Raw genomic sequence first — 288,358 nt, 5'->3', positions numbered from 1 at the left:
TGCTTGATACTGGACCAAAGGCCAGGGTTTCTCATTGCTTTTTTGCCGTCCTAAGGAATAGAGATTTGGGGGGTGACCAGGAGCAGTGGCCCCGGGGCACCTTTGAGGAGTCTCCTAGGAGAGCCCAGTCTTAGCTTATATGCTGTGTCCTAATCACCCTCCTGGAAAGTTGGGGGGGGGGAACCAGAGGTGTGTCTCTGACTCTTACGGCCTAGGAAATCCAGGCTGCTTTGATCACAGGTATCTGGCCTAGAGAAGGGAATTTACTGACCCTCTCAAAGGGGAAATATTTTCTGGACAGCAAAGTGGTATTGTGATGAAAACACCCAGGGTTCTTTTAAAACTAATGGTGTCATTCCCTAAAGGTAACAAATGTTATAGCTTGTACTGAGGATAAAACAAATAACAAGACCAGCTAACATTGTCTGAATACCATCTCAAACCGTCTACAGAACAGACATATTTAATCTATATACTATAAACACATAACTGTCTATACATGGACATGTGTATGAGAGGCATTCAGAAAGTCTCTTAGCCTCTCTGTGCTTCAGTTACAGTCCCTATAAAATGCAGATGATAAATAATACCCACCTCATAGGGTTCTTATGAGAATGATATGCATTCAAAAGTGTGAAGCACTTAGCCTGGCATATGGCATTTTTTCTTTTTAGTAATAAATCATTTCTATATCTATCTGTATAATTTATCTGTGTCCATATATATTGCATACATTCAAATAATATATATTCCATATCTATATGATATGTAACACAATTATATATACAGGTGTATGTATAATCTATACAGTTTATACATCCAAAATCTCTTTGTATACACACATGGATACCAAAAGCTTTATAATATGTAATATGTTTCTTTGTATGCATTAGCATAGCTACAATATACCCATTAGTGGACCATAAATATATATGCTAGTTCTTGTAAAGCACATAGATACTGGCAGAGGAAGCAATCAGCAAATGGAACTTATCAACATCATAGTTATTACGATCTCATTTAATCCTCAAGAACTGGCAAGGTAGGTACTATTATTACCCACGCTACCCACCAGGGAGCAGAAGCTTAAGCAAACCTGGTGATGCCCAAGGGATTCGGCTCTACATGGTGCAGCCACGCCTTGGGCATCGGCTGTCTGGCTCCAAAGTTCTTGCTGCTCCACGCTGAACAATACTTTACAGACACTTGGCACTTAATCCTTGCGGCATCCCAGGTAAGTAACTTGGCCATGACTTCCTACACTTGTTCAAAAGGTGGAAATCAGGATGGTCCCAGAGTCTGCCTCTGAGAGTGCAGACCACCCTCCCATGATTATCCCCAGGGTCCCCAGCCCGTGCCTGTGACTTTGACATCCCAGCTCTCTGACTGAGGCAGGCAGATGGTGCGTTGCCTGCATGAGGCAAAAAGCCAGGGAGAGCAAGAGAATTCCCCAGCCTCTAAGAAAGAAGAAACAACAGGACCGCGGGTAGAAAACAGAAGAGCAGAGACCCAAGAAGTAGGGTCACGGCGGTGCTGCGGGCAGGTGACGGTTGGAAAGCACGCAGACTCCAGTAACCCTTAAAGGAGAATTTTAAAAAAAAAAGCAGATAGCAATTTCAGATCAGCGCACGAAACCCTCATGCTCACATCTGGAAAGGCAAACTCTCTGCAGCCACACCAGGAAGTTGTCCGGAACTGAAAAACAGGTCAGAGGCACTGCATACAGCTTGACTTTTATCTCCCCCAAACACTCCTAGGCTGCCGAGCAGCAGTGAAATTCATTACTGTAAGTAGGATTTCAGCACCGGAGGACACTGCCGCTCAGCGGGACAGGGCTGTCAGCTAACTGGCCTGCTGCCGCTTTTCCCTTTTTTATTTTCCTAAACTGCACGACTAGATGATGCATTGTTCTTTGGACTATTTCCTTTTTTTCCCAAGCCCTGTTCTTCCCCTCTCCCCCTAAAGACCGAGAGACATCGAGAGACAGAGCACAAGCTTTTGCTTTGTGAGAAAAGGAGGTAAGAAGGAAAAATGAAAAACCCACAAAACTTTCAATGTCAGTTGCAATCTTCTGAGATTGAAATTCAAAATTGTTTGTGCTCTACCTCGTAGAAGAAAAAATCCTCCTTTCTTTTTATCCTTTTTTCCATCATTTAGAAAAAGAATGACTCATGAAAGCTGATATAAACAAATAATAGTGATTTCCATTTGCTCTGAGAGACTTAGACATGCAGTAGCCCGAATGGAAACACGGACAGCAAAATTCAGTGGGTAGAGGTCTTTTGCCTCTTTTTAAAAATTTCTCTCCATCGACATTTCAACTCTGTTATCATCTATCTTCTTCCCAACTGTGCAAACTTAGGCAACTTAATCAGCCCCTCTGGGGCTCAATTTTCATGTGGGTGAAACGAAAGGGTTTTGGCGAGCATTAAATGCGGTGTGTAGCACCGAGAGGTTTGGTTCTGGAAAAGTCACTCACCTCCCACTTGGCAACAAAAATCGAACCCCATGTTAAAAAGTGAGACATTGGATTTTTTAATGGCAGGAGGGAGTTCCAAGCTAGGTTGAATTTGGAGAACCAGGGAGAATGCTCACCTATTGAAACTGTTCTTGGAAACCATCATAGTGCCCTGGAGTCTGCATGCATGCCACCCAGAAAACAGCCCGGAAGACTCTGCTTTGGGTTTGCAGATCCACAAATGCACATCCCCCCCAATGCCAGGCAACACAGCATTAAAGCCTCTCTACCCCAAGTGTGAATCTCAGCGCCTACACTTGGTTGTGGGCCAACGCACTTAACCAAATGAAGCCCCCCTTCCTTGTTAGTAAAATAGAGAAAAATAGAATTACCTTGAAGGGCAGTTGTGAGAAAAGGGTAAGAAAATGCACATAAACTGCTCTGAACATAGAAGATGTGCACTAAATATTCACCCCTCCTTTTCTCCTTCATTAGCCTCAATATATTACCATCTAGAAAGTTCTGTTCCTTCCTGGTTTAGAGGATTTAAAGTAAAGCAAAATGGGGACTTCTCTGGCGGTCCAGTGGTTAAGACTTTGCCTTCCAGTGCAGGGGGTGCAGGTTCAATCCCTGGTCGGGGAGTTAAGATCCCACATGCCTTGCGACCAAAAACCCAAATCATAAAACAGAAGCAATATTGTAACAAATTCAATAAAGACTTTAAAAATGGTCCACATCAAAAAGAATATGTTTTAATAAAATAAAATAAAACCAAAAAAACCCCACAAAGTCTTATAGGTACCAAAACCCACCCTCCACAGAGCTTTGGAATTTCAGTGGCTAGTGTTGAGTCAGGGTGACTGGCACGCAGCCTAGACTTTGAGAGCTCCTGCCTTAGATCTCATCAACTCTAGAGGTTCTCATACCCAGCTGCACAGTAGAATCAGGTGGGATGCTTTTGCCAAAAGTCCATGCCTAAACTTCATTCCCAGGGGTTCTGATTTAATTATCTAGGTGGGCCGGGTTGCCAGACTCTGCGAACGGTTACTGACCCATCCTCATTTTATATACGAGGACCCTGGGGCTAAAAAAGAGGAAGCGACCCACCCCAGCAGTTAGCTGAAAAATCCAGGATTCCAACCCAGGTCTAAAGGATTCCAATGTCTGTACTCTTTTAACTGCCCTATCAACCCAAAGTGATGCTAAAAGGTACTTTCTAATCTCCAAGAGAACTCAAAAGTTGGGAAAGTTAAAGTATCAATACTAAAATGTAGAGCATGATTTTCCTTGGGAGGTCAGTCTTTTATCCCAAACTCAGACTACCTGGGGGAAAGACTTTCCGTATAATGTGAGATTAGCATAGATCCTTTCAGCTGCAGGGGCAGAAACCCAACTAGGATTGGCTCAACAACAGCAAGAAATATTAAGCCCTGACTTTCAGGCATGCCTGACTCCACCAGTATACGATGCTGTCAGAGCTCTATCTTTCTCCATCCCTCCGCTCTGTTTCACATTGTGTTTAGCCCTCATATATTTTTTCATACTTCCAATTGCTCCCTCTGTTTGGTGGGGTAGTTGCCATCTGGCAGCCTTGAACCTATATTGCGTCATCTTAGAAAAACCAGCTAAAGTTATGGCTTCTTGCTCACACAGTGAAACCATGTAGTGAAGACATAGCAAAAGCCAGGGAAGGATTCTGATTGGTCCCCCTTGGACCAATCACTGTGCCTGGGAGGGTTGGGGTGCTCTGATTGGCCAAGTTTGGATTAGCATCCTCATAGAGGTTTCCATTCTTATCGTATAAGACAAGGAACAACCCATCAGGGCATAGGAGTGTGGCACTGCCAAAAAAGGAAAATGTCCCTATGTAGATAAAAACTACAAGTGCATGCATGCTATAATCCATGACCTTGAATTCCAGCCTTGGGGCTTAATGGCATTATTAAAATGAAAACTTCATCCCAGACATGAACTGAGTAATACTAGCATACTTCATTTCTTCTCCAAACTTTTCTCTTCACGTCGTGTGCTAGTAAAATTGGGGAAGAAACACTGCCTGTAAGACTCCAAAGCATCACTGAAATTTAATTTACTCAACATAACCATGACCGTAGCCATTAAGAATAAGTATTCTCTCCATCTGGGAAAGTGCTAAGCTAATTTTTGAAACCTTGAAAAAATGAAGACCACAGACATTGCCCATCCCGAAATCGCTCTTTTTTAGTTTGACTGCTTGCTGAGCTAATGGCCCACTGACTGGGTTTTAGGCTTTTGAAAGCCAAGTTCTAACATCATACTATCATCTCAGAGATAGCAGCCTGTCTCTAATCAATTTTTTATTTGTTAACTCATTGCTTCTCCTGGATATAAAAGTAACACTCCTCTTTTTAATATTAAAAATAACACTTTAAATCAGGGCCTAATCCAATGCCAAACTGTTTAAATTCACTACCTCCAAGACCGCTTCGGTTCTGGAGAAATCATGCTCTGAAATAAAGGAGGATGGTACTATGGGGAAAGAGTGACATGCCATATGTATGTTCTTTTTTTTAAAGCCTTTTGCGAGCATAGCAGTAAATGATTCATGTGAAACTGTGTACCGTACATCATGTGAGTTCCAGGAACACATCCACCGAACAGCTGTGCTCCTTACCTCGGGAGGGGCTGCTCTCAAAGGCTCTCTCTCTCCATCACTCTCCTCTCTGTCCTGTAAGCCTGGTGTGTTGACTCTTGGGGATTTGGAAACCATCAATAAGAGACAGTGCCACGCAAAGACGCTGGGAGTAGGGGTGGTGTCCAGATGCCACTCAAGGGAAGCCTTGCACCCAGGGGCTGCTCAAAAGGCCAGGAGTGCATCCAGCCAAACTTCTGGGTGTTGTTTACTTGTCTTCCACACACAGAGTGGGAAAAACAAAATATAATAAATAAAATACAGTTGGATGCAAGAAGACCCACCAGGATATGGGATTGACTGGAAGAATAGGAAGCAGATCGGTGATGACCTAGGGCCAGGGTGGGGATGGGGGTAGAACAGGGAAGGACTATAGAAGGCCACCAGGAAACCCTTGGGGGTTCACTATTTTGATCTGGGTGATGGTTTCGGTGGTATATACATATGTCCGAACTCATTAAATTGTATACTTCGTGTGTAGTATGTAATTAAATTTGTTTTTCTCCTGTTAATCTGCCTTATTTCATTTGTATTGTTAGACCAGCCACAGGACCTAGAAGGGTAGAAAGAAAATGTTTCCTTCCCAACACAGGAAAGGCAACACTTAGAGTCACTGTGTTTATTTGTTCACAGAAGTGGTGATCCCACACTGGCAAACCATGACCCTCCACTGTCCCATCCTAGCCAGAATGACCACTGATAGGTGAAAAGGAAGACTCTTCAAATAATTATTTATTGGGTTACAGGAAAGCCCAAACAAACTTTTTGGCCAACCCATGCTCTGCAAATGCCCTACTATGAACTTTTCACCTGTTTTCTACAAGTATGGATTTCGTAACACCTGAGGGATGATAACTGGATTTGTAACCTTATCAGGGTCCCTGGCACTTGCTCGGAGTCTGACTGATCTGGTGTCAAAGCCTGGGTCTCCCATTATATCTCTGGGTGACCCTAGGGATGTCACCTGAAATTCAGGAACCAAAGTTTCCTCATATGATAAAAATAGGATAAATGAAACCACACCCCCCCACCGGCTATGAAGAGAAGTAAATGATACAATAAGTAAAATCCATAGCGCTATGCTTCTCACGCATCCGGGGTACAAGAAAGCTTATCGTTATTGCCATTGTGATTATTCTTGTTCCAGGTACTTTCTACAGCCTGATAAATTTGGTGGGTTTGGGGCAAAGGGCTCCTGCAGGAAGAAGATGGTCTTAACATTCCTGCCTTCAGAGGGGGAAAGGGCAGGTCCAGGACTTGTGAGTGATCTAACTCAACAGATATGTACATTTTTCTGACTCCCTGGCATGGCTCTCCACTGGGACAATGTTTCTCTACTGACAGATTTCCAAATGTAACGGGGAAAAAGAAAAAAAAATGTATATATTGTTGCTGAAAAAAAAGAAAGACTTCATTGAAAGCCTGGGGGCATTTCAGAACCAATGTAATCAAATCCATGTCTCTGCTTGAGAATGAGAGTATTTGAGATGTAGTGTGGGTTGGGTAGGTGGGAGTGTGGACAGAGGAAAACACCGTAAACTTGAAGAGCTATGCATGTCTCTTGTACCACTTTCATGTCTCACCTTGAGGCACTCTCCTTAAATCCCAGGGCCATACATTTTCCTGAACCTCTCTCCTTGACCGATGCCCCAGATGACACTGACTGCTTAATGCCCAGCTGACCAATGAGGATAAAAATCATTTACATAAACTCACCACATCTGATCTGCCACTTGCCTCTATGAAACTCAGTTTCCTTATCTGAATAATGGGCAGAGCAATGAAACATATCTCATAAGGTTGTTCAGAGAAAGAAATGAGACCCTGCCTAGGGAAAGGTAGGTTGTGCTTGACACAAAACGGTATCCTTTAGCCATTATTATTATCAGGGGAGAGAAAAAAGTCTCAGGAGAACTCACATGATAAAAGAATCCACTTCTCAGAAAGAGAACGCTCCTATACTGTTGGTGGGAATGTACATTGGTGCAGCCCCTATAAAGAACAGTATGGAGGTCCCTCAAAAAACTAAAACTAGAGTTGCCATATGATTCAGCAATCCCACTCATGGGCACATATCCAGACAAAACTATAATTCCAAAAGATACATGCACCCCTATGTTCACAGCAGCACTATTTACAATAGCCAAGACATGGAAACAACCTAAGTGTCCACTGACAGAAGAATGGATAAAGATGTGGCACGTATATACAATGGAATCCTACTCAGCCATAAAAAAGAATGAAATAATGCCATTTGCAGCTACATGGATGGACATGGAGATGATCATACTAAGCAAAGTAAGTCAGAAAGAGAAAAACAAATACAATATGATGTCACTCATATACGGAATCTAAATATGACACAAATGAACCTACGTTTGAAATAAAAACAGATTCACAGACATAGAGAACAGACGGGTGGTTGCCAAGGGGAAGGGGGTGGAGGAGGATTGGATGGGGAGTTTGGGGTTAGTGGCTGTAAACTGGTATACATATAATAGATGAACAACAAGGTCCTGTTGTATAGCACAGGGAACTATATTCAGTATCCTGTAATAAACCATCATGGAAAAGAATTTTTTTTAAAGTGGGGAAAAAAAGAATCTACTTCTCAGAACCCATTTTGATGAGACTTTGATAGAGACCTGAGTCAAAATTAAGAATAAGAAGCACACATTTTCCAAATTACTTCGAATCGCCCAAAGATATCTTCTATTTTACTGATGGATAAATATGACCAAAAATGTGTGCGTGTGTGTGTGTGTGTGTTGAGTGAGATTGAGAGATTTCTCACACAAAGTAGATACGATTGAACTGAAACTCAATCTAAATAATTTCCCAAACTCCTACAGTCCAATCAGTTGCCGTATTCTACAAACCAAACTCAAACTGGATATTGTGTTCGGCTTCTAATGTCTTGAGCATTTTCTCAAATCTAAATTAGCTATTAAGAATAAAATAAAGAAATATGCAAGTAAATTAATTAAATAAGCAAAGCTCTTGGCGACTAAGATTTCTTCCAAAGGAACATTATAAGTTATTCCAGGTGACACTCTCCAGTCTTTGTCTTATAAATATTCATTCATTCAATAATTTTTAATGAAGCACCTACGATTAAAAGTCCAATATAGTACTCATGCCTCTTAATAACCTGGCCCCATTTAACCCCTTCTTCCCCTCTCATGAGTTCCAGGATTTAGTTGTACCAAATAACTTGATCCACCAAATACTCCAAGGCTTACTTTCACCCATATGCCCAATTTCTTTTGCTTACAGGGTAAGTTCTTACACACTGTTAAATTCTCAACTTTGAACTATTAAAAAGAAAATAGCTTAAGTGACTCAAATAGAGCAAAAGACTTGACTCGGCTAATATGCTTCAGGGACCATCTGAACTTGGTAACTCAAGGCAAGGTTGGAATTCTATAGGGTGAGGACAAGGGAGGGGTACATGACTTCAGGAACAGATTGGACATGTAACAGTTTTCACCTTTAACTTCTGTAAAGGTATGGTTGGAAAAGTTAGAGATTTTTCTATTTTATCATGCCTCTTGTGCAGGAGTGTTAGTGATCCCATTCTGATAACTATCCAACAGCGCATTAAAGAGATTGCAAGCCTTGAAATCTGTCAGTCAAGTTCAGGAAGAGGAGAGGTGGAAAAAATAGGGAGGAGAAAAGATTCAAGGGTCAAAGTCAAGGGGAATGCTCTATTGTGCCTATTTTGTTTTACAGTTCTCCTCTTGGTTAAGTTTAACACCTTTCATTGTTGACTAAATGGGTTAGGAGAGAAAACAAGGTTACAGGGATGTATAGGACTCAGGAACAGACCAGAGTTGGTTGAAGGGGCTGTTTGTTCTTTGATCTTTAACTCCTCAATCATAGCTTGCATCATCTGTCTGGACAGGGCAATACTGTTGATCTTAATTAATCATGATGGAATATACTTGATGAGGGCTATTTCTAGCAGGAGGAAAAGAAAAAAAAAGATCCCTAGCCCTTGGGGGAAAAAATGCACATCCAGGACTGTAGCCCTCTTGGGACTAACCGGGAAAAAATATTCCTTCCTCAGCCACCTAAAGCTGATCCACGAGTCCAAGAAGCCAAGACCGTGTTGTTCATTTGGCAAATGTTCTGGTTGGCTTCACAGATGGTGATTCAACAAAAAGATACCAGAAAGTTTTCTGGGAATGTACGCAAAGCAATCATCACTGATGACGTTGCATGGGTCTCCTGTAGATACCAGGAGGCTGTCCAATGTCGGCTGATGATGGGAAACTGCCTTCTGGAGTCCCTGCATTTCTCAAGCAACTATGTCAACATTTGTACTGGCAATCTTGGTAGCTTGTGTGACTTGATAAATGATAACAAATATCTCACCAAAAAAATCTGCAACTAATATTGAAGTTACAGTGAAAATTCAATGCTTCCTTCCAAAGATTAGGCAAAAAAAAAAAGGATGTCTGCTTTCATTGCTTCTATTCAATATCGCATTAGCGGTCCTAACAAGTGTAATAAAATAAAATAGAATAAAAGTTATAAAGTTTGAAAGGAAGAAATAAAACTCTACTCACAGATGACAGGATTTTACATGTAAAAAACCTAAAGGATTCTACAAAAAAAATAGATAAATTCTAGAATAAACAAGTAAATTTAGCAAGTTGTGAAAGATAAAACTAATATACAAAAATCAATTGTATCTCTGAAAACTAGCAAAGAACAATTGGGAAAAATATCATTTACAAAATATAAAATATAAAAAATGCAAAATATAAAATACTTATAAACTTAACAAAAGACATGCACTAAAAACTGTAAGATATTGCTAAGAAGGATTATAGAAGACTTAAAATATGGAAACTATGCAATGCTCAGGTATTAAAAGACTCAATAGTACTAAGATGTCAATTGTTTCTGCATTTATTTACAGATTCAGCATAATATTTTTCAATATCCATAAAAACATTTTGTAGAAACTGACATGATGATTCTAAATGTATATTGAAATGCAAAAGACTAAGAAGAGCTTGAACAATTTTGAATAAGAACAATTTAGAGGAAAAAAAAGTTGAAGGATATACGCTAATTGGATTCAAGATCTACCATAAATTGACAGTAAGAGGATAGACATACAGACCAGTAGAATAGAATAGAAAGTCTAAAAATACATATGTGAACAAATGGTTTTTGACACAGGTGACAAAGCAATTCAATAAGAGTGTTTTCAACAACCCCTGATATTAAACAAAACAAAAATCTTCACCACTCCCCCACTCTTATTGGTTGAGCTAGATCACAGACTTATCCCAAAAGCTAAAACAATATTCTAGAAGAAAACATAAGAGAATATCTTCATGACCTTGCAGTTAGCAATGATTTCTTAGAACACAGAAATACTAACTATAAAAGAAAAAAAACAGAACCTGATCAAAATTTTAAATGTCTGTTTATCAAAGGGTGCTAAACATATCATAAATAGGCAAAACGTTGACTGGGATAAAATATTCATATAAATATATGTGACAGGGCTTCCCTGGTGGCGCAGTGGTTGAGAGTCCGCCTGCTAATGCAGGGGACACGGGTTCGAGCCCTGGTCTGGGAAGATCCCACATGCCGTGGAGCGGCTGGGCCCGTGAGCCACAACTACTGAGCCTGCGCGTCTGGAGCCTGTGCTCCGCAACAAGAGAGGCCGCGACAGTGAGAGGCCTGCGCACCGCGATGAAGAGTGGCCCCTGCTTGCCACAACTAGAGAAAGCCCTCGCGCAGAAACGAAGACCCAACACAGACAAAAATAAATTAATTTTAAAAAATTAAAAAATATATATATATATGTGACAAAGAACTTACATGCTGAATACATTAAAAAGAAAAAGCTCATACAACCCAATTTTTAAAAATGGGCAATAGATTTAATCATATACGTCACAAAAGAAGGTATACCAAAGTTCAATCAACTCAAGAGAGAGTGTTGAACATCATTAGTTACGAGAGAAATGCAAATTAAAAGAAATATGAGCGCTTCTGGAAGGATGAGCATATTTCTATCTTTATAGGCATATGGGTTATACAGGTACGGGAATTTGTCAAATGTGGTCGATCTGTGATCACACACTGTGCATTTCATTGTGTATAAATTATACTTCAAAAAAAAACACCTTGGTATATTTTTAAGAGGCATTTCAATGTTCTACAGGTCATCAACCCTCAGAAGAATCAAAATGGAATTTCTGAGCATTGGTTCACATTCTCATCTCTTATCCTAGCTGAAGGTCTGAACAATGTGTTTGGTGCTTAGAATAATGAAATACAGTCCCCAACTTACAATGGTTAGACCCAGCATTTTTCGACGTTATGATGGTGCAAAAGCAATGTGCATTCAGTAGAAATCATATTTCAAATTTTGAATTTTGATCTTTTCCCCAGCTAGCAACATGGAGTCTGATTTTCTCGTGTGATGCTGGGTGTGGCAGTGAGCCCCAGCTTCCAGTCAGCCACGAGATCTCAAGGGTAAACAACCACTACCCTTACAACCATGCTGCACCCATACAACCATTCTGGTTTCCACTTTCAGGACAGCATTCAGTAAGTTCCATGAGATAGTCAACACTTTATTACAAAGTAGGCTTTGTGTTAGATGATTTTGCCCAACTGTAGGCTAATGTAAGTGTTCTGAGCATGGTTATGGTAGGCTAGGCTAAGCTATGGTGTTCAGTAGGTTAGGTGTATTAAATGTATTTTTTTAATTCTCTATATTAAGCACTTTTATGCATACTTTCTCTTCTTTAAAATAATTTCTATAGATTTATTTATTTTTTTTTATTTTTGGCTGCACTGGGTCTCCGTTGCCGCACGCGGGCTTTCTCTAGTTGCGGCGAGCAGGGGCTACTCTTTGTGGCGGTACACAGGCTTCTCATTGTGGTGGCTTCTCTTGTTGCGGACCACGGGCTCTAGCCGCGTGGGCTTCAGTAGTTGTGGTGTGCGGGCTCAGTAGTTGTGACGCACGGGCTTAGTTGCTCCGTGGCATGTGGGATCCCAGGGAAGTCCCTTAAATGCATTTTTGACTTTTGAGATTTTCAACCTTCAGGATGTAACCACAACATAAGTCAAGGAAGACTAAAGTCAGAAGGTCAGAATGTCATTTCTGTGATGGGACTGTAGTGAAAGAGATTCCCTTTTGAAGCTGGCAGAGTCATCCTTTATTAGTCTGGGAAGAGGGCTAGAAGTTGTGCCCATCAGTGGGTACTCTTGCTGGAATATAAGTGAACTCTTCCCCAAATTTACAAAGAGGTTGAAGGCAATTCACATAACTTGTCTGTCGTAAATATTCCTTCTGCCTTCAGATGACCTACAAAAAACCTCTACTGAAAGTTGATGAGTCTGTTCTGGCTCTACCTCTTTGCCAAGAAATCATATAGAAGAGAAATCAACCCATAAAAGTTAAAAAAAAAATAGACTGGGGGGGGGCGGGTACAGATTGTAGAAGATTTAGAACTCTATTCATACCCAGGATGACTTATTTGGCTCTGAGCACGCTCCATAAAAAATACAGTGTTATTTTCATACATTAGTTATAAGACAAACTTTCCCAAAATGATGCAGCTCATTAGCTAAGGATATTTCTCAGTAGATTTGTTATATTAAAAAGGCGCTGTGTCTACTATGCTAATCAACTATGTTGTACTAAAACTCCACGTAGATTAATTAAATGCATTACTTGCCAAAAGGAATGTGATGTACATACAGCGCGCGCGCGCACACACACACACACACACACACACACACACACACACGAGCCTTATAATAATGGAAGGGTGTAAATTACTAAAAGTCCTCTCTCCCTGAGCCAAATGCTTTTTTAGTTCCTGCCTACATGATTTTAAACAGAACTGAATGAAACAATCCCTTCACAGCTGAGCTGAACACTTCTGCAAATAACAGCACGATGATATGCTTGTGTCTCTGGGTCTAAAAGCACTTTAGGTGTCTGGCACTAGGGTGAACATTTGCTTCAGATTTTAGTTTTAACCTGGGATTGTAGAAATGAGTCTGTCACCTGCCCTCACCATCTCTCCAAGAAAAATAAATGTCCTAAATGAACTCTTTGTGCCCACCAAACCCCCAGCCCATCCAGGGCAAATACTCGCGACTTGAGTTTAAGAACCTGTAAGAGAAAGAACTAAGGTCACTAATCATTCCCTACTCCTCCCTTCCCCTAAAAATAAGTTGATCAGGCAGCTGGATTGTTAAGAATCATCCTTTGCAGTAAAACTCCACCCCTCACTCAAGGCACACAGAGGGAAGAAGACCCCAGAGACGGGGCTGGACAGGGCAGAGACACTAGTTCCCGCATTTCTTTGTCACATCCTTGTTGAATGACTTTGGACAAGCTAGTTAATCTCCCTGTGCCTAGTTTTCTCCTTTGTAACTGAGACTGTTGTGAGGGTTACATGAGTAAATTTCTGGGAAGTGCTCAGAGCCGCCTACCACAGAGGGCTAAAACATTCTTAGCTTCTGCAATCCCGAATGCCTTAGCCTCCCGCTCTGTTCCGTAACCTACATGGTCTCTAGAAGACCTCCCAGCTCTAGCATCCCAGGACCATTTGGTCATTCACTGCATTCACTCCCCCAGGCCACCATCCCCACCCCAAATCTCACACCTGGAAGCTTACGGAAGTCCCCTTCTCTGAGTCAAATGTCACTCCACCTACTTCCAGGATACAGCTGGTATCATTTCCTGATTGCAGGAAGTGATGTTGTTGTGTTTAAGAACGTAAGATTTGGGGGTTTCCCTGGTGGTGCAGTGGTTAAGTATCCGCCTGCCAATGCAGCGGACACGGGTTCGAGCCCTGGTCCAGGAAGATCCCACATGCCACAGAGCAACTAAGCCTGTGCGCCACAACTACTGAGCCTGCGCTCTAGAGCCTGAGAGCCACAACTACTGAAGCCCGTGCGCCTAGAGCCCGTGCTCTGCAACAAGAGAAGCCACCGCAATGAGAAGCCTGAGAAGCCTGAGTACTGCAACCAAGAGTAGCCCCTGCTCACCGCAAGTAGAGAAAGCCCGCGAGCAGCAACGAAGACCCAACGCAGCCAAAATAAATAAATAAATTTATATATTAAAAAAAAAGAACATAAGATTTGGAATGAGACAGAACTGCTTTCGTTAATCAGCTTTGTAATTTTTCAAGAGACTTTGGGAAGGCATCTCAGAGCCTCAGTTTCCTCTTTGGTTAAATGGAGATAATAAGAGTTCTGGCATCAGAGTGCTATTGGAAGGATTACATTTTCTACATGTGAATGTAGAAAATATTTGGCACCGTGCATTTTAAGCAGTCCCTAAATAATTTTAAAATACATAATAATAGCAGTGGTAGCACTGCCAAAAGAAATAAGTATTCATGCACTCCAGACAGAAATAAAAACATAGAAATTTAAGGAAATATAAATACCGATGCTTGAAGGGATGACAGGTAGTATAATAAAGTATTGAACCCAATTCTGTCATTCTATAGCTTTGTGACCTTGGGCAAGTTTCCTGTGAGCCTCAATTTCCCTATTTGCAAAATTTATACAATGTCACCTACCGTAAGCATTGGGCGCTTATCATGTAGGATGCATGAGCTATATGGAATCTGATGTAGTTAGTCTCAAGGACATACTTCGGTCCACTGCTGTCGGTCCCGTGCCATGTATGGCTTAGGGTTTCCATGTGGGAATAACTTCCTGGCATACAGTCATTACTGAAGGATCCACTGACATTGGTGAACAGCAAGAGCAGGAAACACTGACATGTAAAATCAAAGAGTAAACTTTCTGGAACGTGGACAGGAGCGCATAGGAGAAAAGGGGTTATGAACAAATCAGTCAGTCTTGCTGGCTGTTCTTGCCCCGTTACAAGGGTGTGTTCATGGCCCTTTCTGCTGCTCATGGTAAGTCATTCTTGAAAGTAAAATAAGCACTAATGAGTTTACATGCATAGCATATGCAAATACTATGAGTGGTGTTCCAAGAAATAGCAAATTTTGGAAGCAAAATAAATCGTTAAATAGTCCATTTCAACGTGTAATTCTTCGTAGGGCTGTGAATCTTGCTAGGAGCTATAATCACTGCATTATTCAAATACTATCCAATAATGTGCACTTGTGTATTCCAGGGTTTGAATATTCACTGTAGGCTACAGAGGTTTGTAAGACAAAACATACTTGGATAGATATATAGAGATAGATAGAAAGAAAAATAGATATGGATAGATGATAGATAGATATAGATAGATAGATAGATAGATAGATGATAGATAGATAGGATGATTCATCTCTAAGAAGGGAAGGGGCGGGCTTCCCTGGTGGCGCATTTGTTAAGAATCTGCCTGCCAGTGCAGGGGACACAGGTTCGAGCCCTGGTCTGGGAAGATCCCCACATGCTGCAGAACGACTAAGCCTGTGCACCACAACTACTGAGCCTGCGCTCTAGAGCCCGTGAGCCACAACTACTGAAGCCTGCGCACCTAGAGCCCGTGCTCCACAACAAGAGAAGCCACCGCAGTGAAAAGCCTGCACACCGCAATGAAGAGTAGCCCCCGCTTGCCACAACTAGAGAAGGCCCACGCGCAGTAACGAAGACCCAATGCACCCAAGAATAAAAATAAAATAAAATATTTTTTTTTAAAAAAGGGAAGGGGCACATATATGAAACAACATGAGCCCTGACACCCAACTTTGGGTGTTAAAACCACCCCAAGACGTGTTTGGTCTCTTCTTTAACAATTCGACCAATGACAATGCAAAAGGAAAGGCATTTTTCCATGTCTGGACCATTTTGTCACAAAAGAAAGATCAGGATATTGGATTGGGCACTGAATGTCTTGCGCTTTAAAGTTTCAACTTAAGAATGATAATTTTAAAATACTAAACATCTGAGGAATTATCTCTCCATTTTAAAAGTGATTTTTTTTTTAAACTGGCTTCACTCACTTTATTTTTCTCATAGAAAACTATGTTGTGGCTACCGCTGGAGCCTGGGTCCTCTGCATGGAAACTCTGATGTGGGCCTTTACAAGATGGTCAGTGAATTCCTGATACGGAGACTTGGTGAACACCGTCTCTTTCCAGAGATCAGGAGTGAGATAACTGTAGGTCTTGGAAATGGCATCGAAAGTGGTCTTGGCGAAGTTGCCCAGCATGGCGGTGCAGCCCCTGGCAGAGGTGTAGCGGTCATCAATTCCAGCCATCATCAGTAGCTTCTTGGGCACAGGGGCTGAGATGATGCCAGTGCCCCTGGGGGCAGGCATGAGGCGCACCAGCACAGAGCCACAGCGGCCAGTCACCTTGCAAGGGACGGTACGGGACTTGCCAAGCTTGTTCAACCAGGAGCCTTGCCGCACGGGGACAATGGAGAGCTTGGCCTGAATGACGGCCCCACGGATGGCAGTGGCTACCTCCTTAGACCACTTGACATCCAAACCAACATGTCCGTGGTAATCCCCAACAGCGACAAATGCCTTGAACCCGGTCCGCTGGCCAGCACGGGCCTGTTTTTGCACAGGCGTGATCTTCAAAACCTCGTCCTTGAGGGATGCCCCCAAGAAAACGTCAATGATCTCAGGTTCTTTGATGTGCAGAGACAAGAGACAGATCTCCTCCAGGGACTTGATCTTCATGTCCTTGACCAGGCGGCCCAGCTTAGTGATGGGGAGCCACTCCTTGCCCTTGGCCTCGCCTCCGCGAGCTCCGTGGCTTTCAGCCCTGGCCCCGGACGCCGCTGACAAAGCCTCCATGGAAGCCAACGCTGCCTCCCATTCCAGGGCCCCCGGGGCCTCCGGGCCCATCGGCAGCACTGACATCATCCGCCATTAGGTGTCTTTACGGAGAAGAAGAGCTAAAAGTGATTCTTATTTGAAATTTATTTTTGCTGATGATTTCTATGATGAAATGTCTGTATCAGGAACTCTTACATATTATCGAAATATCTAATCTTGTCACAATATATCAGTTCCTAAAAATGCATGATAATGCATTTTTGTTACAGAAAACCTCTAAGCCATCTCCTATAACCCTATCGGTGAAAAAAAATTATCCACTTTTTATGATGATGGTCATCTGTTATTGTTTTTAAAAAAGACATAATAGCATTATGAAAAGTATAGAACGACTTATGGGAAATTGCTGAGGATTTCTAGGAATTTCATCTTCTTTTTCCCCAAGTCCCTAAGATGAAGCTATTGAGATTAAGTCATATGTTCACCTAATAAGTGTTCATTTTGCACAAGCTGGGTTGTCTATGGTGAGAACCAGCTTTCCGTCTGATGGTAGAGACAGGCATTAAATAAATGTAAAAATAAGAATTAGAAATTGTGCTGGACATGTGTAGTAGAAACTGTGATGGGGATGACAGCTCGTCTCATAAATGTTCCCCAGCGACTGCGTTTGTGCTGCCTCCTCCCCTTCTCCGCGGGGAGGGCTCTGTCATAGGGTCAAATGGAGCAGCAGGCCCCCACCTCCTCACCCAAGTGCAGACACCTGATGCAAACTGGCCAATCAGAATGCTCCATATGCTGGACCCCAGTGATTGGTCCAGAGGTGGTCATGTGACTGAAATGTGGGCCTCATTTTCCTTTCCTGGGGTTTTGGGAGCTGGAGCTTAGAAAGAGGGTACTTCCCTTTTCTTCTGAAAACTAGGCAGCTGAGAGCCCAGAGCTATAGCAGCCATCGTTCCAGCCCAAGGATAAAGCTATTATTATTTGAGAGGTCAAGTGCTCATACACAGAAAGGTGAAGGATGAAAAAAGAAGAGAGAAGATTGATCCCATTCTATTCTGTTTCCTATCATGGTTCCCATTATTACATGAACCACTCAGCCTTTCTTTTAACTGAATGCAGACAAAATCAGGCTTCTGCCAACCCAGATATTTTTTACCAATAAAGAATCAGGGAAGTATCACATGCCATGAAAGAGAACCAGAGGGCCCAGGTGCACTCTTTGGGACTTCTACATCCAGTGGGGGAGAAGGCAAGCAGACCGTGATGTGGTGATGTGCTCCTACTGACGGAAGCGCAGGTCACTGAGATTAAACGAAGGGGCGTCCCTGTCGGGTATAAGCTCCCACTCTGTGCTTCATTTCTGGGCCCTCACTGAGAACTGGCCTCGTGCCAGTGCTAGGAAGACACACCCACAATTCCATTCAGCTCTTGCCTCTGTAGAGGCTTGGGGGCCTTCAGTGAAGAGTTTCTGAGCCTCGAAGTTTGAAGAAATGCACCCGTATATGGCGGTCGGAGCCATCCCGGGGCATAAAGGGGGAGGCCCTGGAGGTAGGAACTGAGCCCCAGAGGCCTGCATTTGACCAATTAGAAGACATTCCACTTTGCTCCCCTTTGTCATTCACTCACTCGGGATGACTTGGTTTCAAGGTGGCCCTTTAAAGAGCTGGGCAAGCTTTCGGGCCGGCTTCTTTGTGAACAGTTCGGCTGCCCAAACCAAACGTGAAACAAAGCCGATCTCGGTGCTCCGGCTTAATGGGAAACCTGAGCCATCTGTGGGTGTTCCTTCTAGTTGATTTGCTTCTCTGGCAAGTATTAAACAGCCCCTTCAAGATCCAGAGAAATTATGGAAATGGGTATTAACATTAAAATCAGAGTACAATTAGAACATTTCACTGCATAATTGTTTGGCAGGACCTGCGAGGAAACGGAGGATTTCCAGCTCTGTGATTTACTGCTCACAGGTCTGACTTTTCAGAATCTCCAGGGCCAGAAACACAGTCTGGGAGTGGGGCCCCTGACATGACAGTACAATTGGACCGTGGTTAGAGACTTATACCGTCGTTGTCTGATTCCTGGCGAACCTTCTTTTGAGCGGTCGCATCGGCTTTACGGAAGCCAACCAGAGCTCGATCCAGATGAAGGGAACATGCAGAGATGTTGGAGAAACCTTTGTGCCACGCTCCCGTGTCTTTGTCAGAAAAAGTATTCTGCGTCCGCTAGTAATTAGCACTACGACAGGCGTCAGAGAAAATGGCTAATTGCTGACATGGCCCACAGTGCTTTGTAAGTAAACACCATATTGGAATAGACATGCAAGTAATTGCACAACACTCCAATTAAACATGTTCAAAATGAAAATGGGGATGGGGTTAAGGTATCAGAGCTGCACTGCCAAAATCCTATTTTTTTTTTCTCTAAGAAATAATGACTCACCTCTTGAATGTCACCAGGCTGTTTCCAAGCATCGCTTGGCTCCAGGCCTGAGGCTGCACTGTTTCTGGGAAGTTTTGAGTTGCTGGACCAAAAGCCTCTTATATATATTCCAGACCCAACGTCTTCCTTGGCTCTGGTAGCATATATTATGGACGAGGCTTACATTCCTTCTTACCAGGTCACAGCCCCACACCCCAGCTTCTGCAGGTTTTTGCTGCTCGCCACTCAGAGCTGTACCCTTCCCTGCAAAATGAACTTCACTGGTAGGAGCCACCGCCTTGAGGATGCTTAGAGGACTGTGCACACTTTCCCACCGGAGTGATGCTCACGCAATGTCTAAGTGATGCATGTGTCTGTCAGCCCAGTCCCCTTTCCTGGTGGTGGGAAAACTTGCTGGTACAACCAACAGTCCAGAGATCCTTGTGGGATCAGTTGTGGCTAGGCTTCTCCAGAAACCCCATCTCTGTCTAGCCTTCTGCCTTCCCCTATTCTCCTTCCCTCATCCTTTTGTAAGTTTCTCTGCGTTCCTTCACTCAATAAGTCACTTGCCCAGGGAGAGAAGGGAAGCCAGTGTAAGACGACTATCATTTATCTTAACATTGAGGTTTGAACTAAGTATGGTAGACTTTCATTTTGTTTGGTTTTTTTCATCAGGGTGGACATCACAGAAATGCAACAGAAAGTGATTCTAGAAGTTTCAGAGGCAAAGAAAAACAATAAAGTGGGCTGAGGATTGGAACTCCATATTTGGGGACACAGCAGTCAGCTCAACTAAGCAAGTATTTATTCAGTGCTTTAAGCAAGTCAAGACAGGCACATAAGAATCAGGCATCCCACGGGCTTCCCTGGTGGCGCAGTGGTTGTGAGTCCGCCTGCCGATGGAGGGGACACGGGTTCGTGCCCCGGTCCGGGAAGATCCCACATGCTGCGGAGCGGCTGGGCCCGTGAGCCATGGCCGCTGAGCCTGCGCGTCCGGAGCCTGTGCTCCGCAATGGGAGAGGCCACAGCAGTAAGAGGCCCGCGTACCGCAAAAAAAAAAAAAAAAAAAAGAATCAGGCATCCCAAATGTAGTTTCTGCCCCTGAAGGAGTGAATTATGTCCTGAGGTAGATGGACACACAAAGAAATAAGATGACACCAACATTTATTGAGCACGTACTACATGCCAAATATTACACCTTTGTAAGACACTATTGAATTGAATTCTTATGAGAAGGCTCTGGAGTGATTTATATTGTCACCACTTTGCGAATGAAAAATAAATAAATAAATGAGGTTTACAGAGGTTAAGCCACTCTGCCAATGTCACTCAGCTAGCAACTGTTGGAAATGTGGCCATCAGGAGCCCTGGCAGGTTTATTAACAAGGGAATGATGAGATTAGATGAGGCACAGAGAGGTTACAGAAGAGAAAAGATGGTCTCACAGCTCTAAGTCCCATGAACAGGACAGCAGACCCAGAAGAGGACAGAAGCATTTCACTGTGCAATATCCAAACTGGCTCACATCACTGATGAGCCAAAGACACTGGCAAAGCTTGTCTGCTTCGCTTTCAACGTTAGAGTCTCGTTGCTTCTACTGGGAAAACTAATAACATAACAAATGAAACTATTGTTCAGTTTCATTAAAAATAAATCTGATAAGATGGGCAGAATTGAATTAACCAATCTCAACTGAGTTCTCATTATTGGAGCAAATGGAATATTCTCTCTAATAGAATAAGTCCTGGTTCATTTTGGCTGGTCTGAGCCGCTCCTTGCTATTGCTTTGGTTTCCAGCCTTTGGCTCTAGGCATCCTCACGCTCATGTTAGTATTATCAGGTCAGCGTAATTGATCAGCATACTAGATCTGGCAAGGGTTCTGGATGGATCAGCATAACAGATGCAAGGGCTTCGGTTACCCTTGGCAGAGGAAAACTGTACTCCCTTCCAAGGAAGTCAGATTTAGGACCCTAAAGCTCACAAAAGAGAAAAGGCCCTTATTCCACACAGGGTGAGGTTGGGCTTGAATCCTGTGATGAACTGCCCTTGGAGTCAGAGATGGGGAAAACAGACATTCACTGTGCCCGCTTCTCTTGGCTGGCTCTAATTGAAGTAAGTGCCAGCAATGCTTCTATTCCTCTGCGCTGGCGGAAGTTCAAAGGCTCAAGACTGAATAGCAAAGAGGCGCGTGCAGGTATTTTTGTGGATTCACACAGATACACACAAAGGCACATGCACATTCGCATCATTTTCCCAACAAAAGGGATTTGACACAGCTTATAAATAAACACAGAAACACAAGATGGAAAAACGGAAGAAATCGAGATCAAATATAGAACAGAATGGAGAAATAATATCGACTGATTAATAAAATATAGCTCAGACTGGGTGGCTGAATCACTTTTTGGAGGGGAACTGTCAGTTTTGCTCTAAACCCACTAGTGAACATGGAAATACACACACACACACACACAGACACACACACGCTTATATATAATCAGTTCGTGATTTGTGTCAATCACTGGATGAAACCAAACAGGTGTTAGGAGAAACACAGTTTCTTCCGGTCCTAATGACTGAAAGCATTTTTTAAAATTGTGCAAGTGCTTATCAGGAGGAAACTGAATTAAAGTGTGAATGAATGAATGAATAAGCAACTGATGTGTCATAGATGGCCACGCCATGAAAAGTCATCCTTGTAATGACATTTCATGGAGTATAATCTGTAAAAATACTGAATCACTATACTGTACACCTGAAACTAATATAATATTGTGACTCAACTATACTTCAATAAAAAAGTCATCCGGTGCGACCTCTCCAGCCCCCGACAATTCCAGTGCTTGGAAGCCTCCTCTTAGGGAGCCAGTGATACAGCCCACACTGCTTTCTGAGACAGACTCTGCTCTGAAGTTCTGTCTGTTGAGGTGCATTTCTGTCATTACAGCAACACAGTTTGGGGTGGGTCTGTGTGTAAAGGAAGAAATACAGGCTTTGTCCTCAGATCTGAGTTCAAATTGTGCATTTGCTACTTTCCAGCTGAGTGACCATGGGGATGTGACATCACCTCTCTGAGTCTCTGTTTCCGCATCTATGACACAAAGGTTCCTAGCAGCCATTGGACCACAAGGATTAGATACAAATGTGTGAGTTTAGTGTCTGGTTGCATGTAGGTGAGCCATGTGGGTTTATTCTTTCAGTTCACTCACAACATGTTGATTAAACATACGTGAGCCGCATCTAGGGACTAAGAATGCCTGTCTATTTGTATAAACGAGGCAGGTCAAGCTTCTAACCTACCAGAGTTGATGAGACCCTGTATGGGCCGGTTTCATTCACGTTGTCCACATACAGAAACTTCACACACATTTACTAACAAGCTTGCCTCTGCAATGAGAGCGGTTGGGTGGCATCTTTTTATTCTCATTGTCTGGTCTGAGTCTGACAAACCTTCTGTTTCTGTTTAGTCGGGAAGCTAAACACAAGACAGTGGATTGCACACTGGCTGGGTTGGCTGGGAGTCTAGCCCTATGAAGATCTGACCTCAAATTAGCTCTTCATCACTTTGCTGTGGTTTAGATAAACCCCAGTGGGATTGCTCTGCTCAGTTGCACTACTGGCAATTTCAGTAAAATAAATGTTTTAGTTTTTATAATTTAGTCCCAGACAGCCAAGAAGGTAGTTTTCCCTTGAAGTTTCTCCTAATAATTACAAAAGGAAAGAAATGAGACAAAACAATCTGGGTCAATAGGATCAAAAGGTACCTCTCCACTAGTTTTTTTTTTAAACATGAAAAAAGCCTCTGTTTGGTTATTGAAGGATTTAACTTAAGTCCTCCATGGGTGATACCTAAATAAAGAAATAAATTTTGGCTACATTGTGATGTAGTGTAGACAAGTTATGGAGGCAACTGAAGAGACTTCAGTTTTCAGTCTATTTCCCTGTTAGGACTCCTCTGTGTTTCAGACTTTGGAATTGATATGTTTGCAGCCAGGTGAAGACCCATACATGGAACTAGGAATAAGTATAATCATGATGCTGGGGATAATGATAAAGATAACAACTCTGAAGATGATAAAAGCTGCTACTTATCAAGCATGTTAGATTTGAGGAAGCGCACACTGAGAAGCTTTACAGTGTTCAGACCCCCTCACCAACCCTGGGATTGGCACCATGATGAGAAAACTGATTCACAAAGACGTCAAGTAAGTGGTTCAAGAGAGGGCTGCTAGTAAGGCTAAAAGTGAAGAATAACTAACCCTCTACACCAACTTCCATTGTCAGACTTGCCATTGGCTCATTTCAGGACCTTGGGCAGGTCAACTCTCCTCTTGGGACGTTGGTTCCCCATAGTTAAAAAGAAGAGTTTGGGCTACCAGATGGTTAATTCCCTTTCACCTGTGACAAATAATGATTTAGAGTTTCTTTCAGCTTCTGTGATGCAATTAAAGTGGGCTGTCACCAAGCTTAAATGTTTTCAGTCATCCAGATTCAGAGTAACCATTAGATGTTAGGAAACAATCCATTATTTTAAAAATTTGGATTCCCTCACCATATGGAAAAGCATATGGGGCGCGGTGCTATTTTCCAGTATGGGAAGTTTTCCTTCTGAGGCAAGAAAGAAGCCCAGGACTTCCCTGGTGGCACAGTGGTTAAGAATCCGCCTGCTGATGCAGGGGACATGGGTTCGAGCCCTAGTCTGGGAAGATTCCACATGCCGCAGAGCAACTGGGCCCATGCACCACAACTACTGAGCCTGCGCTCTAGAGCCTATGCTCTGCAACAAGAGAAGCCACCGCAATGAGAAGCCTGCGAACTGCAGCGAGGAGTTGCCCCCGCTCGCCACAACTAGAGAAAAAGCCCGCGCACAGCAATGAAGACCCAATGCAGCGAAATAAATAAATTTATAAAAAAGAAAGAAAGAAAGAAAGAAAGAAGCCCAGATCTTTGCAAGACTTGATGAATATAATGAGATCAGGGAGAAACCAGAACCCAAGCTTAAGCTACACTTGGAATATTTCCTTTACTAATGCACATCCACACTGGTTTTGGGGTGAATTTCCAGGCTTTATTTGTGAGCTTGAAGTAAATTGTGTATTTACTTCCATTGTAAATTTACTTCACCAGCTTCCAGAAACAAATCGCTGACTCTTGCTCTTGTTCTTTCTTCAATGCACCTCTGTTGCTTTCTCCCTTGTATTTCTCTGGTTTTGAGCATATGACTTTCAAAGTTGCTGGAAGTAATCACTGCATTCCTCTCACACAGAGAAATCAAAAGCAAATATAAACTGCTCTCTCAGCTTCCTTCTAAATCTAAGCAGACCCAACTGCTGTTAGATAGTGCTTTGTATGCTAAGATGCAATATCTCTTTGAATGGAATAAACAAGGAAAACCTCCAAGTGCTTTGCTGACACTAAAGCCTTACTGAGCTGGCCAAATTCATAAACTAATATTGCGAAGCAGCTCTCTGCTACGTGCTATTTTCGGCAATTTGTACTCTCTGTCACTATTTCCTTTTTCATGCCATCTGTAAAGCATACTCTGGCTTTTTTCTCAACAAAAAATGTGTCTTTCTGGAAGGTTGATCAGACAAAAATAGAAAGTACTTGCTGGGTTGGTTAATGACTATAGAGGATGTACTACCTTAGCATCCTGGAGGGGGCTGTTTTGGGGTTATACAGGACAGACATGGGAGACTGATATAAAAAGTAAGAAAAAAAGAAAAAAAGGAAGCTATCACATGCCAGCTAGAATATACTAAATATTTCTCATCATCATTAGAAATGATCATATTTAAATTCCCACTGCCTGATTACTTAGGATCAAGGGAAGAAGTATCAGTGTCATTAAACAAAAATCTCTCTAGTTATTGAAGGATAAACTTAAGCCATACATGCGTGATGCCTGGATGCAAGGGCATGGATTGAGAGACCTGGGCCCATCCACTTACTAGCTCTGTAAACATGGGCAAATCAATTCCACCATCGTTTGGTCTTAGTGTCATCAAATCAGGAAGGCCCTTCCCAACCCTGAAATGCTTTGGTTTGTCAAAGGAACATTGATTTGTTCATTTGTTCAGCAGCTGTATATTGAGCTTCTACTATGGGCTGGGCACTGAAAAAGACAGAGAAGATTCCCAGGATCATGAAGCTGATGTTCAAGCAGAGGAGAGAGTCAATTAACGGCTCAGCCATTAATAACGGAACAAGATGGCTTCAGGTAGGAGTGAGTACCACGAAAGGTCATAACTGTGTGATCTGATAGAAATCTGACAGAAATTAATTGGCGTGGGAAAGGGTGGGGGTTAGTCATACATTAAATTTGCAATACCTATCTACCAAGAGAGGTGTTTTTAACAGGGCTGGTAGTGCCTCCTAATGCGATTTTGGAATTTTGTGACTTAGTTATTTTATAGTGTAGCTGTTCTAGACAATTGACATTTTAAATACATACAAATTATTTTATTATGAATTATATCTTTATTCTCTCTTATATTACATGTTGAGAATTTATTGTATCCAAAATTGTGCAGGTGTATATATTACTTAAGAATTGCACTTCAGGGGCTTCCCTGGTGGCGCAGTGGTTGGGAGTCCGCCTGCTGATGCAGGGGACGCGGGTTCGTGCCCCGGTCCGGGAAGATCCCACATGCCGCGGAGCGGCTGGGCCCGTGAGCCGTGGCCGCTGAGCCTGCGCGTCCGGAGCCTATGCTCCGCGACGGGAGAGGCCACAACAGTGAGAGGCCCACGTACCGCAAAAAAAAAAAAAAAAAGAATTGCACTTCAGCATCATAAAACGGAAGTTAGACATTAATATATATTTTTTAGAAATTTATTTATTTATTTTTGGTTGCATTGGGTCTTCGTTGCTGTGCGCAGGCTCTCTCCAGTTGCGGCGAGGGGAGGCTACTCTTCGTTGCGGTGCGCGGGCTTCTCATTGTGGTAGCTTCTCTTGTTGTAGAGCACAGACTCTAGGCGTGCGGGCTTCAGTAGTTGTGGCACACAGCCTCAGTAGTTGCGGCGCACGGGCTTAGTTGCTCCGGGGCATGTGGGATCTTCCTGGACCAAGGCTCGAACCCATGTCCCCTGCATTGGCAGGCGGATTTAACCACTGTGCCACCAGGGAAGTCCCCAGACATTATTTTTAATAAGCGGGGGCATTGAGTTTGATAGGATTAGAAACCACTGATCTAGAACTCCCATAACCAGAACCCTAATATAGCTAGCATTGCTGTGCCGTGATTTATTTTTAGGCAAAAGTGATCAATCATTAGGAAATAAGTTCCTACAGGGAATAATGGGCGCAGAGTTGTTTTAAGTAGCAATTTTCAGATTTTTAAAATCAATTAATTCGTTGGGTCACATCCAAACTTTATTTAGTTGTTAGCCTAAGTTATACACTAAGTTAATCTTATGGAGAATAAAAAGGAGAACATTTGGAACTAGCTCTGAAAGTCAGAACATATTAATTGGAAGAGAAATAAAAACAAGTTCCAGGTAGGAACAGCCCTCTCACCAGTTCTTACATCATCTGCTTTGTGGATATGGACTAACTGCCTGTCTAAAAATAACCTCATATATGCTAAGGAAGAATACCCCCTGTATCTGTGGGACTACTTCTGTTCTTACTCTTATGGGGTCAGGGAACCACCATGAATAACCACTCTTTCCTGCCCAGTTGGCCCGCGCATGGGCCTGAATCAACTAGGCCTGATCAGAATCATTCTCCAAGAGTTTTCAAAGGGGACTGAAAAATGAATTAAGCATTTTTCCAAGAGTCGTGGTGGAGGGAGGTTCCCAAGGCTCAGGAACAACCGACAGCCATGTCTTCCCCCATAGAGAGGAAGCCTGTTTGAAGGGAAAGACTGAACGTGATAAAACAGAGAGGTGCTTTCACTCTTTCATTAATTCACTCAATCGATGATACTTTTCACGCTACTGTATACTAGACATTGTGGTGACCCTGGAGAAAATAATGCCTGCAGTAGGCTAAATAATGCCTCCCTTTCCCCCTCCACCCCCTAAAAAAAGATATCCACACCTGAATCCCCGGAACCCTGTGACTGTTACTGTATATGGCAAAAAAAGACTTTGCAGATGTGATTATATTAAAAGTCTTGTGATGAGGACATTATCCTGGATTACCCAAACGGACCCAATGTCATCAGAGACGTTCTTAGAAGAAAGAGACAGGAGATTCAGAGTCAGAGAGAGAGATCTGAAGATGCTGACTTCAAAGCTGCCGGATTTGAAGACGGTGGAAGGACCACAGCCAAGAAATGTGGGCGGCCTCGAGAAGCTGGAAAAGGCAAGGAAACGGACTCACCCTCAGGACTTCCAGAAGGATATCAGCCCTGCCAGCACCTTCATTGTAGCCCTGTGGCCACGATGGGCTCATTTCAGGCTTGAGCTCCAGAATTGTAAGAATACATCTGTATTGTTCTAAACCACTATGTCGTCGTTTGATATACTAGCAACAGGAAACTGATACAGCGTCCCTACCCTGGCATCTCTTATGTTCTTGTAGTGGGGACAATCTAGAAAAGTGTCAATAAAAAGTAAAACAAGATAATAGAAATCCAGAGAGTGGCAAACTGAAATAAGAGATGGAGAAAGTAAAAACCCCTGGTTCCTGCTGACCCCCAGGCCCAGCTATTTCCCTGTAGCTATTCAATCATATCCCAGTACCTTCCATAAATCATATTTTCTTCTAATGTTTTTTCCAGTTGAGTTTCTACCTCTATCAAACAAAAGAGCCCTGCTTCATATAATCTGCACTGATGGTCCTATACGGGCTCTGATGTCTATTGTGTCAACCTGGAAGCAGTTTCTCAAGAAAGTCTTAATGATGTTTAGCAGAACTGCATTTTCTTACAGGAAAATGTGCTTCTCCAACGTAGAAACATTTTCAGCAACATCGAAGATTTTCCGTGAATTTCCTATTAGACAGGCAGTTCCACTAAGGAAGCCTTAGCTGGGTGAGCTTCTTAATCAAAACTTTAATTTATTCATTCCTTCTGGTTCATTTTTGGTGTTCATTGAACACCTACCGCATACCAAGTCCTCAGAAGACAACACTGAACAACTTAAAATCTCTGCCAGGACTTAATAGGAGAGATTTTATTTAAAGAAACAATTACAATACAGTGTGATAATAACACTAACCATCAATGCTTATGATCATGTTCTATACGCCAGCCGATGTTCTAAGCTATGAAAATGGCTTACGTGTTGTAATGGTCACAAATACACTATTTAGCAAGATGCACTATTATAGCTATTTTACAAATAAGGAAACTGAGGCAGATTTAGGAAACATGCCCAGATGGCAAGTGATGGTGTCAGGCTTTGCATCCAGTCTCCAGAACCTGGATGAATTCCTGCAGTCGGTTGTCTTTGGGGGAAAAGAATAGGGAACCACAGATGTATAAGATAAAGAGCAGCTTGGGAAGCAAAATTACTGGAAAAAGAGACAACTGGTTTGAGTGTCTCTGGATGATTAAGAATTTATCGGGTGGGACTTCCCTGGTGGCGCAGTGGTTAAGAATCCACCTGCCAATGCAGGGGACATGAGTTTGAGCCCCGGTCTGGGAAGATCCCACATGCCGCAGAGCAACTAAGCCCGTGCGCCACAACTACTGAGCCCACGTGCCACAACTACTGAAGCCTGTGCGTCTAGAGCCTGTGCTCCACAACAAGAGAAGCCACCGCAATGAGAAGCCCGTGCACCACAATGAAGAGCAGCCCCCACTCGTCGCGACTAGAGAAAACCCGTGCGCAGCAACGAAGACCCAACGCAACCAAAAATAAATAAATAAATAAAATTGATTCTTTAAAAAGAAAAAGAATTAATCGGGTGGGTAGAGGCTGGAGTTTCAGGCAGAGGAAAGCTACAGGGAGTGACTCATGGACTGAGCTGGATGCGACTTGACTGCTAAGCAATGGAGTTGGAGGAATAAGCAAGACCCTGGCTACAAAGAGTTTTGTATTCCAGGCTCCGGGGCGCCACTTCTGCCCTTTATTCTAATGCCTCTGTCCATGGTCCTGGCAATGCGCTTCACTGTTACTAATCACTTTCTCAGCACCTTGGACCTAGAGGATATCTGACTATCCTCCCACCCACAATGGATCTCTTTGCGCATCTCTGCCTTCTCTGCTTGGCTGATGGCTCGCTGCAGAAGCACAATTCCTTTTTCTTCAAATTACAAAAACCCTACTGGGAAGAACAAGGGCAGATCCAAGATATTGAATAGTGTTGCCCTGAGTCTCTCTTGCCATCTTTCACTTTGGCTTCATTCCAGTGGTTCCTTTTCAGGTTCTGCTAAGGGCCATTCTCTGGGGCTCACTTGTTGCCTTCTTGCTTGGCCCATCCATTCATCCATGCATCATTCAACAAACATTTAGTGAACATCTACTATGATGTGGAAGCTGGAAAATTTGAGGACACAGAGATAAATAAAATACAGCCCTTGCTCTCAAAGTAGTTCACTGTTTAAAGGGAAAGAGAGAACCGGAAAGATTATTCATGAACAGCAGGATGCGAGGGGCTGCAGGATAAAGGAAGAGACTCGTTGATTTCAGCAAGGAAAAGGCACTGAGGGGGCTTTGCTACCAGTTAATATGCTACCACCTCTTAGTTTCAAACCCACCTTAAAAAAAAAAACATTTAATCTTTTCTCCTTTAAGTGTGGAGGAAATACATGAATGTTGTAAGCATTTCAGAGAACGCACAAAAGTTTAAGGCTAGAAATAAAAATCCAGAGATAATAAAAATAAAAATCTATAATGCCAGAGAAAATCACTATTAACAACTGGATGTATTTTCTTCTAGTATTTATGTGTATATAATCTATATATCTGTTCTTAATCAAATTGCAAACCTACTTTTTTATACTCTGTGTTGTGATGCTGAGGTTGGCAAATCACATTTATGCTCCGCCAAGTGGTTCCTGCTTTGGTTCTGAAAATGGGGGGTCCCCGGGGAGCCTGCAAATCTGGAGAAGGGATTTGCACCTGCCTCTTAGGTCACCACTGGCTTCCTCTTTCCTTTCTGTTTCTAACGGCATCATCCCAGCCTGGCTCCCACACTCTGGCTGGGTGCTCTAGGACCAGAGATTGATTCCACTTTTCAGTTTCTCCAAGACTCACAGAACCAGCCTGATTATACCCACTCAGAGACACAAGCCCTGGTCGGCCAGTCCACCCCCTACTCTGATAAGAGTGACCACCCCTACTCTGAGCTCAGAGACTTGAGCCCTGACCGGGCAACACCCTCAGGCAGAGGTGTGCATCCCAGCTTGGCAGGACTCCTCCTCCAAGCCTTTAAATTTTAATAATTCCAACCTCTTCCCTTTGTTCCCTCAGCCCGAGGGGTGGTAGCTGCTTTCCACCTGCGGTATCTCAGTGTTCTTTTTGCTTGTTTAGTTCAATACCTACTTAATAATTCTTTATGTTAAGTCTTTCCTGTTAAGATAACTAGTGTGAGAGTTCTGTCTCCTGGCCAAACCCTACTGACAAAACTTCCAAAGGAAGTTTTGCTTACCAGAGTTCTAAAGGATATGTAGATACTCCAAACAAGGGGAAGGGCACAAACCAACAATTTAAAGGAGAGAGGGAAGATAATATATACAACCAGGATGTTGTTTGAGTCCAGAAGCATTGTTTCTCAAAGTGACCTATTGCAAGGGCTTCCCGGACTTCTTACATATGGCACGTGAGAAAAATGGTCTATGTACACTGGGTCCCAGTACACTGGGATAAATGGATGAAGTTGCTTTTATCCAGAGGTGACTGGCCTGAGGGCTCTAGTAGCCCTAGGTCCCATCCCTCTGCCCCAAGGGGATTACTATCCCAGCACCCTGGATGGGAAATCTTGCAATAGACAGTTTCATCTCAGAGTGGAAAACCTATCATAAGCAGTGTGTGTGCGTGTGTGTGTGTGTGTGTGTGTGTGTGTGTCCCTGCATCACTTCAAGGGGACAACTTTGTGGCCTTAGAAGCATAGACTGTGAATCCTGAAAAAGACCTTAGGGATGACTCTATTCATGGTGCCCCTTTAGCCCAAGAAGAAATGTAGGTTTGTAAAAAGAAAGTGATCTACCCAGAGTCGTAAGTCACTAAGTATGTGATCCTTTGTTATGGCAACCCCAGAACACTAATACAGCTATAATTTAAGAAGCAAAGCAAACAAGCAAAAAGGGAAAAAAACAACTGTTGCTGAGGGTGTAGAAAAATCGGAACACTTGAACATTGCTAGGGGGAATGTAGAATGATACAACTGCTGTGGGAAATGGTTTAGCTGTTACTCAATAGGTGAAACATAGAATTACCATCTGATCCAGCAATTCCATCTCTAGGTTTATACTCAAAAGAATTGAAAATAAGTATTCAAACGAAATATGTCCGTGAATGTTCATAGCTCCTGTTCACAATCACCAAAAGGTGGAAACAGCCCAAATGCCCATCAATGATGACTGAATAATCAAAATGGGATATATACCTACAATGGGATATTATTCGGCCATAAAAATGAATAAAGTACTAATTCATGTTACAACACGGATGAACCTTGAAGATACTAAAGAAGTCAGACACAAAAGATCACATATTATAGGGTCGCACTATATGAAAGATTCAAAATAAGTAAATCCGTTGAGACAGAAAGCAGATTGCTGATGGGAGGGGCGGAGGGAAGAAGGAACAGGAGAGAAACAGCCTATGGATTTGGAGTTTCCTTTTGGGGTAATAAGCATGTTTTGGATCAAGATAGACGTGACAGTTGTACAACACAGTAAATGCACTAAAGGCAACTGGATTGTACACTAAAATGATTAATTTTATATTATATAAGTTTTAGTGCAATACGAAAAGGGGAAAAGAAAATAATGGCATGGGTTTGGTAAAGCACTCCAGCCAAAGGGAAGTAGTATGATTAGTCTTGGTTTTAGAAAGATAACAGGAAGAGAGAATGGAGAAAGATGGGCGTGATTAGAGAAGTGAGAACAAAAACGTTACTCCTATAATGTAGGTAAGAAATAGAGGTCGTAGAATAAAGCTGTGGCAGTGGCAATGAGAGAAATAAATAGATTTAAAAGACACTTATAAGGGAAAATCATTAGGAGAGGGGGTAACTAACAACTGGGGTTCAGATCAATGCGTATGAACACTTTCTCTACCACGTACCAGTTCCATAGACCTAAGCCTCCATCTCCTTATGTGAAAGACAAGTGGGATAATTGTTATGGGTATGTTTCCCTGTAGATTCCAAAGCGTCCCAGAAAAGAAGTCAAGAGACTCCATAGGAGAGTTTGATGCTATGTCTTAAAGGAGAACGTTCACAAATTTAGGTTCTCAAAAATGACCCCTATCACTGGCATCACTTTTTCTGGCATTCAGCACAAAAAGCACCTCCAGAAATGTTTGCAGTGAGTCAGACTTGTAGCATTTCATGCCTGAAGGTGCCAAGCTGTGTACTGTTTGTAAACTAGAGGGTAAATAAGTCTGCAACTGATTCAGAGTCCATAGGAAAGATGGAAATTAACAGGGATGACCCGAAGCAGTTAACTGCATTCAGAGAAGGAACCATGTAAAGCTCCATGCAGTTGTTTGGGAATTCAGGCCACCTCACCCCAAAACACTGTCAAGTCCACTAGCAGTGAAGGTGGTAAAACATTGCTTCTTGTCTTTATACTACATCACCAAATTTTGTTGTCTGCTTGCACTTTATTGAAGAGGTGAAAGGTTGGGACTTCAGTTGGGGATGGATTGAATTTGTAGAGTCCATGGCATAGGTGGAAATGTCCAGCTAAAAACTGAGTATTGTCAGCAAGGGGGAATTTCCCCCTCTACCTTTCTTGAGTGCTTGAGGCTGGACTACAATAAAATTGACACAAGACAGATTAACAGGAGAAAAACAAACAAATTTTAATATGTGTGCATGGAGATCTCATAGAAATGGGATGGAAGAAGTAAATTCAAGTACATGAGAGTTTATGAGAAAACCCAGGACAGAACCTACAACAACATGCAAGATGCAGGTAGAGGGGAATCAGTGTCGGCAATCAGAAGGGAGTTGGGAAGTCCGGCTGGATGATTAAAGAGTAACCAAAGGAACATGGCACCATGGAAACCAGGAGAGAAGAAGTCAAAAAAGCAAGACTGCACAGCCTAGCATGTCTGCATCCCCCATATCTCGTGCCTTGCATCCTGTACATTATTCATGAAAGTGGTGGAAACAAGTCAAAGAAATAAGAGGAAGAAATAGAATCAGAATTGCATGGAAAGTGTGCTACTGTGGGAAGCAGGATATGAAGCTAATCTAGAGGGAAACAATTCCCTAACTGGTCCCTCCAGCTGAACCAGTAACCTCATTCCTTGCAGCTCTTCAGTAGCTGAACCAAGTGCAAACTCATAAAGAGGCATTTTCTTTGTTAAAGGGAAGAACAGACAGTGAAAGAAAAGGAAGGAAAACATCCTCTTCATCTCACCACATGCAGTCCTTTGGTCCTGTTTTTTTTTTTTTTTTTCAGGGAGTAAGGCTGGGAAATTGGATTTTGAGTGTTGAGGACACAGTTCAAAAATTTCGAAACCCGGCATGGCCACTTTGCTGGGAAAAAATAATGGGGTTGGATGGCCCAGGCTTCTGGACAAGTCTCAGTCTGTTGAATTGCATCACCTTGAGACAACGAGATTTGAACTGTGACCTGAGAATAGAATGTTTTGAATCGTGTGGCTGTGTGAACTTTTCAGCCTCTCTTTTCCTGACACATTTCCATAGAACCCCCTTCAAGCTGAAGGGTTCAGACCTCAGCTGCCTTCTTCCCAAGGAGAAAGCATTTTAATCATGGTGCAGGTCCCTGGGTTTGCACCTCCAATGGCAGCACTGAGTCGGCTTTGAGGCCACCCTCGCTGACATTCTTTTTTTAAAAATTATAGTTGATTTACAGAGTTGTGTTCATTTCAGGTGTACAGCAAAGTGATTCATTTTTATATATACATACATACATATATATATTCTTTTTCAGATTCTTTTCCATTGTAGGTTATAAGATGTTGAATATGGTTCCCTGTGCTATACAGTAGGTCCTTGCTCTTTATCTATTGTATATATAGTAGTGTGTATCTGTTAATTCCAAACTACTAATTTATCCCTCCCCCCTTCCCCTTTGGTAACCATAAGTTTGTTTTCTATGTCTGTGGTTCTATTTCTGTTGTATAAATAACTACATTTAAATCATTTTTTTTTGGATTCCACATGCAAGTGATACTGAAACCATGCACCTCAGATTGGGACTCTAAGCCATGTGGCTGGGACTCAAAGCCAGCCAAAACCCACACTGGGACTTGAACCCACTCGGCTGGGACTCGAACCTGGCCAAAACTCACAGTCTTCCAACTGAGATCACATACCTGGTTGCAGGACATAATAAAGCTCAGGTTCTTGATGTCTCACTGCAGAAGGAATTCAGTGAGAGACAAAGTGATAGGTAAGAAGTGGATTTTTTACCCTGATACCAAAACCAGACAAAGATACTACAAAAAAAAGAAAATTACAGACCAATATCACTGATGAATACAGATGCCAAAATCCTCAACAAAATACTAGCAAACAGAATCCAGCAACACATTAAAAGGGTCATACATCATGATCAAGTGGGATTAATCCCAGTAATGCAAGGATTCTTCAACACACGCAAATCAATCAATGTGATACACCATTCTTCACCAAATGAAGAAAAAACACCATATCATCATCTCAATAGATGCAGAGAAAGCTTTTGACAAAATTCAACACCCATTGCTGATAAAAACTCTCCAGAAAGTGGGCATAGAGGGAACCTACCTCAAGAAAATAAAGGCCATATAAGACAAACCCACAGCAAACATCATTGTCAATGGTGAAAAACTGAAAGCATTTCCTCTAAGATCAGGAACAAGACAAGGATGTTCACTCTTGCCACTATTATTCAACATAGTTTTGGAAGTCCTAGCCACGGCAATCAGAGAAGAAATAGAAATTGGAAAAGAAGTAAAACTGCACTGTTTGCAGATGACATGATACTATACATAGAGAATCCTAAAAATGCCACCAGAAAACTACTAGAGCTAATCAATGAATTTGGTAAAGTTGCAGGATATAAAATTAATGCACAGAAATCTCTTGCATTCCTATACAATAATGATGAAAAATCTGAAAGAGAAATTAAGGAAACACTCCCATTTACCATTGCAACAAAAAGAATAAAATACCTAGGAATAAACCTACCTAAGGACACAAAAGACCTGTATGCAGAAAACTATAAGACACTGATGAAAAAAATTAAAGATGATACAAACAGATGGAGAGATATACCATGTTCTTGGATTGGAAGAATCAACATTATGAAAATGACTATACTACCCAAAGCAATCTATAGATTCAATGCAATCCCTATCAAACAACCAATGGCATTTTTCACAGAACTAGAACAAAAAATCTTAAAATTTGTATGGAGACACTAAAGACCCCGAATAGCCAAAGCAATCTTGAGAAAGAAAAACGGAGCTGGAGGAATCAGGCTCCCTGACTTCAGACTATACTACAAAGCTACAGTAATCAAGACAAAATGGTACTGACACAAAAACAGAAATACAGATCAATGGAACATGTTAGAAAGCCCAGATATAAACCCATGCACCTATGGTCAACTAATCTATGACAAAGGAGGCAAGGAGATACAATGGAGAAAAGACAGTCTCTTCAATAAGTGGTGCTGGGAAAACTGGACAGCTACATGTAAAAGAATGAAATTAGAACACTCCCTAATACCATACACAAAAGTAAACTCAAAATGGATTAGAGACCTAAATGTAAGACTGGACACTCTAAAACTCTTAGAGGAAAACATAGGAAGAACACTCTTTGACATTAATCACAGCAAGATCTTTTTGATCCACCTACTAGAGTAATGGAAATAAAACCAGAAATAAACAAATGGGACCTAATGAAAATTAAAAGCTTTTGCAAAACAAAGGAAACTACAAACAAGATAAAAAGACAACCCTCAGAATGGGAGAAAATATTTGCAAACAAATCAACGGACAAAGGATTAATCTCCAAAATATATAAACAGCTCATGCAGCTCAATATTAAAAAAAACCCAACAACCCAATCAAAAAATGGGCAGAAGACCTAAATAGACATTTCTCCAAAGAAGACATACAGATGGCCAAGAAGCACATGAAAAGCTGCTCAACATCACTAATTTTTAGAGAAATGCAAATCAAAACTACAATGAGGTATCACCTCACACCAGTTAGAATGAGCATCATCAGAAAATCTACAAACAACAAGTGCTGCAGAGGATGTGGAGAAAAGGGAACCCTCTTACACTCTTGGTGGGAATGTAAATTGATACAGCCACTATGGAGAACAGTATGGAGGTTCCTTAAAAAACTAAAAATAGAATTACCATATGACCCAACAATCCCACTACTGGGCACATACCCAGAGAAAACCATAATTCAAAAAAACCCATGCACCCCAATGTTCACTGCAGCACTATTTACAATAGCCAGGACATGGAAACAACCTAAATGCCCATTGACAGATGAATGGATAAAGAAGATGTGGTACATATATACAATGGAATATTACTCAGCCATGAAAAGGAATGAAACTGGGTCATTTGTAGAGATGTGGATGGATCTAGAGACTGTCATACAGAGTGAAGTAAGTCAAAGAGAAAAACAAATATCGTATATTAACGTATATATGTGGAACCTAGAAAAATGGTACAGATGAACCAGTTTGCAGGGCAGAAATAGAGATACAGATGTAGAAAACAAACGTATGGACACCAAGGGGGGAAAGTGGTGGTGGTGGGGGGGTGGGGGGATGAATTGGGAGATTGGGATTGACATATATACAGTAATATGTATAAAATAGATAACTAATAAGAACCTGCTGTATAAAAAGTAAATAAAATTAAATTTAAAAAATTTAAAAAAAGATTACCTAAAAAATAAATAAATAATAAATAAAGGACAAAATTATAAAATAAATGGTAAGAAATTTGAGAAAATAAATTTGCAACAATATGACACCTTAAAAAGAAAAAAGAAGTGGATTTATTTAGAGAGAAACACACTCCACAGATAGAGTGTGGGCCATCTCAGAAGGCGAGAGTGGCCCCAGGGTATGAGATTGTCAGTTTTTATAGGGGTGGGTAATTTCATAGGCTAATGAGCGGGAGGAGTATTCTAGTTATTTTGGGAAGGGGCGGGGAATTCCAGGAATTGGGCCACCATTCACTTTTTGATCCTATGGTTGGTCTTGGAACTGTCATTCTCTGTCTGACTTACTTCACTTAGTATGATCATCTCTAGGTCCATCCATGTTGCTGCAAATGGCATGATTTTATTCTTTATTTCCTTTTTGGCTGAGGACATTCATTTTTAAAAATAAAAAATAGAGATAAAAAATGTTTAAAAGGAACCCAATAACCAGCATGTGAGTGTGTTCTACTGGAATTGGGTGTAAGCAATTCTATGAATTCGGGAGTGGGAAGAGCTTCGGGCCACCTGCTTGGGGCATCTGAAGGCTGATAGAAATGGGGAGACTGGTTCTGAGAAAATGAAACGAGACAGTCCTTGAAGCATATCCGAGCACATTGGGGTTTTGTTGTTATCATTCATTTGTTTTGTTTTTTTTAATAATAAAGCGAAAAGAGTTTATTTGGATTTTCCCCACTCATCTATTTCCAGGAACCACCTGCAGGAAATTGATTTATAGGCTCCTTAGGGTGGAAAACAAAACAAACCCCAAGTCCTAGAGATCATATTGGCTCAGGCCCCTTTGGAGGTTATTTATTGAGGCATGAGGACCAGGAGTGGGGACAAAGCGCAGCTGAACACAGTGGAACAAACACAACTGAACTGGGAGTTAGAAAATGATCCTTCTTATGACCTTACCAGTGAACTTGTTCCCTCTCCACTTCTCTCTCTTATTCATTCTTAGTCATACAGGATGAGTCCAAGGCTAAACATCACTTTTTCACAAAGTTTTCTTAGACTCTCCAATCTCGTTTCCTGGCATTTTCCCCTTCAGGCACTGACTGCTGTCTACAAACACACATTTGTGATACTTTGTTCACGTCTGTCTTAAAAGCATCTGGAAGCCAGTGACTACACTTGTTTTGAACATCCTATGCCCCATACCTAGGGTAGGTCTGAGGTATACTAGGTGTCTGGTATGTATACGTTCATTATCTGTGGCCTTGGGCAAGTCAGGTGTCCGGGAGGAGCACATTTTCCTCTACCCTTCTAGGTTCTTCTGGCTGGTCTAAGAATTAAATTGACATGAGACAGATTAACAAGAGAAAACCAAACAAAGGTTTAATAACATGTGTACATGGGAGAGACCCAGGAAACTGGAGTAATTGACCAAAATGGTGGAATCTCTCACCTTAAATACCATCTTCAGCTAAAAACAAAAGAGGATATTGTGGGGGGCAGTGATTTGGGACTTCAGAGGGGAGGAAGGCAATTGACATGAAGATGGAAAAGCAAATGTTTGGCAAACAAACGTTCGCTGGGCCAGCAGAGACAGTGGGACACAGAGAGGAATTTTAACAAAGAGACTTTGCTAAGCTCCTCTCTGTCTACACACTTACTTCCTACAACAGTGATCTACGGTGATGCTCCCTTCCTGCAACAGGTCCTCTACATTCTTTCGGGCAGTTAGGAGAAGGTTGAAGGTTCTTCCTGAGTCTTTTGGGCTTTAAAAATAATCAGCCAGGGTGGGGGGAGATAAATTAGGAATTTGGGATTAACATATACACACTACTATATATAAAATAGATAAACAACAAGGACCTACTGTATAGCACAGGGAACTATAGTCAATATCTTGTAATAACCTATAATGGAAAAGAATCTGAAAAAGAGTATCTATCTATCTATCTATCTATCTATCTATCTATCTATCTATATATATCTGAATCACTTTGCTATACACCTGAAGCTAACACAATATTGTAAATTAACTATACTTCAATTTAAAAAATGGTTTAGAAAAAGACAGAAAAAGTCAGCCTAAATTAATCCTTCTGCCAAAGAGACACATTTTGGGGTGGCAAATTTTGCTCCCCTATACAAGCCACCTCTCAGATCTGTAATGTGGGTGTAATGCTCTCCAACCTGCAGGTGGATCTCTTGTGGATGACATTTGAAAGAATCACACACATGTACGTTGCTTTTATTGAAACACATTTTACCATGTCCCTTTACATTATTTATTTTATTTCTTTCCTTTCCTTTTTTTTTGGACTGACTAAAGGAATACCTGCTTATTATGTGGAAAACACAGAAAACAGCAAAGAGGAAAATGAGACTCAGGATCACTTTTCCCGATTCAGAGACAATCATCGATTTTTTTTTAAGCCACTAAGTTTGTGACAACAAACTTAGCAACAATGAAAAACGAATACAGGCCTCTTTGATCACCGTTTTCTCTTTTTAGTAATAAAAATTATGGAAAAGATGGTATTGGGCTTCAGGGCAGGCCACCCCCAAATATGCCCCAATGGCATATTGATGATTTTGAATTGAAGTCACTTGAAAAGCAGCCAATCTAACAAGGAAACTCTGATCCTCCTCTGTCCCCCTGAAGGGGGGAAATAAATCTCCCATGTGAAAGATGCCCTCTCTCTATCTGGAGCTAGAAGGACATCCTTATCATGAAACATGGGGAGCTGAGGGCTGAGAAGTGTGTATAGACAAACCTTTTTACCCCTTTACTAATTAATCACCCAAGCCAAAGTTTCTTTGTCCTGTCAATGACTCACACACTTATTATTTCTTAGTCTAAAAAATACAAACGCTGCCCACTTTGACCACTTCTTTTGGGTCCCATTTTATGAGACCTCCATGGTCATGAATTAATTTTTTTCCTCCTATTAATCTGTTTTGTATCCATTTAATTATTAGACCAGCCAAAAGAACTCAAGCAGGGGAAGGGGGAAAATTGCCCTCTCCCCTGCCATGGCTAATAAATGAAGAACATGTCTTTACATAATTTCTTAGAGGATTAGTGAAATGATTCAAGTTCAAATTTGACAAACCTCCTTCCCTCGTTATTGCATTGGTGTAAATGGGAAAGGTGAAGTTGTTATTTCTTCACATCAAAGTATTCCATTTCATATTACTCAGACATAAAAAGGAACAAAATTGGGTCATTTGTAGAGACGTGGATGGATCTAGAGACTGTCATACAGAGTGAAGTAAGTCAGAAAGAGAAAAACAAATATCGTATATTAACGCATATATATGGAACCTAGAAAAATGGTACAGACAAACCGGTTTGCAGGGCAGAAATACAGACACAGATGTAGAGAACAAACGTATGGACACCAAGGGGGGAAAGTGGTGGTGGGGGGTGGAGGTGTGATGAATTGGGAGATTGGGATTGGCATATACACACTAATATGTATAAAATGGATGACTAATAAGAACCTGCTGTATAAAAAAATAAAATAAAATTCAAAAAAAAAGTATTCCATTTCTGGGGTAGCATTCAGCAAGAGTCATGGAATGTAATTAGAGGTGACAGGTGTTTCTGGTTTTTTTTTTTCCCTCCTAAAAGAACTACTATCTTATCTAATGTCAGCTGCTCCCAGGCACTGTTTCCTAGTCCAGCCTTCCCCACCCCACCCTCACCTTGCCATTATCAGAGATCCGGGCTCCATAGACATATAAAAGAGTTAACAACCCTTTTGCTCTTTCCCTCTCTCTTTTAAAAGTTTTCTTTGTTCCTAGAACAGAAAGAGACTGAGATGGTGAGAGAGAGAGAAAGACACAGGCAGTAGACTTTTCAGCAATATTTTGTAGTTCATGGTGTCAGGGACCATTACGGGGAAATGCAAAGATTCCGTCCTTCCTAAGATGTGTCACTTCTTTTTGAAAGACTGTGTTCTGAGATAAGTGGCCTCTTGCCTTTTATTTCCTTCATAGCTGGAGCCTCTCACGTAGCCTAAGCAAGTGAAACTGAAGAGGACCCTGCAGGGAACTGCCAGGTACCAGGGCCTTTCTGTGCCCCCCATTTCTTGTTTGTAGGAAAAAGGCTTCCCTGAGTTCCAAAGGGCAGATACAAATAGTTACTGATTAGGGAGGTGAGGGAATGCAGAAACAAAGGAAAGACAGTCAATGGACAATAGTGCAGCGATAAAGCAGAGCCTTAGTTCCTTCTCAAAGGATGTATATAACAATATATCTTTGAGTTCTTCTGCAGGAACTAAGGCTCCCACCCAGGTAGAGGAGGGTTAACTGCAGGCTGAGCACAAGATTCCTGGAGCACCGGCCTGTAACCTCACCACCAACCAGTCAGAAGAAAGTCACACACCCTGCAACCCTCACCCAACATTTTGCCTTTAAAAACTCTTCCCTGAAAACCATCAAGGAGTTGTTTGAGCACAAGCCACCCATTCCCCTTGCTTGGCCCTGCAATAGACCTTCCTCTGCTCCAAACTCTGACCTGACTGTGTCAGGCATATGAACTTGGGTTCAACAACACAAGGAACATGGGCTGCAAGCTCTTTGCAGGAAGAGGCAGACATGGCCCAAGTCTGGCAAGGGGGAGTAAGAGGAGCCTTGGGAAGAAGAGATGGAAAGAAACTTTGCTGAGCATCTTGTCCAACTTCAGAGACAAGACACAAGCAGGCTGAATGTCACAAATATAAAGGGAAAAACTCAGTTTGCTTCTGATTTTTCTTTTTCCTGATTGTTTCCATCCTTGCTTTTTGTCTTATAGTGGAGCACTGGGAAAGAGCAAGGAACGACACCCCTGTCTTGGAGAAAGGAGCAGAGTTTAGGGTAAGGATGCAGCCAGGGTCAATATTTGCCTGGGCTTTCATGAGTTTGGAACTCTGGCATGATACTGAACATGAGCAAAGTTAAAGAAGTATAACCCTGTGCGCTGAAGAAATAACTAAACTTCTTGCACAGGAAGAATACCCTTGTTCTATAAAAAGGCAAATAAATTTTAAAGTGCCCAAATACTTTCCAAGCATCTGGTCCAGAGGCAAGAGTTACAACTGGAGGGGGAGTTTGATCATTGTACCCACTGCATTGTCAATGTTCACCATTTCTTCCTTGCTTCCAGGTCAAACAAAAGCTCTCAAACCTCAACGTGTCTCCAAACTATGCTACTGGGATCCTGGGGGCAACACAATTAAGAAGGAATCAATCCGCTGGCAGAAAACCCTACTCCATGTCCTCTCAGTGAGAAGTCTTTGTAAAGACCGTAGAATATCCAAGTTTGCAAAATTTTCTGAGTCTCCTCCACCCATTCTAGACCACAACTAACAGGACCCTAAGCCCATAGAGTTGAGAGAGATGGATAGAGTCTCTCCAGGAAAAGCAGGTTTAAGCTGAATTTTGACTCCATTCTCTGAAAAGACTCACCTACTGACATTCTATCACTGAGTCACTTAATGTCCAAATACTAAATATAAGAAGCAAAATCAAACACGAAACAAAAACAAAACACGCTTCCCTTGGGTTCACCTATACCCTTATTTACAGGCTTCTGAAACTGGGTTGGAGCCTGAATGTTTTTTTTTTTTTTCCCCCCTGCCATCCTAATTCAATTAGTTGGCAAGAAAAAGAACAAAAGAAAACCATTATGCAAATACATGCCATCCGAAGTCAGAAATTGAGGTCAGGAGGTGAAGGGTGGGGAAGAATAAAGGTTCGGAGAATTTTTTTCTTGTCAGAGTTCACCTCCTGTTTTACTGTAATATTCATTTTCTGAATCATTATTGATATTCAAACTCAACATCCTGGATTGCCCGGCTTATCACCCATATCCCAGCAGTACTGAGGAATAAATTTCCTTAAAGGACATCTCTGCTTTTTTGCTTCCAGATCTAGACCAGGGACTGGCAAACGTTTTCTGTAAAGGGCCAGATAGTAAATATTTTAGGCTTTTGGAGCTATATGATCTCGATCACAGCTACTCAACTCTGCCGCCACAGTCAATCTGTAAGAATGCGTGTGGCTGGGCCCCCAGGGGAAGAGAACCAGGAGTGGCTTTTTCCACATAAGAGAACCCATTTTGGCCTAAGCCATTCTGTAATCTGAGCCTGGCTGCAATGCTTGCCCTTGAACAGGTCTCAGTAATTAATGATCTTAAGGGAGGGAATGCAGAAACAAGGGAGGAACAGTCAAGAAACAATAGTGCAGCCTCGGGGCAGGGTCCTGCTTCCTCAAGGGATATATATATATATATATATATATATATATATATATAAATATATATAAATATAAATAAAACAATATATCTTTGAGTTCTGCAGGTACCAAGGCCCCCACCCAGGTGGGGATGGAATGATGATGCTGATCCTTCTTGACTTCAATCAACTAAACTCCTCTGCTGAAGCCCCTTCATGAATATGCATGTACCCTTAGCTTAAAACTTCCCCAATTTTGCTATTCAAAGAGACACTGCTTTGCGAAAGATCCCGATACTCTTCTTACTTATAAAAAATCCTTCCTTCTCCAGATCTCTGGCTTGGTTTTGCCTATTGGCTTGATACCCACCAAGAGGCAAACCCAGTTTTCAGGTAACAGCTGTGTTCCAATAAAAATTCATTCATGAACATTGACACTTAAATTTCATAAAATGTTCATGTATAATGAAATAATATTCTTTTTATTTTTTTAATAGTTCTTAGGTCATGGGCAGTACAAAAACTGCAGCGGGTGCTAGCTAACCCCTGTTATGTATCCTGCGATCCTGTCAGTACCTGAAAAAAACAGAGTCTCAGCCCCCTCCCCTTCTGCCACCTCGATTTACAGGATCAGAATCTGCATTTAATCAAGGTCAGGTGATCAAGATTGAGCTGTAATCACTCCCTATCAACTTTTCCCAGTTTGACCTTACCGGGACCATCAGGAGACTTATGAAAAATGCAGATGTCCAGCCCCTTCCCCTGAAAATTCTGATTCAGTGTATTTGGAGATGGGGACAGGACTGTGTCTTTACAAGCTCCTCAGATGGTTCCTATAAATATCTAAAATGCCAGATTGTATTTTGACCCAGTGCCCTGAAGAAGCCAGCCCATGCAGTCCTTTCCTTCCTTTTGTAACCTGCAGAGACCCAAGAAAGCAAAGGTTTCAAACATATACGTCATTCTGTAAAACAACAAAAGCAGAAGTAGTTTCCCGGATTTGAACTTTCTGACCACACAATGGCTTAGCACCTGCTCTCGCCACACGAGAAAGAGGTATCTGAACCACTGTGGGTGCCAGAGCGAATGTGTTATCCTTCCTCATTCTTCTGGACTCCCGTGCCCCTCCCTAGCATACCCCCTTCCCATCACTACCTGCAGGGGATTCAGAATAGACCATTCAGAGACTTGGTGAAAATGGGCCAGCAACCCTGGACTCCAAATAAGTGTAACTAGAACGCCAGAGAGGACAAAAAATTGTAGGAAAAATGGAGAGAGAATGAGAAAGGGCAGGAGGGTGATTTTTTGGTTTTATTTCCGTGTTTTTCCCCAAATTCCCTACATTCTTCTCGACATCCTTATTCTACAATGAACACGTACATTTTTCATAATCTGAAGGCTATTACAGAGAATCAGAAAAAATAAGCTTGGTTTAAAATGTTGTTTAGTTTCTGTTATTTTATGTTTCCAATTTTCGATTGCAAAGCGACGATTTGTGATTTCGGTCACATCCTTTTGATAAATTCAAAAATAACTGATGTACTTTAACATACGTAGAAACAATTCTCTTAGCTGTAACATTTGTCACCTTCATAGACTTAACAAATGAGCCATATTCAGGGGGATGCTTCAGTAGCAGGGAGAGATGTGGGGACCCACCTAACGCTGGGATGTACATGGAACACTGATTCCGTTCACAGTTGTATTTGGAGTTTCCACCTGCCTATCTTAGGAGAACACGGCAAGGGGTAACCTTACCCTAAAACCAGGCGACTTTTGTTCACACACCAGTTGGGTGACTCTGACCACGTTCTCTTAAATTGCTGAGCTTCGTCATATGTAAAAAGGAAAATTAATATTCATCCAATAAGATCATTCGGAAGGTTGAATGGGTTAATACTGTGCAGGCTAGTTACATAGAAGGTGTTTATATAAGTGATGCTGATGAAGCCAATTGTCTTCACGATCATCCTTATTACCATTCTGCTGCAGAGTGAAGGGGCTTGTTCCATGTGGACGCCGAATGTGAATATAGACCTCACAAGCGGCAGACACTCACCCCCCCCATCAAGGATGGGTGCCCACTTGCTCCGCGAAGGCCCTGTGAAGGCACAAGGGGCATCAGAGGAAGATGGCAGGAGACCACACCTCCAGTGGGTTTGCCATTTCTATCCTGGAATTCCCGAGCGCCCTCGGGCTGCTGGGATAAGAGTATCTCCTCTATAAACTGCCATCAGCAAGCACAGTATTTGTGCACCAGCGACCCCTCCCCTTCCTTCCCGCGTGTCACAGGTAGTGAGAATACATTGCGCTTTAACAACAGTAACAACCAAAAAAAATCAACAACAGCAGAGTCCCCTACACCCCAGCAATTCCATGCCTAGGTATGCGCCCAAGAGAAATGAAAGTGTACATCTATGAAAAAACATATACACAAATGTACACATCAGTGTTATTCAACATAGTAAAAAAAAAAAAAAAGGAAACAAACTCATATGCCCATCAACTGATGAATGGATAAGTAAAATACAACTGATGTAATGTATTTATGCAATGGAATATTATTTGGCCTTAAACAAGAATTAATTACTGATACATGTTACAATACAGACGATCCTTGGAAACATTAGGCTAAATGCTATAAACCATTCACAAAAAAACACATATTGTAACTCCATTTATATGAAATGTCCAGAATAGGCAAATTTATATAGAGAGAAAGTAGATTAGTGGTTTCTAGGGGCTGGGGGTAGAGGAAAAAATGGAGTGACTGCTAATAGGTATGGATATTTTTAGGAAAGGGGGAGGTGATGAAAATGTTCTAAAATTGATCGTGGTATTGATATTTGCACAATTCTCTACCTATATTAAAACATTTAAATTTATAATTTAAATAGATCAATTGTTTAGCATGTCAATTCTATCTCAGTACAGCTGCTATTAAAAAAAAAGGCAAAGATAAAGTCTGTGGAATCTTTGGTACGATTTAAAAAAAAAACAGTTAAGTCTTGGTTTCAACACTTGGGTTCCTTCCTTCAAGGAAACAAGACAGAAAGTAAGTATTTGTTTAAATTTTTTTTTTTTTTAAAGTTAAAAGCAAAGATGTTGACACTCAGAGTAACTGAATCCTACAGAGATGGGAAAGTAATGTCAATAGCGGCCTGATTGTAGCAGAGGGTTTAGAAAGGGATGAGAATGAAGCAGCCAGGTCTCAGAGAGCCTTGATTGTCAGGTGAAAAGATTGTATTTTATCTTCATAGAAATGGGAACAATGGGAGTTTGGGGGACAGGATGGTGTTTTAGAAATACAAAAACAGCAGTCAGAAGAATGTATTGGGAGGAAACATATACATTCCTTCCTAATTTCAGAAATTGTTTAAGGTTGCTCACAAGGATTGGTTAAACCCAAAAACCAGCAAGAATTAAGAGTTGGGTAGGGCTTCCTGGTGGCGCAGTGTTAAGAATCCGCCTCCCAATGCAGGGGACATGGGTTCAAGCCCCGGCCCGGGAAGATCCCACATGCCACGGAGCAACTAAGCCCACGCGCTACAACTACTGAGCCTGCGCTCTAGAGCCCACGAGCCACAGCTACTGAGCTCGCGCTCCTAGAGCCCGTGCTCCACAACAAGAGAAGGCACTGCAATAAGAAACCTGCTCGCTGCAACTAGAGAAAGCCTGCTCAGAGCAACGAAGACCCAACACAGCTAAAAATGAAATAAATAAAATAAATAAATTTATTAAAAAAAAGAGTTGGGTAAAAGTATAGATGATATCTATAGACTATATAGATATTATGTAGATATACAGAATATATATGGAAGATATATACATACACACACACATATATATATGACAGAAGATATCAGTTGATAATGAAAACTGAAATGAAAACTGGCTTCAGAATGCCTTCCCCCTCCAACCCCCTGGGGGTTTCTGGTCCCCTTGAACCTGCTTTGATCAAGAAATAATAAGAAAAATAATAATAAATCATATAAGCACCAGGCTAACTGCTGCAGTGACAAACTAACCCAGAATCCCAGTAGCCTAACAGCAAAGACTTATTTCCTACTCATGCTCTGTGTCCCACATGGTCAGTGGGGGGACACCTCTCTACAGAATCCCTCAGAAACCAGACTCGTGGAGACTCTACTATCTTGTGATGCCACCATAGCAACACGGCTCTCACACCAGGAGAGGAGAGGGCTTCAGAAACCCACACACACTCCTACCTGGCTCTGCCTGGACTCACATCATTTCTGCTGGCAGCCCATTGTCCAGAATGGGTCACATGGCCCAGACCTATCTGCAAAGGACACTGGGAAACACAGAGGAGCACCTGGGATGTTCGATGATCATTGCTGTCTCTGCCACTAGTACACGGCTGCTACGACTACTACTAATGGAATAGTTCATCTTTATGGAGTGGATTCCATGCCCAAGGCACTGTGCTTTACACATGCTATTTAATTTAATCTTCCCCAAAGACTCTGAGAGCTAAGCAACTATTCCTACTTGGCTAGCAACTAGAGTTAAAGAATGTGCCTGCAAGGAAATGAGCGAGCAGGGAGTGAATCCCAGTGTCTGGCTCCCAAGCCAACCCTCTCCCTGTTCTCCAACCCTATCCCTACCTCCCTGCAGCCCAATTTCCTGACAAGACAAAAAATTGCTACAGATCTTGTACAAGACCCCAAGGCCCCTGCTCTGCCCCTCACCACCCTCTCTTGGGAAGGACGGGATCAGACCGCTCCAGTGGGTCCAATCTTTTCTTTCCCCTGGACATCTAGACATTCTTCAAGAAGACAGTACTTAGCTGCTTCATTTTTTCACTTGAAAAACATGCATTATTTAATAGCAGAGTTTCAGAGACATGGAAATGACCCTTGTAAACACGGTTAAAACGTTTTCCTTTCAAAACACCCTGCTTCTTTTTGTAGTGGTGGGATTTCAGCCTGTAGAAGTAGCTTTCTCTTTTTTCCCTTTGGTGCCAGATAAATCTTAATTTTGTTGGGCATGTAGTAAATATTTAGTTTTACCCTCCCAGTGCTGCAAGACATTTATACGAGCTTTGGGGTTATTTGGAAATTGTCTTGATAATTGGCTGTGTTTTCATAGAGATCAAGAGGGCTTTACATTTCTTCTTCAATTAAGTTTGTTTCTTTTTAGTGAGTATTTAAAAATGATCAAAGGTGGGATGCTTTCCTTACTCAAATGTTTTAGGTGTCTAGACTAAAGCAAAATTTCATCTAAAGGAGAGAGAGACTGGCTAGATGGTAACTTCAAATGCCGTGGCTTTTTTCCTTAGGTGTTCATCCTAAAGATATGAACGTGCTGTTGGTAAACAAACAGAGGAAGCAGTGTTTGTGTGCAGAGTGAGAACCTAAGGTATCCATCCTTTCTTTCAAAGATGGCTTTGGGTGTGGGATAGAGGACGGACTGGAATGAGAGACATCTCTCTTGTATAAGTTTCAAAGATTTGTAGAAAAAGCCAAGGGCAACAAAGCTCAAGTTGATATAACAAAGAAAATATCTAGCGGAGGGTAGAAGCCAGAGGAATGGTTGGCTTACTTTCAGTGCAGCAAGTAGAAATATTATTTCAGGAAACCTTCATCCACGTAAGCATGATAACCAACAAGGCAGTGAGTGATCATAGGAAAAGGCAGAGGCTGTAGAGTCAAACAGACATGAGTTAAATCTTGGCTCTCCTTCACTTGCTGTGTGCCTTTGGGCATGCCAGTTAACCTCTCTGTGCCTCAGCTGCTTCCTCCAAACAAAGAAGAGTTGGTGATCACTAAAGTTCCCCTTCTTCCCTCCCTCCCTCCCTTCCTTTCTTTTCTCAGCATATGTCAAGTATTGTTCTAGGTACCAGCAATGACCATGAAAACAATTACAGAGGTTACAAGGAAAGGAGTAAGCCAGGGAACAAATTGACAACAGAATAAAGGAGGTAATTTCAGATAATGATCAGTGCTATGAAAAAACATAAAATAGGTTAATGGGCTACTGAGTAACGGAGAGGGGGAGTTACTGTTGATCAGATGTCTCGGGAAGACCTCTAGGAAGATGTGATATTTCAACCAAGAGCTGGGGGATGAGAGGAACCAGCGATGCCAAGATCTGAAGGAAGAGCATGGCGAGAACAGCGACAAGGGTCCTTGAGGTTGCCACTGGCTGGTGACGCTGCTCAGCTGTGACCGTCTCTGATCCAGGCACAGAACTGGGCTTGGAATGCAGCTTTCCTGCCCTGTGTTCTTTCTGTTCTCCCAGCAGCGTCTCACTCAAAGGTCTCTGCGGCCAATGGAATTGTCCACTTTCCCGGGATGGCCGCCCCTTGGGCACTCCCCAGCGCTTAGCTGTGCTCTTGTCTCTGTTCACTATTGGAGCCTCCAGAGCAATCCATGAAGGATGGGCATCTTGTTTTGCTCCTCACTCATTGGGATGGATGGGAAATCTTTCTGCCAGCTGACTGCAGCAGGGCAGCTTCTACCCTCCTCGGGTGTTGCTGGCAATGTGTACCAAGGACACCAGGAACAATAAATATTTCTCTCTACAAAGTGTTAGACTCTAAGGCATGTGAACGTAGGAGCAAGAACCCATGATACCCTGGACTGTACTCTACCTTGGAGGCACCTATAGCCTAGTTCCTAGGGACATAGTCACTGGATGTGGAATCCCTGAGTTCAAATCCTGGCTCTGTTCATTGCCACCTGGGTGACCCTGAGCCAGTTAATCAATGTCCTGTGCTTCAGTTTCCTCTTACTCAAAATAGGAATGATAATAGTTAAATAGTGCCTACAGCCTATAGGAGATCTTTACAGTCAATGAGACAATGAGAGTTAAGTGCTTTGCACAGAATATAGTAAAGGACTCAATAAGTATTAGCTATTGGTATCATTTTATTCATCTTAAGAAACAATATTGGGTCCCAAATTTAATCTTGTTTTTTGGTTTCTTGCTTCCCACCCTCCTTCCCTCATTACCATCAACTGTTCATTATTAAATAACTTTTGACATCTCCCATTCCCTGGGCCCTCTGTTTGATGCAGAGAAGGCAGAGGCCATGGAGAAATAGTCCAGGAGCGTGGAAGAGTGAAGAAAGATGGATTGAATGTACAACTTTTTGGTTCCGCTCTGAGTGTCTTTGAATCGCTTATTTTTTTCTTTTTAACATCTTTATTGGAGTATAATTGTTTTACAATGGTGTGTTAGTTTCTTCTTTATAACAAAGTGAATCAGCTATACATATACATATATCCCCATATCTCCTCCCTCTTGCGTCTCCCTCCTACCCTCCCTATCCCACCCCTCTAGGTGGTCACAAAGCACCGAGCTGATCTCCCTGTGCTATGCGGCTGCTTCCCACTAGCTATCTATTTTACATTTGGTAGTGTATATATGTCCATGCCACTCTCTCACTTCGTCCCAGCTTACCCTTCCCCCCTCCCCATGTCCTCAAGTCCATTCTTGACGTCTGTGTCTTTATTCTTGTCCTGCCCCTAGGTTCTTCAGAACCATTTTTTTTTTTTTTTAGATTCCATATATATGTGTTAGCCTACAGTATCTGTTTTTCTCTTTCTGTCTTGCTTCACTCTATGTGACAGACTCTAGGTCCGTCCACCTCACTACAAATAACTCAATTTCGTTTCCTTTTATGGCTGAGTAATATTCCATTGCATATATGTGCCACATCTTCTTTATCCATTCATCTGTCAATGGACACTTAGGTTGCTTCCATGTCCTGGCTATTGTAAATAGAGCTGCAATGAACACTGTGGTCCATGACATTTTTTCAATTATGATTTTCTCAGGGTATATGTCCAGTAGTGGGATAGCTAGGTTGTATGGTAATTCTATTTTTAGTTTTTTAAGGAACCTCCATACGGTTCTCCATAGTGGCGGTATCAATTTACATTCCCACCAACAGTGCAAGAGGGTTCCCTTTTCTCCACACCCTCTCCAGCATTTATTGTTTGTAGATTTTTTGATGATGGCCATTCTGACTGGTGTGAGGTGATATCTCATTGTAGTTGTGATTTGCATTTCTCTAATGATCAGTGATGTTGAGCATCCTTTCATGTGTTTGTTGGCAATCTGTATATCTTCTTTGGAGAAATGTCTATTTAGCTCTTCTGCCCATTTTTGGATTGGGTTGTTTGATTTTTTGATATTGAGCTGCATGAGCTGCTTGTAAATTCTGGAGATTAATCCTTTGTCCGTTGATTTGTTTGCAAATAATTTCTCCCATTCTAAGGGTTGTCTTTTCGTCTTGTTTATGTTTTCCTTTGCTGTGCAAAAGCTTTTAAGTATCGTTAGGTCCTATTTGTTTATTCTTGCTTTTATTTCCATTTTTCTAGGAGGTGGGTCAAAAAGGATCTTGCTGTGATTTATGTCATTGAGTGTTCTCCCTACCTTTCCCTCTGAGAGTTTTATGGTGTCTCACCTTACATTTAGGTCTTTAATCCATTTTAAGTTTATTTTTGTGTATGGTGTTAGGAAGTGTTCTAATTTCATTCTTCTACATGTAGCTGTCCAGTTTTCTGATCACCATTTATTGAAGAGACTGTCTTTTCTCCATTGCATCTCCTTGCCTCCTTTATCAAAAATAAGGTGACCATATGTGCATGGGTTTATCTCTGGGATTTCTATCCTGTTCCATTGATCTATATTTCTGTTTTTGTGCCAGTACCATACTGTCTTGATTACTGTAGCTTTGTAGTATAGTCAGAAGTCTGGGATCCTGATTCCTCCAGCTCCATTTTTCTTTCTCAAAATTGCTTTGGCTATTTGGGGTCTTTTGTGTTTCCATACAAATTGTGAAATTTTTTGTTCTGTTTCTGTGAAAAATGCCATTGGTAGTTTGATAGGGATTGCACTGAATCTGTAGATTGCTTTGGGTAGTATAGTCATTTTCCTAATGTCGATTCTTCCAATCCAAGAACATGGTATATCTCTCCATTTGTTGGTATCCACTTTAATTTCTTTCATCAGTATCTTATAGTTTTCTGCATAAAGGTCTTTAGTCTCCTTAGGTAGGTTTATTCCTAGCTATTTTATTCTTTTTGTTGCAATGGTAAATAGGAGTGTTTCCTTAATTTCTCTTTCAGATTTTTCATCATTAGTGTATAGGAATGCAAGAGATTTCTGTGCATTAATTTTGTATCCTGATACTTTACCAAATTCATTGATTAGCTCTAGCAGTTTTCTGGTAGCATCTTTAGGACTCTCTATGTATAGTATCATGTCATCTGCAAACACTGAAAGCTTTACTTCTTCTTTTCCAATTTGGATTCTTTTTATTTTTTTTCTTCTCTGATTGCTGTGGCTAAAACTTTAAAACTGTTGAATAACAGTGGTGTGAGTGGACAACTTTGTCTTGTTCCTAATCTTAGAGGAAATGGTTTCAGTTTTTCACCTTGAGAACAATGTTGGCTGGGGGTTTGTCATATATGGCCTGTATTATGTTGAGGTAAGTTCCCTCTGTGCCAACTTTCTGGAGGGTTTTTATCATAAATGGGTGTTGAATTTTGTTGAAAGCTTTTTCTGCATGTATTGAGATGATCATATGGTTTTTCTCCTTCAACTTGTTAATATGGTGTATCACATTGATTGATTTGTGTGTATTGAAGAATCACTGCATTCCTGGGATAAACCCCACTTGATCATGGTGTATGATCCGTTTAATGTGCTGTTGGATTCTGTTTGCTAGTATTTTGTTGAGGATTTTTGCATCTATGTTCATCAGTGATATTGGCCTGTAGTTTTCTTTCTTTGTGACATCTTTGGTTTTGGTATTAGGGTGATGGTGGCCTCATAGAATGAGTTTGGGAGTGTTCCTCCCTCTGCTATATTTTGCAAGAGTTTGAGAAGGATGGGTATTAGCTCTTCTCTAAATGTTTGATAGAATTCACCTGTGAAGCCATCTGGTCCTGGGCTTTTGTTTGTTGGAAGAGTTTTCATCACAGTCTCAATTTCAGTGCTTGTGATTGGTCTGTTTATATTTTCTATATCTTCCTGTTTCAGTCTCAGAAGATTGTGCTTTTCTAAGAATTTGTCCATTTCTTCCAGGTCGTCCATTTTATTGGCATATATTGTTTGTAGTAATCTCTCATGATCCGTTGTATTTCTGCAGTGTCAGTTGTCACTTCTCCTTTTTCATTTCTAATTCTATTGATTTGAGTCTTCTCCCTTTTTTTATTGATGAGTCTGGCTAATGGTTTATCAATTTTGTTTTTCTTCACAAAGAACCAGCTTTTAGTTTTATTGATCTTTGCTATTGTTTCCTTCATTTCTTTTTCATTTATTTCTGATCTGATCTTTATGATTTCTTTCCTTCTGTTAACTTTGGGGGTTTTTTGTTCTTCTTTCTCTAATTGCTTTAGGTGTGAGGTTAGGTTGTTTATCTGAGATGTTTCTTGTTTCTTGAGGTAGGACTGTATTGCTATAAACTTCCCTCTTAGAGCTGCTTTTGCTGCATCCCATAGGTTTTGGGTCGTCATGTTTTCATTGTCATTTGTTTGCAGGTATATTCTGATTTCTTTAGTGACTGATCTCTTGGTTATTTAGTAGTGTATTGTTTAGCCTCCATGTGTTTGAATTTTTTACAGATTTTTTCCTGTAATTAATATCTAGTCTGATAGCATTGTTGTCGGAATAGATACTTGATATGGTTTCAATTTTCTTAAATTTACCAAGGTTTGATTTGTGTCCCAAGATATGATCTATCCTGGAGAACGTTTCATGTGCACTTGAGAAGAAAGTGTATTCTGTTGTTTTTGGATGGAATGTCCTATAAATATCAATTAAAACCATCTGGTCTAATGTGTCATTTAAAGCTTGTGTTTCCTTATTTATTTTCATTTTGGATGATCTGTCCATTGGTGAAAGTGGGGTGTTAAAGTCCCCTACTATGACTGTGTTACTGTCGATTTCCCCTGTTAGCATTTGCCTTATGTACTGAGGTGCTCTTATGTTGGGTGCACAAATATTTACAATTGTTATATCTTCTTCTTGGATTGATCCCTTGATCATTATGTAGTGTCCTTTGTCTCTTGTAATAGTCTTTATTTTAAAGTGAATTTTGTCTGATATGAGAATTTCTACTCCAGCTTTCTTTTGATTTCCATTTGCATAGAATATCTTTTTCCATCCCCTCACTTTCAGTCTGTATGTGTCCCCAAGTCTGAAATAGGTTTCTTGTAGACAGCATATATACAGGTCTTGTTTCTGTATCCATTCAGCCAGTCTATGTCTTTTGGTTGGAGCATTTAATCCATTTACATTTAAGGTAGTTATTGATATGCATGTTCCTATTATCATTTTCTTAATTGCTTTGGGTTTGTTATTGTAGGTTTTTCCTTCTCTTGTGTTTCCTGCCTAGAGAAATTTCTTTAGCATTTGTTGTAAAGCTGGTTTGGTGGTGCTGGATTCTCTTAGCTTTTGCTTGTCTGTAAACGTTTTCATTTCTCTGTCGAATCTGAATGAAATCCTTCCTGGGTAGAGTAATCTTGGTTGTAGGTTTTTCCGTTTCATCACTTTAAATATGTCCTGCCACTCCCTCCTGGCTTGCAGAGTTTCTGATGAAAGATCAGCTGTTAACCTTATGGGGATCCCCTTGTGTGTTATTTGTTGTTCTTCCCTTGCTGCTTTTAATATTTTATCTTTGTATTTAATTTTTGATAGTTTGATTAATATGTGTTTTGGCGTGTTTCTCCTTGGATTTATCCTGTATGGGACTCTCTGTGCTTCCTGGACTTGACTGACTATTTCCATATTAGGGAAGTTTTCAACTATAATCTCTTCAAATATTTTCTCAGTCCTTTTCTTTTTGTCTTCTTCTGGGACCCATATAATTTGAATGTTGGTGTGTCTAATGTTGTCCCAGAGGTCTTTGAGACTGTCCTCAATTCTTTTCATTCTTTTTTCTTTATTCTGCTCTACGGTAGTTAATTCCAATATTTTATCTTCCAGGTCACTTATCCGTTATTCTGCCTCAGTTATTCTGCTATTGATTCCTTCTACAGAATTTTTAATTTCATTTATTGTGTTGTTCATCATTGTTTGTTTGCTCTTTAGTTCTTCTAGGTCCTTGTTAAATGTTTCTTGGCTTTTCTCCATTCTATTTCCAAGATTTTGGATCATCTTTCCTATCATTACTCTGAATTCTTTTTCAGGTAGACTGCCTATTTCCTCTTCATTTGTTTTGTCTGGTGGGTTTTTACCTTGCTCCTTCATTTGCTGTGTGTTTCTCTGTCTTCTCATTTTGCTTAACTTATGGTGTTTGGGGTCTCCTTTTCGCAGGTTGCAGGTTCATTGTTCCCATTGTTTTTGGTGTCTGCCCCCAGTGGGTAGAGTTGGTTCAGTGGGTTGTGTAGGCTTCCTGGTGGAGGGGACTGGTGCCTGTGTTCTGGTGGATGAGGCTGGATCTTGTCTTTCTGGTGGGCAGGACCATGTCTGGTGGTGTGTTTTGGGGTGTCTGTGACCTTATTATGATTTTAGGCAGCCTCTCTGCTAATGGGTGGGGTTGTGTTCCTGTCTTGCTAGTTGTTTGGCATGGGGTGTCCAGCACTGTAGCTTGCTGGCCGTTGAGTGGAGCTGGGTCTTAGTGTTGAGAGGAGATCTCTGGGAGAGCTTTCACCATTTGATATTACATGGAGCCGGGAGGTCTCTAATGGACCAATGTCCTAACTCGGCTCTCCCACCTCAGAGGCACAGGCCTGACACCCGGCTGGAGCACCAAGACCCTGTCAGCCACATGGCTTGATTGACACCTTGTATTGTGATGACTTCCTTATGTGCCTCCCAGTCAGACATAGGAGGGCTTCTGAATTTCTGGAACCACAGAATGCATCTGCAGTCTTGTTTCCTTGTCTTTGCTCATGGCATATTTTATGCACGGTCTTCCTTCTCTTCATGAGGAATCTTGTCATCAGACTGTCTTTCTGTTTATGTTTTGGAAAATCCCCAAAGGACTGTAATAGGAATTATCTCCTCCAGGTCTTCACCTTACAGAGAAGGGCAGGGAGAAGATGGAGCCAACTCAAGTAACTGCAGGGAAAGATGCTCAGGTAGTGATCTGGAGGGGGCAGGCCCAGCCTGGCGAGGGCATCCCACAGACCCTGTGTCTGAATCACTTATTTAAAGGATTTTCTGAGCCTAGTTCCTTCACAGGCAAACCAAGAGTGAGATCTGTGGGAAAGAGTTTATGTAAAGCTTAAGCCATGACTTTTTTTTTTTTTAACTTTTGGATGCACTGGGTCTTCGTTGCTGTGTGCAGGCTTTCTCTAGCTGCGGCGAGCGGGGGCTACTCTTTGTTGTGGTGCACGGGCTTCTCATTGTGGTGGCTTCTCTTTGTTGTGGAGCATGGGCTCTAGGCATGTGGGCTTCAGTAGTTGTGGCATGCGGGCTCAGTAGTTGTGGATCACAGGCTCTACAGCACAGGCTCAGTAGTTGTGGCACTTGGGCCTAGTTGCTCCACGGCACGTGGGATCTTCCTGGACCAGGGCCCGAACCCGTGTCCCCTGCATCGGCAGGCAGACTCCCAACCACTGCGCCACCAGGCAAGTCCCAAGCCACGTCTTTATTAATTGATCATCATATCCTCGGCTTCTAGTGCAATGCCTTACAGTAATCAATAAACACAGGGTAGCTCAACACTGCTATCAAAGACAATGAAAACAACAATATCACGAGTTCTCACGGTCTGGAGATTTAGGAGAGGAGGTCAGAGGACAACTGCTGTTTCCCTTGTACAGAAATGTGACATCTATAAACTATCTGTAGTATTTCCCTAATTTGAAAGAGTTGACATTGTTCTCTTTTTTGATCTCCAAAAGTTCTTTGTTTCTCCTTGTCCATCCCTTGGTTTACTCAACAAATATTTATTGAAGGCTTATCGTGTGTCACTGTGCTAGGATTGCAATAATAAATAGATATATAGTTCCAGTCCTTTTGGAACCCTCAGTCCAGTGGAGGACACAGGTATTAATTAAAGAATGACATATCAATAAATACAAGGTGTGAGGAATTACTAAAAGAAAGGCTTGATCTGCGTTTCCCTGATGTTGGCCATTTGTATGTCTTCTTTGGAGAGATATCTATCTAAGTCTTTTGCCCGTTTTTTTTTTAATTGGCTTGTTTGTCTTTTTGTTGTTGAGTCGTAAGAGTTCTTTATATATTTTGGATACTAGATCCTTACCAGTTATATGATTCGCAAATATTTTCTCCAATCCTATGGATTGTCTTCTTACTCTCTTGATAGTGTTTTTGAAAAGAATGAAGTACTTATCCCAGCTATAACATGGAAGAACCTTGGGCAAAATATTTAATTGAAAGGAGCCAGATGTAAAATTATATAATTCCACTTACATGGAAATATCCAGAATAGGCAAATTTGTAGAGACAAAAAGCATTAGCGGTTACTAGGGAGTGAGGAGGGGGGAATGGGAAGTGACTGCCTAATGGGCATGAGGTTTTCTTTTGCGGTCATAACATCCTGGAACTAAACAGTGATGATGATTGTACAACATTACAGATGTACTAAATGCCAGTGAGCTGTTTGCTTTAAAATGGTTAGAATGGTCAATGTTATGTGTATTGTACCACAATAAAAATAGAAAGGTCTAAGGCATACCGAGAGCATTAAATGGAGACCCAACCTGATCTGGTGTACAGAGGAAGGATTCTGTGAGTAATAGTGACTGAGCTGCTAATAGCTGATTGTGAACTTGCTCTACAGTCTTGGAGGAAGAACAAGGGCATTTGGTGGAAATGGATGATGGTAGAGAAAGAGGCTTGTGCATAGGAGACACAGCTTGTGCAAAGACCCCGCTCCCTCTTCTACTTTGCATTACAACTGTGAGCACGCGGCTTTAATACTACCTCAGAGGCTCTAGTCTTTGTGATGGCTCTACACCTTAGCTGTAAAGGTGAAACCGGGCAGGACCCTGTGGGGCTCCTGGACACAAAAGCCTGTCTGTGTCCCCCCATTTCTTGATTACAGGAAATAGGCTTCATTCAGCTTCCACCACCTTCCCTGAGTTCCAACGGGCAGGTTCAAGCAGTTGATAATCAGGGAAGGGAGGGGATGGGGAGACAAGGGAGGAACAGTTAAGAAACAATAGCGCAGCCTCAGGGCAGAGTCCTGGTTCCCCCTCAAGGGACACACATAATATCCTTGAGCTGTTTTGCAGGTACTGAAACCCCCATCAGGTGGGAGAAGTTAACTGTATGCTGCCCACAAGCACGTAGACCCCAGACCTATTGGAACCAGAAGGTTGATGATGCTGACTCACACTTACCTCACCACCAACCAATCAGAAGAAAGGCCACAAGCTGATCACGCCCTCCTCTTTGAACCATTACTATAAAACTCCTCAGTATCCCCTCCAGGTTGGGACACACAATTTTGAGAGCATTGCCTACTGTGGCTCCCTTTGCCTGGTAAAGCAATAAAACCATCCTTTCCTACTTCACCCAAAACTCTGTCTCTGAGATTTAATTCAGTGTAGGGGTACAGAGGCTGGATTTGGCTTGAAAGGCAGGCTGTGAAGACACTATGACCACTTCCTTACTACCACTCCTCCAAAGATACCAGCAATAGGGACTTCCCTGGTGGCGCAGTGGTTAAGAATCCACCTGCCAATGCAGGGGACACGGGTTCAAGCCCTGGTCTGGGAAGATCCCGCATGCCGCAGAGAAACTAAGCTCATGCACCACAACTACTGAGCCTGTGCTCTCGAGCCCGTGAGCCACAACCACTGAGCCCATGTACCACAACTACTGAAGCCCACGCACCTAAAGCCCATACTCCGCAACAGGAGAAGCCACCACAATGAGAAGCCCGTGCACCGCAACGAAGAGTAACGCCCGCTCGCAGCAACTAGAGAAAGCCCGCACGCAGCCACAAAGACCCGATGCAGCCAAAGATAAATAAATAAATAAATAAATAAATGTATTTTAAAAAAAAGGAATACCAGCAATAACAAAAATGGGAACACAGAAATGAGCATTTCCTAAATGCCATAATATATAGTATTCACGTTCTAAAGTCAATACCCCCAAAAGATACTCTGAGGTGGTTATCCCCACTTTAGGCAATCAACTTATTTTATTTTGGTCATTGATCATCACGCAATATTTTCAAACATAGTAAAGAGCACGGAACAATGTATAGGGATCACCCACTTACTAACATCCAGCTTTAGCAAATGTTTGTACAGCCAGTTGAGATATGAAAAAGAAAGAACAGATTCGCTGATGCCAGGTTGCTCAGGCTGGAGGGAAGACCTGACAGTCCAGATCTTCCAACCTCAGATGTCCCCACTTCAGCAGTGCACAGTTCTATGGACTTAAGTTGAACTGGGACCGGTCATTAGAAATCAGCATCCTCATCTATGAAATGGGGATAATGTCTTATTTATTAATCTTACATGGTAGTTGGCATGTATGTTGCAGGGGAGGGGGTTGGGAGGGATGGACAAGGAGATCCCAAGAAACCTCCCTGTATGGAAAACCATAAAATATTCTGCAAACAAAGAAATCGTCGATGCTTACAAGATATTAAATGCCCTTCAGCCATCGGAAAAGCATATCCAATAATCCACTTTGTCTTAGCATCTGTGCAGATAAATATTTGTTAAATGTTTTAATGGTGATGATGGTCACTGACTAGGTAGAGAGTCTATTGGGCCCTTCCCAGTACAATCCCAGTGTGAATAGTGGAGCCCAGTGATATTATAAGCCCACCTCCAAATTTTCTGAAAAAATAAAATGGATGGTGGCTCGTGTCCCCAGTGCCTGAGCCAGATCCCAACCAATCCTGTGACAACATTTCCATTTTACTAATGGCTTGTGCCCCAGTGGATGCCCTCCATTGCCCAAAAATATGCAATCACTTAATTGCCATAGCAATCCTATTATATTACCATTACACAGCATCTAGTGGGGAAAGCTCAGAATACATTATTAGTGCTGAAAGGGACAATTCACTGGATTTCACTAAATGCCATCGCTTCCCAAAAAATGAATCAAAATCACTTGATGATGCACGTCTCACTGTAATGTCCCGCTCAGAGAGTGATAGGGAAGCTGCCACCATGGTCTGAGCTGCTTTCAGCAAAACTGGCTTTGTGGCAACAGCAGGGATGCAGAGACTTGTCTGTCTCCATCGTCACCGAGGTTCCCCAATGTGACGCTAAGGAATACATGTCATATCACCGTGTTGGGGCCCTTGGACATACTCCCTGGTCATCAAACGATCTTGCATGGAGCTCTCATCATGAAACTTTAGTTCAAAGGAGTGTTGAATTCTAAAATGGTTTCTGAATTTTAGAGGCCATGTCAGGAAAACACAGGCACATCCCAAATTCTGAAAATGAAACTTCCAAAGCAATGGAAGGTAAACAGGGGCTATTGGTCTGGAAAGAGTGGAGATCAGTAAAAATGGATCAGACCAAATCCAGGTACAATCCTGGAAAAGCAGTGCTAAACTCTTTGGGTCAGAACATAATCTTTTTACATGAAGAACCGCATGTAGATATATATTCTTCATGTAGAAAGATTATGTTCTGGGACTTCCCTGGTGGTGCAGTGGTTAAGAATCCACCTTCCAATGCAGGGGACGCAGTTCAATCCCTGGTCAGGGAACTAGATCCCACATGCATGACACAACTAAGAGTTCGCATGGCACAACTATGGAGCCCACTGGCTGCAACTAAGACCCAGTGAATCCAAAATAAATAAATTTAAGAAATAAAATTTTAAAAATAAAATAAAATCTGTAAAAAAAAAAAAATTATGTTCTGACTAGTGAGTCTTTAATACCACTTGGCAATGACTCCACTTCTCTCCCTGTTTGATACCTGTTTTCTCACCACTGTAAGTCAGAGTAGTCATAACAATGAACTGCCTTTGGACAGCTACGTTGGGTTAAAAAAAAAAAGATGTGAGCTTGCCTGCAATCACTCTTCTCCCAATACATGCCATGCTTTTTACATTTTGGTGGACAGGTCTTTCTTATAAAGCCGTGAAGCAGAATTAAAAGTCATGTGTGATCGTGATTAACCCTTTGCATGCAGAAACCTGCAAAGCATCAAAAAGGAACGAAAGTCACCTCAGGACCCAGGATGCAAAGGCTTACGAGAGTAACGATGTCTACAAGCAGAGTGAGAAGAATTTGTACAAGCCTTTGATTCTCTCTGATGTTTTTGAAAGCGCAAAGAGGCTTCATATTTAATTTATAGGGTTATATAAGCTGCTCTTCGTGTGTGTGTGTGTGTGTGTGTGTGAGAGTGTGTGAGTGTGTGTGTGTGAATTCCCCGGCAATAACCCTGACTCTGGTAGTTTGGATTTTGCATTACGGAGGCAACAACTATTCCAGGATCTGAATACTCATCCTACAGAGCTAAATCCAGGAGAGTGAAAGGGTAGCAACAATTTTGCTGACCTGGTGGCATTTCCCTTGCCTATAAAACCAGTTTTAACTGTGCAAAACCCTCACCACGTTGCATTTGGGAAATGCAGCGGCTGCACATTAAGCTGTTATGAATAACGGCTGTTGGAATGGAATAAAATGGAAACAAATCTGCGTTTTATTTGCACTCTTTCTGCAATCCCACGCCATCAAAGACTGCAGTTACAGTTCGTGCAACACCGCTGAAAGGACAGAGTTCTGCTGAGTGGCATGACGGTCCTCTGATTGTTAGCCAGGCGATCATTTGAAACCGCGACCATTCCTCCCTGACACTGGCCACTGAACATTCTAATAGAGATGGCTTGCCTCTATGGAAGAAAATATAATCCAAGTCAAGTCTAATTTGACTCAGACACTATCTAACTCTCCCCTTCTAATTCAGAGGCAATGAACCCAGGGTAAGAACTGTCAGGCCGGCCTCTGGGACTCTGAATATTCCTTTGCTTAAGGAGGCATGAGAGTTACATTGGATGATTTGGGCATCCGGCTGGTAACCGCATAGCAATGCACCTACAGTGGTGGCAGGCACTTTGCCATTATCCGTGTTGACAGGATGAAGCTGTAACATTCGGCGCAAGAGGATTAGAATGATCCTACATATTTGCCCAATGATAGGGGAATGATTAAGAAAATTATAATACAGCCTAGACTATCTATGCAGCCTTTAAAATGATAGTCATAGGACCATATAATAAGAACCAAGAAATGGTCAGTGTGGCTGTCTGTTGTGGTAATATTAAGGTAATAGTTATTTGTATTTCTCCGGAACTTCTACCTGCCCTACATTACAGTTTTCTGTAATGTAGAGGCCAGAGACATTACCATTTTCATTTTCCTCCTCGGCACACCCCAAACTGTGTTTCTCAGCCATGTTACATCTAGGTAAAACCACGTGACTAGTTTTGGCCAAAAGAATACGAGCAGAGAGCGCGTAAGTTACTTTGAAGCCTGGATCCTAAAACATCTGGCGTGATCTGCTGACCCCTCTTAATCCCATCCATGTGGCTAGAAGCAAAGAGCCCCAGAGTGACGTAGCCACAGAATAGAAGGACACTGGCTCCCCACAAGGCTGCATGGAGGAGGGCAGCCCAGGAAGGTCCCCGACTCACTTCTGATTTACAGGAAAGAGAAAAAAAAGTTTATGAAGCTACTGAGATGGGGGGTGAGGGTTAAGTAGTTCGTGTTAACCTACTTTGAATAAGAGACTCAAATGTTATGCCATTTCAGTGTTGTGCACAAACGCTCTGCCTTTTAAAATGGAGAACAGTCACATTTTGAAAATCATACCGCGTTCGCAAACAAACTTATGGTTACCAAAGGGGAAAAGGAGGGGAGGGATAAATTAGGAGTTTGGGATTAAAATATACACACTACTACATATAAAATAGATAAGCAGCAAGGACCTACTATATAGCACAGGGAACTATATTCAGTATCTCGTAATAACCTATAATGGAAAAGAATCTAAAAAATAATATATATATATAATATATAAAACTGAATCACTTTGCTGTACATCTGAAACCAACACAACATAGTAAATTAACTATACTTCAATGAACATTTTTTAAAAGAAGAAAATCATACTGAGAAAGTAGGATTGTAAAGTAGAAGTAAAGTCCCCTGTTTAAAACCTGGATAATGGCTGTAAGAATAAAACCAGCTCCCTTTTATGGAGCACCTGGCACAATTTGACGGCATCCTTGTGACAACCCCGCAAGAAGACACTATCATTCCATGCTAATGCTGGGGAACTCAGGATCTGATAAGGAAGGTCAAGTCGCACAAACTAAGTAGGAATTCCAGAATTTGAATTCAGGTGTGTCAGGTGCCAAAGCCGAGGCTTACTTACCAGGACTGGCCCGACGAGACGTGGCATGCCTAAGCTTCAGGCCAATGTGGGTGAAGAGTCGTAACCACTGAACCGTTACGTAACGAGCTTCCTGTGTCCAAGGCACTGTGCGAGGTGGCCCCCTAGGTGAGAAAAGGAAACACTGTGTGTTCTTTAAACATTTAAAGGACTGTAGGAAATGATGACAGCTTGGCGGCACAAATGGTATCTCCCCTTCCCCAGTTGCTTCTGCCTCTGCCCCCAGCCACTTTTTACCACATTTTACTTCTCGGCTAATTTTTATGAATCAGAGTCCAGCACTTTAAGCAGACACTGGCTTGAGTTACTGGGCTTTAGGGCAATTTTAAACCAGAGCAGTCAGGAGAGGGCTTCGGTTTATATCCCAGGCCAACTACTTTATTAGCTGTGTGTACTTGGACCACGAGACTTACTGTCCCTGGGGCTCAGTTTCCTTATTCATAGGATAGGGATGATGATAATAATAGTAATGACTTCATAGAATTGTAGCAAAGCACATAGAACAAGAGTCTGGCACATAGCATGTGCGTGCGTGCGTGTGTGTGTGTGTATGTGTGTGTGTGTGTGTGTGTGTGTGTTCTGGCATTCTGTGAACACCGAGAAATCGGAGCCATGATCAGCTCTTCACAATTTTTCCACACTTTCCTGAACATACAGCTGGTGGGTTGACTTGTCAAGGTCATTCTCCATGACCTAGCTCCCTTTCTGTCCTCTTTCTCTTCAGTTCTTCTGAGCATGTTGGCCTCCAGACTCCAAGTCACAGGGCAGAATGTAGGAGTCACCATTTATACCTCCAGATCTCATCCAGATTTTCCTGGGCTTCCAAAACTAGGACTTTTCGGGCAATGATGAGAAATATCTGAGTCTCCGGCATCATCCCATCACAATAGCACCCAAACCTCATGGCAAGTAATTGAAACTGCTCTTGATGTAATTAAATTCCTAAAAACACAGAAGGTCCCCTTTGTCATCAGAAGACAAAACCAGGTATATGTGAAAGTCACTTAAAGGCAATCTAAATCATGCAGTGCATGTTAATATATTTACGTTGCATTTTGTTGTATTTTATTATATATTTTTTCTTTCACGAGGATGGTTACTATTTATCTGAGTGCTTACTATGTGCTAGCTTATTTTTATAGTATTTGGTTTAATTTTTTACAAAACCCAATGGAGTATTATTATTTTTCTAACTTTAGAGATGAGGATATGGGAACTGGGGGATGGTAAGTCACTTGCTGCTCTGCCGGTGACTGATGGAGCTTGGCTTGGACCTGAGGAATGCCGAATTTCAAAGCCAGTTCCCTTTTCTCTCTATTCCAAGCCACCCAGAGGGCAGGAAACATGTCTTCATCTATCTTTGCCTTCCCAACAGCATATGGTCCATTCCCTGACACACAGTGGGTGCGAACAGTAACAAGATATTTAACAAAGGTTAGCAGAAAAAAAAGAAAGAAATCCTTAAGTCTAATGCCATATCACCGTAACTAGGTCAATTTACTTCTGTGTGAACAGAAAGACGTTGCCATCTCTTAAGTGAGGCATTGTGGCTAAGTCCACATCTACTGATTCTGTCCCCAAATTCTGTCCATTTTGGAGAAGAGCATAATTGGATCATATTGACCATCCCTCCTTTAATATATTTCAGTACAACAAAGAGATTCAGATTCTGAAGAGAGGTCTTCACAGGAAAAGCAAAAGGCAAAACCATAATTTCTGGCCACCTTCCTGTTAGCTACATAATGAACCCCAACTCTTCATTAATTCATACATTCATTCACACATTCATTCACTCATTCATTTATTCATATATTCATTACTCATTCATCCGTATATTCATTCACTCATATATTCATTCATTCATATATTCATTGACTCATTCATTTATTCATTTACCCCCCAGGGGGTGTTACCTGCCTGAAATCTTAGTGTTTAGATCTGACAAAGAAATACAACACAATCTTTGATTATGGCAAGCTCATCATACTGAATAAATTTTTTTCTTTTATGATTTTCCCCTAATAAAAAATAATATTTGCTGATTATAAAACACAGAATCAAAACATTTAAAAAAGAAGCCCCTGTAATCCCCCACTTAAAGATTAATAATAACTAAGTAACATTTGGTTATATTTCCTCCCAGACTTTTCTATGCATATTTTATAAATATGGTATACTATACATACTAATTTATGACTTTTTCTTTACTGAATATACACTGTTTGCATTTCATCATTTTGTAAATATTCTTCTACAATGCCTTTCTTTGTCTGCAAAGTGTTCCACTCAATTGCCCTGCAGTACTTTGCTTAACCACGTCTTGGGTGTATTATTCTTTTTTTTGTTTTTTCTTTTATTCATTTATTTATTTACAGGCATGCCTCAGAGGTACTGTGGGTTCAGTTCCAGATCACTACAATAAAACAAGTCACATGAATTTTTTGGTTTCCCAATGCATATAAAAGTTATGTTTAGGGTTTCCCTGGTGGTGCAGTGGTTGGGAGTCCGCCTGCCGATGCAGGGGACACGGGTTCGTGCCCCGGAGCGGCTAGGCCCGTGAGCCATGGCCGCTGAGCCTGCGCGTCCGGAGCCTGTGCTCCGCAATGGGAGAGGCCACAACAGTGAAAGGCTCGCCAAAAAAAAAAAAAAAAAGTTATGTTTACACTATACTATAGTCTATTAAGTATGCAATAACATTGTGTCTAAAAAACAATGTACATGAGGATACTCAAACAGCCCTATGGAGAGAACCATGCAGTGGGAAACTGAGCTCTCCAGGCAACAGGCTGTGAGGAACGACATCCTTGTGAGGGAGCTTGGAAGCACATTTCCCAGTGCTGCTCAAGCCTTGAGATGACTGCAACCCCAGCCAACGTTCACTGCAAAGTCACGAGACATCCTGAAACAGAACCAGGCAGCTAAGCTGCTCCTGCTTTTTAAACCATGGACGTAATAAGAAAATAAATGTTGACTGTTTTAAGCCATTAAAAATTTTTTTTAAAAATAAAAAACAATGTACATACCTTAAGAAAAAAATACCTTATTGCTAAAAATGCTAAACATCATCTGAGCCTTCAGTGAGTTGTAATCCTTTTTGCTAGTGGAGGGTCTTCCTTTGATGTTGATGGCTGCTGACTGATGCATGTATTCTTCTTTTTTTTTTTTTGCGGTACGCGGGCCTGTCACTGCCATGGCCTCTCCTGTTGCGGAGCACAGGCTCCGGACGTGCAGGCTCAGTGGCCATGGCTCACGGGCCCAGCCGCTCCGCGGCATGTGGGCTCTTCCTGCACCGGGGCACGAACCCGTGTCCCCTGCATCGGCAGGCAGACTCCCAAACACCGCACCACCAGGGAAGCCCCGGATGTATTATTCTTAATGGCATCATTGTTGTTCTTTACAAAATACACAATAATGAGAAATTGATGTTGGCAAAAGTGTAGAGAATTAAACTGCCCCCACATTTTCACCTGTTATTTCTTTTGCATTCGTTTTCCAAATTACCTTAGGGTAGCTTGACACATCTTTAATTGAAGTCCTAATTATTGTACATAATGCAGCTCACACCTGTGGTGATAATGCTTTTATTAGCATTAAAACTAAAGACATCAAAGAATCATATCAGGATAAAATGTCTATTTCTAATTTAATAGAATTGCAATTAAAGCAAATTTGATCTGAATGAAATCCCATCATAACTGTTTTTTTCTTTTCTGCACAGTGAGTGAAAATTATTCTCCCCTAAATTGAAGATTAATAACATGCTTTTAATGTTAAATGTAGCAATTCAAGCATTAGGTTGCAATTCAAGTTCAACATCACTGAACATTTTATAAACTTCACATTTTACCATCTCTGGGAAGCGCTCCGAGGTAAATGCATTAGCGTTCAATGCATTAATGTTATTTTTCTTTATAAATGAGGTTATAACAGTGTTGTTACCTTCATTTGAATATTTTAATGAAGGGATAATATAGGGAGAGTGCTGCATTTTCACAAGGTAATTGTTTCTTCCCTGAGTGGCTAAACTTGGGCAGAAAGTGGAATTTATCTCATTGAAATTCTATTATGGCTGCATGGCTGTTGTTACTTGTCAGGAATCTCTCATTACCTGGAAACTGGGGCTTTTTGTTAAAACTCTTCTTTCCCATGGCATCCAGTCTCTTGCCTTCCTAAGGTGTAATCCTATCCTCTGGCAAGTCACAGCATCAAACCTTTGGTATCTTGCTCCAAGTATGCACTGGCTCAGCACTTAGAACGGAGCCGGATGGAGAATTCTGATTTAGATAAGTTCAGACTGGCTTGGTCACAAGTAATCGAAATTTGCAGTAGAACCTAAAATGAGGGAAAGGTATGCAACTGCTTTCAAGTTACTAAGAGTTGGGTCTGTGCCTATGATAGATTAATTGCAAAAACAGCCCCAATTTTCTGTCCTTCACTGAATCTGCTCCATTCACAATGTAACTTTCCAGATTCTCCCATCAACAGATGGAGTCTGTTTTTCCACTCCTCGAATCTGGGCTGGCCTTGCCATTGGCCTTGACCAGTAGAATTTGGCAGAAGTGACATCTTGCTCTTGGACCCATGGCTCCACGATAAGAACAAGCCCAAGTTAGCCGACTGGAGGACGGGACCCTTTGGGGGAAAACCAAGGTGCTTCTCTCAACAGCCAGCCAAATCTCACAAGCAGAGCCGCCAGCCAAAACACAGATGATAACAGATTCACGAGGGATCCCAGGCAAGGTTAGAAGAACCACCCAACTGAGCCCAGCCTAACTTGGCCACCTGCAGTTAGGAGCCAAACAGCCATAATATGTTACGGAAAAACCCGAACGAACTTTTTGGCCAATCCAATATTTGAAGCCCATAATTTTTGAGTAGTTTGTGACTCAGCATCAGGTAACTTATATAACACCCTACCTCTGCCAGAGTCTACCTGAACGATCATGGATGCGTGAGCTACTAATCTCTTTGAGTTTTCTTTTCCTTCACTGTAAAGTGAAAACAATAAGACTCCTCTATAGGATTGTCTTGAATTAAAGATAGTAGATATAAAATATTTAGTACAGTGCATGCTACAGAAGAGTGCTCAGAATAAATGTTAGCTGTTATAGTTGCTGAAGCTGCTACTGTTCATTTCCGTGACTCAGATCCAAGCATTTCAATTAGTGGTTGACAGCATGTGTCTGGAGGTAGGCTGCCACCATTGGGTGCCTGACTCAGTCATCACTAGCAGTGTGACCTTGAACAGCTTACTTAACTTCTATGCCTCTGTGACCTCATCTCTGAAATTGGAATAATAATAGTACCTACTTCACAGAATGGTTGGGATGATTAAATCACTTCAAAATAGATGAAGTGCTTAAAAACTGATTGCATATTTTAGACACGAAATAAACAGAATTAATTATTATTTATAATAATAGAGAGATTTACAGATCTCTCTGTACATCTAAGTGGAAAAAATCCCTACCTATAATATTTATCTCTGAGATCTCCATTTGGTCTTTGGGACTAAGAATATGAGTATTTTTCTAAAATGTGCGTGATGGAAATTTGCAAATATGTGCACAAGGAAAATATTCAATAGTATAATAAAACGGATCAATCTATCACTGAAACTCAATAGTCATCAAAACACAGCCCGTCTTGTTTTTCTCTACCCTCATCCACTTCTCATTCTCCAGATTATTTTGTTGAAAATGCCAATTATCATATCATTTCCTCTGCAAATATTTTAGCATCTATCACAAAAATACAATCTCCTTAAAATAAATAACCACATTCCATGTTCACACCTAAAAATTAACAAAAGTTCCTAATATCATCAAACATCCCCTTTTGATCCAAAAGTTTCCCCTCCGTATTCTTTATCTTTGCTTTTAATAACCTAGATTATTTGTCACACACAATTTCCCACAGGGTGGATTTTACTGATTACATCTCTCTAGTGCATTTTGACCTGTTCCTCTGTCTCCTGTGTGTCCTATAAATTTATATTTGGATTTAGAAGTTTGATCATACTGGGTTCAATGATTTTTTTTTTTTTTTTTGGTCAAGAATACTTCGTAGAAGGCACAGTTTACTTATACATACGTTGTCTGGTTCTCGCTATTTTTTGTCATATCATCATAAACCACTTATGATTACTGACTAGATCCAAGAATTGATTTTTTTAAATGGTGACAGTTTAATTCTATTATGTCTTCTCTGTTCACTAGAATACCGCTAAATGAAACTTCCCTTCACAACTATTTGCTTATACTGTGATAAAGCACAGTGTGACATAAACATTTACCTCCACCTTGTCTTAATTTAGTTAACAATATATTCCAGAGATAATTACATGGCAACATAATGAAATATTTTCTCATTCCTTTTTATAGCTGTGTAGAACTCCATTGTGTAGATATACATGGATAATTCAATGAACTGCTCATTGAGAACTTCGGGATTGTTTGCTGCCAGTTTTTTGACACTGCAAATAATGCTATAAATGAATAGTTTGGGCATAGAGGGATATTGTTTGTTTGTTTGTGGTCTTGGTCAATTTTTATAGCCTGAGGCTTTCTGAATCTTGTTGGGGAGTGAGAATGTTGTAGGAGATAAATCCAGTTATGTGTATCTTCACAGTAAGGGCAAGGGTATTCCGACATTCATAGATCTTACAGTTCCAGCTTCAACTGTTTTCTGAGATTGCCAAATCCCCCTGACATGTCTATGTAGTCATTTGCCCTTCTGCAGAGATTTAAAGAATCTGGATTGTGGGAGGGAAAAGTGACTCATGTACCCAGCGAGTAAACCCCTTTCCCTTAGCTTCCTGTCTGGTTTTGCTTATCTCTATTGATCACAGATTATGGGCTTGCCTTCTTCATTAGGAAGAGTCTACAAAAGAAAGCCAATTGCCAATGTTGTTCCGGAAACTGTACAGAAGACAAAAATGTCAGAGCGAGTGATGGATGATGGGGATGGGGGTGGTTCATTACATCTTTTTGTTACATCCCTCACAAATGTCAGGGACCTCCTCTCCAGGATTTTTCAGTGGTCAGAAACCAAGGGATCTTCGGAATGGAGGAAATTTAGAGAGTTCTCAGTTCTGTTCAGCCTCTCACCTAGTATATTTATTCTCAAACACATGGATCTGCTGTATAAATACATGGGGCAAAAGTGCACTTCCTGGGAGAAGTCAAAATAAAAACCCCGCTTTCAAGATTGAGTCCCTGAGCCCAAGCCTGTCACTCAAGGGTGTTTCTATCCTCATCAGGAACAATCTCAACTTCAAGCTTTATCTTAGTCTTTCCCAAGGGTCCAGCTACTTAATAGCCCAAATGTGTTTATTGAAAGAAACACCTAACGTGGCCTCCAAGGCCATCAGCACAGCAGGCTCTGTTGTATCCACCTGAGGTTAGACTCCAAGGAGAATGAGGAACACATCTCCTTGTCAACACAGATGACTCCTCCTAAGGAGGGGCCAACAGAGATTCAAGGGGTCCAACATTGGTGAAGGAGTTTGATACGTGTGAGTTCATACCTGTTAAATTGTATCACAAAATAAGCAGTATAAGACTCTTGACAGAAAATACTGGGTTTTTTTTTGTTTGTTTGTTTTTACATCTTTATTGGAGTATAATTGCTTTACAATGGTGTGTGAGTTTCTGCTGTATAACAAAGTGAGTCAGCTATACATATACATATATCCCCATATCCCCTCCCTCTTGCGTCTCCCTCCCACCCTCCCTATCCCACCCCTCTAGGTGGTCACAAAGCACCGAGCTGATCTCTCTGTGCTATGCGGCTGCTTCCCACTAGCTCTTTTACACTTGGTAGTGTATATATGTCCATGCCACTCTCTCACTTCGTCCCAGCTTACCCTTCCCCCCCGGCCCGTGTCCTCAAGTCCATTCTCTACATCTGCATCTTTATTCCTGTCCTGCCCCTAGGTTCATCAGAACCACTTTTTTTTAAGATTCCATATCTATGTGTTAAATGCTGTTTTTTCTAATGTTGTTTACTACCACTACTACTACTGACAATACTAATAGTCACCGGTGACTGAGTCTACGGTTGACAAGAGTTTAAAATGACATCCACTCAAGCAATTCTGCCAGGAAGCTAATATTGGTTCTATCTTACAGACGAGGGGGATTCAGAACTTGCCTGGCTTTAGAGTCAGAAATTAAGCCAGTTCTCTGTGACTCCAGACTTCCTTTTATCCATTGTTCTGTGACCCTCTAGTAACTTCCACTATGGATTCGATTTGTGCTTGGACACCACCCCCCAACCCAGCTGACATTTAAGCAATTAGACTTGTAACCTTAAACTAGGCAAGAGGCTTCCATCAAACGTGGCTGTGTCTCGGCACTAGGTATCGGGGGTAACTGAGAAAACAGGTACCATGGCCTGCAATCCACTCACTGCAGCCTTTTAATGCAAAAGATTGCTCTTAGTTAAATAGCTTGCCCATGTTTTGATTTTTAATTTTCTCCTCTAACAATATAATGTGCCATTTAGAGCAAGGTTCAAATCAATATGACATTTCAGTACCCGTTAAATGTCTTGGCAACTAAACTTCCTTGTTATCCAATTACTTGTCATTTAATAAACATGTTCCCACCTTGAATCAGGGAACAGGAGGGGGGCGAGTTGCCCACATCCTTTCTCTCTGTTGTGATGATGCTTAGCTGGGTGTGGGTGCTGATCTCCCTATTTCTCCTTCCAACCCAACATGGCTCTGTTCTGTTTGCCACTTTCTCGTCTCATTTTGCACAATGAGAAGTCAACCCAGAAATGTGCTTCTCCTGGCCACACAGCTTCGTTCCGTGATTTCGTTGTGGTGGTTGTTACTTAATCACTGGCACTTATCCACCTCACAGCTTATAATAAAGTGTGAAAATAATCTCAGTCCCTAGATTGGCCTGAGCCACCTGCTTTTCCTTCTTGAATCTTGCTTTCCCTAACTCCTTTTTCTCACCTGATAGTCAAGGTTCTTTTAGAAAACCTCTTATCTAGACCAAACTTGCTCCTTTTATCCCCCCACTTCTAAATGCTGAAAAACAAACCTACACATCACAAAGATAAATTCAGAAGCCAAGTTAGCAGCATCTACTTTTACTGTGGCTTTTATCTTTAGAAGTTTTAAAATTCATTTTTTATCGGAATGCACCATTGACATGGGACGTTGAACTGAGAATGTATCTTGAAGCATAAATTCAACATTTGGGTGTCAGTCCTGATTCTGGTATTAGCTAGCAGAAAGTAAATGACCTCGAGAGAAGAACTACCCCCTCTCTGGACCTCCATGAATACATATTTAAAATGGGATTTGTGGGACTTCCCTGTTGGCGCAGTGGTTAAGAATCTGCCTGCCAACGCAGGGGACCCTGGTTCGAGCCCTGGTTTGGGAAGATTCCACATGCCGCGGAGCAACTAGGCCCGTGAGCCACAACTACTGAGCCTGCGCGTCTGGAGCCTGTGCTCCGCAACAAGAGAGGCCGCGACAGTGAGAGGCCCGCACACCACGATGAAGAGTGGCCCCTGCTTGCTGCAACCAGAGAAAGCCCTCGTACAGAAACAAAGACCCAACACTCCCAAAAGCAAATAAATAAATTTATTAAAAATAAATAAACGAATTTATTAAAAAGAAAAAAGGGATTTGTGTGGAATAGATCCATGGTTCTCCCCTGGAGTGATCGCTATGTTCTCCGACAATGGACAGACTCTGATTCTGCATTTATGAGTAAAGCAGGGGGCAGCCACGATTTAAGACCCGTGTGCTTGATGATCCCCAAGTGTCCTTCCAGTCTACACGTCTGTGGGTACGTTGTTTTGTAAGGAGAGAGGATACCTACAAGATCCCAGCACAGCATCCAAAACAGCTTACGAAATGAAGAGAAGTAGCTCAGTCCAACATAAAACGTGCTGTGTTCTAAGTGGAGCAAAACCAGATATTTCATGGGGAGAAGGAACACATTAGCCCTGCTACTGAGGACAGCACCTTCAGCTACAGAAGCTACCTGAGTTCCATGGACAGGGTAAGCCCCCCTCCACTCAAGAGCTGAGAGATACTTCTCCAGCCGGGATGTGGCGTCAGAGTTACTAAAACTGTAGTGATAATAGCTACAGTTTATTAGCTACTACAACCATTGAAATCACTTGGCATCTGGATTCAATGGTTTTCATTTACCAACTAGGGCTAATGACAATACCTACCACATGAAGCTATTAAGGTTTAATAAATTGATTTATGTAAAGCTATAATATATTTATTTAGCTTTTATCATCATTATTTTTAAAAATTCAGATGAGAGTAGAGATGTGGATGGACCTAGAGTCTGTCATACAGAGTGAAGTAAATCAGAAAGAGAAAAACAAATATCGTATATTAACGCATATACGTGGAATCTAGAAAAAGGTTCAGATGAATCTATTTTCAGGGCAGGAAGAGAGACGCAGACGTAGAGAACGGACGTGTGGACACAGGGGTGGGTAAGGGGAGGGTGGGATGAATTGGGAGATTAGGTTTGACATAAATACACTACCATGTGTAAAACAGCTAGTGGGAACCTGTGGTATAGCACAGGGAGCTCAGCTCGGTGCTCTGTGATGAGCTAGATGGGTGGGATGGGGGTGATGGGAAGAAGGTCCAAGAGGGAGGGGATATATGTATACATACAGCTGATTCACTTCTTTGTACACCAGAAATTAACACAACATTGTAAAGCAATTATACTCCCATAAAAATAAAATAAAATAAAAATTCAGATGAGAAACGTCAAATTCAGGGCGATCTCACCCCAAATCCTCTATTCATTTCACCTCATTGAAGTGCAGATACATGCAGGACACACGGGTTTCCTTCTGCCCTTCATCATTCCCTTTAGGATAGCTCTGAATTGTGAAAGGATGAAGTTTAATGCTGGATTAATCCTTCACTGTGACAACCACTAGATGGACAGAGAGCTGCATGCAAGCCATGGGATTTTCAGCACCCGGAGACCCCTAATCTTGTTTAATCAGATTTATTGATCATTAGTTTAAGATGTTTAAGTATCGCTAGGTGGTTAAATGTTTTATTCTATTTTGTTGAAGACTAAAATGTCTCCTTGCCCTGCCACCAGTAAAAGTACTGGCCTATCTGAGAGACACGTCCAGAGGGTATGTGATCTTCCCAGCAGCTCCTTCCTCACCCCCGTACCACCTGGCAGTTCTCACATAAATCAAACCTGAGAATGGGTCATTGATTTCTTTATGTAAAGAAATTCAGTAAAAGGGGATTTTAGAAGCATTCTAATATAACGTGTTTTACTATCTACAAAGTCAACTGAAGTTTCCATCTCTCTCTTTTTCTCATAAATCAATTTTTTTTTTCTTATCAGGAAAAAAAAAATGAAAGCATCTGTCACCATCCTTTACTTCCACCAACATCGACTAAGCATCTGTTGTGCCTATGATGACACAGAGGTACTGGCACTCCTGACCTCAAAACACTCACCTTCTAATAGAGAAGACTAAAAGTAATCAATCCATCAAAATAACATATGAAGAAGGATCATAGCAAATATTTGTTGAGCTCCTGCTTTTCACCCCTAACTGTGTTAAGAGCTATTGCACACAAAACAAGGTGGTAAGTGTAGCTTTGTCTTATTCTAAGATGAAGGTCTAAGACAATGAGTGCCGGAAGTCTTATATTCCTAATTGAGACTTTTGACCTAATGGATGTATATAAAGTACCTGGAGAGTAAAGACTCTTTCCTGGTCCATGAAACATTTATAACAAATGTAACTATGCATTCATGCTGTATTCCAAGTGGAGTAAAAACGGATATTTCATAGGGAGAAGGAACACATTAGCCCTGCTACTGAGGACAGCATCTTCAGCTACAGAAGCTACCTGAGTTCCAAAAGCAAGTATCACCAAGTTCCAAATAATTGGTATTATATGGACCACAGTTTTTGGACTATAAGGTAATTAAGTTAGAAAAGTGTTACCAAAATTAACTAAAATAAATATAGATTAAGAAATTTTAGGGACTTCCCTGATGGTCCAGTGGTTAAGAATCCACCTTCCAATGCAGGGGATGCGGGTTTGATCCCTGGTTAGGGAACTAGGATCCCACGTGCTGCAGGGCAACTAAGCCCACGTGCCACAACTACTGAGCCTGCACACCACAACTAGAAGCCCGTGCATAGCAATGAAAGATCCCACGTGCCGCAGATCCCGTGTGCCACAACTAAGATCCGACACAGCCAAAAATAAATAAATATTAAAAAAGAAAATAGAATCCTTACCTTATTAAAAAAAAAAAAGAAATTTAAAAAATTACTTCCAAACCACCTATGGTTCAGAGAAGCATACTGGATATTTTCAAAATATTTGGAACTGAATTATAATTAAAATACCAGATATCAAATGATGAAGGATGAAGTGTTAAGCATATATACATATTATATATATACACATACATATACATATTTTTATATACATATGATATATATGATATATGATATTCATTTTATATATCTATATTATAAATGTATAACTATATATAATATATACTTTATTTATATATTATATATATGTAATAAATGAGCTTGGCATCTAACTTAAGAAGTTTGGAACAGAACCAACAGAATAAACCCACAGGAGTTAGAAAAAGCAGAGACAATAAAGTTGAAAGCAGAAATTAAAGAAATAGAAAACAAAAGTTATCACAGGGAGAATCAGAAAGGCAGAAGTTGATTCTTTTAGAAAGACTAATAAAGTTGACAGAAGTCCTTCAAAATTGATCAAAGACAAAGGGGAAGAAAGGTGCCACAAACTGATAATGTTAGAAACCAAAAGAGACATCACTACAGATGCTAGGGATGTTTATTTGCTGTGTTACTACTATTGGTGAAAAATGTGGTCACCACTAGGAAGGGAAGTGATGGGAGTCAGGAGGGAACAGAATGTCTCTTCACTGTAAACTCTTTTGTACTGTTTAAGTGATTGCAACCCGTGTGCATTGCCCATTACAAAGTAGAATTAATAAAAGATTTGCCTAAACGTAGATTTTATAAAAAGCATTTGCATAGTTATTTTCCCTTTACAAGGATTTGAATGTGGAGTGTTACTATCCTCACAATGACCATGTGACATACATTTCATGATTTTCATTTTGTGGTTGACAAAATGAAGGTTTAGAGAAAGCAATGCACACGGCTAGAAGTAGAGAATAAGGATTGCTTTTTACTACTTTTCTTAACGTTTAATTGTAAAAATTTTAAACTTCTGAAAAAATGGAAAATAGGGAATTCAATGTGCATACCACCTAGAGTCTAAAATTAATGTTTGATCATATTTTCTTTATCACATAACTAGAGGATAAAAATTTGAATTTATATTGTATGAGCTATAAATTCCATGTTCTTTCTGCCACATCCAGAGAAAAAGATTCACTGTTACTAAAGCATTTGTGTGTGGCACAAAGTCAAATAGCCGTTTCCAGATGGTGCTTTCAGATATATACAAAGCACTGTTGGCATCTTTGCAATAAGCATATAGCTTCCTAAAGTGACTATCTATAAACCATAGTCCTTTCATTATTTTTGTTCTGCATGTTGATCATACATAATGTTTATGTTTCTCCTTCCTTTCCTTGGCCAATCCTTGACCCTTCTGGCCAGCTTCATCCTCTTCTCTGACTCCCACCTATTCTGCATCTTTCTGCAAGAATTAAGAAAATCCCCTCTGCTCACAGCATTCTGCAAACCCAAGCTGGGCCAACAAGAAAGAATGGCAATATTAAAATGCCTTTGCAGGTTATGATTTAATCTCCCTCAGGATTCAGCCATCATTACATTCTTATGACATCATTTCTATATATTCTTGAAGCAAATGTAGACTACTTTTGCCCTGGGAGCCAGTGGATGCCCAGCTGGCTGGCAAAACATTATTTCTAGATGTGTCTGTGAGGTGTTTCAGGAAGAGATCTGAACTGATAGACTGAGTAAAGAAGATCACCCTCATCAATGTGGGTGGGTATCATCCAATCCATCAAAGGCTGGAATTGACAAAAAGGCAGAGTAAGGGTTAATTTGCTCTCTCCTTGAGCCTGGATGTCCATCTTCTCCTGCCCTGGAGCATCAGCGCTGGTTCTCAGGCCTTCAGTCTTGGACCGGGATTTACATCATTGGCCCTTCTGTTCTCAGGCCCCTGGCTTGGACTGCAACTACACCATTGGCTCTCCTGGGTCTCTGGTTTGCAGATGGCAGACTGTGGGACTTCTCAGCCTCCATAACTGAGCCAATCCCTCCTAATAAATCTCTATCTATACATCTTTCTTTATCCTACTGGTTCTGGAAACCTGACTAATACAAATAACTGTGCTTCTTGGCCACTTTATTCCCCCCGCACCGCATGGCTTGCGAGATCTTAGTTCCCGGACCAGGATTTGAACCCAGTCCCACGGCAGTGAAAGCGTGGAGTCCTAACCACTGGACCGCCAGGGAATTCCCTTCGTTGGCCATATTTCCCAAACCTGTAAGTAGCGTGTTCTTTTTTAAGGTTCTCACATAGATAATGTTTCATTAACATTAATCTCGTCATTCATAGAGCATGTATTGAACGTCTGCTATGAGCTAGCCATTCCTGCAAGCATTAGGATCAATTTTGAACTAAAAATAAAAAACAGGGTTATTGCCCTCAGAACTGTCATCTGCTTTTATAAGGTAGGTATTACTTCCCTTTTTCATGGCTCAGAGAAACCAAGAACTAGTCCAAGAGGACCCAACTAGGAGCAGTCACAGCGGAGAGGAAACGCAGAGCTGCCCATCTCTGAACCCAGAGATTTCTCAACGACACACAAATGCCTTTTATACCATCCTGAACGTTAATTTGGTGGCTCACGTTTAAAACAAACATCATTTGGAGCAGGACAAACTGGGGCTGCAGCCCTTCTTCGCAAAGCCCTTGAGCTAAGTGAGAATGTTTTTCCCCCATGTTTAAAAGATTGTAAAACAGCAAAAGCACCAACAATAAGAGCAAAGAAGAGTATGCAATAGAGATCTATGTGGCCCCAAAGAACACGAAATATTTACTATCTGGACTTTTACAGGAAAAGTGGGCCCATCCCTGACCTGGAGTATATGGAGCAATCCATTCGTCTACAGGATTTTGTTTCTGCTTTTTTTTTTTTTTAATAGCTTGGCTGGTGTACTTCAGAAATAGCCACTTTCATCAATTATTTCACCCGCTGTTTCATGAGTAAATAAATGCCCTCTCACAGCATTCCTTGGGAAGATGGCTTCACACATGGTTATAATTCCTGATGAGAAGACAAGCCAATCGGAGGTAAAGTGGGCAAAGAGGGAAACCATGCTGTTTGTTTAAAGCAGCTCCATGGCCCGCTAATGGAATTTCTCTTTCCCAAGTTACTGAAATCTGTGTAGGAAGGAGAGGGGCAGTTTGATGGGATCAGCACTTCCAGAGTCATCGACAGCAACGAAATTGGAAAAATGCACCAAACCCTGGGTTTCAGCGGGCTGTGGACTTAATATAGATTGAGTCAGGAAGAAAAATATTGCACAGTGTGCAGTTTGCACGTCTCATCATCTCATTAAGGACTTGGCTATGGATAACACAATGGGCCTTTTTCCTCCCCAGCTCCCAGTCGAGGGAATCAGGCATGCAAGGAGTAATAATATATCATTTCATGGCACTTTGAAGGAACTGCCGTAATTCAGCGTGAAAACCCGCTTTGATCCTTATTTACAAAAATAAAGCCTACCCATGCCTACAAGCACATGGCTTTCCTATCGCTTGCCACTCCCGTCTCTGCCTTCTCAGGGATGACCCACAAAGAGCAGCTTCATAGCCTCTCCCGGCCGGCCAGCCGCCCGATTATTTAATTACAGTTTTCTAGCTTCAGCACTTTGCCCTTACCAGGGAATGTAAGTGAAATGTGTCAGAAATAAAGAAATAAATTACAAGCTAAATCAATAGGAAAGAACCATGCAAACTGGCATCACAGTGGATATCTGTTTATCCAAAGGTTTTCAAAGGCATTTAGACCTTCAAGGAAAAAAGAAAAAAAAAAAGACAAAAACAGGGTTAAGTTGGAGAGGGGCTGGAAACACGAGGGAGATGTCTGTCTGCAGACAGCCCCAGACTGTATCTGTCTGGGCTTCCTGCAGAGCCCCTGAGGTTAGCCTTCATGTTACTCACCAACGCAGGTGCCAACACGCGGTTTCCTAAGTGGAAAATTTAAAAGTAATTTTTCACCTTGAAAGAGAGGTTTCCTTCTGTTTAACGCTTACTCAGGCAAGAGAGCAAATCTCAAAAACAAATTGGAGGCATTTCTGCCAAAACTCCACTCGGACAGAAAAAAAGATGGAGAGATCACTTCTCCCTCTTGGCTGGAGCTGGAGAGACGGCCAGGGTGAAGTTTTGAAAGCCAAGCCTCTTTTTCTTATTCTTTTTTTTTATTAAGTTTTTTTTTTTTTTTGGCTGCATTGGGTCTTCGTTGCTGCGCACGGGCTTTCTCTAGTTGCGGCAAGCAGGGGCTACTCTCATTGCGGCGCGCGAGAGATTCTCATTGTGGTGGCTTCTCTTGTTGCAGAGCACGGGCTCAGTAGTTGTGGCACACGGGCTCTAGAGTGCAGGCTCAGTAGTTGTGGCACGCGGGCTCTAGAATGCAGGCTCATTGCTCGGGCTTAGTTGCTCTGTGGCATGTGGGATCTTCCCGGACCAGGGCTCAAACCCGTGTCCCCTGCATTGGCAGGTGGATTCTTAACCACTGCGCCACCAGGGAAGTCCCCAAACCTCTTTTTCTATGCTTTTCTCAGACAGTAACAGCAGCCTCTCCTAATGTCCTTAAGGCATTTTGAATATCATTTTTATAGACTAAGCAGAACTCAAATGTGGAGGGTGTGTCCTCCCCATGTGTGGGCTTTTTGCCCCCCACAGCACCAAGCAATCCTTCAACACCAGCTGGGTGTCCTACAGTTAACTCAATGCTGTTGCTCTCTACCCAGAGACAGCAACAGATTCCACAAGTTGAGGGATACCATCGGATTACACAGTCCGAAAAGACTGCCCACCCCCCTCAGACACCAATCACAAGTCCAGTTTGTCACCTATACATCTGACCCACTGGCTGTAGATGGGCGGTTCCAACTATCCCCTCCTTGGGTTTGATTAATTTGCGAAAGCAGCTCATAGAATGCAGAAAAACATTTTACTTACTGGCTACAAAAGTGTGTAACTCAGGGAACAGCCAGATGGAAGAGAGGCCTAGCGCAAGGTATAAAGAAAAAGAGGGTACCGTTCCCCCCAAACATCCACGTGTTCACCAATCTGGAAGCTCTCCAAACCCCATCCTTTTGAATTTTTTGTGGAGGCTTTATTGTATCAGCACAACTGATTGAATCATTGACCACTGGTGATCAATTCAACCTCTAGCCCCTCTCTCCTCTCTGGAGGTCAGGGCAGGTGGGACTGAAAGTTCCAACCCTCTAATCACACGGCTGGCTCCCCTGGCAACCAGCCCCCACCCTTCAGTACATTCCAAATATCACCTCATTAACATAAACTCAGGTGTGGTTGAAAGGGGTTTGTTATGAACTCTTATCACTCAGGAAATTCCAAGGGTTTTAGGAGCTCTGTGCCAGAAACAGGACGAAGACCAAATATATATTTCTATTATAAATCCCAATATCACAGCTTGCATGTGTGAGCATGTTTCCCACACATTTAAGTTCTACTTAGGAGAAATGAGAGATTGGGGATGCCAACGTTGGATCTCCCCAATAAAGACAGCGTATTGGTGAAGATATGATTATCTCTAAGAGTTTAAAAAAAAAAGCACCTCAATTTAGCTAGGAGCAGTAAACAGCAACTGGGGAGCTTGGTTGGAATTCCAGGGGTGTGGTTAACATTATGGAGTTTAGGGATTCAATTTCATCAATTTCCTTCTCCCCTTCTCTCTCTTCCCCCATATTCTCTAGTACTTTCCCTCCTCTTCCCAGTTTGGTATCTCTCTCTGTCTTGATATTCCTCTTTTGTCTTTTAAGAGGGCTTCTACCAAGAGCTGAAGTCAGAGGCACAGAGCCCCAAGCTTACATTATCAGGACATAGGAGTCCCAAAGAAGAGAAAGAACTTTTTTCTCCTAATAGCAGAAGATAAACTCCCAGGGATGCTTGGTGATTCACCCTGCTTGGTTTAATAGCCTCCCCTTTGAACATCCATTGTGGTGCAGGGGATGAATACTCACCTATACGGTAGAATCATAATGTCCACATCATAAGGCAGTTGTGGCAGTTGTGATGATTGAATGAGATCAAAGCTATAAAAAACAAAGTATAACCTACAGTGAGCCAATCCAAGTCTTATAGACATTACATTAATTTTGGGCCCTCTTTTTTCCCCTCTAATTAGAGTGACCATCTGTCCTGGCTTGCCTGTGACTCAGTGATTTCCTGGGACATGGACATTTAATGATAAATTTGCCCAATTTGGCCAGGACTAAAGGTTATCCCCGAATGTGGGACTCAACAGTACTAAAACTGGGACAGTCCTTCCATTAGTGGCAACACTTCTACTAATTTCTATCTCCTGGAATTTTCCCCTTTGCTCTGGGTCATTTAATGGTATAATAAAGGAAAAAAATAAACAAACATAAAAACAAAAAAAAACCCCACTTTATCCTTTTTTCTTGGTATGAGAACAATGGTAAAATTTCTACTTATAAGAGCCAAGCTTCAAAAAAAACCCCATTTATAAAATTATTAAACCCCTAGGGGATCTTTTCTATACACACCTTTAAAGAACACATAGGAATTGTGTACACACATGCCTTTTTCCTAAAGTGATATATCAATAATCCATTACATAGATCAATACCATGGTGGTCATAACAGCTGCATTTTTAGGAGTTTTTAAAAATAAAATATAAACATTTACCAAAATTTTTAGAATGTAAGTTTTGGGATATAATTTAGAATGGAAATTTTAAAATACATTTTAGGCTTCCTATGTTCAAGGACCTTAATATTTTCATGGAACTCGAATTCAAAATTAAAATGTAAACAACATTTAATGTTGTTGTATCTATTGTTTAAAAAATATCACCTGCTAAGAATGCTAGGAACTGTTAATGACGTTAAAGAAAAAGGGATGGGGTAAGAGAGGAAGAAGGAAGAAGGAAGACAGTGAGAGGAAAAAGAGAAGAGAGCAGAAGAATGGGAGAGAGAGAAATAAAACCCCTTGGCTTCTCTTTTTAAACAAAATTCCAGGGAACACCTTCTTGCATTAAGATTTTTTTAAAAAATTAGATTAGATTCTTCTTACAGAAGCTGTAATTTAAATTTCTTGATGAGATCTGGGGGATGCCTTTATCCTTTCAATGGAAACATCATTTATTTGGAGGAGGAGTGTAGTGAAAATTCTATTTAGAAAAAGATATTTTAAGAAGTCAAATTTCTCAGATGTTCATTTTATCTAAATATTGGAAACTGCCTAAATGTATAAAAGAAGGTAAAATTATATTCAATATTCCCAATTCATAACTCTTAAGAGCTTTTAATAACACTTATGAAAAAATTGAGGAACCATATCCCTGACTTTATTTCTGGAATGCTGCTGCAATGCTCTGAGGGAGAGCAACCATATTGTGACCATGAGGATGATAGCCACATTTTAAGGCTGCATAAAAAATAAAGTAACCTTGTTCTGGATGACACTGGGGAACTAATATATACACATATACACGTATATATATATATGATATGTATATTATATACACATAATATAATATGTATATTATATATATCACAACTATGAAAAAATATATATCACTATATATCTATATCTGTATCACAACTATGGCAAACAATAGATTACACAGGTCTGGGGACCTAGACAGAAGAATAATATGAGTTGAGCCCTAGTTTTCTCCGTTCTCCATAGAAGGAATATATAGGGTATGGTGTGTCTGTGTGGGAGACAGAACCCAGAAAGACTCCAGTGGCCTCAATGATTTGAGAAGATGGAGATAACAAATATTTAAGGAAGCTGATGAGCCTAAATACGTGAGAAAACAGTTTTGGAAAGAAGGGAGTTACGTTGTCGGTCAAAGGTTGCAAAGTTTTAGTTCTGTAGAATGAGTAAATTCTAGAGATGTAATGCACAGCATAGTGACTATAGTTAATAATATTGTATTGGACACACAAAACTTGCTAAGAGAGTAGATATTAAGTGTTCTCACTACACCACCACACACACACAGAAAGGTAACCACGTGAGGTTATGGACATGTTAATGAGCTTGACTGATAATAATGCTAATAATCATTGCACAATGTATGTGTTATCAAAACATCATATTGTGTACCTTAAATATATAACGTTTCTAAAAGTAATAAAACATGAGTATATTTCGATATGAGAAGTAGAAGTCTATTCTAAAACTGATTTTTTTCCAAATTAAGTTGCTAGAAGTATGTAGTAAAATCTTTTCATCCTCTTAAAAAATAAGAAGAAGAAGAAGGGAAAGAGGAAGTGATTTATGCTGAAAAAGAATGCCTCATATCTACATAGGGGTCCCTTTGAGTCTTTGCTTAGCATGAGGCCACATATGCACAAAGGGACATCACAAAAGACTGGTCAAAGAACAAGGAAATTGTAAGCAGAAAATATACCAGAGATCATAGAGTGTGGGTAGACGTTCAAGTTTTAATCAGAAAAAATGGAAGATCCTTGGTGAGTATTTGGGGCATTCAGTGAGGACCCAGAAAGATCATGACAGGAATAAAGCTGAGTTAACTTATGGTTTTCCAACACTTGCCCCAGAAAAGATGGACCATAAAACAGGTCTCAAAAAATTTAAAGGGATTTGAATCTATAGGTTCAACAATTTCATAACTCCAGCCCTGGTGGGATTTTTTTCATAGAAATTGATTAGATTTTGATTCTAAAATGTATGTGGAAATTCAAAGAAACTAGAATAACCTAAATAATTTAGAAAATGAAGACCAGAGCTGGATGACTTATACTATTTAGAGTTATTATTAAGCTACAATAATCAAGGCATTGAATAGAAGTAAAAATAGACTAGAAATTGGCATAAAGGTGAGTATATAGGTCAATGGAACCAAATAGGGCATCCATAAATATACTGCATATCAACTGATTTTCAACAACTGTGCTGAGGTAATTTAGTGTGGGAAAGGACAATAGTTTCAATAAATGTTACTGGAACAACTGGATATTTATATGAAATGAGATCAACTTCACCCTATATAAAAATTAACTAAAAGTGGATCATACATTAGAACCTAAAAGCTAACATTATAAAGTTTCTAAAAGAATAATAGGATCATTTTTCATGGTCTTGGGTTGACAAGATTTCTTAGGAAACAAAAAGCATGAAATGTAAATGAAAAACAATGATATATTGGACTTCAGAAAAATTAAATTCTTCTGCTCTTTAATAGATACTTCTAAGAGAATGAAAGGCAAGTTACAAACTAAGGGAATGAATGTGAAGTATATATGAATATATACACTTGTCATATTGACAAATATTGAAAATATTTGAATATATATATGTATCTTTGTTACATATATATGAATATAGATAGATATGTCTTACTTACCAATAAAAAGATTAGTAAGCCAATAAAACAGAGGTAAAATTTTTGAACAGACACTTCATGAAAGAAGATCTAAAAACGACCAATAAGCACAAGAAAAATGGTCATCATTATTATTAGTTGCCAGGAAAATGAAAAATTAAACCACAATAAGATGTCATTCCATATCAATAAGAATAGCTAAAATTAAAAAAAAAAAAAAAACGGACACCACCAACTGTTGGCAAGGATACGGAGCAACTGGGAGTCCCAGGGAATATAAAATAGTATAACACTTGGAAAAGGTTGTTGAGGTTTCTTATGAAATGAAATGTAAACTTACTATATGACCTAATAATTCCCCTCTTAGAAATTCATCCAAAGAAATGAAAATATATGTCCATACAAAGACTTGTGTGTGAACATTCATGGCACCTTTATTCATAATACCCTCATACCGGAAATAGCCTGATGGTCCATCGATAGATGAATGGATAAACAAATAGCGGTATGTCCACACAATGGAATACTATACAGTATAAAAATGGAATGAGCTACAGACAAACGCAGAAATATTAAAACATTATGCTGACACAGAAGATTAAAAACTAAATTAATGTGTTTATATGAAACTCTAAAAAAGACAAACATAATCCCTACTGACAAAAAGTAGACAGCTAATAGCCAGGGTGGGGCTGCAGGAATTACTGACGAGAGTCACAACTAGAATTTCTGTGATGAAGAAAATGTCTAGATATTGATTGTGGTGGTGGTTAGATGCGTGAACATATTGTCAAAACTCATGAAACGTATGCTTAAAATGGGCGCATTTTATGTATATAAACCCCACCTCAAAGTTGACTTAAAATGATATGGAGAAACGATCCAGCTGCAAGCAAGTAAATCGGAATGTGAAACAATGTAAAATTTGATCTCATCTTTTAGAGTAAACACACCTACACCTATACACACAGAGGCAATACTGAAAGGAGGAAAAAAGAAAGGGACTTCCCTGGTGGTCCAGTGGTTAAGACTCTGTACTTCCACTGCAGAGGGCACAGGTTTGATCCCTGGTCATGGAACTAAGATCCCAAATGCCTCACAGTACAGCCCCCCAAAAAAATGCGAAAAGACTGAAAGGAAAGAATCTAGAACAAAATATATAAAATTATTTTGCACCAGTGGCAGGATTTGGACAATTTAAAAATGTGCTCAAAAAAAAATAATAAAAAAATAAAAATGTCCTCATTTTTATATTTTTTACAATAACTGGTGTTGGTTTCATAATTTGGAATAATAATAAGATTATTTTCCTAAACATTTGCATGTCATAGCATCTCATGGTTGGTACCTTCTTTTATAACCTTCCTGGTTATACCCAGTTCAGGACTTGGATGACTGTAGTCACTGAGTAGACTTAACAATGTTAAAAGCCCCTCCTATTTCTGTTGTTTCTGGTGATGTTTTCTCCTCTGGCTCAGGAATCGATAGTTTCCAGTATTACCATCCCAAAACACAGGCTTTCACTGGAGAGTGCATCAGTGTCACCAGGAGGACTTGTGAAAACACAGATTGTTGGGATGTTCCCCAGAGTTTTTGAATCAGTAGGTGCACTGCAAGGAAAGTCAGGGTGTAGAAGATGAAGCACATGAAAAGAAGAGACAGTATTGAGTTCCTTCTGTGTCTCAAGTCATGAGCTAGGGCTTTGCATAAGTTTTCTCCACTTCATCCAGAAATACAGTTTTAATTCAAGAAGTATTACATCCCGGGCTTCCCTGGTGGTGCAGTGGTTGAGAGTCCGCCTGCCAATGCAGGGGACATGGGTTTGTGCCCCGGTCCGGGAAGATGCCACGGAGCGGCTGGGCCCGTGAGCCATGGCCGCTGAGCCTGCGCGTCCGGAGCCTGTGCTCCGCAACGGGAGAGACCACAACAGTGAGAGGCCCGCGTACCGCAAAAAAAAAAAAAAAAAAAAAAGAAGTATTACATCCCTATCATTATCTTCAACAATAGAAAGAAAAACAACACAAAATACAAGTACACATACCTATGTAGCACTATGCTTGAAAAAGCAGAATTAATTCATAATCTGTAGGAACTACATAAGCAATTTACCATAACTGAGTAAACAATTGGCTTTTTTTTTGAGGAATGTTCTGAGTTCATTATCTTTTTAGTATTTATTATTCTCATTATACAGGAATCACTTCATCAGTAGCATTTTAGGCTAAGCTTTAAATACTGGAATAGTAAGTATAACTCCATTATCTCCTATTTCCTAATAACGTGTTTCCATCTTGAGTTCTCCCATCCCCAACACACGCTTGGCACTGACTTAGAGTAACAGTAGATAATACGCATTAAGTGCTCGCTATGCCCAGACAACTGTTCTAAACATTTCACATATATTGATCCATTTAATCTTGATAAGCACATTATAGGAGAGGTACAATTAGACCATCATTATCTCCATTTCCATTTTGTTTTTTGACTTCTAGCTCAGTTTGCCGAGCCAACAGCTTACCTAATTGCCTGGCCTTGGATTCAATATGTTGACCTCAAAGCTCATTCTCTTTCCATTTTACCATTTCACCCCCTGAAAACCGCCATGGTAGGATAATTTACAGTTGCGGGAATTCATATTTACTGGGAAATTTGGGGCTTAGATGAGGACCTTTCAAGAGTAATTTTAAAAAGCGTAATACTCCATCTCTGACTCCCTTGAAATATTCAAAGAACATTGAAGACTGAGTTTCCTAACTTATATTGGATAGAGAGATGGACATGATTTTATTTAAACATTAAAGGACAGAAAGATGAGATCCCCACATAAATGGGAGAGTTGGGGGCCTGTCACTCCTATCACCAGGATAAGTGAAGGCATCTGGCACCTACATTTCTAACATGGTCACCTGATTTCAGAAATGCTGCCCTAGGTTTCAGAATTCAACACTTTGGTTTGGAATCAACTTGAATTAAAATTTTTACATAATATTTTCAGCTTTATTGAGGTATGATTAACAAATTAAAATTATATTTATTTAAGGTATTCAACACGACAATGTGACATAAGTATGCATCATAAAACGATGGCCACAGTCAAGCTAACTAACCTGTCCATCACAAAGTTATCATTTTGTGTGTGTTTGTCGGGGGGTGGGGGTGAGAACTCTTGAGATCTACTCTCAGCAAATTTCAAGTCTATAATACATTATTATTAACTATGATTACCACGCTGTACATTAGGCCCCCAGGACTTATTCATCTTATAAATGTATCCTTTGACCAACATCTCCCCATTTTCCCCAACCCCCCAGTGCCTGGCAACCACCATTCTACTATTAATCAATTTCTCTCTCTCTCTTTTTTTTTTCTTGCAATCTCCTGGGCTTGGGTGATTTTTTGCTTGGGTTAAGTATAAGGTATAATTTTCGGTAAAACTTCCCCACCTTTTGTTATTTATATGGATTTCTCTGGTCCCCACTTAAGGAGAGGGAGAGAAGTGTAAAGATATAGATATAGAGATATTGACATATTGCTATATATTGATGTAAAACACTTGTCAGAAGAAAATGCAAGGTGATTATGGGTACATATAAAGAGGACAACACCCTGTGACTGAGTCCTTAGAGAATGATTTCTCCAGTGGAGAAAATGTGAAATGAGTCACAAAGCATGAGAATGAATCAGAAGAGGAGGAAAAAGGCACACGACGCATGGAGACCCCCAGAGACACAAGGCCACAGAAACAGGAAGCCGCAGCGCATTTGGGGACTAGAAATTCCATCATCCTGTCTAGGGGGTAAAATTTGTGGAAAGAGATGAGGCTGGAGAGGGGGTGAGAGCCAGCTCTTGAAAAGCCTTGTGCCCCTTCATCCTGAATCCTCAGCTACAGGACAGGAATGAGGGCAGTGTTCTCTAAGCGAGCCCCTTCCTGACCACCTCTGGGGAGGTGTCTCTAACATAGCAGGTTTGTGTATGCAGTCAGTATTTGAAAAGCTTTTCCTTCGTGTTTCTTGATAAAGAAGGTTTTGCAACATCACTCACTCCATTAAAATGCTTTCCTAGCTTCAGGGGACTGAAAGCATTTTTATTATGTCTCAACATTATTCATCCTTCCTGTACACAACAGTGAAAAGCAGAAATCCAAAGAGAAAAATCCTTCTAATGTCTTAACACTGCACCATGGTCCATTTATCTGCTATTGCAGAGGTAGAGAGAAGACAAAAAATGTGGGTGAGGGCAGGTGCTTGCCCCCTACCTTCCCAGGATATATGGACAGGGGGGGACGAACTCTCAGGACATTCACAACTCAAAATGGAGCCTTCATTCTCACCCATGTCCTGACACCTCATTTCAACAGGACGCTTTTCAGTCCTGTTTTCCTCTAAGAAGCCCCATCCGTTCCAGTTACACTGTCTGCAAGCTCACCCAAGGACAGTCTTTTATCGTAAAGAAAATCATCTCACAGAGTTAGCAATTAAATTGTGTCAGTGGACACGAATTCATTTGTAGGAAATGTATTAATTCTTGTTATTGAATAACAGAAACGGATTTTTATCAAAAGTCTCCAAATGGCCTGATGACAGAAACTGAAGACGAATCAATTTAAGGCAATGCAAGTTAAATCAGTGTTTTTCAGACAACTCAGTGGTTGCTCCTATGTATTTTCAGAAGGGTTACATATATACTGCAGAGGAGATTTTTAACATCACTCGGGTGGAGGAGACTGTGGTTGCTTCTTCATCATTGTCTACCGGCACTGGAATCTACTGCAATGGACTTTACCATGACCAGGGCCAGCTGTATGCATCTATCTCAGTTGCAAATGGCTAAGCAGTTTATATTTTCCATCTGGTCCCCTGGTTCCAGGTCACTTTGTGTCTTGTCTGTCCCAAAGTCAAAATAAGACAGAACTGAGTCCTAAATTTGACTCTGCACCTCACTAACTGACTCATTTCTTCTCTTTGACCCATTTCCTCTAAAGTGAATTATTGATAATAATAACAGTGCTTTAGTAAAATAATGTATACAGAATGAAGTTTTATATTCATTGTATATACAATGAAAAATACTGTACATAAAATGTTTCACATAGTACCTGGCACATAGTAAGAGCTCAGTGATAATACTTGTTATTATTTGCTACATTACAATGGCCTATGTCTGACCCACTTCATTGAGGTGTAACTCCTCTCTATAGTGACCTGGAAATGTAATAGGGTGAGAATCTAGTGTATTGTGTGACATTTCCCCAACACAAGTAGAAAAACGGCCTGCTTCTAAGGAAGGGCCTTTACTTACAGAACCGCTTTAAAATATTGTGCCAGACACTGCAAGCAATTCTAACACGTGAAATCTGCGACGTCGAGAAAAACTTGGCAGGGCTATTTCTCTGGGGGCTCTAGAGGATTCAAACACGGGTCTTGACCTTACACAGCAATGGCATGATTTTTCTCAAGCATGAAGCATGACTGCACACTTCATATAAGAGCTGGAGGCCATGGCCCCGGGAAATTGGAAGCTGGAAAATAAGCATTCGAAAGGTGAAAATGTTTCATCTAGTTATTAGAGGAGGAGAATCATATGTTTGCCAAGAGTAGGGCCTTCAACATCCATGTGGATACGCTTAGCGCATCCACCAAGGTGCCCTTGGCGCATTGGTCCAATCGTATCACCCAACAGGAATGGAGATGAGGATAGGAGGTCTCCATCATAAAGATCTGTTGATTCTGAAAGGGGTTTGAGTGGGGTTTAGGGGATGGCAGTTTTTCTTCTGATTATTAAGAAAAAAGGTATACTCAGATGAAAACAAGGAAAACGTAGAGAGATGTAAATAAGAAAATAATTTTCCACCATCCTACCAAGAAAGTCACTGATAGCATCCTGTCGGGAGCACGCCCTCTCTCTCCTTCCATTTATACCTTTTAAACAACATTATTGAGGTATACTTATACATCGTAAATATCCCCTTTGTAGTTGTGCAGTTCAATGATTGTCAGTAAATTTATTGAGTTGTGGGACCATCACCATAAACCAGTTTCAGAGCATTTTCATCACCCGATAAGATCCTTCATGCTCTTTTATAATTAATCTCCATTTCCTTCCCAACCTCAGGTAACAGCTGATTTCTTTTCTCTATATATAGATATGTCTTCCATGAAGAATTTCATATACTTGGAATCATACAATACGTGGACTTTTGTGTCTGGCTTCTCTCGTTTTGCAAAATGTTACTAAGGGCCATCCACGTTGTAGCAGGTATCAGTACCTCATCCCTTTTTAAGGCTGAATAATAGTCCATTGTATGGAGAGACCACATTTTGTCTCTCAATTCACCCAATGATGGACATTCAAACTGTTTCCAGTTTGGTGTTATTACACACTATGCTCCTAAGAACATTTGTGTGTTAGTTACATGCTTTCATTTCTCTGGGCATGGAATTTCTGAGTCATCTGATAAATTTACCCTTAACTTTTCAAGAAATGGCCAAACTGTTTTGCAAAGGAGCTGTATCACTTTGCATCCCCACCAGCAACATATAAGGGTCCCCATGTCTCCACCTCCACAAACTCATCATCGCCTGTTTTTGAATGGTCACCTTTCTAGTGGACGTGAAATCTGTTTGTATTTCTATGTGACTTTATTTAATCCAAGGAATCATTAAGATGGAAGCTCCAGAAATCCTTACCCACCTTATCACATAAGTAAACAAAGTCATGCTTTTCTGCTGATCAACAGAGTTTACTTTCTTTTTGCTCAATTATTTTTCCCCTTGTCTGCATGAACATGCTCATGTGTGTGAATGCATATTGCATGTGTCATAGTTTAAATTATTCTGAATAAACCTGGCATAGCAAATTGCTGGCAAAGGTGAGATATTCTCCCTTCTTCTGCCCACACAGACCTTGCTAATCATTTCTGCTGAGTGCACATAGGACCTCAGAACATTTTCCGATGCAGAATTCCAAACAGCTATTAGCAACCAGTTGGTGATGACACGAAGAATGAAACTGATTTACCACGCTTAATATGTAAACGTCTGTATATTGCTTTTTCATCAATTAAATTTATATCGTAAGTATGTACTAGGCATATTTCCTAAAATAATTTTCAACGTTTGTACTAGTCTACCATATGAACACTTGATAATTTATTCAACCTTTCGCCTATTTTGAATACATACTTTCCCCCTGGTTTATTTCTATCATAAATGATACTGCAGTGAATATTCTGTACATTTGTATATCCTAAAAGCAGAATTATTGGATCAAAGAGTAAAAGGTTTTGGGGTCTCACAATGCATCACTAGTATTTTCAGAGGATACATTTCATTTGCCCCCCATTTTTCTGATGGATGGAGGTTCAGGCTGGTAGTGGCTCAGATTTTTCCTGAGATGCCAAACAGGCTGTAGCATCTTAAGTTTCTATTTAACCCTTGGAATTTATGTGACCACCCCCCCCCACCCCAGAAGTTCTTGCTTGGTTTATCACGTAGATAAAATTTTTGTTTGTTTTCCTCTTCAAAATGGTAAGAATATTACTCCTTCTTTGTTTCCTTTTCCCTTGTTAAGTTCCTTGCTCTAGAAATAGCCTTCAAAACCTGGTCCAAGAGCTCAAAACCCAGGATTTGTTGAGAGTACTCTTAGGAAAATGTAGCCAGGGAACTAGGTACAGTGGATAAGCCAGCTTCTTACATGGGAAAGAGGGACCGGGCTTGGTCCAGCATCCTGCCTCCGCCACAGGATTCCAGCTTGGAAGCAAGTTGAAAAGCTGTTAAGAGAAGCTGATGCACCCGATTGAGGGCATGACCATCCTGGGAGGGCCAGGTGGCCCTCTCACACCATACACTACGCTCTGGTTTCACTTCCGGTTTCCAGGAATTATGGCCAATTCTGAGTCACATCCCAATAGCTCTGAGTCCATCCCATTAGGGACTGTGTATGTCACACTCTCCCTGGGAGGTGAACAAGGTGGTCACACACCATACCCAGAGGCAATGTGGTGGGCAATGTGTTTCCATCAGATTTTTTTCCCTAAAATCCTTCTCTCTTATCGTTGAGTAATAATAGATTACTAGTTCTCCACACCTTAGCTTTTCTTAAAGAGTTCAGGCAGACTGATAGGGCAAATGTCAATTATAAGTATTTCCATCATTATTCTCGACTCTTGGAGGCATTATGATGGCAAACTTTCTTCAGCCATGATTTGGGGCTTATATAGTCCATTGAGGTTATACCAGCAAGCGTCAAGAGGGTAGGGTGCTGTGCTGTTGACTGCTGTACACCCAGCACAGAGTAGGTATTCTAGAAATGTTCTTGAGTGAATGGGACAATGTATGCGAAGGTTCTTAGTAGCCTTAACCCACACCCTGACATACCCCTGACACGATTTCACTCCTGGGTACACACCCAACAGAAATGAACACCAGTGTCCTCCAAAGAACACGTGTGAGAATGTTTATCACAGCATTATTTAGAATATGTGACCCTGTTAGTAACCCTAATGTTCACCCACGGTAGAAGGGGATGGATGCATTGTGACGCATTCAAAAAATGGGAAGATGCACAGCAATAAAGATAGAACTAGGGCTTCCCGGGTGGCGCAGTGGTTGAGAGTCCGCCTGCCGATGCAGGGGACATGGGTTCGTGCCCCGGTCCGGGAAGATCCCACATGCCGTGGAGCGGCTGGGCCCGTGAGCCATGGCCGCTGAGCCTGCGCGTCCAGAGCCTGTGCTCTGCAATGGGAGAGGTCACAACAGTGAGAGGCCTGCGTACCGCAAAAAAAAAAAAAAAAGATAGAACTAAACACAACAAGAAAACCTCGTTACTGGGAGAATATTGAATAAAAGAAGTCAGACCTAAAACGTGTATGTCTCATTATCCCACATATATGAAGTTCAAAGACAGGCAAACATAATATTCAGTGATAGAGAGCAGAGGTGTAACCCTGGGGGATATTGACCACCATAAGGCTAGAATCAAGAGCTGAAACTGTTCTGAATGTTGACTGGAGTGTTATTTCCGTGGATGCACACGTACATCCAAACTCATCAAGCGATGTGCCTAGATTTATATGCTTTGCCCTATGTAGGTGGCAACTCAGTTTTTTGAAAGTGTGTTTCTTGATATGGCATCATAGCTTTTCATGACCCGACTCTCACCTCCCTGGACGCTCATATCTCCCCATGTATATTTTGCTACTTATTACTAACCAAGGAGTGCCGGAATATACCAGGTGTTGTTCATTATCAGTGTTTGGCAAGTTCTGTTTCCTCCCCACTCCTTTAAGCCTGGAAAACTGCTCTATGACCTTCAGATACCATTTTAGACGTCATTCCTTTCCAGGATAATCTCTTGGTCACCTCTCCCCCAAGCCTGCATTAACTTGGTGGGCTTTTTTAGCCTTCACAGCACCGAGTCTTTACTCTTAACCCAAAATGAATCAAAACTGCCTCACTCCTTGCCTGTCTTTCCTACTGGATTCTGAAGTCACTAAGGGCAGGGGTCCCACTCTGGTTCCCAGCTGAGTACCACGGTGCATTGCCAGGCAGTTCACAGGACCGTAACAGATGCTCCTTGAATTGAATTCTGAATTTCTCCTTTCAAAAACCAAGACGTAGCATCAGCAGCCCGGGTTTTTCTCCTCCCCAGAGTGTTGGTGTTTACAGGGCTTCTGCTAATGCCACACCAACACGTTCTTTGCACAGGCCCTGTTAGAAAATTAGATCAGGTGGCTTCCCCACTGTAACATATGACACTTTTCTAATTAGGGCAATGTTTAATTTACTGTCTCATGGCTTTTTGAATAAATATAAATTGTCATACTAAAGTGACAGGTGTAAAACCCAGGACGGCTGTGTTAGAGAGGTTAATCTACTGTTAATCACATCAGTTCTGCCTGACTTTCTCCTGGGGAGGGAGAGATAATGGGCCTGTTTAACTGGAGATTAGCCAGGTTTTGGCTGGAAATCCCTCCGGGCTCACCTGAGCCTCTTCCTGTCTTGTTCAGAATGAAGATATTCAAATGTGCCCCTAATTAAAGTTGGGACCTTCTCTCTCCTTTGGCATCCCATGAGGTGAGGACACTTTCCATTGGGCCTTTCTATTTACCACAAGGGTTTTTCTCTCAATCCAGTTACTTCTGGAATATTCTGGAATATTACTAAAAGTGCCCCCCGCATTGTAAATTCTTGCCAGTGATAAAATTTGGGTGTCTCTACTCCCATTGCCACTCCCCACAGCAAAGATGGGGCACTCGGGGTATGATGGGGAGGTGGCCTTGGCCTTGATGTGGTCCCATGAATGTGTCTCTGGCCTAAGAAGAGAAGGGCTCTAGCCAGAAGTCAATGAAACTGCTGGCACAAGGAGCTGGAGATTGGGACACACAAGCAGAATTGATTTGGGGTCTAGGACACCAAGTAGGGATTCCCCTTAACCATTGTCAGGAGCACATCATGGCTTTGGGCCTCTGAGGAGAACAGCCACGCTTCGTAACGTCAGGGATTTGCAGCCTCAGACCACTGAGGCCCTTCGAGGCGTCAGAGGACACAGCGACATCATGGTGGGCACCAGCTCGAGGCATGAGGGACTCTGATCAGTGGCTTTGCAGACAGAAAGGCGGATACAGATAATAAGAAACGCTGTACTCTGGGACTCCTGGAATTATCTTAAGATTTTATACGGGGGGAGGGATAAATTAGGAGTTTGAGATTAGCAGGTACACACTACTATATATAAAATAGATAACCAACAAGGACCTACTGTATAGCACAGGGAACTCTACTCAATATCTTGTAATAACCTGTAATGGAAGAGACTCTGAAAAAGAATATATAGATATATATGTATAACTGAATCACTTTGCTGTACACCTGAAACTAATACAACCCTGTAAATCAACTATACTTCAATTTTAAAAAAAGAGGAAAAAACTAGATTTTGGAGAGATTGACAGTTTCATCGTGCAGATCGTGGAAGAGTAAACGAAATATGAATCATTACCATTAATTTGAAACACCCATTAAAGGAAGGTGATATGATGGTGTGATTAAGGCTGAGGGATAAAGAATCAGAGTGCTGGGTTCAAAATCTGCCTTATTACACAAGTTATGCGATGATGAGCAACCCCTGTGAGCCTCGTTATTCTCATATGTAAAATGAGGTTGTTGTGATTAAGTGAGATAATATGCATAATGCACTTAAAACTGTACCTGGCCAGAAAGAAACTAAATAATCATCAGTTATCATCATTATGATCCCCATCATCATTATGACCTCAGTGTTGTTACCATCATTACCGTCAGCAGCAGCATTACCACCAACACCATCACCATCAGAATCATCCCTATCATCTTTATCACAATCATCATCACAATCATTACCATCATCACCAGAATTGGTGCCTGCAGAATAATGAGGACTGAGGAAATTAAAATTATACTGGCATTATTATCATCTCCACTTTATAGAGGAGGAGAGCATTGATCCGAATTAGAGGCCTGCCTGAGACCACAGTTATTCAGGACTGGGGCTAGCATTTGAACCCAGTTCTTACATGTACTAAAATCCAGCACTCTTCCAAAAAGTGTGTTGATACAGAGCAAAGAGCCTAAGAAACAGGTGAACAACAGGAAATACAGTCAGATTATATACCTCTATTAATTTAAGATGTGACATTATTACATGGTTGGCTGGTTTCCAAAGAGCATGTTCCTAATTACTTGAATTTTGAGATTAAAAAAAATTTTTTTCCATGTACACACTGCTATATTTAAAATAGATAACCAACAAGGACCTACTGTATAGCACAGGGAACTCTGCTCAATACTCTGTAATAACCTAAATGGGAAAAGAATTTGAAAAATAATAGATACATGTATATGTATAACTGAGTCACTTTGCTGTACACCTGAAATTAACACAACATTGTTAATAACCCATACTCCAATCTAAAATAAAAATTAAAAAAAATTTCCCACTTACAGATTAATGATGTGATAAGGCCAGACCTATCCTTTTGCATCTTTCCAGCCAACATCCCATTGTTCATTTCCCCTGTGACCCTGAATTGTCTCTGGATTTTGGAGAGACAAAACAACGTATCCACTTATTTTCCTGTAACTCACCCAGCATGTAAAACAAATAACAGAGCTGATATATCTGAAGGGCTGTGTTGTGGGCAAAATAAGGAGGCAAGATAGTCTTGCGCTTCTATTTATGGACTATAAACCCTTTACAGTGGCATTGATGAAGGGTTTATAGTCAGTACCCAAGCTGGTTACACCATAAATTGTAATGTTATATGATAAACTGGGACTTTATAGCAGTAGTAGATATCAAAGAAAAAAATGAGTTGGAGTCTGAAAGGATCTATCATGGAAGACACTTGCTGTAAGTTTAAATATTCAAGCTTGTTTTTGTCTTCATTTCATTCAAGCATCGGATAATTCATGTTCTTCTGAGTGGGGATTTATAGATTTACCTAGCGATCGACTGTGTAAAAAACAAAACAAAAACAACAGAAAACAGAAAAACAGAAGGCATCCTGAGTGGTAAATGGCACAGTCATGACGTGGATAAGAAACAGAAGAGAAACACTGAATTATTCAAGGATTTAGGCTTTCTGTTTTTACACTGGCAATGACAGGTAAGGCTTCCCACCTAGTCTGGGGCTTGCTAGTATGGCAGTGTTGTAAGACATCTTGGTTACTATATGGAGAAACAGAAAATATTTACAAGGGAAATGTGTTGAACATAACTTAATTGCCTCCAGTTTACATTAAAACTAAAAGCAGGAAAATGTCAACAAATGTTAATTTCCTGCTCTCTCTAATGGGCACACACTCTTTCAGCTCCCAATTCTGTCCTTATTCATTATGGAACCCAAATTGCTGATATTTACTTATTACTTATTTATATTTTCATTTGAAAGTAAAAATAAGCTCATTTGCCATAATAACAGCTTAATACTTCCCGTGCTAAGAAACTGTCTTTTTAAAGATTTCTATTAATGGCCTCTCAGAAGAAGAAATTAGAGAGTTTTCACTTTTTGCATATGCACTATGAGGGAAGTATGGTTAACTTAGATCAGAATCATCATTCACTGCGGTGCTTACTTAGTGCTCTAGAAAACAGGTGCTCTGAATTCACAGAGAGAAGAAATGGCTTGGTATTGGCTGAGAGCTAAAATCAATCTGCAAAGACTGAGCACTAAGAGAATCCATTCCAGAGGCTAGGAGTTCAGCTTTGCATCACATTCACAAGCCCCAGACCATCTGGAGTAGACCTGCTACAATGTCCCAAGGAAACTGGCCAGGGGCTGGAGGAATTGTCTGCTCCGAGTTAGATGTGTCAAGTTCCTCCAGTTAAATCACTAGATATTTTGGCAGATATCAGAGCCACAGATTGCTTGGTCACAGATTGCTTGTACCTGGATTCCTAGAAGCTCCGGGGCTGCTGCTTACACTCTCCCTATTTTCTTAAAGAACTTCCATAGACTCTAAGCTGGAGATCATCCCCCTTGGCCTTGGCTCAGTTATCTGACTTTTCTATTAACAAGTAGCTTTGGCAGGTCACTCATGCTCTTGTTCACAGTGATCCCTACTAACTCAAACTGCTGCTAGAACAACCAAACCTCCCAGTTTTCCTGGGATTGAGGGATTTCCTAGGACATGGGACTTTCAATTTTAAATCCAGGAAATTTCCAACAAACTCAGATGTGTTGATCACAATACTAGTGACCCTGAATTACCAGGAGTGACGGAGCCAGAGAAATTCAGTGAGTAGCTGTACAAGTCTGAGTGAGACTCAGGAGAGAATGAGGACGTAAGAAAGATACAGAGCTATCTGTGCAGAGGTGAGCTGTGGGCGATGGGTACATCTCTCACTGATGGGGTGTGGAGCAGGGAAGAAAAATCAACATCACCTTGCATGACAATGCGGATGAATTGGAAATGGCTGCCTGGGGTTATGTGTTGAGAAGTATTCTGAGGTTGTTTAACAAAAGAAACATGAATAATAAACTTCACAAAGTGAAAGAAAATGATAGCAGCAAGTGTATTACTTCATACCCAGACATGAGAGAATTGACTAAGAATTGGACGTGATGACCATTCAAACATTAATTTAAAAATGAACCTCTAAAACATCTTAACTAAATAAACTAGAAGCAATCACAGCCAGTGAAGGAAATGAGAAACAGAAAACTTACAAGACTTTGCTATAAACTATGTTTTGTCTTTTTTCCTATGCATAGATATACTCTAAACAAATAACACTGTTTATACTGCTTGCCAACCTATTTCTTTTGTTTGTCTTGTTTTGTTCAAAAAGACTATATTTTGAATAACATCTGTCATTAAATGGTATTCCATAGCTTTATTGCAGATGGCTGTGTATTGTTACATAGAATTTGCCCAAATTTGCTCTTATTAGATATCTGATTGCTAATATTTACCCATTTTTGACCCACAAACATGGTAGTTTCATGATACAACCTAATAACACACTTGCTCCTACCCCAAGCTAATAAAAGCTCCTGTAAGAACAATGGCGACGTGCATTCTTGTAGCTGGGTGTGCACACTTCCATGGTTATTTCCTTGGGGGGGATTCCTGAACTTGAACTTGCTAATTCTAAGGATAAACTCTAATCCTAAGGATGAAAAGGAGTGGCTTGGTAACTTGTTCAAAGCTAGGGATAACTAACAGAGCACCTGGAACAGCACCTCCCAAAGTCACCTCTTATAGTTGAACTGCAGTCCCTCCAGCCACCCCCCACCCCTTGGCGGCCAGTCCTAAGATAGTAAAAGCACCTGATCTTGCCTGAGATGCAAATCTGATGAGACAAGTAGGGGCATTTGTGTTCAACATCAATAGGGTGCAGCTGAGAAGAAAGGGCGTGGTTGGATCCTTCTGTGATGCTGGATCAGAAGGAGGTTTTTCCAAGTTCAAGCGCTAATCACTTTCCTTCCTCAGCAATGTATCACTTCACTTGTACTCATTACTGTTACAGTACAGAGAAATGTGCAACAAGGTCTTACAGCTGGTTTCACTCTTTTCATTTCAATAAATGCATTCAAAAATATCATTTTGTATCACCACCAAAAAATCCACCATTTTTCTCACATGTACTTAGGCCACCCCAAATCATCCTATATACCAATGGTACAGGGGACATTCTGGTAAACAGTACATTCAAAGATATTCTGAGGTCTCTTTTTATTCTCCTAGTGTTTAAGAAAAACAAAATCTGATGAACATGGTTTTCGCTTTCAACAAAATTGCATACTACAGGTATTTAGAACTGAATTACAATTACAGTAATTGCCTCGGAATCTTCTCCAGCTTGGAAAAGCCTGCGCCGCCCCAAGGGTAGAGGATTATTAACAACTGTGCCTTGCTTTGTTACAGCTTCTTATAGCCTTTGCAGATAACCCACACATGGGCCACTTCCCTTCATCCTTAGGAAGGTGTTGGTTTGCAAACTGGCCCTGTACAAGGAGGACAAGGCGAGACCCCAGAAAGAGGCAGCCACTCCAGATTGGTAGGTGGCAGGTCTCATAAGCGAGGGAACTTACAAGGCTTATCTTAACTTCTTTTTTTTTGTTGTTGTTGTGGTGGTACGCGGGCCTCTCACTGCTGCGGCCTCTCACGTTGCGGAGCACAGGCTCCGTACGCACAGGCCCAGCGGCCACGGCCCACGGGCCCAGCCGCTCCGCGGCACGCGGGACCCTCCCGGACCGGGCCACGAACCCGCGTCCCCTGCATCGGCAGGCGGACCCCCCAACCACTGCTCCAACAGGAAAGCCCATCTTTCCTTTTTTTTTTTTAAAGTCTCGGCATTTTTTTACTCGTAAAAAAAGGGGAACTTACCTACAATGCTTGTCTTGGGTGGGTGCAAGACGAGCAGATCTCGGCATCTGTCCGCCAGAATCTTAACAGTTTCAACAAATATCCTTTCCAGATGGTCTCAACACCTTACTCTCTCAAGGTTGCATCTTTGGAAAGCTCCCATTGTGGAAACAGTGGGCGGAGTGTACATTTCAAGAACAGAGGAGCCTCCGAATGCCCGGGTCCTGCCCGGGTTCAGCTCGCGGGTCAACCAGAGGTCTCACCCTCTCCGTGACCTCCTCCATCACTTTCCCAGTGGTACCGCCCCTTGGCGTCCTAATCAGGCTTCCTCACAAACACCTGGGCTGTAATCCTTCGTGGCTCGCGCCCTCGTCGCTTTGTAAAACGGCTCACTGAGGTCTCCAGCTGACCATCCTACTCCCCCCAATTTTCTGCCAGCCCTGGAGCGAGCAGAGCAGGGGACACCGCAGCCCTTCTCTAACCCCAGTTCTTCTTCCCACTTTGTAACTTGAGTTTCAGCCACGAGTTGGGCATCTGTTGCCGGCCGACCCAACCACAGAGTAGGCCAGCCCAGAGCGCACCGGAGCCCGGCGTCTGCCTTCTCCGCCTGCAGCGCCCTCTGCGCCGTTCTGCAAAGAAGAGCGTCCAATCAGACAGCATGCTGTGGGCATCCCCGCACTCAAGCGGCGGTCAGCAAGCATCTGACATTCAGGACACCCCTCCCCACATAGAGGTCTATGGTCAACCCGGGATCTCCCGGCAACGGATGCCTCTTTCCCAAGACCCATTTCTTCCGTCTTCTGGGTGGCTTGTCAAGCATTGGTTCGCCAACTGCCCCGTATGCAGAGGACAAGGAGAGACCCAAGAAAGCTGCAGGCTCCTCCAGATCGGTAGGTGGCGGTTTTAATAAGCGAGGGAACTTACTAACCAGGCTTGTCTTGAGCGGCCACAAGACGAAGAGATCTCGGCACCTGCCCGCCCGAATCTTAACAGTTTATATACGGAAGCCTTCACTTGGGTTAGGCTCATATTCAGTCTAGGTGGTCTGAACACCTCGCTCTCTCAAGGTTGCATCCTTGGAACGGCTCCCACTGGGGGAACAGTGGACAGAACGTATATTCCAAGGACAGGGGAGAGGGTGAGGACCCTTCGATTGCCCGGGTTCAGTTTGTGGGTCAACCAGCAAGTCACGTCCCCTTGATGACCTCGTTCATCAGCAAGTAACGTGTTAGCTACGTTTTACATAGGAGAACACTGAGACCATGGACGTTTAACAGCTTGTCCGTTTCGCCCAGAAAATTTGGGATGGAGCTAAGTGGGTAAGTCATGTTTTCCTACAACAGCGTGTGTACCTCACTGAGGAGCAGTGGGAGAATCAGATAGTGTATAATCTAGGGAGGTCTTCATTGTTGTCTTGTCAATGAGAATGTCTTTTATCTGCCTGCTTCTGCTCTCCTGGTTTGTGTCCATCATATAACACTCGGCTGACTTGTCCTGCTGAGATTTTTCTTTTTAAGCCAGTGGTTCTGAATGTGTGGTAGAATCACTTGGGATGCTTTTAAAATATACTGAATCCTGAGCACCCCCCTCCAGAGATGCTAGTTTCATTGATCAAGGTGGTGCCTAGAAATTGGTGTTTAGAAACACAAACACTCCAGGTGACTCTAAAGTGCTTCCTGGTTTGAGAACCACTGCTTTTCCAGCCTTGATACTACCCACCATCTTGTTAGAAATTCAGAGTCCCAGGTTCCTCTTACCCTTTTCAATAATATGGATAACAAGCTCTCCATATTATTTGTGTGTATGTTAAAATTTGAGAAGCACTGCACCATAAGGGCAGGTGTCTACCTTGTGCATGGAGTTTATGTCTCATAGCATTCTACCTGAGGTTGAGAACTGAACTGACCCTGAAAAAAAAAGCAATTAATAGGTGAATCCTTATATGAGTCTTACCATTTAGGCCTGAAGAGGCACGTATGACCTTCTTGGTCTCATCCAAAGGACGTGAATATCATGATAGAACAATCCAAAATTTAGGACATGATTTTGAGTAGGATGGAGTCCTTGTAGACTATGCCTTCAACCTGAACGTTAATTGGGACCCTAGATGGTATTAGTCTTTATAGCAGTGGAAAGAGGTTTGGGAATTAAACAAACTCTGTACTTCCTGCATGGTCCTCGGTAAGTCCTTAACCTCAATGAGCTTTTCACTGTTCTTGGGAGAATGAAATGAATTTATGCATGCAGAGTGACTGATGCTGGCTAAAAGCTCAATGAATGATAGTTAAGATGCTACAAGTTGTGTCATCTGGGGAAAACGTTTAAAATCGGTGGAAACTATGTTTCTCATCCTTAAAATGGGGAGAAAGATGGTAGAGATGCCTCAGTATTACATAAGAAAACGCTCTTGCAGAAACATATTTAACAGGATGCCTGGCATTTGAAAAATGCTCGATAAAGGTTTGTTATATTCATAGGTATTATCATCATCATTACTTCCTTCTATTTATGGCATATGTGCTTAGGAGGGTCTTGACTTAGTAATTCTGGCCTAAAAGAAAAGACAGACAAAAATTGGAAACACTTATTGCTTCTGGTCGTTTCTGCTTTTTCCTTCCCTTTTCCCCCAATTGGTCGAGCTATATTTTCTTTGTTTCCTGCTTTTCTCTGATGTACCTAGAAACCATCACCCTCATTTCCTTCAGATTTCACATCATTATTGTGTTCTTAATGTTCATCCCCCCCAATGTCTGGCATCAGGAATGAAATGGGATTTGACAAGGGAAATAATCCTGGTGATAGGCCAGGATTTTAATCACCGGGAAGAAACCAGCAGTGATCAGGGTTATCAGGGAAGCACGCCTGAAACGCACATGAAAATGACACCATTTCACTTAGTAACAAAAATGCTCGTGGGAACGGGGCCAAAGTGTGGAAGTCAAGTTTAGGGATGAAAGATGGCAGAGACCCATCTCCCTGCAACTTCCCAGCTCTAAGAAGCAAGATCTCACTCCAGGCAGCTGCCTAACACATTAGATTGCATTTCTCAGCCTGTATTCCTCCTGAATGAATAGTCCTCAGCCTTGAATCTATGGCTTTTATAAAAATAGACATTTCCAAAGGAACAAATTATCTAGCCTTTTCCCTCCCAGCCCCTTAACCTACCCAATGTTGGAGAATCACTCTGCAGCCCCTCTCTCTTGCACAGGATTACCCAATTATCTTCTAAATTATAAAAGGGAACTCTTCCCCACCAACTGTTGGTGGCAGGGCCAGGATGCGCAGTGTTGCAAAACTGTAGCAAAAAAAAAAAAAAAAAGTAAACAAAAGAATCCCATGGAACAGGGGGCAAGCTGTCCACATATGCTGATCCCAGCGGCTTCAATCGAAGGCGAATTGCTTCCCCAGTAAATGAAGCCAGTGCAACTAATAAACTCAGGCACTAATTGCTGGCTGCAGATGTAGTAACTGAAGCAAATGCAATGCCGGCAACCATTAATGATCTGATGAGGCCAGTAGTCTTCCGATGAGGTGGGGACTGATTACATATTAAAGGATGGCATATGGAAAGTGCCAGGAACAAAAGATTTCAAGCTGGAAAAAAAAAAAAAAAAAGAATGAACGAAGGGGAAAAAAAAAGAGTTCTTTCTTTCTGTTTTTAAAGACAAGAGCCATCTCTGTGTCTGAGAAAGGTAATTAAAGTCCCATCCCTAGCACAGGTCTCAAAGTGAGTTCAGTGAAATCTGACTTCTGAAGCTTTAGCGCAGATGAAAAGGTTTCACATTAAAAGAGGGTGACAAAAACATTCCGATGTAAAAGCACTTGCCTCTTTGTTTAACCCTTAGAGCTGGGGTGAGTGCCTGCTGTTTAGCTGTTTCTTCTGCTTTTCATTCAGTGGAAGTGAACTTCCTGACTGCATCAAACCACGAGGCAGGTTCATGGATAAGGTCCCTGTGGAAGCTGTTCCCAGCTTGGTCTTTAAGCTTTCTTGTAGGGCTTGCATATTAAATCATAAAAGAAATTACTCTTTGCAGGGCACTAGCAATATGCCTGGCACCCTGCCAAGCCATTGACACGTGTGATCTCATTTTATCCACACAGTACCTTGCAAGATATGTAGTTATTCACCACCATTTTAAAGGCAAGGCATTTGAAGCTTAAAGGAGTAAAGTGACCTGCTCAAGGTCACATAGCTGGTAAGGAGAGATCTAAGTATTAAATCCAGGACTTTTGCTCTAATGTTGAGCTCATAATCATTGTACCATATGCCCCCTCTCCCCCAAATAAGGGCAGTTTAATTGTCAAATGATACACAAACTATTTGACACCTGCTTCCAGTAAAAAGTAGGGAACAGATTTAAGTGGTTTTCTGATTGTCCCTTGCGAGGGTCCAACTTTTAAGAGTGATTGAAATGTAAATATAGTGATGTCTTCTATGAACCTCTGACTCCTGAGAAGATTTGGTGTGACCAGCTGTACAATTTTCTAGGTCTGAAGTGTTTCCTGGGGTAGATAGCAGTTTTAGTGCTTAAACCAGGCAAACTGGGCTGGCTGTTCGCCCAAATAGATACAGATAAGAGTTTTCCCAGGTCCTCTTAATTAAAAACCAAAGTTATGTTTAAGTGACATTTTTTAAACAGGTTTAAACCAAACTAGCATTCAAGAAGGATGTAATTGACTGGCAGGGATGTAGAAAAAGATGGCATTCGGAGGGACTTGAGTTATGACCCCAGATGTGCCTCTATCAGCTGGTTAGTCATTTTTTCCTCTATGTCTACGCTCCTCATGCAGAGATGGAAGTGACTGATGAACTGATCCATCTTTACATTTTCTTGCAACTTTAAATTCCTAGGAGTCCAAAAGGGGAAACAAAGAGTATTTAAATCATTGTCATTCATGATAGTAACCAACATTTAGGGTACTTCTGTTTGTAGAGTATTTTATCTTGCATTATTTATTTATATTCTCAGACAACCTTGAGGTGTAGGCAAGCTTTTGGGTATTATGTTGAGAAAAGTAACACTCATTAATTTGGAGTTGTTATAGAAAGGTTATTGAAGTGACTTGCATTAAAACTAAATCAAGGTCATAAGTTAAAACCATAGACATTTCTTTCATGCCTGCCCCAGTTATCAAGCATTGCATATCTTAGACATTTTAATGGAGTCAAGATATATTTTTAAAAATCCAAACTTAAAAGTGTCTTATTGCTTCTTTGTACTGGAGACAAGACCACTTGTTCTTGTCAAATCAATTCTCTGCTCTTCCCCAAATTCTGTAGCCCAGTGTCCCCTAAAATGTATTTCATACTGCACTCCTTCAGCAGGATGCTGCAGAAAAAAAGAAAAAAGGTTTTATACAAGTATAGGTGCATGCAACAACATGGATGACTCTCAAAACAGCAAAATGGGTGAAAGAGCAGATTTGTTTTCCAACAGGCAAAACTAATGTGTGGTGAGAAAATAATCAAACAGTGATCGTTGTTAGGATGGAAAAACATCAGAAAAATGACTTCCTCTGGGTGAGTGGGTGGGAGTAGAGATTGACAGTAAGGGGAATTCAGAAAGTTTCTGGGGTGATGATCTTGAGTCATTCAGATCTTTGCATTTGTCAAAATTCTTTAAAAATTCAAAATAAAAAATTTAATTTAAATTCTAAATTCAATCTAAGTTTAGCAAATCTTTAAAAATCTTTAAAATGCGCACCTTTTGCCTTATGTAATTTCTACTACAATAAAAAACAGTCATAAAATAGGTTGAAGTCTAGTTAATAATATACATGCTGAAGTATTTGGAGAGTACTGGTGTGCTGCAATTTACTTTGAAATTCTTCCAAATATAAGATGGGTTGATGAATGGATAAAAGAATAAATAGATGGATAGATAGATACATAGATGGATGAATGGATAAAGGGACAAATAGGTGGATAGATGGATGAATAGATAGATAGATATTGTAGGTGATAGATAGATATTGTAGAGGATGGATAGATAGATAGATAATAAGACAAATACATCAAAATCTTAATTGTAGAAGCTGAGTGGTGAGTACATGGGTATTCACTGTACAATTGTTTCAACTTTTCCATTTGTTTGCAAATTTTCATGATAAAATGTAAAAATAAACTGATAGTAATCTTAAAAAGTGTTCTCTATTTAGGAAATGCCGAGTTCTAATTACCTCATCTTCCCCTGGGAGTGTTTAGAGCTCAGGAACATATTAAAGACTTTAAGTTTTGTAGTTAAAACAAAATAAGTAAACTTTATTTAGCCTAATATTTCTTAAAATATTTTGTTAGGAAATTCTTGGTTTTATTTATATTTTTTGTTTGTATTGGTGTTGCATCTTTAGCTCTTTACTACTCTTTGTGGTACACTAGACAATCAGAATGAAATATTAACATGTAGAATTAGGTATCCCGTAAGAATGTATGTTGTCTAGAATGCATTAAATCATGGTTAGGGTATGGCAGTTATCAGAGTTGGGGTTCTTCCCAAATTGCGCAGAGGAGTTTCATATTTTGAGCCAGAGTTTGCTCACCTGTAAGTTGGGTAACATGGTCCTTTCTTCGCAGGAATGTTGTGAGCAGTAAATGAGTTGATTATGAGATGTGGCTACCTGTAAGGAAGAGTAAATGATGTCAAGAACATCCATAGTTGTTGATGAAAGTGTCTGAGTGAGTAGGATAAACACAGATAAATCCATACCAAGACACACTATAGTGAAAAATCAAAACAGCAGGTATTCAGAGAAAAATTTTAAATCCCTATGAAGAAAAGGTAGTTATGTGCAAGTAACAATGGTCAAACCAAACTTATCATCCACCTTAGTACATACCAGAAGAAAATGAAGTAGCATCTTCAAAATTCTGAGATAGAATTAGAAACTACCCACATGCTTGTCCACAGTGGATAGGTAAATAAATTGCAACATATTCATACAATGGAATAATACACCACTGTGAGGAAAAGATGATCAGCAGCTGTATACAACAATGTGAATGGAGGAAGCCAGACACAAAATAGTACACACCTTGTTATTTTATTTACATAAAGCACAAACACAGACAAAACTAACCTATGCTGTTAGAAATCAAAATATTGGCTGTCATTATGCTAGTGGTAGGAAAAGGAATGGGAGCTAGTGATGGAGAGAGGTAATGAAGATAGCTTTTGCATACTGGATATATTCTGTTCCTTGATCTTAACTTTACACTCATAATAGTTGCACTTATCAGGCTAGCTAGCTTTATGTCTCCAGTATAAAAGTTAAGAGACTTGGAGACAGATCCAAAAGTCTTAACGTGCTAACATTTGAAATTCTTAAAGGATAAAAAGACTCAGACCAAGGAGACATGAAACACAGAAATAAAAGAAGAAAACTAACTGAACCAAAGAAAACCATGAATTGTCAGATCACATCTTCTCAGATAGGACACACAGATTCACAGACTTCCAGTCAAACTTAGTGAAATATCCAAATCTCAAAGATAAAAAGAACTTTTTTTTATACACTTCTGATGAAAAGAACAGACTCCAAACAGGACAGAGAGTTAGGCAGTTTTCTGATATCTCTCCACCACACTTAATATCCTTTGAGAAAAAAAAAGGACAATGATTAAAGTATTTTAGAATCTAGTCAAATATAATTCTAGTTCAAGAGTAGAGGAAAACCTGTTTAAAAAAGTTGGTTGAGGAAGTACCTTAACCAGAAGAAAATGAGATTAAAAACAAATCTCTCCAGATAGGAAAAGACAAAGTATTCAACAAGTTGAGGTGGGCAATGGATCTTGTAATATGGTAATTGCACCTAATGGGTTAATGATAGTGTGACTGGTAATTATGGTTTGTGCTTTTATGCTTCTCTTTTGAGAATCTGGAAAAATTTAATAATACTCTGGAATTGAATTTCTAGATGACCTAAATGAAACGTAGGAGTTGAGAGTATCAGGGGGACAGGATGAAGGACTTTCAAGGCCTTGGAAGGAAATAGTTAATAGACAAGGAGAACAAGTAGCAGCATGGTGGAGACATGGCTAATTATGGGTACTTGGTATGATGTATAAAATATATGTTTCAACATGGCTGTTTAGTAAAGAAAAGCTTGGAGGACAGAGCTTCAAAGCAGCAATTCCAAATTTTTAAGAAGGATAGAAAGGCAATATTCTGAATTGCAATATTTTGAATCAAGGTTGGTTGTTGCCCAAACTTTAGAGTGTTGAGGTCGGCCAAAAAGCACGTGTATCTCAGGTGTGTGACAACACATGGGGATGGTACCATTGCTTTCTACAGGGAGTGGGTACATAAGGAAAACAGACACAGGGAGAAAGGAGAGAGTCTGTTGTGTCGAGGGCTATGGTGAGTGGACCTTGGAACACGAATCACATTTTCAGAGAAGGAAGTCACAAACAGACCCCCCAGGTAGTCGGAGAGAAATGGCTGTGAAATAAAACCCAACAACCCATGGCTGCAAATCCCCTCAGTGTGACCAAGGTGCTGAGAAGTTTTACTGCCAAAGAGGAAAGTGTCACATTCTGGAAAGCACATGGCTCCCCAAACTGATTTGCCTTCAGCGTGAGGACGATCCTTCCCCAACCCCCATTTTCTTTTTTGATAATCCCCCTCTTTATTATAATCTTCTTAATATCCATCTGTTACCCTTTAGGCAGAGACTTCTTAAATTCAAATATCAGGCTATTTTTATCATAGAAGAATACGTAAAGCAATAGAAAACAGTTTAATGGATTGTGGAGCCCGTGGCCCTCTTTAGCATCATTTCCATAATGAAATCCACTTAACAGCCTCCATGTTGCCACAGTTGACTGTTCACACAAATGAAGAGTGAACATTTCCTTCATGTAAGATATCCCAGCAAAGCAGAGTCTGAGACACCCACCTGTGACAGTCACGGGACCTTCCCCCTCCAGCCTTGCAATGGAAGATTATGTTACCCCCTGTTTGATTCAGCGAAACTCAGTGGCATGTGGGATATTGTTGTGTGCCTGGGTTTTGTGAAATGGAGAATGGAAGGCAAGGCCTAGGGAGGAGAATTCTTTTCCCTGGGGATTTAACATGACCAAAACCCTTAAAGATTTAATGAGATAATATTAGGGAAAGCTGTAATGTAAAGGAATTGGAGGCCATGATGCTTCACTGCCGTACTTCAGGTCACATTAGATAAGTTGTTTGTTTGTTTTAATTAACAGATTATGACCTCAAACTTTGATATAATAACATAAAGCTACAGAGGAAAATCCATCTTGTGCACCAACACGTAAATGTTGCTTTGTAATGAGGTGGATAATGAAAATGTTCTCCTACATTTTTGAAATCTGTTATCCCTAAATTATAGACAAGATGATGCAAACTTGAACGAGTGCAGGGATTTAGGCCCGTGCAACCTGGCCCCTGAGTGTCTGCCTGTCCTAAGAGCCGTGGTGGCACCCAATTGGTCCCGTACACGAAGGAGCCCTCTGGCCCTCTTTCAGAAGAGCCTGACCCTACAAAACAATTATTCATGCCTTGGGGGATTACTATTGAATCTCCAGGAAACTATTGGTAGAATTGCTTTCCTTCTCCTGAACAAGATGGTTAGACCAGGGTGGAATGATTAAAACAGAGGCTAAAATAGAGTCCTTACTGTGTGTCATGGTAAGACTTTTCAACTATTACCTCTCTGGTTTTTAAATTGTGTCTATGGTAACTTTTATTACTACCCCCATTTAAAAAAAGAAAGAATCAAGGCTCAGAGGAACTAACTGATATAGCCAGGTTTCACTGTTTATCAAGTATTGGCACTTGTACTAGAGCTGGTGCCGCCTGACTCAAAATCCAAGCTCTTAAAAATTCTAATCTTAATGCTTTCATAGAGATGATAAAAATCTGACTCCTTGTCTTCAGATTGTGAAACTGATATTCATTGAGAGATGCCAGGACTTGTCTGAGATCATACTGACTTTGGCAGTTGAGGTTGAAACCTAGACCATTTGGTGAAAATTATTCTCTGTAAATGTAAAAGAGTATACAGATGGGGCTAACTATTCCCTGGGAAAGTGTATCTAACAGGAAGTGCTCTCTACGACATTAGTAAATGTGACTGCATTTCTCTCCAAACCTGCAATATTGGTTGAGCCAATCTATATCACTTGGCTTTCAAAAAGAGAACGTGAACAAAAAGAGCCGGGCTTATACTGACCTCTTGGATCAGCTTAAGTCATCTCTGCTCTTATTAAAACAGGCACTAGGTGGATGCAAAAGAAACAGCTGTCTGAATGGTACGGTTTGAGGAGTCCCAGAAACAGTTTTGCCCTCATCAGGATATTTCTTCTGCCTCTCAGCCAAAATATCTGTAAGATTGTTGGGAATTAATCCTCTTAGTTAAAATATATACATTCATTCACTCATTCAGCAATAATTATTTTATTCTATTACAAGTTTTTAGTTTTTAAAATTAAATTAAAAATTTAATGTTATGTAAATTTAAAAATTTACGTAAGATAAAATTTATCACCTTAACCATTTTTAAATGAACTGTTCAGTGGTATATTTGTATTTTTGTACAACTATCACCACCACCCATCTCCAGAATTCTTTTCATCTTACAAAACTGAAACTCTACACCCATTAAACACTAACTCTCCATTCCCCACTCCTCCAAGCCCTTGGTAACCTCCATTCTCCATTCTGTCTCTATGAATTTGACTCCGCTAGTGGAATAGAAGTGGTATCAGGCAGTATTTGTCTTTTTGTGACTGGTTTATTTCCCTTAGCATAAGGTTTATCCACGTTGTAGCATGGGACGGGATTTCCTTCCTTTTTAAGGATGAATAATATTTCATTGTATGTATACACTACATTTTGTTTATCCATCCATGTGCTAATGGACAAAAGGTGGGTTTCTTCCCACCTTTTATATGCTGGTATGAATACGGGTGCACAAATATCTCTTTCGAGACCTTGCTTTCAATTCTTATAGGTATACACTTATAAGTGGGTCATATGGCAATTCTGTTTTTAATTTTTTGAGGAACTTCCGTGTTGTTTTTTTAATTGAAGTATAGTTGATTTATAATGTTGTGTTAATTTCTGCTGGACAGCAAAGTGACTCAGTTATACATATATATATTCTTTTTCATATTCTTTTCCACTATGGTCTATCACAGGATATTGAATATAGTTCTTTGTGCTATACAGTAGGACCTTGTTGTTTATCCATTCTATATATATTTGTTGGCATCTACTGACCTCAAACTCCCAGTCGTTCCGTCCCTGAGCTCCCTTCCCCTTTGGCAATCACAAATCTATTCTCTATGCCGTGATTCTGTTTCTGTTTCGTAGACAGGTTCACTTGTGCCATAGTTTGGATTCCACATATAAGTGACATCATATGGTATTTGTCTTTCTCTTTCTGACTTATTTCACTTAGTATGATAATCTCTAGTTGCGTCTGCCATATTGTTTTTCAGGTGTAATTATGCACCACCAGGATACAGAGATGAATCAGCCATGAGCCCTCCAGATAACAGTTTAGTTTCAGAGGAAAATGAATACAAACATGTAATGACAGTACATTGGGATAAAAGAATCAATGGAGGGCTGGCTAAGAGAGTGTGGGAGCTTTGAAGAGGGTGCACTTAGCTCTTCTCAGAGAGAACAAGGGATGCTTTCAAGAGGTGGTGGCATTTGAAGTGACTCGAGTGTGTGTTCGCTAAAGATGGAGGCTTTTTATCCAAGAGAAGAGACGTCTCAGGATTCATGACTGCTGCCTTCAAGTCTCTCAAGAGCTATTATGTAAAGACTGAGCAGATGTCTTCTGTGTAACCCCGATATGGAAGGGAGACAGCCTTCAGATCAGTAGAAGAATAAGATTGCCAAAAATCAGAGCTGTCCAGCAGTAGGACAGGCTGTCAGAAGGTAGAGAGTTCCACATCACATTTCCAGTGACAACCTGTCAGTGGATGGCGGGGAAGATTCATTCAGCATTTAGGTTAGAACTGATGATTTCTAAGACCTCTTCCAACTTGTGGATTCGATTATTCTAGCACTGGCTCCATCAAAGCATCTCTTGAGATTCAAATTTATCCTCATATTTTCCCTTTAAATTAGCTCTTACAGATACCTATACCTATTTATCTATCATCTAGCTAGCTAGCTAGCTATCATCTATCTATAGTTCATATATATATATATATATGTATTACATAATATCATAAGAAATAATACTGTATCTGGGGACGAATAAATAGATAGACAGATATAGATCAGAATGCATTTTCTGTGTGACTTACCAATAATAACAACTATCATTTATCAAGCAAACTATTTTATTGTGCCAAGTATTGTCTTATTTTATTTTTTTCATTGAATCGTCATATTAACCCTCTGCCTTGCGTACTGTCATGAAACCCACTTCACTAACCTGAAACCTGTGTCAGAGAAGCTGACTAACCCATCCAAGTTCACGCTGTTGGTTGAGTTGACATTTGAACTTTGGCCCCAGTGAAACCCTATACTATATAATCTGTCTTGATAGAGCTGTTCTTTTTTTTAAATAATGGGTTACTATATTGCCATTATTACATTGATCCCCTTCACAATCCTTTGACGCCTATATTATCATATCCTCTTTGGACCGGTGAGAAAGTGGAAACTCAGGGTCGTCTAGCAGCATGTAGGTAAAGCCAGGAATGAGGGCAGATCTGTCTGCCTTCTAAAACCACTGACTGATTTTATCCATCCATTCCAAAGTCCTATCAAGGTAGTCTAGCATCCTAAGAATGGACAGGTCATCTGGTTTTCTATTATCTCGCAAGATCAGGTTATAAATTAGAAAATGGCACACGGTGACTCTGGACAGATGGTTAATTTTATCTCCCCCCAACTCCCCACCAAGAGAAACATGTTCTTTGGAAGCTTTGTGTGTAGATGAATTGCCATTTAAATGCCTTTTTCCCCCTCCTCATGCATCACACAAAAGGCATTGTAGAGGGATTGATCATAAAACGGAATTGTTTTATTTTTAATGTTTATTGCGGGAGAGGACCAAGTTGAAAATCAAACACATGGGTCTCATGACTTTAATCAGGAGGAAACTTGCTAATAGATTTTTTTTTTAACTTTAACAACTTAACAACTTGGCAACTTAATTAACTTTTTAAACACAACATAAACCAGCCTGTGGGACTTTCTGCTGCCATACTTAATTGTGGCAAATAGCCTAAGAAGTGGCAAGAAAAACAGATGAGACACCTTTATGGTGAAAGAGGCACCATCTGTAGTTACCAGCGATGATGTTTTGTCACAATCCATACCCGGGAAGTGTAACTCAAGACTTTTAAATAGCCCTCTGTTGGCTTTTCCTTGAGAGTTTAACAATGGCATCATGCAGCCATTAGGGAAAAATAATACTACAACTCCCCAGTAGAAGAATTTATTCCTGGTGAGTGCTAGGGAGGACCTGCATATTCTTCTAAGTAATTAATTAACTTGACAAATAGATCTTAGGTACTTTTGGAATTATTTGAAGGAAGCAACAAATAAGCAAAGCCATGCTTCCAAAGTACTTAATGTCAAGAGGGAGAATATAGGCATTGATCTAGTAAACAAAAACACAACATTGCTCCCATTTACAGAACATCATTATCACCATGCTGTCTGCCAGGAGATTTACACGTGGTTTTATCACCCTGAAGCCAGGTAGATTTTATTATTCACCCATCTAGGAGAAAAGGAGTCAGACACAGAGGGGTTTATTGAAATCGCTGGAGGTCCCAGAACTAAGTTACCTGATAGTCAAACCTAGGTTCACTCATCGAAAGCCAGGAAGCCGATGTTTGCCAAATTTGAGTTATTTGTGTCCCACGGTTACCTCTTATGCTATTTCATGTATTATCCAAACCAGTATTTATCTTTTTCTTTTTCTTAATGAGAGGTAGCCCTATTTTCAGTAGCAAGGTATTTTAGATTCGTGGTTTGATTTATCCAAGGTCACGTGGCTAGTGGGGGACTGGTCCAGGGCTCAAATGGCTACCTCAAAATTTCATGTTCTTTACTACTTTTTTCCCTTTGCCAACTCAAAGGGGGTCAGAAATTTTAAAACAAGAACTTCTATTTTAAGAACCTTATAAAAATTTCAGTTGGTTTTATGATTTCCCGTGTCAATAGATATCATAAGAAAAGCAAAATAAAGTGAGAGTGATTACTTTGGGGAACTAATAAGGAAGGTACAGCTGGAGAGTCCTAACTATTAGAGTTGTGTAAAATTAGGACTAGAGGAGTTAAACAAGATTTTCCAGGATCCTTCAGATAAAACAGTTTTGTCCCACTCCTGAACCCTTGGTCTAAGGCTCTGTGTTATACATCTTGTCATAACCTCACCATCTCTAACATCTCTTATTGCATCTTAACTTTCTTCCATCAGATCAAACCTAGGTGCGTTGTCCTTCTCTGATTGTCACCTCCCTGGGCAACACTGACCAGTTTTACTGGAAATATAAATAGGTTTTACTCCCCCAAAAGTTGCTTGGAGAGACATTTTATCAGTGAAGGGTCTTCCCTACTGTATCACAAAACTTGTGGTAGATCAAGAGTCTATGACTTGGGACTTCCCTGGTGGTGCAGTGGTTAAGAATCCGCCTGCCAAAGCAGGGGACATGGGTTCGGGCCCTGGTCCGGGAAGATCCCACATGCCACGGAGCAACTAAGCCTGTGCGCCACAACTACTGAGCCTGAGCTCTAGAGCCTGCGAACCACAACTACTGAGCCCACAACTACTGAAGCCCATGCACCTAGAGCCCGTGCTCCACAACAGGAGAAGCCGCTGCAATGAGAAGCCCGCGCACCGCAATGAAGAATAGCCCCCACTCGCTGCAACTAGAGAAAAGCCTGTGTGAGCGATGAAGACCTAACGCAGCCAAAAATTAATTAATTAAAAAAAAAAAGAGTCTATGACATTCTTTCAAATAGAAATAGCATGGTTCAATCATGGCTCTGTGGTTCTTGTTACTTTTGTTACAATAATTAGGTACTTAATTTTTTTATTGAAGTATAGTTGATTTACAATGTTGTGTTAGTTTCTGGTATACAGCAAAGTCATTCAGTTTTACATATATATATATTCTTTTTCTGGCTCTTCTTTATTATACATTATTATATATTATATATACATTATTATCAGATATTGAATATAGTTCCCTGTGCTATACAGTATGTCCTTGTTGTTTATCTGTTTTATATGTAGTAGTGTGTATCTGCTAATCCCACACTCCTAATTTATCCCTCCCCCGCCCCTTTCCCCTTTGATAACCATAATTTGTTTTCTATGTCTGTGAATAATTAAGTACTTAAAAAAAATGGTTGTCCCTAGAAGTCATTCTGAATGTCAACACTGTAAGGGATGTTGGTTGAAATGACAAGGCCAAGTGGTCAGGGATCAGAGTTCCTGCCCTGGATCCAACCCAGATACCTCAGCCTTCCTTTGTTTTATGTGTTCAGTTTCCAAGAAAATTAATTATGTTGTTGTTGTTAAATCAGTATTCCAGGTCTTAAATAATACAGTTTGATGAGTACCTACCTAACATGATCCTTTAATTTTCTGGGTTGTTTTTTTTTTTTTGTCTTAGAATCTCTTTTGAATTTATTTATTACTTTAATGGTTTTTAATCTTAATGGGATCCTTTAATTTTCAAAAGCGTGGAAACTGATGACCCAAAAAGAGAAACGGACTTGCCCATGTTGACCCATGATATTGTCAGGCAAAGCTGGAACTTAAACCGGGCGATTCTGCAGCTCTGATCCACATTCTTCCATGACACTAAAACACTATTGCGGAGTCTCCTTCAGAACAGGGAGGAAATGGCACTCTTCTGCATGGCCTATTTTTCTTTGACAGGGAGTCGATTTCATGGGTAAAATGAGAGGTGTTCCTGATGGTCTCTGAGGTCCCACTCAGCTCTCATGTTCAGTGATTCTCCCTTTGTCTTTCTCTCTCTGAACTTTTCCCTTATCCCCCGGAGGTATGGGGATGTAATGCGATGTGCTACAGTACGAGAAAAACTTTCAAAGTCTTAGTGGATCCTAAATAGACTCGTTTAATCTACACAGGGATTTGAATCCTCACATAAGACATTTTGCTTAATTAAGCCACATTCAAACATGAAAAAGTCATGTTCATACAAACCTGAGGATCAGATTTACAACCGCTGAGCACCTCGATGGTGTGGGTTAGTCTCAATTAGCCACATCCTGATTCTTGCTGAGAAAAGGTCACCAGATTTTTTAGTCATTTAGTTCCTTAAAATTCAAGGCAGCCAGCTCAACCATGGTCAGATGTTTAAAGGGAGACCTGGTTTATCATGAAGCCTTTGTGGAGCAGATAGGATTCACTCAGTCATTTAACAAATATGTATTGAGCAACTGTGCCATCTTGTATATTAAACACAAGGGATATACATCGATAATGAAGACCAGTCTGCTTCCTGACTCTTCAGTGTTGCAGTTTAATGAGGTTTCAGGAGGCTGGAGACAGATAGAAGGGACTAAGCATGATTGTCTGGAAGCCTTAGAGAAGAGAACTTTGAACCAAAGACTGAGCTTACTGTAGTAGAAACAGGACGTGTGACCTTAAGATGACTTACAGCTTTATTGCTTTTATAAAATAAATGCATACTCATTTAAAAAATACTAAGTAAAATAGAGAGAAGGCATTTGCAAATCACCCCATATATTATCATCCTAAAGAGCCATCATTAATATTAGGTGAATATCATACTCAGTATCATTTTGTTCATTGACACAGATTTAAGAATAGAGAAACACATTAACCTAACAGGCTATTTTGTTTTTTACATCTTTATTGGAGTATAATTGCTTTACAATGTTGTGTTACTTTCTGCTGTATAACAAAGTGAATCAGCTATACGTAACATATATCCCCATATCCCCTCCCTCTTGCGTCTCCCTCCCACCCTCCCTATCCCACCCCTCTAGGTGGTCACAAAGCACCGAGCTGATCTCCCTGTGCTATGCAGCTGCTTCCCAGTAGCCATCCATTTTACATTTGGTAGTGTATATATGTCAATGCTACTCTCTCACTTCGTCCCAGCTTACCCTACCCCCTCATCCACCGTGTCCTCAAGTCCGTTCTCTATGTTTGCATCTTTATTCCTGTCCTGCCCTAGGTTCATCTAAAAGAATCACATTTCATAGTACTTGGAGTTAAAAATGGGAAAATACACTAACGTGAATTTAATGATATAGGTGAGATTCAAATAAATGTTTTTTCATTGCAGGAAATATAATTTCCTAAAAGGCTCCTCTAATGTAAAGAAACCATGTTACAAAAACATTAAGAAATTGGAGTTGTTACTGCGTTTTAAACTACTTTTGCTTTTTAGATGATGTCATTTGGTTCTCTGTCGTAAAAGAGGAAGCTCTTAACACAAATTTCTCCTGACCTCACTTCTCCACCACTTCCAAATTTTTTAGTTATTATTATTAATTTTGACATTGCCAAGGATGATGACAGTTACATTTTATTCTGTAACCATGATTTTCATAATTGCTAATTGTTAGTATTGTATTGAAAGAGAGACAACGTTAATAGTCTTTTCACCACAATTTCTTCATTCCTGAATTCTTTGTTTTAACTGCTCTCACAAGTGCTGTCAAACATTGATACATAAGTGAACCATCTGGGGAGCTTGTTAAAAATGAAGATTATGACTCAGTAGGTTTGTGGTGGGGCTCTTATTCTGCCTTTATTTCTAGGTGTTGCCGATACACCATGACATGGTGAGGGCTAATTTTCTTTGAAAAGCTCTGTTCCCTAAGTATTTTTTTATGAATACTTACTGTGTGTTACTTTCAGAACAAAATCCTTGGCAGGGATTATTCCTGAATCTCATTTGTATACATATTACTCCATTTTTTTCTAGCATTAAATTTTATTTTGGAGAAAGCTGAGACCAGTCAGAGTTTCACTCTTTGTAGATGATTTTCTTTGACTCCTTAAAGACTTGGAAAAAAAGTCCTTTTAAAAATCTTTATATTCAATAATATAAACAAAGTATGCCTCATACTGACCATTTGGTATCATATTTTCTTCTAAAATGTTTTTTCCCTGAATTGTATGGACTTGGTTTTATGTCAGAAATTTTTTCTTGTATTATATCTTGGAAAACTTTTATTTTTCTGATTCCATTTTTTGAGTTCTTTCCTAGAAGGAAAGTCATTCTCTCTATTTCAAATTTTTTTTTTTTTGGTCTCCCACTAATATCATCTCTCTGACTGCTTGAATCTTTTGTAATTTTCACACCCAGTTTGTACCAAACCCTTCTCTTAGATCATATCTAAAAGATATTATCTTTCAGGATATTATCATTTCAGTTGCTTACTGTTCCTCATTTTTGTCCTTGCATGTGATATCTCTCATTTATATTTTTATTTGTCCTTTCATCTTGTCTTTGAATTATTATTTTAAAATGTGTTCTAGTTAAGTGGATCTAGTGCTTGAACATTTCTGCAAATCCTTTTTTTTTTTTCCTGTTGTATTAGATAACTTTCCAGGTTGAGCTCTTTTCTTTTTTTTTTTTTCAATTTTTTACGTTTATTTATTTAACCATTTTCTTATTCCTCTCCTCCTGGATTTACCTTGAAAACTTTTCCTTTATTTCCCTCCTGTTTGGATAGATCTATCCAGGTCTAGTGCTTTCATAACATGTAACTGATTTCTTGACTCCTTTCCAGTCATGGAGGGGACTGTACGCAGGGCCACAGGTTGAGGGCTGAGTATTTAGTATTATGTCTGCTTTTTTTTCCTATAGCCTGAGGTTGTAGATTGGAGGAAAATGTTCATCCAGAGGAGAGTGCTTTCTTTGTTAGAAATAGTGCTCTATATAGACTTAGAGGTTTTTTTAAATAGCCCAAGATCATTCCTTTATGGTCTAGGATGGATACACACATTGTGTATCACTGTGGAGATGCACTCAGATTGATTCTCATCTTTCAATTCATTTCCCTCATAGATTGCTCAGACTCTTTTTTTTTTTTTTTTTTTGCTTCTTTTGTTTCACTCCTTTCCTCCCAGATGCTCCTACTACATTTCCCCATCAAAGGAGGGAAAAGTAAAGAATGCCCTCTTGGTTTACTCTTTCCCGGATACTGAGGAATTCGTGAGAACTGAATACCAGACAGCTTCTAGGAGGTCTTGGGTGCGGGGGAGCAAGAGATGGGCTACATCAAGATTTCTAGTTAAGGAAATCACTTTCAGATATTTATAGCACTGGCTTGTGGTTTTACCTCGCTAGGATACTTAAAGGTGAACTCTTCATTTAATTTTCACAAGGACCAATGATAAGTAGGTGTGCCTTTTCCTGCCTTTCAGAGGAGGGTGTTGGCATATATAAAGAGTTTGTGATTGGTCAATGTGATCAGTAATGGCAGAGCTGGGCCTCAAGTGCAGGTCATTATGAAGCCGTCTCCTGTGCCCTTGCATTGGGACACATTTCCTAGCTCCATAGGTATTATGAAAATAGCCAAAAAGACCACCTAGTTCATATGGTATGCTGAGTGACCCGAGTACTGGATACAGCCCACAGAGGTTTTGTATGTCCTGTACTTTAAAAAAAAAAATGAATTGTCAATTATAAAATGTGTACATGTGAGTCTGGGTTGCAGCATGTCTTAAGAAATCAGAAGCTCTCATAACATTGGGACTTCAACCTTCACAGGGACAGTTGACAATGAATGGGTAGCAGTCATGTCTCCTGGATGACACATGCACCCTGCAGGTCCCCACAGCCGTCTCCTTCTGCTACTCTCCTTTACCTGCCTAGCCCCTGTAGGCATTTGAATTTGTAACCCTGACTCAGATGAAACTTGACCCAAGCCCTGTGCCCTTCTAGACTGCACACAGTGTAGGGGCACGATGGCTAGAGAAGTCTCCAGGTCCTCAGGGGGTCCCAGTCCTGATTGGAGCCTGGTCACAGAGGCCTCCCTGACACAGAGTGTTGTCCCCCTGGGATTCCTTAAAATTGTCACTTTATTCAGCTAAGACTTACTGCATCCTTAGCAGGCTCTGTAAAGACAGTGATCTAAGAAGGTGGTTTGCAAATCCTGCAAGAACAGCTCTGACTGGAAGCTCTGGTCTCCCGGGATGGCTCAAGGAGAAATCAGCCTTTTATGTGGCGGGGTTGTCTTTTCTCCAGGGAGAAAGAAATAATGGGAGCCAGGGAAGGTCTGTCCTCAGGGTCCCGTGGGAGCGCCTCCGAGGAAGGTGCTGCCAGGTTGCCTCCTCTGAGGGAGGGACGTGTTCCAGAAGAACAGTGATGGGAGTCATCACCCAGATAAGCCCTCCAGGGAAAACGAGCCTTCCCCTCCATCTCTCTGTTCAGCCTCGTGGGCTTTGTTAGCCAGGATCTGACTCAGTCCTGCCAGGGGCAACCTGGTACCCTTGGAATTTACAGATGAGGTATCTCCCATTTTATAGTATCAGGAAGCCCGCTGTGTTGCTGATTAATTATGGAGATTTCCTGGTCCTACTTGTAGCCCATTGAGTAAGCCTCTGGGGGAGCCTGGGAATTTGCCTGTTTAACAAATGATAAGGTGTTTAATACGGAGGGACCAGAGCTTGAGGAAAAAAAAAAATCAATGTAGAAATCTAGAAAAGAAGAAACTCTAAAGACAGACAGCAGGTCAGTGGTTGCCTGGGGGCTGGAAGCAGGTTCAGGGGTTGACTGCAAATGGGCATGAGGGAGCTTCTTTGATTGATGGAAATTTCCCAGCAATGAACAGTAGTGACTGTCTCACAACTATGAACATTTACTAAAACTCATCAGACTGCACACTTAGAATGGGTGAATTTTATGGTAAGTAAATTAAACCTCAATAAAGCTGTGAAACACACACACATGATAAGATAATGATGGAACGAGGGAGCAACACAGAAAAATAATGAGCAATGGTGATAATAGCAGTGAATACAAGGATGCTAGCAGACGATTACTGAGCAGTGTCTATGGACCAGATGCCGAGCCAAATTCTTGCATGCTTGTCGTTATTCCTCACTCTTACCCCCGTGAGATACATCCTGTTACCACCCTCACTTTGCAGAGGCTTGAGAGGTTAGTGATTTTTTCACAGTTCACAGCCACATACAGAACTGAGCTTTGGGTGCAAGTGATCTGATACCAGGGCAGTAGTCCCTTACTGATGGATTAATTAGTTCAGTTAGTCCACACTATGAGGCTTAGAGTCAGACATAAGTGGGTCTGACGTCTGACTTTATGACTTCTTTTGTTTTTAAATATTTATTTATTTAGGCTGCACTGGGTCGTAGTTGCGGCAGGCAGGATCTTTAGTTGTGGCATGCAGACTTCTTAGTTGCAGCACGCATGCGGGATCTAGTTCCCTGGCCAGGGATCGAACCCGGGCCCCCTGCATTGGAAGCGCGGGGTCTTACCCAGTGGATCACCAGAGAAGTTCCTGACTTTATGACTTCTAACTACCTTCACTCAAATACCCGCCTTCATCTCTGTAAGCCTCCGTTTTCACATCTGCAGACTAAAGATGAGAGTGCCTATCTCACAGGTACTTTCCTTGGAAGAAAGAAAAGAAAACGAAATAAGATATGTAAAGCCTGGTCCATATCAAAGCTCTCCAATAAATGCAAATGTCATGAAGTTAGAATATGTCGATCCTTTAGCATAGGTGTCAGTGCATCATATGAGCTTAATAAATATGAGATAATGTATAATTCTAAATATTGATATCAGTTGTCACTCTAGCAGTCACCTGGGCTTTCACATCCGCCAAGCACAAGGGGAGTCAACAAATCAGATTGTACGTAAACAATTGGACACATCTTGCTCTCTGGGAACAAAAGACATGTACACTGATAATTGCAATAAATGTTTAAGTGTTTCACAAGGTAGAGCTGGTGACTTCACTGGCTCCTTCAGTGGTGGCACAAAAATAGAGGTCACTGTTACGTGGAGACAGGGCGAGTCCTCACAAAGGAGCAGACAGTTGAGCTCAGCTTTAAAGAAGGAGTCTCTTTAGATGTAAGCTTATTATATATAGAGTGGATAAAAAACAAGGTCCTACTGTATAGCACAGAGAACTATATTCAATATCCCATGATAAACCATAATGGAAAATAATCTTTAAAAAAGAATGTATATATATGCATAACTGAATCTGTTTCCCATGTAGCAGAAATTAACAAAATATTGTAAATCAACCATACTTCAATGTAAAAAAAAAAAAAAGAATGAGTCTCTTTGTAGCAGAATGTCCATTTCTTTTATGTTTCCAGCATCTGTTCAAACCACAGCCAATACCAAAGAGAAATGTTTCCATATTTGTAGATGTGTTGAAATCCTGGTTTTCCTTATTCTGTGAGGCTGCCTTATTGTTTTGGGACCTTGGGATCCCCTTACCTCCTCTCTTTCTTCCTCCGAATCCCAATGGCTCCATTTTCAGGGTGGAATTCTCCAACTGGAAATGTAGCCCTGATGTCTTGGAGGTGGTAGATACCATTTACCCGCTCCAGGCTAACTCCCTGAAGCTGCTGTGCAAAATACGGCTTCTTGGGGACCCTGGGATCTAGCACTGTGACTCTGCATGTGACATCTTCTGCATATCCCCTGTTGTGATCAAGCAAACCATTTGTGAAAAGCTCTGCTACCTGGAGAGTGATTTCACTCTTAGTACTACTCACAAGTTAGATGTTTTTAAATGACTCTAATTTTGGTGTTTGGGGGCAGTTTCTTTCCCCTCCCCCTTTATTTATCTTTTAAAATCCCCCAAACACATGGCTGCTGGCTACACCAGAGTCACATGTCCTCTGTCCATGGATTTTACAATTCAGGGGAAAATCAGCCCAAGGTGAAGTCGACACTGCAAGTTTCATTTGGGGATAGCAGGAGATTGAGGAGTTACCTTACTTTAGGTTTAAATTGCAAAAGTTAAGGCAGCAACTTAGAAAATGGTTCTTCTAATTCTTAATAATGAATCTCTGCCTTCCTCAATCTGATTGCAAATAGATCAGAGGGAAAAAACACTGAAGTCCAGGACCCAGAATATTTTAATTCTCCAAAGCATCGATTTAGGAAACGAAGAGAAGAAAATTCTGTTCATGGTCATGAGGAGAAGTCCTCTGTGTCTGATACAGACGGACGTCTTTCCAGTGTCTTTGTCAGATTTTATTAGATGAGAAGGGGACTTGACTTTTTACCCAGGCACGCGGTGATTTCTAAAACACGTACATAAATTACCTGATTCCTCATTCTGCTGATATTCTTCCCATTGCCTGAATAGACTATAAAAATGGTAATGCCATGGTGAACCATTAAATGCTCAGCTATTTAGCCCAGAAAGTCCTCCTTGTTTAATGGTTATGCTCATTTAACATGTACAATTCGTAACCGAATAAATCTAATTTTTAAGTAGGTTGGGCAAATTAAGCTGCCTCTGGGAGTCCTCTGCACTCACATTTCTGGAGGGAGCACAGCTCACAGCATGTTATCTGGATGTTCTGAGTACCTGCTAATGAAGCCAGATTTTCAGCACAGCTCATGAGTTTGGGTCTTTTTCTATAACTTAAAATGTGAGTTGTTTTTTTTTTTTTTCCTTTCTGATATGTTATTATCTGGAGCATCCAGGTGAGTCGGATAAGCCAACATGTTTGACAATTCATGCAAATAGGTAACCTGCCCAATGACTTAAGTATTGTTTGAATTGATTCTGGCAAACCCTCTCTCTTGGACATCAGCTACACCTTGAATTAAGTACAAAATCTGAATAGACATTAGGAAGGTGCAGTGTGGATAAGTGAAAACAAACAAACAAACAAACCCAAACTATAGAAATTGTAAAGAAATGTCTTGGAACACCTACCATGAAGCACTTTCAGAAATGTGAGGGTGAGGTGATAAGGGTTTCAGCTGGAATAGTGTCAGGTGGAATAAAGGGAAAGAAGCAGGTACAAGCAGTATTAAATTGTAATAGGCAGAATTCTAAGGGGACCTCCCTTCCCAAATTCCAACGTGCAATGTCCCACAACCTTGTATAATCCTCTCACCTTGAGTGTGGGCGATATCTGTGACTATAATAAAATATCGATCCCGTAACTAGGTTACTAATCCATTGATTCTGAGGGAATTACGAGGGAAATGATACTGGGTGGGCCTGGTCTAATCAGTTGAGTCCTTCAAAGAAAATGTAGCGTCAGAGATATTCCCTCTGAAGCTGTCAAGGAAGTTAACAAACAGCCGTGTTGTGGGAGGAGTAGCCTATGGAGAGGGGTAGCCTCCAGGAGCTGAGGGCCACAGTCTTACAACCATAAGGAACTGAATGAGGATGACCTCCTGAAGATGATCAATGAGAGCTGTTTTGAGCTGCTAAGTTTATGGTCATTTGTTATGCAACAATAGAAAACTAATAAAAGTTTAGTTTAACTAAAGGATGATCAGCATACAACACTAAATCTAAATCATAAAATCTTACTATAAAAGACGCAATGATGCAGTTTTATTTCAAATATGTACAGTGAATCAACTGAGCAGTTGACAAAGTATTCCCAAGCAGGGAGTCTTCCAAGCTTACTTTACTGAATGTGTATGTTGTTTTTATAATCACTCACTCTAGTCAGTCCAGTTAAGGGGATCACCCTTCTCTCTCCCCACCTGTACTTTTCCACTGACCCTCAAGTATATTATTTTGGTATTAAAATAATGAATAAGACTGGTTGAACCAGACTATTCACAATTGTGTATCATTGAAATCTAATAAGGTTTATTTCACATATGAATCTTAGATAAAGGTACGACTTAATACAGAAGAGGAGGTATTTACTGGGGAAAGCTGACTGGCCAGGTCTCTGGTTCTGAAATTTGCTGTGGTGAAATTTTCTCTAGCCACTGTCCAGAGATGGTGTTTTCATCCCGGAAGTTCAAAACTTCTTTGTTGTCAGTATTCTAGGCAGGTTTCATCTGACTCACAGTAAGACCTGGCCATCTAAATTCAGACTGAATTCAGATCCTGATTCTAACTCTCTGAACCTCAATTTCCAGATTTTTTAAATCCTGAAAAGCTATCTGTCTTAGAATGTTTGGGGGGATGGGGTGATTAATGAGATAAAGCCATGTGAGCCCCTTAGAATAATGCTGAACATTGGAAAATACTCATTTTATAGATCAGTTAGGAAGATGGTGATGATGATGATTCATCAAAATAGCACACACGTAGTAGGGACTTAGAGAACTCACTAAATGAATGAATGAATAATATCAGAGACCAATTTATGAATTAAACATGAGGACTGGAACTGCCAAGTACTTGGGATAATGATCTTGGCCTGGCCAAGGAAGCTATAGGGGATGCCAAGTTACCTCCAAAGGTTACTTGGTAAGCATGAGTTTCTGAACAAGGGCAAGGGGAGTTTGGTTTGGTTTGGTTTTAATATGGGAATTGGTTACTTCATGCCACCTATCTGTGATCTCCAGATACATCTACATCACATGCAGGTTAAATGAGCTCAGATACCCAGTTCCTTAGGGTGACTTGCTAGCATCCCATCTCCTTGGCACAGGGCCTGGCTGGACACTAACCCTAGAGTCTGTAACCCTTTCTTAACCATCGCCAGCCCCTTCGGAAGAACTTACAATTTATCCTAACATATCTATTCAAACAAGCCCAGGCTTGCAGGCCTCATCATCATTCTGTGTCATTAGACCAATATTATACTCCATACTCAAATTTTTCATGTATTGATGCCATATTTTAAACCCCACAGGATGACCTTATTTCCTGTCCCTTCAGGGAGGGGGCCACTCAGACTTGCCATTCTGTCCCATCTATAAATAAATCACACACACTGAATAGACCCAGTGAGATTACAAAGCCAAAGCCAAAATGTATTTTGCCCAGAGTCATTCTAGACCAAAGACAATTCACAGACAGCAAAATGAATATTTTTCTTTTAGTTTTATGATCTGAAAGATTTATGGACTGTGACTTTAAAAGCCTGTTTAAGTTACGTAGGAGAAGGTCCTGCTTTTTAGATGTATGCTGGAGACTTTAGAAATGAAGTGTCATGATGTCTGCAACTTACTTTCAACTGGGTCAGCAAAAAACACATATGCATATACATATATGGAGAGAAGTATACAGAAAGCAAATTGGGCCAAATTTTAACAATTGTCACCTCGGAGTGGTAGGTGTATGCACTGTGCTAGTCTTTCAATATTTCGCTATGTTTGAATATGTTCATAATATAATATGAGAAAGAAATTTCAGCTATATTTTAATTCATATATATGTATATAAATATATATATATATATATATATATCTCCAAAGGAGTATTTGTTTCTTTCTTCTATGATACTGAGTCTAACCATTTCAGTGTATGGAGCACTTTGACCAGAGCCTTCTTTCACCATCCAGTTATATTTTGTATTTTATTCTTTTATCTTCATAACTGTTTGGTCCAACTCTCTTCTCCTTAGAACATGAATTTGCTTTCTGCTTTTAACATAATTTTACATTTAACAAGAGTAGGCTTCCTTTGGCTGTTTCTTTTTACCAATGTCTTATGTCATAAGTCAAAAACATCTACAGCCTCTGAGACTAAGCCCCTTCAACACTCGATTTCTCATTAAGATGGGAATGGCTGTAACTTTTCCCTTGCTAGGCTGCCACAAAACGACTCTGCATTTAGTGATGGTGACCTAGAAGTTACATGGAATTAGATCCAATTCTGTTTGACTCACCTTGTTCGGAGCCTCTTAACATAATTTTCAAGTGTTTGACCCAATCAAGATCATGAAGTAGAAAATCTGAGAAAACCTGATTACTGAAGGTGTTTTCTTCCTTCTAAAAAAAAAAATCAAAAGAACTATGGGAACATGTTTAAAGAAATAACACTGCATGGGGGACACTGCTGTGAATGAGACAAGATGCATCAGAGTCAACTGACCAGAAAGGCACCTTGGTGTCACTCTACGGAGAGGACACAGTTGAACAGGCAGAAGGACATGGATCCCATAGAGAGAAGTGGAAAGGGGCTCATTGTCATGGTAACAACTTAACTTCTCAGGAGGGTACCTCTCTGAGCATGTCTGCATTAATTCATGATGGTGGCTTGGGTCCCATGGGATTGGTGAAGTTTCATCTTTGGGAAAGGCCTTGACCAGATGAAGTTCCACTGTAGATCCACTGACTCTCTTAATCCCCATAATGATGTTTTAAGATTAATGGAATTATCCCCAAGGGGAAGGTGCAGAATCTGAGGCTCAGAGGTTTGAGTAATTTGGTCAGTGACACACAGCTAGTTAGTGAATCTTCACATGGGTCTTTCAGACTTCAGAGCCTGAGGTCTTAGGCAAACAAACAGAACTTAGAAATCACTTACTGCAAGCGACCTTTCCTTTCCTGCCTACCATCCCCTTCCTAAACATTCTGTGTATGCATTTATCAGTTGATGGACTTTTGGGTTGTTTCTACATTTTGGCTATTATGAATATGCTGCTATGAACTTTCATGTGTGATTTTTTATGTGAACATATGCTTTCAATTCTCTTGGACGTACCCATAGGAGTAGAATTGCTGGGTCGATTGGTAACTTTGTGTTTAATTTTTGAGAAACTGACAAACTGATTTCCATAGGTGCTTTACTATCTTACATTCCCACCAGCAGTGCATGAGAGCTCCAATTTCTCCACATACTTTTTTTTTCACTTCAGTTTGTTTTAAACTTTTTATTTCATACTGCAGTATAGCCGATTAACAGTTTGTGATAATTTCAGGTGCACAGCAAAGGGACTCAGCCATACCTATGCATGTATCCATTCTCCCCCAAAGTCCCCTTCTGTCCAGGCTGCCACATAACGTTAAACAGTTCCCTGTGCTATACAGTAGGTCCTTGTTAGTTATCCATTTTAAATATAGAAGTGTGTATATGTTGATCCCAAACTCCCTAACTATCGCTTCTCCCCATGCTTCCCCCCTCCCGCCCCGTGACCATAAATTCATTCTCTAAGTCAGTGAATCTGATTTTGTTTTGTAAATAAGTTCATTTGTATCATTTCTTTTTAGATTCTGCATATAAGGGATATCATATGATACTTCTCTTTCTCTGACTTCCTTCACTCAGTATGACAATCTCCAGGTCCATCCATGTTGCTGCAAGTGGCATTATTTCATTCTTTTTAATGGCTGAGTAATATTCCATTGTATATATGTACCACATCTTCTGACATGCGTAATTGTGTCTTGTGATGGTAGTCATCTTAGTGGGTGTAAAGTAGTATCTTACTGTGATCTTAATTTGCATCTCCTTGGTGACTAATGATGTTGAGCATCTCTGCATATGCTGTTCAGTCATTTGCATATCCTCTTTTGAGACATGTCTATTCAAGTCCTTTGCTGATTTTAATTAGATTACTTAACTTTTTTTAGGTTGAGTTTTAAGAGTTCTTTATATATTTTGAGTACTAGACCCTTATCAGATATATGGTTTGCATATTTTCTCCTATTCTGTGGCTTTTCTTTTCACTTTCTTTTTTTAAAATCTAATTTAATTAATTAATTTATTTTATGCAGCAGGTTCTTACTATCTATTTTATACATATTAGTGTATATATGTCAATACCAATCTCCCAATTCATCCACCCCAATCCCCCACTGCCCCATTCCCCCTTGGTGTCCATACGTTTGTTCTCTACGTCTGTGTCTCTGTTTCTGTCTTGCAAACTAGTTCATCTGTACCATTTTTCTAGATTCCACATATATGTGTTAATATACTTTCTGACTTACTTCACTCTGTATGACCGTCTCTAGGTCCATCGACATCTCTACAAATGGCCCAATTTCGTTCCTTTTTATGGCTGAGCAATATTCCATTTTATATATGTACCACATCTTCTTTATCCATTCATCTGTTGATGGGCATCTAGGTTGCTTCCATGACCTGCCTATTGTAAATAGTGCTGCAATGAACATTGGGGTGCATGGGTCTTTTTGAATTATGTTTTTTTCTGGGTATGTGCCTACTAGTGGGATTGCTGGGTCATATGGTAATTCTATTTTTAGGTTTTTAAGGAACCTCCATACTGTTCTCCACAGTGGCTGTATCAATTTACATTCCCACCAACAATGCAAGAGGGCTCCCTTTTCTCCACATCCTCTCCAGCATTTGTTGTTTGTAGATTTTCTGATGATGCCCATTCTAACTGGTGTGAGGTGATACCTCATTGTAGTTTTGATTTGCATTTCTCTAATGATTAGTGATGTTGAGCAGCTTTTCATGTGCCTCTTGACCATCTGTATGTCTTCTTTGGAGAAATGTCTATTTAGGTCTTCTGCCTATTTTTGGATTGGGTTGTTTGTTTTTTTATAATATTGAGCTGCATGAGCTGTTTATATATTTTGGAGATTAATCCTTTGTCCGTTGATTCGTTCCCAAATATTTTCTCCCATTCTGAGGGTTGTCTTTTCGTCTTGTTTGTAGTTCCCTTTGCTATGCAAAAGCTTTTAAATTTCATTAGGTCTTATTTGTTTATTTTTGTTTTTATTTCCGTTACTCTGGGAGGTGGGTCAAAAAAGATCTTGCTGTGATTTATGTCAAAGAGTGTACTTCCTATGTTTTCCACTAAGAGTTTTATAGTGTCCGGAATTATATTTAGGTCTTTAATCTGTTTTGAGTTTATTTTTGTGTATGGTGTTAGGGAGTGTTCTAATTTCATTCTTTTATGAAAGAATGAAAATGGTCCAGTTTTCCCAGCACCACTTATTGAAGAGGCTGTCTTTTCTCCATTGTATATCCTTGTCTCCTTTGTCATAGATTAGTTGACCATAGGTGTGTGGGTTTATCTCTGGACTTTCTATCCTGTTCCATTGATCTATATTTCTGTTTTTGTGCCAGTACCATATTGCCTTTATTACTGTAGCTTTGTAGTATAGTCTGAAGTCAGGGAGCCTGATTCCTCCAGCTCCATTTTTTTCCTGCAAGATTGCTTTGGCTATTCAGGGTCTTTTGTGTCTCCATACAAACACTAAGACTTTTTGTTCTAGTTCTGTAAAAAATGCCATTGGTAACATGATAGGGATTGCATTGAATCAGTAGATTGCTTTAAATAGTATAGTCATTTTCACAATATTGATTCTTCCAATCCAAGAACATGGTATATCTCTTCATCTGTTTGTGTCATCTTTGATTTCTTTCATCAGTGTCTTACAGTTTTCTGAGTACAGGTCTTTTACCTCCTTAAGTAGGTTTATTCCTAGGTATTTTATTCTTTTTGTTGCAATGGTGAATGGGATTGTTTCCTTAATTTCTCTTTCTGATCTTTTGTTGTTAGTGTATAGGAATGCAAGAGATTTCTGTGCATTAATTTTGTATCCTGCAACTTTACCAAATTCATTGATTAGCTCTAGTAGTTTTCTGGTGGCATCTTTAGGATTATCTATGTATAGTATCATGTCATATGCAAACAGTGACAGTTTTACTTCTTTTCCAATTTGGATTCCTTTTCTTCTCTGATTGCCATGGCTAGGACTTCCAAAATTATGTTGAATAATAGTGACGAGAGTGGCCATCCTTCTGTTGTTCCTGATCTTAGAGGAGATGCTTTCAGTTTTTCACCACTGAGAATGATGTTTGCTGTGGGTTTGTCATATATGGCCTTTATTATATTGAGGTAAGTTCCCTCTATGCCCACTTTCTGGAGAGTTTTTACCATAAATGGTGTTGAATTTTGTCAAAAGCTTTTTCAGTATCTGTTGAGATGATCATATGGTTTTTATTCTTCAATTTGTTAATATGGTGTATCACACTGATTGATTTGTATATATTGAAGAATCCTTGCATCCCTGGGATAAATCCCACTTGATCATGGTTTATGATCCTTTAATGTGTTGTTGGATCCTGTTTGCTAGTATTTTGTTGAGGATTTTTGAATCTATATTCATCAGAGATATTGGTCTGTAATTTTCTTTTTTTTTAGTATCTTTGTCTGGTTTTGGTATCAGGGAGATGGTGGCCTCATAGAATGAGTTTGGGAGTGTCCCTTCCTCTGCAATTTTTTGGAAGAATTTGAGAAGGATCGGTGTTAGCTCTTCTCTAAATGTTTGATAGAATTCACCTGTGAAACCATCTGGTCCTGGACTCTTGTTTGTTGGAAGTTTTTTAATCACAGTTTCAATGTCATTACTTGTGATTGGTCTGTTCTTATTTTCTGTTTCTTCCTGGTTCAGTCTTGGAAGGTTATACCTTTCTAAAAATTTGTCCATTTCTTCCAGGTGTCCATTTTATTGGCATAGAGTTGCTTGTAGTAGTCTCTTATGATGTTTTGTATTTCTGCGGTGTCTGTTGTAACTTCCTTTTTTTTTTGCGGTACACAGGCCTCTCACTGTTGTGGCCTCTCCCGTTGTGGAGCACAGGCTCCGGGCGTGCAGGCTCAGCGGCCACGGCTCACGGGCCCAGCTGCTCCGCGGCATGTGGGATATTCCCAGACCAGGGCATGAACTCATGTCCCCTGCATCAGCAGGTGGACTCTCAACCACTGCGCCACCAGGGAAGCCCACTTCCCCTTTTTCATTTCTGATTTTACTGATTTGAGTCCTCTCCCTCTTTTTCTTGATGAGTGTGGCTAAAGGCTTATCAATTTTGTTTATCTTCTCAAAGAACCAGCTTTTAGTTTTATGGATCTTTGCTATTGTTTTCTTTGTTTCTATTTCATTTATTTCTACTCTGATCTTTATGATTTCTTTCCTTCTGCTAACTTTGGGTTTTGTTTGTTCTTCTTTCTCTAGTTCCTTTAGGTGTAAGGTTAGATTGTTTATTTGAGATTCTTCTTGTTTCTTGAGGTAGGATTGTATTGCTATAAACTTCCCTTTTAGAATTGCTTTTGCTGCATCCCATAGGTTTTGGATCATTGTGTTTTTGTTGTCATTTTTCTCTAGGTATTTTTTGATTTCCTCTTTGATTTCTTCAGTGATTTCTTGGTTATTTAGTAATGTATTGTTTAGCCTCCATGTGTTTGTGTTTTTTACATTTTTTTCCCTGTAATTTATTTCTAATCTCATAGCGTTGTGGTTGGAAATGATGCTTGATATGAATTTTCTTAAATTTACTGAGATTTGATTTGTGACCCAAGATGTGATCTCTCCTGGAAAATGTGCCATTACACTTTTTCTTGAGAAGAAAGTGTAACCTGCTGTTTTTGGATGGAATGTCCTATAAATATCAATCTATATGGTCTTTTGTGCCAGTTAAAGCTTGTGTTTCCTTATTAATTTTCTGTCTGGGTGATCTGTCCATTGGTGTAAGTGAGGTGTTAATGTCCCCCACTATTATTGTGTTACTGTCAATTTCCTCTTTTATAGCTGTTAGCATTTGCCTTATGTATTGAGGTGCTCCTATGTTGGGTGCATATATATTTATAATTGTTATATCTTCTTCTTGGATTGATCCCTTAATCATTATGTAGTGTGCTTCCTTGTCTCTTGTAACATTCTTTATTTTAAAGTCTATTTTATCAGGTATGAGTGTTGCCACTGCAGCTTTCTTTTGATTTCCATTTGCATGGAATATCTTTTTCCATCCCCTCACTTTCAGTCTGTATGTGTCCCTAGGTCTGAAGTGGGTCTCTTATAGACAGCATATATATGGGTCTTGTTTTTGTATCCATTCAGTCAGTCTATGTCTTTTGGTTGGAGCATTTAATCCATTCACATTTAAGGTAATTATCAATATGTATGTTCATATTACCATTTTCTTAATTGTTTTGGGTTTGTTTTTGTAGGTCCTTTACTTCTCTTGTGTTTCCCACTTAGAGAAGTTCCTTTAGTATTTGCTGTAGAGCTGGTTTGGTGGTGCTGAATTCTCTTAGCTTTTGCTTGTCTGTAAAGCTTTTGATTTCTCTGTTGAATCTGAATGAGATCCTTGCCAGGTAGAGTAATCTTGGTTGTAGGTTCTTCCCTTTCATCAGTTTAAATATATTGTGCCACTCCCTTCTGGCTTGTAGAGTTTCTGCTGAGAAAATCAGTTGTTAACCTTATGGGAGTTACCTTGTATTCTATTTGTTGTTGTTTTTCCCTTGTTGCTTTTAATAATTTTTCTTTGTCTTTAATTTTTGTCAGTTTGATTATTATGTTTCTTGGCATGTTTCTCCTTGGGTTTATCCTGCCTGGGACTCTCTGGGCTTCCTGGACTTGGGTGGCTATTTCCTTTCCCATGTTAGGGAAGTTTTCGATTCTAATCTCTTCAAATATTTTCTCAGGTCCTTTCTCTCTCTCTTCTCCTTCTGGGACCTCTATAATGTGAGTGTTGGTACGTTTAATGTTGTCCCAGAAGTCTCTTAGGCTGTCTTCATTTCTTTTTGTTCTTTATTCTTTATTTTGTTCTGTGGCAGTGAATTCCACCATTCTGTCTTCCAGGTCACTTATCCGTTCTTCTGCCTCAGTTATTCTGCTATTGATTCCTTCTAGTGTAGTTTTCATTTCAGTTATTGTATTGTTCATCTCTGTTTGTTTATTCTTTAATTCTTCTAGATCTTTGTTAAACATTTCTTGCATCTTCTCCATCTTTGCCTCCATTCTTTTTCTGAGGTCCTGGATCATCTTCATTATCATTATTCTGAATTCTTTTTCTTGAAGGTTGCCTATCTCCACTTCATTTAGTTGTTTTTCTGGGGTTTTATCTTATTCCTTCATGTGGTACAAAGTCCTCTGCCTTTTCATTTTGTCTATGTTTCTGTGAATGTGGTTTTTGTTCCATGGGCTGCAGGATTGCAGTTCTTCTTGCTTCTGCTGTCTGCCCTCTCTTCACTTTCTTAATAGATGCACAAAAGTGTTTAATTTTGATGAAGTCTAATTTATTTATTTTATCTTTTTGTCAGGTAGATATACACCTTTGCTTCTTTTTAAGGTTTTTATTGTTTTAACTCTTACATTTTCACCTTTGATTTATTTGGGGTTAATTTTTTATATGGTGTGAGGTAGTGATTCAGCTTCATTCTCTTGCATGTGGTTATCCACATGCAAGAGATCCCAGTGACACCAGCACCATTTGTTGCAGAGACTTTTCTTTCCCCAATAAATGGTCTTGTCACCCTTTTCAAAAATACCCTGAATCTACTTTTATAAATTCTTCCTAATTCCCTTATTTCGTGGGAGAAGTATATACAGCAGATACGTTTTTAATGTGAACACAAGTAAGCAAATACACATACACCTATAAGTATATATAGATAGATAGATATAGATGTCTTAAATACATATGTATACATTCATATATGTGTGTATGTGTGTGTGCATGTGTGTACACATATAAATTTTAAAAGATCAGAATCTTTGGGATTTATACCTTAAAAAAACTACAATTCCAACCTGATAACTAAGGTTTTCAGATAGAGCTAAAGATGGGCAAAATGGTACAGATTGGAGTACATTCAATATGGTAGTTATTAAATTAATTCTACACTATAATTGTTCATTTCCTAATGGAACTCATTCATACCTGCCCTTTGATAGCAATCTCTGCCTGAGTTTATTGTAAAAACTTGTTGAAGAAGAAAACCACTGGGCTCAGCAGAAATATCAACTGCAGAAGACATGAATCTAACATTGAAAAGCAGGTTGGGAGAAGCTACAGGAAAGGGGTAGCTTGGCTCTTCTTAGTCTGTTCAACCAGTGATGAGGCTTACCTGTATTTTAGTATTTTAGTATGTCAGAGATGGGAAAACTATAAGATGATCTCTTCTCCCCTAGTATTCATCTGAGGGTTTGGAGTCTGAGAAGGAAGATAGAGCAGGACAGCAGAATGAAAGAACAAGGAAGTTGAAGTCATACAGACTTGACTTTGAATCCTGGTCTCACCATGTTATTTATCTCTGTGACCTTGGGCAAGTGGCTTTCCTGATCTGAACTGTTTTTTGTCCATGAGCAAAATGACATCATGATACTTTCATTGCAGACCTGTAAGGATCTTGAACAAAATACGTTAAACATCAACACCTACACCAAGCAAGCATTGAATATAAAGGTGTTATTATCCTAATTATTATCTGGTTCCCACTAGACCTTTTGGATTGAGCACTTCTCTTCAGCTTACAGATATTGGCTCAAAGATCACTTACCCAAAGAAAGCTTATACGGCATCCTCCTTCACCCTCACATCCACACGAGATTCAGCCCTATATCTGTGGATCTCCCATCCCATATTCTCAGAAAACCAGGCACTTTTATTCTTATTTTTCTTTTTTCAGTGAATAGTTCAGTACTGGATTTTTAAAAATTGTTTTTTAGTTTTTTTATTTTTGTACACTTTTTAAATAGTTCTTTCCATTTGCAGTCATTACAAAATATTGACTATGTACCCCATGTTGTACAATACATCCTTGAACCTATCTTACACCCAATTGAGCCGTGTTTTCTTAAATTTTTATTGGAGTATAGTTGATTTACAATGTTGTATTAGTTCCATTCGAGCACTTTTATTCTTGTCACTTGTCAATAATGTATAATTACACACATGCACACTCCACTTCAACACATTTTTAATTTACTATATTCTTTTTTTATTGAAGTATAAATTTCATGCAGTGAATCACTCTTTATGGTATATGAGTTTTCTGTCAAACAAAATGAAGTGACCACCACCAAAATCAAGCTAGAGAACACGTTCATTACCCCTCCCCCCAAATTCCTTCATGTCACTTTGTCATCAGCACTTCTCCCCACCCCCAGCCTCTGCCAACCACTAATTTGTTTTCTTGTCTGTATAGTTAACTATTCCAAAATGTTATTAAAAATGTGGAATCGGACAGTACACAGACTTTTGAGTATGGCTTCTCTCGCCAAACAGTGCACTTGAGATTTATCTACATTGTTGCTTTATCAGTAGTTTATTGATTTTTGTTGCTGAGTAATAGTCCATTGAACAGACATACCACACTGTTATCCATTCACCCGCTGAAAGACATTTGGATTCTTTCAAGATCTGGGTGATTTTAAGTAAGACCACTTAAATTGGAGAAATAACTAGGAGTGGAATTTTGGGACCTATCTCCAGTGTTTTATTTATTAAAACAATAGAAGGAATATCTAAGGCAAATACAATAAAATGTTGGTTTGAAAACGGTGATTTGTAAGAACATAGGTGCTCTTCATAATATTCTATATACTTGTCTATGCTTGAAACACTTTATTAAAAATAAAACTCACAAAGTTAGGCAACATAAGTCAACCCAGCAATTCATATGGTATGGATGGACCTAGAGATGATCATACTAAGTGAAGTAAGTCAGAAAGAGAAAGACAAATACCACATGATATCACTTATATGTGGAATTTAAAATATGACACAAATGAACTTATATACAACATAGAAACAGACCCACAGACATAGAAAACAAACTTCTGGTTACCAAAGGGGGAAGAGGGTGGAGGAGGGCTAGATTAGGAGTTTGGGATTAGCAGATATGCACTACTATTTATAAAATAGATAATCAACAAGAACTTGCTATATAGCACAGGGAACCTATATTCAATATCGTGCAATAAACCATAATGGCAAAGAATATAGAAAAGAATGTATGTATATGTATAACTGAATCACTGTGCTGTACACCAGAAACTAACACAACATTGTAAATCAACTCTACTTCCATTTTAAAAAATGAACCCTCAGATGGTACATGTACAGCTGATTATGTCAAGGTGTACACATGGGCTTTGCCACAGTAATGAAGTCCTTTTCTACCTAAAGATACTAATAATTTTAGCCATATTACTGAAACCTCTTAATGATTCTATAAGTAGAAGAGAAAAGTGGATCAACCATATCTAAAGCTGACAAGGTGGTCCCTGGGGATGGTGCGAATCTCTCTTTATGGTTCCACCTCCCAGATGCCCACAAGTCCCCTTCTTCTCCACCTTCTTTCCATCTTCCTTTTTCATCTTGCCTCTGCCTCCACCTGAATAAGGTGCCATCCTCACTCACTTACTGCCCTTCCCTTACACCTGTTCTTCTAAAAGGAGCATTCCAGGGAGGACGGAGAATTTCCAAGGCACTTAACTCTTTTGTGCGTATAGATCATGACGGTATCCCATGATACCACTCCCCCCTGGGGTGCGGAGGAGGAGTTCAAGAAAGGAGGAGGGAGACAGGGAACCCGTGATGCTAATTCATCCAAAACAAAGAGGTAAAGGAGCACATCCTGCCGCATTATCATGAGGCAGCAACAAGTCAGGCAGTCCCCACCAGCCATCCAGAAAGTCATGGTGGGGACACTTCCAGACAGAAAGCTCTTTTGAGAAAGTGCCTTGAGATTATGTTTCAGAAAATGGCATTTGCTGTGGTGGTGATAAATGGTTTCTTAAGCCTACAAAACATTCATCAGTGTAGCACTCAGGCCCTTCAGGTAATGCAAAGAGCGAACGTCGTCTGCAAACATGAGATATGGGCCGGTTCACCATCCACTCACTAAAATGTTTCATCTGGTGATCACTCTGGAGCAAGATTTATTTTGTGTTTCCCAAACATCTTTTTAAATTTAAATTAGATTTCATGGATCCTCTCCCTCCATCCTCTGACTTCTTGGAGTTTAGCATTTGCTGGCTTATTTTTTTACATGAACCCACTCATAATCATTCCAAGTCAAGGGTTGCCAGAGACAAAATTATAGGTGGAGCTGAACAAGTATTATTAACTCCACTGGAAGCTTGGAGTGATTATATGTTTTGTGGGAAGTGGGCTGGGAGTTCTTTAACTAAGGGAATTATGAGGAAGCCTGATGTCTAATTGGAATCCCATCCTTCCCAACATGGTTCCAGGAATCCTTGGCTGGTATTGAGAAGCTCAGCTTGGGCATGACTTCTCTGGAGTCATTTTTTGTTTCTGCCCACTCCACTGAGACAGAATCGTATATTCCCCATTCTTTTATTATTATTATTATTAAATTTATTGGAGTATGTTTCTTTGCAATGTTGTGTTAGTTTCTTGCTGTACAGCAAAGTGAATCAGTCATACGTATACATATATCCCCTCTCTTTTGGATTTCCTTCCCATTTAGGTCACCTCAGAGCACTGAGTAGAGTTCCCTGTGCTGTACAGTAGTTTCTCATTAGTTATCTATTTTATACATAGTAGTGGATATATGTGAGTCCCAATCTCCCAATTCATCGCAACCCCATTCCCCCCTTGGTAACCATAAGTTCGTTCTCTACGTCTGTGTCTCTATTTCTGCTTTGCAAATAAGTTCATCTGTACCATTTTTCTAGATTCCACATATAAGCAATATTATATGATATTTGTTTTTCTCTTTCTGACTTACTTCACTCTGTATGACAGTCTCTAGGTCCATCCACATCTCTGCAGATGGCACATTTTCGTTCCTTTTTATGGCTGAGTAATATTCCAAACATTCCCCATTCTTTACCCACACAGCACCCTCTTGCTACTTCCATGAAGTCGTCCATCACGTTATTTCGCAACCCTCTTCTCATACCCGTCACCAGCCTTACCTCCCTGTCCCTTGATACCAGAAGGCTCGTCTCACTTATGTCTGAATCCTGCCCGCTCCTCGTCTTTTCAAGGGTCTAGCACACAGCCGACACTCACTAGACACTTGGTGAGTGAATGAAGCCATCTTTCTGGGTGCAGTGTGTTTGTTCGCACCCTCAACACATGAGAAAGGAAGGCAGCCAGGAGGCAAGAAGGAAGGAAAGTGGAAAAGAAAGAAAAAGGAAAGTGCATCCCATGAGATGTCTCATTGAACACCATTTTCAAGAGAATGAAAAATGGCTCAAAGAGAAAATTTGGGAAGGGATAGAGAATCTTTAAGATAGCAGACAAAAATTACATCACAAGACATGCTGACAAGTCCTAGAAAAAGATTCATTTCTTTGTTCATCTCTGTAAGATTTACTTAATATATTAATATATCCCCCCTGCCACACGCAAATCTTTTGATTCTGGAGGTAGTCTTTTCATCCTTTTCAATTTCCTTAAAACAACTTCAATATATTAATAACTCCAAGTTAAATTTAAGGGAGTCCCGATCTCCCTCTCTCTCTCTCCCCCTCTCTCTTTCTGACACACACACACACACACACACACACACACACACACACACGCCTCCCACTATTCCCTGTCTTCTTAAACATTAAAAAAATGTCTTTGTTCTTCATCAAGTTTTTCTCAAGTCCATGTTCCTTGAAGGGCTCAGTTTGGGACACCACATAGATGGTATTTGTTCGTGCGTACTTGATAAAACTTATCTACCGTACAGATAGAATTCCTCAGAGGAAATTTCCACTGCTTCTCTTACTCTGTCTAGGGTTTTACTTGGGTAGAGTGTATTCAGATACATCACAACATCCACTCCGATTGCCGTCAAAATCTCTGGGCCCTTTTTTAATTTACTTGTGGATTAAGTCTGCCTGTCTGTAGCTTCAGAATCAGATGCTGAAGTATGCAGTGTCAAAAAGCATTTCGATTTGGCACGATTCAGGAGAGAAGTCGTTCACATAAGTAAATTAGATGTATTTGTTCATCTTTCTGTTTAGGTTAACCCACATGTACTGAAATTCTGTCACATCCCAGGCACTATGCTAGACTATGCACGAAGTACCAAGTATTCACAGTTGTAATGCCAAAGAGTGTCTTGGGAGGGGCAAGGGATTAGCTGTCCTTACCCCATCAAAATCTGGATTAGCTCCCCATGCAAAAACATTGCCAAGGAACATACAACCTAATATTTTAAAAGAAAATAAAATACTATGAAAACACAGCTTTAAGATAATCCCCCAGCTGCTCTTCCTTTAAGGAGGGCATTTGTGCAGAAATTCGGGAGCCACCTCTGAGCACAGATATTAATCAGCTATGATACATGGCCTCAAAGGGTAAAGCAGAGAGCGTTAATGGCTCTGCAGCTCTGTCAGCACAAGCTCTGTAAGCACAGAGAAGGGTATTCAGTCCAATCTGAAAGCTAAGAGAAGGCTTCTTGGAGAAGCTTACTGATTTAAATGCCAACCCCGTGCATGCGTATTTAAATAAAATTATATACTTCCATCACTCACTGTACAACGGAGGACACTTGTCTTAGTTCATTGGTGCTGCGATAACCAAATACCATAGATGTGGCTGGCTTATCAACAACAGAATTTTACTTCTCACAGTTCTAGAGGCTGGAAATCTGAGATTAAGGTCCCAACCTGATCCAGTTCTGGTACTCAGTGAATACGGTAAAACTTTTTATTCCTGTAGATGAAGGTCAGTGAATTGGATTCCTTGGAATGGTTACTTTGCTTTGGGAATTCAAAAGAAGATGCCATGTTCTCTTCCGATCTTGTCTTGGACCGGAAACAGACAAATTTAAGTCTAGCTTAAGTACAAAAAGAAAGTTTCCAGGAAGGGAAGCGTGTTAGCCTAAACTTTAACCACATGAAGGTCATGGCTTCAAATCTCAGCCCGTCTCTTACCAGCTCATTAAGCGTGGATGAGTGATTATACTTTCTAGAGCAGCACAGTCTAATGGAACTTTCTGTGATGGTGGACATGTCCACATTCTGCCCTGTGCAATCTGCAGCCACTGCCCTCATGTGGCTTTTGAGCAATTGAAATATAGGCAGCGAGTCTGAGGAACTGAATTGTCAATTTTATTTAGTTTTGATGATATAAATTCACATTTAAGTAGCCACCTGTGACTAGTGGCTACCATATTGGATAGCATAGCTCAAGACATTGTTTTTTCCTTCTGCAAAATATAGAGTTAATTATGTCCATCTTTAAGGGTCGTTGTGAAGATGTGATGAGTTATGTGAAGTGCTCAGCTCAGCACCTGACTTGTAGGAAGTGTTCAATGAAAGTCCCACCTATTATAACCATTGTCATTATTGCTATTGTTATTTTCTTCTTATTGTTATTGAAGACCACTATCTTATTAAATACCACTCTTTCTAGGAATCATCGTCTTTATTGATACTCCTTGTATTAACGAGTTCCTGTTAATCAATGCTTTCATGTGTTCATAGTGGAGAAAGTGGTCTGGATTACAGAAGGCAGCGTGGAGTTAGAATGGCAGCTGGGGTGTCCTATGAGGAACAGGCTCTAAACAGATGAGACGCTCTTCCCTGGATCCCACCACGGGGATCATGAAACTCAGAAACTGAAGACCCCCACTTGATGTCGTGAAGTGTTTGCTTGAGTCAGAGCCATCCAATTTTGTAGAAAAAGGTCCCTTCAGATCCAGGATAATATAGATTGATTCTGAATCAAGAGCCCTGAATTTGATTTCTTTTGATTTCCAAGGTATCCATTTGGGGCAGCTCCTAGTCAGCTTCTCCGTAGAAGGCTGTAGACAGAGCATAAGCCTCTCAGAAGCTGATGTGTGTGTATCTATCTGACCGTGGTCCCAGGCATGTTGGAGTCGGAGAGAATAGAAATTGAACGCTCAGCCTGCTCTTAGCTGGTGACTGAGCCAAAGAACGTACTCTCGTTGAACCCGCTTCCTCGTCGATAATCCTTGCAGGGGATTCAGTGACCCAAGGTGTTTCCATTCCATCGCACAGCACCTGGTCCATAGTAAGTGCTCCAATAATCAAATGATTTGCCTTTCTTAGTACCTGGCACACTGGAGATGCTTCATGCATTTTTATCTAATGGGTGAATAGATCTAGGAACCCAAACATGACTTTGTCTTACCCACTCTGAGTAATAGGTATATAGTAACGGTGCAAGAGATCTTGACAGGGAGCACGGAGGCCTCCAGCTGGCACATGGGTCTTGCTGGTGGGGTTCTCCAGAAGCAGATACTGAGATGAGTTTATTAGAAATCAGTATCTGTGAAAGGAAGAGGAGGAAGCTGGTTTGGACACAGAGAAAAGTTGAACTGCAATGTAGACCCCCTGGAGAGCCTTGGCCAGCGTGACAGGGAGGCTGAAGTGGACGCTGCCCATGAGCTGTCCATGTTGGGTTGAGGTGGCTAGGACTTTATACCTCTCATGACATACCCCGAGGTCAGGTTGCCCTGGGAAGGCTGTGACCTCATGCTAGGGGGACAGGCAGACGCTGAAAGAGGTGACAGCTGGAGCTGGCTGATGACCACACTTCCTGAGCAGCAAGCCCTGCCGTGAAGCAGGATCTGGGAAGTACATCCCTGTGTCCATCTCAGTGGGGTACTTAGGTTAGGGAGAGCAGACAAAGGGCATAGGAAATAGAAGGAAGTTTCCCAGGGTTATCATCAACCCAGTGACAAATATTCTTTAGGGATGCAGGAGCAGTAGAGAGGATGCCATAAATTAAACATGTCATATGTAGCATTTAATAAATTTCTGTTCATTGTAATAAGAACATTTATATTTTAAAAATACCATTCCCAAGCAAACCAGCATGAGATAAGAAACATGGGGGCCCAGTGAAGAACACAAGAAAGATTTAGATCAAACAAAGAAAGCTCTTTAATTGCATTGATTAAAAACTTGGGCAATGGCGTCATACAAATTTGGGATCAAGTCCTAGATCTACAACTAACACATGACTAGGAAGTCACCTCACTTCCCTAAGCCTCAGTTTCTTGATATGTAAAATGGGATAAAAATGGAACCACTGCATGCTGTGAAGATGAAATGGATGAATGCGTCTGAAGGACTGAGCACTGTGTTTGGCTATATAATATTTACTTAATAAATTTTAATTATTAGTAGTATCATTCACACCAGATTATGGGTTTTCTGCAAATTCTTAACGAGGAGAGATTTGAAACTACTACAAGGCTGTCCTTCCCAACAAACACACATACTAAATGTCATTTAAAATTGATGCATAGGGCTTCCCTGGTGGTGCAGTGGTTGAGAGTCCGCCTGCCGCTGCAGGGGACACGGGTTCGTGCCCTGGTCTGGGAAGATCCCACATGCCGCGGAGCGGCTGGGCCCATGAGCCATGGCCGCTGAGCCTGCGCGTCCGGAGCCTGTGCTCCGCAACGGGAGAGGCCACAACAGTGAGAGGCCTGCATACCGCAAAAAAAAAAAAAAAAAAAAAAAAAAAATGGATGCATAAAAGTTTAAGTTAATCATATATTTATTTCATACATTTATAAATATATAAATATATGTTTTACTATATATATGTTTATTTCTAGTTTCAGACATAAAATTTAACATTACCAATGACTCTTCTTTCTGATAGTATACATATTTTCATTGAGTCATAAAGAATCTCCCAAAGCCTTGCTGTATACAAGCTTTAGCTAATTTTTGGTGTTCTGCTAAAAAAGAAAATAAAAATAAATAAATGAGACCATGCAGCAGAGTTCTAGGCAATGCTTCTGTCTATATCCTGTCTTAGAAAATCACAGAAAGTGTTAGCATAATCAATTATCTGAAAAATCCTATTCTAGTGAGAAAAATATTCCAGTGTTTAACTTTGTTGCAACCAGGTTACCCAATTACTTTTGGCCCCATAACCCTTGTCTTCCATACGCATATTTATTAATTGGGGTGCTTGAAATGGCAAGCAATAGAAACCCAACTCTAACATGCTTAATCAAATAAACAGATTTATTGCACCAAGTAATTGCACTGAACAAGGGTGAAGTTCAGGCTTGGTTGACTCCAGTGACCAAATAACGTTTGTCATTCTCTGGACTGTGCTTTTCTCTGTGTACGTTTCATTTTCAGGAAGGTGTTCCCTAAATGGCCAAAACACAGACCACACCAGCTCTAAGACTTCTATGAGAACAGAAATTCCCAGAGGAGAGGAAGAAGAGTTTCTTTTTAATCAATTTTAGGAAAAGGGTCAGGGTGTTCTTTCAGTATCTGGAGTTGGACACTATTGCTGTGGCCAGATTGATGTAACAATGTAGCATTTTCATTGGTCCAACTCAGGTCACATGTTCACCTCTGGAATTGAAGTAGGGTCATGTTCATTGGAAGCACAAAGTCTTCCATAGGGGAAGATGTGCTGAAAAAGATCATTTCCTTCTCTCCTCCTTCTCTCTTCTCTTCCTCCCTCTCTTCTCTTTTTCTCTTTCCCTCTCTCTCAGTGATACAGTTCATAACCCTCAGGGACAAACAAAGGGTTAATTTCCAAATAGCCCTGGTGCCAGAAAGACCATCTGAGATCTTGTCTTGCCAAAATCAGCTCCATGCTGAATTTGCAGAAAGATTTAATTTCTCCCCTGGAGCTCTGAACAAGGTTATTAAGAGGCCCTTTCAAGTTGTCCCTCTGGGAAACTCTACAAACAGCTGCATGAAAAGGAAAAGGGAAGAAGCAGTACAGTACTTGGAACTCAGACAGTGCACCTTCCAGCAGCCCCGGGCTTGATCTGGGCAACCTTGAGGTGCAAGCAGCAGGCAGGGGAAGTTGGAGGCCTGAAGATTTTCAGCAAAGCTCATTTCTGATGGAATACCTGCCAGGGAGTGCCCTGTACCACCGCCATATCAGAAATTGAGAAGCAAGCTGATGATAGCCAAGAAAAAAAACTGATTTAGTGGAGGATGTGTATTGGGTGGTCAGAAAACAGTTTATGATGACTGAGAGAGGGATGCTGTTTTCTCAACTCAGGGGAACATATATACCATGAGATTTCTTGCTGGGTTTGACATTAGATGTGCTACCATAAAGCTCTCTGAGTTTTTGGCATGCATGCTCTGTTTGGAATGCATATATCACTGTAGGAGCCATGACCAAGAAAGGAACAAGTAAGTGGGTGGCATGGTGTACAGAAAGTTAACTAAACTAGGGTGTAGATCTAAATTTGCACCCTTTCGCTGAGTCACTGGGAGAATTCCCTTCCCCTCTCTGGGTTGCACTTTCATCTCACAAGTGAGAAAAGTTGGACTAAATGAGGGATGAAAAATAATCTCATCTCACGGGTCAACTCTTATGATGTTGGCACTGTGTTGAGAAGGATTCTGAGGTCGTATCCTCACTCTCCAAGAAGTAATTAGGCAACTGAGTTGAAATTATTTGCCATCACCTTGGGAAGGGAGGGTTAGCAGCACATCTCTTTTATTTGCTATCCCTGAAAAAGATGATTTCTGTGATCCCTTCTAGATGGAAAATTCTGTTATTCTAAACACTTTAATATTTTCCTTGATGCTTGAGATGAGATGATTATTTTTAACCTCTCCCAATCATTTGAAATGTTACTCCACGTCAGTCTTCTACAAAAAGACAGCATGACAGGCTGTTTTTAGGTATCAAAACTCAAAATATGTATAAAGCAAAGGACACAGGCTTTCCATTTGCCAAGGTTTTCAGCCTTCCTCTACTGTGCTGTGTATTAATACACTACAGCATGTGGAACCACTGCCTGTGCTTTACTGGTATTTTTCTTTCCTCTCCCTGAGTCCTGAACACACTGTTCCTTTCTGAGAGTCCATCACTGCCACAGATGCTAGGAAACCACGTGTGAGCAGCTGGAGAGTTCCTGGGGCCAGGTTTTGATCAAAGCTGGTGGCTTTTCAGTCCACTGTGCTCTCTTCAGCTAAGCTGTCACTGTTCTTTTTCTTTTATGTCTTTTAAAGGAAGTACTTCTTTGCACAGCAATGCCATTCAACAAACACTTTCCAGTGTGAATTGTGGGCAACTCCCTGTGCTAAAAGCGCAAGAGGAAAAGAAAGATGAATAAGACAGAATCTGTGTCCTTGGAAGGGTCACAAGTGAGTGGGGGAGAGAGACTTGGACACAATTAAAGGTAATAAAAATCAGGCTGTGAAAAGTACTTTAAAAGAGGTATTCAAAAACAGAATACTATGAGAGAATGGAGCAGAGAAAAACATGTTCTGGGTGAGTAGGCTTTGGGTTCGTTTCCAGAGAAGCTATTTGAGCTTGGCAGTGAAGGATGAATGCTAGGGGGAAAAGGAGAGCATCTTCCAGTGAAAGTAACAACGTATGCAAAAATATGGAGCATGGGGTGTATGGTATGTCCAGAGAACAGTGAACAAAATGAGCAGTGGGTGTTTATTTAAATGGTCCGAGTGGCTTGGATGTAGAGTCTGTAGGTAACAGCAATGGGGGTGGGGTGGGGTGGGGTGAGATTTACATCGGGGTCAGAATTTGGAGGGCCTTCCATATCATTCTAATGTACTTCAATTGGCAAAAACAGATACTGAAAACATAGGATGTAAGAGGCAGAGTTCTATAGGCTGAACTGGGAGGATAATACACACAAGGTTCTTGCCCTCAAGAGAATGTAATCAAGTAGGATCACATACAAAGTGCTAATTGCAATAAAATGTGTAATTAATTCCCTCATGCAGATACGTAAAGGATTATTGGAGCAAATATCTAATATCCAGTGGGGAGCATAGAAAAAATTATTGACAGGCAAGTAGGAGACAGACTAGAAGATTTTTCCAGGCACCAAGAATGGCATAAGCAAAGACTTAGAATAACGATAGATTCTAGCCTGTTTGGGGAATTGGGATAAATTCGGTATGGCCAAAATGTAGACTGAATGGGGGTAAGTGACGGAAGTGAAGCCTAAAAAAAAGATTGTGGCTTAGTCTGAATGAAAAAAGGATTAGGGGCTTCCCTGGTGGCGCAGTGGTTGAGAGTCCGCCTGCCGATGCAGGGGACACGGGTTCATGCCCCGGTCTGGGAGGATCCCACATGCTGCGGAGCAGCTAGGCCCGTGAGCCATGGCCGCTGAGCCTGCGCGTCTGGAGCCTGTGCTCCGCAACGGGAGAGGCCACAACAGTGAGAGGCCCGCGTACCGCAAAAAACACAAAACCAAACAAACAAACAAACAAACAAAAAACGATTAGAAGGAATGCTTAACTTATTGGGAGGGGAATTATACGTTTTTGAAAATTTGCAATGTACACGCTAATATTCAGTGCCCATTTTAAATGGTCCCTGATGTGTAGGGTGTAATCAGCACTCTACATATATCACTCCTTATAATTTTAAGGTCAGTTAAGTTTCTACTTTGTATCAAAGGGCCATATGTATGGAATATATGTGTAACAAAATACAATTTTATCTTTAATATAGAAGCCTTTTGTAATCTATACCCGTCCTTTCCAACAGAATTTACTGTGGTGATGTGGTTCTATACCATGTTATCCAACGTAGCATCCACTAGGCACAGATGGTTATAAAGTACTTGAAATGTGGCTAGACAAATTGAAGAACTGAGTGTTTTATTTTGCTTAATTTTACTCAGTTTAAATTTAGACTTAAATAGGCAGAAGTGGCCACCATCTTGGATAGCATCGGTCTAGACAAAGCAAATATATGGATATGAGATATGAAATTTGACAGAAATAGATTATTTAGGGCACCCATCGTAAGAATGAACAAATGAGACAGCTTATTGGAAGCAGCTGTATCAAGTGGGAATGCCATTAACTCCTTCTTTCTGGAAGAGAGATGGAGAGAAAGAAAGGGAGCCTGGGAATTGTCTCCTCCTAGAATTAATTACCTTCCGCTTAGAGTCATTGAAGGAGCCAAGCTGACCATAGATGGACTTTGAAAGCAGTAGAAATGAAAAAGCAAACGTTAAGACAAAGCTTAAACATCAACCTTCCTGTAAGTGTATTGATCTCTGACAGAATAATCTTATGGAAAGATGTACACAGTCCAGGATACTTAAGGAATAAAATACCTGTGTCTGAGATGAACATGTCTTGCTATTGACTATCCGGCATCCCTCTGCTATTCTTGTAAGAGCACCAAATATTTTCCTGTGGGGACCTGTCATTTCCATATTCCATGTGGGCCTAATAGAGCTTTAAATCTCAAACTCCAATCTTGATACATGGCCCAGGACTGGTCAGTAAGAACACTTCACCACCCTGGAGCCGGTGATTGGATCAGGGAAGGGATGAGACAGCCAAACCAACCAGAAGCTTCCCTTTCCAGCCTTTCTAGATGCTAGAATTTTCTCTGAAACCCAAAGCTAAAAATACTGTAGATGTGCCATTGCAAGTGATCATCTACTTTTTTGTCTAAGAGAGGAGCCAGTCAGAGGCAGAAATAAGAGACACAGAAAGCCCTGAGGATACAGTTCAAATCCCTGTATCCCCCCAACCCCAGCGCCTGATGTGTCTGATCCCGCCCCTGGGAATTCCTATTTGTGTGAGCTAATCAGTCCCTCTTTTTACAGATCTTGGACTGAGTTGGGATTCTGCCATTTGCAAAGGAAAGACTTTACTAACACATTGGCCCACAGAAGGAGCAGATCTTGAGACTTGATAGATATTTTTCCATTAACTAGATCTAAATATTTGCCTCTGACAGGCAGGTGAAATGATGGTTTTCAGTTAGTAACAGAGGGTTTTGAAGCAGAGTCATTTTTCCTGATTATTTTAGCAATTAGAGAGTAAAAAAAAAAAACGGAAGGGAACTTGGACCTTTCCAATATTTTGGCAACTGTCATATCAATGATTTTAAAGTAAGGTAGCCCAGAAATAATGCCAGCTACTTTAAAATTCCTGAAGGTCAAATGCAAAGTCCCCACTAAGTTTGACCACACTAACATCATCACTCCTGCCACTGACACGTGGAAGAATTAAGTTTTTTTTTTTTTTTTTTTCAGTACGCAGGCCTCTCACTGTTGTGGCCTCTCCCGTTGCGGAGCACAGGCTCCGGACGCGCAGGCTCAGCGGCCATGGCCCACGGGCCCAGCCGCTCGGCGGCATGTGGGATCTTCCCGGACCGGGGCACGAACCCGTGTCCCCTGCATCGGCAGGCGGACTCTCAACCACTGCACCACCAGGGAAGCCCCAAGAATTAAGTTTTGAAACAGGAGTTACGGTCAGAGTTGGCCTTTCTGCTAGAGCAATCCGCTGTCTTGTCAGACTTTTCTCCATTGTCTCATATGCCGTGTTGGGGAGAAGCTGAGGAGTCATCAGAACTCTAAGAAGGTGGTTCTAAGAAGGTGGGAATAGACATAAAGCTCACCTTACTTTGACGATCTCTGCCCTGGCCTGTGGCTTGTCAAACATAGTGTAATGGGGAAGAACCTTTGTATTCTGTTACAGGTTAATCACTAAAGGGATGTTGCCTATATGCTTAAATTATCCATAATGGCCCGTCTCTGGGAACCCTGCCTCCCAGGTAACGAGTGTTAAGCTAAAATACCTTTGTTTAGCTCACAGGAAATATCCTGATCAGCTCACCTGTGAATGACTGCAGGAAGGACAAAATTAACACACCTCCTCCTCCGGAGTCTGGCCAGAACCAGGACTTTCCCCCCTCCCCTTTTAGTATAAAAGAAGCCTGGATTCTAACTCAGGGAAGATGGTTCTTTGAGACACGATTCCATCCTCTTTTCGGTCTGCTGGTTTTCCAAATAAATTCGCTATTCCTTGTAACTCATCTATCAATGTATTGGCCTGTCATGTGGCAAGCAGTATGAGGATGGAATTGCTAACAGTGGCACAAATTCCCAAAAGTAAACAAACAACCCCAAGTGAAAATTAACTTTATCCAAATTACTATAGATCAATTAATTCTCTATGAAGATAAACCATCTAAGGATTCAGAGCATTTATACAATGTGAGGAAGGGAGAAAGTGTAGAGCTATGAGGACCCACTCATAGAATTTGGAGTTAAGAGAGGGGGGATAATTAGGATGACTAGCAGGTTTCTGGCCTAAGAAACTGGGTACAGTGTTGATCATCAGAGCAATGAAATGGGCATGGCTTCAGAGAGAGAAGATGGAGGGAACGAATGGGAGGGGAGGGGGCCAAGGTTAGAACCTTAAGCAGAGGAGAAACCGGAGCCAAAGAAAAGGAGATTGAGGTGACAGAGGACCACCTGGAGGATATGGTCTCCTGGAAGTCAAGAGAGGGCAGATGAGAATGATGACGGAGATTACGTCATTTTGTAACAGAGAAAATTGAAGCTCAGGGAAGCAAAGTCACCACCCACAGCAAGTCAGCAGCAAAGTCTGGGACTCCCCAGCTCCAAAGACCACACTATTTCCATGATATCATCCATCTCGTAGAAGAGACACTGAGGAATGTAGGGTCTCTTTGAATACATTGGTCTGTCAACCTTCAGAATACCAAGTTATGTGATGGGGCAGAGGGATGGCATTTAATGAGAGGAGAGAAACCGGATTATAAAGGCTACAAATGACAGTGAAGGAAAAGAAAAGAAAGCTTGGGAAGGTGGCTCTATGGAAAGACAGGGGACAGTACTTTTACTGGACAGCAGGTTGAAGAGATGTATTTTAGCTACTTGATGATCCAGAATCAGTAATCGATACCGTGGTGATAGAGAATTGGGGCTCTAGAATTAAGTGAGCTCAAATCTAGATCTCACTACTTATCAATGCCATAAAGCAGATCTCAACTGGGGTGACTGTGTCTGGAGACATTTTTCTCTGGGGAAGGGATGCTACTGGCTGTAGCAGGTAGAGGCCAGGGATCCTGCAATGTTCAGGGAAACATCCCTACAACACAATTCAACCCAAGATGTCAATAGTGCTGGGACTGAGAAACGCAGTGATAACAGGAACATTTCTTAAGCTTTTTAGAACTAGGTTTCCTCAACTGTAAAGCAGGAGTGACAATGATACTTGCCTACTGGCCATTTGGGGATTTAATGAGCTAATATGTGCAAAGTGTGTGGAAAGTCCTAGGAACATCATTATCATCATTTTTACCGTTTTGTGTGATGGGCCAAGACATTGACTTAAACCAGCATGCAAAGGCCAGTCAGAAAGAGGGTGGCATTAGTGGTTGTGTGTCAGAGCCCTTGACTCCTGAGTACTCCTCTGTGGAGAGTGGTCAGGGCTGGAGGGATGCGGGGCATGCCTTTAGACATGGGTCCATTTTTTCTTTCACTCCAGAAATCCCAGGATGTCCTGGTTTCAGATATAGAAACACTCGCTGCAGTAGGGTTTTTCCGAGTAAGAAGTGACCATCACATGGGTTGGAACTAAAACACTCTGACAGAATGGTTTCCAGGCAATTGAGCGGATTCCGTTCCATTGCTGCTGAGAAAGTGTCGTTTTGTGGCAGAACGGATGGCTAGATGTTCCTTTGGGGTACTTTCGATCAAAAGAGAAAAGCAGATTATTAATGAACAGAAATATGTATTTTTGGATAATTACATGTTATACCTGTATATTTTTCTATTTTCCAAGATGCAAAAGAGCTGGGCGAGAGAAGCACATTTGAAAGATTCCTACTCTAGTCAGACTCACTTAGCCCCTTCATCCCTTACATTGGCAGTTGAATCCCAAGGACAGATTCTGGTACAGAAAGGAGCAATAAACAAATACAGGCCAGGGCTCCTGGCATCAGGGAAAAAAACCCCACCCATTTCTTATAAATAGATTGCAATAAAACAATAGAGGGAATTTAGTAGAGGGAATCAGCCAAGAGGAACTCTGACTTGTTGCCCTTTACGCTACAGAAACAGACAAAAGAACACCGAAAAGGATTCAGATGAATCCTTTAAAGACAACCGGCTTTTGAAGGTTTCTTAATCAACCTCTCGGGCAGAATACCCAACTATTTTAACTGGAGTGCAGGTAAGAGCAAATAAAAAAGAAAATAGTCAATCAATAACCCAGAAGATGGGTATTCCAATGTCAACAACCTTTTTTTTTTTTTTCTTGCCTTGTTTTCATGCGTCCGCACTGGTCAGATTTAATGCCTGTCTTTCACAGACTGGGTAGAAGAAAATGAAACGATACACTGTGTCTGTGGCAGTCTTCTGAGAATTCGCTTTTCCTCCTTCCTGTCCAGCAACACCTGGTTTCCATTTGGGGACCCATGTGATGCTGACTTAGCTCTCAGTTGGAAGGGAGTGGGGTGTAGCACGTGACTTTGGCCAAGCAAGTGGGGTCCTTCCAGCCTCTCTGGCTGCACTGATTGGTTCATTCATGGCATGGAATCGAATCTGCTCTTTTTTGTTATGCCCGCCAATGCATTCCTCTCATTATTAGGTCAGTTCTACTGGGTTTTCTATTATTTATAACCCAAAGAATCTTAACTAATGTAGTGGACCCATGTCTCAGGGTCTCCATTACTTAAATGTTTAGTGTATTAGTTTCCCATGGCTGCTGAAACAAATTACTACAAACTTAGTGGCTTAAAACAACACAAATTTATTATCTTTCAGTTCTGTAGGTCAGAAATCTGACACCTGTCTCACTGGGCTAAGATTCAGGTGTTGGCAGGGCTGCGTTCCTTTCTGGAAGTTCTTGGGGAGAATCCTTGAATTTTCCTGTTTCTTGAGGCCACCTGCATTCCTGGGCTTGTGACCCCTTACTCCATCTTCAGAGTCACTATACAGCATCTTTCTGACCCTGCTTCTGTGGTCATATCTCTTTCTTTGACTCACCTCTGCTTTCTTCTTCTATGTTTAAGGACTCCTGTGATTTTCTTGAGCCAACCTAGACAATACAGGCTAATCTCCCCAGCTCAAGGTCAGCTGGTTAGCAACCGCAATTCCATCTGCAACTTTACTTCCCCTTTGCCACGGAAGGTAACATATCCATAGGTTCTGGGGATCCTGATGTGGGCATTTGGGGGTGGTCCTTCTGCCTACCACATCTAAATTATTTGGGAATTTCCTCCACGACACACAGGCTGCTTCCGTGCTCATGGAAAGGGCAGCTTGGTAGTACAGATTGGGCGTCAGATGGAGCTGGTGCTAGGTCAGTTTCGTGTGAAGTTTCGTTTTTTGATGTTGCCGTTTTTACATGTCTACATTGCAGCAGCTGTATAAACATGGTTTTTTAAAAGTTTTAAAATTTATCAAGAGTTGTGAATATGAAATTTCTGACCCCCACCCCATCTCCCACTCTTGGAGTGAGGGATGGGATGGAGGTGAGGGAATCAGTGATGGAGTGAGGATAAGGAATGCGGTGGGCAAAGGAATGACCCCCCCCTCCACACACACACACCAAGAGCAGGTCTAGGCTGTATGGGGCCTGACAGTTATGCTTCATCCAGGGCCCTCTTTAAGGAAAAGAATATAAAATTATGAGCAAAAAGCTGTTGTGAAAGTGGATATTTATTTAGAATAAGAACATAAATCACAGCAAATTATAAATTTTTACAAGCCAACAGAAAGCACAAACATCACAAAATCCAGAAAAATGATGTACTATTTTCTCTTTATTATCTCTCTGACATACCTACGGGATACTTTTTTCTTACACCTTATAGCTGCATATTCTTTGATTGCTTTTTCATAGGACAACAATTTTGTGATTTTTTTCATAGGAAAGATAGATAATTGTTTTGTTGATTGGGAGGTTTTTCTATTATCAATGTTATTGATGACTGTGCTTGATAAAACATGTGATGCCGTATACGGTTTGTAGTCATGCTGTAGGTTTGTGCCCTAAAAACACATGAATTTTGATGAAGTCTACTGATTTTTTTTTAAAAAAAGTATGTAGCATTTAAAATTGTATAAGCTGTACTTTTTCTGGTGTATTCCTGTTGGTAGGCAATTCCATTTTGAGCAATTATCAATGAGAACCAAATCAGTGACATAACAATTTTACACATCTAATGATTACAAGAATTTCTCACAGACTAGCATCTACCTCCTTACACCTCAAATCATGTTTTGCCCTCACTATTTACGTATTTCCGGTTCTGGGAACTATAGGACTCAGGTATATCATGATATAACTTCTTCCCAGCATTTTTGTATCATGACTCCTGGTGGTATACAAAGTGGAATGAGTATATCCATAGTCCTTGAAGCCATTCATTCCTACACTGGGATGTAATGATATTTAATTCTATATGGCAATGACTGAAAACGACATCAGTCTGAACTAAATGTATCCCCAAATCAAATTTTCTTCGAAGGATCCCCTCAAATGCTTGTGCCACTGGAATGCCACCCAGCACAAGGGGAAATGTGATGGAGGGGGTAATGAAATATAATCAATAATCTTAACTAATACCAGGTAGAATATTTTGCCTTTGACATTTTTAGAAAAAAGTGTAACCATGTAAACACATTGCCAAGCTTCCTCCCAGGGTCTTGGAGAGAACCAGTGTGAGTGAGGGACTTCGAAGCAAAAGATGAGATTCAGGGGCTTCCCTGGTGGCGCAGTGGTTGAGAGTCTGCCTGCCGATGCAGGGGACACGGGTTCGTGCCCCGGTCCGGGAGGATCCCACATGCCGCGGAGCGGCTGGGCTCAGGAGCTGTTGAAATGTTCATAGGCGCGATAAAAGGGAGGGAAGGGGACAAGATTTTTGTTTCATAAATTGGGTGCTAAACTGAAAGTTTGGGGGGGCTACAATTTATTTTATTGGCTGAGTCAACCTCTTCCTGCATCTACATCTACACGACACAGATTTGGAATGGATATTTTATACATCTCATCCCCCAGTACTCTGGCATTTTACCATTTCCAAAACCTTTTTGCATTCCTGATCTCCTTAGAAAGCTGTTTTCTTTTTTTTTTTAATTTTTAATTTTTAAAAATTTGCATTGGAGTATAGTTGTTTTCTTAAGTGTGCCTATAGCATGTAGCCTCTTTTAAGGCCCTCATACAACGAAAGTGGTGCGTGTGTGGGCGTGTACATGCTGTCCTCTGACCAATGAGAATTTACCATTGAGTCACGTGTGTTATTGACGATGTTTCCTCCCAAGATCCTGCTGGAACTTCTTCACCTGTTCATTAGACAGGAGCAGACATGGTTTCTGAGGAAACGTACGTAGGTTCAAACTGAGAACCACCCCAGTAGATACAAAATATATTATCATTCAATAAGTACATTCACAACACTGCCCTTCATTTAATAAATATTCACTGAGGATCTGCTATGTTGTGAGCACTCGGCAAAGCAGTGGGAAGCAAATAAGACGAGCAAAATTGAGAAAAACTGTGAAACTTTGATGAGAACCAGAAAGATGAGTGGGCGTCCTATCTGGCCTTCTCCTCGGCACTATCTCACTCTTTCCCTGTCTTTGAGCTATTTCACAGCTCCGTAAATTGTAGAAAGCTGATAGCAATGCAAATGATTCTTGTTCATAGAAATGCAAATTGTGTCCCTGGGAATGTAGTTGATTCTTGCCCCTCGGATATTGACCACTGTTGCCAGTTTTGCTACTATTTGTGCATTTTCCCTCAACATTTCTGATGCCCATATATTCCTCTGCCCTTTGCGTTCTCCTTTGAGTATTAACATCTTCCTGGTTCCTTTCTGAATGAAAGAGTTAAGTAAAAATTTTTGAGATGTGTTCATGTTATATTTGTAAGAGATTCATGATTTTACCGTTTTTAAACCTTTACCTTTTAGCCACACAACCTGGGCTTTGTGGAGGTTACAGCCTGAACAGACATTCAGCACATGATCTCATACATCCAGGCACCGGGAAGGCTCTTAAGAAGCCCTGAGTGTCTATGACAGGGAGACCTGATATTGTCTGTTTGATCAGGGCAGAATCCCCCATGGAAGTGACTTTTCAGTCAACAGCTAGGAGTTCACAAGGTGTGCAGGGAAGGAGAGGGGGATTCTGAACAAGTCAGCCTGTCATGAAAGCCACTCAAGATCATTTCTCCCAGGAGGAGATTTGTGGTCCTGGGAGAGAGTGGGCTTCGAACAATCATTCGGAGAGGCTGGAAGATTGGGCAGTCATCGTTGTCTGTGCTTCATGATAAGAGCGTCTGCCAGTGTGCAATCTTCAAATGGGATGGGGCCAGGGGTTTGGAGAGGTGGGAGCCCAGAACCTGGGGTGGGGGGGCTGACTGTCTCTCATCTCCGTTTCCTGGGATGAGTGTTCCAACCACTTGCTTTGATGATGTGTCAAAGCGTCTCCTTTGAAATGCATTCACTCCAGGCTCTGCCTAAGAGGCCTCATTTCAAAAAATGGTATCATCATTAAAGAGAGAAGGAGTCTGGCTTTTCTCTGTGACCAGCACAGGCCTTTAAGCCTATTTTCATCAAACTCCCCATGGGCATTTAATTAGCATCACGTCATAGTTTCCTGACCACTTTTTTTCCGGCACCTGGCTTTAGGTGATTTCCTGTGCAGACACCTTTACCGGCAACGCCCTTCCTCCAGGCATCTGTTGATTCCTGCGTTTTATTTACTTCTCTACCCCAGGGTCATCTCCTCAGAGCTTCCAGATTGACCCATCTGAAACAGCAGCCCTCCCTAATCTCTTCCATTTTACCCCAAAGTAGCAGCGGCCGCCATCTTTCCTCCTGTAGCCATTCTCCCCTCTTCGAAGAAAATTTTACCTGAGATCAAGGGGAGGGCAGGAATGATGGTGAAACACCAATTTCAATATCTCTTCATGTTCCTTAAAAACAAAAACCTTTCAGTTGGTCCCTGTCTATTTCTGGTAGAAAGCACTTCTTATCTAAGGACCCCACTCAGCTGATTGGATTTACTCAAAAAGAACACAACCCCAGTGAGGAAATTCAAGGGAAAGACTTTGACGCCTCCAACTGTTGTGTATATATTTGTAAGAAGTTGTCTTTGTGGGTCTGGGGAGGGCTCTGCCAGCCCCTAAGCGATCAGCGATCAGCCAGAATGCTGTTTGGTTTTACTGGTCCTTGTCAAATGGAATTGCCTCTGAGAAACATGGTCATATAGGCGTTCAAATGTTTACCTGTACAGCTCAACACCTGCCTTCAGAAAGTTCACTGTTTGGCCTCACCAGGTACTAACACCCAGGTGTGAATGAGATCATCAGATCGTTTCCAACTTGAAAGTCCCCTGACAGTAAGAGAGCATATGGGTTGTATATTTGGTAGTCACGATAATATCCTATGTTTATGAAGTCCACGTGGCAACCACCATACCAAACACTCGCATGGATTATTCCCTTTATTCTGCTGAAATACCCTATGAAATAGGTTTTATTGTCTGCTAACATGAGGAGGTTGGCTCAGAGAAGTGAAATGGCTTGTGCCCAGTGACACCAAGATTTGGAGCTAGGGTTCCAACCAAAGCCATCTGATTCCAGCATCCACTATCTTCAAACTCATGAAGTGTTTTTCCTGTTTCTACTCTTGGTTAAGTCACACGGTAAATGCTGTAAGGGGGTGATATCTCTCCCATCGTTTTAAGCTGTGAAAACTGATGCGCAACCAGTGAAATGATTCACTGAAGGCTTTGGTTTCAACCCAGTCTGCATAGTAGAATCAGACAGAGCTTTAAAAAACAAACAAACAATGCCTGGGCCTAGACCCCATGAAGAGATTCTGATTTGCTTGCTTGAGGCAGGGCTAATGCGGCCAGGGTTGAGAACCACCGTGCTTAAGCTCATTTAGGCAGACATGGAATTTTTGACGTGAATTCTTGAGTCAAAATCCTTAAGCATCATCTAGGGGACAAGAATCCGCATTCCAGCTGAAGTTGAGTGAGTTGAGTTGGGGTAGCTTCACACACTTGGCAAAGGGTGTCTTGATAGTCTGGCCTGAGGCCTCCCTTTAGTGTCACCATTGGCTCCTTGGCCTTCAGTCTTCTGACCACAGGGAGATGCTTGTGTGGCCTCCCAAGAGGGCATCAGCTCTCTGGTCTCCATGCTGATAGCCCATCCTCTGTATGTAACACACAGCCTCCTTCCAAGCTGGTTCCTGTTCATCCATTAGGTTTCAACTTAAATGTTAGCTCCTATAGAAAGGCCTCCTTGACATTCCAGCCTGAGTTTGCCCCCCTCTTCCTAACTCTAGGCTTATACAACATTATATACTTCTTTCTGTCATAGTACTTATACGACATAGAAGTGATCCTCAGAACTATCTGTACTTGTTTACGCTTCACTGAAAAGTAGATTTGTCAGGTTTAGCAAATAAAAATACAGCATGCTCAGTTAAATTTGAACTGCAGGTAAACAATTATTTTTAGTATAAGTGTGTCCCAAATAGTGCATGGGTGCTGCTTATACTAAAAAAAAAAGAAAAAATTGTTTATATCAAATTCAAATTTAACTGCATTTTATCTGGAAACCGTACTAGGAAGTCTTCAGGATATGAGGAAGGTCATGTTGACTGAAAAAGAAAAAAGCACAACCTAAAAGTTGGGAATTATATTTTATTTGGCAGACAAAACAGAGGACTTAAGCTGGGACACAGAATCTCAGATAATTCAAGGGCCAGCTCCAAAGAGGCAAGGGGGGAGCCAGGATACACAGGAGTTTTTGCAACAAAAGATCAGGTAGTTGGAACATCAAAAGATTAGAGAAAACCAGACATCTCAAGTTAATGAACTTCACGCTTTTCTGTGTATGGGAAGATGCCAAAGTTTGGGCTCATCGAAATCATTCCTTTGATTTGCACCTCATTTATCTGGGGTGGGTATCCTATGTCTTCACACCCTGAGTCTCTTCAGGTTGCACTGTTGGGAGTGGCTGCAGCAGTTGACTGCTAGGTGGTGGACATGCTTTGTTTCTATCCTAATTTCCCTCGGTGCTTACTGTCGGGGTGGCTGTAACGTGGTGGCATGATGGCTGCAACATCCTTTGTTTACAGATGTGGCAGGTAATACTTTTGTTCACAGTCTTTTAAAAGCGCTTTCTGTCCTCTCAACCCCAAGATTCCACAAAGCTTATCCTAAGAGAATGAGACCTCGTAGGATCATGTCACTCAAAGGATGGATCGTAGGCCACCCGATTCCAACTACCAGAAGGATTACAAAAGATGATAACTCTTTTTTTTTTTTTTTGCGGTACACGGGCCTCTCACTGCTGTGGCCTCTCCCGTTGCAGAGCAACAGGCTCCGGACGCGCAGGCTCAGCGGCCATGGCTCACGGGCCCAGCCGCTCCGCGGCATGTGGGATCTTCCCGGACCGGGGCACGAACCTGTGTCCCCTGCATCGGCAGGCGGACTCTCAACCACTGCGCCACCAGGGAAGCCCGATAATAACTCTTTAACTGATTGAAACAAAGATTCCCAGGACCTATCTAGATTTAATGAATCAGAACCTCAAAACTTGGGGCAGGGAATTTAATTTAGACAACAGTCATCAGCACTTGTAATCAGCAACTCAGGCGATTCTAATGCATACTAAAACTTGAGAATCTATGCCAAAGGAGGTCACTTTACTTTGGTATGGAACCTTTGGGCTTAATTCAAGTGTGGAGAGGTAGGAAAAAGTCAAGACCTGTAACAATATGTCTCTGTTTGTTTCATCCCCCTTTAGATTAAGAACTCCTACAGGTCACGTGTATCCTGTTCACTGTGCTATTCCCACGTACTGTCACAGTGCCCAGACTATCACAGTGCTCAGAAGACATTTGTTGGCCAGACTTCCCTAGCGGCCCAGTGGTTAAGACTTCGCCTTCCAATGCAGGGGGTGCGGGTTCGATCCCTGGTTGTTGAGCTAAGATTCCCACATGCCTCACAGCCAAAAAACCAAAACACAGAACAGAAGCAATATTGTAACAAATTCAATAAAGACTTTAAAAATGGTCCATATCAGAAAAAAAACTTAAAAAAATAAAAAGAAGACATTTGTTGGATAGTCACAAAGAAAAATACGAAAGAATGGAAGTCCATTTGGGACGAGTCCTTCTGCAAACAAGATTCGTTCAACAAATAAGATTTATCTTGCATTTATTATGTGCCAGAGACTGTGCTAGGGAATGAGGATACTGTTGTGAGCAAGACAGGAAGAGGACTCTTATTAAATCTATATTTTTTTAGGAAAATATAGGCAATAAGCGAGGTAAGTTTATTTCTAAAAGTGTTAGGCTCAGTAAAGAAAATAAAATAGAGGATCAGAGTAGAAGGCAAGGTGGGTTTCTCTCTAACATTTATTTCCAAGTTTTGATTTTGCTCAGATATCCACCTGTGGAGTAGATAGACTCTGGTAACTAAGGTAATCTCATGTTCCTTGGCAGTGGTTGGTTTAGAGGTGAGCAGGTAAGCCAGTTCTGGCTAATGAGAGGTGAGGCAAAGTCTGCTGCCACATCAGAGTCTATCTGAAAAGATTCTTTGCTCTTAAGATAAAATACACCTAGGAGCAGTGGTCTTCTCATGGGCGTTGTTGTGTTTACATATGATGCCTGGGTTCTGCTGCCATTTTATGGCTACAAGGAGAAGCAGAAGGATAGTGGGACATACCTGGGTACTGATGACATCACTGAACAGCTGAATTTACCAACTGTAGAGCCATTTCCTTCTATTATGTGACATACTACATCTTTATTTTCGGAACTGGTTTGAATGGACTTATCTCCATTTGCCCCCAAAGCACCCTGACGAATGCAGAGTGGGCAGAGGATGAGGGTGTGGCAAAGAAGGGCCCTCTGAGGTGGTGACATTTCAGCAGGAGATTTACATGACGAGAAAGAGCCAGTCCTCTGAATACCTGGGAGCAATGAGGTCAGGCAAAGGAAACATCAAGCATGAAAGTCTTAAATGGAACATGAGATTGGTATATTCAAGACTTCAGAGAAGGACAGCGTGGGGGAGAGAGGATCATGCTGTATGGATCCGTTTAAGATTCCCAACGATAAAGGCAGAGGCCAAATTAAACAGGGGTAGTAGGCTGACTAATGCCCCTCTTCCAAAGATGGCCACGCCCTCATTCCCAGAACCTATAAATACGTTACCGTACATGGCACGAGGGACTTTGCAGATGTGATTAAATTAAGGATCTTAAGACGGGGACATGATCCTAGATTACCTGGTGGATCCTATGTCATCACAAGGGTCCCTATGAAAGTCTGTGTATGAAACAGGAGGATCAGATGAGAAAAAGAAGGCAATGCAATGACAGAAGCAGAGGGGGGAATAGCTATGTGATGCAGGGTATGAGGCAAGGAATAAGGATGACTAGAAAAGGCAAGAAAACAGATCTCCCATAGAGCCTCCAGGAAGGAAGTAGCCCTGTCAACACCTTGACTTTTCGTTCAGTGAAACTGATTTCAGACTCCTGATTTCTAGAACTGTAAGGGAATAAATTTGTGTTGTTTTAAGCCACTGAGTTTGTGGCAACAATGTTATATGTTATGTTATAGCAGCAATAGGAAACTAATACCACAGGGCATTGGATGCCATGATGAGGAGTTTAATCTGAGTATAATGGAAATCGTTGGAGGGTTGTAAGCAAGGCGGTGACATAGCAGGTATGGAAACTTGACTGTACCAGTGGAAGAGTAGAATCAGACACTATTACAGAAGTTGATTGTGATTTTGATTGTGGATGTGGATGGAGAGGTGAAGCTGGTAACAAGTAGGGTGACCAATCCGTTTGCCAAGGATTGAGGAGATCCCAGGTACAGGAATTTCTATTTTACAATGGGACAGTCCTGGCTTACCATCCATTTCCGCCTGGGACTCAGGGGACTCCTGGGATGTGGGTCTTTCATTGCTAAACTCGGGAAGGTCCCGGGCAAGCCTGGATGAGTTGATCACCCTAGTGAATAGTGACGGAATTGCGGTTACATGTAAGAGATGGAACCAACAGTACTTACTGGTTTATTTAAGGTGAGAGATGGAGGGTCTGGGTGATCCCTAGCTTTGGGCATGAACTTGGATCTATGGTGGTTCCATTTAAGGACTGAGGGAGTGTGGGTGAAGAACATGTTGAGGAGATGTTAGAGAGGCCACTTGGACACCAGGATTGGGAGTTGGATTCCTGTGGGAGGGGAGAAGGCTGCTAACAACAACAAAAGAATTGATGCCACAAAAATCAACTTCTCCTACTCCGCCATTTTGCTGAGCACCAGCCCTGAAGTTATTCGGTCCAGAGGCTATTTTTTCTTCATTTGAAAGCATCTTGACAACAGCTACATCGTTACAAATTGAGTTCGTCTTCCAAGGTGTTTGCTGGAGCTTTACAAGAGGCTTCATCAATTTCACATGAATTAATGATGCCTATCAAACGAGGGGAAAAGAATGAATTCCAAATAAATACTTATTGCATAATTGAAGTTGCAAGAATCCACTATGAATAAAATATATTTGTATTTACAGTGCATAAATTTGATGGCGACACTGTGGGGAGACACATGGCTTTTTGATAAGAACCCCGAACGCTGTTAAATTAGTAATAGGCTGAATACATTTCTTAACTGTATCACTGGCGTTGTGCTCGGGAATACCATTTACAATAAATTGAGTCCCATTTGTATGCAGGCAGAGCAAAGAGAAAGCGTTGTATTTTGAAAATCCTAATGTACTCCTGGGAACACAGGTTAATGTCATTTACTGCCTAAAATTAGTCCTCGGTTTCAGAGCTTGCAATTGTATTAAGACTTATCATGTACTCTTTTCATCAAGGTAATAATTGCTATAGATTTACATATCCTGCCACAAGCAGAAACATGGATCCTTTAGGGCTTTTTGATATAAGAAATAGTTATATGAGAGGTGCGGGCAAGATATATATATATATATATATATATATATTTCTGTTTATAAAAGTGATTTAATAATTTTTGCAATTGAAGGTTAAATCATGAAAAGGAAAGCCATCCATGTAGTGGGTTGAACAGGGATGCCAAAAAAAAAAAAAAAGCCCCAATCCTAATCCTCAGAACCTTTGAATTTGACCCTATTTGGAGAAAGAGTCATTGCAGATGTCATTAAGTTATGGATTTTGAAAAGTGGGCTTTAAATCTTGTCATGTGTCCTTGTAAGAGAAAGATTTGAGACACGGAGTATAGACTAGTGGTTAGACGCAAAGATTCCATGGAAACATTGATCAATAGAACACAAATTTAAGACAGAGATACAGAACAGGAGGTGCTGGGAAGACAGAGGCAGAGACTGAAGTGATGGGTCTACAAGTCAAGGAGCACCAAGGATGACCAGTAGCTACTAGAAGCGAGGAGAAAGGTATGGAACACATTCTCCCCAGGGCGTCCAAAAGCAACCGACCCTGCTGACACCTGGATTTCCAACTTCTGGCCTCCAGACCTGTGAGAGAATAAATTTCTGTTGTTTTAAGCTACCAAGTTTGTGGTTATTTGTTATGGCAGCCCTAGGAAATTAATATAATCCATATTTACATAAATTGGAGAAAAATACAGTTGACCTCTGTATAAGCTGGACATGTGGTGTGTGAGTTAGGAACCATTAAGAGCCTTATTTCATGGATAAAGAAACTGAGGCACAGAGACATGAAGCCAGTTGTCAAGGTGGAATAGCTAATAAGTGGTGGTGTTGAGATTTGAACCCAGGTATACGGGCAGTTCTGTTTCCTGTTTTTCCCCCATGAATTATACGTCACCAGACTTCTCGGTGGATATTTTAATTCTTTGAAAGAGTCCCCACAACTTGTCCCTGGACACTTCACCCTTCTGTAGGCCCTGTGGAATCTTTCTTAGAGAAAGGGGATGCCTCTTAGAAATGACTAGAATCCAGAAATAGAGTAATAGGACATGGTGGTTAAACAAACAGGGTTCTCCGATGTATTGTGACCATGTGTGATAATGGATAATTGTGTCTCTGTGTAATAATTGACTCCCTGTGCACTGATGGAATCTATGTAATAATTTTCTGGATAAGAGTGGGTGGCCTGTGTAATAATCAACTCTCTGCTTAACAAGGGACTCTGTAACAAACTCCCTCTGTAATGATTGACTCTGTGTAGTAGTGGTCTCTTTGTATAATTATTTCTTTGTGCCATCACTGACTTTGTGTAAAAATGGACTCTCAGTGTAGTAATTGATTTCTGTATAATAATTGCCTCTGCATAATAATTGACCCTCTGTGTAATAACTGATTTTCTGTGTAACAGTGAGCTCCTTGTGTAATGGACTCTCTGACTATAGGCACAAACCTGCAAATGCTTGGACTAGCAGAAATTATAGTACTAGCCAAGCTACTTCCAGTGGCCAGTCATAGAAAACCAACTCACAGTAGTTTAAGATGGTGGGAGAAGGTAAAGGAAATCATTAGCTCACATGCATGGCTAAGGTAACTGGCCTCAATCTCGACTGAATCCATGGGTTCATTTTATGTCTCCAGGCTTTATTCCCGGATGAGTCCAACCTCTACATGATAGGAGGATGACCCCTGGCTTCCATGGCACTTAGAGTGCCTGGTCTCAGGAAATAAAAGAAAGCAACCCTTTACTCCCAGCGTCCATGTCACTTCCCCAAAGAACGTGTCCAGCCCACACCTGAGATGGTAGAAGGGGGGACTCCGATTGGCAGGTACCTCATTATCACAGGGGGTGGGGAAGAATTCACAAAGCGAACAGATGGGAAGCAGCACAAACAAGTATCAGATGTCTCCTCCTATTCACAGCCTGTGAGCTCCAGCTTGCCAAGGGTGGGTGAGAGCTGCGTGAATTTGTCCCAGTAAGTTCGTCAATCCTTAGGTGAACCCACCATCCACTCACTTTAGAGTAGGTGACTAATATCTGTGTATATATCTGGCTAATTTTCAAATAAGCATAAGTGCTCTTATGAAGAATATAAGGCAAAGTCATTTAAGATATCAAAATGATAGCAGTGTTTTCATCTTTATGAATTTTCTCAATCAATGGCCACTAAATATGTAATTACTACCTATGGTGTCTATAATATATAAATTTTTTTCTTATAAAAGATTTATATAGACTACCTATGAAGTGTGAACATACAGAAGTTTTTTTTTGTGTGCGGTACGCGGGCCTCACTGTTGTGGCCTCTCCCGTTGCGGAGCACAGGCTCCGGACGCACAGACACAGCGGCCATGGCTTACGGGCCCAGCCGCTCTGTGGCATGTGGGATCTTCCTGGACCAGGGCACGAACCCGTGTCCCCTGCATCGACAGGCGGACTCTCAACCACTGCGCCACCAGGGAAGCCCCAGAATTTTTTAACTATACATTTAGGCTTTTCATGGGATGAAATTTTTCAGTGAAAGTTTTACAGTGTTGATGCAAATTTAGAATTATTGACAAAAACTCAGTTGCCCAGATTGGGACTAGGGAAATGAGCCAAGAAGGATTCCTTGGCTGTCTTTATGTCCCTTTATCCTTCTTTTTTTTTCTCTGATTAATCACTACTTAATCCTTCAGACCACAGGACAAGCATTGCTTCTTTGGGAAAGAATTCTTCTGACTTCTCTGCCTACAAATATGTCCCTTTTATAGTATAGTATGTCCCTTCTATTACCACCACCACCATCATCACCATCATCACCATCAACAACATCACCATCATCATCATCAACAACATCACCATCATCATCATCAACACCATCACCACCATCACCACCACCACCACCACCACCACCACCACCACCACCACCACCACCCCCCACAGTACATGCACTAGCATATATCCCAGTTATCCAGTTATCTGTAAGACTATTTGAACAGTTTTTCTTCTCTACAAGATTCTCAGTGTTAGGAGAATAGGACTGAACCTGGTTTTATCCTTGGTCCCCAGCATGGTACCTGGGACGTAATAGGAGCTCACTAAATATTTGCTAAATGGAAGAATGAGTCCATAAGTGCATAAACACCAAAGGGTAATCTGAGGGCCAAATCTAATTTTCTTTTCACAACATATGAAATGAGAAGACCAAGGGCCCAAATCCTGGTGACCTCTAGGAAGAAGGCGCTAAAATGTTTGCACTGGGTGACAACATCTTTCCATAGGCTCATAGGCAACTTTTGTCTGTTTTAAAAATTCATTCAGAAGAAAGAATTGAAAACAATCTGAGGTGAAGGGAGAGGACTCCAGGAGAAGGTAGAAAAAGGATAGTTTGAAGAGGCTTGATTGATGGAGAACTTCAACACCATTGTCTAATTCAGAAGAACGAAAGCTAGAAAGCTTTCGAAACGAAAGCTGCTATGGGCAGATACAGAAAACTTAAGTCAGATCACTGTAAAATTCATGCAAGAAACAAGTGTTTCTAGCATTTTCAGTGGAAACCAGAACCCAATAGGTTAGTAAGTTACACATGGAAATAACATTTCCCAAACCCAGCACCACTGGTAGTGGTTATCGCCATAATCACCGGCCCAGAGCACCTTTTCCTTCTGCTGGAACAGTGGCTTTTCCCGTTGGGGAATTCATCCTGTAGGATTGGCCCTGCCTTCCCACCTACCAGAGGAGGTGTGACCCAGGTGAGAGGGCTCCTCTCATTGATCACAGTCATTGATTCTCAGATGAACATGTGACCTGAGCTGAGCCAATCAGAGTTTTCTCAGGGACTTCTCTGCCCACTCTCATTGTGATGGGTGGGCTAAGCTCTAATATATGGGTTTGGGGAGGCTAGTGTGTGTCAGGCCTGCTACATGGGAGGACACACCTGGAAAAATGAAGAGAAATGGATGCCTGATTGAATTCTCTGGGCCTTTGGTCCAAAGCCAGTAACACCATAAAGACTTCTTAATTATTTGAGCCCATCAGTGCCTTTTTTCTTTTGCTTTGCTTCAGTTGGGTTTCTGTCACTTGCAACTGTTCAAACATCTGCAGTTTATTTCACGTTAATGTGGATTTAAAACATTCCTTGGACTGGATAAATAGTGTTTTACAATTGCTTCAGCCAACAGAACAGCTTTGTAGGGCTATCCATGACTGATCTAAAACAGGCTATTACATAGATTCTCCCATGTTTTTAGATTTTCATCGGCTTCTGCTACAGTTGTTGAGTTGCCCATAAAACAGTATAAACAGACAATGCCTTTAAAAAGCATCCTGAAAGCATGTTTTTTTAAAAGCTTAGGAAGAAAGTGGGACATTTTTCACATCTCTGGCAGCTCCATTATGATGCATTTGGACATTTTTGATAAAATTATGAGGCATAAAAAGTGTGAAGCATTGAAGATTAATTTTCTTCCATAAATATATAGATCATAGTCAAATTCTATATGACTAGTTTTGCCCAGAGCAAAAAATATTTCCAGTGTAATTTCATAGCAACATGGAAGCAGATAATGGGACAAAGGCATTGAAAAAGGCTTTGGTAGATTATAAATGTCAGGTTAACATTCACAACCTGATGAATCGAGCAGAAACTGCTGTTAAAATATAGGGCTTTGTTGTTTTAAAGTTAAAAAAAAAGAAAGTTGGGAGCTGGTACAGAAGTAAAATTAAAGTAAAAGAAAATAAATAATCCATATCTCTTCTGCTCTGTTTAAAGTGTCAGCTGTAATTTTGAAATGACACAAAGAGGCTTGCTGGGTTGAAAAACTGCTTCATTTGTCGGTTTTCCTTGCTGTCTGAACTGTAATTTCATCTAAGGATGATTTTTGTGGTACAGGGTGCCTGAGCTATATGTTCTCTTGCAGGTAGAGAGGCAGGCGCGGATGTTTTAAATTTTTCTCCCAATTCCTCTATGACTTTATAGCCTCTTTCTGGAGCCTACGCTTAGGTGTCCAGTGGAGTGGAGTCACTCATTCTAGGTGGAATTACAATTCTTTCCTGGCGCTCCCAACTGCACTGTTTTGGCTAACTGGCCATCTCATTCTTCATGGAACTCCCAAGGGCCAAGAAAAGAATGGCTTAAGTACTTCCTGTCACCTGGGGTCATCAAGATTCCCAGTTGAAAATATTCAGTCTCTTGAGACTTGCACACAAAAATAGCTATTTTTCTCTGGATAGCGGTGTCTTTGTTGGAATCGACTCAGGTGCTCTGAGAGATGGAAGTGACGTATCAGGCCTCCTGGAGTGGTTTTTCTGGCCGTGTTCTCTCCCTGTGGAATTAGCAACCTGTTGAAAAAGCCACGAAGTGAAGGTAAAGGGATATTGGAACTTGGCTCTTCTTGGAAGATGGTCCAAGGGTAGAATTTCAAGAGCTGTAAGGCTTTGGTTGAGAAGCAGGAAGATGGAGCTGGCGTGATCAAACTAAAGTACGTAGGAAGAGTCAAGAAACCAAACTACTAGGTCTGAAGACAGATGTACAGGGCAGACTCAAGGTGAAGTGTTTGGAGAAGGGCTAAGATGGGATTAGAGCAAGTAGATATCAGAAACAAACAAAGAGGATTCCAGGAAACCACCAAAAATAGCTTTGAGGTATCAATTTATAATGGGACTTATTTTTATCATCAGAACTCCCTTATAAGTTTTGGGGAGAAGAAGAAGTCACCTCTCTTGATAGGACATAAAAATCTCAATGTACTCATTTTTCCAACCTTCTCTTCAGCTAGGAGAGAATTTCTCAGTGTCAGCATTGTTGACATTTTTGACCAGTGTGCATCCTGTCTTGTGTATTATAGGATGTTTAGCAGTCTCCCTGGCTCCTGTGATTGAGATGCCAGTAGAATCCCTCTCTCTGCTTGTGACAACCCAGACTGCCTCCAGACATTGCCAAATGTCTCCTGCAGGCAACCCCACCCCGGTTGACAACCACCCGTCTAAGATCTAGACTCAGCCAATCAGATGCATGTTCTCCAGAACTGGGACCTAGAGAGTCTATGAAACAGACACTGGGAAACTGACCACCCCAACCCACAGGGACAGCACTGCCACCCTCGGCACCAGCAGTTTCCAGTTCTGAAAGTATAACAAGCTACAGGGGACTTTGCCAGGAGATCCTGGAGTGTCCAGGATGAACGGAGCTGGTTAGAATTTAATGTCAGTGATGTCACCAAACTAGTTCTGGACCACGATTTTGGCTGGAACACAGGCTGCCTAACTTCCCCTTCTCCTGGATATCTTTCAAGTCTAGTTCTCCATCTTTTCTGGTGAATCTGTGAACAAACCAAATAAATAAATCAATCCCTGTGTGCTTGAATGAGCCATGGCCCATTTCTGTTGTTTCAACTAAGAATCATATCAGCCCTTACACTTTCATCAGAAATATCAAGGTCCAAGGATGGTAACGGAGGTTGATTCAGAGGTCATGATGGAACAAGATTCACCTTGCTGGATTCAGATCTAAGGTCCAAAAGACTTAGAATGAACAACGTCCCCAGGAATTTTTCCCATGCTCCCCTCCACCCCACCCTATCTCTGACCCTTCAGAAAATACACAAGAAAAATGGTACCTAGGCGCTCTTTGTAGAAAGCTTGTGTGTTTAAGAGTTTAGAGGCTGACTTCCTGGGTTTCCAGCCAGGCATATGACAGCAGGTGAGTTTGGAGACTTAACCAACTTGGGCTTCAGTCTTCTCATGTACAAGATGCAGGCCAGGCTTCCGGTATCAAAATGATGTATAGGAGTGTTTTGCAAAAACTCTTTTTTTTTTTTTTTTTTTTTACCAGCTCAGCATCTACTTCTCCTTTGTTTGTTTTTTGTGACATCATGCCAGTTTTTTTTTCCCCCTTAAGGAAATCACTTGAATGTGTGTAGTTTCAGTGGGGAGATTCAACCTCCTGGATTCAAGACTAGGAAATTGGCCCAAGCCTATCAGTCAGAATTTTCTGTATCCTGGACCAAAGTGATGGGTTGAGGGGCAGTCTCACAGCTGAAGTCTGTCCAATCAGAGTCAATTTGTGGACATTTGCTGAAGCAAGCAGGAAGAGGGGTTTACTGTTTCCATGACAGTTCCTGAGAGCTGTAAATGTAAGCTTGGAGCTGCTGGTGTTCATCTTGCCCCTGGGAGGAGGCATCAACCTGAGGCTGGAGAGGTAAAGAGGAAAGTGCAGTAGAGAGAAGAAGAGTGAAACACAGCCTTGATATCAGCATTTTAGGTTCTGGTTCCAGCTATGCCTGAAGCAGACCCAAGTTTTGAAGTTCCCAATACCATCCGCTTCTTGCTTAGGTCAGTTTGAGCTGAGTTGCTGTCTCTTACAACAAATAGAGGCTGAATTACTTACCACCTAGCACACAGTGAACACTCACCACGTGGGCACCGGCAATAAAACCATGACAAATGTTTGAAGAGCTGATCATGACGATGGTTCTTTTACTTTCGTACCCAGCGTCTGGTATAGGAGGCATCGATAGGCACGTGTTGTACGGGAGTTAAATTGCACAAATGCAAGGAGGAGCCTTAGGATATGAGAGGATGCATTTTCACTTGCCACGGCTGCAGATTTGGGACATTTAGCATCTTTGGGGAAAGTGAGCCTCTTACACTTTCACGGATGACACTTGCACTTCTCTTTAACACTTTATAGCTCTTCAACTCTGTGGGGATTAAGCTTTGGATGTCTAGGAAGTTCTCAATACTTTCAGGGTCATAAAACGACAACAAAGGCACCAATGAGGGAGTGTTGCCCGGGACTCAGTCACAACTCCCTTCTCCTCAAACTCAGCTGCAAAGAGCTCTAACATGATCGGTGGCACAGACACCCATATTTAAAAGTCACCGCCAAAGGGCCCTCCAATCAATAGTATCCCCCTGTAGCATTTCCTCACATACTACATTAAAAAGACAAATACCCTGGAGAGTTGTAAAGATGTTTTAGTGCAGAGCATATATTATGAATGTTTCATTGTGATTCCTCAGGATTTATTTAACATTTTACTTGACAGTTCCTTTGGATTTTTGATTGATTACTAGGCAAATTAGATAAGCAAACTCTTTCCATAAGAGAATCCCATGTAGCCTCCTAGCAATGGTGGTGATAACGATGAAAGCCAGCATTTATCTCACACTTCCTGTGTCAATAACCATGCTAACTAGTTCCCATGGACTATTTCCACTCCTTGAATGAGATATTGTTATATTTTATAGATGAGGAACTGAGTTTCAGAAAGCATGAGTCGAGATCAACCAGGGTCTGTTTCTCCTCAAAGCCTGTGTTCTCAACAAATGCTGTCCTCACCTCCACTTAATCCCCATAACACCATCCTCACGTTTCAGGATCAAATAAATTGGGGAAGCATTGTTTATACCAGGGGTCCCAACCCCTTGGCCTCGGACTGGTACCTGTCCGCGGCCTGTTAGGAACCGGGCCTCACAGCAGGAGGTGGGCAGCAGGCGAGCAAGTGGAACTTCATCTGCTGCTCCCCATTGCTCCCCATTGCTCCCCATTGTTCCCATCGCTCCCCATTGTTCCCATCGCTTGCATCACCACCTGAACCATCACTCACATTACTGCCTGAGCCACCCCCACCTCCCCGGTTCATGGAAACATTTTCTTACATGATGCCGGTCCCTGGTGCCAAAAATGTTGGGGACCACTGCTCTATACCTTTGCTTTGGGATTCACGAGCATATGACCCGATTGAAGGTTCTGAGACAGCCTACAAGGAAGAACCCAGTTTGAGTTTATTTTACAAATGCTTTCAAGGTGATTTGGTTCTGGAGCCGACCTTTGGGTTTGTGGGTTGTGTCTGCTGGTTTCTTCCTATGACCACAGTTAACATACTGAGTGTGACTGAGTGCGCTAAACGAACAGTCTGGCCTTTGGCATCTCCCCCCGCCCCCTCCCCTCCACCCCCAAACCCCGCCCACCCCCTCCTGCCACCTCTCAGAGAGTAATACAGTGGGAGACTTGGCCGGATGTAGACAGTGAGGCCCCAGGTGTTGCAGGAGATGTTAATTTTCCTTGCAAATCAAATCACGATGATTAGATTGACTGGACTCATTTTCCTCCTTTCCATGGATGTTTCATCCTGAAGACTCAGTCTTCAGGACTCTTATTGGAAGAGGTGGAATCTAGAGGGCTGCTCAGGTAGTTGCATCTACATCTGGTTTTGAAACAATTTTATGAAATCTGTTGTCTGAGTGTGCAGTATTTCAACAAGCTTGTAAGCCATTGGGGGTGTTGGTGTGTAGTGTGCAGATTGGGTCAGGCTAGGCCAGGGGTCTTCAAGGAGAGCAACTTAGCCCCCCAAGGGACATTTAGTAATGTTTGGAGCCAGTTGTACTTGTCACAATTGGGAGGTTTGCTATGGGCATCTGGTGGGTATAGCTCAGCATCCTATGATGCACAGGACAGCCTCCCCACCCCCTCCAGCAAGCGATTATCCAGCCACAAATGTCGATAATGCCAAGGTTGAGAAACCTTGGGTTAGACTATGCTGAGATAACACATAAACCCTACAATCTCAAGGTCTGAACTGATACACGTTTTTGTGTGTGTGTGTGATTTCGCCCATTTGCACAAGATCTAAAGCTAATGTTCGTAGTTTGTCATCCTTGCTAAGAAATACTCCTCCAAGTGGTACCCAAAGGATGCAGGCTTCCAAGCTTCTTCCATCCTGTAGAGGATGGACAATTACACAGATCTTTTAGGGTCCAGACCCAGAAGTGCTGTACATCCTTTTCACCTACATTCTGATGGCCAGGACTCAATACTGTGGGCCTACCCAGCTTCAAAGGGGCGCTGGGAAATAGCCCTCCGGCATTCTCAGAAGGAAAGTGAAATGTTTTGATGAACACATTGTATTGTCTCTGACACACATGGAAAGTTCATTTGGAATAAATGCTGAATAAATAAGGCACAAGAGCCAACATGTTTATACAGCAATTAAACAGTGGCAAAACATAATTTTAATTGGAGAGTATTGCATTGTAGTTGGGAAAATAGTTCTCAGGCAATAGTTCTTAGGCAATAGTTCCATTGCCTAAATCCCAATCCATGCATTGGGATTTAGGCAATGGAATTCATATTTATCAACTACCACCATTATCAGTCACTTGGAGTGTGTTAGTTCATTACACTTGTGAGGTAGTTATTACACCTGTTTCATAGATGAGGTAGACCTCAAGGTACTAGGAAGTGCACACACACAGCTCATGAGTTACAGTGCCAGGATGCAAATCAAAGACAGATTCAAAAACCCGTGTTCTTTCCTTTTCATCAGCATTTCTCAAAGCAGGCTTTGTCACACACTATTTCTGTGACCTTGATCCTAGTCCAAATAGCCCCACGAGCTAGAGCACTTGAGGAATTCTGAATCATGTATTTTTCTCTTGAAAAGTCACGATGCCTATTAGAATATTTAAAGCCTATGAGAAGTCTTGTCTTAAAGAGACCAATTAGACCAATTAGATGAAAGAATCCTGTACTTTCATTATACATATTAATATTCCATACAACAAACTAAAGCCAATCTTTGAAAATCTTGCTTTCTCACAACTTTTCTATTTTTAATTGGAATTTAATTTTACACCTACACCCATAATATGTCCTATTCTGTCTAAAGCACTGTTTGGGGAAGCAGCATGGTATACCCACATGGTACAAACTGGGGAATTTAAAGATGGAAGACTGGTTCTTAGACATAGAACACTTTATTTTTTACCTGGACTAAATTAGTTCAGAGGTGGCACATCAAATCAAATATGGTGATTGGGACTGCCTGGAACACAGTGTTGATAAGGATTCTGATATCAGGTTCTGCAGAAGTAAAGAGTGCTCTGAATGATTCATGGTGTCTGCCGTGAGCTCAGATGAAAGAAGCAGTATTCATGGGCTGTAAATTTGCCATCTCTGAACTAAAGGAAGCCTAAGGTCATTTTCACCTCTAACATCCTCTGATTCAATTTGATGTGAGAAATAAGATGAATTACATTCTCCTACTCCTACCTAATAAACTGTGGTGGGGGAACAGAGTGGGACTCTGACCTATGCATAAATGACTGGGTCCACTGAAGCGTTCTAAAATCCAAGTCCAAGGAAAGGGTGACTCTAGACAGGTCAGAGATTGAAGCTGTAAGGCATTTTGGAAGAAATGATCTTTGAGGTGGGTTTTGAAGGATGTATAGGATCCTGACAGGCAGAGACGGAGGAAAGGCGGTTCAGGCAGAAGAAATAACTTTTCTAGAGACTGATGAAATGGAGAGCTGTTTGATGATGGTGAGTGCCCAGACGGATGAGAGCACATGTGGACTTTGTGCATGAAACAGGGAAAAATAGATATAGAGGGAAGAAGAGACCAAAAAAAAAAAAAAAAAAAAAAACAGGTAGGTGGGGATCAGATGGCCATGTGCCCTAAATGCCTAATTCTGGAAGCTGCTGACTTCCTGTTGTTCCTGCAGCAAAGGGACCTCATGGTGCCTGGAGTGCTGGTAACCCCAGCAGGGTAAGAGTATAAGAGGTCTTCTTGCACGGGACGCCTCCGCTTCCCCATCGCTGCCAGGACTGGCTTGTGGCATCTGTTACCCTCCGTGCTTTCCCTCCCTGCCCAGGGCTCCCTTCCTGGGACTGGACCTAATGAAATGTTTCCTGTTTTAATTTCCGCTCTGCTGGGAGGAGCTCTTTTATCTCGGCTGCTTCTGTGCCATGAAAGCCCGCTCAGTGCTGAGTAGCCGCCCACCCTCTCACTGGTTCTATCCTCCCCAGAATCCTGCCTGGAGGTTTTAATTCAGAGCCTCAGAAGACAAGCAAGGGGGCTGCTTTCGACTGATCAGTCAAACACAATCTCTTCGCAATTGTCTTTGGAGACTCAGGCTCCAGACATGAAAGACAAAAACGAGATGCCAGCTTGGTTTAAGACAGAAGTGTGTGCTAGAACTTTCTGTTCTTCCTTCAACTCAGAGAAAATAAAATAAAATAAAAGCTTTCTCTCTCAGTTCAATCAGTGCATTCCCGAGGGAATTTTTACTTATTTCAGAAGTAATAAAAACCATCTAACATTTATTGAGATTCCTCTGATCACTTTAGGTGTATTCTAGGCACTTTGTGTATATTAACCCATTTAATCTTAACTATCAATACTATCATATGAAGTGGGTACCATTATTAACCCCATTTTACAGATGAGGACAGTGAGTACCAAGTGCTAAGTAATCTGTCCCACACAGCTGGTTAAGTAATAGCGTTTGGATTTAACATCAGGAAATCTGGTTCCAGAGTCCCTGCTTTTTTGCCCCCATGCTATTCTGTGTCACTAACATCCCATTTTTGAGGGGACATTCTATATGTTGATTCATGGCGAGGAAATTTACACCTTCATCACTGAAGTATTTTCTGCAAGAAGGAGTGATGAATGACTCCTTAAGTAAAACCAAAAGGTGTGGCTTGAAGGATTGAGAGCAACTTTGAGGGAAGTCTCTAAGGCTTGCCTGACCTAATATTTCAGTCTAGAAGATGGACACGTTGCAGGCAGAATTTTGGATGGAAGTGATGGAGCCTATTTATCCAAAGAAAGTTCCAACCCCTTCATATTTTCTCAGACCCAAATCTTGGCTAGAGTTAGAAAAAGTGAATTAAATTAGCCCAGCCCCCCTTTCTGCATGACAGTATTTCCCAGAATGGGATCTTAGCTCTCTACTGTGCTGCTATACTTCTCCCATGCCCCCAAGGTTAGAAAATCTTGCGTATTTTCTTTGTCCGTAGACACTAATTACAGGTGTAGATTGTTTATCCCCCTTTTTAAAACTCAATACAAGTTTCAGGTAGTCTCTGGAGATAGTTGACCTCTACTCTCAAGTTTTCCCAAGGTCTTGAGTATATATGTCTATTTCTTCCACTCTCTGTCAATCATAAAATAATCAAATATACAGTGCAGCATCTTTAATATTATTGGACTGTTAATGCAGACATGTAAGAAGATCACACCATGAATTCCTAGCTCGCACTAATCTTCACTGTAACCCTATGTGGCTAACTCCTATTAAACCACTTTTCAGATGAGAAGACTGAGGCTCAGAGATACTTTGTTGCCAAAGTTACAACCAGTAAGTGAGGGGAGCCAGAATTTGGTCCCAGTTCTGCCTGAGTCGATAGTCCATGCTCTTAACCGCTGTGCCAGATGACCTTCCTGCTAAAACTGTTCATGGTTATTTGCCAAGCCCTGGGATAAGTCTTTGACATGCATTATCCAATCTGACATTCACCACTCTGAAGGTCATTGAACAGACAAGGATACTATGGCATTGGAAGTAAGGGCCAAGTTTCACATCCCTATTTATTGATGGGGAAAGATGGTCATACAATGAAACTTGCCACATACTTGAGATGATTAAGACACATGACCTTTTTCTAGGTCATTCTCAGTGATTGGAAACATGCTACATGCATAGAAAGTGTTCAGGGATTACGGAAGGACGGAAAGATGAAGGAAGGAAGGAGGGGAGGGAGGGAAGGAGGAAAAGTTAGGGAGAATTCCCCTTAAGATCCTCCTAAGATTTCCCTTAAGAAGGAACCTGGAGTAGGGCTAATGAAGACATCTATTTGCTCTAAGGTTAGGGTGGAAGTGAAGATCACAGGTTTAAAAAAGGATCCAAACAGGTAAACCTGCGATGTGAACCTGGCGAAGCATTTGAAGAGAGGCAGTGATCCCTGCAACACTAGACAGGCTTGTCCCACTTAGAGAAGACGGCTCCCGTTCTTCTCAGCCCGCTCAGCAGGCAACAGGTATGCAGGCCCAGTGATGCAGCTGGCCTTTTCTTTCTTTCTCTTTTATTAAGAAGCTGACAATCTGGATTTTTATGTGCAACTCTCCGATTTTTAAAAGTTGACAGCCAGTTCCTCTTATTTTTTAAACACGATGCGCGCTGGGCTAAACTTGTTTGCGCGCCTGGCGTGTCCCGCGGGATGCAGAGGTTTGTGGCCTCTGTTGTAGAGAAACAAAAGGGCAGGAGGTGGCCACACTGCAAAGGACCATCTGCTGAGACAGAGAAGAACAAGGTGAAGGAGGAATCAAGAAGATGGTTGCTTGATTTTTCTCCCAACTTACAGCTTACGACCAAAAGGCTTGCTGGTTTTGCTGCTGGAAGATGGGCTGGGGTCCGGCCAGAGAGATCTTTACAAGCTTGCGGACAAAGAATAATCAGTGACCTATCCTGGCAACTTTGGACTTTGTAGATTCTGTTCTTGGGGAGAAAAAAAGGTCGTCAAAACAAAGAAATTGCAGACCAGCCCCCCGGCAGGACATGAGCTTTATTCTTTGTTAAAGTAGGTGTCTGATGGCTGACAGTTTTTCTTCTTCTTCTCCTTCTTTTCCCTTTTGACGCTGGGACACAAGGGACTGAACGCAAACTGGCAGTGAAGGATATTCCTCCCGACTTCGGGTGATTATGTTCGTTAATAATGATTATCACTTCTATGTAATATTTGCATGATAAACTGTAGACATCTGGTGGAGTGCGCCTGTACGTGCGGGGTTTGTTAGGAAGCAGAAGCAAGCTAAACGCTGAGGAAATGTGAAATCTAACCACTCAGACTAAAAATAAAGTCGGCAGGCTTTAGGATTTCTGCATGCCAGCAGTTCTGAACTGCTCACATACACTGCCTTCGTTAGTTACCGTGGAGACACGTGGCCAGACACGTGGCCGGGCCGATGCAGAACAGAGTCCACGCCTTGTGGGCCTGGCCCCTGGGGGTCCCATTACAGAATTTCGTATGTTTAGAGATATTTTGTAATAAGGCCCCTGGTGTCACTGATTAGTAATAAAATGTGCAACTGCCGTCATCAGCATCAACCTCCAATTTGTTTTTTATGGAAATGAACCAGCATGCTTTCAGGTAAAAGACTGTGTGTGTGTCTAGTGTACACACACACACATACATAGATAGATTTAATTTAAATATATATTTAACTATGTGCAGAGAATTTTATCTTCCTCAAGCTGTTCTGTTACAGTTGGATTTTTTTTCCCCAGAAAATTCTGTACTTTTTTTTTTAACCTGCAGAGTCTACTGAAATTTCTCCACAACGCACAAAGCAATGTGAATGTCTTGAGGCCAAACCCAACATGAATTTCTAGAAGCAGAGATACTTTGAAGGGTGCACGAAGCACAGGTTCGCAGCGTGTTTTCTCATAATGTACAGATTTTAGACAATGGGAGATTCTCAGCACCACTAGAATCATGAGTTCCAGGAGTCCTGGGAGGGAAAACCTTTATCCAGTAGTAAATATTATATTGTTTCAGGGCCGTTTGGGTAACATTCCTATAAAGGGTCTAAAGGTGAAGAGATGACTATGATTTTTGTTGTGGTGGTTTTGCTTTTACCTGCTCTGAGTTGCCAGGAGAGAATGACTCCCCAATATGGACCTTCTTGTTTCCTTTCCAGAGTGTTCCTCTAAACGTCTCTGGTAACAGAGAATGGAATGCTCTTTTCTGCTAATGGTTTTCAGCCCATTTCAGGAAGACCTGCCGTTTAACAACTCCCTGGTGGATTCTCCAAAGTTAGCAGAAGGATGTGCATCACAGAAGCTCCAGAGAGCCTGGCGTTTTCTCGGCAAGCAAGCCACTATCTGCAGACGCCCTGAGCCACAGTGGCTGTTCTGAGTTTCGAGCTGGTCTTGTAAATGGGAACAGTGAGTGGTGGTGCCGAGTGATCTTTGGTTCTGCAGTTCATCAGACCTGGGGAGCAATTCTCTTCATTGCTCTGAACCTCTTCCTCATCTGAAAAGCCGAGGGACTAATACCAACTTCATCAGGACTTTGAAAAGGTTAAAAAGGGTGGCACTACATGTAAAGTTTCCAAAACATTGCCCATGGCAAAATAAAAATATATCACGGTAATAGCGATTAAAAGTTCAATGAAGCACTTTCTGTGTATCATACACTGTGTTGTGAGCAACTGATAAGCATTTTCTTGTTTTAGTCTCACCATCGTTCTTAGGTGAGGAACATAATTATTCCCATTTTATAGCTAGAATAAAAATAGAGGCACAGAGAAGTACTTTGCTTTAGGTTTACAAAGCCAGTCGAGCAAGGATTCAGATCCAGAGCTGACTAAGTTAAAGATTCCGCTTGTAAATAAAATGCCAAGCATTGTTGTTATTAATACCAGAAGTGATGATAATAATTGGAAATTTTACCCTTGAAATGTTCAAGGGGGTGGAGGATGGAACTGGAGCATTAAAACCAATTGAACTCCTAGGAGATTTGGTACTGATGGAATGTTAATCAGCAAAGAAAAGATCCCAATCACAAACAGCAAAGAAAGAAGACAGATTGTGAGTTTGGGAATTTCACATTAGAATTCAGAACCAAGCACATGAAATGGTTAAGGACATTGGTTTGGATAGCTCTTATCGCGATGTACCCATGATGCGACTGAGGATGTGCTTTTGGGGATTCAGGAACTGAATCCTCTCCCTGGCCTTGGGATGAAGGTTAAGAAGAGCCATCCACGTGCTGGTAATGATGGGCACGGACAGATGGAATACCAGCGTTGCTCTTTTGCTCAAAAGAAACATCATTTACATTGCAGATGAGGTGTAAGAAAATCTAGTCAATATAACAAGGGTCTGGTACCCCATACATAGCTTCACTGAGCTGCAGGGGATAATTTTAGAGATAATGTAATAGAGAGACCAGGTTCTTGTTCTCAGAGGCTCACGGTGTGGGGTAGTGCTGTCAATAGGACACTCTCTGACTATGGCAATGGTTTATATCTGCGTTACCCACTACAGCTCTGGAGCTCTTGACATAGGGCTTATGTAACTGATGACCTGAATGCTTCATTTTATTTAATTGCCTAAATTTTAAATGTAACCAGACATATATGGCCAGTGGCTACCATTTTGGGTAGCACAGATTTGGACGATGAGGTAAGGGAGAAAATCAGTGATGAGGATAAAGGCTGTAACCTTGGAGTTTACAGGAGGTGCTGGGAGTCTGTGGCTTCCACCACCACTAGCTCTGTGCCCTTGGGAAAGTTAAATAACTTATCTGAGCCCAAAGTAGGCATCTGTAAAATGAGGACAGTTATGATAAAAGGATGATGGGATTCTCGTGAGTGTGGGATACTCTACATAAAGCTCTTTACAAAGTTTAAAAGAGTTTTAATAAAATACCGGCAGTTATTATTTATTGTTAATTATATTATCATTGTCATCATTATTTTGTAATCAAAGAGCGCACAAGTTGCTGTGAGGCCGTCGAGTTTAGAATGACTCACTGTGAGCTTCCCTGGTGGCACAGTGATAGAGAATCCACCTGCCAATGCAGGGAACACGGGTTCAATCACTGGTCCGGGAAGATCCCACATGCTGCGGAGCAACTAAGCCCGTGCGCCACAACTACTGAGCCTGCGCTCTAGAGCCCGCGAGCCACAACTACTGAGCCCATGTGCCACAACTACTGAAGCCCGTGCACCTAGAGCCCGTGCTCCACAACAAGAGAAGCCACTGCAATGAGAAGCCCGCACACCACTATGAAGAGTAGCCCCTGCTCACTGCAACTAGAAAAAGCCTGCGCACAGCAACAAAGACCCAATGCAGCAAAACATAAATAAAATTAATTAATTAATTAAAAAAAAAAAAGAATGACTCACTGCACTGTGATTGAGGCAGACACAGAAGGTGATACCAGAACATAACTCACAGAAGGAATGGCATTCCAGCTTCATCGTATACTGTGGATAGATGTGTAACTGCTCGACGACAAAAGGTTGGGTGATTCAGATATAGAGCATGCTTGGCTAGAGCACTGGCTTTTGAACAAGTCTGGCTTGCTTGGGAAATTGGGGAACCACATGCAGTGAGTCTGTAGGGTTACGTTAAGAGCAAGGTTCTATAGAAAACACGGTGGATGTTTGGGTGCATCTTGTAGATTTTCATGATCCATCACATGGATTCATGGAGGGAAGTGAGATCAGATTTCCATGTCAAAAAATAAATCTGGCTGCTGTGGGGGAATAGATGGAGGCAGAGGGAGGCTGAAGGCAAGAAGATCAGTTGGAAGGGAGTCTGGTGTGAGATGGACAAGACTCTTTTTTTTCAATAAATTTATTTATTTACTTGCTTATTTATTTTATTTTTGGCTGCGTTGGGTCTTCATTGCTGCACGCAGGCTTTCTCTAGTCGTGGCGAGCAGGGGCTACTCTTCGTTGTGGTGTGCGGGCTTCTCATTGCGGTGGCTTCTCTTGTTGCGGAGCACGGGTTCTAGGCGCGCGGGCTTCAGTGGTTTTGGCTCACGGGCTCTAGAGCGCAGGCTCAGTAGCTGTGACACATGGGCTTAGTTGCTCTGCGGCGTGTGTGATCTTCCTGGACCAGGGCTCAAACCCGTGTCCCCTGCATTGGCAGGCGGATTCTAACCACTGCGCAACCAGGGAAGTCCCTGGACAAGACTCTTGGTGGGGTGAGTGGCCATGGTAATGGCAAAGAGGGTGGACTTGGGAGGTAGGTAAGAGAAAAAATTGGCAGGACTTTTGAGAAAAGAGAAATTAGGCCTTTCACGTTTAGGAGCCAGATTTAGGTAAATAATAACAGCCACGAGAATGACATTGGTTAATACGGCCTTTGTGCTTTTCAGTTTACAAAGCATTTATCTCCTTTAATCCTCCCAATAACCCAATGGATACCTTGAGGATAAAAAGTGATGATGTGTGTGAAGTGCTTGGTCAGGCTGTAGTCAGCTACTGAGACTCAAAAATTAATGGTTTAGTCAAGGTGATGTCATCACTATTGCTTTATTAAGAGAAATTAGACTTGATCCACTTAAGGAGGTAAGTCCAGCCCAGAGGGAAGCCTTGCTAGACTGTAGCACCAAAGAAAGGAATGAGATAGTAAGAAAGCATCCAGATAGAGCCTCTCACATCTAGGCTGAGATACTGCTAGGAATGAGGTTGTGATGCTCCTCCTGGGCTTTGCTGCCTGATGGAGATGCTGCCATCAGTTCATGGACCGCCTCTGAATATGCAGCTGATAATCTGACTTGCCCCTTGTGTGCTTTCTTTCCAGTTTTTGACTGTGTCTTTATTTGGACTTATTCTTAATGCACATCGTGTAGTGAAAAAAATTCTGGCTTGAGGTTAGGCAGTAATGGATTTGCATATCATTTCTAGTCACTAGATTTTTTGGGTTTTTGCTTGTTTGATTTGGGGGGCGGGGTAGATAAGGAGAGTAAGAAATCCTTTTGCTTTCTCCTTTTTTCTCACTTGTCAAAATCAGAATAGTATTACCCATCTCATTGCATTTGTTTCATGTTGGTAATATCCTAATATGTTTTATGTGAGAGAGAGAGAGAGAGAAACAGAGTCAGGGACAGAGACAGAGACAGATTTATTTTTGCTCTGCCTCTTTCTGATATTTCTATGTCTTATGTGACCCTAAGACTTTGACCAGTGTATCTGAGAGAGGGAGCTGAAGAATTCCCTAATCAACATTAAAATAGCCTCCAAGGCCCTGCACCTTAAAAACTCATTAGCTGGAGATGGATAAAAAGGATGCCTGACAAACATTCTAGCCTCAGAGCTGAAGTGTGATCCCCAGGATCAATCCGTGGGTGCCAGACTTTTTGTACCCACCTCTCTAGGATGAGCAGGGCTGACAAATCTTTCCTTTGACGTTGCTCTTAGTCTGGGACCAGAATAAATTTGACGGTCATGCCAGCGATGGCAAATGTCCCCCATCGGGCAGTTGATGCCAATGTTGGTAATTTTTTTTCAATTTTAACTTCAGAAGTTTTAGAGCAACAGGGGAAGATGTCTCAATGGCAGGAAAAGGCTTGCAACACTATCCTAAAATTCTCATTTCCTCTAAGGGTAAGTTTCCCTTCTTTCCATGAGAGCATCTAGCCACTTATGGCTTCTTCTGTCTTGATAACTCATTTATCAGGCAATGCAAGGGAATGTACCATTCCACAAAAATTAATTTCCAAGTAACTTAAGTTTGCCCCCTTAAACGCCCAAGCTCTTTGCTTTTAGTTTAGTTTTCTTTTTTTTTTTTTTTACAGAAGCATTTAAAATAAACATTTCATTTTCCCCTGTGCTTCCTTAAGCAAAGTTGACCCAACACAATATAACTTTTCTGTAATGATTCAAGGCCAAATGTCTGGCACATTCTTCATTTAAGTGTGATATGACAAAAGATGCTCTGGGGTTGATGCTCAAGTGGAGAAGCAGTTTTGTCCTTGCAGTAAATGCCCCCTGATGCTCTCAGCTTTTTGACCTATGGTGTCTGCTTTTCATGTGAGTTTTAAGATTTTTTGCTTTCCTCCCTCCCTTAAAGCTGGCATCTGATTTCCCTTCTTGTTATCACGTTCCAAGGAATTCTTTTTCTTCTTCCAATTTGTGGCTTTTCATCTGCTTCCCAGTGTAAAACCAGATTGTGAAGGCTTATTATAATTGTGACAAATGCAAAAGTGATTAAACTCTGAGCAGAAGTCTCGGGGCAATCTTCTAGGTCAAAGTGAATTCCAGAGGACCTTTTTTTGTGAAATCATCTCTGGCCATGCAGAAGCCTGACTATATGTTTTCTAGGACCGAGGACTGGAGATTCACTGTGCAGAGTGGACCAAAATGGGTAGACAAATAGGCATTGCCAGAATTTTAATATGTGCTTCATCTGTTTGTCATTCATTTTGTTTTGTTTATTTATGTTCATGGGAGTATCCAGACTCTGACTCCAAAATGGTAGGAAGGCAGGAGAGGAAACTTTAGTGTTGGAGAAAGAAGGCATGCGATGGAGAGACCATGTTATCTACCAGAAGACCAAAATTAATGACTGCAGAATATTTGTAGAGAGGGCAAAAGCCATCTGCAGGCTGTTTTGAAAGGCATTGGCATGGCCTTCTTGCAGAGACTCCCCCTGACACCCAGATAGAGATGGGTCTGAAATCCCATTAAGGATGCATCTTCTTCCCAGATGCCTGTCTTGCAAATCCTTTTGGGAGGATAAGTTCCTGAAGCACATGTTGGCACTTGGCTTCACCTCTTCTTCCCAGAGGCATCACAGGCCCTTCCATGAATCTTTATTGAAGTGGATGCTACTGATTCATATGGAGATGAGGATGGCCACCTCTACCTTTTTTTAATATGAAAAATGTTTAATTTAAAAAAATTGTAGTACAGATAATTTACAAAGCTGTGTTTCAAGTGTACAGAAAGTGATTCAGTTATACATATATATGTGTGTATGTGTGTGTGTGTATATATATATATATGTGTGTGTATATATATATATATGTATGTATATATATGTTCTTTTTCAGATTCTTTTCCATTATACGTTATTACGGGATATTGAGTAGAGTTCCCTGTGCTATGCAGTAGGTCCTTGTTGATTACCTATTTTATATATAGTAGTATGTATCTGTTAACACCAAACTCCTAGTTTATCCCCCCACCCCCATTATCCCCTTTGGTAACCATTAGTTTGTTTTCCAGGTCTGTGAGTCTATTTCTGTTTTGTAGTTAAGTTCATTTGTATCATTTGTTTAAAGATTCCACCTATAAGTGATATCATATGGTATTTGTTTTTCTCTCTCTGGCTTACTTCACTTAATATGATCATCTCTAAGTCCATCCATGTTGCTGCAAATGGCATTATTTCATTCTTTTTTGTGGCTGAGTAATATTCCATTGTGTGTGTATGTGTGTGTGTGTGTGTGTGTGTGTGTGTGTATATATATATATATATATATATATACACCACTTCTCCTTTATTCATTCCTCTGTCGATGGACATTTAGGTTACTTCCATGTCTTGACTGTTGTAAATAGTGCTGTTATAGACATTGGGGTGCATATATCTTTACGAATTAGGCCACATCTACCTTTTAACAGCAGGAAGAAAGGATTATGTAGTTGAGCAAATATCAGGGGAAATGGAAAATGCATAGAAAAGGGAAGCCAGAGAATAAAAGTCAACTTTGTCATGTTTTGCAGTTTTGCAAAAGTGGCCTTGGTTTTGTAGGAGTCTCCTTTGCCACTTACTAGAAGGCTGTCTTGCTGGCCTAGGACTCTACGGAGTTAAAGTTACTATGTTAACTCCTGCTTGGGTCAAGAAGAGATCATCTAGCTGTGGCTGTCTGAGCTGCCACAGTGAATGAAACCTTTGGAACTCTCACAGAGAAGAGACAGCTTCCCATGATTACTAGCCTCTCCTGGCTAATAACTCAGTATTACCCCCATGATTTATATTACTAGATCCTCCTCCAGTAGAGAAACATTATGTTTGCCTTTTTCTGAATACTTCGTTGGAGGTCTGCCACTAACATGACAGCTAAATGCAGTGTGTGACCCTGGGTTGTATCCTGGATGAAAAATGCTGTAAGGTACGTTTTGAGGATAATTTTCTAAATTTAAATATGGACTCTATCTTAGCTAATTATATTGTATCAACATGTAAAGTCCTTGAACTTGATAATCCTACTATGGTTCCATAGCAGATAGTCCTCATTCTTAGAAGATACATGAGGAAAATTGGTAACAAAGGATCATGACAGCTATGACTTACTCTCAAACGATGCAGAAAAAATGTATGTATACAGACACACCCATGCATACACATATACGTGTGTGTGTACACACATGCACTGAGAAAGTAAGAGTGAGAGAAAGACGATACTGAAATGTTAAAATATTAACAGTTGTAAATGTAGGTGAAGGGTATCCAGATAATCATTACATTCTTGCAACAAAGAAGGGGGATGCTGCTAAAAGAAAATTGAGGTCCCACCAGAAGAACAAGAGGAAGAGGATGCCGATAGGCAAAATAGCTGTTGTCTAGGTTACCCTTATCTTCCTTTCTTTGTAGAACAAAAATTCTGAAGCATTATCTTCAGCGTTTGCTTAAACTCGTATTAAAGTTTGAGCAGCACTTTGTGAGCTCAGCTCAACCTTCACATGTGAGATTTTGTAAAGCCATTGCAACTTCTTTTTCCTGTTTAGATGAAAGACATTGAATGCATTGGCTGCTCTTAACACACACATCAATTAATTTAATTGACTTAAGTGTTGTTCTTGCATAAAATGCTACTGTTTGGATTGTTTTAAAAGACATCAATTTGTCATAAAAAGAAAAAAACGTATGGTAGCTTTAATTTTTTTTCCCTCCAATTCCTTTAATGTCTATTTTGTTAAACGTGTAGCAACGAGAGGCTGGCTTGGGTAAGAGCTTCTTTGCCAAGATAAAAATAATCTAAAATTTAGATGTGTCTGCAGTGATCATGGCAGTGTAAATTAATTAGCCACGCTGAGCCTGAATCAGCGTCTCTAAATTGATCTTGCTTTTATGCAGCTCTGTTTTCTAAAATATATTCACCCTTGAAAGTAGCCATTCTTGTTATTACTTCCTTTTCCCAATCAGAAATCACAGTTGGCAAGAAATTCATTTTTTTTTAAGGTTGAAGTTAATAATCCGTTAATAAAATAGTGGAATTTGGATTTTGTACTAGGGGCCAAGCTGAGGGCCAGCTGCCGATGAGGAGGATATGAAAATACGTAAGAGATTATCCGTATCCCTGAGGAAGTTTATAGTCTTTTTATGGAGTATTAAAAGATGTATACCCAAAATTAAATTATATAATATCAAACAGCAAGCAATGCCATGAGGCAAGTTGGTTTTCATTGCCAAGAAGGAATGACTACAGAGCTCTGTAGAAGTAACAGTTCATGTAGGATGAAAGGAATGGTCTGAGAAGACTTTTGGAAAGAAGGGAGTTGGAATAACAATTTTGCATGTATTCTGTAGGCCCAAGTTCCGTGCAAAAACTTGACATATCTTTTTTAATAGCTTCATTGAGATATTAGTTATCTAATTAAAAATTCACTTATTTTGTGTCCAGTGATTTTTAATGAACTTACAGAGCTGTGAAACCATAACCACAATATTTTTTTAAAAGTATAGTTGATTTACAGTGTTCCAGGTGTACAGCAAAGTGATTCAGTTAAATAGATAGATAGATATACTTTTCCAGATTCTTTTCCATTATGCTATTACAAGATATTGCATATAGTTCCCTGTGCTATACGTTAGGTTCTTGTTGTTTATCCATTTTGTATATAGTAATGTGTATCTGTTAATACAATGCTTATCTATCCTTCCCCCTGCTTTCCCCTTTGGTAACCATATGTTTGTTTTCTATGTCCGTGAATCTATTTCTGTTTTGTAAATAAGTTCATTTGTATCTTTTTTTTAGATTCCACATATAAGTGATATCATATGATATTTGTCTTTCTCTGTCTGACTTACTTCACTTAGTATGGTAATCTCTAGGTCTACCCATGTTGCTGCAAATGGCATTAGTTCATTCTTTTTTATGGCTGAGTAATATTCCACTGTGTGTATAGGCACCACATCTTCTTCATCCATTCATCTGTTGATGGACATTTAGGTTGTTTCCATGTTACAATTGTATAACCTCTCCAACACCCTAAAATACTGCCTGAACCTCTTTTTCAGTTAATCATTGTTCCCACCCCCAGCCCCAGGCAACCAGGAATCAATTTTCTATCTATAATTTGCCTTTTCTTGCCTTGTATATAGATGGGATCACACAATAGTGCTTTGGATCTAGCTTTTTTTAGTGAACATAATGATTTTGAGTTTCATCTATGTTGTGTTATGTCTCTGCGTTTTGTTCTTTTTTATTTTTAAATAATATTCCATTATATGGATAGACCACATCCTCTTTATCAAGCCATCAGTTGATGGACAAGTTCTGGCCATTATAAATAATGCCGCTAGGAACATTCCCATGTGAGTTTTAATATGGATATATGTTCTCATTTCTCTTGAGTACCTATTAGGAGTAGACTTGCTAGGACAGATGATAAACTTAGGTTTAGCTTTTAAAGAACTTTCCTATCTTCCAAAGTGGTTGTGTCACTTTACATTCCCATCAGCATTGTCTGAGGTAGAAGTTTACGTACCTTAATTTTACTTAATTATCATGTGAGCTCTGTCCGGGAGGGATTAGATGAGGAAAGAGATGTGGATTGTCTTGCCCAAGGTTATGCATCCCATAATTGCAGAGGTTGAGTTTCAACCCAGATTTTACTGATTCTAAAGCATTCTCTCCCCCATGCTGTGGCTCCAGGATTTTGAGGTACACTTTTAAGGAGGGTTTTGTAATCTGAGTTCAAAGGGAAATAAGGATTGATTAATAATGTCTGCCAAGGACACAGGCAAGATGGCCTTGGCAGGTAACCATGCTGCCATTTGTCATCACCAGACTGGAGCCCTTGGTCCCACTGTCTGCAATTCTATGGGATTCCTCTTTTGATTCTTCACCATCGTTGTTTAGACTAAATATAATATTATTTGAGTATAATTCTCCTCTGAACTCCTCTACCACGGGGAACATTCTCTTACTATGAAACTCACTGCATTATACTATAATTTGTGGTTTAAGTCTTTTATCTCCCAATGGGCTGAGAACAGCTGATGGAAAGATACTTTATTCTGCTTAGTGTCCCCGCCCCATAACAGAGTGTCTAGCTTAGGAAGGGTACTCACTGAATGTTGCTTGGTCAAAAGATTGCAAGAATAAATGTAAGCATAAAATTAGATTTCTCCTTTCCATTTTAAACATGGTAAAGCAAAGAGATGGAGACTTTGAATAATGGACCAAATCCACAGAGCCAAAGAAAGATGGAGAAGAGCCTTGAGCCCCCAAATTTCTTAATCATTGGGCTCCAGGTCACTTCTTGAGAAAAACTGGCCTCTTTCTGTTACTATTAAGCAATTGATATGGCCCGTTAGATTCTGCTGATGCTGGACTGCGCTGAGACTAAGGCATCCAAGATACACAGCTCCCTCTTAGTTTATAATGAACAGACTGTGGTTTGCCTGGCGTGCAGAGAGGAAAACACTATGTGGAGGTTATTCCAGCAACACTTAAACGAAAAAGAAAAGATAATATTTTGACCAAATGCAGCTGGTTAGTGGGGTGGCCTGTGAATATTGTATAATTATATAATCAACAAAGAAAGATGCAACGTGACATAATTCACACAGCATGATGACTAAGCCCACTCATCCTTTCTCACCTTCTTTCTCTCTGTCTCCCATACCGAAGAAAAATACCAAAGAAAACATGTTAATAATAGTCATTACTAAATGATGGAATTGTGGTGTATCTTCTTTTTTCCCTGTCTTTTCAAATTTTTCGCTTTGCAATTAATAAGCAATTGTTAGGAAATTCCTTGAGAATATGTAAATATCTTGTTCTCCATTAATCTTTCATCCACTACTTCTAGCATCCACTGGTGATTTTCTAAGTCTGTTACTCTTCTAGTATTTATTATTTGTCAATTTTGGGTAAGGAAGAGCTTCCCCATCTCTTCTACCAACGAATTCATAAATATCATTATGGACTCGTGGGTTTTTGTTTTATGAGTTATAAACCATTGCTATCATTATATATTTCAATGCTCAAATTGTCCCAGATTTGACCAGTAGGGGCCAGTTTAAAGGGCTTCGACCTTTATCCCACAGGCAGTGGGATATATATGGCAGGGTTTTAGGCAGATGAGTGAAGTGATCAGATTTGCTTTTTGACAAATTACTTCGTCGGAGGCACGGAGAATGGGTTGGAGGAGATGATGTTATGGAGGAATGACAGAATAAGTGTTATCAAGAGTGTTTGTTGGAGGGTCATGCTGGAAGTTCTTTATCTATTTATCCTTCTTATTCATGTGTGTGTCTCTATCTTTATTTTGTGTGTCTCTGTCTTTTGTGTGTATGTGTGTGTGTTTCTCTGTGCGGGTCTCAGCATCTCTCTTTTATCTGGATACATAGTTCCCTTAAGAGTGTGTACTTTTCCCCCAACAATTGTACGCTGATGCCTTAGGAAATTTTCTGAAATACTTTCCTTTTACTATGGTAATAAGCCTTCAAAAACATAATTGAATTTATATATTAAATACTGTAAGCACTATCATTTAGCTTCTGATGAAAATGTGCGTTATTGTGTTTGAAACGCCAAAAAAAAAAAAGCAGTGAATCAAAACAACGTTTTTTTTTTTCCTTCCTCCTGTGAAGTCTTTGTGTGGAATAACTCAGTCTCTTTTAGGCTTCATTCTCTGTGACGTGGGAAATAGAACCAGGGCCATTCTGCAGTGATAAGATGTGGTTTCCAATTCTGCAGCACCGTGGGAATCTGCTCCATCGTAGGTTTTATCACCTTCCGATGTGCCAAGTATTCCTAGCAGGGAGAGCACAAGCACGACTCTAATCGTAGTGGGAGACCCATACAGGGACAGGACGTTAAATTTGGAGTGATCCATTCACTTGTGTGTTCAATCAAACAATTCTTATTGATCCCATATGCTGGATACTCAGCTCGGTGCTAGGGACACAGCGCCAGATAAGAATGACAGGGTCCAACTTCACAGAGTGCTAACACCGTCTCTGCTCCTGGTAGGGGTTTCCGTTTTAACAAAGCTACTTAACTTCCCTGACCCTAGTTTCTGATCTATGCAGCTCAGTCAAGCCTGTTAGGGCGATTTTAAACAAAATCGGGGGCGTGGTATGAGCTCCCTGCGAGGTGAGTCAGGCGGGTCATCATTTTTCAATCTCTTCTCCGAGTGGTATTTGTATCACTTGGTCTTGGGATGCTCCTCCCTTTGCTTCGTGGTTGATGCATGAGCTCTGTGCCACGTGGGCAGTCCATTGGACCTTGTAGATTACGCTCTCAGGTGGCTTAGAAATCCTGAATTTCTTAGTATTTTATGCACAGAACATTGGTCTTACTACGCCAGAAGCTTTTTTTCAAAAATAAAGTAGGAGATGTTAGAGGAAAAGAGAGACATTTCCTCTTTCTTTTGATGTCTCCATCCTGCTCTCTTTCCATAAGTTGTGAGTGGTTATGTAGAGAGTTGGGAGGGGGAAAGACTTGGGAAAACTTGTGAAAGTTCTGATGGGTGGGAGCCTTCTTGGGAACTCTCTGAGCCTTGTTCAAAATACATATTCAGAAACAGACTTTAGGAGCTGTCCTAACTGTCTCTCTTGTAGTTTTTTATGAAATGAAAATAATAAAATAGTCCACATTAATCTCAGTGATTCAGTAGTTTACCTTCTCTAATTTCCATTGTGGCTAGCTGTGGCCTGGGACTAAATTCTAGCTGAAGGTGGAAGTATCCTGAGGGTCTTATGGAAAGCTTCCTTAAAAGGATGGGGCATGTCATTTCTCTGCCTTTCCTCCCTCTTGTTGGCTGGGACCTGCTCCTGAAGGCAGGAGCTGAGCAAGCTCTATGCCACCATGAGGTCTATATACCAAGGATGGTAGACGAATAACATAGGAAGAGCAGGAAGAGCCTGGGTATCTGAAACCATACAGCTGCTGTCCCAGTCTTAACTTACCAACCTCTGTGCTGTATCTCTATGAGACAGAAATAAATTAATTTCCTTTTTTTCCTTCTGTTTCATTATATACAGCTGAACGTCTCAATGCAATCTTATTTTAAACAAGAAGAAACAGTCCCAGAGAAGGTATGCAACTTACCAAAGTTCCCAGTGACAGGGCCTTGAGTAGAACTCAGCTTTCCTGACTTGAAGTATGGATTTTTCCCAATAATCTCAAACTGCCTCTTGTTACTTCTGGGTCAGGTGTAAAATAGGAAATATTGGGCAAGTAAGAGATCTATCACTGAGACGGGTAGAGGGTCACCAGCGAATGGCAACAGAAAGGAAATCTCAAAGAAATGTGTCTAATGAACTACGGATATTCTGGAGCTAGTGGATATCCAAAAATTAGTAGATTTCCTTCTCCTTTTCTCTTTGAATGAAGTAAGCCAAATTGAGAGATTAATCCATCAGCAGATATCGATTTCCTTAAAAATGGCTGGCCGCAAACAGTTACACCTACCGACTGGTTGATACAAGAAGTTGTGAGTGGAAAAGAGGTGGAATAACTTGGTTTCGTTAGAGTCCCAGAGGTGCCTATGTTTGTAAAGTTGAGTTGAGTTCGGAATAATGCTTTTAGAGAAAATGCCTTTAGAAGCTTGATCTAGAGAAGGCAGGATCATAATAGCCCTTTCAGATATGTACGCACAACTAAGTGACTTTTTCTGCGGAGTTGGTCTTCTTTTTGTGCTGTGGTGATGTTTCCTTCATGTTTAAACATTTTGTTTTCAGAGCACGAAGCGGTTTATAAAATGGGACAGGTATGCTGTAGTCAAGGTCAACAGGTGAAACTGTTGAACTTGGTGTTGATTGGCTTGCTGTGAAACAGCCAAAGGAATTGTTTTCTGATTGTTGGTAACTTTTTAGAGTCAGGGCACTGTTTGAAACATCCTCCTGGGGAAACAACTTTCTGACTGACTTAGGATGTGGGCTGGAGGACTACAACTTGAGTCTCCAAAGTTCCATGAAAAATGGAGAGCGTTGAGTGAATTGGAACCCTTTCTGCTAAGATGTTACCACTTGAGAAAGTCTGCTTTGGTATGTGCAAATGTTGTTTATCTGACCGTCCCTGGTGCTCTCAGGTATTACTGTTAAAACACGTATTGCATTGTGTTCTAGGAACTTGTTATAAGTAGACCTATAGTAATACTTACTGAGCCCTTTCCATGTATCAGAATACTGTGTTATCTATTCAGCCTTCATGAGGACTGTATTAGGCATTATTATTATTGCTGTTGTTGTTATTGTGATCTTTTTATTATCTCTCTTTTGCAAATGTTTGGAGTCTTTCAGTGACGTGCTCAAGGTCACATACCAAGTAAATATAAAAGGCAGAATTCAAATCTAGACGTTTTTTTCCTATCCAACTAATGACAATGCAAAATTACAGAAATAAGGGGAAATTCAGAGGGCGGAAGATTGGTACCCAGTTGACAATTTAGCAATATGGGTCAAAAGCTTTGAAATATGCGTGACTGTAAGAGAATAGATCTTAAATGTTCTCTCACCAAAAAAAAAAAAAAAAGGTAACTGTGTGAGGTGATGGATATGTTAATTAACTTGATTGTGGTAATCATCTTACAAAGTATACATATATCAAAATGTCACATCGTACACCTTAAATATATGTAGTATTACCCATCAGTAAAACTGGGGGATAAAAATGTGACTCAGAGTAAGTATTGGGAAATCTACTCTGGAAACATTTGAGAGTAAAGTTTATCCTATGTCATACTGCTCACTAGAAAAAACATTTGCTTTGACGCTTGGGATCATCTTCCAAGGTGTTGCTTGACACCTGCCATCACATGGCATTGCTGAGAACAATCTTTTAATGACACAAATATAAAAAATAATTGAATAGCCCTTTGTACTGGCCTTAATAAAATACTCAATACTTTAAAATATACATAACCTGTGAATTATTATTCCTATTTCTGGAGGTGTATCCTAAGGAAATCATTGCAAATGTTGCATTAGTTTTGAAGGTAGAGAAGAGAGCATAGAAGAGATTTTTACAGGAAAAAAGCAAGATTCCATTTAAAAAATATAGACAGTGTTAATTGTGCATTTGTTCACTGTTGTTGTTTTTCAGTCCTAAAGAACAGCTAAGATTCACACTCATCCAGTGAAAGGTGACGTCGAGAAGAAATGAAGTAATTTAAGTATTAGCAGTGCAACTGAATTCTGAGGTTTTCCTTGCTATGGAGGTTCTTTAAATGCTTATAATTCAAGTTGGATGTTAACTTCTCTTGGCTGTTTTGCCTCTGTGCCAACAGAAATGAAGGTGGCCGACAGTATACTAACGTGCTCTTCTAGATTTCCAATACCCCCATGACCTTGGACAACTGCTGTTAGTTTCACGGGGAGGTCTTAGGCTACACTGGCATTCCCCTGACATGCATTTCTTCTCTCTTCACATTCTCCCTCCCCTCAAAACCCAGTAATGAGGAATCCAGTATAAAGTAATTAGACTGTATGCAATTGAGGTGGCTGCCAATTATGCTGATGGAACTGAAGTCTTATTAGACTAATAAGGTTTCTAAATTGGACTTGGGACTCTCAGTTCTTGTTGGTGTCAACATTCCTAGGAGAAGCTGCCCAAGTATTTAAAATAAGTTTACCTAAGGATAAATGTTCACCTTGACTGACTGAACTGGAGTGAGCTTTGGGGGCAGAGATAAGTGGGTTCACACTCAAAGTCTGCCACTTATCAGCTCTTTGACCTCAGGCAAGCCACTTAACTTCTCAGAGTGACCTGCCCTGTCTGGAAGATGGCAATATGAATCTCCGCCCAGTTGAAAAGAATATGACGGCAATTAAATAGATTGAAAACTGCACAACACTTGATATTTTATATAAATTATCTTAGTATTCTTAACTTTAGATGTGGTTACTTAATAAAAAAATTCTTAAGTTGCAATATTATTATTGTTAGATGTATCTCATAATCTTGGAGAGTTTTAGAGACAGGAAGATTTATATTTGAATCTTAGCTCCAATATTGACAAATGCGAACTATTTTACTACTTTTTTAAAAAATTGAAGTATAGTTGATTTATAATGTTGTGTTAGTTTCAGGTATACTGCAAAGTGATTCAGATATATATATATATATATATATATATATGTTCTTTTTCAGATTCTTTTCCATTATAGATTATTATTTTACTACTTTTAATCTTGGTCTCTTTCTCTCTTTAAATAAGAATAAAAATAATAAGTAGTTGTGTCTTGTGACATTGTTGTGAAGATTAAATAAACTAATATGGGAAAAGTGTTTACCAAACTGCTTGCCTCAGGAAAATAACTTCATGGTACTTATGGGACCAAAGTATTTTGAGGTAATTATTTTCCGTTGAATTTGAAATGTATTGATGGTGCAAATTTTCCAATTCAAAATTGTCTGAAAATACAAAACATGTCTACATTGGGACTGTGGAATGATTCGTGTTTTGTATAATTCTGTGAATTAAGATTAACTTAAAAACAATAAAATCAAATTAGCTTAAGAATTATTTTTTCTCATATAACAGTTAAGTCTAGAGTTAAAGTTGGATTCTTATATATCTGGATCCAGGAGCTCAAACCTCATCAGCAAAAATCTCTTTCTTCAACTCTTTTCTCTCTTTATCTTTGATTTTGTATCTCTAAGTGTACTTTAGAACTCTGAATGGAAAGCAAAATTTCCTCTTCCAATGCTCAGATATTAATTCCAGGAGAGATTCTGATTAGCTCTGCTTTTCTTAAAAAAAATTATTTATTTATTTATTTATTTATTTATGTATGTATTATTTTTGGCTGCGTTGGATCTTAGATGAGGCACGCAGGATCTTCGATATGGCGCAGGCTCTTTGTTGTGGTGCCGGGCTTCTCTCTAGTTGTGGCATGCGGGTTTTCTCTCTCTAGTTGCGGTATGCAGGCTCCGGGGTGCGTGGGCTCTGTAGTTGTGGCGCGCAGGTTCCAGAGAGCGTGATCTCTATAGTTTGTGGCACGCAGGCTCTCTAGTTGAGGCAGGCGAGTTCAGTAGTTGTGGCGCACAGGCTCAGTTGTCCCGCGGCGTGTGGGATCTTAGTTCCCCGACCAGGGATTGAACCCATGTTCCCTACATTGGAAAGCGGATTCTTACCACTGGACCACCAGGGAAGTCCCCTGATTAGCTCTGCTTAAATCCATTTTTTAAAAGGGCTTGTGTGTCAACTGGAGTTGCTGTCCACATCTATGGTGCTGAAAGTTCTCACAGCCATCCTGGTCAGAGATCTCTAAGTTGTAACGTAGCTCGTGACCTTTGCCTATGCTAACCAGCAACAGGGTCCCCTACCTTTGTGATCAGAAAACTCCTATTTTAGAAAAATTCTCTAATTCCATATTTTCTGACAATAGGAGTTAGGAAGGGAATAGAACTCTGGTATCTAGTGTTGAATTTTTCCTCCCTTAAGAAAAACAGCAATTTTAATAAAACCTAAGAATGTCCATTTATTCTGAAAACACATTTTAACCATCTAAGATGGACTGAGAAGTGTTCTAAACGAGGTACTGAGGGAAAGAGATATAACATTTGGCTGTGTGTGTCTCCCATACCCAGAGTGACAAAAGTTACACAAATGATCAAAGTTAATTGCGATCCATGTCATGATGGCAGTCAGTGGAGGGATAGATAAGCTGGATGCAGCTGTGTTTGTAAAGTCTGAGAAGTTTTTGTGGAGAAGCTGCTCCATGATCTGGGTCCTACAAGATGAATAGAAGTCAACCCATGTGTAAATGAAGAGCGGAAACATCCCATCTGGTTAGTTGCTCTCCCACCTGTGGCTTTTGGGGCTTCTTCAGAGGTCCACTGATCCCTGGTCCTGTCATCTCATGCTTGATCAACATGGGCCCATCTGGGTAAGCAAAGGAGAAACAAAAAAAAAAAAAGGAAAAAAGAGATTAGAATGAAAGAAAAGAACAAGCAGAAACTTGTTTACTCAGTGTCTGTATCCCAATGAGAAGAGATTGAGGTGCCAATAATTGAGCAAGGCTCTCTGATGATATAGATTAAACCAGAAAGGCCAACAGTAAACAAGATGAACTTCAAAAGAGCAGCGTCTCTGCTCTCTGGGGACCTCCATTAGCGAGTCACCAGATAGGCAATTACTATACAGTTCTTGTAATGACCGGGATCAAACGCAAGCATTCTGCACAGTAGGCAGTCAGAAAGCAGGCAGACAAAAAACTGTGAAAATATGCCATTAAATCTTAATTATTCTTCAAAGGAAAACAAGCATGACTAGGGGGCATAGAAGGAAGGAATATTCTGAGTCTTACTAATGCCTGGGGCTCAGGGCAATAGTACAGCTACTGTTTCAGCTCTCATATTTACTCAAAACTGAGCATCTCATTCTGACGTGATCTGGGCTAGGGAATTCAGTTTATATAAGCATCCTAGTTTCTGTGACCTCCTATATCTTCTTCTGAGTATAAGGAGGCTGTTAAATTACACCCAAGTTTTTGGACACAAAGTTTGAATAAAAAGGACTGATATTTTTGCTGTTGTTATTAAAAGCAAGTATCTCACCATCCAGAGTTGACCACTGTTGACACTTGGACTCAGAGCAGTCTCTTAACACCTTCAGAAAGAGTATCCTCTGCTCTGTAATCCACAAGCATCATGTGTCATGCTAGTCATATGTCATTTCCCTGAAGCATACATCTGAGATGTCCTTGATTAGTGCATGGACGTTGTTGACATCAAAATGTGGTACTGGTTAAATGGAAGATTTAAAGAACTCAATAGCTATTGATTTTGAATACAGTGCATGTGGGGGGGATGTGTGTGTGTGTGTGTGCGTGCATGCATGCGTGTAGGAAAGAGAAATTGAGATTGTACAGCATATATAAACTTAAATCCTATTTTGATCACTTAGCACTAAGGCTTTTAAATATTCTGTAGCTACAGGAGAGGCTAGCTCAGTGCCCTCCAATGGAAGTACAGTGTGAAACATATGCATAATTTTTAATTCCCTGGTAGCCACATTGAAAAAGAAACAAGAAACAGGTGAAATTAATTTGTAATAATGTTTTATTGTTAACATATACAAAATGTGATCATTTCAATATAAAAGTGATCATGACACATTTTACTTCTTTTCTTGTACTGTCTGAAATCCAGTCTGCATTATACACTCCCAGCACAGCTCAATTTAATCTAGCTACATCTCAGATACACATGAGGCCAGTGGTTATCAAATGGGACCACTCACAGCTAGACTGCATCCCCAGTTCCATTCTGGGCCATTTCCACTTATAAACATTCATTTAAGAAAACTGACACATACTGCATTGTTCCTAGGGCAGGTGCTATGTGACTCTCACCAGCCTAGTGAAGTGGACTTGACTTCTAATGACCTAAAATATACAAAACTGTAAACAAAGAGCCCTGTGATATGGTTAACTTCAAAAACTCCACCCAACAATGACTGTGGTACACTGAGTCAATAGGATCTCTCCACTGGGGAATTAAAACTTGTGATAAAGGGAAATTCAAGCCTGTTTCAACTCCTCTCACCCTCCACCTTCCAATGAGAATCACTCTGTGGGGAGAAAGGGAAGAAGGTAGAGCGGTGCTCCTAGGACATGTATATGCATAAGAATCCCCAAGATGCTTGTGAACATGCAGGTTCCCAAGCCCTATTCCCAGAGATTCTGATTCAGTTTGGGGCTATCTATTTTTGTAACATTCCAATTTTTTAGAAGTTGTTATAGAAGCAGCCAGTTGAGCTTTGAGATGTTGATGAAGGAAACACACAACCCCATCACCTTATTCTTTGATACCTGCCATGTTTTCCCTGTGATCCTTCATGTTTGGGGTGGGAGGGTGAGAAGAGGGAAAATGAGCAATTTCTCATCTGCATCTCTGATTGGAACATTTAATTCTCCACAGTCATTCTACCTTCGCTGCACTGTGTGGTTTTATTTATAATGTGGAACATATTTAGGAACCTTGGATTATCCAGATTTAATCCCAACCCATGTTTCCTACATTCCTTCTATGTCCGCAGCCCCTTAGGGAACTGTAGAATCAAGGGGCAGGATCCCTGCTTCAAAGGCATTTGTAGAATACAGAACAGACCCCTTAATAGAAGATGATGGTCCATGGGAAATGGTACAGATAAGAGCCACTGAAGATCAAGGGATGGTTTGGAAGCATTGTTTACATCCTCAATAGTCATAACATGACCATGAACATGAAAGGCTCATTCTCCCACCTGTTCATATTATCTGCCCATGATTCCTTAACCCGACCAAAGAGTTCTTCAGTTAAGAAAATTAAATGCTCAAACCTTGCTATTTATATGGTTGTTGCAATCAGTAGTAGAACCTCGAATTTCATAACACAACCTGACTTACAAATAGTTTGTGATCTCATGCATTTGCATATATAACGTAGATTTGAAGAACTGTGATGTTTGATGTTCTTAGTGTTGGAAAGTAGTGCACTATTTAGAAAATATTTCCACGTACCTTCTCGCTTCTGATGCTTGAAACATTCCTGAGGTTGAAAAGAACAAGTAGCAGTAGAACCATTTTGTAGATAAGGATGTGGAGCTCTGGTACGTTAAATATGAAATCACAGATCTATTGGGTGTCACAGGCAAGGCGAGGATGATGGTGTGTTACCCTATACTTTGGATCTTTTCTACTACCTCTTGTTACCACTTTCTCAGAGAAGATTAGATTCTCCCGTATTCCTGGCACCTATGTTTTCTTAGATTTCTAAGCTTCATCTAAAATGATGTTTTTGAGAAGAGATTCTGGCCTGACCACAGGACTCCTAGAAATGGCTACAGTGAGCGACAGTGAGAACAGCGCTTGTGGTACTTGTATTTCCAATCTGTCTACAGAAATGGGCGAGAACCAGTAGCTGCTCTCCTTTTTCAATCGCTAGATGGCCCGCTGGACAGGAAAAGAGAACACTTTCAATTATGCTGTTTGACTGCAGTGACCAGGGCTCCAAAGATTAACGGCCCCCTTCTTTCCCTTTCCTTCCAACCTCAGTGACATCAAATTCTGATGAGTCTGAGTGTTGGCTTGTGAGGGAGTCTGGAGGAAATGCTTGCCTAAACCATGGCCCGATGAGAAGGGTGTATCCAGTGGTGGTGATTTTCTTTGTCCTCTCATATGAAAGTTGTCAGAGGAACAGGAGGAATATAGAAAGTAGCAAGCTAATAGGTTACAGAGATGCTCCTTACCTTGCCTCATGGCACCTGTGCTATAGACCTTAGATCATGCTCATGGGACCAAGCCTAGGGAGGAGGGCTTCAACTTAAGCATTCTTTTCTTGTGTTTCATGGCAAGTCCAAAGTTTCTGCTCTCCAGTGGAGATGGTAAAGCTATGCTAGTTCCATATTTGGGTAAATAAAGCAAAGCCTAAGTGCCTGGAGCCTACGTTAAAATGAATCACCTGTTGTGGCATTGTCTCCAGGAAACAGGCGTGACCCATCAATATGAAATGCTCCTCTGGGTCCAGCCATCTCACTTGGCAAATGTGAACACCGAGAACTTGAGAGGGAAAGTGATTTTATCTAAAATCACATGGGGAGGAGAGAGAAGATGGCTCCCCCCGCCTTCTGGTCTTGAGTGATTCCTTCCTTCTACACCAATTATGCACCTGCCATCTCAATGTCCATGAGCCTTTCCGGAAAATTGAATAAAATTCCAACTCTCCTCCTAGATTTACACAGCTCTGAATAACCTCTCGTCCACATCCATGCCCAGCCTCATCTTCTAACCTTTTTTCTCTTTGTTCACTTCCCCAAGCCACAGCAGCCTCGTTTTGTTTGTTCAACACAATACTTCATCCTCAGAGTATTTCCCTACTGCTCTTTCTGTCTGCAGTGCCCTCCTTTTGGGTCGCGTATAACTGATTCCTGCTCCAGAGTTTGGCTCAGAAGTCACCTTCTCAGAGAGGCTTTCCCTGGTCACTAAATCCAAAGCTGTCCACACTGTCTATCACTTTACCGTGTTTTGCTGTTCCCTTCACACTGATCAACATCTGAAATAATGTTTTGACCTGTGTGTTCAATCAATTTCCATTTTTGTTCCTCTCCCCACAGACTGAAATCTCCAGGAGTATTTTATTCACCACTCTATCCCCAGTACCTAGAACAGGGCCTTTCAAATAGGACATGCTCAATTAATGTATGTTGAGTGAATTAATAAATAAGATGCCCTTTTATTTGCATGTGAATATTTTTTGAAATCATAAACATCTTAAACTTAATATCTGTCTTAGTTCAGTCTGCCATAAAAAGATATCATAGACTGGGTGGCTTAAACAACACAATTTTATTTCTCAGAGTACTGGAGGCTGGGAAGTCTGAAATCAGGGTGCCAGCATGGTCAGGCTTTGGGGAGGGCTCTCTTCCTGGCTTGCAGACAGCTGCCTTCTTGCTGTGTCAACCCAGGATGTACAGAGAGTGATCTCTGTCTCTCTTCCTCTTCTTACAAAGCTGCAAACCCCATCCTGAGAGTGCCACTTTCATGACCTCATCTAAATCTAATCACCTCCCACTGTAATGGCCCCATTTCCAAATTCCATCACATTACAGTCCTGAGAGAAGTTGCCCAAGTATTTATTTTATTAATTTTATTATTATTATTATTTTAATTAATTAATTTATTTATGGCTGTGTTGGGTCTTCATTGCTGTGCGTGGGCTTTCTCTAGTTGCAGTGAGCGGGGGTTACTCTTCGTTGCTGTGTGCGGGCTTCTCGTTGTCGTGGCTTGTCTTGTTGCGGAGCATGGGATCTAGGCGTGCAGGCTTCAGTAGTTGTAGCACGTGGGCTCAGTAGTTGTGGCGCATGGGCTTAGTTGTTCCGCGGCATGTGGGATCTTCCCAGACCAGGGCTCGAACCCATGTCCCCTGCATTGGCAGGTGGATTCTTAACCACTGCGTCACCAGGGAAGCCCAAGTTGCCCAAGTATTTAAAAAAAGTTTACCTAAGGATAAATGTTCACCTTGACTGAACTGGAGTGAGCTTTGGGGCCAGAGATAAATAGATTCACACTCAAAGTCTGCCACTTATCAGCTATTTGACCTCAGGCAAGCCATTTAACTTCTCAGAATCTCCTGCCCTGTCTGGAAGATGGCAATATGAATCTCCACCCACCTGAAAAGAACATGATGGCAATTAAGTAGGTTGAAAACTGCACAATCCTTGGTATTTTATATGTTATCTTAGTATTCTTAACTTTAGATGTGGTTACTTAACCATGCTACATAAAAAAATTTTTTAAAGATGCACTTATATTATTATTCTAAGTATCTTATAATCTTGGAGAGTTTTGGAGATAGACAGATCCACCTTTGAATCTCAACCCCAATATTGACAACAGGTGAATTTTAGGAGAACATAAACATACAGTCTGTAACAATATCTCCCTTTTAACTGGCAGTGTTGCTTTTCACTATATTTCTAGAAATCCAAATAACTCTATATCTGTAACTATACCTATAAATATATCAACATCTACCTTCTTCTCTATCTTTCCCTCTTGAGAAACATCTTACGAACTATTCAGAAATCCTCATCTTTTTAGGAGTTGACACCCCACTCTTGAGTGATGCCACTGCTTCCTCAAATATAGCACATAGCTGCTGCATTGATTTACAAACAAAACTAAACTCAAATTTTTAAAGATTTCCGTTTTGGAAATTTCTGAGAATTTAATGACAGTTATGGAATAACTAGAATCTTCTTTTAATATTATTAAGTCAAACTTAGGATCACCAGCATAAGAAAAGTTTTTATTTTCTGGATCATGAAATTAAAATAAAAGCAGATGACTTGGTCTCTATTATTTTTGTAGGGGAAGCGATTTTTATGGGATGAAAGAAACCTGTTTCTCCATCGGTTCCTTCTCCCTCTCCTTTCTTCCCTCTGCACTTCTTTCTGTTCCTTCATTTTCTTCTCCTTTATTTTCTCCTTTTCTTCACCTTCTTTTTTCTCTCTGTCTCTCCATCCCCTGTCTTTCTTACTAAGCAGGCTTTCTGAAACACTAAATCTACAGGCTAAAATGAATGCACGCTCACATCCCTTGGTGGGTAAATAATTTTCGGAAAGCTCACTCTTCAAGGCAGTTTTTAAAAGGAAATCCTCACTTTCTCAAAACAAAAGTCACTCTCGCCAGGCAGGCTTCAGAGATAAAGAAGTGATTGCTATGCTCCCAATTATACAAGATGCTGTATTTTTGCAAAGGAGCTTACCTTGGAGAATGGAACTAGTTGTTTTTATCCCCTCAATTAAATATTGTTCTCACGAAATGGTTGTATATTTTACACCGGGAACATATAGTTTCCCATGATAACCCCAGTAAATAAATAGTACTCCATCAGGATGGGAGGCAAAAGCCTGCGTAGCTTAATACTGTCCAAATGACAGGGCACCTCAGATGATAAGACACAAGGAGAATTAGACAAATGGCACATAAATGAGGGCACACACAGGATAGCGGTTGGTTCCTGCTGTATCTGGAGGGACACTTACACTCAGGGAGAAAATTCAAGAGTGTGTTATGATTAGAAACCAGTAGCAAATACAGTTTTATGGGTATTCTTGGGGAAGGCAAAGAAAAACTCATTCCAGACCTGCCTCCATGTGGATGCATTTTCCTTTTGCCTCCCAAACCTCAAATATCTCCCTTATGCCATTTGGTAATGAATGTTCGGCTCCGTGAAAAGGAGTCTAAAGAGCTTTGTTTTGTATCCTCGGAGTCTGCAAAGAGATTAACAGGGTCTAAAGGAATAAAGAACATCTGGAAACACGGGCTTTGCATTTTCCTTTCACCCTCTTGCCTTGAGTGTGTTTTGAATGCTGAGCATTGGGGAGAGGACAACTGAATTTACTTTCATGTCGGAAAGCCCAGGACCCCTGTGATTCAAACATACATAGGTTAAGATTGGTCACGTCTCTGCTGGCAGCACTTGGAGTCCAAATGGTGACTGCTAGTGTGGTTTCGTTTCAGATTTTTCCCAATCTGAGTAGTATGTGGAAGGGGAAGTAGGAAGATGAAATTGGTGAGGCTTCGTTTCAATCTAGCCAAAATAGATTGAGAATGTGATGCACACTAATCACTGTTCTAGGGGCTCTGGAGAACAAAATTAAGTCTCTTCTTGCCCTGATGTGCATTAAGGATGTAGAGGGAGAGAGACAGATCTTCGCACAAGTGTTTATAAATAAATGCCAACCTTTATATTACACTTACTTAATTTGTTTGACTCTGTCTCCCACCAGAATGTAAACTATTCAAAGGCAGGTATTCTGGGGAAAAAGGTTAGTTTGTGCACTGTTGTGTCCCATCCACTAGAACATAATAAGCACTTAATAAATAATTGTTATATCCAAAATATATAAAGAACTCTTCAAAATCAACAATAAGAAAACAACTCAATTTTAAAATGGGCCAAAGACCTTAACAGACGCCTCACCAAAGAAGATATACAGGTGACAAATAAGCATATGAAAAGATGTTTGACATCATATACCGTCAGGGAAATGCAAAGTAAAACAACAATGGGATATCACTACATACCTGTTAGAAGGGGCAAAATCCAGATACTGATAACACCAAATGCTGGTGAGGATGTGGAGCAACAGGAACTCTCATTCACTGCTGATGGGAATGCAGAATGGTACAGACACTTTGGAAGACAATTTGACAGTTTCTTACAAAAGGAAACATGCTCTCGCCATATGTTCCAGCAATCATGCTCTTTGTTATTTACCCAAAGGAGCTGAAAACTTACGTCCACATAAAAACCTCCACACGGAGGTTTGTAGCTGCCTGGGAAAAATTTCCAGCCAAAGTTTTCATATATTCTATGGTCTTTTATACCTGGGGTGGACTAGAACAGCCTGCAGGCTGGCCACCTCTTTGTGTTAAAAAAAAAGAAAGTGTTATTTGATCACAGCCATGCCTGTTGGTTTATGTATTGTCTGTGGATACTTTGATGTGACAAAGGCAGAGTTGAGTAGTTGCAGAACAGCCCATAGGGATTAATAAGCCTAAGATGTTTACTCTCTGATCTTTTAGGAAAAAAGTTTGCCAACCCTTGTTCTAGTATTGCTGTTATTGTAAAAGTTCTGGACTCATCAACCCATATATTTTATCAAGACATGAACAAAGATTACTGGGTATCCGATGTGGTGTACTCTCCAGAATTATGTCTGGTTTCAGGTATTTGATCTCTTTTACAATTCTGTAAGTTGCAGAAAACTGTTACTCATGCAAAATTGTTCTTATCCATAGAAAAGCAAGTAAATTGTGCTGGGTGGAATGCAATTGATTTTTGCTCTGTGGATATTGGCCAGTTTTGCTTCCAGGTTGAGTCTATTGGTAAATTCATTTCAACATTCTTTTTTCTTTTTTAATATATTTTTAACATCTTTATTGGAGTATAATTGCTTTACATTGTTGTGTTAGTTTCTGCTTTATAACAAAGTGCATCAGCTGTACATATACATATATGTCCATATCCCCTCCCTCTTGTGTCTCCCTCCCACCCCCCTATCCCACCCCACTAGGTGGTCACAAAGCACCGAGCTGATCTCCCTGTACTCTCTGATCTCCCAGCAGCTATGCGGCTGCTTCCCACTAGCTGTCTATTTTACATTTGGTAGTGTATATGTCAATACCACTCTCTCACTTTGTCCCAGCTTACCCTTCTCCCTCCCCGAGTCCTCAAGTCCATTCTCTACATCTGTGTCTTTATACCTGTCCTGCCCCTAGGTTCTTCAGAACCTTTTTTTCTCCCTTAGATTCCATATATATGTGTTAGCATATGGTACTTGTTTTTCTCTTTCTGACTTACTTCACTCTGTATGACAGACTCTGGCTCCATCCACCTCACTACAAATAACTCAATTTCATTTCTTTTTATGGTTGAGTAGTATTCCATTGTATATATGTGCCACATCTTCCTTATGCATTCATCTGTTGATGGACACTTAGGTTGCTTCCATGTCCTGGCTATTGTAAATAGTGTAGCAGTGAACATTGTGGTACATGACTCTTTGAATTATGGTTTTCTCAGGGTATATGCCCAGTAGTGAGATTGCTGGGTCATATGGTAGTTCTATTTTTAGTTTTTTAAGGAACCTCCATACTGTTTTCCATGGTGGTTGTATCAATTTACATTCCCACCAACAGTGCAAGAGGGTTCCCTTTTCTCCACACCCTCTCTAGCATTTATTGTTTGTAGATTTTTTGATGATGGCCATTGTGACCGGTGTGAGGTGATACCTCATTGTAGTTTCATTTCAACATTCTTGATTGCCTATAAAATTATAGTATTTTGAGTTTTCCTTTGAACCGGTTGTAACGTCTTACTGGTTCCCTCATTAATGAATAAGATAAATATAAGATCCTTAGCATGTGTTCACTTTACATTTGTTTGTGAGTCATGATTTTACCTTTATAAAAAGTGTATTCTTAAGAACTTGTATATTAAACATATATGCAACTAAAACCCTATGCTGAGTCAGGAAGTGGAGAACCAGGGTTAAGAGGTACGTCTTGACTTAGATTGTCTCCTGACAGCTCTATTAATTAGGTGTTTGAAGTCAGGCAAATCACTTGACATCTCTGAACCTCCACTGACTTCTCTATAACATGGTTATAATTCCTACCTCATATGGTTGTATGAGGATTAAATGACATAATCCATGTACAACATCCAGCATTCAGTAAACAACCTGGCGATGTGTAGCGATTGTTGTAATTGTCATTGTAAATTGCATTTTCATTCATTAACTGAATGAAATTTTCAGCTTCTGCAAGATGTTACCTTCTGCCATCTGCTTGGATGCATCCCCACTGGCCTGGCTGGAGTTTTTCTAAAGGCAGAATCTGAGGCAAGACTGGTAGCAGGTAGTTTTTGTAGAAGTGATACCTGGAAGCAGGAATGACAATGCAGAGAGAGGGTGAGACGTGAAAGAAGGAAAAGAAAAGGATGCCTTTTTCTTCCATGTGGCTGTGTAGGGGAGGAAAGCTTTTTCTTTCTTCCCTTCTAGGCTCTTTGGCTGGTTTAATAATTGACTTAAGACAGATTAACAGGAGAAAAACAAATTTAATTTCAAATGTACGGGAGTCCCAAAGATATGAGGCTCAAAGAAGTGGCCGAGGCAGGCAATTTTTAATACCTTTTAGACAAAGAAACAATAAATTTGTGAGGAACTGACAAGACAAAGAAATTTGGGCTTGGGGTATTAAATTAGTGAGGACGTAACAAATGTCTTGGAGGAAGAAAGTTTCCTCTGTCCTTCTAGGTTGTATATTAAACATATACACAAATTCTGGATGGTCTAAGAATTAAATTGAACAAGACAGATTAAGTTTAATAACATGTATACATGGGAGAGACCCAGGAAAACAGAATAATTCACCAAAATGGTGGAAACTCTCACCTTAAATACCATCTTCAGCTAAAAACAAAAGAGGATGTTATCTAACTAATGAGAACCTGCTGTATAGCACAGGGAACTCTACTCAATTCTCTGTGGTTACCTAAATGGGAAGGAAATCCAAAAAAGAGGGGATATGTGTATACATATAGCTGATTCACCTTGCTGAATAGCAGGAACCGATACAGCATTGTAAAGCAACTGTACCCCAATTGAAAAAAAAAAACAAAAAGAGGATGTTGCAGGGGGGATGTGGTTTGGGACTTCAAAGGGGAGGAAGGCAATTGACATGGAGCTGGAAAAGCAAATATTTGGTGAAAAAATGTTTGCTAAGCCATGCAGAGATGGTGGGACACAGAGAGGGATTTTAACAAACAGACTTAATCTAGGTTCCTCCCGGTCTGCACACCTAGTTCACACTATAGTGATCTCTGGTGATGCTCCCTTCTTGGATCAGGTCCTCTAGCTATATTCTTTTAGGCAGTTAGGGGAAAGTCAAAGGTTCTTCCTAAGTCTTTGGGTCTTGATTGTTTTCAGCTCAAAATAATCCACATGCCAAAAAGACACATTTGCGGATGGCAAATTTTGCTCCCCTACACAAGGTTTGTTAAAACAGGCTTCTCAGCCTTCAATTTCCTATCTCTGGTGGTAAGATTGTCTCTCTACCTTCTGGTACTGGGAGGGCACCTTTTCGATGGAAGATTTATTTCCTGCTCTCTGGGGGACAAAGGAGGGACGGAGTGCCTTTAATTCAAGATAATCAGTATGCCGAAGTGGCCTATTTGGGGATGGCGTATTTTGCTCCCCTTTGGGTGCCACTGTGGGAGGCTGGAGTTCAGTCCTGCTGGGGACCCGCTCAACAACACAGCTCAGAATTGTCTCTTCTAAAGACAACAGGCTGAGACGTTAGCCACCAACAACCATTGCTCATTGGTTACTGGTTTATCCAGGCATGTTACTTCTCCACAATTCCGGGCTATCCAGACTGAGGGCTGAAGAAGCATGTGTGTCATTGGAGTGAACCTTGAGACACAGCCTCAGGGGGCTTGGGGACAGATGCCATTGGTGTGCCTGGGAACTTTCCATCATGTTGGACACACCAGCTACTCAGAGACGGGCCAAGGGGATATGACAGGAGCACAAGTGTCTCCTATACACACCACTGAAAGCAGATGACAAAGTTCCCTGACCAATGACCTCTCACATCCCAGCAGTATCCTCTGGGTCCCCACACCCTTCAAGGGGGCAGAAAAGATAAAGGGTATATGAGCATAAGCAGCTGTGCCAGGAAGCAGCAGATGCTATAGGGTGAAAACTCAGTTTTTGCCTTGAAGAGCCTTTCTCCAATCCCTGCTCCAGAGACCGATCCGGCCCCAGGTTAGGAGTTTGCAGAAAATGCAGTTGAACTTTCTGAGTTCGCCCCAGTGGAAGCCTTCAAGGAGGGCCTTAGGGAAAAAGGAGACCCCAGATCAACATTCCTAGTAGCCAAAGCTGCAGGATTGGAGCTGGTGGGACGCACCATTCCTTTCGGTTGCTTGCATCTGGGGAAGACACAGTCAGAGACCTTATAATGTAGCTACCTCTCCTCTTATAACTTTTGAGTTTATTGGTCTGAAATCTGCCTTTTAAACGTGTGACTTTTGAAATTCACATGTACATACAGTGGTCTGCTGCCACTGTAGCAGCTGCCGTAGTTCGGCCATTTCCAGAACATTCTGCTGGACCCTTCCCATGTATTATCTCAAAGCATTCCAACTAAGGCAAAACTAGAGACAGCAGAAAGATCTGTGGTTGCCGTGGATCCAGGGTGGGAAGGAGGAAGGAACGAACAGGTGGGCCACAGGGATTTTTTTAGGGATGTGAAACTATTCTGTATGATACTCTAATGATGGATGCATGTTAGAGATTTGTCAGAATTCACAGAACAGTACAACACCCAGTATTGTGAAGCAATTATACTCCAATAAAGATCTATTAAAAGAAATAATCATATATCGATAGCGGCTCCTGGATCCTAACACATATAGTACACTAATGCAAGATGAGAATTATAGGGGAAACTGTCAAGGGAGGGAGAGGAACATAATTCTGCTCAATTTTTCTGTATACCTAAAACTGCTCTAAAAAATTCAAGCCCATTCATTAAAAGGAAGACTTTATAACAAATCCTTGCAGGTGGTCATTGTTACCCCTTTGTTACAGAGGAGGCAAGTAAGGCTCTTGGGAACACATGGCTTTTGATGGCATCACGGGGACAGGGCTCCTGGTCCATGCGGTTCTGAAACTCATGTTCCTGTCACCACACCTTCTCACTTCCTTCTTTCCTGACCTCCTGTCTCCCTGTTGAGTGTGCTCTCTCCTCTGTGGCAAGTTGCCTTCACGCTTCACCTTCTGTACCATCTTGACATGGCCTGGCCCCCAGGGTCACCCTACCAGCATTTCTGCAGTCAAGCTTTCCGGGAGAACCTGCTCATCAACTTGAAGCTTTCTAATGAGCCTGTGGAATGTCATCCATCCTTGGTTCCCATTTCACTCAGCTCTCTCAGTGCTGTGATGTATGGATCAATCTAAGTGCTTCTGGTCTTTGAAAGGCCCAGTCCAGTGGTAGCCCTGGGAACCCAGCTCATTCAGTGACCCTTTATAATATAGCTGACACACTCTACCACTCCACTGCTGTTTCAGTTGTCTCAAATGAATGTCAGTTGGTACAGAGGACCAGGTATTCAGGAGCTAAATTAACTGAATCATTGCATGAATTAGTTAGATCTCACTGAAATACAACACCCATTCTTTTTCCCACTTATGACACAAAGAACATCCCTCTGACCCCTGACACTTCAACACCCTATATCCTACACCTCAGAATAATTTATCTGGATGAAGTAGCCCAGCTAGGAGTATCATGCTCCAAATATATAAATAATAATGAGAACCTTTAATAAAATCAGACATAAGTTATGCAGCAGGCATCAATTACAAAGGATTTTAAAGGTTTTGCTCTAGAACCCGAGCGGTGTTACATTTAGACTAATAACTGTACCCGTGATTTATGTGTTTGCAACCAGAATGGTTTCAGTGCCGCGATATATGTCCAAAGTAAAATTTATAGTCTGCTACAGAATGTATAAATAATGAACAGCCATATGTCATCACGCATTTAAAATTGTGACTCCTTCTGCAGCGGCAATGGGGTTAAATGAATTAAAATCTTAAGTTCAATGGGAATCTTAACTTATTTGGGAGCACTTTAAGGAGCGTGCACAAATGCAAACACTAATTTAATATATTTCTCTTCCCCCGAGTCAAAGAAAAATGGCTGTTATTAAAATGACAAACACTCTTGGGAAACCTCAGGAGTCATCAAATTAAATAATGGCAGGGGAAAGAAAAGAGGAACTGGCTTGGGAAGATGATGGGAAGGAATTTTTCTGACACTGCTGTGACCTCAAATTATTACGAAGGCCTTTAAAATGGTCAAAATAAATAAAATAAGTCGATGATGGCATTCTACCTTGCAGTTTCCCGTAAGGTTCGTATAAGGTTTATGGAAGTTGGAGAGTTCCCATTAATGAAAGCCAAGAGCCTGTCACTTATTAAGTCCTCATGAAGGTTGTACAGCCACCCTGAGGCTGAGCCCTTTCATCTGAAAATGGGACAAATCAGGTTCATTGGACAGAGTTGCTGGGAGGGTCTAAAAGTAATAATAAACATTGTGAAAGCAACTAGTATCCTCCCTGGTACAGGGAGTTGGTCCTCAGTAGATGTTACTCTGGCCTCTTCTTTATAGCTCCCTCAGTGGACAATAAGGTGTGGAGGCATGGACCATATCTCATTCGTCTTTCTATGAATAATGCCTGGACACAGATGAGTGGTTAACCAATATGAATGCATCCTTGCTCAATGAATCACTTAATGTGCTTCCATGGCTCTAAGAGCCACTGTGGAAGTCCAAATGTCAGAAAGAGTTAGGAGGCAAGAATATGTTGCATATTTGAGATTGTTGGGGGGAAATTAAGTGGCCCTAGTTAATGAATTTGCAGAAAATCAAGGCTTGCCTCCTTAAATTCTTGGACAATTGTCACCCTTTAATCTTTGACATTCACAACCTTTTTAAAAACCCATTCCTGTGAATTCCCTGGTGGTCCAGTGGTTAGGACTCCACACTTCCACTGCAGGGAGCATGACTTCGATCCCTGGTTGGGGAACTAAGATCCCACATAGCCATGTAGAGCGACCAAAAAATAAAAATAAATAAATTTTAAAAATGTAAACCTTTAAAAATTTGAGGACCTCTGTGGGTTCTCAAATACGCTGACAAGAATGTCATCTTTCTTCTTAACTCCAAGTTCTCATGAATTCATGAGCCTACAGTGATATGATATAGAAATAATTATTGTGAAGGACCTGGTGCTGGGTTTACGGTGTTCTCCCTCCACTTCTGCCTGCTAAATGGTCTCCAGCTACTGTTTTGATGTCTTCTCTTGATTTTAATGGTTTCTGTTACTTCCCTCAAAGTTAACTTCCAATTCCTACTACTGCCGGGTCTTACAGACACTATTCCAAACGCGATGGTTTGAAACAGTTCATAAGTGTCTCTTGTAGCTCTGTGTGTGGACTGGGGTGGGTGTTTTTCACTTAGGGTTGTGTCTCCTGTGGTTCGAATCAGATGGCAGCAGGGACAGGGGTTTCCTGAAGATTCACCTTTGGGCTCGATGTCCAAAATAGCACATCGCAAGGATGACCATCGAGGCTGGCTGTCAGCTGATGCCCAGCTGGGGCTACGGAAGGGAGCACGGACCCGTGGCTTCTCCCTGTAGCTTGAGCTTCTCACAGCTGGGTTCTCAGAAAGAGTAGCCCAATAGCACACATCTCAAAAGATGCAGGTGGGAGCTGTAAGGCTTCTTATGGCCTACGCTGCCTCACTTCTGCCTTATTCTGTTGGTCAAATTTCACAAGAATGCAATATAAGGATCCGTGATTCACATGGTTCACTCCATCTTTGGAGACTGGCTCCCATCTCAGTTATGAAAATTGCATCTCGAACATTGAAAGGGAGTTTATCAAGATCTTCTGGATCATGGATTTCCTTTTGACTTCACAAAGACCTTTTAGTTCTACCACTTACATTCTGATTGTTTGCCTTCTAAGACTGTCATTTATCAATACATGATATCTGGGAAAGCAAGGGTTGGCAGTGTTTTGAAGTGAACTGACTGTTAGATGAATGTTATTAATGTATCTTATGAATTCCCTGTTGCAAGGAACTTTCGACTCCATCGCTTAGCTATGTCAGCTGCTTGTTTATTTCCTTCCGGTGGTTCGTGCCCCGGTCCGGGAAGATCCCACATGCCACGGAGCGGCTGGGCCCGTGAGCCATGGCCGCTGAGCCTGCGCGTCCGGAGCCCGTGCTCCGCAACGGGAGAGACCACAACAGTGAGAGGCCCGCGTACCGCAAAAAAAAAAAAAAACACCAAAAAAAAAACAAAAACAAAAAAATGTAATCAAGAAGCATTTTTAAAAATGTACATCAGGTGCCTAGTTCCATGCCTAGCACATCATAAATTAGTTACAAAGGAGAATTCTCTTCCCGTACCCTCCCCTGAGAAATGTATGTGGGGGGTGTGTGTGTGTGTTCCACTAACCTTGTTCTATTATCTTGGAGATTGTAGGTGCCTCTGATTCTATTGACTGGGCAGGCACTTGTATTAATCAAAATCTTGGCAGGCAAAAGATGTGTAGTCAAATTGAGTGATTCAAGGAGAGTTTATAAAAGGGGATGGTTACAAAAATCAAGGTAGGGTTAGGGAACTACAAGGCATAGGGCAGAGCTCCTGGACTTGGGGACTAGTAACAGTGTGAAGGAGAGGGGATGCCTGAACAGGAACTGTGGCCTTCAGGAAAGGGTTGCAGCGAGCTTTGGAGATCTGGAAGGCAGGGATCCAGCTGCATTTTCTCCTTTCCTCCAGTTCTGTTAGTGCCTCTCACCCAATGAACCAACTCTGAAGCTCAAAGGCAATCTGTGGTCCATCCAGGTCAGCCTTCTGGCAAACAGAGCAGGAGGAAGAAAGGGAGTGAATCTGGAGGTGTGAATAGAAGATACTGAGCATAGACCCCCCCCTCTCCAAAGACAGGGTCTTTGATCGCCTTGAACTCATCCATCCCCAAACAGGTTATACTAGAGTCTGAGGCTTGGGACTCATGAAAAGGGCTGTCCTCACCATCTCTTCTCAATCTGAGGTCCGCCACACATAGAAGGGCTTAGGATATATTGCTGTGTTCTGGGAATTCTTAAGGAAAAGTTTTATAATCTGAATAAGATAAAAGCCTATTATAATTTACCTTATTACCAAGTACTGCCACATCATTCCAGTAAGTCAGCTCTGAAGATTTCCATTACCTTTCATCTTCAAGTCATCTGAACAATACTAAAGTTTTAGAGACCACTCAAAGAAAGGTAATTCTTTCTCTTTGGGGCTAGTTTTGGCAATGATCTTCAAAAGTAATATTGTATTATCAGGTTCCTTCCACCGAAAAGGCAGAATCAGTCACTGACAGAGCCCCTAGTTACCAAAAAAAACCAAAAAACAAAAAAAATCCCCTATCTGTGCCACCCCCTGCTCCCAGCTCCAAAGTCCCCTTCATGGTGAAGAAGGCTCACTTTCATCCTTTTGGAAGGTGACAGCCTGCACTTCTTCCCACCTGGGGAAATGTAAAAGTAAAGAAACTCGACTTGTTCTGGAGAGAAGCTGTCAGCCATAGGAACCCCTCTCCTGTAGCATGCTGCCCAACATTATTGGGAAGTTATCTAAAGTGTCAGAGAAAACATTATTGATTTTTTAGTCTGTTTTGTCAACTAGTCAATAAACCTTGCTTTTTCCTAGATTTTCTTTCTTATAGCTCCCTGCCTCTCAGCTCTTTGGAGCTTCTGTCTTCTTCCCCTTCTCCTGTTTCTCTCTGTGCATCTCCCTCTCTTTCTCTCTCTCTCTCTCTCTCTCCCCTCATCCCCCAGTCTTCCTGTCTTCTCTCTCTTTCCCTTTATTTCTTCACTGTTTTCCTTGCAGTGTCAACAAGCAGTTGAAAAACTTCTCATTAATTCAAACTTGGCTAATATCAGATCCTTGATAATGTATCCATGTGGATTTTTAATTGAGATAGATTAAGATTGATTTTTTTATTGGAGTGTAGTTAATTCAAGCGTACAGCAAAGTGATTCAGTTATACATATATATATATTCTTTTTCAGATTTTTTCCATTATATGTTATTACAAGATATTTGATATAGTTCCCTATGCTATATAGTAGGTCCTTGATGTTTATCTCTTTTAAATATAGTAGTGTGTATCTGTTAATCCCAAACTCCTGATTTATCTCTCCCCCACCCCCTGCTATCCTCTTTGGTAATCAGAAGTTTATTTTCTATGTCTGTGAGTCTATTTCTGTTTTGTAAATAAGTTCATGTGAGAGATACATTAAGATTGATATTTACTGAACAAACTAGCTTTAAGGCTGGTAGAGATGTTACGTAGAGTCATCGCTCACCATGCTTGTGTGTTTCCCAAAGCAGTGGAACTTTGCTGTTCCTTACAAATCTCCCTTATTTAAATGGTTGTAAAAAAGAAGCCATTAGAAGATTTCATCACTATGTTTAAAGCTTCTTCCTAAAACCAGAAAGGGTTCTGAGATCACACTTACATAGCACTCACATTGTGCCAGACACCATTCTAGATGTTTTTGTTTGTTTTTGCTTGTTTTTAATTGATTAATTAATGTATTTATTTTTGGCAGTGCTGGGTCTTCGTTTCTGTGCGAGGGCTTTCTCTAGTTGCGGCAAGCGGGGGCCACTCTTCATCACGGTGCGCGGGCCTCTCACTGTCGCGGCCTCTCTTGTTGCAGAGCACAGGCTCCAGACGCGCAGGCTCAGTAGTTGTGGCTCATGGGCCTAGTTGCTCCGTGGCATATGGTATCTTCCCAGACGAGGGCTCGAACCCGTGTCCCCTGCATTGGTAGGCAGACTCTCAACTACTGCGCCACCAGGGAAGCCCTGTTCTAGATGTTTTACATACAAAATTCTTACAACATCTCTATGCAGTAGATTCTATTATTATCACCATTTTATAAATGAGGAAACTGAGGCACTGAGATTTTCTTCAGTTCCCCTGTTTGTTAAGGAAGGCCTGACCATAAATTGTCTCAGATAAATACTTGATCATCAGCTATTTAGTTTCTTCAGAAGAGAGTCCACTGACAGAAAATGCCTGTAACAATAACAGTGCCTGTCATGAGTGTCTCGTAGGTGTGTTGGCCACACCCCCAATGTGCCTGGTCTGTGGAATGCCAACTGGCACAGGGGTAGCACAGCCCTTGGTTCTCCCAAGACCAACCAACTCAATACACCATCTCTTACATCTTCAATTTATCTCTTTCCTAGCTTTTCCTCCTTAGTCCTACAAACGTGCTCGTCTCTAATTACACTTTCTCTTTTTTTTCTCCCTACTCTCTCATCCCAATGTGATCACCGTGTATGGGTCAGAGTGAGCTTTGCTTTGCTGCAGAAACAAAAGAAAATAATCTGTGGCTTTACAAAAGCAAAGGTTACTTTTCGCTCAGGCTACACGCCCATCAGGGTCATCTGGGGCTCTGCTCAGCCTAGTCGTTCAGGGGCTGAGCCTGACGGCGGCTCCATCTTAATAAACGCTTTAGCCATTACTGTGCCTGGGGAGGGGGATGGGAATGACCAGACTCTCCCTTTTTTCCTGCCTCTAAGCCATTTTTAAGTATACAGTTCAATAGTTAATTCACGTGTTAAGTATATTCCATACGATTCTTAAAGAGTAACATGTTGGTAGTGATTTCTCTTTCTCTCATGTTTCAGGTTCAAAGAACAATCCGTGTTGAAAATTTGTAACTTTTTTAAGCCAAGGATTCAGAAAAATGTCAAGGTCCTATTATTTCTGTGCATTTTCTCTTTAGTCGTGTAACGGAGTTTACCATCAGTGATGTGTGAACCAAGGAAAGCTAAGTGTGAATCATTTTATTCACATTGTAGTTTTTACTACATATTTATATATAAATATATACATATTTTATAAATACATTTTATATATAAATATATATAATAGGAAATTTGCTACTTAGAATTTCAACTGTCTTCTAAAGAAGATGGTGGGAAATGGAAGAGCTTTTATTTTCCAGGGTGTCTTCATCAGTTTTGGAATTAAGATCTGCAGCTGACAGATGATGTGTTCAATTTCTCTCCTCTCTCCCTTTCACTTTCTCTTCTTTATCCTTTCTTCTCTCCCATTCACAAATATGTATTGAGACTTTAGCATGTAAAAACTGAGTTCTTATGTGTGTTGGGAATAAAACAATGAACCAAGCAAACAGGGATCTTAGAAAACCTGCATTCCTAATGGAGGAAGGAAAGGACATGAATAAGTTTAAAAAGCAAGAGAATACCTGATAGAAAGGAGAAAATAAAATAGGATAATGGGACAGAGAGTGACCAACTGGCTATGTTAAACTTAGTGACAAAGTAGGATTTCTCCAAGGAGCTACCACTTGAGCCAAGACCTAACGAAAAAAGGATCCAGGAAGAACAGCATTTTAAGAGATGGATGGAAGAGAGAAGACGGTGGGGGTGACTTTGATGCAGTTGGAGAAGAGAGAGAAGACCCGAATATCTGGAGTGGGGGGAGTAAGGCCGGATGGTGGCAACCGAAGGAGACCCTTGCTCCCGTGTTCTGGAAATGTTGTTTGTGCAAAGGGTTGAAACGAAGAACACTGATATTCCTCCCTGAAATCCTCAGAAACCAACAGCTCCACCCTGAAGAGGAGAAAGCAGTTAAGGGACTGGCTATTTCCTTTGGTGGCCTCTTCTCAAACACTTTTCTTAGACTGTATGCTGAAGTTGAAGATGTACTCATTTGGTTCATCCTTATGGAACTCGGAAATGAGAGTTTATAATATTGCAGGGGAGGCCTGAGGGGGGATTACCTCTCCTCTGATAATGGTCTTGAGCCTCATTTTTTGAGTCCAAACTGGGAATCTTCATCCAATAAATACAAATGTATTCGCAGGAATAAGAGAACACTGGAATCTAGACCATCTTGGGGGCTCCAGTACAAGTGGTCACTGTATTTAAAAATGAGCACTTGTTCAAATGCTCTTAAAATGGTATTTTATTGAAGTGTTTCCCTCTTATTTCAAAAGAAACATGTTTATGTGTAGCCTAAAGCAAAAAATGATAAGAAATACCCAGCCCATTCCATCTAAAGATAACCAGTATTAACTTCTTTGTATACTGCCTCTCCAACACGTTCTGTATTTTCTTTTGTTATTATTAATTAATTAATTAATTAATTTTTGGCTGTGTTGGGTCTTTGCTGATGTGCACAGGCTTTCTCAAGTTGCGGCGAGCGGGGACTACTCTTCGTTGCAGTACAGGGGCTTCTCATTGCAATGGCTTCTCTTTGTTGTGGAGCACGGGCTCTAGACGTGTGGGCTTTAGTAGTTGTGGCACTCAGGCTCAGTAGTTGTGGCTTATGGGCTCTAGAGCGCAGGCTCAGTAGTTGTGGCCCACGGGCTTAGTTGCTCCTCAGCATGTGGGATCTTCCTGGACCAGGGCTTGAACCCGTGTCTGCCTGCATTGGCAGGTAGATTCTTGACCACTGCACCATCAGGGAAGTCCTGTATTTTCGTTTTTCCTCAAAATGAGATTGTATTTTATTTATTAACTTATGTTTGCGTTCATTCAGTAAATATTTATTCAGCCCCTATTGTGAGTCAGATGCTCAGGATACAGACTTGAACAAAACAGATATTTTCAGTGAGCTCGTGGGGAAATTTAGCAGAGAAGACATATCTTTTAAAAATCCAGAAGACTTCTGGTTTTGCAATGGCCAAGTAAGAATATTCCACCTCATTCTCCTCTCAAGCATCACCTAAAAACAACAAGAAGAGAAACTGTAATGCATACTCCATTTTTGAAGAAACTAGGGAAAATCTTTAGTTCATAATACAGAGAGAGACAGAGACAGAAGGTTGAGCAGGACGAGGTCAGAGATTCTTGATGCAGAAAAAAGTGCTCCAAAATCAGAGTTGAACACTGAGGGGTACAACCATCCATTTTTTTTTTAACACCAGGAATGGTGCGTAAAGAAACAGCAACTAGTGTCTCTTCTTTCCATTTAGTCCAATAGATAAATGATGGATGAAACCAAATGAAACACACATGCACACACACATATACACATACACACACACATGCCATTTTTGTAGGAAGCTATGTATAAATGAGGCAAGGTGAGGAGAGAAGCCCCATAACAGAAGTCTACTAATTCTGCAGTTACTGATCTGGGTTATCTGGTTAACAACAAAAAAGAATAAATTCCCAAACTGATGCTGGAAGTGAAAGAAAATTTAAGCAAACCAACTGTCAGTGAATGTTGTCACAGAGTCAAAAAAAAAATACACAGAAACACTAGAGGCAGATGATTTTAAAAAGAAATTTTACCCAAAGTTAAAGGATCAGATAGTTCTCACACTATTTAACCTTTTCTAGAGCTTAGGGGGAAAAAAACCTCCCAAATTCTTGTTATGAACCTACCATAATATTGATGGCGAACCCCTCCAAAGGTAGCAAAGACCTATTTCATTTTGATCAAGTATAGTCCAGAAACGGATACTAAGTCTCTGTGAAAAGGGGGTGTGACCACCTTGCTATGTGGGATTTTGATACCGACCAGGGTTCTTGGCCTTCCCCAACCAATAGAAATTGATGAGAGGCCAGACAAGGAATTCAGGCAAGGCTTTATTGGAGCTCCTGTGGCCGCAGGAGGGAGCAGAAACAGGTAACAGGTTCCCTTGCTCGTTCCCCAAAGAGGGACGAGCTGGATCCTTATATGGGGTGAGGGGAGGGGCGGGTCCAGGGGTTGGGCAAGAGGGGCGGCTTAGGTGATTTGCCCACCCATTTGGTGATGTTGTGTGCCGGGGGCATGTGCAGGACCTTACTTTTGCTCCCAACACCCTGTTTTGCTCCCAGCTCCTCAGAAGTGGCAGTTGGGTTTTTTTTGTTTGTTTGTTTGGTCTTTTTGTATCTTGTTGTCCAGAATTTGCCCCAACTGTGTGTGCACACAGTTATTTTCAGTCCCTATGGTTTCTTTGTATTTTGTTGCTCAAGGAGACGTTTGTCCAGGTGCAAGCACTGCGGCGAAGGGTCCCAGGTCTCTGGTCCCAGCCTGTCTCATTTTGACTACTCTTGTCAAAATGTATAACTAATCCCCATTTTCAGTGTATTTTCACACCCCCTCCCTTCTGTTCCTGGTGCCTCCAATTTTCCAGACTCCGTGGGTCTGGTGATGTGTATCACTGTACTTCTCGTTAATACATCTCTCAGTGGGCAGTATTAATAGTATCTTTCTCCCCTCTGCTTGGCCAGACCAGTGTTCCATCCACTTTCCATCTTCTACAAAATGTTAAAAGTCTTTTATTCACTAAGCCTCTTCCAAAGTGTTTATTCCTGTGAGCCTTTAACTTATTTTATTCCTTCCATCTCATTTGAATGGCCTTTCCAGAGGAAAACCTAATGCACATGGTGCGTATCCATCTGTTTAATCAGTAGCTCTTAACATAGTGTGGTAAATAAAATCGATACAATATCATATTTGCACCTAAAAGTAACAATAATTCCTTAGTATCATCAGATACCTAGTCAAATTTCCCCAATTGTACCATAATTGTGTTTTATAGCTTTTTTCCCTAGCCATAGTGCTTTTAAATCTGCTTTTTAAATTCAATAATATATTGTGAATATGTTACCATGTCAATAATTATTAGTTAGGGCTTCCCTGGTGGCGCAGTGTTTGAGAGTCCGCCTGCCGATGCAGGGGACACGGGTTCGTGCCCCGGTCCGGGAAGATCGCACATGCCGCGGAGCAGCTGGGCCCGTGAGCCATGGCCGCTGAGCCTGCGCGTCCGGAGCCTGTGCTCCGCAACGGGAGAGGCCACAACAGTGAGAGGCCCGCGTACCGCAAAAAAAAAAAAAAAAAAATTAGTTAATCACCATCCTGTTGAAGGAATAGTAGTCAGTGTATGGATAAACCATAAGGGATGTCAATATTTGCCGTTTTGTTACTTCAAATAAAACTAGAATGAACTGTTGGGTAGCTGAATGTTTTTACACATGTCTGTCCTTAAGTCCTGTTTCTGCAAGCATAAATGATACACCATAGAATGTACACATGGTAAAGGTGTTAGATTTTGGCAAACTTCCCTCCTGAGATTAAAATCAATTTTCAGAGAAGCCGGCTGTGTATACAAGCGCCCATTTCCCTGATCTAACCAGCGTTTTTGTCAGCATTTTGTTTTTTCTTCACCTACTTGAACAGAAGAAAATGGCGTCTCATTTTTGTTTAATTTGTGTATCTTTCCTGATGAGGGTGACTTCTCTGACATATGTTTATGGGCCATTTGAATTTCTTCTTTTTCTTTGCCCATTTTTTTCTTATCATTTTTTCCCCTTATTCTTTCCTTCCTTTCCTTTCTCTTATCCTTAGACTTAGGAGTTTGAGTGCTGCTTTAATTCTACCCACTCCATTTGGGGCATGAAGCCAACATACTCAAGCCAGAAAAGACCATGTTAAGCACTAGAGCCCTCTGTGGATAGATGGGGGAGGTTTTTACAGAAGTGAGTTCCCTGTCACTATAGGCATTCAAGGAGAGGTCTTAATCATTTGGTGGAGAATCACAGGACATATTCAAGACTAAAATGTGAGAATGAACCAGTCAATTCTAAGGCTTCTTACAACCTTTCTGTTAAATTGAGGATGTGGGGATAAAAGACTAGGTAGACAATCCTTCAAAACTCTGAAAATTATAGGAGAACTTTTATCATACAAAGGATAGCTTATTCTAGGTCACAATCTTGCCTGGGTTTCAAACAAACATGATAAGAAGAAACAAGCTTTTTCACATGAAAACTCACTGCAGTGTATTTCACTGGTAATGAAGATTGTTCTATTTGAGAGAGAGAGAGAGAGAGAGAGATACAGATAGATGAGAAGGGTGGCGGGGAATGCTTCTTTAACTCATTAACTATTGGCTTGAGTCACTGGATATAAAGTTGAATTTAGTGTTTTTGTTTAAATCTCCCTGTATCCTCCTAATATTTTTCCAGTGGCAAATTTCTTTAACCTCTGCAAATATCTACTTGGAATAGGTATCAGGTTTTTCTTGTTAGCTGAGTGCCATTCTCCAGTTCCAAGGTATGGAACCAAACAAGCATAGCATCATAGCCTTGAATGAAAGCACTCTCAAGGGTGGCTTTCCAGATCATTTCTCGGAATATCAGCAAGAAAACTGAAAGTGTGTAGCCTCTTGTTCACCAATGGCACTACCTGGTTTTCAGAATGTATTAACCTTCCTGTTAGCAGCTCCTGGAGGCAGGGTGCAGGTCAGCGTTTATTGTTGCTATCACTGAATTTGGTGATACTGTGTCTTTTCCGTACTTGGGTGAAAACAAGGAAAATCGTCCACAAGTCTTGAGTAGGGAAGATGAGTCTGGCCCTGCACTAACTTGTTCCTATACATGAATTAGAGTGATTTTCATCTTGCAATCTGGAATTTCCAGGGACTGGAAACCCCAGATTCACAAAGAGGGACATGTCACATTCCTGGCTCAATTTCTGACTCCTGTTTTAGGACACAGTAGATTAAAAATACTTTTATTATTAGTCTGTTGTACATATAGCTTCTAAAGAAAATCATGGAAGGCTTTTATTCTCTGGGCACTTCAAAAATGCTACTATTTTGAAAATAAAATCTCCAGTGGGATTTTTTAAAATTAGGTGACCTAGGTCTCTTACAGTCTTCATCTAGTAAATGGTTGACATCATCTGTGATGGGCCATCGACTGAGTTGCTTTCTAAATTCTCATGTAGGATTTACTTATAAGAAACGAGGAAACAGATGCCCAAGCCCACTCATCTTCCTGCCAGTCCTGCCCACACCTCAAATAGGTGATGAGACGAAGGATTTTATCCTTGTCCAGACCTTTGCCCATCTGCTCAGAGGAAACCATGGCTAAGTCCTTCCGTGGTTTCCAATCCGTCTGAGAATCCAAATTTTTTTAAAGTATTTAATTCATTAATTTGTTTGTTTATGTATTTATTTTGGCTGTGCTGGGTCTTAGTTGCAGCACACGGGATCTTCATTGCAGCATGCAAGATCTTTAGTTGTGACATGAGAACTCTTAGTTGTGGCAGGTGGACTTCTTAGTTGTGGTATGCATGCGGGATCTAGTCCCCCGACCAGGGATCGAACCCAGGCCCCCTGCATTGGGAGCACGGAGTCTTACCTGCTGGACCACCAGGGAAGTCCCAAGAATCGAATTCTTGGTGATGGAGCAGTGGGAAGAAAAATGAAATGGAAATTGTGACTATTTTGAGTGAGCATGGGCAGTCGCTGGGTCCTTAGAGTCTAAGCAGATTCTCGATTTGGAAACTCCCAAAAGCATACCCTAAGAAAAAAACTGGAGTTCAAGTTAGTTTAGTTGGAAGATGAAGAAAATACCAGGTGTCAGACAGCAAGTAATGAATTATTATAGACAAAGGAAGTCAGACAGTAAAGGTTGGATTACCAAGTCAGTTACCCCTGTGGGTGACTGAAGATTAATCCCCCTGGAGACTCTGGTAGCCAGTGTACCATACAAATGTTTTCCCATATGAAAGGTGAGGGTGCTGGGTTTACTCTTACACCAACTCCCTTCTACCATGGGTTGAGGCATACTTGGGCATGATGTTAATTCCCCAGGTCTTCCAGCTTGCCATCCCATGGGCAAAGTGGAGGTCAGTGGCTGAAGGAAGCCCTCAGGCAATGAAGTGCGTGTATAGTTGGAAGTCTGGCCAACTTGCGCTGAAGCATTAAAGGTGAGGGGATATATTCAGGGTGTCAACAATTGCTCAGAGGGTGAGCTTTTGCCTTGCCCCTGAAAGAGATCTTAATTGGCCTTTAGACCTTAAGCATATCACTTCTCCTCTTGGGATCTCAGTTTCCTCATCCTAAATGGGAATGACGGCAGTGGATGGGGAGACATTGGATTCCATTCAATGGAATCTTAGGTTCATACATACCTACTGTCCCATTTCTCTGAAGCTTGGGTGTGCTTGTGTATAACACACCCAGCAATTACTTTAATAACTCCCATCTCCAGCTAATGGATAACGTTGAAGATCCTTCTTCAAATTCTTGATTGGGATCTGAGACTCATCGATATCTCTTCCTGGATTAAAGCTTCTGGTGCATTCTGCAGCCCCGTGAAAATGCTACTAAAAGCAGCAAGATGAACATCAAACCACTTTGCCACGTAGCACGAATTTTTCATTTTCAGTTGCAGTCACCAGTTTAATCATGTTCGCATTTGTGGAGGGAAAGCTTTTGGTGGGCAATGCACTTTAAGAATTTGGACAAAGATAAACTCAAATGGAAATATATGATCTCAGCCCTCAGCCATGCTGTACTTCATTATTATTGAATGGTTATCTGCCTTTTAACTCATCCGTAAAAGTGGAGACAGCAGTTGAAAATCAGAATAAGTGGAGCGTGAGGCCAACAAGGCTTCTGTGAACTTATGATGCTCCCCAGTCATGGGCGGCAACTGAATCTTCAGAGACACTAGGAGTCTTGCCTCACCAGTTTCGCTATACTTTGCAAGTGTCCCGGCTACCGTTTGCATCAAGTGAGAAGAATCTGACCTGCATTCATAGCCTGCCTGTTATCAGACTAAGTTCAAATCTTATTATTTGACTGACTACTTATTCTTTGGTTTCTCCTTCCCTCGTAGATGTTTGCTGAAGAACAAAGATAAATAAATAAATAATTGCAGCTTGTCTTAAAAACAAGGATATGTATTACTATATGAATTACTCTCAACCAAATGGATACCTCTTATATATATATTAATTTTTTTATCAAAGTGTAATTAATTTACAATGTTATGTTATCTTCAGGTGTAGAGCAAAGTGATTCAATTGCATATATATGTATATATAGATATATACACATGTATATAAGTATATATCTATATATATACACACACATATGTTCTTTTTCAGATTCTTTTCCATTATAGGCTATTACAAGATATTAAATATAGTTTCCTGTGCTATACAGTAGGTCCTTGTTGTTTATCTCTTTTATATATAGTAGTGTGTATATGTTAATTCCAAATTCCTAATTTATCCCACCCCTCTTCCCCTTCAGTAACCATAAAATTGTTTTCTATGTCTGTGGGTCCATTTCTGTTTTTTTAAATCAGTTCATTTGTATCTTTTTAAGATTCCACATACACGTACTATCATATGATATTTGTCTTTCTCTGTCTTCACTTAATATGATAATCTCTAGGTCCATCCAAGTTGCTGCAAATGGCATTATTTCATTCTTTTTTTTAAGGCTAATACTCCTATATATATATATATACCACATCTTCTTTACAAATTGATAGCTCTTATGGAAGATATAATACATTCATCAACAGAGATGGACTTCATCTTTTTTGTGTGTGTGTGGTACGCGGGCCTCTCACTGTTGTGGCCTCTCCCGTTGCAGAGCACAGGCTCCGGACGCGCAGGCTCAGCGGCCATGGCCCACGGGCCCAGCCGCTCCGCGGCACGCGGGATCCTCCCAGACCGGGGCACGAACCCGTGTCCCCTGCATCGGCAGTTGGACTCTCTACCACTGCGCCACCAGGGAAGCCCTTGGACTTCATCTTGAATGTGACTGAGACTGTCACTCACTGCACTGTCTTCTTTGGCATTTGCTCCATGGCTGAGTCCATGTATTGTTGAGTTCGGGATCTAGCCCCCTGACATCTGGCTGAGAAAGGGCATTTAGAGGCTAATGCTTATGTATCCATAATCTTGGCAACTCAGATATTCACTTGGGTTGAGCAATTTGTCACTTTTCCTGAACTGGAAGGACTATCACTTAAAATGGTTCCTAGAGACTGGTCAGTCCAAGTGCGTGGTAGAACTGTTGACAAAATGAAGCAGGGCTGGTTTCTAGACTGAAAGAGAAAGGAGAAGTTTAGGGCTGGCCACTGCCATTTTAACATCGCTTGAAGACACAAAAGAGCCAGAGAAGCAAGAGGTTAATATGACCCAAGAGAATGTATGTTTGGGGAAACATGCTTCCCTTTATCTTTCTAACCCATCCCTCAATCCTTCTTTATCTGAGAATCAGGTCTATTTCCTTGATTACAAAGGCAGGGTGAAAGTGCCCTCCTAGTCGTGGACAATGGCTAATGAAAGCTTTTGTGGGTAGGCTGTGAATTCTGTTCTGCACCCTGTCTTGTGAATGGAGGTTACACGGGAACCAATAAAGCATGACAAGTAGGAAGGGAAAATCCCCTGGAGGTGGTGGGGAGAGGAGCTCAGCCCTGGGCAGAAGGGACTTTCGCCTTCAATTGTTACAGAAGGAAAGAGGAAAGGGGAGAGAAAGGCTTCAAGGAAATCTAGATACTTTCTCTGTGAAATAGGACAGGAAGAGAAACTCTGTTTTCCTTATGGTGTTTCCACAAGGAAACACCATAAGTTCCTCACTCCATCTCACAGGAGGAGAGGTCTATTTGATCAATGAGGATAAAATGCCCATGACGACAGGTACCTGTTTCCTGACTGAGCGGAGCAAATACTTTAACACCTGCACGTAAGAGGTCTTCTCCTGCCTATCCACCTCTCACTTCCTAGTACAGTTTCCCAGGAATACACCTAAAGATTTCTTCCAAGTCTGTTTCATTTTGCGATCTCTCTCAATTGAAAATGAACGAGGAGAGAACACATTTTCACCATTTTCAGCTTCAAATGCACCAAAGGAGCCAAAGACCTCTGCTGAGAGTCAAGGGGAGGGTCACAGGGCAATCGAAGGAGGGAGAGGATCCTTCTAATTACACTGCAGAGAATGCGACAGATTGCTGACAAAGGCACCAGGGATGTTGCCACAGCCTGGTTAATGTTGACACCCGAATTTGAACACGTGCCTACGCCAGTCCTGTGTTTAGTTACCAACCTCCCCAAACACAGTGATGCACAAACATGGTCCCTGATTTCAAGGAACTCAGTGCTTATTATGTGTGAAGGAAAGTGGAGATCTATGCGTACTTTAACTTCTGTTGATGACAAAGAGACAACCCCAGCATTTTGTGATGAGTCCTAGGACAGGTAGGAGCAGAAGAGGAGACCTTCAATACAAGTTAAACAGAACTTTATACTGGAGATGTTACTTGAGCTGAAAATAAGTTAAGGGATAGTGGGGAAAGTGTGCAGACAGAAGGAGCAAAGCAGTGAAATCCCAGAGGCAAACAGTGCATGATTTTTAGGGGAGAAGGTCGTGTTTCACTGTGGCTAAAGCAGCAGCCTTTCTCTATTTCTTAGACGGGGCAACCAGAGCTAGGAAGTTGAAGTGATTGACCGACGTCACAGGGCTAAGCTTGGCCTTAGAACACATTACCCAGTGCTCTCTCCACTACCCCACCCATCTCCCCAGTCTGGCTGAGTCACCACGACATAAGGACCCACCTCGCTGATTCTTGTACAGCTATTATTCCTGCCTCCTTCCTAAGTGACATAGGATGAGTCTAAAGTTGGAAGCGAAGAGAAATGAAACCTCCCAACTCGGGGCAAAGGCACCATATGTCTTCTAACTCCTGGGCACAATGTGGAGCCTCTTTAATGACTATCTTAATTCTACCCCACCTCGCCTTTGCCTTTCAGTGTTGGCTGCCCATATGGTGCCTCTCTCTTCCCAAGGAATTGCTTTTACTGATATCATTTCCTGTCACAACCTTAATATTCTTTTAATGGACTGCTGTTGCTTGCTGCAGAGTTTATCTGTTACCCCTTGTTACGGAGACCTCACTCCAAATGGCAGAGCAGAGAATTGTCTCTCTGAGCTAAAAGCAACACTTTCTTTGTGCGTTTGTTAGTTTCAAACTTTGATGTTTAAATGATGGGTCTATTTTCCTGGATTGTGAAATTTTGAGTTTGTGTAAGACATGACTATTAGCTTGGGATGCTTTCCACTGTTAGTTATAACAACAACAACAAGAAATATATACTGTTTAAAAAAATATTTTATTTAACTGAGAAGTCCAGCTGTAGACTGAACTTCAGGAAAAGCTGGATCAAGCAAACCACCAGTATCACCAAGGACCGAGGTTTTCTTCTGCCTCTCCACTCTGCCTTTCAGAGTGTTTGTTCCACCCTTAACTTAAATACAATGTTGGTTACAAAATACTTGTCAGCAGTCGCCAGAATTAAAAATTTGCCAAATTATAACAAGCAAGAGAGGAAACTTCTCCACCCAAAGGCCCCAGTAAATGTCCTAGTCCCATTGACCTGAAGTGCATCTGTACTTCAGGTCATAGATGGCTGTGTCATGTGACCAGGAGTAGGAGATGTGCTGATTGGATAAGAATTTAGAACCCAAATGCCTACATTTAAATATCAGCCCCATCACTCACTATCTGAGTGATGCTGAGAAATGACTTCATCTCTTTATGCATCATTTTACACATTTGTAAAATGGGATTAGTGTAAGAACAAGCTACTTAATTTTTAAGAGTTAAATTCTTAGAATGGCATTCAAAGTCCTTCCAAAGGCTAAAATACAGACTAAATGAAGGAAATCTACTTCATATACTGTCCTCTCTAAACTTGGCTGTTACACGAAACACTAAATTTAGTTAGACATTTTGATGCTCCCTGGCTGTTTTGAGCCACACATAACAACATGAGGCAGGCAGAGCAGGGGCTCTTGCACCCCTCTTATGGATGAGAAAACCAAGGTTCAGAGTCATTCAGTAACTTGCCTGAATTGAAGATGCAAATCAATTGACCAATTGGGTTGGGCTCAGAGCCCTTTCCAATATAGAATGAGGGTACTTGAGTTTTTTTTTGGTTTTTTTTTTTTGCGGTACGTGGGCCTCTCACTGCCGTGGCCTCTCCCGTTGCGGAGCACAGGCTCCGGACGCGCAGGCTCAGTGGCCATGGCTCACGGGCCCAGCCGCTCCGCGGCATGTGGGATCCTCCGGGACTGGGGCACGAACCCGCGTCCCCTGCATCGGCAGGCGGATCTCAACCACTGTGCCACCAGGGAAGCCCCATGTACTTGAGTTTTCTACCTATTTTTTTCACCGTTCTAGATTTGCTCTATCTAATACCATACCCACAATCCACATGGGGCTAGTTTAACTTGCATTAATTAAAATTAAAACTTCAGTGCCTAGTCATACCAGCCACATTCCAAGGACTCAAAAGCCACGTAGGGCTAGGAGATACCATACTGGTCAGTAACAGATATAAAAACATTTCCACCATCACTGAAAGTTCCACTGGTTTAAACCAATATACACGTTAAATGCTTTATATCATGCTCTCTTTTCACAGGCAGTGATGGGGAATGATAGGGTTAGGGTTAAAGTACTTAACCGACATCCTTTCATTGCCCTGGTTAAAATGCAGGTAGATTAAAACAGAAGTAGGATTTAATATGTTTGAGAGAATCAATAAAGCAGAGAGGGCACTGCTGACCACACAAAATCCTTTGTGTCCACATGATATAGATGTCACTTTATTGAAGATAAAATAAAATAATATAAAGAAATAAGGAAACCTGTTTGATTCAATGAAAAACAAATTCCACTTTAGGCAAGTTTCAAACTCTACCCTCACTCCCATCTTTTCTTTCTATTCTCCAAAAATCACGGTTCTTGGCAGCAAGGAAGGTCCAGAGTACAAAAATGGTAAGCAGAAGGGTCTTGGCAATTTTAATAGACACATTGAAAGCTACAAGGAACCTGGCATCCTACTTTGGAATGAGTTGGAACCATTTCACCATTTCCGAGCCAGACCATGTTTTTATAATTAGCTTCTCTTAAAAGGACTCTGTCCTCAAAGCATGTGATTTGGGAACACGCCACACACAAAGAGGGTCTGTGGCAAAGGAAAGAGTGAGAGGTTCTAGTATGTTTACTTCGCCTTTCTTTTCACCTTGGCTGCTCTTTATTGCAAAGCTTTATATGTGTCTTTTGTGTGTGTGTGTGGGGGGGGTCGGAGTGGCAAATTGGGTGGGTAAGTGGAAGAGTCGTCAAGCAAAAGAAATATTTCCTCTTGTTCATCAATTATCTGGACAGCCAAGGCCATCCCTGGATGATGAGCAGTCAGCCTCTATTTCCCCAACGCAGCATCTGGCTTTCTGGCTGACCCTCCTCTGCACATGCACAGAAAGGCAGCTGGGTTTCTCTGGTGAATGATGAGCTCTGAGTGGCTTCCTCTTTCCAGGACCCATTTTCATTGCTCACCTTTGACCTCGTCATTGGAAGGGTTTCTCTCCATTTGGGCGCTTTTTCCAACATCCATTTTTCATGAAGGCTTTATGTGTCTCTGATCACCCCTTAACAAAACAAAAAAAAGAGGATAAGGCAAATGAATTCTCCATGTGCATCTCCTATGACTCAGTGCCATAGATTTTAGAGCTTCTGATGGACAAAGCAGGACTTTAATGCCCTCTGCCTCAGGGGAGAAAAATGTCTTGATAGGAAAGACATATCATTGCAAGAGTTTGTTTTCTCCTGAGCATTTACGAAGAGTATTGTTCTTTAGAGAACCCTGGATAAAAATGTGTGCTCTTTAGGAATAAACAAATAAAAACAAAGCCAAAAACAAACAAAAATAGGTCTTAAGAACTATATGCACGGAATGATTTTGCCTACATCTTCAGTTAGAACTAGGAAAACTAGGGTCCCAAGCGTAAATGAGAGCTTACCTATTGCCACCCCAGAACTTTAATATAGCCAGGCAGAAAGAACTAGAGCCCGCATAACAGAGATGGCTGGAAGTAGAGTTGCAGGATTCTGTTTGGACAAAGTAGGCATTCTCGTCAGACTTTAATTATGGAATTTCAGACAAACCAATGTCTCTGGCTTCTGCCGTCGGAGTGGCCACCCAGCACTGTTTAAGAAGAAGTGGTGGCACAGTTTCAATGAACAAATCCATTTATTTATAGCTGAGTGACCTTCTGTTCACCAGTATTAGGGACCTCTGGTGCCTAATAGGAATTCAGATTTTTCTGAATATCTGGTTCATACTTAGAATGGAATTTAGAACCCCAGAGCTTTGGGCTATATAGAGGAGGGGTCATATTTGAACATAATTTATGCTGGGACCTAATTGTGACCTGATACAGGTGATACGCAAACATCAGTCTCTCTCTCTCTCTGATCCTCACTCCTCCCTGCTATATTCCACTATGTTCTCTTCTGTCAGATCATCTATATCACAGTGTTGCCTCAGCATGAATGTAATAGCTTGAAAGAAGGCTGCTGTGGGTGCAGTGGAAGAGCTCCAGATGGGGGAAAGAGAATCTTACTCTGTGCCTTGGATTAGTTCCTTACTTTCTGCGTCACAGCAGACAATCTTCTCCACCTTTGAAAATCTCAGTATCCTCAGCTGTTATGTGCAGAGATTAATTATCTATCTTCTGGGTACGGCTGCTGTGGGAAATCAAATATACAATGAAAATAATTGAAATGCAATCGGTGCTTCTGATATGCCAGGGACTGTTGGAAAAACCTCGCCTGCTTTATTTTTACTTCGTCCTTACAACAATTCGAGGAGATGCCTCTTATTATTATTTCCATTGAAAAGACGAGGAAATGTCTTTTCTTTATTTTTTTAATTTAATTTTTATTTTATATTGGAGAATAGTTGATTTACAATGTAGTACTAGTTTCAGGTATACAGCAAAGTGATTCAGTTACACATATACATATATCCATTCTTTTTCAGATTTTTTTCCCATATAGGTTATTACAGAATATTGAGTAGAGTTCCCTGTGCTATACAGTAGGTCCTTGTTGATGATCTATTTTATAGTAGTGTGTATATGTTAATCCCAAACTCCTAATTTATCTCTCCTCCTGCCATGTTTCCCCTTTGGTAACCATACATTTGTTTTTGAAGTCTGTTTCTGTTTTGTAAATAAGTTCATTTGTATCATTTTTTTTAGATTCCACATACAAGTGATATCATATGATCGTTGTCTTTCTCTGTCTGACTTACTTCACTCAGTATGAGGATCTCTAGGTCCATCCGTGTTGCTGCAAATGACATTATTTCATTCGTTTTTATGGCTGAGTAGTATTCCATTGTATGTATGTACTACATCTTCTTTATCCATTCCTCTGTCAAGAAGAAACATCTTTTAAAAAGAGGTTGAGTGTCTTCCTTGGCTTGTATGTGGATTCAAGTCCAAATAATCTGACTCTGGACCGTGCGCTCTGAAATACTGATGCTCACAATGGACAGGACAGGAAACGTTAATACATAAAATGCTCTAAAAATGTAAACTCTTTACCTCTAATACTGTCATTAGTTGCACTCCTAGTACTCCAGTAGAATTTCCACCTAGAAGAGGACTATACTTCTAAAAAGCACAGGTCACGAAGAAATGACTTTTAAAGAAGTAATAACCCCAGAAGACAACCTCTCAACTCTTAACCTGACATCAAAAGACATCGACCACTTAACATAAGATCTACCAGAGCAGAAGGAAACCTTTAGAAATTGTGGATATATTCATAGCATAGATTGTGGTGATGGTCTCATGGGTGTATCCTTATCTCCAAACTCACCAAGTTGTATACATTAAATATGTACAGCTTTCTGTATGTCAATCATACCTTAGTAAAATGCTTAAAAAAAAAAAGACATTGTCCAGCTCTGAAATAGCACTCTACAAATTGTAAAGGGATATTGTTTAAAATCTGAGTAATCGTTTTCCAAATATTGAATCTAGGCTTGATCAGAGAATGATGTGACATTTTGAGAAGTTACACCAAAGGAAGGCAATGATTCCAAAAACACACTCCTGAGATGGAATGAATTAGGCACATGGGAAGAAGAGAATGAAACTGTGATCCTCTCCTTCCCTTTCCTTCACTCCTCCCTTTCCCTGCTTCACATCTGTTGTTGGAGGCTTGAGGGAGGAGGATGTGAAGTCTTGGATACCTTGAAGGTTCAGCTTCTTCTCAATCTGTCTTTGAAACCACAGGAGAGAATAAAATAAGAAGTTCCTGCTAGAATGTTCTTCCTTGTCCCTCTCTAAGCCTAAGCCCCCATGTGATATAACGATGATGAATGTGTTTACGTAAGTGAAAGATAAAGGACAAAACTGTACTGCTGTAAGAGTGCTATTATTTCTTTTATCAGAAACAGAATTTAGCAAATAGAACATTTAGTAGTGGTAGAAAGGATCTTGGAAGTCATGTGATTCAGCCTTTATTTATTCTAGGATACAAAACAACTTAGAGACCAAATTCCTGCCCCATGGACACTCAAGCTACAGAGAGGTGGAGCTCTTGGAATTCACTGATTCATTCATGGATTGATCCAAACATCTAACAAATACTTCCTATGGCTCAGACCCTGCTTTGGTCATTGGGATTCCCAGGAGGGATAGTACATATGTTCTATCCTCAAGAAACTCACTGTATGGAAGACGAAAAGAAGACACAAAAATACATAACTGGTTCATGATGAATAAAGATTGTAATAGAAATATAACCAAAGTGTTGTGATCACCTGAGGTGCTAGCACTGATGGGAAGGCAGAGAAAACTTAAGACACGCTTACGACCATAGCGTTCTTCTCCGAGCCCTGTACAGAGATGAAACTGTCATTTTCCCTGTCCTTGAGGAGCTCATAGGTTAGCAGGGAAGATAAGACACTGATAGAGGCAAAACTATATCAAGGGAGAAAATGCCAAGTGCCACAAGAAAGGTCCAAGCAGGAAGCTGAGGATTCTGGGGAGGCAGAAGTGCACCCAGCTCGGGGGATCAGAAGGCCTGCCTGGAAAAAGGCCTTCCTGATCTGGTTCCAAAAGGATCTCCAGAACTTCAGAGCAGACACAGAGCCCCGGGGTGCCAACCATGGGAAGAGCTCACAGCAAATTAACAGTAACGCATTCAGTTTGATTTTGTCCCTGGCTTTTTGGTGCACATGGCATTATTAAGTTTCTAAACACAAACATATTCCTTTTAAAATCTGTCTTCAAAGGAGACTGGAGTTCCACGCCTATGGAGACTTGACATATCAAAAGAAACTTGCTGACACAAACTGGAATACAGAGCTTGATCTATTCTAATCTATGATTTTCATGTTTCTCATTTTGCAGCCTTGCAAGCTACCATCTATCATCCACTGTCACATTTAAGTTTCCTAAATGCCTGCTTTTTAACTTTTGTCACTTATTCAGCCAAGAGTTATATTCTAAATCCTGGCCTCCCCACCCCCAGCCCACCCCTGTGATTGTATCTTAATATGAATAGTGAAGGAAGGAGAAATAGAAATCTTTGCTCCATTCAGAATAAGGCAGAGTTCCCCCCACCCTCCACCCCAGTGTCAAATCCAAGCATTGATTTAATTATGTCACTTCTCAATGGTTTAGGGTGAAAACACATAAAAGTGGTGAGAATTGGAGGACTGGGATGTGTTGAGAGTTGTTATTATGGAAATTGAGAGAGTAAACTCTTTGGGACATTCCTGGATAAGGGATCAAAGGAATAACTCCTTCTTCTTCAAGACATGGGTGAGGAAGAGCCCCAAGTTTCCAGCCTTGACTCTGAGAAGGAAATAGGGTTGCTGTTTGCTCTGCTGTCTTTGGTTTCTTGTTTGACCTCCAGCTCATCAGCTCTAAAGCTATCACGGTATTAGGAGTGACTTTCTGGCCTGATTTGGCCTTTTTCATTGAGTGGAAGTCTCTGCTGGTGGGTAAAGTCTTGAGATAGCCACAGGATGGTGTGATATAACCACACGTATCGTAGGATGACCATATGCTCTGCTTTCCCCAAACTAGTTCCAGTTTACAGCTGTTTTTGCAATATGCCACACAATTAGCATTCTCTTTTACTCTCAAAAGTGCCCCGGCTGGGACAATAAAGTTATGGTCATCCTACTCAGGTGAAATACACTCAGGCAACAAAGCCAATTGCATAGGAGAGAAACACCAAGGATCACAGAGAGATGCTCCTGTGTTTGTGGAGCCAGATGGGTAAAGCCACTCTCTCTACTTAACTAAGTACAAGAGGGCGATTTCTGTTCAAGTTGATCTATGAGACTCTCCCTGGAGACCAATGTAGCAACATTAAACCTGAGAAGGTGGTCGGTCATGGGCTCAGCACTTTTCAGAGAGTGGTCCTTCAGCAACATCGGTGAAAGTGACTCATCTGTTGCTGTAGCGTATAGTCAGTAAGTAATCCTGTCGAATGAGAAAAATAAGCTAAACTACCAACTCTTAATCTCTGCTCCTTTAATCTCCATTAGAGGTGCCATGGGCTATCAGTCCATGTTTTCAAAAAGAACTGAGGACTTCTGGTTCCAGGAAAGGTGGGGTAGGAACACTCCACTCTAGTTCCCCTGCTGATGACAACTAAAAACTCCAAATAAAATACATAAAGAAACTATCTGGTGATTCTGGAAAGTAAATGATTACAGGAAAATTATTTTTCTTTATTGAAATAAAAAAGGTTCTTCTATACCCCCCACATACACACAAACATACTTTTGCTTTATTTACTAATATACTTTAAAAATTGTATCAAACTATATCTTGTTTCATAGACTTTTCCCCCCAAATTAGGCTCCTAAGTCAAATCTATGGTGATTTATTCAACATTCATTTTCATTACAGCACGATATTCTGTTGTATGAATATGCCACAAATTATTTCTCTATTCCTCTTTCTAGAATTTAGGTTGTTTCCAGGTTTGGTTGCTTATGTGATTATTTTCACAATGGGTAAAACATTCCTGTATATGTTTCCAGGGGGTAAATGATAACATTTTCCTAGAGTAAAATTGTTTGGTGTAAAATTGCTAAATTGTGGAGTATATACAGATGTTACAATATCATGCCAACTTGTTTTCCAAAGTGCTTGGATGAAATGGTACTCGTATTAGAAGAGTATGAAATAATCTTGTTTATCCATATCCTTTCCTACCCTTATAACTGTTGGGCTTTTTAATTTTTGCCAAAATCTTTGGTGTAAATATTATTCTAATTGAGATTTGATTTGCATTTACTTGCTTTCTACATTTTTTTGTATCATGGAACACCTTAAAATTATAATATTTTAACCATGTTCTGTAGTAAGTTACAGTAAGGCTTCTCTAGCCTGAAAGTGATTGACACAAGAGATATGAACATTGAAAACCCCACGTGGACATACCGAGGGCTGAGGGGATCAATATTTCACTCCCCTAATAAACCGAATCTGTTTGAGGAGCCCTGGGTAAAGAATAGATTGGAGAGTTTTGTATGAGGGAACTATGTAAAGGACCAATTAATTACCTGCCTGAAAGTGATCACCTCCTCATGCACAGATTATTTCAGATTTTGGTGGGAATTCAGAGGACTAAAAACTCCTTCTAAGGAGGCCATCTACTTGACCTCTTTCCTGCTAAGATGGTGGATGTACAACTGTAAAAGTTATGAGTTCTTAGCATCATAGAGGCAGTGTGTCAGCCCTGAATTTCCCAGTCCTGGAATTCTTGTTTCATGAGACAAATAATTCTATATTTCTCAAAGCTGTTGTTAGTGGAGTCTTTTGTTTCAGATAGCCCAACAGTTTGCTAATTGATATACAGCTCAATATTTGTTGGACACTTACTATTGTCTTGGCACTAGATGTCTTAATTTATATCAATAAATAGGGAAAACAAATGTACCTCTAATCACTGTCACTAAGATGTGATATGCAGGAAGGAAAGAATGGTAATAATAATATCCATCACTATTGAGAACCTTCTAAGTGTCATTCTAAGTGTCAGATGGAATATTATGATCTTTAATATTCCAGTCAGGCAATAGGGGTCATTAAGTATAGCTTAGACAAATCACTTGACACTGAGCTGAGCTCTGTCTTACTTAGGTCACCCAATAAATTCGCGGTTGACCTGTTGTTTTGAGACGGGTTTGTCAGGCTTCAAACCTTATATTCTTCTTCCTAAGACTTTTCCATCCACCTCTACCACTCACCTGTCTCCTGTCTCCCTCCTGCAATGACACAATGCCTAACGTAAAGAAAATTATGCTCAGATGATGAGATGAAGCATTTGAGATTATGTCTAGGAGACGTCAAGCATAAAAGAAAGATTCTGATACCAATAATTCAAGACATAAGCTCCTGGCAAGAACTGTGCAGTGACCACAAAGGTAACTATGCCCATATGTGGTTGTCCATGCATTCTGGTTTCTCTAGAATGGCCCTGGTTTATATCTGTTTTTTTTTGTTTTTTTGTTTTTTGCTGTCGCAGGCCTCTCACTGTTGTGGCCTCTCCCGTTGTGGAGCACAGGCTCCGGACGCGCAGGCTCAGCGGCCATGGCTCATGGGCCCAGCCGCTCCGCGGCATGTGGGATCTTCCCGGACTGGGGCACGAACCCGTGTCCCCTGCATCGGCAGGCGGACTCTCAACCACTGTGCCACCAGGGAAGCCCTATGTCTGTTTTCTGTGGCTCAGTTAACTCAAAAGAGTCCCAGTTTGGCCATGCAAAGTTTTCCTTTATCTAGCAAACATCAAGATGATATTTTCTCTACACCTCAGAGTACATGAAAGTCATGCTCTGCACTGAGAATGAATCTGTTATGGACTAATGTTTCCACTCAGTTTTCATCATTGTCATCACACGTTTCTTTGGTGTCTGTTGTGAAGATCAAGTGTCACCATTGACATTTGCACATTTCCTCTGCTTTTCTGCAGCTGGATTTGTCAAGGAGAAAACAGGGAGTTTGGGATTTTTCTGCAGCTGAAAATTATTTGCAGTTGCAAGAAACTCCTCTAAGAATTAATTTAGGGACTTCACTCGTGGTCCAGTGGTTAAGACTCCGCGCTTCCACTGCAGGGGTCGCAGGTTCAAATCTTGCCGGGGAACTAAGATCCCGCATGCCATGCAGTGGGGAAAAAAAAAGGAATTAACACTCTAATCGCAAACAAAGGTTTCCCACTTCACAATCAGCTTCCCAGAGTCTTGAAGAGATGACATTTAAGGAGTTGGAGACTTCTCAGCACTGCAGCGTTTAGAAGTGCAGCCAACATATTACCCTCTTTGATTCTGAAAGACAGGGAATACACGGATGCTTGAAAAGTATAGAAAACTTCCAGCCCATATTTTAGTCTTACCTGAAGCAGTAGAATATAATAGTTAAGTTTTTAACTGGATGTGAAATTAGAGATGGGAGATATATGACTATTGGGGGTTAAAGGGTGGTTTCTGAAGTCAAATGTCCTGGGTTTGAATGTTGAGTGTCCCACTAATCCATCATGTGACCTCATCCAAGTTATCTATGAAATGGAAAATTATAATAAGACCCAGAGACTTGTAGTGAAAATTACATGATAGAATGCATATAGTAAACAGTCTTATCATTGTTCACTTAAAGACAGATGGAGCCAGAATAATACAAGTCTGGATTCTAAGGAGAAAAGTCAAACCCTGGGGAAAGTGAGGATAAATATCTCCCCGTCAGTCTTCATATGCAATTAATTGGAAATTTATGTCGATGAAACATCAAAATGCAGCTTTCAATCTCATCCAATTTTCTCCATCCCCTCTGTTGCCAGTCTAGTCTGAGTCCCCATCCCTTCCTCCTAAGTTATTGTATCCACTCTTGCCCTTTTCCAATTCATCATGAACAGGGTAGCCAAAGTGGCCTTTGGAAAATAAATATGATCCTGATACCCTACTGTCCAAAGCCCTTCTTTAGCTTCCCACTGATCTTATCATGTGGTCAACAAGGCCATGGGTGACCTGCCCCTCATCATGTGTCAACTTGCCATTTACTTCCTGTACATGTTCACTATACTCCCGATTCCTTGGTCAAGCCAAGCCCTCTTCCACTGAAGGAACAAACACGTGCTCCCTTCACTAGCTCTCTGCACTTCTCCTGTTTAGATCTTACTCATTATTCAAGTTTCCCATTTAAATGGTACTTTTTCCAGGGACCTTCCCATGATCACTCAGATTCAGACAGTTATTCTGTCATGTGGTATCAAAAGCTGCATTTTCTATACACCTAATTCCCTACTTAATAACTCTCGTTTCTGAGGCCATGTCACTAAAAGTCAAATAAAAATAAAATATCTCCATTAATTTTAATGGGAAAAAGTATTTTGACTTCTGTACCAAATCAATATATACAAATAATTTTTATACCTAGCTTTAAAAAACATATATAGATTTATATATGTATGTATATATGTACATATGGAAATTGAATAATATAAAAAGAAATAAGCAACAGTTTGAAAGTAAATAGTCTGCATGTGAAATGCAATCTGATGGATGGAGATTTCACTGGTCAAAGGAGAAAAAAATATTTACTGGTGGGTGGTTAGAAGAATCATTCTTTGGAAGAAGAATTCTTTTTTTCTATATCAGTGTTCTAACATTTTGGGGGGACTCATAGTTATCTTTCACTCAAACTGCACTTTATGTACTTGTTTATTTTTATTGACTCGATTTATGATATTATATTAGTTTCAGGTGTACAACATAGTGATTCAATATTTTTACAGATTATACTCCATTTAAAGTTATTACAAGATAATGGCTATATTTCTCTGTGCTGTACAATGTATCCTTGCTGCTCATCTATTTTACACGTAGTAGTTTTTACCTCTTATTCCCCTACCCCAATCTCACCCCTCCCCCAACTCCCCACTGGTAACACTAGCTTGTTCCTGTATCTGTGATTCTGTTTGTTTTGTCAGTGTGCATTTTAAAGTTACAGCACAGAAAATGCATGTAAAGCAAATTATACACTGAACACAAGAGTGCTTTATAATGCATAGAAATAGCCCTCGTGGACAAAAGATGGATTAATCTCAGATATTACTTCTTTATCCCTCTCACTTGCTATATGCAAAAGGCTTGTGCTTTATCTCAACACAGAGCACAGTTCAAATTTGGTACACATGACATTCTCTGACTAGAAACTCTTATGGAGAGAAAAAAATGACTTTACTACCAAAATATAACTTCTTACGGCAGACTTGTTTATGTGTTTTGTGTGTGAAAAAATTATTAGAGTGGAAGACAGCTGTCATTAAGCTAAAGATGGTATGGATTCTCAAAATAACATAAGTTTATAAGTAAATAAGCAATATATGTATACAATTTTGTAAGTTATAACCTGGAACTTTAACAAGATTAACAGAGCAGTCGTTCCATAGGTAGGTCTATAATTACACACTTACTTGTGTAAGTGTTAATATGCTATTTCCACCGCTAGAGAATAAACTCCATAAAGGGCATTTACTATTGTATTCCTAGCACTCGGCACAGTGCAGTGAACAATGTCTTGAGATGATGTCTCATGGTAAGAGATAAGAGCCAGGAAGAAACAAGGTTGAATCGAGAGCAAGAAGTCAGCTGGGGGACGGATGGAGAAAGGAAACATCCTACACCATTACTATGAAAGGAAGGGACATGAGACATGTGCCAGACACATGCATCACATGCGTTATTTTGCATCTCAGCTGGAATGTATACAGTTAGCTGCTTTTGTACCTAGACTCGAAAATAGGGAAGATGTCACCAGATCTAAGTATAGCATCCTTTTTCTTCTTTGTCTCCTATACTCCTGTAACATTTGATTATTATGATCATCATAGGAAGTGAATGACTCAAGAAATGACCTGAGTATTTCACAGGCTAATTTATTATATAAATAAACAATATAAGCTGTTGTGTGTGCAGCTAGCCCAGAGGGTAATGCCACAACTACAAACAGGCTGAATAATTTGTGAGCTTCTTAATGTCTTCGCTCCTGGTTCCAGCACCTGGGCCTTGGACAGCTCCTTTCGGATGTGCTGGTTTGGCCTTTCTCAACAACACATTCAATTAGATTCAACAAATACCCTCTGTGTATGCCAAGGTAATTTTAACATGAGACAAGGCTAGAGAGAAACCACAGCCTGGTGTCTCTTCATACTGGCTGAAACAAAATGTGCAGAAACTTTGAAAATGACCTTTTTAATGAGGACATAGGTTGGACTGGTAGCAAAGTTTTATTCAAATATGCTTCAGATTCATAGCTGTTTTCAGTCTAGTTAAATCTCCTTCTGCCCTGCCCCACCCCCATCAAAAGGGAAAAAAAAAAAAAAACCAAGTTTGACCTATCTTGAGCCAAAGTCACACTGTTCTGGCTGTTAAGAATATGATTAGCTTCTGAAAGTGACTGATGCCCTGGGTTTTCAATCATGTTAGAATTCTGGAATAATGGAATTTCTTATGAGGTCTACAGAAAGGTCTGATAGACTTTCAGCAGCAACTTCCTCCTCCTTCCTGGGAACTGAATTTCCTTCTGCCAATCAACTTCCGTTTACGGCTATGTGGATGTACAGGCTTATGGTTTGGTCCCTGTCAAAAGATCTGAAAATTAGTGGTACATTCAGTAACTCTCCTGAGTTCAAATGTCAATTGATCTTTCTTTGATAGAAGTTCATTAGTTCATCCAGCAGTAAAAATGTAGACAAATATAAATTTTAAATGAGTATCGGTATGTCTGGAACATCCTAAAAGCCTGCAAGTTAAGATTCCATTATCCATATCGGAACGTAGATTTGAATCCGGCCTCTAACACTGACAAGCTGGGTGAATTTGGGCATTGCTTCACCTCCATGTGCTTTAATCTCCTTATCTGTAAGATAAGGATTGTTGTAATATCTACTATGGCAGGGCTCCTAGAAAGCTAATAGTAGTAGTAGTACAATGTTATGCTTGCTATTCCTGTAATAATTGTTGAGGTTTTCAAATAAAACGTAAAGCTCTGAAACCATCTTCCAGTGAAGAAACTCCTTTGGATGAGTATTCCAGTCTCATTTGAAAGGGCTGGAGATGTTGAGATAGATAACTTTAGAGGCATATTGTTGATAGAGATTGAGAAAGAGCTGTCATTAGGTTTCCAAATTACATGTGCAGTAACATTAAATGCTACATTTTTATCTTAAGCACTCTTTCTGGGATAGGTCCGATGCCTTTATCAAGTAAAGCTGTAATTTTTGGTTTTCATTTTGGTTGAATCCATAACCCTGTTAGCACCTCTAAACACAGCGTCATATTAAATTTTAAAGAAGATATACTTCAGTTTGGTTTCCAATATGATTTAGAAAGCTTCTACTATACAGACCTTTCCACAAATAATAACCGTAAACTTTGAACAATATAAAAACACAACTACATTAAAGCAGTTGGGAGCATAAAAGCAAGCAGATTCTTGAAAGGAGGCATCACTTGAAAAAAAGAGAATTACACTGTGTGTTTCCCATCTTCACAGCTTCTAGCTGATGGCAGGCACCCTTCTATGCCATTTCGGGTAGCTAACCCCACAGTACCTCTTGCTTAACAAATTGGAGGATAGAGTTTGAGGCAATTGCAGCTACTAAAAAGTGAGGAGGGGGTTCCTGAAAAGGAGAGAACATGAGAGGGGAGGTATTAGATCCTGTGTATAAACTTTGCCTGACTGATCACTGAACCATCCATGCATAGAGGAGGCTACAAACAACCAAGCTAAAGATGAAAGAAGTGAACCAGCATTTGAATTGCCTCTCAAGAGGTAGAGTTTGTAGTTTGAGTCCAACCAAGTTAATTTTCTGCTAAAACAAAAAATAAATCAACATGCTTTGGAGGAATATAATGGAATTTAGAGTCTCAGTAACACAACATTCACACTACCCATACCAAAGAGGAAAATGCGATTGATAAAGACCAACCTGAAATGATCAACACATTGGCGATAGAAGAAAAATATTTTAAAGTACCTATTATATTTATACTCAATGATATAGTTATGTTAATAATAAATGAAAAGACAAGAAATGCCAACAAAGATATATAAAGTCTTAAAAAGAAGCATATTGATATTGTTGAACTAAAAAAACACAACATTTGAAAAAAATTCACTGGATGGTCTTAACAGTTATATTGGAGATGACAGGGGAAAGAGTAAACTTGAATATAGATCAGTGTAAAGTATCCAATCTGAAGAACAGAAAAATGAAAGATTGAAAAAATGAACAGGACCGCAGGCATCTGTGGGATAATATTAAAAGATCTAATATATGTTTAACTGGAGCTCAAGAAGGTGAGGCAAGAAGGAATGGGATGGGGCATGATTTTTTTGAAAAAATAATGTCTATAAACTTTCTAAATTTGGAGGAAGATGTATATATTTACAGATTAAAGAAGTTTAGTGAAACTCATCCAAAGTAAATATAAAGAACACCACATCCAGACATCCAGACACACAATAATCAAACGGAAAAGATAAAGAAGGAATCTTGAAAGCTGCCAGAAGCAGCAACACACTACAGGTAGGGAAATTAGTGTTGATTTATCAGAAACAGTGGATTTCAGAAGATAGTGGAGCAACATTTTTAAGTTTTGAAAGAAAGAAAAAAAAACCTATCAATCCAGAACTCCTTAAAAATATCCTTCAGAAGTTAAGGTGAATTAAATATATTTTTAGGTAAATTAAAACAAAGAGAATTCATTGAGCATGTGTGCCCTATAAGAAATGCTAAAGGAAGTACCTCAGGTTGGAGGAAAATGATACCAGTTGGTAACAGTTCTTAAGGAAAGAAGGACATTGGCAATGGTAAAGATTGGGGTGAATATAAAACATAATTTTTATCTAATTTTTTAAACACATCACTTCAGCCCTTTATGTAATTCTTGACCCTTATTAGAGGCTTAATAATTGGGAGTTGAATGAAAAAAATGGGGGTGGGTGAAGGGAGAGTTGCACCGAAGAGAAAAATAATGCATGATCTTGGCTACTTCGATTCTGATGAAGGGTAGATTATTCGAACTCAGACATGGTGATTTCACGATAAGTCAAAGGGTCACTTTAAAAGCCGGTCTGCGGTTTGCGTCAAGATGGCGGAAGAGTAAGACGCGGAGATCACCTTCCTCCTCACAAATACATCAGAAATACATCTATATGTGGAACAACTCCTACAGAACACCTACTGAACGCTGGCAGAAGACCTCAGACCTCCCAAAAGGCAAGAAACCCCCCACGTACCTGGGTAGGGCAAAAGCAAAAAGAATAAACAGACCAAAGGATAGGGACGGGACCTGCACCAGTGGGAGGGAGCTGTGAAGGAGGGAAGTTTTCCACACACTACGAAGGCCCTTCACGGGCCAAGACTGCGGGTGGCAAAGGGGGGGAGCGTCGGAGCCGCGGAGGAGAGCACAGCAACAGGGGTGCGGAGGGCAAAGCGGGGAGATTCCCGGACAGAGGAATGGCGCCGACCGGCACTCACCAGCCTGAGAGGCTTTTCTGCTCACCGCCGGGGCGGGTGGGGGCTGGGAGCTGAGGCTCGGGCTTCTGTCGGAGCGCAGGGAGAGGACTGGGGTTGGCGGCGTGAACACAGCCTGAAGGGGTTAGTGAGCCACGGCTGGCCGGGAGGGAGTCCGGGAAAAGGTCTAGAGCTGCCGAAGAGGGAAGAGACTTTTTCTTCCCTCTTTGTTTCCTGGTGCGCGAGGAGAGGGGGTTGGGCGCGCCGCTTAAATGAGCTCCAGAGACGCGCGCGAGCCGCGGCTAACAACGCGGACCCCAGAGACGGGCATGAGATACTAAGGCCGGTGCTGCCGCCACCAAGAAGCCTGTGTGCGAGCACAGGTCACTATCCACACCCCCGCTCCCGGGAGCCTGTGCAGCCCGCCACTGCCAGGGTCCCGGGAGCCAGGGACAACTTCCCCGGAAGAACGCACGCCGGCCTTTGCTGCCGCAGGCCCGCCCTGCACTCCGTGCCCATCCCTCCACCGGCCTGCGTGAGCCAGAGCCCCCGAATCAGCGGCTCCTTTAACCCCGTCCTGTCTGAGCGAAGAACAGACACCCTCCAGAGACCTACACGCAGAGGCGGGGCCAAATCCAAAGCTGAGCCCCGGGAGCTGTGCGAACAAAGAAGAGAAAGGGAAATCTCTCCCAGCAGCCTCAGCAGCAGCGGATTAAAGCTCCACAATCAACTGGATGTACCCTGCAGCTGTGGAACACCTGAATAGACAACGAATCATCCCAAATTGAGGAGGTGGACTTTGAGAGCAAAGATATATATATTCCACCCCCTTTTTCTCTTTTTGTGAGTGTGTATGTATATGCTTCTGTGTGAGATTTTGCCTGTATAGCTTTGCTTTTACCATTTGTCCTAGGGTTCTCTCTGTTCGTTTTTTTGTTTTTATTTTCTAACTTAAAAATCTTTTTTTCTTAATAATTAGTTTTTATTTAAATAACTATTTTATTTTACCCTCTTTCTTTCTTTCTTCCTTTCTTTCTACTTTTTCTCCCTTTTATTCTGAGCCGTGTGGATGAAAGGCTCTTGGTGCTCCAGCCAGACATCAGTGCTGGGCCTCTGAGGTGGGAGAGCCAACCTCAGCACACTGGTCCACAAGAGACCTCCCAGCTCCACATAATATCAAACGGCGAAAATCCCCCACAGATCTCCATCTCAACACCAGCACCCAGCTTCACTCAACGACCAGCAAGCTACAGTGCTGGACACCCTATGCCAAACAACTAGCAAGACAGGAACACAGCCCCATCCATTAGCAGAGGCTGCCTAAAATCATAATAAGGCCACAGACACCCCAAAACACACCACCAGACGTGGACCTGTCCGCCAGAAAGATAAGATCCAGCCTCATCCACCAGAACACAGGCACTACACAACCCACTGAACCAACCTTAGCCACTGGGGACAGACACCAAAAACAACGGGAACTACAAACCTGCAGCCTGCAAAAAGGAGACCCCAAACACAGTAAGTTAAGCAAAATGAGAAGACAGAAAAACACACAGCAGATGAAGGAGCAAGGTAAAAACCTACCAGACCTAACAAATGAAGAGGAAATAGGCCGTCTACCTGAAAATTCAGAATAATGATAGTAAAGATGATCCAAAATCTTGGAAATAAAATAGAGAAAATACAAGAAACATTTAACAAGGACCTAGAAGAACTAAAGAGCAAACAAACAATGGTGAACAACACAATAAATGAAATTAAAAATTCTCTAGAAGGAATCAATAGCAGAATAACTGAGGCAGAAGAATGGATAAGTGACCTGGAAGATAAAATAGTGGAAATAACTACTGCAGAACAGAATAAAGAAAAAAGAATGAAAAGAACTGAGGACAGTCTCAGAGACTTCTGGGACAACATTAAATGCACCAACATTCGAATTATAGGGGTCCCAGAAGACGAAGAGAAAAAGAAAGGGACTGAGAAAATATTTGAAGAGATTATAGTTGAAGACTCCCTAATATGGGAAAGGAAATAGTTAATCAAGTCCAGGAAGCACAGAGAGTCCCATACAGGATAAATCCAAGGAGAAACATGCCAAGACACATATTAATCAAACTATCAAAAATTAAATACAAAGAAAACATATTAAAAGCAGCAAGGGAAAAACAACAAATAACACACAAGGGAATCCCCATAAGGTTAACAGCTGATCTTTCAGCAGAAACTCTGCAAGCCAGTAGGGAGTGGCAGGACATATTTAAAGTGATAAAGGAGAAAAACCTACAACCAAGATTACTCTACCCAGCAAGGATTTCATTTAGATTTGATGGAGAAATTAAAACCTTTACAGACAAGCAAAAGCTAAGAGAATTCAGCACCACCAAACCAGCTTTACAACAAATGCTAAAGGAACTTCTCTAGGCAGGAAACACATGAGGAGGAAAAGACCTACAATAACAAACCCAAAACAATTAAGAAAATGTGAATAGGAATATACATATCGATAATTACCTTAAATGTAAATGGATTAAATGCTCCAACCAAAAGACATAGACTGGCTGAATGGATACAAAAACGAGACCCGTATACATGCTGTCTACAAGAGACCCACTTCAGACCTAGCAACACATACAGACTGAAACTCAGGGGTTGGAAAGATATTCCATGCAAATGGAAATCAAAAGAAAGCTGGAGTAGCAATTCTCATATCAGACAAAATAGACTTTAAAATAAAGACTATTACAAGAGACAAAGAAGGACACTACATAATGATCAAGGGATTGATCCAAGAAAGAGATATAACAATTGTAAATATTTATGCACCCAACATAGGAGCACCTCAATACATAAGGCAAATACTAACAGCCATAAAAGGGGAAATCGACAGTAACACAATCATAGTAGGGGACTTTAACACCCCACTTTCACCAATGGACAGATCATCCAAAATGAAAATAAATAAGGAAACACAAGCTTTAAATGATACATTAAACAAGATGGAGTTAATTGATATTTATAGGACATTCCATCCAAGAACAACAGAATGCACATTCTTCTCAAGTGCTCATGGAGCATTCTCCAGGATAGATCATATCTTGGGTACAAATCAAGCCTTGGTAAATTAAAAAAAATTGAAATCGTATCAAGTATCTTTTCTGACCACAACGCTATGAGCCTAGATATCAATTACAGGAAAAAGTCTGTAAAAAATACAAACACATGGAGGCTAAACAATACACTACTTAATAATCAAGAGACCACTGAAGAAATTGAAGAGGAAATCAAAAAATACCTAGAAACAAATGACAATGAAAGCACGACGACCCAAAACCTATGGGATGCAGCAAAAGCAGTTCTAAGAGGGAAGATTATAGCAATACAATCCTACCTTAAAAAACAAGAAACATCTCAAATAAACAACCTAACATTACACCTAAAGCAATTAGAGAAAGAATAACAAAAAAACCCAAAGTTAGCAGAAGGAAAGAAATCATAAAGATCAGATCAGAAATAAATGAAAAGGAAATGAAGGAAACGATAGCAAAGATCAATAAAACTAAAAGCTGGTTCTTTGAGAAAAGATAAACAAAATTGATAAACCATTAGCCAGACTCATCAAGAAAAAAAGGGAGAAGACTCAAATCAATAGAATTAGAAATGAAAAAGGAGAAGTAACAACTGACACTGCAGAAGTACAAAGGATCATGAGAGATTACTACAAGCAACTCTATGCCAAAAAAATGGACAACCTGGAAGAAATGGACAAATTCTTAGAAATGCACAACCTGCCAAGACTGAATCAGGAAGAAACAGAAAATATGAACAGACCAATCACAAGCACTGAAATTGCAACTGTGATTAAAAATCTTCCAACAAACAAAAGCCCAGGACCAGATGGCTTCACAGGCGAATTCTATCAAATATTTAGAGGAGAGCTAACACCTATCCTTCTCAAACTCTTGCAAAATATAGCAGAGGGAGGAACACTCCCAAACTCATTCTACGAGGCCACCATCACCCTGATACCAAATCCAGACAAGGATGTCACAAAGAAAGAAAACTACAGGCCAATATCACTGATGAACATGGATGCAAAAATCCTCAACAAAACACTAGCAAACAGAATCCAACAGCACATTAAACAGTTCATACACCATGATCAAGTGGGGTTTATTCCAGGAATGCAAGGATTCTTCAGTATACGCAAATCAATCAACGTGATACACCATATTAACAAATTGAAGGAGAAAAACCATATGATCATCTCAATAGATGCAAAGAAAGCTTTCGACAAAATTCAACACCCATTTATGATAAAAACCCTGCAGAAAGTATGCATAGAGGGAACTTTCCTCAACATAATAAAGGCCATATGTGACAAACCCACAGCCAACATCGTCCTCAGTGGTGAAAAACTGAAAGCATTTCCACTAAGATCAGGAACAAGACAAGGTTGCCCAGTCTCACCACCCTTATTCAACATAGTTTTGGAAGTTTTAGCTTATAAGGTGTGGGAAATCAACAAGGGATGGAGAAATACCCCGAAGCTAGCAAAAAGGGAATGCCATCATCACACCTAGACCACTCCCCCAGGGACAAGTGAAAAAAGCAGTTGGCAAGCCTGGTGAGAGCTGTAGCTATGTAATAGGATTGCCTGATGGAAGACATGACCTTGGACAGAGGAGCACTGCCATATCACTGAGCACTAGACTATATGACACCATAGTCCAGCAGGAAGGAGACCTGTGAGTAAATACTGCAGTCTCTCTCTCCTCTTCCCATATGATCTCCTACCAGTTCCTGCCATTGGCTTAACTGAACTAGGGTCCAGAAAGCAAGGAAGCCCAGTTGCAGCAACCTCTTTGTATTTTCGTGCACAAAGCAAGATGGGGATGGATAGAGGCTGGTTCTTGGCAACAAAAGGAGGTTAACAAGAATAGAGCAGACATATTCCCTATCCTTTGGTTTTGCAGTCTTAACAGTCAAATAACAGGGTGATGGGCCTGGTCTTTATCAACAATCACTCAAGTAACCCCACATAGAAAGGATCTGTCTTGAGCTATTCTATAAAGCCAACACTGATTCCCTAAATATGAACATTTTCAAAGCATAGTTGAGCAGGGTTTGACCTTACATCTACTCTAGCCTAGATATACTTCATCACCAAGGAAACAGGCTGAGAAAAATGAAAATTGTTTGCCTAAGTTTATGTAGGTAGTTATTGTGAGCACTAGGATTGGAACTGGCTTTACAGAATCTCACTTAGCCATCATCCCATCCACCATGACTTTAAACATATAAATGTGGGCATTTTATTCTTATTGCCAGAAAAAAAAAAATGTTCCTTGCATCCTGGGTTCAGGTTGGTTCGCCATTTATAGTATGTTTCTTCAAGTGACAAAGGAAGTTGCAGTGCACGTCTGTTGCCAGGCATGGAGCATACACACAACTTTAAATCTGAGTCGTTTTCTTAAGATCACTAACACTGTCCTAACAGCAACAATGCACCGAGTCCATGTTCAATACCAAACACTGTGGAAAAACAGTGTTTAAAAAGCACAGCTTGAAAAAGCATTGGTTCATTGAATTCTTACAAAGACCACGTGTGGTGGGTAACATTACCCCCATTTTACAGACAAGAAAATTGATACACCAGGAGATGAAGTAACTTGCCATCTCTCACGTTATTAAGACAGGGGCACAGCAGAAGTTGAACTTCTGTAATCAAAATCCTGTGCTGTTAACCATTCTATCACTGTGGGGATTTGTGAACTGAAACTACACCTGACCTTCTGGCTGCTGACATATTAGCAGTGGGCTGATGGAGTGGGAGCCAATTCATAATTTATCTCAGAAAAAGAAATATTTCCTCCATCTTAACCCCTGACAACTGAACCCTTTAGCAGCACCAGTGGGAATGATGTGGGAAGAAAAATGGCATGTCTGTGAATACTACATTATCTTTGGGTCCATTAAATGAATTTTTATTCTCAAAGGTAAAGTAGTTGCAGGAATTCTGTCTGGATTGGCAGGATGCCAGGGTCAGTTGAACTTTTCCACCAAACCTTTTGGGTTCATCCAAGCCTTCTAGTTTCTCAGGAAAGCCTGTTGATGTGGAAAGAACATGACTGTTAGAACTCAAGTACGGATTGGAAAACTATAACTTTTCCACACTTCTTATGAAAGAGGACCCAGAAAAGTAGAAATAAAACAACAGAAGGAGTGCACTTTGCTCTCATCAAAAAGGACTAGGAACTCAAATCTCCTCTGGATCCTGGCTGATTCTAGTGTTTTCTTTTTTGCTCTGCACCTCTGCAGTAAAGAGTCATAAAACAAATAAACATGACTACAATAGCATCATTTATGGAATATTTTTTAGGTGCCAAGCACAGTAGTCACTTTTTCCAGATAAGGAAACTAGTAATTAGAGAGGCTTAAACCAAGCAGCTAATTGAGAATCAAAGTTGAGAATCAAATTCAGATCTGATTTGATGTCAAATGTTGGTTTCAACCCTGGCTGCATATTTGACTCACTTACAGAAAATGTAAAATGCACCAATATCTGAACGTCACACTGACAGATCCAGTGCAGTTGATCTGGGCTGAGCACTGGGCATCATTTTTTTTTTTAAGTCCCCAAGGGAGTCTCGTGCGCACCCGGAGAAACCACACGCTAAGCTTTCTGAATACCTCATATTAGCTTGCTTAAACATTAAAATCGCCTAATAATGGAGTTTACCTTCACAATACAGACCACAAAACCCTCTTACATGAACAGTTCTAAATCCCCCACAAAATGAAGACTTGGTGAATTGTACCTGGGAACTAAGATCTAAGAGTTCCTTCTGGTCTTCCACTTAGGCAGGAATGAGTAATATTTAATCTTGCCTGCTCCATCATATTTCAGAGCCATCCAAAAGTCCTCCAGGCAACATTCAGAAAGATCGACCCAAGTAGCCAAGAGGGAGGTTTCTTGTCACTGATAAAATCCGATGTACCAACTCCATCGCAAGCCTGAGAACATCTTCACTATTAGAACAAGCAGAGACCACCAGAAACCTAACAATTAGCTCCATAAAATAACTAAGCTGACATTCAAAAGGACTCATCAGAGGAACAGAACAATTTTAGCATTAACCATTCTGGTTAGAAAAGGTGTCCATCTCTATAGGGCAGCAGACACTGTGTCTACAAGATTATTCAATCACCCATTTTAATCAGTTGAGGGAGAAAGGTCTAATTCATTATCAAAGGACAGTTGAGGAAAAGTGACAGTTCTACAGATCATTATGAATGATACTTTGTTCAAAGCGACTATTCATTTCCTGTTTTTATAGCCAGCATGGCATTCAAGAGATTTTAATTCATGGAGAACATGTCTTGATTAAAGCAGATTTAAATCTAAATAAAAGATATCTAAATGACAAGATAAGTGGTCTGGTTGTCCATTCATTAGGCATCCCATAGTCTCAGAAAGCCAGAATAGAAAAATTAACTTGGTTTCAAAGCTCTGATATTTACTGATGATGTAATTGATTAGAAAAGGAATACTATGAGAAGGCAACAGAATTACCTAGTCGTCCTCCACTTAGAAAAATTATGTAATATTTCATGAATAAATAAAGTACATTATGACTCTACTATATATAAAATAGATAATCAACAAGGACCTACTGTATAGCACAGGGGACTCTACTCAATATTCTGTAATAACCTGTATGGGAAAAGAATCTGAAAAAGAATGGATATAAGTATGTGTATAATTAAACCACTTTGCTGTACACCTGAAACTAACACAACATTGTAAATCAACTGTACTCCAATATAAAATTAAAAACAAAGTATTTTATGGATTTATAAACTATTGAAATAATATAATGCATAACAGTGCGCCAATCAATTAACAAAGGAAAAAGGATATTACCAATATTTCTGAAGTCTTCCTTGTATTCACCTATATTGAGCCTAAAGATAACCGTCTCCTGAATTTTATGGATATCATGTTTTAGCTTTTCTATAAAGTTTTACTGGGTACTGCTTATTCAATGTATCATTTACTTTTCAAGTTTGGGAGCCTTTATATAAATAAAATCATACTGTACATTTTCTTTTCATACTTGTTCTTGTTTTATGTTGTGCTCAGAGTATTTTGTGAGATTTATCTGTGTTGTATATAAATATTGTTTATTCATTTTGCCTCTACATGATATTCCAGTGTATAAATATGCCAGATTTATTTACCTGTTCACCTATTGTTGGATGTTTCCAGGTTTGTTTGTTCTTTTTTAAGGTACTTCTGGAAACCAAGATGTTAACTATGTTTAAGAGGTTCTCTAGGCTATTAATTTTTTAAACTACAGTTGATCCTTGAACAACTCAGGGGCTGGGGGTACCGACGCTCTGTGCAGTTGAAACTCTGTGTATAACTTATAGTCAGCCCTCTGTATCTGTGGTTCCGTGGCATCCAAGGTTCCTCCATATCCACAGATTCAACCAACCTCAGATCATGTAATACTGTAGTATTGACTATTGAAAAGAATCCACGTATAAGTGGACCTGCGCAGTTCAAACCCATGTTGTTCATGGGTCAACGGTATATAAAATAATGACTATTGTATTCTAAAGAAGTTGCAAATATTTATGCTCCCTACCACCTCCCAGTTGTATGTGAGAGCACATTCTCTATATTTCCATACTTATAAATTTTGTCAAACTGGCCACTATAAACCTTTTATTGTGACTTTAATTCGCATTTTTCTGATTACCAATGAGGCTGAGCATCTTATTTTATTAACCATTGTCCTTTCTCTTTGGGGAATGCTGATTCAAGGATTTCGTCCATTTTATTATTGGTTGTTTGGAATTCTTTACTGCATCTTGGGGAATTTTTAATGTATACTAGCATTTTCTGGGTTTCATGTGGTGCTGACAACCTCGCCCAGTTTGTGGTTTGTTTTGAGTTTTGTGTGTTGGCTTTGTGTTTTGAGGGTCAAAAGTTCTAAACTTGGGCATAGTCAGACTTATGAATCTTCTTCTCTGTAGCTGTGGTTCTGTGTCTTGGTTAAGAAATTCTACTTTATTCAGATGTTATAAAGACCTTCTTTATTTTTTACTCTTAACATTTAAAAATTGTCTCATATTTAAATATTTAATTCTCCTGAAAAAAAAAAAAGAAAGGTGAGACTCTCTCTCTTCCTCTTTCTCTCTCTTCTCTGTCTCTCTCCCCATCTCTTTCTCTCATTCCCTGAGTGTATAATCGGTTGTGCTGACATGGTTTATTAAGATCCTCCCTTTTTCTCACTGATACACAGTTGCTATTCTATTTTAGTTCTCATATCTATGAGATATGAGATATCTATATCTATAGATATCTATACATATCTCATATCTATGTATCTATCTCATATCTATTTCTACAGACACTTTTCTCTCACTTCTTTCTTCTGATCCACTGCTCTGTGCATCTCTGTATCATACCCACACTGTCTTAATTATTATACTTTTTAAGAATTCTAATTGGGTTTGACAGTGATTCCATGATTTCATTTTTCCAGGTACATCTTGGCTATTTTTGGTGACTCATTCTTCCATATAAATTTTAGGATCATATGTGAAGTTCTACAAAGGACACTGTAGGGACTTTACTGGCTACTGAATTGGATCTTTTGACCGATTTGGGGGGCAACTGGCATTTTTGGCATTATTAAGTCTCCCTGGAACATGGGATATCTACACATTTAAGTTCTCTTTAAAGGCTTCATAATGTTCAGTTTTCCCCCAAAAGGTCTTGTCCATATTTAGTTAGACTTATTCTTTGGAGTTTTGCCTATTTCTTCTGTTTTTCTTTTCCTTTTCTTTTCTTCTCTGTGACTGATTGAGCTTCCCATCCATCCTACTTCCATTTTCTTTTTTGTTCTTTAGCAGTTTTTAAGTTACATTCTCTATTTCAAATGTCTTTGTGGTTACTCTAAAATTATAGCAGACATAATAAAGTCTAAAGTGTACCTCTCTTTAACTTTCTACTAAATATTATACAAAATTTAGAATGCTTTAACTTGAGTCACCTTCCTCCCAATTTAGAGTATATTAGTACATCTTTGTCTAGTACTCTAGTTCGATTGTGTTCATGTTTTAACCCTACAAAAGGATATTATTTGTTTTGGTTTATAGTGACAATACCATTCATATGTTTATTCTTTTCTTTGATCATCATTCCTTCCTGCATCTCAGACCTTGCTTCCAGGATCAAGGGAGTTATGAAGACAGAAAATGTTACTTTTACTTCCTTTATTTGTTCATTTAGTTTACAAATACATATTCAGAACCTACTGGATCAGGCCCTGTACCAGATATTAGGAAGTGAATTAGGAGCAAACGGCCTAATTCCTCTTCAAAGTTGCGTTCTGGTGGAAGGAAAGACTCTAGTCAAATAATCACATAAACAAAGCATTATCAACTGTGGTAAGTTCTCTGATGGAAGATATGAAGGCTAGAAGGACTCATCTAAGTGAAAGGGGGAGGAGGGAGTGTGCAAAACTTGAGGGAGCAGAGGAAAAGTTGGGGTCATTTCCAACAGAGCAAACAACTTTTCAAAACCCCATAGGAGAAAAGAAGAGCCTGGCATATTTGGGGAACATAAGACAGCTCTGTGGGTGGTGTGTGTGTGGGAAGGGCCAGGGGCCACACAGAAAGGAAGTGGCTATCCTACAGCCTAAACTGTCTGTGTCTGTAATCCCCAAACTTTCCTTTCTGCTTCACACTATTCTCATTTTACAAACTAGGCCTTTGACATTCGGAAATGTTAAGCATCTTGTCTGCATTAACAACTGACCAACTTGGGCTCTGAACCTATTCATCCCATAAAGCCCATTTCCCTTTCATCTGTCTGTACCATGCCGCTCCCCAGGCCGAGGAATTCGGACTTTATAGGGAACCTATTAATTGTTGTTGAGCTAAGAAGGAACCAGATAGAAAGATTTTATGTTCTTTTGTTTGTTTGATTTTTATTTTTGTCTTTAAGCAAAATTCACCTGGCAAAGGTGGGCAGGAATCTCCCCACTTCATTTGCCCTTCTGCTAAATGGTTCCTCACGCCTGAAATCACCTTCTCCCAGGTAGCCATTCCACCGTGTCCCTCAACTCATTTACCTTCTCCAGTAAGTCAACCCTGATTATTTGAGATGGCATAATAACAGTCTCCTCTCCAATCAGAACAAATAGGCAAATAGCCCCAATCCCTCAGCAGTTGGTGTTTCCGGCAGAGAGAAACAAAATTAATACATTGGTAAAGCAGCCTATGAAATCCACAAAATTATGCAGCTTACTAAGCTGTGAGCCATCTTAGAAAGAAAAGGGGAATTCCCAAAGGCCTGCCACTTATATTTTTCAGTCATTATTATAGAAGCTGTCTTGGAATCAGGTAACCATTCTAGTTTCATTTCTAAATTTGCAGATGAACATTTTAAAATATATCAGCGACCATCATTATTATAAAATTAGTATCATCACATAAAATGTAAAAATATAAAAACTTGAAAAGAAAAAAATTTTTCTTATCAAGTACAAGTTCTGTTCACAGTTCAGTGAAATTCCTTTTTGTTAGTTTTCTGAGTATTATAATCACCCTTTGTATAAAACTGTGAACTGCAGTTTTTGTTTCACCCAACATTATGTAGCAAATACAATATATAAGTATATATGATTACATGATATCACATACTTTTAAAAAGCATTTCAAATCACTGTATAATGTGCCATCAGGTTGGCAAACAAGATACAGAACCCTCTTCCTAAAACTGAGAATCTAGGTATTTTCCAATGTTTTGTTCTAATAAGGCTGATATTGAACACTATTGCACATTAATTTCATTTTATTTCTTTGATCTTCGTAATTCCTAAAGTTCCTGTCTGAACAAAGTTAAAAGTTAAGAAACCAAATCCCGGCCCAATCATTTAGTAGCCATTGACATAGCTATACAGGGCATTAATATCCCTGTCTTTGAAATGGGAATGAGATTGTCCATGATTGCAGGATTGCTGGGTAAATCATTTCATGCCTAAGGAAGCACTGTGTATAGGTGAATGTTAATGTAACTGAAAAGCGTTATAAAGACTTTATCCTGGGCTTCCCTGGTGGTGCAGTGGTTAAGAATCCACCTGCCAATGCAGGGGACATGGGTTCAAGCCCTGGTCCAGGAAGATCCCGCATGCTGCAGAGCAACTAAGGCTGTGTGCTACAACCACTGAAGCCCGCACACCTAGAACCCGTGCTCCGCAGCTAGAGAAGCCACCGCAATAAGCCCGTGCATCGCAACGAAGAGTAGCCCCCTCATCGCAACTAGAGAAAGCCCGTGCACAGCAACGAAGCCAAAAATAAATAAATACATTTATTAAAAAAAAAAGACTTTATCCCAAAGACAGGTAATCCTCATGCTGATGAAACTGTACTAAATATTACAGAAGAAATTTGAAGTAAAAAAAAAGCGAATTCTGTCTGAATAGGTGCTATATTAATAATAATAAATGATAATTCTAGATTGCCAGATTTAGGGTAATTATTTTAATTATATGTTTCACCATCTGGATGACTGTCCTGGGTGTTTAAACAAGTTTTCAATTAGTATTTTGAGGAAGTGCCAAGAACATTTTTCTCTCAGCATTCAATTCCTTTCTCTTCTTTCATAATAATTTCCATTTGTTTTCCCTTTTAATTTTAGGGTTTAAAAGACCCGTGCCTCTGGCAGAGTGAATACAGTGACAGTGACAGAAAAGACAACAACTTTGGCGTGAATCTGGCTCTGCTACTTACGTAGGTAAGAGTTTGTCTCCGTTTCTTTGTGTGTCAAATAAGAAAAGGATGCACACTGAGTAGGACTGTAGTAAAAATACTGTAGGACAAAAGCATATCGAATTCTGGCTCAGTGCCTGGCACATAGGAGAAGCTCTATACATATTATCTCTTATTAACAATGGCAAGAACAACGTCTTGAAGGTTGCAGGGCTATTCTGGGCGGCACATCTATGTACATCTTCACTCCAAACCTACAAGTCGCCCTTCTTTGACAGAGGTGAAAACCAAAGCGCTAAGAGGTTAAGTAATGCAGTCTGTGTCACTCAGGGTTCAAATTCTAAGTCTCCCTTGTTTTTCCTTACTGAACACTGGGAGTTTCCCAGTGTAAATGGCTCCTATTAGAGATCTTCCTGAGAACAGGTCTGGAGAAAGACAACACGAAACAAATCACAAAGAACTCCCAGTAGCTTACATTCATGCGCGGCACCTTACGAGGTGTTACTTAATTGAATTGTCTCAAATGCCATATGCTTTAGTCCTTACTCTTCACATTTGTCACTTACAAAAAGGGTTTCACATCCAGAACCATCTGACTCCAAGCCTGTATTTTTTGTTACAAGTGCTTAAAGAAAATCAAAAATAGGGATCATGGATAAAGGATGGATCCCCGAAATCCAAGTACGAATGTGTCTCTTTACCTAACTTTCTTTGGGGCATGATAGGAGACATCACTTGCAGTATTTTGCAAAAAGCCATGATCAACTTCTGAGATACGGGCGATAAAGATATTTGAAGGTGCTTGTAAAAGATTTTCTGTAAGTCTAGACCTGAGCTGGAAATGCAGAGCTGAACCTCTCCACACACCAGGGAGGGAAATATGGCAACAGTGGATCATTGCCTCTCTCTTGATAGTGAGTGATTTGCAATCTGAAAGTGAAGTTGGACTGGAAAGGGAGAGAGAGAGATAGCAAGGAAAAAAAATATTCAATTTGAAGTTGCCTTCCAGGAAAAATGTCACCCGGAAAATGATTTTATCAGGTTTGAAATGCAAATGCAATAAAATCCCTGACATATTTAGATTGGTAAAATAATATATTTCGGGACTGGGTGAAGAGAGAGATTTTAGTGCTGGGGAAGTTGTGTGCAGATGTGACTGGCTAGAGTTAGAATATAAAAATCACCATCTCAGAAGACAAAATTTCTAACCCTGGGTAGAGATTGTATAAAAACAAGATATTCAGCCTTAGCTAAACCTTTTTCTCTGGCCATATCCCCACTTTTCTATCATGAAGAGACATATATAAAGGAAGATCTCAGAGCACCATGGTCTATATTTCTATATATGCCTCTGTAGTAGATAATTTTGGGGTGTCTGTTCATCCTACAGTCCCCCTTTTCTAATGATTTTCTGCCACCCTCAGGGTGGGCTTCTGTTGTCACATGTATGTGAAAAGATGTATATGTCACATGTATATTGCCATTCCTTTCCCCCATAGAGTTGGCTGCATTAGGAGTAAAACCTCACCCAATAGGACCAGACAGATTGTCAGTCCTTTATATTTCAAATAGGGGGTCACTTGGGGCCAAGGAGATGTGAAGATAAATATGGTTTCTGAGAGAACAAAATAAAACAGATATGTAGAAACAGACCATGAGAACCAGAGCAGACATCTCATGGAACCCTACAGAATGGAGAGGCATCCGTAGCTCACGATGCCTTTCCAGTTCCAGGCTGGCCTCCCTTGGCACCTGGCTGTATCCACATCAAGCGTTTCCATGGTTTCCTCATCTTTGCCTAATTCAGGTTGGATGGGAAAGGTCTTGACTGATGCAGTGCTACCCCATCTTTTGCAGAATGTGCCTTAATGCATTTGGGTGGATAAGTGGAATAATAGCATTGTAGTATTTATTGCTAATCTTGAATATAGACTTTACTTTTTGGTATTAGTTTTCCTGGGTCTCTAACAGATCCAAATAGCTACTGCTCTCTGCCTTCCTTCTACTTAACAGTAGTACAGATGGATTTTTAAAGTAGAGCTCCCTGTGTAAATCCTGCACAGATCCAAGGACAAATAAATACTTCGGTGTCACTGTACCTAAACACCAGGTAGAGTAACTCTTAGTTTGGAGATCATTAGCCAGCAATTGAGCCCCATGGGTGACAACTTCATGAACCAAGGTCTATGGCTGGCAAGTGCCAGAGTCGGAAGTCAGGTGTTTTTTTGAATCTGACTTTGAAGCTTGAATGATGGTGCTATTCTGTGTTAAACATAATGGCCAAGAAACTCATAGATAGATAGATAGATAGATAGGTAGATGAATGGGTAAAGGGACAAATGGATGGATGGATAAATGGATCAATAGATAAGACATAGATAGATAGATAATGGGTGGATAGATGGACGTAGATATGGATAGATATGATAGAGATAGAGATGCAGATACCAATACGCAGGTAGAAGAGGGGGCACGTAGGAATTTTCGTAGACACTGACTTTTGTGGCAATATCAATAGAGAATGGGATGACAACAAACAAACAAAGCAAAACAGAAGACCTCAATGTGATAGTGAGCTGTATTAAGTGGGAAAATGAATAGAATGAGAGAAATGAGGTACTTTGTGTTCAGTGACCCACAAAGCCTGGTATTATATGTTTAGTTCCACACAGGGCTCTTTAAGAGAGAAAGTGGAAGATGGGAATTGTCCAGCAGAAGGTAAACAGGGTGGGAAGATACTGGAAGTTCATCATAAAAAAAAGAAAATAGTCAAGGGAATGAGTTTTTTTCTTGAGAGGAAAGGCACTTAGGAAAATTAATTCCTTCTTACTATGAGGAACTCAGTTTACAGGAAGAGAAGATAAACAGTGAAACCCTGGAGACTCGCTGTTAGAACCATGGATAGAAGCTTAAGGGAGACAGAGTTAGGGACCATATCACAGTGATGCTCAGAGAGTCAAAAGCTAGGTTTCCAAATCTCGGTCCCTTTTGTACCACCTTCACTGTATCTGCAAAAAACCTGCCCTATGTTTTGGTCCATTTTTCTTTAAACTGACTTCTTATTAAGTGTAAATAAATGTATTTTAAAAGAATACCTTCTAGCATCACTATACATGGAAAATAAGTGCCATTCATTGTAAACAAGAGTAAAGAATAAAAATAAATAAGATGAAAAGACAGTGATATGGAATTCCATCTGGTCTGAAGGCTGCTACCTCTCTGTTAAAAAAAAAAGAATGATAAGAATTAATGTCATACGTAGAAAAGAAACTTATGGTTACCAAAGGGGAAAGGCAGGGGAGGGATAAATTAGGAGTTTGGGATTAACAGATACACACTACAGTATATAAAATAGATAACCAGCAAGAACATACTGTATAGTACAGGGAACTATACTCAATATTTTGTAATAATCTATAAGGGAAAAGAATCAGAAAAAGAACATATATATATATATATACACATATAACTATATATGTATATAATATGTATACAATATGTATGGTATATATATGTATATTATGTGTATATAATATGTAGTATGTATATATACATATATATGTATGTATATATATATAACTGAATTACTTTGCTGTATACCTGAAACTAGCACAACATTGTAAATCAACTATATCTCAATAAAAAATAATTAATGTATAAAATACACACTTAATTACTAACTTACACCAAGTAAACTAAATTACTTACATCATCTTCATATTTAAAAATAAGAAAGTGCATCATGTACATCTCATAGGGGGGTAAAATTCACAAAGAGTGAAATAAATTTACAAAAATGGTAATTTGGTATAAGAAAAGAAGGATTGGAAAGTGTTGGCGAGGTGATAGAGGATGTTGAGATCACCTCCTTGATGTCAGAAGAAATGTAAGAGGGCTAAGAAGGACATCACTTTCACTCTGGGAGAATTAATGTCCATAAGCATTTATCATCTCTATCTAAACAGCCCTTCAGAGGTGCATCCCATCCTTTGGGAAACACTGACCGGGATGTCCAGTGATGGGTCATTTAGCAAATAGGGAGCTTCAAGTCAAAGAAGTATTTCTAAGAGATCATAGTCAGCAGGGATGTCGGTTAGAAGGTTACCCAGCTACCAGGCAGCCAGAACCCTTCTGGCTCAAGGTGTTCATAATTTCATGGTTTACTGAGTGGGACTTTCTATAGAGAAAGGGACCTTGCTTCCACCCCGTCCCATGGCTGGAGCTCCTGGTTGGCTCCACAGGGCTGCTCTTTGACGTCTGTGTGTTTATCCCACACCACAATGAAAGCTCCCCGTTTTCCAGGACAAATGTGAGAGGGGTTGTTCGTGACTCGGCCGGCAGGCATGCAAATCGGGCCGCGCGGCACTCAAGGCAGCTCCTCATTTCTCAGTGTCACTGTGGATCTTGTATAACTTGCGTTGTTTCATTCTCCTGGTAATGCAGTCATGATTTCTTCCTGATTGAGTGGGAAGTAGCTCAAGCGGTGCCACCGAAGAGTGCCGGCGGGGAGGAGGAGGGGCAAGTGGCACCCAGGAAAGGACCATGTCCTTTTCACTTTTCCTGCACAAATCCAAAGGCGCCTGTCTTGGAGATGGAGAAGGTGATGAAGGCCACATATAACATAGCGCAAAATGGTACGGTCTTTGCAGCCAGACGCAGCTGAGCTCTGATGCCAGCCCTGCCATCTACTGTTATGTAAACTTGGGTGAATAAGTGATTTAATCTGTTTAGGCCCCAATTTCTTCATAAATACAATGAGGCTAATAAAATAACAACTCACAAGGTCCTTAAGAAAAATGGCTGAGATAAAGCAAATTCACATAAAACATCTGTTTAGTTCCTCTTTTATGTTCGGAATACACTGGTGCTGCAAGGCAGAAGGAGGCGCAGGAGTGAGCCGTAAGCTTGCCTTGTCATCAGCTCACCTGCATATTGTCATTCCCAAGGGAGATGGGGCTGGGAATTAGGAAAAGGTGTTTGGTATAGATTTGGGGGTAACTGAGATAAACAAAGAAACCAGCCCTTTCCCCTAAATTTGCTGTGGCATATGTCCACTCATTTCTTTTTTTGTTTTTTGGGGGTTTTTTGCGGTACGCAGGCCTCTCACTGTTGTGGCCTCTCCCGTTGCGGAGCATAGGCTCCGGACGCGCAGGCTAAGCGGCCATGGCTCATGGGCCCAGCCGCTCCGCGGCATGTGGGATCTTCCCGGACCGGGGCATGAACCTGTGTCCCCTGCATCGGCAGGCGGACTCTCAACCACTGCGCCACCAGGGAAGCCCCACTCATTTCTTAAATTTATTTATTTTTAATTTAAAATTTTTTTTTTGCTTTTTTTAAAATGTTTTATTTTGTATTGGAGTATAGTTGATTAACAATGTTGTGATAGTTTCAGGTGTACAGCAAAGTGATTCAGTTATACATATACAGGTATCTATTCTTCTTCAAATTCTTTTCCCATTTAGGTTGTTACAGAATATTAAGCAGCTTTCCCTGCGCTATACAGTAGGTCCTTGTTGGTTATCCATTTTATATAGAACAGAGTGTACATGTCAATGTTCACTCATTTATTTAGCAAATATTTCTACTGAGTAACTGCCATATTCTACACATGGCATTAGGTCCAGTGGATTCACTGGTGAAAAAGATAAGCGCCCTTCTTGTGCTCATGAAGCTTATAATCTACTGGGATGGAGAAGACTCACCCTGACTTACTAAATACATATGTGACGAATGTTCTGAAAAGTGACAGACACAATGAGCATCTATTCCAGGGAGATCCAAAAAGTCGGCAGAGTCAGGAAATATTTCTAGGAGTGGGCAATTTTTTAATCCAGGCCCTGAATAATGAATTCATTCAGCTCATTGGTGAGGCATGGGGAGAGAGGAAGAGGCCGGCTCATTGGAGGAATAAAAATCAGCTCAGCATGTCTAGGGGGCCCTCGAAGAGTAAGCAAATTTTCATTTTGCTGATTAAGTACATCTTTTAAAGCAGCTATTGACTATCATAATTTCATGGAAGAAAGAACTTTTGAACACCAGGAAAATAAGGAGACACTGTTAGATTAATGTCAGCCCTTTGAACTGAATAAATTCAGAGTTATAAAATATCCACTTCGTTTTGCTTACTTTTACTTAAAAACGTGTCTGTCACCATTGTAGGTTTCCAAGACAGGTAGAGAAAGAGCCAAATCACTCTTACTAAAGAGAGCTTTTGGCTCCAAATTGATAACTTATTTTCTCCCAGTGAGCTGACCCAGAAGATAGATAAACATCAAAGACTTGCATTCACTCACTCATTCATTCATTCAACAGGATCCCTTGAGCTCCGTGTGTATACACAAGACACTGGAAAGAGCAGCAGAGACTGAGGAAGATACTATTTGTCCCAGGAAAGTGCACATCTCTTCCTTTCTCTGTCGAGTTTCTAGAATTGGGGCTGAGTCCACAGAATCTGAGTTGAACCAGTCAAGCTTCCATCACGTATAAACAATATCATGTGATATTTGTCTTTCTCTGTCTGGCTTACTTCACTTAGCAGGATCATCTTTAGGTCCCCCCATGTTGCTGCAAATGGCATTATTTCATTCTTTTTATGGCTGAGTAATATTCCACTGTGTATATAGAGAGACCACAGTGTAATTATTGGGCTGGCCAAAAAGTTCGTTCGGGTTTTCACTTAATGTTACAGAAAACCTGAACGAACTTTTTGGCAACCCAATATATTCGGTTCACTACTGGCTTCAGATGTTTTCAGAGTCAGATCAGGGCTTTCCCTCAGCAGGGTGTGGTATCTGAGCACTGGCCAGACCCCAGAGATCTCACTACACTTCACAGAGCCACCAGCTTTCCGGGTCACTGAGGAATTCTCTCTGTCGTCAGCCCCACCCTGATTTTCTGTGCCTCTGGCGATTTCTCCCCACCTAGCTGGCCTCCCCCAGCACTGTGGAGTTGCTGCCTGAGCCTGGTGAAGGCCTGTGTATCCAGGGATACATCTCAGCTCTCCGCCCTGCCCGCACCTTTCTGCAGCCACTCCTAACACTAGGCTGTGCCTCCGGGCTTTCCCTCAGCTCATCAGACCTTCGCGGGTCCGTGCCAGGCACTCTGAAAAGGATCCTCCTCTAAGCCCTCCTGTCCTGCCCTCGCCATGTGGCCTTTGTGTGGGAGCTCCAACAGATTCTAGTCCATCATGGTAGCCCACAGGGTCTGGTAAAAGTTTGGCTGATTTCTCCTTTCAGTTTAAGGTAGGTTTGCTCCTCCCACCTTGCCCAGGGGTAGAAGAAGCCACGGGTTTCTTCTCTCCTATAAATAGCTTAGCTCTTTCTGGATTTTAGTTTCGGTTTCTTTGCATCTCTAGATTTCTCCTCTCGCCCCCACTTCTCCCCCTCCTTCTCCTTCCTCTTCTTCTTCTTGTTCTTTTCCCTCCCTCACTCTCTCTCTGTCATCTCTTTCTCTTTCTCCCTATATATACGAAGTATAGTAAATAAAGCCAAATTCTACATACTGCCTTCTCTCAGTAACATTTTTCTACCTCTCCTCCAGAGGTAATAATAAACAATGTTTGTATATATGATTCGTATTTTATATACTTTGACTAACCATCAAAATATAAAGAGTTGTAGTGTTATGAACTTAGACAAATTGCATATACTATGCATATCATTCTGAAATTGCCTTGGTTTTCTCAGCATTCTGTTTGGGGATCCATCCAGGCTAACACAAGGAGATCGAGTTCTTTGATTTCATCTTCTGTTCACAGTTCCATTCCATGAGTACCACACTGTATATTTATCTGTTACCCTCCTGGTTGACAGATGGATTGTTCTTTTCTAAGGGTTAGGGGTATAAACATAGGGGATAAAAGGGGGAAAGTAAAGTTCAGTAATTTGAGCACCTGTTTTGTATTATTTTAGGACTGCGGGCAGAAGATATAACACGTGTCCAGTTTAGTGGGATAGATGGGGAGGTACGCAATCATTGCATTTGCCTTTTAGGAAGATTGATCTTGAGTACATAGGGCATATGGGAAGGAGTCGTTGGACACAAGGAAACTCAGTAGGAATAGTCTGTGATGAACTCCAGGGGTCCGATGAGGCACTGGAGAAGTTCAAATGAAAGCAGTGATTGTGGACAGTGGGAAATAATATGGACATGGAACCAACATGGCTGATACAGTGAGGGTGGGAGGGAAGCCCATACTTGTCTTTCCCCAAAACCTCTGCTTGCCCACCAAGCCACACCTGTGCTGTCCAGAGAGACAAGGGTCAGTCTGTGGAGAGACCCGATGTTGGGGATAAAGTAGTGTATAGTTCTCAGTGTCTGCTCCTAAGAAACTCAGAGGACTTAAGAAGTCCAGTGGGAGAAATAAGCAAACTGACTTTATAATGTAGAGCAAAGCTGTACTGTCTACTGGTGTGTCTGATCCCAGCACAAAATGGGCACAAAGGATGAACAGCTGTGCCAGACGGTGAACAGGAAGGGGTATTTCCAAGAGATGATGTCTTTTCAGCTGAGATGGAAGGACAAGTAGAATGTAGCCAGGAAAAGAAAAAAAGAAAAAGTGTGTAATCACAGTCTAGGTAGAACAAACAATTTTCAGGATTATACGACCAGGACAGCTACATAATGATTGCTAGGTGTCCGGCACAGTTCTACGTTTATTTCCTCCTCACAGCAACCCCCTAAGACAGGTGGTGTGATTGCTATCATTCTCATTTTCTGGAGGAGTAACGTGAGGCAGAGAGAGGCTAAAGTCACACACCCAGTAAGCAGCAGAGCAAGCGATGAATTAAGCCCTAAGAGCATGGCTCAGGGACCACGCTCTCAATCCCTGTTGTACATCAGCTCTCACTGTGACTGCATACGGTTCAGCACAGAAACCGTCAGTGGCTGTATTCCAACTCAGGATTCAGTAAGGTTTTCTGGGTGGAAGTGTCCAGTAGAAAGAGCCCAAGAGTGAGAAAATGGGGCTGGGGGTGAGGAGGGAGGGAGGTCTTAGTGCCTGTGCCATGCATGCCCCGGGGAGCGGAGGCTAGGCAGGAAGGGAGTGGTAAAAATGGGAGGCGACACCAAGAAATGACATCCAGATGTTACCACAGGCTGATGCAGCTGGGCTGGGCTGCACGTGATGCTCCTCTGGTCCCCGTTCTCAAATTCCACCTTGATGCAGTGACTCTCAGTCCTAATCATTTCTCTCACTTCCTGGTCTGCATATTCAACTGGTTTTTATACTTTTTGCATCTGGAATATTTCCAGGCAACCCTGTTTAGAGCAGGCAATGTATAAATGTCAAGTTCCTTCCTTCCTTCTTCCTTCCTCTCCTCCCTTCCTTTTTCACGCACTGGATGAGCATCTACTATTTACAAGACCATGTGTTTTTTAGGCTAGAGCAGGCATGAAGGGGCAGCCTTGCTAGTTACAAACATGAATCACCTATGGCTTCCCTCCTCAAAGAGCTTGCAGTCCAGTAGAAAAAAACCCCAACATTTATCCTGAAACTTCTTTTTTTTCCATCAGAGAAGTCTTGAAAAATTGCTCTATGATGTCAAGAAGTTGGGGACAAGGGAAATCTTTCCTTTTCACACCATGCTCAAATTGGAAGAAAGCTCAGAAAATTGTGGCTTTGGGCTCCTATGTTTGTGTTCAGAATTCTGTGGAATATATCCCAGAGTTTCTGAATATATCCCTAGTCTTGTCTGAAAAACTAGTAGATCTGTGATAATATTAAACATAATTAAATATAATTACTATCTCTAAGATTAATGATATATAAGTTAATAATAATAGCTAAATCGTATGTAACGTTTACTATACCCCAGAGATTTTTCTCAGTGCTTTCCAAATAGAAAGTTACTTGGTCTTTGCAAACATCTTATGAGAGAGGTACTATTATCATCTTACTTTATAGATGAGGGGATTGAGATATAGGTTACGTAGTTGGTCCAAAGCCACATAGCTCAGAAATGGCAGACATGAGATTTGCACCCAAATGGTATGGCTCTGGAGACTCAACTTCGAACCACTGTGAAATTTTTCCTCTTACTTATAAGTAAATAAAACTACTTAGCACGTAGAAGTTATACTTTATTTTCTCAATGACTATTTTTTTTTAATTATCTGAGCATCTGAAAAATGTTTTGGCCTTTAAAAAAAAAAAAAACTCTCACATTCCAAAACCTGATTTCTACAGATTTAAATGAATCTCATTTTACGGGCAAAGAGACTTAGGAAATGACTTTCCCACGATCGTGAAGACAGTAACAGGACATGGCTCAGGACCCAAGCAGTGTAGAAAAATGTTGCCAAGTATAGGCTTTGAGACAGAAACAGCTAGAATGAAGTCCCAGCTCATTCATTAACTAGCCCCGTAGGCAGGAGCATGTTGCTTCTTTGCCCTCAGTCTCCATTTCTCCATCTTTAAAATGGGAAGGACATTCTATGAACCTCACAGTGTTGTTATAAGGATCAATTGAGACACAACATATACAATGTGACACGCATCATGCCTGCACATTGTAGCACCTCTGTTGTTACAGGTATTCTTCTGCTTGTAATTATACCATTTTAGCTCACCCGAATCTCCTCAACTTAAATCCAGTGGTCTCTCCGGGGTATCAGGCAAAATCACCTGCTTGTGTGGGAGTATGCCCTCACCCGCTCCAGGCTTTACTAATAGCAGCAGCTACTATAGCCAAATAAAATGGGCTCCATGACCTCTTATCACCATGTCTGAAGAGACCCAGCTCAGTGAAAGAAGACACAATTTCTCGCTCTGTTGACAGTCAAGGACTCATGTTTCCAATCGTCAAGTCCTTCAGAAGATTCTGCCGTTCCAGCTGATTTGTCATGTCTCCTTCTTTATTTTTCTGATAGCCAGTAGCAGTCATCTAAAATAAAATGCCAATGTGCAGGTTCTAGGACGAGAATTTAGATGTCAGCCAAAGACCTTCATGGTCACATGCCCAGATGCAAAATTTTACAAAGGTGGAGGGGAGGTGGCAGAGGCCATGAAAGAACGCAAGTAACAGGAAACATGTTGTGGCTGAGAGAGGCTTGATCTCAGAGCTTTGTATCCTAGTGTGAAGAAAACTCAGTTTGGGATTCTAATGACATCCTCCTGGTCCAAAGAGGCCCATCATTCTTCAGACAATGGTGAAAGCATATCTGAGCTCAATTGGAGCCTCAGAACCTGCGGTGGAATTGCACTCGTCTGCTCATCTTTGTGCAAGGGTAGTTCAGTATTCTCCATGGATTTCTGATTCTTTAAAACAATTTCCTACCCACTTCAGAATTTGTCACATTTTCTCCTCGGCTTCTTTCTGTCATTTTTGCTGCTTTCTTTCCTTCTCGGGCTTATGAAGACATCCATCCTGCTGGAGGAGACCATCAATAAAAATCACCGTGCTCAATGCTGTGATCAGCCAAGAACAATGCTCTTCCTTACTTGAGTTTTCGCCAAATCAACATCACATGCTTTTTCACCTTCCCTTACGACTAGCATTTCAGATGTCGGGAAGTGATCTTCAAATGATAAATGATTAAATCTTCCTATAAAGAGAGGAGTCTGGGAGAAACATTCAGCAGGCAGTAGAGACTTTTTTCAGCAAATACCCCTGTCACACTGAGTGGGTCAAACCAGGGTTCTTCACAGGCCACGTGGGCAGGACTTTAGGATTTTATTGAGACTCTTACGGGCATGATGAAACGGCATGAATGTAGGTCTGTAATGGGCAGCTAGATTTGTCTTGCCCAATAGCTCTTCTCTTTCTTCTGGTTACATAAGTTTTTTTTCCTTTGCAAAATTTCCTACCCCAACCCACCTGTCTTCTTAATCAATGGAATGAGCATGTGACTGCAGCAAATTGGTCAGAGCAGCCTATCCTCTTGGACACAACCATTGATGCAGGAACCTGCATGGGATCCAGGAAGGGCCAATCAGGGATTGATACGGCCACTAGGAAAGAGATGCTTTCGCCTCAAATGCTGTGAGGTCTATACAAGTCTGGCATTTTGCACTCACTTGGAGAGAGTCTGGTTGAGAAATAAACCAACAAAGAGGAAAATAGATTTGAGAGATGGCAGAGAGAGAGAGAAACAGAGAGAGATGACATCATTTGGGGCCTTGCAATAAGTTACAGCTGAATCTGTAACAATCTGAATCACACAAAAATATTTCAGTTGCCTGAATCAATAAAAAACCCTTATTCCCACTCCCTCCTCCCATTTTCTGTTGTTGCTTAATCTACTCTTAGCTGCTTTCTGTCACCTGCAACTAAGCCATTTAATGTAATCCCTTTCAAAAGATTTTTTTTTTTTTTTTTTTTTGCGGTATGTGGGCCTCTCACTGTTGTGGCCTCTCCCATTGCGGAGCACAGGCTCCAGACGCGCAGGCTCAGCGGCCATGGCGCATGGGCCCAGCAGCTCCGCGGCATGTGGGATCTTCCCGGACCGGGACACGAACCAGTATCTCCTGCAGCGGCAGGTGGCCTCTCAACCACTGCGCCACCAAGGAAGCCCAGGAGCAGGGTTTTATAATTAAAACATGTGAGGTCCACAGATATAAGAGGACAGACTTGTGGTTGCCAAGGGAGAATGGGGTGGGGGAGGGAAGTATTGGGAGTTTGGGATTAGCAGATGCAAACTATTATATATAGAATGGGTAAACAACAAGGTCTTATTGTATAGCACAGGGAACTATATTCAGTATCCTATGATAAACCGTAGTGGAAAAGATATGAAAAAGAATATATATATATATATATACACACACACACATATATATATATAAAACTGAGTCACTTTGCTGTATAGCAGAAATTAATACATTGTAAATCAACTATATTTCAATAATATTTTTAAAAATTAAAAAAAACACGTGAGGTCCAGCTTTAAGTATCACATACAGATATTCGTTCCTTCCCATGTGAAAACATCACAGTGGCTATCCTAGTTCCAAGCACTTTCCAAGTGTGCATGCAGTTAATCCTCACAGCATTCTATGAGGGAGGTGCTATTTTTATCCCCAGACATAGTTGGGGAAACTGAGGCACAGATAAAGAAATTTGCATAAAGAGTATTTGGAAATATTTGGAAAGAGTAGAGCCAGGATTCAAGTGGGCAGTCTCCAGGCCTGCACTCTACCTACTATGCTACATGACCTCTTGCTGATAATCATGCTGAAGGTGAAGAAGTTACTGCTGATGGTAACTCCCTGAGCTGATGTCTGCCACATTTCATTCATTTCAACATCACAAGCTCATGGTTTTATCCCCATGTCACAGTAGAGCACAATGAGGATAAGAAAAGTGAAATGATTTGCATGAGGTCACAGTAAGAAAAAAACAACCACAAAAATCCGAACCAGGACTCAATCCTAAATCTGTCTGACTCCAAAGTCTATGCTTTCTGAAATGCAGTGAGCACTCTGTGACTTTGACCTAGAAAGGACCAAGACCGTCACAAATCCTCAAGTTCCCAGGTGCCACCAGCGCAGCATTCAAGATTCCTCATGAGTGCAATAAAGCATGGCTGAAGGAAAGCCAATTGCTCCTGCAGAGAAGGACTGGGTCTGTAAATACACAACTGAATTTCCACATGAAGCTCGTTCCTGTCTAAGAATCACCACTTTCCTAAATCCCTGTAATTTCTCATCCTTTCCATCCCCAGCACGAGCAGTGGACTTTCCTGAGGGGACCATTTCTTTCACAAACTATCAAGTTGTGGTCATTTCCTAAGAGCTCCGAGTATGTGATGACAGGATGTGAATAGCAGTGATGTGTGTAGGGGATGCTTAGCCTGGCTCACTAAGCCAGGCACTAGCCCTGCAATCCGTGTTTGTAAAGGATAGATTATGACACAGCGTGTGCCTTCGAGGTTGCCTGTATATAAATAGAGAAATCATCAGTTTGGATCTGTTCCCAGGGATGACATTAACTCTTTTTTTAAAAAAATATTTATTTATTTATTTGGCTGCGTTGGGTCTTAGTTGTGGCATGTGGGATCTTTCATTGCAGCGTGTGGTCTTCTCTCTGTGGTGCGCAGGCTCAGTAGTTGCGGCACTCAGGCTCTAGAGTGCATGGGCTTAGTTGCCCCGCAGCATGTGGGATCTTAATTTCCTGACCAAGGATCAAACCCATGTCCCCTGCACTGGAAGGTGGATTCTTAACCACTGGACCACCGGGAAAGTCCCGACATTAACTCTTTTTTTTTCTTAAATTAATTAATTAATTAATTAACTTTATTTTCAGCTGCATTGGGTCTTTATTGCGGTGCGCTGGCTTCTCATTGCGGTAGCTTCTCTTGTCGCGGAGCATGGGCTCTAGGCACGCGGGCTTCAGTAGTTGTGGCTTGTGAGCTCTAGAGTTCAGGCTCAGTTGTGGTGCATGGGCTTAGCTGCTCTGCAGCATGTGGGATCTTCCCACAGACCAGGGCTCGAACCTGTGTCCCCTGCATTGGCAGGCAGATTCTTAACCACTGCGCCACCAGGGAAGCCCCTGACATTAACTCTTATTTAATGCAAAACTAGAGCCAGTTCCCCACTCTAATGTCTAATATCTACCTATCAAAGGCTGGTGGAATAAATTACAGAACATCTACACAGTGGAATATTATACAGCACTTCAAAGGAATCTGCAATATCTCCATGGATTGCTGTGGAGCCTTTACCAGGATATAGTCCAAAATTAAAAATCTAAAATGTACAAAAGTGTTTATAACATGCTGCTATCATTAAGAGAAGGCAAGTAGGAGTATGTAGTAGCTTGTGGGATCTTAGTTCCCTGACCAGGGATCGAACCCAGGCCCTGGCAGTGAAAGCACTGAGTCCTAACCACTGGACCACCAGGAAATTCCTGAGTATGTAGTAACTCATATTAAAAACAATGAGAGTGTTCTTAGGGGATATTGGGAGTTGTGAGTACTATTTCTAGCAGCTCTTGTCTAAGTTTGAAATTATTTCCAAATAAAAAGTTTAAAAATGTAAAGAACACAAAAAACCTTCCAAAAACAAACAAACAAAATGAAAGTGTTTTTAAAAATCTAAAATAAAGAGGAAAAGAGGGAGAAAACAATGTGGATGGGACAGAATCTTGACTTCTTTGATAATAAATTGTATAGATTGGGCTTCCCTGGTGGTGCAGTGGTTGAGAGTCCGCCTGCCGATGCAGGGGACACGGGTTCGTGCCCCGGTCTGGGAAGATCCCACATGCCGCGGAGCGGCTGGGCCCGTGAGCCATGGCCGCTGAGCCTGTGCATCTGGAGCCTGTGCTCCGCAACGGGAGAGGCCACAACAGTGAGAGGCCTGCATAGTGCAAAAAAAAAAAAAAATCATAGATCATAAATCGTATAGATCTTGCTCTGAAACCATGTAAATATTTTCCACAATCACAAAACCAATTTATAGTTTTAAAAGCAATTCCTAAAACATAACAAATGAGCCTGATTGTTCATCAAGCTGATGGCGTACACATAGAGAGGGAAACTATATCGTGATTTTAAAATAAGTAATTTCACTCTATATCACTAATGAGATATACTCTGTCACCTAAAATAACTGGGGGGAAACTGTTTCAAGAAAGTGTATCAGTAGTGGTAGTGTTGCTATTGTTACTGTGGGTCTGCTGTATGTGTGGTATGAGACAAAACAAATGAGAAATCATGTTGGCTTCATTGGGGACCAGGATTTCTAGCACAGAAGAAAGGAAAGGAAGATTACTGAAGTTAGTCCTGGATTCAATTTGTAGGTACATTTTTCTGTAGGAGAATGGGGATCTAAATATTTCACCACAAGCTTGTTTCCATCAATGGCCCAAGACTTCTGACCCTGGGCAGAGGGCTTGTTCTGATACAGATTGCTCTTTAAGGTATAATCTGAAATTCTTAAGTGAAAATATGTCTCTGGAAAGAGAAATAGTTGGCTTTGTGGCTCATGGCCCAATTAGCATCCATCACTGTGACCACATACACATGGAGGGGGTGGGAGGTTGGTTGCCAAGCTCTTTCTTTTGCGAGCATGTCAAGTAAGAACTATGGGGTTTTTTTGCGGAGTGGGGGGCGCACACTTGATGGCTAATTCTCATCCTTTGAACTCTCTCTTCCAGTTAAAAATCATTATTAAATTTAAATTTAAAAAGTGATGACGTGTCCAAAGGCAAAAAGCCATGAAAGAAGATCAGTTAATCCTGAATAATTAAGTCAGATCTTGGTTATTTTTCTAAATTGATTGAACCTTAAACATCAGGGTGAAAGATACTTTAGAGCTTTGGCATCAGGTAGACATAACCTAATACCCAACATGTAAGTATGATTTCAAGCCGGCTGCCCAGTAGACCAGAGCATGAACTTCTATGGTGGTAAAATGTAGACAATTGTACCTTTTTCTTAGAGTTTTTGTGAAGAGTAAGCAAAATAATGAGGTAACATCAAGAGACTGACACAGATACGGTAGGCATTCAACAAGTTATCGCTAGGCTATGCTTCAGAATTAGGGCCAACTGGTATAGTATATGTGCCCTGGAGTTTTGCCACTCAGCTAGTCACCTTCAGTACTTTCCCAAATAGAGTAGGTTTGCTAGGCAAATCACAAGTCCTTGAGGAAAAAGAACATAAATGCTGAAGAATAACTTCACTTTGAGTTGTGATTGTCCTTAGGGATATTTTCCAAATATTCCCTTCTTTTGAACACAAGGTAGAATGTCATTTCTTGAGTATGACGCCATTGACTAGAACTAAGTGATTAGTTCTGTCCATTGAATTGTCAGCAAAAGTGACATTCGTGAGCGTCGAATGCCAGTACAAGACTCTCCCCAGCTCTCTCATAGCACAACAACTGCCAGAGATGTTTCAGTTGACAACTGTTCTATCAGCCTAAATTCCCAGCTAACTAGAATAAGCAAAGTTCCTATGCTGACTCGTGTTGGATATATAGTGACAGCAAGAAATCAAGCTTTTTTTTTTTTTCTTAAGCTACTGAGAGTTGGGAGATGCTTGTTGCTACAGCATAATCCACTCCATCCTGACTGATACATAAAATCAATTGGATTTTAGCAAATTGATTTTCTATAATTCAGTTAAACTGATTTTTTTTTGCCTTAGGGGGGGCTTTTTCATAGTTACCCTCAAAAATTTTTCAGATCCAATAATCAGCATTTTATGTGCAAATTTGATTGCCTTATTCAGATTGTTTTCTATCACGGCATAGATTAGTAGGTAACAGAAATGCAGTCAAGTACCTCTCTCCTCAAGGGGATACCCTCATCACCTACTATTCTTCTTAAACATTACAGTCACTCTGGTATTCTTCCTGCTCCTCTGACAAACCAAGCTCATCCTCTGAGCCTTCGTACTTGCTGTTCCCTCTAGACACCCTGAAGCATGTTGTCTTCAAATCTTGAACTAGGTGGCTTCTTCTATTATCCATCCTCTGCTTGTATTTCACCTCACCTGTCTGTCATTTCACCCTGTTTTATGCCCTTTGTAGAACTTAGCACTAACTGCATCTGTATTTTTTTTATGTATATGTTTGTTCACTAATTATCTGTATTCCCTCTGAACAAGACAACTCTTTTGCCTATCTCATTCACTGATAGAAAAAGACAGTGCTTAGAACAGGGGTGACAGACAGAAGATGCTCCATAAATGTTTATTTAAGAAAGGTGAGGGCTTCCCTGGTGGTGCAGTGGTTGAGAATCTGCCTGCTAATGCAGGGGACACGGGTTCAAGCCCTGGTCTGGGAAGATGCCACATGCTGCAGAGCAACTAGGCCGGTGTGCCACAACTACTGAGCCTGCGCGTCTGGAGCTCGTGCTCCGCAACAAGAGAGGCCGTGACAGTGAGAGGTCCATGCATCGCAATGAAGAGTGGCCCCCACTCGCCACACCTAGAGAAAGCCCACGCACAGAAACAAAGACCCAACACAGCCAAAAATAATTAATTAATTAATTAATTTTTTTAAAAGAAAGATGAGTGTATGAGACATATTTTCTTCCCTATTATTGCTGAAGGGTGTGTCAGTATCCCCTCAATCTTTGATAGAGGACCTTGGATGTGTTCTACTGAAAACATCAAACCCTTTGTGAGATTATTGTTTTACTTAAAACATTCAACTTCCTACATCTGTGCATTGTCTGAGACAGCAGTAGTGGCTATATTTTCTGACAAAGATATCCTTTCCCTCCTTTCTCTCCAGATGGTTCTGAAGTTTCCTCTTCCTCAGGAAACATACTCTCCTCTCTGCTGGTTTCATCGTTTTTGTTTTGTTTTGTTTTAATGATTTATTTATTTAATTATTTATTTATTTTTGGCTGTGTTTGGTCTTCATTGCGCGGGCTTTCTCTAGTTGCGGCGAGCAGGGGCCACTCTTCCTTGAGGTGCGCCGGCTTCTCCTTGGGGTGGCTTCTCTTGTTGCAGAGCACGGGCTCTAGGCTCGCAGGCTTCAGTAGTTGCAGCACGTAGGCTCAGTAGTTGTAGTTTGCAGGCTCTAGAGCACAGGCTCAGTAGTTGTGGCACATGGGCTTAGTTGCTCCGCGGCATGTGGGATCTTCCCAGACCAAGGATTGAACCGGTGTCCCCTGCATTGGCAGGTGGATTCTTAACCACTGGACCACCAGGGAAGTCCCTTGCTGGTTTCCTCTTGACCTCATCAGTCACAAAAATTCTCGCAGGAGATCTGTTGTTTGAACAGATCATTTAAACTTTGTGAATTTTGAAACTTTGTTTCATTTAATACTCAATGTGTACTTCTCTGAATAATTTCTACTTGGTTCCTAGAATATTGGGCTTCCTCTCATTCTCTTTTGAACCGCAGCTTGCCAGGGCTTGCTAACTGCCCCCGGCCAAGTCTCTGTGGAGGAAAGTAGACGGAAATACTTCATGCTGAAATATTATTTTTTTGAATGATGAAGCCGACTTTGCAATGGAAAACTTAGCAGTCAAAGAAGATATTTAACAGCCCCTGCTTTTAAGCCCATTGCTTAACTAAATGACAACAGGATAATTCCATTGGGAGGACTTGAACCCCTCGGAGTAGATGGAGCCAATCACTTCAGGGTGTCAGTGGTACAGGTGAAGGCGTGGAAGGTAGTAGGTTGGTCCTCAGGCATCTGTCTTCTGGGGAGGCTTTTGCAACATTCAATGGAAATTTGCCTGTTTTCTCTCTTTCCTTAGAGAAGTCAAGGTAGGCGTTGGGATTCAATCTAGACACTCTATCCTGTCCTTACGCAGAAAATATTCCATGCTCTGGACAAAGTGTGCCCAGGATAGAGTGGCTCGCGTTTGCAATACTACTACACATTTGAGGAACGGTCTCTGTTTTACAGCAATGTACATGTATGTTCTTATTGAGAAAAAATCTTTGCAGTCCCTGTTTATTGAGGCATCATCATTTTCCAAAATCAACTCTATTCCCTTCACAGAGGTCAATTTTATAAATGATTGAGTGTGTGTGATACATAAAAGGATGAGACTAAATTACAGAGTAATTTTTGAATAATGTACAGTAATTATGATGATGATGATGATGTTTATGGATGGTTTGTCCCAATGCCAAACACTGTGCTAAGTGCCTTATCTATAGTATATTTTATCACTTAATTCTCACAATAGCCCTATGCAGAAAGTACCATTTTAGAGATGAGGAAACTGAGGCACCAAGAGATTCATAAGCTTATCCAAGGCCACACTGCTGATGAGGAACTAGGAATGGACCTGGTAGTCTTGCCAGGACCAAAACTCTTAACCAGGAGTTTATACCTAGAAGAGATCATAAGGTATATAAAATTGTTGCATCATGGTTTTATTTCCTTTACCTCTATAACCAAGTGGTTTTCCCTAATGTTATGTTTCTAGGGAAACCTGGACCCACAGAAATTGCATGTGCATTTTTTCCCAGGAGCAAAATCATAGCTTTTATAAATTTCTCTAAGGAGTTCATGACCCAGAAAAAAATCATACTGGGTAATATCTGTGTTTATTTACTCTTTAAGGTTAATTTTTATTTACACATTCAACAGTTATTTCCTGACAGTTATCAAAGCATTGGGCAGAGGGACATGGTCTCCTGCATCCAGGGGTCCCAAAAGTATGTTCACACATCATTATGATGGTCCCCTCTGATTCTGAGATTTTATGACTCTCCAGGCTGCTGTGTCTACATCAGTCTGTGGTTATCTGTCCTTTTCCAGTTTACCCAGAGTCATGGCCACCCAGTTCAGCACAGCACTGTTTTAAAATTAGTCCCTATGTATTAATTCCTACCTTCTCATTTGTATCAAGCGTTCCTTAAAGGCAAGGATTGATGCTGTCCACATTTCTGGCATCTCTACCCAGCCTTTCATCCAGGGATGGGCAAAGAGCAATTACTTAGTGGATGTTCTTTGGACATTCCTCAATAAGCCTGGTGCAGAGAAGCGAATCAGCAAGATAGAGATTCACCTCCCCCCACCTCTGTCTCTGACAATTGTTTGATAATTAGAGATCACTTAAGTTAAGTGTCTGTCACATAGGAGGCTCTTGGTAAATATTTGTGCCTTTTGTTTCTGAGTGGTCTCACCCCACCCCCACCCCGTTGGTTGGACCAAGTCAAGAGGGACGAGAAAGTGTTTCCCTGCCTGCAACCCCCAAATGGCCCCTTCCCGGCGCTGAGCTGGAGTCAGAGAGTGGCTTTTCCCCAAGCCTTTCCATCTCTACCATCTGCGCAGCCAACTGTTCTCTCGCTGCAAGCTTCCCGCTTGCAACCCCGCTAAGCAGGTGTGGCTGACGCCTGCCTCTTCTCTGCTTTGCATGCGGAATCTGATTGCGTTTGACAGGCTGCTCACGATGGAGAGAAAAAACCCCATGAATTGGATTAAATGCTCTTTGTTTAGACTTTATTAGCCAAAGAGGCTGCTGCATCATTAATTGCAGAATAAGCTATAATCTCAATGGAGGCAGAGACTCAGCCTTGTGAAACACAGCCTTGCTTCCACGTAGGATGGTTTGGCAGGGAGGTGGGGGCAGGAGTGGTTCCTAATTGCCTTGCGGTTTTGAGGAATCAGTGGGCACAGACAACGAGAGATGTCCTTTCCACCTTTATCCATCCACAGGACACTAGGAAACCAGATCACTTTGGTGGGTTGCTTACTTTAAGATTCAGTTTCCCCATTTGGGAAAGTATAGGGTTGTGATAAGGATTAAATAAAAAAAAAAATTTAAAGAGTAGCACAGTGCTTTGCATGGTATTGAGCACTCAATATATTTAGGCTAATATAAATTAATAATAATAGTTATTATTATTTTATTATCATTGTAATGATTACTCTTCTTAAAATTTAGACCATACAGAGAAGTCCCCAGAGGCCAACCCTTCTTAAGTTGGGCTTCCGAGATAGAAATTTTAAAATAATAGAATCCTGGAAACTTCTATTTCACTTCAGTTAGACCAAAGAGAAGTGCCTTCTCCAGAGAGAAACAAATTCAGTCACAGTAGAGGAAGATTTAAGTGGACTGGTCTATGTTTATTCATGATAATGTAGATGAAGTGTCCTGAAAAAACAAATAACTCTTCTTTTTTAGATTATGCTGTTAAAAATACAAGTACAAACAAAGACACTTTAAAAATTCAACTCTTTGTCCCAGTTTATTAATCTGAAACTTTCTTAGTTAACAAAAAAGAAAAAAAAGAAAAAAGAACTTCTGCACTGAAAAGAAGTCCAGTCTGTCTAATGTGGCTGAGATGAGTAGACACAATCTCCTCCCTATTTAAAAATATCTTCCCCTGCTCATTACCCTGATGCTGAAATCCCTGCTTCTGACAGCTGTCCTTCTTCCTTGCCCCACGGTAGACATGCAGCAACCACATGTTGAATAAATCCCAGATTCTCCTTGGGCTGACACCACCCATTGTGTCCAGCTACAGTCTTCCTTGAGTCCTCATTTATATTAGCATAGCTGTATCTGCTTTCTTTTGGAGAGTGTTTGCCTGGTATATCCTTACCATGTTTTTACTTTCAGTATCAATTTATTCTCACATCTAAGGAGTAATTTTGTAAACAGAATATATCTATATATCTATAGCTGTATCTATCTATTTCCAATTCTGACAATCCCTGTCTTTTAATTGTATTCATTCATCTATTTACATTTAATATAATTTATGATATATTTAGGTGTTATTCTACCACTTTACTATTTTCTTTATTTGTCTCATTTACTCTGTTTCCCTCTCTCTTCCTTGCTTGATTTCTATTGGGGTATTTTGTTATGCCATGTCCCCTTCTACTGAAATAATAATTATGCATACTTTTACTATTCTTTTAATAGTTAGAGATTAGAGCATGTGTCCTTGACTGTAGTAAAATATGAATTACTGTTCTCACTCATTTCCTGATATTTATAACCTCAGTATACTTTTGCTCCATTTACTCCCTCTTGCCTTCTGTTGTATAATTGTCATATATTTTAATTCTGCATATTCTTTAAATGACATAGGACAATGTTATCTTTCTGTGCCTTCAATAGACACACATTTTACACATACATCTAATCAAATTTTTCTGTTGCTGTTCATTCCCTTCTTCATTTCCATGCTTCCATCTAGAATAATTTTTCCTGAGCCTGAAGAACTTTAATTTTTAAGTATTTCTTTTAGTGTAGATCTGCTCTAAATTATGTCAGGTTTTGTTTTTCTGGAAATGTCCTTATTTTGCCCTCACTTCTTAAATATATTTTTGCTGTAAAGAATTCTAGGTTGGCAGTTACTTTTATTTAATGTTTGTATTTTGGTTTTCATCTTTTTCTAAGAATTAGCATCATACTTATTGTTATTTCTCTGAAGATAATGTTTTGTTTTGTTTTCTCTTCTCTGTCTGCTTTTAAGATTTTCTCTCTTTGGTTTTTAATAGTTTTATTGTAATGTGACGTAGTGTGGTTTTCTTTGTATGTATCTTACTTAAGTTTGTAGTGCTTCTTGAATCTGTAGGTTGATATCTTTCAACAGTTTTAGAAAATTCTCAGGCATTGTTTCTTCAAATATTGCTTCCGTCCCTTTCTGTCTGACATCCAATTCTGGTATCCCAGATACATGCATGTTAGATCAAAACACTGTGTCCCATATGTCACTTTTCTGTTTTTTACTCATACTTTTTCTCTCTGATCTTCTGTCTAAATGCTTTCTACTGATTTATCTTCTAATTCATTAATACTTTGTTTGTATATGACTGCTGTGTCAGTTAAACACTATTGCAATGTTAATTTCTTCTTTCCAGTCTAATGTTTTCCTTAAATTAGCTTCTCTGCATTTCAGTTATCTTTCTAAATTGTTTATCTTGTCTTTCATAGTTTGAAGATACTAATCACAGTTGTTTTTCAGCCCATGTTTAATGTACTATCCAATACATGGATCACTCCTGGTTCCATTTCTATGGTCTATCTCTTCTGTTGGCTTCACATCTTTGTATACATAGGAAGTTTTGCATGAACGCCATACCACATATACTTGAAAAAATTGTAGAGGCTCTAGATGTTGTTGTCTTTCTCCTGGAAGAATTTATTTAGCTTCTAATCACAAGTTCAAGTAGGAGCAGATTATCTAAATACAATCAAGCATCAAGATGGTTCAAAGAATGTTTTAGGATTATAAGAACATTTCCATTTCATTTCAGCTCTCCTCCTGGGGTGTAATCCTTCTACTGTCCCAGTAAAATGCCTGTCTTGTTTACTAGAGCTTCTCCACTCTGTCAAATCCTGAACCCCAATCCTTATCTCCTTTGAACTTTTGGCATCTTCTCAGGCTCCCAACAGTGACTTTCTGCCTGGTGTTTCTGCCTCTCATTCTGTCCTCCATGTATAAATAAACAAATAACTCAAGGGGAAAACCAGCTTAGACTCTCAGACTCTATTCCTCTATTTGCCTTCTTTCTGGTATCTTGCCCACTTGGGTCCTGGCTGTCTGGATAATTCTAAACTTCCTATTTGCTTTACTTTTTGGCCTCCACAACCCTATGAGGCTGATGAAGTGGCTCTTTGTTGATGCTCTCTACTCAGATTCTCAAGCTTACGGGGCTCACCTCAGTGGTCTCCCTTCTCTCCAGAACCTTGCCACCATCACCCCCAAGTCATAGCTGCTGTGATAACTATCAAATACTTTCTATTGTAACACAGTATTTTTAGTTGATTCTGATGGGAGTGTTGATCTGATACAAATGTGTTTGTCAGAACTGGAAATGGATATTTGGTTCTACATTTCAAGCTGCAGAATTTGTTAGACTCTCAGGTTTCTAGTGAGGACACTATTTTCTGTATCTCCAAACTGAGTCCCAGAAACCTGAAGGAAATGTCCCTCGAAGTCTTGAAGTTTCACTCAGAAAGCCCTCGGATGAAGTCCCACTTGGTGGCAGCGATGGAAATACAGACAGACGAAGCCTCTGATTTTCAAGAATGCCGTCTGGTCCCCTGGCAGCTTCACACCACAGTCTTTCCTCTTCGGAGAGAATGCCTCGTTCCATATGTTCCCCCAAACGGGAAGCTCGATTTAGGGCCTCTTTCCAAACGCAACTGCGGTTTCCCGTATGGATGGTTGGGAGTTTTGTTTCTTCCGGCTTTGCTGGGAGTCATTCAAGGTGAAGTCTCCTAGGTGTTCGGAAGGCTGTGCCTTTGGAGGGCATGGTGCTGGCCTCCAGGAGTCAACTGTGGATTCCTCTCTCAAGGTCTCAGTTCCTCATCTTTCAGACCCAGGCACTGTTCCAGACCCTTTCACCTCAACATAATATATCTGAAACCTTCCATTCCCTCACTTCCATGGCCAACGTGGCTGACCTCTCCTCCCTTCATTCTGCCCAGCTCCTTGCCTCTAACCCAGCATCTCTCACCCTGAGTAACCACAAACTGGTATTTCTTTCATTTAGTTTCTCCCACTGCAAACCCACCCCTACAAGTCAAACCAGCTTCTACATGATATTTCTAAACACACACTTGGTCATGCCGGTATCCGTATTTAAAATGTTTTAACCTTATAGGCAGCACGTTTATACTTCCTTTGCGGAAGGAGAAACACACTGCAGCCCCTCTGCAGAACAATTTGTGAATATATACCATGAAAAAATGTACATCCTCTTACCCTGAAATTCCAATTCTACTAATTTACCTTCAGAAATCCTAGTCAAGTATATCCGTTGCAACACTGTTCATAGTAAAGATTGGAAAAAGCCTAAATGATCATTAACTGATGCTATTTAAATAAATTATGCTGACTCTACAGGACTGCCATGTGGCTTTTTTTTTTTTTTTTTTTTAAAGCAGAAGGTGGACATTTCAGTGCTTTTATGGATCAATTTGCCAAGATACCTTTTTTTTTCTTTTTTCTTTTTTTTTTTTTTTTTTTTGCGGTGCATGGGCCTCTCACCGTTGTGGCCTCTCTGGTCGCAGAGCACAGGCTCCGGATGTACAGGCCCAGCGGCCATGGCTCACGGGCCCAGCCGCTCCGCGGCACGTGGGATCTTCCGGTACCAGGGCACGAACCCGCGTCCCCTGCATCGGCAGGCGGACTCTCAACCCTTGCGCCACCAGGGAAGCCCCAAGATACCTTTTTAAGTGAAAAAATAAAAACCAAGTTGTCAAACTGGGTAAACAGGATAATCCTTTATATGTTTCAAAAAAAGTGACAGAAAAATAGACATTTCTTCACTTACGCATCATCTGTCTTTCCACACTAAAGCCTCTGTTGAAAGACTTTGTCATTTATTCTATCTTCTGCATAATAATAAGGGCTCAGTAAATATTTGTTGTTTAATATATCAGAGAAAACGGCCTGGGTACTTATCTGTTGTGTCGTGGTTTGATTACAATTTTGAATCCACTTGTTTATGACGAAAATGAAGTTGTTTTTGAGAGTGAGGTGGTTTTCGAAAATGAAGTTATTGTTTTGATATAAAAGGGAAATTGTGCACCAGGATGTGATCATCCACACCTGTGTTTGCCAGTAAGACTTCAGTAGCTCAGCTGCTGACGGATCCTGGGGGTGCTTATCCATAAGAACATGAGGACTTCCCTGGTGGCGCAGTGGTTAAGAATCCAACTGCCAATGCAGGGGACATGGGTTAGATCCCTGGTCCGGGAAGATCCCACATGCTGCTGAGCAACTAAGCCCGTGCGCCACAATTACTGAGCCTGTGCTCTAGAGCCTGCAAGCCACAACTACTGAGCCTGCATGCCACAACTACTGAAGCCCACACACCCTAGAGCCTGTGCTCCACAACAAGAGAAGTCACCACAATGAAAAGCCGTGCACCGCAATGAAGACAGCCCCCGCTTGCCACAACTAGAGAAAGCCTGCATGCAGCAATGAAGATCCAACACAGCCAAAAATAAATTAATTAATTTAAAAAATTTTTAAATCTTAAAAAAAAATAAGAACATGGGAAGAAGCAACTATGGGGAGGGGACATTTAGACGATAAATGCTCAGAGTTTGTGAGGACCATTTAAGAGTGTTTGGTCTGGGCAAGACTCCCCTTTGCTGATCTCCGTAGCTCTCCGAAGACCTTGGGGCATTAGCTCCTGCCGTGGTAAAGGCGACTCTGTTACCAGCAGTGGCAAAAGCCATGCTGCGGCTCTTAGAAGAAGAGCATCTTCCCCACCAACAGCAGCGCCATCATTCCCTAGCAACAGGGATGCTTCACTTTCCTTTCCCCAGCAGTTGGGTATCAGCTAGTGGTTGGTTAAGCTGACTCTCCCAATAGCTAACTCGTAGAAAGGTACACCTCAACTAAACATGGACTTTATTTCTTTCATCTCCACTTGCCTGGAACAATAGTGTAATTAATCTCTCATTGGTTTGGAGTACGTTATTTCTTTGTTGGTTTATTAAGAAACATTATCCTGTATGCAACTGGCTTGTGAAATCATTATAATTCCCACTGTGAACCTGTGTTAAAGAAACTACTCACACAGATAATCTCGGTCTCTCAGCATAATTTGTCCTGAAACAAAGCACTGGGAGTCTGGGGTGAGAGAGTCTTGCTTTTTGTTGTTTACCCCCACCAAAAAATATCTTTGGGTGTAGAAGCTCCAATCAGCCTCATTTCCCATCTCCCCACCATGTACTCTGACCACTGCCCACCCCAACATACTCACTCTGTCCTGAACACACAGGGTGTGTCCACAGCAGAACACATCTGATCAGTTTCCTTGGCCTTGCACAGCCTTCTCAGATCTTCCACTAAACTCCTGCCCATCCAGCCTTAATCAGACTCCATCCCTTTGGTTGCAAACATGCTTGTTCCTTCCTCTGGATTTTTTTATCCCTTCTCTTTAGCAGCTCTCAAGTTATCTGTATCTTAACTATGACCCTCTCCCTAAAGGCTGCAATGTTCTACCCAAAGACCAACTCCTACTTATCTTCACATAAGGAGCCCGGAACAGTGCTCAGCAAACCGTAGGTGCCAATCAGTATTTAAGAATGAATGAGTTTCATGAAACCCCCAAAATGGAAGCAGCCCAAATGTCCATCAACTGATGAATGGTTAAATAAAATGTGGTATATCCATACAATGGAATGCTATTTGGCAATAAAAATAAATGAATTATCTATATCTGTTGCAGTGTGGATGAACCTTAAAATCATTATGCTTCAGTGAAAAGCCAGTCATGAGGGACCACTTATATGATTTTATTTACATGAAACGATTAGAATGGGAAAACCCATAGATATCGAAAGTAGGTTGATGGGTTTCTGGGGCTGGAGAGGATGAAGGGTATGGAATTGATTTTTTTTTTTTTTTTTTTTAATGTTGGGGGTAGGAGTTTTAGTAATTTATTTTCTGTATTTTTGCTGTGTTGGGTCTTCGTTTCAGTGCGAGGGCTTTCTCTAGTTGTGGCAAGCCGGGGCCACTCTTCATCGCCGTGCGCGGGCCTCTCACTATCGCGGCCTCTCCTGTTGCGGAGCACAAGCTCCAGACGCGCAGGCTCAGTAGTTGTGGCTCACGGGCCTAGTTGCTCCGCGGCATGTGGGATCCTCCCAGACCAGGGCTCGAACCCGTGTCCCCTGCATTAGCAGGCAGATTCTCAACCACTGCGCCACCAGGGAAGCCCTGGAATTGCTTTTTAAGGAAATAAAAACGATCTAAAAAATTGATGGTTGGTGATGGATGCACCACTCTGTAAATATACTAAAGGCCATTGAATCGTACATTTTGAATGGGTGAATTGTTTGGTATGTGAGTTATATCTCAGTAAAGCTGTTTGAAGAATTGAAAATGAAGAGAATGAGTGAGAGAAGGGTGAATCATGAACCAGGTTAATACAGGTTAATGGGGCATCTCAGTAAGTAAAAAGCCTCTCTCACCTGACTCCCTATACCTGCCAAGAGGGTCCCTCCTACATTATTGAGTTATTTATACAACAAATAGCATCAAGGCTATTGTGTGCCTTCAAGAAGTTAAACTAACAGAAATATTCTCTGCCATTGGAGAGCTAATCACTTAGGCTAATAGCCTGGTATTTAACAAAGTATTATCCAAAGAGCTTTATTATTGTTATTATTACAGTTATGTTAAAAGCTAGAAAGGAAAACAGCCAAAGCACCAGTAGAGTAGAAGAATATTCCTTGTCTGGTCTGGATGAGGCCCCAGTTGTCAGGTAATTTTCATTGGACGTTTGGACGTTTTCTGTTAACACTGCTTGACCTTGTCTCCTCACAAACTAACTGAGCTTTTAGTAAAAGAATGCAGAGCCAGCCAGTGTGTGCTTGGAGTCTCTTACCCTGTCACTGCTGGGGTGGACGGCCCTACCTGGGGCACTGAGGAGTACCTGGAACTTGGCCCTGACACCATTCTTTGATACTAGTGTCCACATCCTCCTTCCAATGCCCGGCATCAGGGATAGATAGCTTTAATTACACCAGTCCTTAAGGACACTTCCAGGCCTTCACTGAGGCATTTCATTTCCTTCTGCTAGGGGCCCCCAATGCCGGGTGATACAATTCAGCAGAAAACTTCCCCGGGAGGAATTTTGAAAACTAAACCTCCAACTTCGCTGACACTGCAGGTGTTCACTGAGCTGGGCCCACTTCGCTTCTTTTCTTAGGGCCAGTGATTCATAGCTTCTGGAGCTCATGAAAATCTGATCAGGCTAGTCTTTGACTGAAACTCCTATATTCCCCATTGTCTCTAGTATAGATTTCAAATTCCTACAGATGACAACACAGTCCTTTGCATTAACCCTATTTGCCCCCTCCCCTCCAGCCATGCCCCCACCATCCTCATCTTCACCACTAGCATTAGTACATCCTTCTGAGATACTACACGTTGTACTTATCCTTGGCATGAATTTTCCACCTCATCCCCCCAACAACCCTCCGAGGCTGGGAGTGTTCTTATCTCCATTCTACACATGAAAAAAGAAAAAAAAAAATACAGGGAGGAAATAACTTCCCCAAGTCTTACAGCTAATAAGTAGTAAGATTCAGATTTCAGCCCAGGCAGTCTGACTGTGATTTTAATCACTTCACTATTTCGCATCAGCAATACCAAATTACTTGCAATTCACCCAATGTGCAATTTTCTCATGCCTCTGGGCAGGAATGGATCTGGTTTTCTGTAGGGCTGAAAGCATATACAGTTTTGCAGACCCTATTTAAGGAAAAGAAAAAAAAAATACTAATAAAAATTTAGGTATTTATAAGGGAAAAGAATCTGAAAAAGAATAGATACATATATATGTATAATTAAATCACTTTGCTATACACCTGAAACTAACACAACACTGTAAATCAACTATACTTCAATTTAAAAATCCAATTTAAAAAATTCAGGTATTAATATCAATGATTATTTCAAATAATAAAAAGATGGCAAATTACAATTTTAAAATGCTGAAAAGCATCAGAAAGTTTTCTTAAAAATCCAGAAAAACAACACTATTTCTATCATTTTCTCTCTGACATATCTGCCCATCATATGAGTTTCCTCCTTTATCTGAGTTCAGACTTACGGACCACTTCCTCATATGCCCCAAGTTTGGGGATGTCATTTTCTACAAGGAGAGTGGAAAGATAATTCAGCCTTTCTCTAAGGGCAGAGGTTGGTAAACTGAGGCCTGAGGTCAGCTGCTGTTTTTGTAAATAAAGTCTTTTTCAGCACACAGTTGCACCTGTTTGTGAACCTCTATTGTCTGTGGCTGCTTTCTTGCTACAAGGAGTTAGAGTTGAGTGCTTGTGATAGAGAAGGTATGACTACAAAGTCTAAATTATCTACTCTCTGGCCCTTTTACATAAAAAGTTTGCCAGTTCTGCTCTAGGGCAGTGGTCTCTGAAGGGAAGAACTTAAGAAAGGTGCTATGAAACTTAGTTTCATTGACTTCTTTTTACCTATTTTGCTGCCTCTGGGCCAGAAATCCATCCACTCTGGGTTCCTCCTTTGAGATTTAGCTCAGACATGTTCTCCCTTAGAAGAGCATTCCCTGACCCCTCCCCACCAGCCCACACCAAGAGCCACTCCTCTGTGCTCCCACACTCACATTCAATACCCCTTCATTTATTGTGGGGAAAAAAAATCATTTCTCTAAGCTTCCCTCCAATTCAAGATTGGAAAGATGAGGATGTGGTTTGACCAGACAGGGGCCACACTGATTTGAAAAGAGTGACACATACTGCTAGCTGCCTACCTTGTAACCATTCTCCTTTCTTACTTAGTCACAGAATATGATTTTATTCTGAGCAATGTTGTGTCAAGATCAAAGATTACATTTTCTGCCTCATGGTTCTAGTCAATGAGATATAAGTGGAAGTGTTGTGTGGGATTTTGAAAAGGGTTACTACTAAGAACTGCCTCGGGTTGGAGGTAACTCCTTCTTCTGTCATCACCACCCTGTCTCCTTTTGGCTTCTTTTAATGTAGATGCAATGGCTGTAACTCCAGCAGCCATCTTGGATTATGAGGTGACTTTGCAGATGGAAATCAGTATTAAGGCTAGCAAAATAGAAACATAAAATGTCCTCTATGTCCAAGCAGATCCAGTAGAGCCACCATAAAAATCCTGAGCTATCTACTTTCAGAATACTCTTATGTTAATAAATAAATTCTTGTGTGTTCAAACCACTGTAAATGAATCTCTGCTCCTAGCAGCCAAATGCAACCCCTAAGTGGTACAGGAGACAAAATTCTTAGATTATTTAATCAAATAGGGTGGGAGGGTGAGAAACACTTTAGAACTATTGAACACAAAAAATATTAGATTTTTGTCATATGATTTTACAAATTAATGATAATTGACATTCTAATCAGGCACTAAACAAATTGTGCTATGAGGGTGGTTATCTTAGGATGTCTTCATTAGACAATGTTCATTGGTGCCAACTAAGAACTGTAACATATATGTATTTAATCAAAAAAATAAAAATAAAAAGAAGTGGTGGGGTTATTTGGTTCCTGTCACTGGGAAGAATGGAAATGGATCCAAGGCATCCAATAATGTCATTATCTTTTATGTAAGTTTCTCACTCCCTGTTCCAATAGCTTTTTCCATGTGACTGGGCAGCAGGGAAGCATAGCCAAAAGAAGCCAAGGTGTGCAGTACTTTCATTTAGAGGGAATATACTGTTTTCTCTCCCAGAATCCATGTAGATAAATCCCAGGGAAGATCTCTGATTGGCCAGCTAGGATCACATGCCCACCCCTTGTACAATGTAGTATTGGCAGGGAGGAGTGTGGGGATTGGCCAGTCTGGGTCACATGCATGCCCATGTGGTCAGGGGACAGAATACCATGATTGGCAGCCCCTCTGGAATCATACAGGATACACAGTCAAATGGTT

At 40.9% G+C, this 288,358-nt stretch overlaps 1 pseudogene; it reads right to left on the bottom strand.

Annotated features, from left to right (window-relative positions):
- Positions 1-16,113: 16,113 nt before the first annotated feature.
- On the bottom strand, positions 16,114-16,972 carry LOC115867569 (small ribosomal subunit protein uS5 pseudogene; annotated as a pseudogene).
- Positions 16,973-288,358: the final 271,386 nt, after the last annotated feature.

Source organism: Globicephala melas, chromosome 15 (genome assembly GCF_963455315.2).
Source record: "Globicephala melas chromosome 15, mGloMel1.2, whole genome shotgun sequence".
NCBI lineage: Eukaryota > Metazoa > Chordata > Mammalia > Artiodactyla > Delphinidae > Globicephala > Globicephala melas.
This window is presented reverse-complemented; position numbering and strand designations above follow the sequence as displayed.